This window comes from Phaseolus vulgaris, chromosome 6 (assembly GCF_000499845.2).
Source record: "Phaseolus vulgaris cultivar G19833 chromosome 6, P. vulgaris v2.0, whole genome shotgun sequence".
NCBI classification, from domain to species: Eukaryota; Viridiplantae; Streptophyta; class Magnoliopsida; order Fabales; family Fabaceae; genus Phaseolus; species Phaseolus vulgaris.
In genome coordinates, this window is record NC_023754.2 from 23957050 (window position 1) to 24197720 (window position 240671).

At 32.7% G+C, this 240671-nt stretch overlaps 26 protein-coding genes, 1 non-coding gene and 3 pseudogenes across 38 annotated transcripts; 17 read left to right on the forward strand and 13 right to left on the reverse strand.

Moving 5' to 3' along the window:
- Positions 1 to 10437: 10437 nt before the first annotated feature.
- On the forward strand, positions 10438 to 14200 carry LOC137832058 (uncharacterized protein At4g37920). Of its 2 annotated transcripts, none has more exons than XM_068640037.1 (6): positions 10438 to 10717; positions 10802 to 11076; positions 12045 to 12213; positions 12676 to 12920; positions 13374 to 13561; positions 13645 to 14200. In XM_068640037.1, exons 1-6 carry the CDS (start codon positions 10582 to 10584, stop codon positions 13802 to 13804), a joined length of 1173 nt encoding a protein of 390 aa, XP_068496138.1. In that variant the 5' UTR covers positions 10438 to 10581; the 3' UTR covers positions 13805 to 14200. The 2 variants fall into 2 exon arrangements, 1 of the variants encoding a protein (XP_068496138.1); XR_011084514.1 differs by having other exon boundaries at positions 10460 to 10717; positions 13328 to 13561.
- A 6155-nt stretch (positions 14201 to 20355) lies between these two features.
- On the forward strand, positions 20356 to 25218 carry LOC137832059 (BTB/POZ domain and ankyrin repeat-containing protein NPR1). The gene is made up of 4 exons (XM_068640038.1): positions 20356 to 21963; positions 22384 to 23137; positions 23817 to 24020; positions 24760 to 25218. Exons 1-4 carry the CDS (start codon positions 21415 to 21417, stop codon positions 25023 to 25025), a joined length of 1773 nt encoding a protein of 590 aa, XP_068496139.1. The 5' UTR covers positions 20356 to 21414; the 3' UTR covers positions 25026 to 25218.
- Positions 25219 to 27364: 2146 nt separating this feature from the next.
- LOC137832060 (putative E3 ubiquitin-protein ligase LIN) lies at positions 27365 to 31780 on the forward strand. Its single transcript, XM_068640039.1, has 7 exons — positions 27365 to 28710; positions 28824 to 28962; positions 29054 to 29994; positions 30073 to 30220; positions 30394 to 30648; positions 30911 to 31220; positions 31472 to 31780. The coding sequence occupies exons 1-7, from the start codon at positions 27686 to 27688 to the stop codon at positions 31573 to 31575; spliced, it is 2922 nt and encodes a 973-aa protein (XP_068496140.1). The 5' UTR covers positions 27365 to 27685; the 3' UTR covers positions 31576 to 31780.
- A 7697-nt stretch (positions 31781 to 39477) lies between these two features.
- Positions 39478 to 41992, forward strand: LOC137832062 (O-fucosyltransferase 23-like). Of its 2 annotated transcripts, XM_068640042.1 has the most exons (3): positions 39609 to 39814; positions 40049 to 40257; positions 40419 to 41992. In XM_068640042.1, exon 3 carries the CDS (start codon positions 40479 to 40481, stop codon positions 41526 to 41528), a length of 1050 nt encoding a protein of 349 aa, XP_068496143.1. In that variant the 5' UTR covers positions 39609 to 39814; positions 40049 to 40257; positions 40419 to 40478; the 3' UTR covers positions 41529 to 41992. The 2 variants fall into 2 exon arrangements, with proteins under 2 accessions (XP_068496142.1, XP_068496143.1); XM_068640041.1 differs by having other exon boundaries at positions 39478 to 39814; positions 40049 to 41992.
- A 1580-nt stretch (positions 41993 to 43572) lies between these two features.
- On the forward strand, positions 43573 to 48997 carry LOC137832061 (protein argonaute 2-like). The gene is given in 5 exon segments (XM_068640040.1): positions 43573 to 44108; positions 45142 to 45444; positions 45447 to 45552; positions 45554 to 46336; positions 47222 to 48997. Coding segments are annotated over 5 exon segments (3066 nt in total). The 5' UTR covers positions 43573 to 43678; the 3' UTR covers positions 48666 to 48997.
- Positions 48998 to 52011: 3014 nt separating this feature from the next.
- On the forward strand, positions 52012 to 54959 carry LOC137832064 (O-fucosyltransferase 23-like). 3 transcript variants are annotated; one of them, XM_068640045.1, is made up of 4 exons: positions 52012 to 52287; positions 52537 to 52591; positions 52750 to 52912; positions 53430 to 54959. In XM_068640045.1, the coding sequence occupies exons 1-4, from the start codon at positions 52166 to 52168 to the stop codon at positions 54323 to 54325; spliced, it is 1236 nt and encodes a 411-aa protein (XP_068496146.1). In that variant the 5' UTR covers positions 52012 to 52165; the 3' UTR covers positions 54326 to 54959. The 3 variants fall into 3 exon arrangements, with proteins under 3 accessions (XP_068496146.1, XP_068496144.1, XP_068496145.1); XM_068640043.1 differs by having other exon boundaries at positions 52214 to 52628; positions 52750 to 54959; XM_068640044.1 differs by having other exon boundaries at positions 52214 to 52591; positions 52750 to 54959.
- A 4259-nt stretch (positions 54960 to 59218) lies between these two features.
- Positions 59219 to 64986, forward strand: LOC137832065 (E3 ubiquitin-protein ligase RSL1). The gene is made up of 3 exons (XM_068640047.1): positions 59219 to 60069; positions 60909 to 61669; positions 64213 to 64986. The coding sequence occupies exons 1-3, from the start codon at positions 59668 to 59670 to the stop codon at positions 64592 to 64594; spliced, it is 1545 nt and encodes a 514-aa protein (XP_068496148.1). The 5' UTR covers positions 59219 to 59667; the 3' UTR covers positions 64595 to 64986.
- A 9844-nt stretch (positions 64987 to 74830) lies between these two features.
- Positions 74831 to 76696, reverse strand: LOC137832066 (E3 ubiquitin-protein ligase BOI-like). Its single transcript, XM_068640048.1, has 3 exons — positions 76385 to 76696; positions 75948 to 76293; positions 74831 to 75495 (listed from the first exon to the last, which is right to left on the reverse strand). The coding sequence occupies exons 1-3, from the start codon at positions 76438 to 76440 to the stop codon at positions 74980 to 74982; spliced, it is 918 nt and encodes a 305-aa protein (XP_068496149.1). The 5' UTR covers positions 76441 to 76696; the 3' UTR covers positions 74831 to 74979.
- A 13831-nt stretch (positions 76697 to 90527) lies between these two features.
- LOC137832067 (vesicle-associated membrane protein 722-like) lies at positions 90528 to 98815 on the reverse strand (annotated as a pseudogene).
- A 6360-nt stretch (positions 98816 to 105175) lies between these two features.
- Positions 105176 to 112237, forward strand: LOC137832068 (uncharacterized). 4 transcript variants are annotated; one of them, XM_068640049.1, is made up of 10 exons: positions 105176 to 105589; positions 105810 to 105853; positions 106172 to 106313; positions 106423 to 106546; positions 107173 to 107720; positions 107883 to 108159; positions 108246 to 108525; positions 110324 to 110485; positions 110910 to 111371; positions 111666 to 112237. In XM_068640049.1, the coding sequence occupies exons 1-10, from the start codon at positions 105394 to 105396 to the stop codon at positions 111978 to 111980; spliced, it is 2550 nt and encodes an 849-aa protein (XP_068496150.1). In that variant the 5' UTR covers positions 105176 to 105393; the 3' UTR covers positions 111981 to 112237. The 4 variants fall into 4 exon arrangements, with proteins under 4 accessions (XP_068496150.1, XP_068496151.1, XP_068496152.1 ...); XM_068640050.1 differs by having other exon boundaries at positions 105187 to 105589; positions 110327 to 110485; XM_068640051.1 differs by having other exon boundaries at positions 105187 to 105589; positions 106172 to 106298.
- Positions 112238 to 114285: 2048 nt separating this feature from the next.
- LOC137832069 (uncharacterized) lies at positions 114286 to 119847 on the forward strand. The gene is made up of 8 exons (XM_068640053.1): positions 114286 to 114440; positions 115654 to 116324; positions 117211 to 117399; positions 117472 to 117563; positions 118089 to 118148; positions 118242 to 118311; positions 118747 to 118950; positions 119080 to 119847. The coding sequence occupies exons 2-8, from the start codon at positions 115674 to 115676 to the stop codon at positions 119464 to 119466; spliced, it is 1653 nt and encodes a 550-aa protein (XP_068496154.1). The 5' UTR covers positions 114286 to 114440; positions 115654 to 115673; the 3' UTR covers positions 119467 to 119847.
- A 482-nt stretch (positions 119848 to 120329) lies between these two features.
- Positions 120330 to 122973, reverse strand: LOC137832071 (coatomer subunit zeta-2-like). Its single transcript, XM_068640054.1, has 6 exons — positions 122859 to 122973; positions 122186 to 122345; positions 121909 to 122056; positions 121711 to 121788; positions 120749 to 120833; positions 120330 to 120658 (listed from the first exon to the last, which is right to left on the reverse strand). The coding sequence occupies exons 1-6, from the start codon at positions 122865 to 122867 to the stop codon at positions 120599 to 120601; spliced, it is 540 nt and encodes a 179-aa protein (XP_068496155.1). The 5' UTR covers positions 122868 to 122973; the 3' UTR covers positions 120330 to 120598.
- A 944-nt stretch (positions 122974 to 123917) lies between these two features.
- On the reverse strand, positions 123918 to 131833 carry LOC137832072 (uncharacterized; annotated as a pseudogene).
- Positions 131834 to 134869: 3036 nt separating this feature from the next.
- On the reverse strand, positions 134870 to 136942 carry LOC137832073 (actin-depolymerizing factor 3). Its single transcript, XM_068640055.1, has 3 exons — positions 136577 to 136942; positions 135409 to 135674; positions 134870 to 135327 (listed from the first exon to the last, which is right to left on the reverse strand). Exons 1-3 carry the CDS (start codon positions 136577 to 136579, stop codon positions 135177 to 135179), a joined length of 420 nt encoding a protein of 139 aa, XP_068496156.1. The 5' UTR covers positions 136580 to 136942; the 3' UTR covers positions 134870 to 135176.
- Positions 136943 to 138020: 1078 nt separating this feature from the next.
- On the reverse strand, positions 138021 to 141026 carry LOC137832079 (uncharacterized; annotated as a pseudogene).
- An 892-nt stretch (positions 141027 to 141918) lies between these two features.
- On the reverse strand, positions 141919 to 144797 carry LOC137832078 (pleckstrin homology domain-containing protein 1). 3 transcript variants are annotated; one of them, XM_068640061.1, is made up of 2 exons: positions 144202 to 144774; positions 141919 to 142150 (listed from the first exon to the last, which is right to left on the reverse strand). In XM_068640061.1, exon 1 carries the CDS (start codon positions 144672 to 144674, stop codon positions 144234 to 144236), a length of 441 nt encoding a protein of 146 aa, XP_068496162.1. In that variant the 5' UTR covers positions 144675 to 144774; the 3' UTR covers positions 141919 to 142150; positions 144202 to 144233. The 3 variants fall into 3 exon arrangements, with proteins under 3 accessions (XP_068496162.1, XP_068496160.1, XP_068496161.1); XM_068640059.1 differs by lacking the exon at positions 141919 to 142150 and adding an exon at positions 142609 to 142872 and having other exon boundaries at positions 144202 to 144797; XM_068640060.1 differs by lacking the exon at positions 141919 to 142150 and adding an exon at positions 142609 to 142720.
- A 1714-nt stretch (positions 144798 to 146511) lies between these two features.
- LOC137832074 (cinnamoyl-CoA reductase 1) lies at positions 146512 to 150374 on the forward strand. The gene is made up of 3 exons (XM_068640056.1): positions 146512 to 146733; positions 146820 to 147822; positions 149958 to 150374. The coding sequence occupies exons 2-3, from the start codon at positions 146990 to 146992 to the stop codon at positions 150121 to 150123; spliced, it is 999 nt and encodes a 332-aa protein (XP_068496157.1). The 5' UTR covers positions 146512 to 146733; positions 146820 to 146989; the 3' UTR covers positions 150124 to 150374.
- A 1869-nt stretch (positions 150375 to 152243) lies between these two features.
- On the forward strand, positions 152244 to 154146 carry LOC137832075 (probable methyltransferase At1g29790). The gene has a single exon (XM_068640057.1). The coding sequence runs from the start codon at positions 152610 to 152612 to the stop codon at positions 153930 to 153932; it is 1323 nt and encodes a 440-aa protein (XP_068496158.1). The 5' UTR covers positions 152244 to 152609; the 3' UTR covers positions 153933 to 154146.
- A 587-nt stretch (positions 154147 to 154733) lies between these two features.
- LOC137832081 (leucine-rich repeat receptor protein kinase HPCA1-like) lies at positions 154734 to 161263 on the reverse strand. 2 transcript variants are annotated; one of them, XM_068640067.1, is made up of 19 exons: positions 161126 to 161263; positions 160615 to 160732; positions 160457 to 160528; positions 160174 to 160248; positions 159957 to 160028; positions 159682 to 159843; positions 159523 to 159597; positions 159066 to 159137; positions 158901 to 158972; positions 158701 to 158769; positions 158508 to 158582; positions 158343 to 158414; positions 158070 to 158207; positions 157553 to 157995; positions 157309 to 157467; positions 157092 to 157228; positions 156348 to 156567; positions 155782 to 156017; positions 154734 to 155454 (listed from the first exon to the last, which is right to left on the reverse strand). In XM_068640067.1, the coding sequence occupies exons 6-19, from the start codon at positions 159702 to 159704 to the stop codon at positions 154969 to 154971; spliced, it is 2277 nt and encodes a 758-aa protein (XP_068496168.1). In that variant the 5' UTR covers positions 159705 to 159843; positions 159957 to 160028; positions 160174 to 160248; positions 160457 to 160528; positions 160615 to 160732; positions 161126 to 161263; the 3' UTR covers positions 154734 to 154968. The 2 variants fall into 2 exon arrangements, with proteins under 2 accessions (XP_068496168.1, XP_068496167.1); XM_068640066.1 differs by lacking the exon at positions 161126 to 161263 and adding an exon at positions 160969 to 161119.
- A 4031-nt stretch (positions 161264 to 165294) lies between these two features.
- Positions 165295 to 168449, forward strand: LOC137832083 (uncharacterized). Its single transcript, XM_068640069.1, has 7 exons — positions 165295 to 165776; positions 165951 to 166020; positions 166447 to 166502; positions 166652 to 166727; positions 166840 to 166876; positions 167449 to 167563; positions 167645 to 168449. Exons 1-7 carry the CDS (start codon positions 165472 to 165474, stop codon positions 167880 to 167882), a joined length of 897 nt encoding a protein of 298 aa, XP_068496170.1. The 5' UTR covers positions 165295 to 165471; the 3' UTR covers positions 167883 to 168449.
- Positions 168450 to 169531: 1082 nt separating this feature from the next.
- Positions 169532 to 177890, reverse strand: LOC137832080 (leucine-rich repeat receptor protein kinase HPCA1-like). Of its 2 annotated transcripts, XM_068640064.1 has the most exons (20): positions 177563 to 177890; positions 176954 to 177101; positions 176162 to 176279; positions 176002 to 176073; positions 175641 to 175715; positions 175466 to 175537; positions 174842 to 175003; positions 174666 to 174740; positions 174029 to 174100; positions 173870 to 173941; positions 173682 to 173750; positions 173506 to 173580; positions 173279 to 173350; positions 173013 to 173150; positions 172392 to 172879; positions 172146 to 172313; positions 171919 to 172055; positions 170784 to 171003; positions 170405 to 170640; positions 169532 to 170289 (listed from the first exon to the last, which is right to left on the reverse strand). In XM_068640064.1, exons 1-20 carry the CDS (start codon positions 177611 to 177613, stop codon positions 169831 to 169833), a joined length of 2979 nt encoding a protein of 992 aa, XP_068496165.1. In that variant the 5' UTR covers positions 177614 to 177890; the 3' UTR covers positions 169532 to 169830. The 2 variants fall into 2 exon arrangements, with proteins under 2 accessions (XP_068496165.1, XP_068496166.1); XM_068640065.1 differs by lacking the exons at positions 176954 to 177101; positions 177563 to 177890 and adding an exon at positions 176473 to 176808.
- Positions 177891 to 177985: 95 nt separating this feature from the next.
- LOC137832082 (uncharacterized) lies at positions 177986 to 180184 on the forward strand. The gene is made up of 4 exons (XM_068640068.1): positions 177986 to 178148; positions 178817 to 179474; positions 179712 to 179803; positions 179897 to 180184. Exons 2-4 carry the CDS (start codon positions 178836 to 178838, stop codon positions 180042 to 180044), a joined length of 879 nt encoding a protein of 292 aa, XP_068496169.1. The 5' UTR covers positions 177986 to 178148; positions 178817 to 178835; the 3' UTR covers positions 180045 to 180184.
- A 2096-nt stretch (positions 180185 to 182280) lies between these two features.
- On the forward strand, positions 182281 to 188402 carry LOC137832076 (ferric reduction oxidase 7, chloroplastic-like). The gene is made up of 9 exons (XM_068640058.1): positions 182281 to 182854; positions 182937 to 183030; positions 183255 to 183455; positions 183766 to 184000; positions 185911 to 186238; positions 186333 to 186585; positions 186699 to 186954; positions 187063 to 187495; positions 187942 to 188402. The coding sequence occupies exons 1-9, from the start codon at positions 182620 to 182622 to the stop codon at positions 188109 to 188111; spliced, it is 2205 nt and encodes a 734-aa protein (XP_068496159.1). The 5' UTR covers positions 182281 to 182619; the 3' UTR covers positions 188112 to 188402.
- Positions 188403 to 190592: 2190 nt separating this feature from the next.
- LOC137832084 (endoglucanase 25) lies at positions 190593 to 194498 on the forward strand. Its single transcript, XM_068640070.1, has 6 exons — positions 190593 to 191401; positions 191506 to 191819; positions 192203 to 192664; positions 193232 to 193367; positions 193468 to 193640; positions 193759 to 194498. Exons 1-6 carry the CDS (start codon positions 191029 to 191031, stop codon positions 194158 to 194160), a joined length of 1860 nt encoding a protein of 619 aa, XP_068496171.1. The 5' UTR covers positions 190593 to 191028; the 3' UTR covers positions 194161 to 194498.
- Positions 194499 to 195059: 561 nt separating this feature from the next.
- LOC137832085 (MLO-like protein 13) lies at positions 195060 to 199842 on the forward strand. The gene is made up of 14 exons (XM_068640072.1): positions 195060 to 195260; positions 195426 to 195483; positions 195921 to 196141; positions 196270 to 196386; positions 196502 to 196550; positions 196646 to 196719; positions 197654 to 197728; positions 197831 to 197919; positions 198022 to 198071; positions 198151 to 198191; positions 198620 to 198826; positions 198915 to 198982; positions 199112 to 199172; positions 199310 to 199842. The coding sequence occupies exons 1-14, from the start codon at positions 195141 to 195143 to the stop codon at positions 199502 to 199504; spliced, it is 1425 nt and encodes a 474-aa protein (XP_068496173.1). The 5' UTR covers positions 195060 to 195140; the 3' UTR covers positions 199505 to 199842.
- Positions 199843 to 200497: 655 nt separating this feature from the next.
- On the reverse strand, positions 200498 to 204489 carry LOC137832086 (uncharacterized). The gene is made up of 5 exons (XM_068640073.1): positions 204269 to 204489; positions 202780 to 203046; positions 201785 to 202021; positions 201483 to 201700; positions 200498 to 200956 (listed from the first exon to the last, which is right to left on the reverse strand). The coding sequence occupies exons 2-5, from the start codon at positions 203029 to 203031 to the stop codon at positions 200728 to 200730; spliced, it is 936 nt and encodes a 311-aa protein (XP_068496174.1). The 5' UTR covers positions 203032 to 203046; positions 204269 to 204489; the 3' UTR covers positions 200498 to 200727.
- A 2987-nt stretch (positions 204490 to 207476) lies between these two features.
- On the reverse strand, positions 207477 to 220056 carry LOC137832087 (vacuolar protein sorting-associated protein 53 A). The gene is made up of 24 exons (XM_068640074.1): positions 219743 to 220056; positions 219568 to 219662; positions 219422 to 219478; positions 219182 to 219332; positions 218762 to 218832; positions 217195 to 217319; positions 216818 to 216978; positions 216577 to 216718; positions 216127 to 216190; positions 215731 to 215916; positions 215578 to 215619; positions 215002 to 215106; positions 214857 to 214916; positions 214558 to 214635; positions 213336 to 213443; positions 213163 to 213228; positions 212998 to 213075; positions 212787 to 212920; positions 212606 to 212699; positions 212206 to 212283; positions 210992 to 211054; positions 210169 to 210237; positions 209897 to 209992; positions 207477 to 207933 (listed from the first exon to the last, which is right to left on the reverse strand). The coding sequence occupies exons 1-24, from the start codon at positions 219789 to 219791 to the stop codon at positions 207643 to 207645; spliced, it is 2463 nt and encodes an 820-aa protein (XP_068496175.1). The 5' UTR covers positions 219792 to 220056; the 3' UTR covers positions 207477 to 207642.
- A 1469-nt stretch (positions 220057 to 221525) lies between these two features.
- LOC137833542 (uncharacterized) lies at positions 221526 to 223222 on the reverse strand. The gene is made up of 2 exons (XM_068641885.1): positions 222962 to 223222; positions 221526 to 222362 (listed from the first exon to the last, which is right to left on the reverse strand). The coding sequence occupies exons 1-2, from the start codon at positions 223220 to 223222 to the stop codon at positions 221526 to 221528; spliced, it is 1098 nt and encodes a 365-aa protein (XP_068497986.1).
- A 3136-nt stretch (positions 223223 to 226358) lies between these two features.
- On the forward strand, positions 226359 to 226440 carry TRNAS-AGA (transfer RNA serine (anticodon AGA)). Its single transcript has one exon. It is a non-coding gene; the product is annotated as a tRNA-Ser (tRNA).
- A 9366-nt stretch (positions 226441 to 235806) lies between these two features.
- LOC137832088 (protein ENDOSPERM DEFECTIVE 1-like) lies at positions 235807 to 239714 on the reverse strand. Its single transcript, XM_068640075.1, has 6 exons — positions 238537 to 239714; positions 237583 to 237702; positions 237129 to 237245; positions 236918 to 237007; positions 236309 to 236416; positions 235807 to 236218 (listed from the first exon to the last, which is right to left on the reverse strand). The coding sequence occupies exons 1-6, from the start codon at positions 239488 to 239490 to the stop codon at positions 236144 to 236146; spliced, it is 1464 nt and encodes a 487-aa protein (XP_068496176.1). The 5' UTR covers positions 239491 to 239714; the 3' UTR covers positions 235807 to 236143.
- Positions 239715 to 240671: the final 957 nt, after the last annotated feature.

Below are 240671 nucleotides of genomic sequence, written 5' to 3' on the forward strand. Positions count from 1 at the left end.
ACACAAAAACTTTCGTGTATTCCGTAATATCTATAAGAATAATATATAATTTACATCTATAAAGTATAATAATAAGAAGAATAAGAAACTATTCTGATGGATCTACACAATAATATTTATTGATTATATGTTTACATTATATTATTGATTATAGTCCTATATGTTTACATTTTATATGATTCTATTGTAAATATTTCATTAATAATTACGTCTTGTATTATAATAATAATATTAATTAAAATATTAAATAAAAAAAATTATTAATAATAACTAAATTTTATTTTTTTCTAATTTTTTCTATAAATATAAATAATTTTACTTTTTATTCATTTTTTCACTGTTTTTTTTCTCTTCCTCACTTTTTTGTCACCTAATTCAAATATAACATTAATATTTGTCTCTGCAGGGTTGTTTTGAAGAAGGATATGTGTGAGGAGAGAAAAATATTTTAATTCAAATTTTTTATGATATTTTTGAATGTAAAGTTATTTAGTTCATTTTTATTCTAAATGTTTATACATTAATATTAATTTTTCATGTCGGTTTCCCTGGTTTCCCTGTACACGTGTTTATTTGCTTGTTTGCTTGTGTGAATATTATTTATTCATTTTCTATAATATTATTTTTTATTTTTTTATAAGTGAGATGGTACGATAATATTGGTCATCTAATTTTTTTATTAAATATATTTGAAATTTTATTGCTCTTATTACATTCAACTATAGTGTCAATATATATAAAGTCGAAAATAAACTAGACTCCTTGTACAAATTTAAAGTGTGGAGATGTTACTTTGTCTGAAATATGAAAAAAATAAAAATATATTCTAAATTTTTTATTGCACGTTTTTAGGTTATGTAAACATAATGTTGTTTGTAAGTTTCTTATTCTTAAAAAAAGTGACACAATTGAACATATATTAAAGTAGAAACTAACAATGTTGAGTTCTATGAGATTGTGTTCCTTTAAAAATTAGTAGTACATATAAATTGCCAATGAAACCATGTGTGAAGAAAAAATAGATGACAACTTAGTAAGGTTTTGAGACTAATAGTGTTCTCCATGTAAAACTTTGAGATAAAACCTCTAGAACTAAAATTGATTCTACAATGAAAAATAATACTTTAAATTTCGTAAATTTATCTAAAATATCAAAATTTGTTTGTTGTATAGGAATTTTTTTTTAAAAAAAGTAATCTTAATATTAGTAATTAAAATATATACAAAAAAAAAAACTAATTTGTTATTTTTTTCCATATCACTTTTTCCTTTATTTAACCATTGTTAGTTTTAACATTTGTTTATAATCATTCATCAAATGGATAAAAATATGACACTTTTGAATGATGAACTATACGGAAATTTATAATGTATAAACTTTTGAAATTTTGACATGGAAGAAAACAAATAGTAATTTTGAGTTTGGATCAAGTGATATACTATTTACGCTAAAAAGATATAGGAGAAAGTGAAACACTATTTACGTTTAAATTTGTGATTTTGGCTAAAAAGGTAGAGAAAGAAAGAGGAAAGGGAGGAGGAAAATTTATCCCTTGAGACATGAAGATAAGAGGGTAAGTTTGGTTGGATTTAGGTTGTTACTTGCTTGTGGTTGTAAGTTTAAATTCATGTATGTATATTTCACATGCATGGAAAAAATAATTGTTGAGAACTTCATTTTTAGACCATTAATGAGACAAATTAGATCAAGACTAATTAAGATTTGATAATCAATTACTTCTTAATGGACAATTGATTATGCCAGTGAAAAGTGAGGTCCATTGGTAGTTAATGAGATGTGAAAAAATTTTGCACAACAAATATATTAAAACACGAAGTTATTGCATAATATGATCATACATTTATATAAAACAGATATTTGTATTTTGTAGAGAAACATGGTTGATTATGCATTATGCATAATCTATTATGCCTTAAAACATACATAATCAATTATGCATGTGATGCATTTGATTAATTTTGGTGAAACTCGAAAAATATAATGTGTTGTTTCATTATTACATGTACGGTTCCATTTGTAAACATAAACGTATATGAAATAACTACAAAATCGTAATATATTTAGATTATGATACAATTTTAATTTTTTTAATGTATAACATAGAGTAGTGCACAAACATTAAATTCTAACATTACTTTCATAAAAAAATGCAACTGTTTTCTCCAAAAAAAAATTATATATATATATATATATATATATATATATATATATATACACGTATGTTGTTTAAATCTATATCTATATATATAAAGGGATTTCCCTCCTAACTGCTATTCATTTTTTCCTCATTTTTTTTTATATTAATATTTAATTTTATTATTGTATTATAGTCATTGTGTCATTTTTTATTTTTTCTACAATATTTGGTATACGTAGTGGGTTTTGAATTGAAAGAGAAGTGAAAGAGTGGTTTTGAATGGAAAGAGATGTGGAAGAACAATTATGAATTGAAAGAGAGGTGGAGGAGGGATTTGGTTTATTTTCAAAATCAGTTACATTTTATTAATATTTTATTTTATTTATATTCTATTCTTATTTTTATTATTTTGTAACTGTTTTTGGTTATTTTGTAGACAGTTTTGAATTTAATTTTCTATTTGTTGCTTTTCTTTTTGAATCAGTAGAACGGTTTTTTATTTTATTTACGAAATAATTTGAATCAGCATAATTGTTAATTTATTTATGAAACAATTTGAATAAAATATATTATTATTTTTTATTATTACTGGTTCATATATGTTTTTATTTTTTTATAACAATTAACTATAAATTTATACTAACAATATAAGGGTGTAAATAATGATATCATTTATTCAATTTTAATATTAAAAATAATTATATATAAATTATAAAAATAAAAAAATGTGGATACACGACTATATTCCCGTTAGTATAAATATAATGTATTTAATTAAATTATTTAAAAATTAAACTTAACAAAAATAAATTCAAGATAATTTTATTAAACATTTTTTCCGTGATTATACTAACTAAATTATCTATAAACTTTTCACTCATTCTCCTGTATCTAAATAACTTAATTTGTTACTCTTTTCTCTCTAATTTTTTTTCACTCCCATCACATCCAAACAACCATACAGGAAATCAAATGAAAATTTTGACGATGTTTTACTTAATATAATAGTTTGAAAATAAATACATGAGTAAAACAAGTGTAACTTTTAATATTATAATAATAAAAAAGAGAAATAACATATTACTATCTCAAAATAATATAATGAAGAACTTTTTAAAAATTTAACTATGACAGACACCTAATACCTCTTAGTAACATAATTAAAGAACATATAATTATAAAACTCAGGTGAGATTAATAATTTAAATTGATAACACATAAAATACAAATATCTATCTTAATTCACTCACCTAATCCCTAATTTAACATGGTAAAAAACATGTACAATAATAATATGATAGGTTTAAATAGTCATCATAGTTTAAGATATTTTAGAGAGAAAAAATAAGTCATTGTTTATTTTATTTATTTTTTATATATAGAAGGTTATTTTTTATGGGAAATTCAATACAATAACAATAATATCTCAACAAGAGCAATACGCAACGGATAAAAATTTTCCAAACTTGCAAGAATCTGTGAGGAGCAATAGCAAATAATGGCAGCAACACAAAGCACACTTCGAGAAGACACAAGAATTTTAACGTAGAAAACCTTCTCAATGTGAGAAGTAAAAACCACGGGCACAAGCCAGTCAATCAAGGTTTCACTATGATAAAAAAAATATGGTTACAAGAGACTCAAATCACAGCACAAATTGTGCTCAATGACCAGCCAAATACCAATACAACAGAGATGAAAACAGAGAACAAGGAACCTGAAAAATTCACAAATATGTCACTGTTCCAGTGACTTTTGAACAATCCGAACGGTCAAAATGAAGAACCACGAGGTATGAACCTTCTGACAAAATTTCAGCCCGATCCAACGGTGGACGAAACTGAAGCAGCAATCTGAAAATTCCCGTTCTCAAAAGAAACGCTGAAAAATGCTGCTGCAGTGTGAGATGAATTTCTCTCTGCTCAAACACCTTCTGCAAGATCCGAACGGTCAGATTGAAGTTACACACAGTAAACACCTGCTGACAAAGTTTCAGCCAGATCCAACGGTGAACAAATCGGCGGCGGTGGTCGGAAGTTTTTGACGAAACTTTCTCCTTTTCTCTGCTTCACTATCACTCTCTATGGATGGCACACTGGATGGCTCTCTCTGCTCTCTCTCTTGCACCTTGACTGCACTCACTCATACATTGAAAGAATGAAAAGCAAAAGGGACCTAACCTAATTTCACTGTGGGCTGGGCCTCCACATAGGAAGTGAGCCCAAACCCAACAAATCTCCCCCTCACAACTATGTGGAGATGATTGCCAAACCGGCAATCTTGCAACAAGTTTCAGACTTGCTCCTTGGTAGTGACTTTGTCATCATATCAGCACAATTATCATCTGTATGAACTTTTGCCAACTCCAGTAACCCAGCTTCCAAAGCATCGCGTATCCAATGATACCTCACATCAATATGATTGGACCTAGAATGGAAAGTTGAATTCTTACCAAGATAAATTGCACTCTGACTATCACAAAATAGCAAGTACTTGTCTTGAACAAAACTAAGCTCTTGCAAGAGTTTTTTCACCCACAACAACTCCTTGCATGCTTCTGTAATGGCAATGAACTCTGCCTCAGTAGTGGACAATGCAACACACTTCTGTAATCTGGATTGCCATGCCACAGCTCCACCTGCAAATTTAATCACGTAGCCTGAGGTAGACCTTCTAGAGTCTATGTCTCCACCCATATCAGAATCAGTGTAACCTACAAGGGTAGGCTTATCACCTCCAAAACAAAGCCTCAAACAAGTCGTACCACGAAGATACCTTAAAATCCATTTCATAGCATTCCAATGCTCTCTACCTGGATTAGACATAAATCTACTGACTGTACCAACAGCATGTGCAATATCTGGTCTTGTACACACCATTGCATACATCAAGCTACCCACAGCAGATGCATAAGGAACCCGTTGCATATCTGACTTTTCATATTCATCAGAAGGACTTTGTTTTGTACTCAATTTAAAATGGGTAGCAAGAGGAGTGCTTACCACCTTAGCATTTTCCATCTGGAACCTCTGTAACACTCTTTTAACATAGTTCTCCTGTGACAACCAAAGCTTCTTCTCTTGCCTATCACGCATGATTCTTATACCAAGAATTTGCTTAGCAGCTCCCATGTCTTTCATAGCAAATGACTCACTCAATTGCTTCTTCAACCTGTTGATCATGGAAATATCTTTCCCAACAATAAGAATGTCATCAACATACAACAACAGGATAATGAAATCATCATTAGCAAATTTTTTAACAAACACACAATGATCAGAAGTAGTCTTCTTGTAGCCTTGCTCACACATAACAGACTCAAACTTCTTGTACCATTGACGAGGAGCTTGCTTCAAGCCATATAGACTTTTTTTCAGCCTACACACATGATCTTCCTTGCCTTCAACAAGAAAACCATCAGGTTGCTTCATGTAAATCTCTTCCTCCAAATCACCATGAAGGAAAACAGTTTTAACATCCATTTGCTCTACCTCTAAATCAAGAGTAGCAGCCAAACTCAGCACAATTCTAATGGATGACATCTTCACCACAGGAGAAAAAATCTCATTGAAATCAATGCCTTTTCTCTGTCTAAAACCTTTCACCACCAATCTGGCTTTATACCTTGGAGATGTGGAATTGCTTTCTTGCTTTAACCTGTAAATCCACCTGTTTTCCAGAGCCTTCTTGTCTTTTGGCAATTTCACCAAGTCAAAAGTGTGATTATCATGCAAGGACTTCATTTCATATTGCATTGCATCCAACCACTTTTTCTTTTCTTCACTCTCCATGGCTTCAAGATAGCACTCCGGTTCTCCTTCATCCGTCAAGGTAACATAGTCATCAGAAGGATACCTAGTAGATGGTTCCCTCTGCCTATTAGACCTCCGAATTTGAACTTGAGGTGGTTCAGGAGCATCACCAAGATCCTCGTCTTGTGACATCCCATGTTCCTCTTCAGTGTCATCAATAGGAACATCAAAAGCATCTCCAAGTCATGTTGTTCATCACTCAGAACTGGATCGACATTAGACAATCTATTATCTGTCTCAGATGTTGTCTTCTCTGTCTTATCAATATCTTCAATGGTTTGATCTTCCATGAACTTCACATCACGGCTTCTCACTGCCTTCTTCTCAACCGGATCAAAGAACTTGTAGCCAAATTCATCCTGACCATAACCAATGAAGATGCACTGCCTTGTCTTCGCGTCCAACTTGGATCTCTCATCCTTAGGAACATGCACATATGCTTTACAACCGAAGACTCGCAAATGATCATACTTGACATTCTTGCCAAACCAAACCTTGTCTGGCACCTCAGCATTCAAAGCAACTGCAGGACTCAAATTAATAACATGCACTGTAGTGTACAATGCCTCACCCCAAAAGTGCTTAGGCAACTTTGCTTCAGAAAGCATACACCTGACTCTTTCTATTAGTGTCATGTTCATCCTTTCTGCTAAGCCATTCAACTGAGGAGTTTTAGGAGGAGTCTTTTCATGTCTGATACCGTGTTGCTTGCAATAAGCATCAAACGGTCCACAATACTCACCACCATTGTCAGTACGAATGCATTTCAGCTTCTTGCCTAACTGTCTCTCGACCAAAACATGAAATTCTTTGAATTTCTCTAGAACTTGGTCCTTTGTCTTCAAAGCATAAACCCAAAGCTTCCTGGAACAATCATCAATAAAGGTAACAAAATAAAGTGCACCAGTAAATGACTTTACCTTCAATGGGCCACAAACATCAAAATGCACCAGTTCAAGCAACTCTGACTTCTTTGTGGGAGGTTGCTTCTTGAAGGATACTCTGGTCTGCTTACCAGCCATGCAATGAGAACATTTCTCCAACTCTGCACTCTTCAATCCCGGAAGCACATCCTTTTTAGCTAAACAATTCAGCCCCTTCTCACTGATATGACTAAGCCTTCGGTGCCACAAAGAAGCGTCCATATCCATGGTGATCACACTGTCTTTAGCAACCAATGCTTTTGTCCAATACAGTTTACTGATTCTCTCCCCTTTGGCCACGATGAGATTACCTCTGGAGAGTTTCCACTTTCCTAAACCAAAGTGATTTTCAAAACCACTATCATCAAGCATCTGCACAGAAAGCAAATTAAAGCGGACATCTGGAGCATGTTTGACTCCTCTAAGCAACAACTGCATTCCCATATTGGTTTGCAAGCAAACATCACCAATACCAATTACCTTAAACACACCATCATTACCCATCTTCAACACTCCAAAATCACCAGAAGTGTAAGATGTGAAGAACTCCTTCCTTGGTGTAACATGCAATGTAGCACCACTGTCAATTATCCACATGCTCTCATCTGATACAAGATTAACTGAATCATGGTCACGGAGAATAATAAGATCATCATCAGAAATAACAGTAGTAACACGATCATCATTGTCATGATGTTTCTCCTTCTGCTTCCCTTTCTTATCCTTGTTCTCCCTTTTCCATATAAAACAGTTTCTCTGAATGTGCCCTGTTTTGTGACAATAATGACACTCCACATTCTTGTATCTGGACTTGGATTTACTTATGTTGTTCTGCCTACTCCCTTTCAGTTCCTTTCTCTGGCTTCTCCCCCTATTTTCAGTGACAAGTACTTCGGAATGAGATGAAGTACCATGTGCCTTCCTTCTCATCTCCTCATTAAGAACACTACCCTTGACACTTTCCAAGGAGACAACACCATCCGGGGATGAGTTTGTAATTGAAACCCGAAATGTTTCCCAAGAGTCTGGTAGAGTATTCAGCAGCCATAATCCCAAAACTTCGTCATCAAACTTGATGCCCATTCCTGCCAATTGATCTCGGAGTCCCTGAAAATCATTTAAGTGATCTGAAATAGAAGTGCTCTCCTTGTACCTCAAATTCATCAAGGAATTCAACAAGTATAATTTATTGTTCCCTGTACTAGAGGCATACAAAGTCTCAATCTTCTTCCACAAGGATTTTGCATCTTCCTCATCAGCAATGTGATTATAAACATTGTCTTCAACATACTGACGAATAAAATCGCAAACCTGCTGATGCTCAAACTTCCAATCCTCATCAGTCTTGTCTTTTGGCTTTTCAGTAGCAAACACAGGAAGATGCAATTTCTTCACAAATAGCAGATCCTTCATTTTCCCCTTCCTTCATTTTTTCCTTCCATAAGTGATAGTTAGTGTCGTTCAAACAGACCATCAAATTTGTATTTGCCTCCATCATTCAAGCAGTCAAATAGCCCCAACCAAGGAGCTCCGATACCACTCCTGATGGGAAATTCAATATAATAACAATAATATCTCAACAAGAGCAATACCCAGCGGATAACAATTTCTCCAACTTGCAAGAATCTGTGAGAAGCAATAGCAAATAATGGCAGCAACAGAAAACACACTTCAAGAAGACACTTAACGTGGAAAACCTTCTCAATGTGAGAAGTAAAAACCGCGTGCACAAGCCAGTCAATCAAGGTTCCACTATGATAAAAAATATGGTTACAAGAGACTCAAATCACAGCACAAATTGTGCTCAATGACCAGCCAAATACCAATACAACAGAGATGAAAACAGAGAACAAGGAACCTGAAAGATTCACAAACTGCAGTTACCGTACACGGCGTATATGTCACTGTTCCAGTGACTTTTGAACAATCCGAACGGTCAAACTGAAGAAACACGAGGTATGAACCTGCTGACAAAATTTCAGCCCGATCCAACGGTGGACGAAACCGCAGCAGCAATCTGAAAATTCCCGTTCTCAAAAGAAACGCTGAAAAATGCTGCTACAGTGTGAGATGAATTTCTCTCTGCTCAAACACCTTATGCAAGATCTGAACGGTCAGATTGAAGTTACACACAGTATGAACCTGCTGACAAAGTTTCAGCCAGATCCAACGGTGAAAATATCGGCGGCGGTGGTCGGAAGTTTCTGACGAAACTTTCTCCTTTTCTCTGCTTCACTATCACTCTCTATTTCACTCTCTATGGATGGCACACTGTTGGCTCTCTCCAAGAGTTTATGGATGGCACACTGTTGGCTCTCTCCAAGAGTTTATGGATGGCTCTCTCTTTCTTGCACCTTGACTGCACTCACTCATACATTGAAAGAATGAAAAGCAAAAGGGACCTAACCTAATTTCACTGTGGGTTGGGCCTCCACATAGGAAGTGAGCCCAAACCCAACAATTTCCTGACTATTTAAGTTTGATTAAAACTGGTTTTATTCTCTATATTCCAAATACAATGCTTTCGTTTTCATAATTCAACGGATTCCATGATTCACATTTTACTTCAGTTTAATTTGATCGGGAACAATATCTACCCAATTTTAAAAATACAACCAAAAATATTGTATTTAAATACGAACACTAAAATTAAATTTAACAACCTAAAACCCATTTCACTTAAAATTTGAATCTTAATGAATTTATTGTGATTTTCCTTCAAGTTTTAGTGATTCAATATTCGGAAAACGACTCCTTGAATGATACCTTGACCCTTAGTCAATAAGAACACAAAATATAATAAGTATAAGATAAAATATGAGTTGGAGTAATATATTATATGTCCTTTGTGTAGAGTATAATCTGGTATATATAAACTGAATTGGAACTTCTCCAACTTTAATCATGATTTTGTCTTACTTGAATATCTAAAACTAATTGATTAAAATCTCTTAATTTGTGCTCTTATAACTTTAGATACATAGGTACCATAAATAATCAACTATCGGTAAGACTCATGACCTAACAAATACGAATATTAACTTAATCGGGCAACATTTGTTATTTCTACCTTTACAAAATTATTTAGACACTTTTTTATGTCAATTTAAACCATCAAGTAATTGAAGTAGCAGAAAAAATGCTCAAAATGGTATCATAAAGCTTTCAAACAATAAAAATAATGAATGATATCAAATAAGATTTGCTTATTAAAAAAAGTAGAAAATTATTTTCCGCTAAATAAAAACAAATAATAAAGCTTCTCTTTAAACATTTTTTCAATAAACCCAATCTAACCGGTTTTGAATTTTTTTACGATTTTTATCTCCATATAAAACTTGTCACAAGCTTTATTAGAAAATTTAGTAAATTATCAAACTTTAATCATTATATACAACTAAATGAATATTAACTAATACAAAAATTGATAAAGTTTAATTAGTATTTGCGAGTTTAATTTTAAATAGATAATTACGTTCAGAGAGATTTTATTCAACCCCTATAAGTTTAATCATGTATATTTTCTTTTAATTTTTAATTTTTAATTATCAATAACTTGGTTCAACGTAAACCCTGCTTCTACCCCTGTTTGTCTCTGTCTACGGCGAGTAACCATAACCATATCTAACTGAGTGAAGGGCGAGCGAGTTGATCCTTCTCTGACTCTCAATTTCAAAACCGAACCAAATGGAGTTGTGCACTGCCAACGCGATTCTTCCACCAAGGTTCTCCGTTCCTACACTCCACGCAGCTTGCGTTCGAAACCTCAAATACTCCGTTCCGTTCCCCCGTTTCATCATCCGCACCCAACGAAAATTCGACAGTAAGTACTACGCACCAACAGTTTCAGCTTCTGTGAATTTCTACGCTGTAAACTGTGTCGTTTTAATTGCGATTTGCGACGCAGGAAGAAGAGGATCGGGACCCCGTGCGACTGTTAGTGACGGCCGTTCCTGTGAGGCGGTGGACGAGAGCCGAATGCATAGAGTGTGTGACAAGCTGATTGGGGTTTTCATGGTGGACAAGCCCACCCCTACCGATTGGAGAAGGTTGTTGGCTTTCAGCAGAGAATGGAACAACCTTAGGCCTCACTTTTTTGCGCGCTGTCACGAAAGAGCCGATGCCGAAGAGGATCCCGCCATGAAGGAGAAGTTGCTACGCCTTGCAAGGAAGCTCAAACAGGTCTCTTTTGTTTATGAATGTTAACGGAGTAAATAATACGATTAGCTGTTTTTTATGCAACTCTCCAATCGCGATATTGTTTGTTACATTTAATGGAAACTTTCACTACGTGGATTATTGAGGTGAAACTCTAGGAAACAGCACCAAAGTCTCTGAAGGAACTGTATATAATTGTTTGTATTTTATTTAAGACTAAACTTAGATACAGTTTATCCTATCAAGATTGGAGCATTTCCTCTATAATCTGCATAATAAAGGTTTTCATTAAAGGATTATGAAGATTATCCATGTGAAACTTTCAATTTTGATTGGAGAACAATGAAAAAAAAATTAGTCAAGTTTTTTATCTATAAAATACTTGGTTACTAAGAAAGTCTGAATACCTCAAAATAGTAGTGAGTTGGGTTCAGTTTTCCACAAAGTTATGAATCACGCTTCAAATATTCATGCAAAGGGGGGTCTATAGATTCTATATTACCCGACAATTGGCCCTCCAGTTCGTGCTGTTCCTACTCTTGAAACTTGCATGCCAATGCATATGAGGATATTATACTAATTAGGAAAATTATAGTACTTTATTATATCTATGAAATATAAGTACTATATCTAATATTCCTGAGAATTTTTTTTAACAGAGTCCAATGAAGCAATGACATCATGCGAACAATATTTGGTGTTGTATAAAAAACCTTGATAATTTTAAGATTGTGTTTATCTCTTTTGATTTAATATTTGATTTTATGTTAAGTTTATACCGATATCATATGTTCTAATGTAATGTGTTTTCTTATTATTTTTAAAATACTTTGTACTCTGTATTTTGTCATAAGGTATCATCCTCTTGTGTTGTATTCATGCTTACTAGCTTCTTATTGAATTTTCTATGCACAGTGTTACCATGATCTACATTCATTAGAGGATAAGATACAAGAATAGGGATTGATTAGGATTGGAATTCTCTTGTGCAGATTGATGAGGATGTACAGAGACACAATGAGCTTATTGAGGTGGTAAAACGGGATCCTTCTCAAATTAGTGAGATTGTCTCCAAGCGTCGCAAAGATTTTACTGAGGAGTTCTTTATTCACCTTCATACAGTGGCTGAATCCTACTATGATAACAAAGAAAAGCAAAATGGTAGGACTTCATTTTGCAAGTTTTTAGTATCTAAGTGGTTGTTTGAAATAACCTTTTGGATTTAGTATCCAATTTTTCTGAATGTTTCATCAGGCTTTCTTGTATGGTAGATTGTCAAACCATATCAGGTTCGATTAGTTCAGATTCTTTCTTATATCCAGATAGTGTTTTTTTTTTCTCTGGTAGGACACACTCAAATTTATGACCTGCATGGAACACCAAATATTAAATTTGTAGAAGCAAAAAGTACTTTTGAAATTGAAGCATATCAGGTCATAATTAGGAGAAATGAGGATATTCTCTGGGTAGTCTGGGAGGAATTTTGATTGTTAGCCAACATAATGTGGCAGATGCCATATGTTAAGAAATGTGTTGCTATCATGGGACAGTTCAAGCTTGCATTTATAATTATAATTGATTTTACACTTTTTAACCTATAATGTTTTTTTTTTGTGTTACAAGAATTGGCAAAGCTTGGGAACTCATGCTTGGCTGCTGTTCAAGCCTATGATGCTGCAACTGAAAACATTGAACAGGTAAATGCGGCAGAGTTGAAATTCCAAGATATTATCAATTCTCCTTCGCTTGATGCTGCCTGCAGGAAGATAGACAATTTGGCTGAAAAAAAAGAACTTGACTCAACATTAGTATTGATGATCACCAAAGCTTGGTCAGCTGCCAAGGAGTCGGACATGATGAAAGATGAGGTAATCTGACGGTGACCTTAATTTCCTTTGTGTGCTATTTCTTTTTAATTTCAATAACATGGATGATTAGAAATTTTGGATGAGTATCTGTTGACTGAATATAATTATAGGTCCAATTTGATTGTAACTAATCTAACAATTTCATATTTATGTTCTAATTTCCTAAAAAATTATATTGTAATTTTTTCTTCATTATATATTGTACTTGTGCTGATAAAAAAAAAATATATATAAAAATAAAAATATAAAAAATAAAAATATAAAATATATATATATATATATATATATATATATATATATATTGTACTTGCTATTTCCTACTGTCGTATTTTAGCTTGTAAAATGAAACATTTATTTGTAGGTAAAGGATATCCTCTTTCATTTATACAAGACTCATTTATTTGTAGGTAAAGGATATCCTCTTTCATTTATACAAGACTCATTTATTTGTAGGTAAAGGATATCCTCTTTCATTTATACAAGACTGCAGTGGGAAATCTTCAGAAACTCGTGCCAAAAGAGATTAGAATAGTCAAGTATCTTATTCAAATCGATGATCCTGAAGAGCAACTCTCTGCCCTCAAAGATGCCTTTACACCCGGAGAAGAACTTGAAGGAAAGGATGTGGATAATTTGTACACGTATGTATTAGATGTCAGAGAATAAAATAACTTGAAACAGAATTCAATTGCAACAATAACTTTTTTCTCAATATTTTTTTCAGGACTCCAGAGAAGCTTCACACTTGGATAAAGAGTGTGGTGGATGCTTATCATTTGAGTAGAGAAGGTACCCTCATTAGGGAAGCAAGGGATCTGTTGAGTCCGGAGATCATCCAAAAATTGGAGGGGCTCAAGATGATTGTCGAAAGGAACTTCATGTGAATAGGAGAGTAACCAAAAGTATATTCATCGGAATTCTTTTTAACCATAGAATAAGCAACTTTTTTTTAGTGAAAATAGATAAGCAAAGCAGGAAACAAAATACACAACAATCATAATGACAGCATCTAAGTTAGGTCTGTCTATGGTTTTGGTAACAATAGCTACATGAAATTGAAAAGTGAGTAGGGAAATGTGTTCTTTACACGTAGGAGAGGGAACTATTACATAGTAGACCCCTATATGAATACGGGACTTGGACTTGAGCCCTGGCACAGGGTGATTGTTCTACCAAAAGCCTAGGCCTTTAGTTAAGTCACTTGTAAGGTTGAAGATAGAATGTATGTACTGTTGGTTACTAAAGTTCATTTCTCTAATTTTAATTTTACTGTTTTGTCTTCCCGGTCTAAGCAAATGACCACTCAATTAGGGCTGTTTTTGGTTTTTGGAAACGGATTTTTCCCTTCAATTCAATTATGTCCAACTTGAAGAAAGAAAATGAACCATATTTTGATTTTTTTTATCAGCTTGATTGGTGCTTAAATTTGGACTTTGCAATTTTCTTAAATCCAACCTGAATTAAAGATGCATTCTATTTTTAAATTAATTTCTCTACATTTTTTTTGTTATTATTCAATTGGTATAATGACATGATTATATTTGATTTTTTTAAATAACTAATTTTAATTTAATTTCTTTTTAAAATTGATCTAAAAACAGGTCAATCTGGTTTGTTAAAAAATAATTAGATTAAACCGATGATTTATTATAATCAAGAAGATGAGTTGAAAAACTTCACCTATCCCATCTATTAGCAATTTTTTATTTTTTAAAATATATATTATATTTTAAAAGCACACTTAATGATAGGAATATTTTTAAATTTAAACTTTTACATATTTATGAAAATCAATGATATAAATGTTTATGATTCAAATTAAACCCTTATTGCAAATTTATGTCATCCAAATAACACATAAAAAAATGTTGAAAACCTTTAAATTTTATTTTTATTATTTAATAAAATATAATATTTTACATATATATAATATAAAGAATTTTAAAAGTTTTTGCCTATTTTATCTGGGCTTCTTCTTCCTGCACCCTTACGTTTTTCTTCATGCACCCCCACAATTTTCTAAATCCCAAAATTGACCTTGACTTTTATTTTAAAAAGGCACAGTGATTACTGGAATTTGGGATCTGGGAGTGTGTTATGGATTCATCAATCCAGAACTAAATCATTTTTATTTTCGGATGAGGGGTATTCTGAAAGCAAATTTTGCATAAATTATTGATTTTCGGATTGCTAAATCCAGAAGCCTAAATCTGTTACGGATTGGTGAATACAAAATGTTTTTTTTGAATGATGAATTTTTTAATGTGAAATGCATATTTTACCAGAAGAGCCAATCTGAAATTTTTTCGGATTTCATAATCTAGAATGCAAAAAAATAAATATGGTTCAAGTGCATTTTATGGTTTTTAAAAAATAATAGAGACAGTTTGGTCTTTACATAACATTGTAGGATGCAGAAAGAAAAATGTAGTAGTGCAGAAAGAAACTGCCTTTTATCTGAGGCTTGACGGGCTGAAAGCCGGTTTAACGGGCTCATGGGCCAGTACTAACAGGCTAGTTTTGGCCCACAGACCATGTCGTCGCGCGATGTTATAAACTCTAATTCCGCAGTTAACCTTAGCGCATCTCCGTTTCTAAGCATAGGAAGAACGTTTCGTATCAATTTTCAGTGACGTTCACATTCATATATTCATATTTGTTGTAAATGGCATCGATTTCTCCTTCTTCTAGCAATTCAACCTCCACGCCAAGTGTTGCTAATCAGACAAGGCAAATGAAGCTCCACGAAGTCGCCTTAGCCGAGCTCAACAACCACCCGTCTTCCAGAGTAACCTCTTTTTTTCTCCTTCAATCTAACTTTTTGTAACCATTTGAAGTTCAGAAATAGGGTTAGGGTTTTTTTGTGGGTTAGTTATATATACAAATACTTAGCGTAACTGTTACTGTAGCCCTCCCAAGTAGAATAACAATAAACCCTACGTTTATATAGATTGTTATTTGTTGTAATTACACTGATCCGAAGATTAAAAACTAGTGCTATACACAGGATTTAATCTCTGGTATTTTCTTCGTTTTCGAAAATGTTTAATTAGAAGTGTTAGGAGATTATTTTCAGTTGGTTCAGAAATTACTGCATAAAAAATGAAGAACAACCCTAGAAGCACTGTATTCTATTTATATATTCTTACTATTTGAATGATTTCGATGTTGAAATGTAGGCTGTGTATCGGAAAAATGGGAACTTATTTTTTCGCACAACCATCCAAACAGCAACAGCTATGGAGCAGAGTAAGAATTCTCACCCTTTCACACTGTTATTCCTCACTTCATTCTTGGAACAAAACGCTAAAGTGCTATAAAATTCTGATTGTTATTATTATTTTTCTTTTTCTTGTCAAAATTTGTGTTGGGTAGAACAACTTGAGTCAGCCAAATCGAAGCTAAAAGGTCTGAATTCTTCTTCGTAGTCATACATTAGAAATCTTGTTGGTTGGGAGCAATGAAGCAGATGCAATTGGAAACTTCATTATTAAGAGCTGCATGTGTTAGATTTTAACTCCAATGATATTGCTATAGGTTTTGTACAAAACTAACATTATGTGAATACACTAAGACATTTCCAGTCTTTTTAAATTTGGTTTTTGTCCTTTAAGCTCGACTCTTGCACAATATCCCCTACCAACTCCATGGATCTTCAATTGGTGGCACAATGCTAGAAACCAAAATCTAATAGGTTTTATAAATTGTATGGACACTTCGATTTCAATGAACTCTACATTTTTCAAAAATTTTGAAAATTTTCATGTCGAATTCTGCGATCCAAAGTATAAAAAATTACAAATTTTAATTTTTGGATTCTATAATAAGTGTGGAGTCTCTTAATTTCACTTTCTTAAACTAAAAAAATGTTTGATAAAATATATCAAATAATTACAAATTTTAACTTTTGGAAATCTTCGAAGTCTCTGGATTCCACTTTCTTAAATTAAAAAATGTTGAATAAAATATATCAAAGAGTATTTTGGATATATTTTGAAGTATGGTACAAGAAGAAATGCATGGTGGTGCAGGAAGAAATTGCCTTAATTGAAGTGTGTTTATTGGGCCATTGGGTATAACGATGACATATTGGAGCCTTTGCTTCCACACTTAGTTGGGAGAAACACCTCGCTTATAGCCTATTTTGTGAAAATTAATTAATAATTTTTTAAGTATATTCAGAAACAGAATCAATTTCAAAACCAATTCCACAATTCAAATAAACTCCTGTCCCAAAATAAAATAAAATAAATATTTTGTAAAAGTTGTTCCATATAGTTTTTTTTAAAAAAAATATTTCTAGTTTGTCGCCTGAAAATTTATGAAAAAAAATCATATATTTATATATTTTAATTTCTTTTTCTCTTAAAAATCTATTTTAGAATTGTTTTTTTTAATGTAATTTTGACAAACTGGGGTTAGAGAAACTTGATTAGGAATCATCATAGCCCTTTTGTACTGGCAGAAAAAAAATTAAGAAAAGTTTACTATAGACCACACCATACCATTTTGGTGTAAGTTCACAGAAAGTCGTTAATAATACTATTTGATTAATTTCCTTTGACAATTTATGAGTGAGATTAGACATTGATTTAGACTTTTAATTGGACGGCTAAAATGGGGTTCAACATGTTATTTTTATCTTTCAATTATACCATAAAAATACATTTATTATCTCTTTTTTTCAACTTTACCATGCTCGTTGATAATGTATTCTCAACAACATTGCTTTCCCTAATTTTTAAATAATTAATTTCTTTTTTTGTGTTTGTGCATTACTCTACTTAAGAATGAAGAGATTATATTTTCAATAATGTCTTATCTTTCCTTAATTTTTAAATATCTCATGCCTCTTTATTTATGATAAATGGGAAAGGAATGACAATCAAGTTTATATCAAGAAATTAAAAGTGTTTTTTATATAAATATGAATGTTACTCCTATTTTCCATCCTCCAAATTTATTTGTTGCCTGAAAGTTAGATAAGTATAATAATATAATTGAAAACATATAATTATCTTATATCGTTTTAAAGATAAACAGATAACAAAAGTACATTAACTATTCATAAAAAAGTTATATGCATCAACAATAACAAAATATTCAGCATTTTCCAATAATAACTATTAAGTTCGTTAACTTTTACGATAGTTATTTTTGACCAGTAAAGTGGTTATTTTTAAATCATATTAACTGTAATTTTTTTTATTGTTCGAGGATATTTTATTTTAAATTAGTAATACATGATTACTAAACTCTCAATTAATAATATAAAATTCTGTTGTTCATTTCCTGTGTTTTTTTTTTCAAATCAGACACGGGTCTAATAAATAATTTTTATTTTCAAATTTGACGCATTTATTCATTTTAAAAACAACAAAATTCTTAGATAGATATAAGATCGAATCTAACGGCACAGATCCTTCCGTAGAACAAAGTCTGCAAGAAGCAAAATCAGATATGCTAATGAATACGAATAATCAGAAGATTGTAAACAATAGCATGCTCGTCCAAAAACATTGTTTCATATTCCAAAAAATAATATTATTTTAATATATGAATGAAGTAATCAGAAGCATGTGGTTTGAATAATTAATTGGAACCACACTGTCATCCTTCCACCAATAATACAGATAACATGTCACCAAATATTGACCCACATATCATATCCAATTACTTTATACAATTTAATACACTTTTATCAAACACACATTTTTGTGGCTTGATTATCATTTACTGTTTTTAATAATAATTTTATCAATCAATTATCTACCGGTTTCGTCAAAATTATTAACAGAATACTTTTAAAATTACGTGAGTTTTTTTATATTTATAAAAGGCTTTACAAAATATTTAACATAATTAAAGTACAAAATTTTATCTAAAAATTAAGGTTAATTCAACAATTTATTTTAAGATGAAAGTACACATTAAATAATATTTAATACATTTTCTTATTTTATATCTAATAATAACTTAAATACTAAAATAGTATATTCTCGAAGATCTCACGACATCGTCAACTAAAAATAATATCATAAAAAACTTAAGAAAGTACCAAGAAATTTCTAATAATTTGTAAGAACAAATTACTTTGTATTTTAATTAAAAACACAAAATTCTATTTTTAATATATACTTCTAACATAAAATTTCAACTCAATAGTTTTGAGCTTTTTCTCACTATACGTATCTCTTTTTATTTATTTATATTTAATACAACACTTTGATTTATACTTTACTTCCTAATCCTCGATCAAAATAGAACATGCATAAAATTAAAATTATTATGTCATTTTATATACACGTTTGTTTTCCTTCATTTCATTTTCTCTTCTACTGCATAACCTACAAAATCATCTCCTTGTGTTTAATTTTCTTTGTTTTTGATCATAGCAAACACACCATTAGTTTTCTATTCATCCTCCATCTCTGCAGTAAAAAGGAATGAATAAAACCTAAATTGAGTAGAGAAAGGATAAAGGTGATGTGCTCTAGAGTGGACAGAGACAAAAGGTACTGTTATCGCGTTGGGAGCATGGCATCAATAAGGTTAAACACAACACAAGGAAATGGCAAGTTTTGATGTGAAAGGAACGTACGAGTTGTTAATCATTCCAACATATTTTTATTTAAATACGTTTTTTTTCTAATTTCTTTTCAAATTTTTACATATTTATTTTCTCAAATTGTCAGACATTTCGATAGAGATCCTACATCGACTAGAGATGAGGACAACTCTCTGTATATAAATGAGTGCAATCCTCAATTTCATGACTAGGTTTTGTAGGGTTGAGTTAAACTTAAAATCCACTTCATAACATGTATCATAACCATTTCGATTCTATCCTAACGAGTATTTGAGTTTGATTTAAACCTAATGATTGATATAATCCATTAAAAAAATATAAAAATATTACTTTAATAATTATATAACAAAACATCAATTTATAATTGTTATAAAATATAATTAATTTAAACATCATTATTTTTTTAATAAATCAACATTTCAATAACTTTCTCTCTTTTATATAAATAAGAAAACTAAATAAACTAGAAAAAAGAATAAAGTTAAAGTGGAGTAGAGTCGGCAAAAACGGAAGGTATTATTTCCATTATTCACACCACAGACAAGACTGAACAGCCAAATGGGAAGTGGGGTTGATGTGAAAGCAAAGTTAAGTAATCTTCATTTTCACATGCCATATTACAACAAGAGTTAGGTTTAGGCCTAAACACCATTATTGCAAATCCCTAACCATTATTATTGTTATATTTGGTTTATATTTTTTAAAATCTTAAAAAAAAAAAAATTAGTTTCTTGATTTTTAATTATTAAATTATTATTAGAAGTAAAAAATGGTAAGAAAAAGAAATAATTTAAGTGGATAATATAGTAACAGTTAAGCATAAGATTGGGAGGTTAAGGGAAAGAGAGAGAGGCAGAAAGATGTATGCAGAAGAGTGGTGACGACAGATTCAACGCAAGCAAACCCAAGCTGGGGACGCTGATGTCATCTATGGCGTCATGCAAACCACTTCATCTCTCTGTTAACACACAACGCAACGCAAGACATGGCTTTCTTCTCTTTCTCTCTCTTCTTTCTTTTGACAGCGAAAGAGGAAACTTCGGGGATGCTCTGTACTTGACCTTCACAGCCGCGTGATATTATCGTTGCCCTTTCATTTCCGAATCTTTCTTTCTCTCTCTGTTAACATACACCCTTCACGCCCTTCTTTGTTTCCCTTTCAGAACCTTCCTCATATTTGATGCTTTGACTTACAGCACGGTGATCGATTCCCTCTCTTTCTCTCTCTGCGTTCTGCCATCAAAGTTCGAACCTTTTTCTGATTTGGATTGATCTCATGCCGGTATTGAGTTCTGGGGTGCTGCTGTTCCTTGACCCTCTCTCCGAGTGTGAACGAAAGTTTTTCTCTTTTTGATGATTTACTGAAGTTATGTGCTGATTTCGGTTATTCAGTCTGGGATCAGTTTTGGGATTGGTTTGGTTTGGCTATGCTGTTTTGGTGGCTTTGGAAGTTTGAACAGAGGGTTCTTAGATCCTTTTGCACCTTCCCGGTGTTGAAATTTTGCAGAGTATAAAATATTTGTGTTTTTTCATGTCTGTGTCTGAACGCCATTGAAATAGAGTGAGTCTCTTTAGCTTTTTTTTTTTTTTTTATGTTAAGTAATCTTGTGAGGGGTTGGATCAGATGTCATGCGTCCTGTGAGTTGTGACATGAGATTTTGTAGTTAACACTTTCACAGATAAGTGTTTTTCGTTTACACGGCATCTATACTTTCCTTTTTTATAGGTTGTCTTTTTTTTAAGTCTGTGCTGGGGAATTCAGCGTTTTGTTAAGTAACATATATTCCATTCGTCAGTCGGTACTTAAACGGTTCTGGGACTCTATCTTTGAGGAAGTTTGAGGTTAGGAGTTTTTTGAGAGTAGAAGATGTTACAGGCTCAATAAGGTTCTCAAGTTGTTGACAAATGGCTTATTCAGCCGAACCCTCATCTTCTTTGAGCTTTACATCATCTTCCCATTTATCAAATGGCTCAGTTAGTCACAACATATGCTCTTCTTACGTCTCTGATCCTGGACCTAACCTTGAGGTTGTCAGTTTGAGCAAGCTTAGCTCCAACTTGGAGCAGCTTTTGATTGAATCTGATTGTGATTACAGTGATGCTGACATCATTGTGGAAGGAATTCCAGTTAGTGTTCATCGATGTGTTCTTGCCTCTAGAAGTAAGTTTTTCCATGAATTATTCAAGAGAGAGAAGGGGTCATCAGAAAAAGAAGGGAAATTGAAGTATAACATGAGTGATTTGTTGCCTTATGGCAAGGTTGGATATGAAGCCTTCCTCATATTCCTGGGCTATGTATATACTGCTAAACTCAAGCCCTCTCCAATGGAGGTGTCTACATGTGTTGACAATGTATGTGCTCATGATGCTTGTAGACCTGCAATTAACTTTGCTGTGGAGTTGATGTATGCCTCTTCCATTTTTCAAATACCAGAGTTGGTATCCCTTTTCCAGGTATATTCTACCTCAGAAACATGCAACTTTACTTTGTTAATTTCCCAGATGATATAAGCATCCATGTACCTTAGCAAGTAATAGTGCTAGTGCCTCAATGTATAATCATCTTTCATTTCTTGATCAAATCATTAATTACTTCTAATTTTGCAGTTGTTGATTCTAAAGGAGTATGAATTGAACTCTGTAATTAATTTATCTTGGTTTGTTTAGGCACATGCCTTACTCCTAGCATCTCGTGCCTTGGGATTAAGCATAACACTTAGCTCTACAGTATCTTTCTAAATTAATGAATTCATGGACTTGTGCTCTAATGCTTGGGAAATTACTTTCAAATTAATTTCACATCTAATTACTGGCATCATTCTGTCTGTTCAGGCTTAAGAATCAAGGTACTAATTAATACTTATAATTTTGCAGCGACGTCTACTTAACTTTATAGGAAAGGCTCTTGTGGAAGATGTCATTCCAATCCTTACTGTTGCTTTCCATTGTAAATCGAGTCAACTCATCACTCAATGTATTGATAGGGTGGCCAGATCAGACCTTGACCAGATTTCAGTTGACAAAGAGCTTCCCCATGAACTCTCAGGGAAAGTTAAATTGCTTCGCCATAACCCTCAGCAAGAAGTTGAAAATGATGCCTCTGCACTGGATGCTTTGTCTCTAAAACGAATCACTAGAATACACAAGGCACTGGACTCAGATGATGTTGAGCTTGTTAAACTTCTTTTAAATGAGTCAGAGATTACTTTAGATGAAGCCCATGCTCTCCATTATGCTGCTGCCTATTGTGACCCCAAGGTTGTCTCTGAGGTGCTTGGTTTGGGGCTGGCTAATGTCAATCTTCGGAATTCTCGGGGCTACTCGGTGCTTCATATTGCTGCCATGCGTAGAGAGCCCTCCATCATAGTATCCCTACTCACGAAAGGGGCTTGTGCATCAGATTTGACTTTTGACGGTCAGAGTGCTGTTAGTATTTGTAGAAGGTTGACAAGGCCAAAGGATTATCATGCAAAAACAGAACAGGGAAAAGAAACAAACAAAGATCGGATATGCATCGATGTTCTTGAAAGAGAAATGCGGAGGAATCCACTTGCTGGGGATGCCTGTATCTCTTCCCATACTATGGCTGATGACCTCCACATGAAACTACTATACCTTGAAAACAGAGGTATGATGACCTCCGCATGAAACTACTATGTTCATTTACTTCTTGCTTGTGTTCTATATATTGTTGTCATGGTTCCAGCATCTATGTTTTAAAATGCTTTGCTTTTTGTGCCTTGGAATGGAAATTCTCCGAACTTGTGTCACTGAGTACAGGAAATAGTAAAGATATTGTTTCTCATTGTTAGATTCTTCTTTTCTTTTCTTTCTCTTACGAATAATTTTCTCCTCTGGACGTGTTGGTAATCAAGGATCTTGCTTTTCCTTTTTGAGGAACATTTTGTGTGCAAAACATCCCCTGCAAACTACATATTTATGAATTATTAGGTTTTGTGTTCTTGACTCCTTTTGTTATTGGACTTCAGGACTTACCAGTTCATTTTTACTGTTTAATTTGTATTGTAAACTATGTAATGCATAAGGACTGTTAGGTTAGGCTTTAGATAACTTAAAAGCCACGCTGACTTTATGTAATATATAGAATGTGACTGTTTAGGATTTTGAACTGAGGGGTTCTTTTTAATTCTTTGGCAAATGAAATAAGATTAGAAACAAAAGGCATGCTATTTGTTAAAGGAGTTTATGTGTGCTTTAGATTCTAATGTTTAACTGGTTTACTGTGTTTATGTGACTTTTTTTTATGCTCAAACCCTCAAAAAAGTAAATATTGCTCTCTACTGCAGTGGCATTTGCAAGACTTTTCTTCCCTTCAGAAGCCAAACTAGCCATGGACATTGCGCATGCTGAGACAACATCTGAGTTTGCTGGTCTCTCTGCATCAAACCCAAAAATTTCAAATGGCAACTTGAGGGAGGTTGATCTCAATGAAACTCCCATAGTGCAAAATAAGAGACTTCTTTCTAGAATGGAAGCCCTTATGAAGACAGGTAATTACAGTCTTTATAAAGTTAGATCTCAATTTCCTTTTGCTATTTGTTGTAATTAAGCAGTGTTTTCTTTTTCAATATATCATTTGATGTGAATCAACAAGGGAGAATTTGTTTTAGTGATGCTCTTGACATGTGTATCTGTCATTCAAATTCGTAGCCAGTTGGGTAGTGAGATCACTTCTGTTTCATGCATGTTCTATTCTGGTTGTGTACATTCTTTGTAAGCTTTCATTCATTACTCTAAATACTCAGCTTTCATTCAACAATATTTTTCTTATTCAATAATACATTTTATGATTAAAAAAATCTAGTGGCTTGTATCTGGGCATTTAATCAAGTGCAGATTTTTGGATGTTTATTTTCAATTTTGTCTGTGTGGTGATTGATGGACAAGTTTTTAAAATAACTGATAACACAAGTCCTTATATGTAGTGCTTGATTTAGAAAGGTTATATAAAGTCTACTACTTGATTTTGTTGTCACTTTTCAACCTCGTACTCCTCATCTATAAATTTATGTTGTTCTTTTAAGAGAATGAGAACATGTACAAAGACTACTGCAGAGTAAATTACTTTACCTGAATCTGAGTTTATAGAAACTGGTTTTAAAGAACTAAACAAGCACATTTGTTTCTAACTTGGTTACAGAAATCTTATCTGTTTGTTTTTTTTGTAAATTTGTACCCAGTTGGATAATGTTTCTGACTATATGTTGTATGTTGTGGTGGTGGTGACAGTGAAAATGGGGCGGCGCTACTTCCCACACTGCTCAGATGTGCTGGACAAGTTCATGGAGGATGACCTACCTGACTTGTTTTATCTTGAAAAGGGTACTCAAGAAGAGCAGAGAATCAAAAGAACACGGTTCATAGAGCTTAAAGATGATGTCCACAAGGCCTTCAGCAAGGACAAGACCGAGTTTAGCCGCTCTGGCATTTCATCTTCATCTTCCTCATCCTCCCTCAAAGATTCTGTTGTACATTACAAAGCTAGGAAAGTGTAACAGTAAAACCATACATAGCAGTTTTTGATTTTGACATACATATTATATATAGTGCAAATTCTGAAGCTCAAGCTCATCATTCCCTTCCCACCAACTCATCTGTAAAATTGTGAAACAAGGAGGTGATGTCTTGTGTAATCAACACCAGTGTTTTCAAAATAATTTCATATGCTTTATGCTCGTAATTTTTTAAGATTCTCTTATTCTGCATTCTTTTTTAAGATTGTGTTGTGTTACCACTGAAACTTCTAGAAGTAAATTTAAGTTAAAAAAGAACATAATTAATCAAAATTACGTTTAACATGTAAGAAAAGATCCAAACAAACAAAATGCAATTGTTCTCGATGATGGATGTGAATATAAAATTTGTAGAATGTCATTATAACGCACTTCAGAAAAGTTTCTTTGATACCACCATTAACATAAATTTAACAACTGCGAATTGAATGGAAAAATGTTTTGACTATTTAATATATTACAAAATTTTAATAGAGACCAAATTTAAAAATAACCAAAATTTATAAGGTAGGTAAAACTTAATTAGGCCTTGAGTAAATAAGCTTTTGCTAACTTCAAGATTACAGATTAAATTATTCGAAAATATGTTGACCCAGTTCAAATTAATATTTTTTTCCTTGTTAATAGAGTTTAATTGTTAATCAATGGTATGCTATATTATTTTGATTAATTCAATTTTCTTATAAACTGAGAAATGCCTACAGTTTATTAATCTAGTCAATAATTAAATTATAACATAAATACATATTAAAAAAAATAATTGTTGATAGTATTAAACACTTTATCATCCTTTCATTCTAAAAATAAATATTGTGAGAAAAATATGCTGACTAATATAGATTGTGATATTAATAAAGTAATAAAAAGTGGAAATTTTTTGTTGAAAAGTGTTATCAAAGTGATCCCACTCAAATTCTTAATCACTTGCACTATCATTTCAAATAATTTTATTATTATTATTAAATCAATACTTTAGAACACTTTTAAACGGGATTAAGAAAAAAAAACACAAACAAAAGAGAAGCCAAAATAGGAAGTATCAGAAGTGAGCATTAACTAAAGCCACTATCTGCATGAAGGACCACGAGAACCATCACCACCCATGCTTCGTAGCAGAATATAAAGTGATAAATAACTGATTAGAGAATCAACTATAAAAAGTTTAGTGAGAGGTTCTAAATAATAGTTTTAAATTAGTTCTTTTTGGTAGTACTGAAATCAAATTTTTTTTTTTGTTAAAATCGCTAATTGACGCAAAAGTACTTTTCTGTATGCTATACATAAGTTATAGAATTAGCAAGTGAGTGTATAGAAAAACAAAATCTAATAGTGAGGTCAAACAAGACAGCATCAGAGACCAGTAACTAAAGCCACTATCTGCGGGAAAAACCAGCAGAAAGACACATGCCATAGACATCACTCGTAACAGGAACATTAAACAGTACCAAGTTAAATAAAGGGTACTGTGTTGTTAATGAAAAAAACAATAACTGATAATTAAAATAGTATTTTTGGTAGTCATAAAATACTGTTTAACTGCTATTGTTGAATGGCACAGATGTACTTACCATGCGCATGGTCTAATTAAACAAACAAGGCAATTTGCAATTGCAAGTGACTCTTGTTTAGGAATGTGGTGACAGTTTCACTCACATGAGTAAGGTGGTCCAAAGGGGTATTTGCTTTTTACAGATCAAAACATTGTAATTTAGAAATGGAAAATTTCATTTTTGGAACCACTCTTAACATATACATCTATCCTACAACGATTTTATAGAGTAAAATAATATTATAATAAAATAATAAAGTAATAATTCTTTTGGATATTAAATGAATGCATATGTATATGGTGTCAACCTTGGAAACATAGAAACATGGTTATTTTTAACGGAAGTAGTGGATGTTCTAGAAGCTTTTGCTTTGATTCAATTAAAAGCTTGACCATGAGTTACATCTAAGTCACAGTTTGCGAATTTTTCCTTTTCTAATTGGTATATAGATCCGTTGATTTGTATGAGAATGATCTCATGACGTATTCATTCAAGCTGTTTGACTGTTTCCTTAGATGTCTTCCTCTGTGTTAGCTAGGAGAGTTATGTTTTGACAAACTTTGGAGTAAGTCTTGTGATGAAGATTATGGGTAACTTCTTATATAAGGGTTGAATCACCCCTAAATGATTCATATTTATTTATTGTTTATTATCGATAAAAAAAAATCATAATTTTAACCTTAAGGACAAAAATGTAAATTTATCAGTTTCAATTATGATTTGAAGTTTCATAAACAAAATTGTAAATTAACAATTTCATCAGTTTCAATTATGACATGAAGTTTCATAAACTTTCTCATCATTCTCACTTTCTTCACTTTTCATTGGTCCAAACAATCTTAATTTTCACCTCTTTACCTCTCAAATTCATCTTTTTCCTCTCTCTCATATCCATCATCAAATCCAAGCAAAGCCTAAAGATTCACCGTTCACCAAATCCAACCCTTTCTTTGTCTTCATTGCTGTGCCTCTTTTCTGCTCTAGCTGTCACTGTTTTATTTCTTATATTTGTTTCGTTCGAGTTCCAAGAATGTCATTGAAGCTCTTCTTGCTTCATACTTCTCTTTCAACTCATTTCTCATTCACCATCGTATGGCTCCCTTTGGAGAATATTCTGCCCAATGTCCAACCCCAAAGAGGCCTAAACACAAACTTGCACAACATGAGAAAAAACCACTTCCTGCATACATCTGTCATGATCCAAAAGGCCTTCGTTCACCTAAGCACAAGGCAGAGAAGGATTCAGCCAAAAGTGTGTCTTCTTCTCAACACAAAAGGGTTGGTTCTGCCTCGGAAAGATCAAATTTTAAGTCACTGGTGTCAGCAGATTCAACAAGGGTAGGACCCTTGATGGATGAAGTTGCCATTGGAGCAGTGATTGCTGTCCTCAGTGGTTACATAGGAAGATATGTGAAAGATGATCTTTTCAGGAAAACAATCCGAGAGAAGTGTAGTTCTCTCTTGGACAAAAGAAGAAGAAAGGATTCAGGTGATGAGGTTATTGTGAACATGGAATTGGGTATGAAGAAAGTTGACAGATTAGTAGAAAGTCAAGGAACAATGGAACAGACGAGGATGATTAAAAGGTTAAGGAATTCCATTGAGCTTTTAACCGTTGTTGCTACTTCGAATTCTAAAACTTCCAGGGACGCTTCAACTTTTGGTGTGTCAAATTCACATCTCTCAGCTTGTGCTCAACTGTACCTGGCAATAGCTTACAAGCTGCAGAAAAATGATAGAGTTTCCTCCAAGCATTTACTGCAAGTGTTTTGTGATTCTCCAAGTTTTGCTCGAACCTACTTGCTTCCTGACCTTTGGGAGCATTTGTTTCTTCCCCATCTTCTCCATGTCAAAATTTGGTACAACACTGGGCTTGAGCTCTTTTCAAATGAAGCTCATGGTGAGAAGGAACAGAAAATGAAGGTGCACAACAAAGTTTACAAAGAAAAGATTGATAGTGGGACTATTCTGTTTGCTGAGTATTACAAGCAATGGCTTAAAGTTGGGGCCAGTGAGCCACCTCTTCCTAATGTCTCTTTGCCATCAAGGCCAAGTTACAGATTATCAAGAAGGTCTTCAGATTCTTTTGTTTCAAATTCCTCAATCAACCAAAACTTGTAAGTGATATGAACATCTTACATTCACCACCACAACCATCTTTCTGTCAGAAACAAATATGTGCAATTTGTAGTTATGAATGTGATTTTATGTTTATGGTTTTCTTCAACAGATACAAGACAGTGTTCGGCTCCAACCTAGAGAAACAACCTTCTGGTCTTGGTGACAAAACTGGAGTGTTGAGAATTACTACAGGCCAAGAGATTGATGAAAAGTTGTATGAAGATGAATTAAAAAGCAGTTCAGTTCAGGTTATCTTCCGTGCTTTCAATTCATAGATGGAAACCGTCTTATTCAAATTACAGAATTTCATTTCTGATGTAATCTCCTTACTTTTTACAGAAAGGCGATGTATTTGTTGGAAGATCAAGTCAACTTGGCAAGAATCAAGCTCAATTATGGCCGGCGTCGCAGAGATTGGACTATTTTCAGTGTCTTTCATGCAGATTCATGCCAAAGGAAAGCTTCGACAACAGCAACCGTAGACCCAAGAATGCTTCAACTGTTTTTTCAAGAGACTTTGTTGGAGCTATTACAACCATAGGTTCATCAGATATTCTAAGTGACTGTGAATTCGCTATTCGTGTGATTACCAAAGCGTGGTTGAACTCTCCTGGTGATCCTCTAATTGAAGAAGCACTAACACGGCCTAGTGTAGTTGAAGCTATGCTTGAGGTGTTATTTTCCTCAACAAATGATGAGATTCTTGAATTGATCATATCAATTTTAGCAGAGTTAATAGGAAGGAATGGTGCAATTAAACAAATTATACTGAACTCCGATCCTCAACTAGAAATATTTGTGAGGCTTCTAAGAAGCGCTAGTCTATTTCTAAAGGCTGCAATTCTGCTTTATCTGTCACAACCAAAGGCAAAGCAGATGCTATCTTCAGAATGGGTGCCATTAATACTTCGAGTGCTGGAATTTGGAGACAAATTCCAGACCCTCTTCACAGTACAATGCAGTCCTCAAGTGGCAGCATTTTATGTTTTGGACCAACTTCTTACTGGTTTTGATGAAGACAAGAACTTAGAAAATGCCAGGCAAGTTCTTTCACTTGGGGGATTGACCCTTCTAATGACAAGGATCGAAGGAGAGGTCCACGAGAGAAACAATGCTGCTATGATAATTTCATGTTGCATTCGTGCCGAAGGAAGCTGTAGAAATTTCTTAGCTGACAACATAAACAAGACTTCATTACTTGAACTCATTGTTGTTGGGAGTAAACAAAATTCCAGTGGCTATGCCTTGTCTGTGCTAGCCGAGTTGCTCTACCTTGATAGGTATGCGCTTGTCACTTACCTTTCTACATTTTCTTTTTCTTGGTCTGAAATGTTAAGAGGACTTAAATTTCATACCAGAGGAACGAAGACTTTAAATTTCTTAAAAGGGCTAAAAGATGGATGGGGTGGCATAAACGTAATGCACGTTTTCTTCATTTACCTTGAGAAGGCTCCACCTGAAGAACGCCCTATAGTTGCAGTAATATTGTTGCTGCTTGATCTTATGGTAATTCTTTTTCATTCAACTTACTTTATGGAAATATTGGTTATGGACAATGGTCTAAGTTCTGTGAATTTCATTATTTTCTAGAAGGTAACTTGTAGCTTCTCTATGATTCTATATTAAATTGATTTACCTGTCTTGAAGAGTTCACAAATGCAATAGCAGTTGTGTTGCAGGAAGATCCTTTCCAGGGAAGCTTATATAGATCAGAAGCAATCCAGGCACTTGTAGCAGCTTTGAATTGTCAAACATGTAATGATAGAGTACAACAGCAATCAGCCCGAGCTCTATACCTGTTAGGAGGTCACTTTTCTCATTCAGGGGAATCATTAATGGAAAAATCTCTTTTACAAAAAGCAGGTTTCAGAGAAATTTGCTTTGAAGCCTCATATCCAGCCACGGATAATGTTGTTTATGATTCAATTCACCAGGTAAACTTTGGTTAAAAGACTGTAGTTTAATTAGGATTCACTAACAGTGTATATATGGTAGGATCTTGACTCAGTAATCACTTTAAAAGTCTTATCTACTATGATTTCTAATTGAACAACAGCATAAAAATCTTCACACAAGTAAAAACTACAATCATGCATTATTGTTTGTCTTTGCTCCATATATGAGAGCTTGCTTCTAGTACTTACTGTTTCTGTTTTGAGCTCATCAAAATTCTTGATTGGTTATGTCACTTGTTAGAATGTGGAGGAGGAGGAAGCAGAAAGTTGGCAAAAAAGAAAAGCCAGTGTCTTGTTCAAAAATGGAAATAAGAATTTATTATCAGCACTTGCAGATACCATAGCCAATGGAATCCCTTGTTTAGCACGAGCAAGCCTGATAACCATTTCATGGATGAGCAGCTACCTCAATTTAATTGAAGATACGATGTTGCCACCAATGGCTTTCTCAATCTTAAGACAACAATTACTACAATCCTTGAATTATGATAAAGATGTTGAGGAAAGAGTGCTAGCATCATATTCATTGCTATATCTTGTCAAATATTCAGGTATATATGAAAACTTTTTACCATCTCCTAAGCTATACCAAACTCTCCTTTTCTCCCACACTTTATCTTTTTCATCATGGTGTCTTCCATGAAAATAAATGTACGTAAATCGATAAATTTTGAATTACATGGTACTGGTGTAAAACATTTTTTATACTGTTCATAAAAATATAGCTGCATAACAGGTTCTTATTGTAAAGTTTAATGTCCTTTTTTGAATTTTGTTCATTTTCATTTGTCCTTGCTATCAGGATGTGTCTCCGCCGTACCATCTTTGGACAAAGACTCACTCACACATCTCAGAAATCTCTCCCTAGTGACTTGGACGGCCAACGAGCTCATCGCAATCTTCTAAAAAAGAAGCTTGAAATTGAGACAATGATTAGCAAGAAGCTTCATTTTGTTGAATCTTCCAATGTTCTTTCTTTTTGATAATATAAGTGAGATTGTACTCATCCTTGTCTTGTATAGTTGATTAGCTTGAAAGGGAATATATTTGTACTAAAGGAAACGTAATATCTGCTTTATTCAAGATAACTTATGATTTCACTTTCTCAAAAGCTTGTCTAGCCAAATGTACTACTGAAGAAATAAGGGAACACAAGAGTGTCTAAAAGTGACTTTAGTTTAGTGCATTTAGGATATGTTTGGACAACTTTCTCCATAAATACTTCTGGAAGAGAAAAAAGAGAAGATAAAATGAAATAAGTTTTTAGATCAGTTACTAAGAAGTGAATTTTAAGTGTTGACGTGAGATCTTCAAATATAAGTTAAAATCTCTTTAAAAGTGTTGAAACATGCAACTTGGCATAGATAACAAAATTTGTACTAATGGCACATTGTCCTGTATTCACCCCCTCACGTGGTTAACAGAGGAAATAGAAGACAAAAGATTGAACTTCAAATTTTATTTTATGTGTTTACACATGGATAACAAGTTATCTCTTACTCAGTTCTTCATGTGCAACTGTTTGTTCCAGACTGCAACATGCTGAGCATCCATCTCTTCTTATAAACAGAATCTGTTGAATAAAATAAAATCTTCATTTCTTGTCAAGAATAGCAGACAAACTGCATCAAATAATTTGACACATAATTGGATCATTCATTATAAGAAACCAATTTGGAGGGAACAGTTCTTTAATTTTTTCGTAAGCTCCAACCTGAAAAATTGGCCTTCTAACATGACATGACCATTTGAAATTGTATCAATACCTACATGTAATTATTGATAATGCACTTGTTGGAAATGAAATTTCAATTATCATTGAAAAAAACCATCTTCAATAGAAGCATTTGAGAACATCTACATCTAACTTTCAACCAAAGCTATATAGACCAAATAATTATTCTCTTTCACTTGAGTGATATATTTGAGTGGAAACAACTAACATGGTGTGCACTTGTACATTTGTCATCCATCATTATTTAATTATGATGCCCCCACAAGGATGACAAATATTACTTCATTACAAAGGACTCACAATCAACAACTTAGTGTTATCTTCCCCTTCTCCTAACAAAATTTCAAGCTCTCTCCATTCATAATTAATAACTAACCTTTGTTTAACTAAACTTCTACTCACCATCCAAAGATATAACTATTTATCTACCTTGAGAATGTTTTTATGTAATATAAGTTTGATTATTGAAACAAAAATAATATTAGTGGACTTTAAGTCTAATTCAACCTCATGAAACCGGCTCAATGAAGTGAGGTTTGCACCCACTTATATACTATGAAAGACTTTAATCTCTAGTCGATGTGAGATCTCTAACAATTTATACTATAACTTATGATAACTAACCAAACATGTCATTAATTTGTTGATATGTAGTAATATGAAGAAGTGAACTTTCAACCTTATAAAATCGAATAATAAAATGAGATTTACACTCTTTTATATACTATATTTATAATTAATATAATATCTCCAAATAACATTGATGACATGTAAATTGGTATGATATATCCTTTTCTTGAGTCCTCAAGCATGATTCAATTGGGGGACCCCAATGCATTTAGGCAAGTGTGTTGATTGGACCAAAAGACATTGCATAAATAAATGTTACATATATGTGACTTGTGTTGATTTTGCTATAAGTTGGCAGCCATTATGATAATGGGCAGGGCCCCAAAACGTTTCTTGCATTGTCCTCTAATGCATATGGGAGAAACCCATTCCTACTAAAAACAGCATCACTGCAAAAGAAGATAGCAATCCAAGCCACACCATTAGAGGAAGTGCATCAACAATATCCATGGTCCCCTTTCTTCCCTCCTCCCACTGTTCACGTCATCACGTGCACTCTTTATTGCACTTTTTTTGTATGCAATGTTCGAATAATAATGTTACGTGAAACCTTGGACTATATATCAACCACACTTCAAGATCACCTCAAGAACATGCTATCTAAGAGAATATAAAGGAGGGACCACAAATTGCATATGGTTAAGACAAATCTTGAAAAAATAATTGTGAATTGCTGAGTTTAAACTCGTGTAAGATTCCTTTTGGAATCGCGTAATGTAGCCGTTTGAATCATTAAAAACCATTGCCTATTGTTGTTGAAATGGCCGAAGGTTAACATGAATGAATTTGTTTATTATGTGTTTTTTGAGAGCTTAAAAAGTTTCCGTGACTATTAAGATAACTATTGGAAAACTCGTCATATAAGAGAATTTCGCAACAAGTGTTAGGGAATTAATGGACTTCGTTTGGAAAGTTGTGGATATGGTATCACTTGCTTCCCACCGAGAGAGGGAACCACCTTAATCATGAAGAGAGCCAAAGAAGAGGTGGATTCATGGTCCCCTTACTTTATATATTTTAAAAAAAACAAAATCATTATTTTGATTTATTTACTGATATGACGGATCGATACGCTGACGTAACTCGGTCTCCCTGACCAAGCTGACCGAAATACCCACGAACGACCTGGCAAACTGACACATATAATCATTAACGCTCAAACCAAGGTCAGTGAAATTAAACTACCATTAAGAATGAGGTAATGCAACAATAAGTGTGAACCATTTCACTAATCAAACCTCAATAAGGTAAACCCATTAAAATAATATAAATAACACACATTCCAAGAAACAAAGGTACGTCATTATTATTGTACACAAACCTGAGTGTTGAACACCCTCTTTACTAACTTGAACGTCGGAATGTCTTTTATAGGTACCTTTCCCATTTGGCATTTGCCCGAGACTAAGAGCCGAAGGAGTAGCACGATAGGAAGACAAAAACTTCAATAGTTCACTAGGTCTCATCTTCATAATAGGAACAATTTATATAACAAAAAGTTAATTAAAATATTTTCTAAACAAAATAAACTTATTATGTTTTTTTTAATGTGTATTTAGTTAGAAGGTTATTATTTTAAAGTTTATAGTTGATTTATTTAAGCAAACAATAATAACGTTGTATTTTGATGTTTTAAAATTACAGCGTAATGAATTTTAAACTTGTTTACCTACACGTGTCTTGTATATACTAAAAGCACACCCTCACTTACTCTACTCTATATTTAACATGTTATCGCTTATCAAGGTCAAATACGTGGATCACAAAATTATGAATATTTCATTCTCAAATGAAACTTACATTAATTTTAAACAATAGCAGATTAAAGAGACTAATTTTTGGGTGGACCACTTTCATAACTGTTATTTATAACCACAACATGCATACTTTCTTTTGGGTAAAATAATTTACTATTTATGAATCTACGGAGATTTAAGGAAATGATTCCAAGTGGACTTGTTGGAATTGTTTAATACATTACTTATTTCTTTTTAGATTCAATATTTGAATTTTTTACAATTATTATTAAAAATTAATATTATAAAAGAATATTTGTATTTTCTCAACTAATTCTTTTAATAAAAATATTTATAGTTTAAAAGATATACCTAAAGATAATTTATTAAAAACAGGCTACGTACTTTCATTAATAATCACATATATCAATAATTTTTTTACTATATTTAGTTAAACAAAACCAACTCACATTCCATTAATTTTTCAAAATTACTACAAATTAATCCTCCACTTTTGACATGCCTAATGAAACAAAATATTTCCTTAAAACTTCACTTTGTTTTTTCCTTTCCATATTTAAGATACTTTGTGTCCTCTCTTACCACCAAGAACCATTTTTACTTTTTCTTTTTTCTTCTTCTCTTCTTTAGATAAGTCAGTTCTTCCCAAGAAAAAGGGTTTTGGAAGGAATAGATGATAGGTCCAATTAATTGCTCAGAATAAAGAAGTTTTGCAAAATAACTAAGGTTATATATATAAAAAAAATTGTAATATAAATTGAATTAAAGTATTTTTACTCTGACCCATCCATCTTTTAGCCTAAATGGATTTAAGTTGAATGTACTAGTATACTTATGAATAAATTCACTTTATAAAACAATAATTATATAAAATAAACATAAAAAAAATTGCTTATAAAATATCAGTATTATAATGCATATTTATTTATATTGAAATTAAAGGTAATTTTATTGATATGACAAAATTTTAAAAATAGATTTTTTATGTTCTAAAGTGGACCAAAATGATATGTTGGCCCAATATAAAGTTGAACCATATAAAAACTTGATATCCATTTAAAAAAAAATGTTTGAACTGACGAAATATTCATATATAAAACGCCTAAAATTATAAATTTAAGATAAATCTAACGTTTAATAGGTGTGGTCCTCTGGTTCACTTATAAACAAATAAGAAAATGTTTAAAAAAAAGGTGAAATAAAATATTGATACAAATAAGAAAATATTGTATAAATGATTTTTTTTCTAAATTTAAAGAATAAATCAATTTTATAAGTTCCACACAGTTCAGCTTGTCTAGTCCATTTTTAACCCTAATTTTATGAGATGAAATTTTTTCAAGATAATATAATACAATAAATTGACAGTTTAAAAGAAACTTTCAACTATAAACAATATAAAGGTTTTAGCATGAACATTAAATTAAGTAAAATATTTATTTTAAAATATTATAAACTGTAAAATTCACTTTCCTTAATTAACCTTTAAAAAAATACAACATAACGAAAGAAACTAGGTCATAGAAAAAAAACCTTAGTGCGTGACATTCATCACTGCAACAAAGTGATAAAATTACAATCACATATATCCAAACATGACAAATGTCCAGGAATTGTACTTACCAAGTTTTCCATTTAAAAACTGTAACAAAAAATATATTTTTCAGAAAAAATAAATAAAAATAAACAACTGATGTAAAACTAAGTCAATATGGTTAAACCAAAAACAATAAATTCCCCTGTTTAATGGAAAATGATAAAATATTTATTATTATCAACATTTTATAACTTTTTATAGTATTGATATATTTGTGAATAAAATTAAAATCAATTATTAAGTCACTAACTAATTTATTATAAATATTTTATGAAATTTGTACAAGAGTGTATTATATATAATTGGTTATTATTTTTTTATTAGTTTGTTAGTATGTTGTTATTGTAAATGGTTCTCACTTTTATATAAAATTAATATTTTTTAATATTATTTTAATTCTTTTATTATAAAAAAATTATTAAATAAAAATAGATAAATAAATATTTAATTAGTATATTGATTAAATTATATATTATTTTAAAAATTAATAATATATTGATATCTTGTTACTTGATGTGTCAAGTTGCATAGTTAGAGTGTGGCTCTCCTATAATTTTTTCATTTGGGATCATTCTGGAAAAAAGTATTGATACATAACATGAAAATTTTTATTTAAAAATAATATATTGATATCTAAAATATTTTTTATTTTATTTTTATATTTAGTTAACTATCAAGATTTTAACTATTATTATATTTAATATTTTTTACTATAGAAATCATATTTGAGATCATAAATCTAAGTTAGGTCTTATAAAACTTTTACAAGACAATAAATTTAAGAATTTAGGTTTAAAATAAAACGCCAAATCATAAAAATAAAACATTGTTTTTTTTTACATTAGAAGCAACTTTTGTTTCAGATAAATATTTTTATATTGAAGTGTAAATAACATATCATTAAATATGAGATATTTTTTAAAACCTTTTATTGAAGAAAAAGTAAATATAAAATTTAGAAATAATGTTATACAATAGGATCGAAAAAAGTATATTAAAAATGTATATTACTCCTATAATAAAAATGTATTGCCAATATCTCAAAGACAAGACATAACAAAAGTAAATGCTCATCACTTAAATTTTATTTTAAGAATAATAATATTTTCACATGTTTATACAATAATTTATAAAGTTAAATATTTGATCACATCCACTATTTTTTTTACAATTCTTTTTACTCAATTCAATTTGTAGTACAATTATATAAACGTTCCGTATCTTAATATAATCGAGTTAAAAATAATTTATATTTTTTTTTCTTTAACTTATCAAATTATTTTTTAAGAATAACACTATAATAGAGCCTTAAGTTCAAAATCAGATAATATCTCTCAATCCAAATTTCTACAATTTAATTTATGATATTTTCTATTATTTTTTTTTTATAAAAGTTTTCATGTTAGGCATCATTATGCAACTTGACATCTCAGCTAGATTGATACCTCAAATAACAACAATCATCTGCCATCAGATGAAAAAAATATTATTAAAAAAAAATACAAAAATATGGGGAACTAAACCAAAACTCACATGTTAACCAACCCGATACATAGGTAGACTATACCTATTCATAAAGATATTTTTTATTATTTTATCATTTTCAAACCTATTAAAATATTAACAACCTTTAAAATTGATCTCTATAAAAATGCTAGTTAGTTAAGGTACATATCATATTATTTACTATTTCTGCAATCAATCATTTGAAATTATCTATTTTCATTTGTACTTATATATTTTATATTTCCAATCATCTATCATACTTCTTTTACCTTATTTTATTTATATCACTAAGTTAATATTTTTAAAATACTAAAACTACCTTGTAAATCATATACCGTATATATTTACTAGTAATGAAAGAGATACCTATATTTGGTATTATGCATACTTTTTTAGTCTACTTTTAAAAGAACTAACCTCAATGACAACTATTATTATAAGAAGTATTAAGTTAATCATGCCATGTATTTACATCTCTTAACCATATTTTATTTTCAATTAAAAAAGCTTAAACTACAAGCATGCTCACACCCAAAAAACACTGTTTTTCAACAATTTTGTTCACCACAAGATAAGTCTCCTTAATGGACCATTCATCATACAATTAAATTTAAATTTACAAAAAAATAATAATATAAAGATATACAAGACATGTAATGTGGTGGAACTAAAATAATAAATTGAAATTTGGGGATAAAAATACCTAAAAAGAGTTTTGAGGTAGCATAACAATAAAGTGTATATTACAACTAATTGAGAAATTATAATATTACCATAAACAACCAAAAAAAGATGGTGATGATTCTTGCTCAATCCTATAGTAAAAGTTTAAATTTTAATTATAATGAACAAAGAACACTTAAAATAATTAAATATCTAAATTCTACCTTTTAATAATTAATATAAAAAATAAATGTTTTTATTTGGGTCAACTATACGTAAATGTTGTTGTTACTTGAAATGTCAGCCTAGTTGAGATGTCAAGTTGGGATACCTAACCTAAAAACTGTTATAAAAAAATTATTTTTTCAAACTGGTGTAATTTCACTTTGATTCTTTTTAAATAGATAATTATTTTCTAATTTTGGAATTAAATTAATTATCACTGACAAGAAAATTATGAAATAAAAATTAATTAAAAAAAAAAATAATTTAATTGCTATAGTAACTAAATTAAAAACTATTTTAGAGACTAAAATATTATTGGTTTCTAAATTAGTTTTTAATATTGATAAATAATTTTTAAATTGGTATACCAAAATTTTAACAATCAAAATTAATCTCTATTTAATTATTATACTTACTAAATATCGTATTTAAAATTTATGATATTTTAATTAAATTTGTATTTTACGTATATATTTTTTGATAAAATAATTTTTGTTAAAAAAAACAATGTAATGTATACAACTTATGTGAAATTTACAAAAATAGCATAGATATTCACAATTTCAGTAAAATTAAATCGTATTTGATATGTATGATTTATCTAATTTTAAAATAAAATAAAAATCTGATAATTTACAGAAAATTGAATTAAAATTACACGACTTTCAAAAGGAAAACGCAGATGGGAAAAGAAAAAAGGGCAACGTGGTTAAAGCGTTTCCGTAACATGCGCAACTTTGGCCTTGGTTTTTGGCTCTGTTACACATTAGCCATTCCCTCTGCAACTGCAACATCGTATCTCATTTGTCCTCTTCGCCTTCTTCTTATTCCCTCACTTTTCCCTTCTCTTTTTCTGTACTCTCTCTCTCTCCTTCTACCAACTTTTCTTGTCCATTCTTCTCTATTCCCAACACTTCACTCTTTCTTTCTTTCCCATCTTTCTCAAATACTCTTCTTTCGCTCAAGCTCCCTCCTTTTTCACCTTTCATCACACCCCCATCGATTCTCAACTCCCAATTTGGTTTATTCAAGGTGCTTCATTGTCTCGTCTTTCTTTTGCTTTTCAAATTTCTGGGTCGTTACAGGAATAGGCTATGATGATGTTTCTCACATGTGTGCCATTTGTTTTGGCGTTATTTGTGGTGCCTGTTTTCTCATTTCTTCCTTTTATCCTTTGAAAGTATCGCCGTGACTAATACTCAGAATTCATTTTTTAGCATCACAATTTCATAGCTGATTCCCGTCATTTTTCTTCTTCTTTTGTAGATATTCATTGTTGCTTTTATCGTTATTCCTTTCATCAGTCGAGTCAGATTGTGGGGTCCTTCAAAATTGGATCCTGACCTTCGAATTTGTTGGCCTGGTTTCTCCACATCGGTAATGATCAATTTTGTAAGTGATGCTGTAATCTGAGTTTTTAATGGAAGTGTTGTCGAAGTTCTCAGCCAGCACAATGAATTCAGTAACCAGCAAATGTATGATTTTACTTGTTACTGTTTTAATTTTTAGAGCACTGTTGTTTCCATCCTTCCCTGGCTTTGACAGGATTGAATGGAGCAACTTTGTATATATCCGCACTCCATTTTTGAATTTCGATTTTGGAATTCGGCAAGATAAGTTTTTGGTGGTTCCCCAGATTGTGTGGGGATTAAACAACCAGAAGATTGCATTTGCAAGGGCCTCTCTTACTGCCAGAATGCTGAATAGAACATTGTTGATGCCAAGCCTTAGTGCCTCATTGTTTTACAAAGAAGTTGACCTCTTGCAACCTATTTCCTTTGACAAGGTTTTCCAATTTGATAAGTTTAATACCCTTTGCAATGGTTTTGTCCGGTTGGGGCGCTATTCAGATGTCTCGAATAGAACAGAAGTGCTGGAAATGGAAAAGGGAAGTGGCAGGAGGTGGACAGTGGAGAGAGATTTGTCACAATTGAAGGAGCATGGTAAGGGCTATTTAGATGATCACGAGGTAATTCGGATTGTAGGGAAGAACCCTTTCTTGTGGCATGATCATTGGCCTGTGAAGGACTATGCAATGATTTTTGAATGCTTGGATTTGACTGAAGAGATCGCTAAGGAAGCAGACAGAGTTGTGTCTAGGATTAGAGCTGTTAGAAGAAAGATAACAGGCAACACTGAAGCAGTGGAAATGCAGAACAGTATCATCAATGATGCATCTTCTTTTCAGCCCCTTCCATATGTTGCTGTGCACATGAGGATAGAAATTGATTGGATGATTCACTGTAAAAATTTAGAGAGGCGATTGAACACGAATCAAATCTGCAGTAGCAAGAAAGAGATAGTGGAAAGAGTTAGGAACATTGCTGGTTTGAAGACTCCAGTTGTTGTTTATCTTGCTGTTGCTGATAAACTCCTCAACAATTCTTCCATACTTGAAGGTTGGGAAGAAGGGTTTCTTCCTTTTGAGAAGAAGAAACTTGGTGTTGATGGAATTTATAAGAAGTATCCCTATTTAATTCAGTCTGCAATCGACTATGAAGTGTGTTTAAGAGCTGATACCTTTGTGGGAAACAGTTTCTCAACATTTTCTAGTCTTATAGCTCTGGAAAGAACACAGAAGATGATCAGAATGAATGCCACCAACTTGTGCGGAGAAAATGTAAGATGGCCCTCTTATGCTTACAACGTACTAGGAACATCAAACGGTCCAATGAGATGGGTTACAAACATGTCAGAATCAAATCTTCAAGCAATCAGCTATGGAACCAATCACATCTCTTGTTAACAGTCCCTTGTCTAATTAATTATTCCTGCTACAAACCTTTTGAGTAGATGAAGAGCCTCTTTTTTGTGGCTCAACAATTTCACTTCTGGGCATGATATCCACACTTAGAAAGATGGATTTTGATGTAGTGAACACACTTGAGGTACAGTTTCTCGTTGTGAAAACTGAGCCCACTATTTTGAAACAAATTTCTCAGTTCTGACACTGTTTGGTTGTTAAAAAACTCTCAGTTCAGAAAGGTTAAGTTTTGTTTTCTTTATACATTTTTGTGTTAATAGTTTGGTTGGTGTTACTGTTGATTTATTGGGTTCACGTGGGAGAGAATTGCAGAAGGTTGAGAGAAGAGTTCTATACCTGTATTCTGGTCGTGTCTATTTTTGTTGTACACTTGAGAGATCACAGAGTGGGCCCATTTTAGTTATTAAAGAAGAAAAAGTGAACCCTCTTTTGTTTTCTTCTGCAAATGATCTTGAGAATTCCATATTTGGAAATTAACTGTTACCAAGGTTTAGTTAGTAAAGAAGAGACTCATAATCTATCAGATTTTGTGTTTGATTCCTTTATTGATGCAAAAACTTGTTAGTGGTTTTTCTAATCTTGAGAATTTGACTTAGGCGAGATTTTATTTAGGTATTAAAGTCAGTCACCTCGGATTATTTGAGATACCTAACTTTTCGGTTCATAAAGTTTTCTTCTTATTCACACTTTCAATAAAACTTGGTCAGTAGTCATTGCTAAAAGCAAGGCTTTATATGATTTTTAGACCTAGAAATTTATAGTGAACCTGCTTTTGCTTTCTCAAATTTAGAAATAAAATTCTATTTTTGTTTTTTATATTTGAAAAAATATTATTTGAATCATGTTAATTTACTTCTTAAAAATAATAAATGTTCTGGACAAGTCGTTTTAATTTATCATATTTAGTGTTGGAGGAAGAATTTTGTTTTCAAATAATCTTTGATATATTTTTTAAATTAATTATCACGAAAACTAAAAAAAAAATAAGTATTGTACTTACTGGCGATTTGATGACAGAGTATAATATATTTTCTCATATTTAGTTTTTTCTAGTGAGAATCAAAACAAATATGAATATTTCAAATTTACTCATCATCAATTAATTTTTTTCCGCTGTTAATTTGCTGAGTCCAAGACAAGATAAAGTGCAGTCATATTTGTTAAATGAATAAGAGAAAATAAAATAAAACCTCTCTTTTTTAGCTTTTATTTAATTAATCCAAATAAAGCATGTTTGAAAATTAATTAAATTAATAACATTTAAAAAAAAATACTAAAACAATAAAAAATGTAGTATTTTTTTATATTAAATTTGTCTGTATCCGGCCCATAAATAAATGGTGGCTGGACCAGACTCAGCAGTACAACAAAGAGACAAAAAATAGAACCACACACAAACCCAAACATATCAAAGATATGATAATGACACCAAAAAAAAACAATGATTTGTAGGTTAGACTTCAAGTGACCACATTATCCGTTATAGCAATTTTTTTTTATGTATTTTTCATACATAACATAATTATTCTCGAACGAGTTTGGGATCTAGAGAACGATTGCTCCTACTCTTACTCCTGGATTTGGTTGGTGTTTTCTATTGTGCTTCTCATCCTTCAGTTGTCCTGCTCTTTAGGCGGAGTGGTACCTTCAAAAAACACTCAAACACTCAAGTCAGTGGAGTATCGACACTCGGTTATCGGAATATTGTAGATAATGTACATTTCTCATTGAAATGCGTGCTATTTATATTACCTTAATGGACTTCACTGCTGGGTCAGATTAAGGAGGTTGGCTTGCGTTTAGGGTTGTGTTAAACCACCCTTAACTGTGGATTAGCCTTACTAATCTGGTAAACCTTTGACTTGAACATCATCGACCGATCGGTCACGTGTGCAACGCAGTCGCCTCTTTATTGTTAATGTGATTGAGTCGGCCAGTCGTACTAATATAACATGATAATAATAAATTTGAATTTAAATATATTTTTATATTTTTGTTGAATCATATACTAAACACAATTCCCTCTCACCATTGCTTAGTTTATGAGTGGAGTGAATTCCTATATAAACAATCTCCCTCCATTTCAATTCCTTCACCTATTGTTCTTTCTCTAATCCTCACCCCTTCCACTAATGGAAACCGGTGCTGCCGGTACCCAAGCCCAACCAAGCGGTTACACCGGAAGAGAAATTCCGCCACCGCAACTGCCTGAGGAACCGAATCTGCGGCCAGAATGCCGACGATCAAGTGGAACTGAGCCGGACCTCATTCTGCAACCTGAATGGCGCCGTCCAAGGCCAATCGATCCTCCTTCCGAACCTTCCAACCGTGGCGGCGAAGAGGAAATTCTACTCCAACCACAATGGAGGCGCTCGAAGCCAACCGCGAGCGCGAGTGCGAGTACTAGTGTTTGGGAACCTGAATGGAGACGATCGAGAACAGGTTCAACGGCATTTCCATGGAACCAGAATTACAGTGTTCGCAAACCTAGTGCGTCGAGTTCCGGTGGCGTTGAAAGACGCGGTGACCCTAACGACCTTTGGCGAGCTCTTCCGGCTGCAGGTATATCCATTCTTCGAAGAAATGCTCTGTTCCGCTCGGTACTTGCTCTCTGTGATCGAGTATTAAGACTACAAATAGGGATTGTATTGTAGAAACTACAGAAAGATTCCTCTTGTGTCAGGTCTAAACATGGAGTGTTAGTGTTGACTCTATAATCATTTATTACAGTGGACAGCAAGTAAATTAGGCGTTGAAGTCACTGAAAGCGCATAGTCCTTTTTTATTAGCCGTTTAAACTTAACAAATTCTAATAAGTTTTTGATATTGCAAATTGTTGATCATGGTAATTCAAAATTAAAAAGAATCTGTTCGAAGTAATAATTCTAATATATGTTTAACCAAAACTGCTAGTAAGGTGTTAAGTTTAGAAACATAGATGAATCAACTTGAATCTCAAGGACCCATTTGCTAGTTTTCTTACTTTCGGGGTACACTTTTGGAGACTAAAATGATAGTTTACTCCAGGGAGAATTTAGTGGTTTTGTTTTAACTGATTATTACAAAAACGTGGCATTCTCACTTTGTTTCCCATTTTCAAGAATTTGCAAGTGAACTGATGAAAATTGCAAAGGTTAAGTTTGGATAAATTCTCAGTTAGTAATTCATAAGAGAAGAAAATAAGTTGAAATGAGTTTTTTCTATAAGCTAAAATTAACTTATACACTCTAACTCTTACAAAAGTTGGATTAGTGTAAAATCTAAGTGCATAAGTTGGTTTTAGCTTGTGAGAAGATTAAATTAATTTTACCTTCTTATTTTCATTTTTATACAGTATGGACTTATTTATCCAAACAGGACCTGAATCTTATTTTACTATTTTCCTTAGAAATTCCTGAAGTCAAGAAGCAAAGAGTGAGTTGATCATTTTTGTAATTACTAGTAAAAGTGTTTCAACTAGGAAAACCCCAAATTAAGATGAAAAGTGATATTATTCTTTTTGTTATGAATTGCAGGCCTAAAGACAACAAACTATCTTAACAATATTCGTGATTATTGTGTTGATTTGTTTTTTAGCTATTGATTTTCCTTGCAGATTCTGTCATTCCCAAGCTGGAAAAACTTCAAATATCAAAACAGTTTCCTACATCAAGTGAAAAAGAGGATAAAATATCACCTATTCAGAGACCTGATAATGGTGGCACGATAAAAATTCTAACTAGCAGACTCCGTGTGAATCATTTCCCTGTTAAGTTTGATCCAGAACGTACAATAATGCATTATAGTGTTGGTGTCAAGCCTAAGGTTTCTTCAAAATTTGGGCAGCCTCAGAGATTATCGAAGTCTGATCTATCCATGATCAGAGAGAAACTGTTTTCTGATGATCCTAAGAGATTGCCTTGGAGATGACTGCACATGACGGTGCAAAAAATATTTATAGTGCAGTACAGTTACCAGAAGAGACCTTTACTGTGGAGATCACTGATGGAGAGGACGAAAAGATCATTTCATAGTGTTACCTTAACTCTTGTTAATAAACTCAGGCTTTGCAAGTTAATGGACTATCTTAGTGGGCATAATCTCTCCATTCCTAGGGATATTTTACAGTGTATGGATGTGGTGGTGAAAGAGAATCCTGCTAGGCGAACTGTTTCTGTAGGAGGACGCTACTATCCCACAAATCCTCCTGTAGTGATGAAGGATCTTCACCATGGGATAATTGCTGTTGGGGGATTTCAGCATAGTTTAAAGCCTACATCTCAGGGTCTGTCCTTATGTGTAGACTACTCAGTTTTGGCTTTTCGGAAGGGAATGCCAGTCTTGGATTTCTTACATGAGTGTATCGATAACTTTAAATTGGATGAATTTGAAAAATTTAGGAAATGTGTTGAGGGCGCACTTGTTGGATTGAAAGTCAATGTGACTCATCGTAAATGCAATCGGAAATACATTATTTCAAGATTAACTCCTATGATTACAAGGTATGTCACTTTTCCCATTGACAATACCGGTGAATGGAATCGCCCAAAGGATGTTAGTCTTCTTACCTTTTTTAAAGACAAATATGGCAAGGAAATTATGTACAAAGATATTCCTTGTTTAGATTTAGGGAAAGACAAGAAGAACTATGTACCCATGGAATTCTGTGTTCTGGTTGAGGGCCAAAGATATCCCAGAGACCGTCTGGATAGTATTTCTGCAAATACATTGAAAACAATGTCACTAGCTCACCCAAATGAGAGGGAGGGTGCAATACATAAGATGGTGCAGTCTAGTGATGGACCTTGCAGGTAAGGGAATGTTATTCCAATTGCATTACTTCTCTATGTGTATGCCTTTTGGAACTTGCATTATTACATTCCTTGATTCTTAGTTACATTTGCACGTGATGTCTCAATGATGGATTTAGGTCATATGGTACTTATTTAAAGAGTAAATTTCAGGTTTCATGCACTCTACAATTCAGTCCACGTGCAGATTAGGCATAGGGTTTTAAAAGGTGAAAATGATCTCCTAAACTTCATACTTTTTGTGAAAACATCTGTCAACCTAGCTTGAAATATCTACCAGGTGCTAGGTGCAAGCCCCTCAACAAGTTTGGTCCACATGCTCTGGTGGTACTAACTGCAGATGTTGAAGTTGGTGAATTCTTTGGATAGTTTAAACAAGAAACGTAATACTAGGATAGGATGGAAAACCATAGTTGCTAGCAGGAAACAATTGCACTTTACTCTTTACAGCAGTAGTCTTTGGACCTGTAAATACCAGGAAAATGAAGAGGCTTGGCTTTCTTTGAAAGACAGGAGAGAAGATTATTTTTTTGACAGTGTTCCTTGAAGTATAATAAAACTTGACTATTAGACTCGTAGTTAAATAACATGAATTACGCAGCTAATGCTAGACTCCTCAAGAAATTAGGAAAATTATATTATTAGATTCCTGATGAAATACTGCATATGAAGTTAATTTTCTATATATTGTGACGGTAGTTAATTTCAAACCAGGAAATTATCAGCAGGATGCTCAGTATTGTTCTAGTATGCATATATAAATACAAACGTGCACATTTTTGTATTCGTTACCTTGTAATGCTTGTTAATATATGATTTGTCCACTATCTTCATCTTCTAATATATATAGGAGACATGTCTCATTACAATGTTTTCTTTTGGCAGCGGTGGATTTACTCAAAATTTTGGAATGAATGTCAAGACAACTATGACAACTATTGTAGCACGTGTACTTGGTCCTCCAGAATTAAAGTTAGGTGATCCAAATGGAAAGATCATTAAATTAACAGTGGATCTGGAAAAATGTCACTGGAATCTTGCTGGAAGGTCAATGGTGGAAGGTAAACCAGTTGAGAATTGGGGCATTATTGATTTCACTAGTTTTGGGCCATCCAAGTACAAATTAAGAGGCAAGGATTTCATTCAAAAGCTTATAGGCAAATACAAGAAATTGGGTATATACATGCAGGAGCCCATTTGGTATGAAGAATCTTCAATGAAGATACTTGCGTGTTATAATTTGCTATCTGAATTACTTGAGAAAATTAAGAACATTTGTAAATATAACCACGTACACCTGCAATTTCTTCTGTGTGTAATGGCTAAAAAAAGTCCTGGTTACAAGTACCTGAAATGGATTTCTGAGACCAAACTTGGGATAGTGACACAATGCTGCTTGTCTAATGGTGCTAATGAAGCAGAGGACAAATTTTATACTAATCTGGCTCTCAAGATCAATGCCAAACTTGGAGGCAGTAACGTGGAGCTGAGTAATGGGCTCCCTTACTTTGTGGGTGAAGAACATGTGATGTTTTTAGGGGCTGATGTCAACCATCCTGGTTATCAAGACACCAGGAGTCCATCAATTGCTGCTGTGGTCGCTACTGTTAACTGGCCTGCTGCAAATCGTTATGCAGCACGTGTATGCCCACAATACAATCGAATTGAGAAAATATTGAGCTTTGGAGATGTTTGCCTTGAGCTTGTTTCATGCTATAGGAGGATGAATGGAGTTAGGCCTGAAAGAATTGTTATTTTTCGTGATGGGGTGAGTGAGTACCAGTTTGACATGGTTCTTAACGAAGAACTGCTTGATTTGAAGAGAGTATTTCAAAGAGTAGACTACTTTCCAACAATCACTCTAATTGTAGCACAAAAACGACATCAAACTCGATTTTTCCCAGAGGGCTGGAGGGATGGATCTTCTAGTGGCAATATTTTACCAGGAACAGTTGTGGACACAAAAGTTATACATCCTTTTGAGTTTGACTTCTACCTTTGTAGTTACCATGGAAACCTTGGTACAAGCAAGCCTACTCATTACCATGTTTTATGGGACGAGCACAAGTTTACATCTGATGAATTGCAGAAGCTCATATACCATATGTGCTTCACCTTTGCCAAGTGCACTAAACCTGTATCTTTAGTTCCTCCTGTGTATTATGCTGACCTTGCTGCTTATAGAGGACGATTATACCATGAAGCAAGGATTGGGATGCAATCTCCAAACTCAACAAAAGATGCTTCCTCACTTTCACGAACCACCTCATTTGAACAAGGATTTTACTCACTGCATGCTGACCTGGAAAACATAATGTTCTTTATCTAAAGGACTTCATCTCCACTCTCCTACAGGTTCTGCAAAACCTTATACTCTTTAGACGTGTATTGCATATTCCGCTCAAAATAGTGAAGTTTGTGCGCGAATCTAATAACTCTGTCTTCAAATAATCTTTTTTTCTTTTATACTTTTTATTTTTATTCGCAAGCCATATTTGTACCATCTAATCAAACCCTGTCATGGCTAATATCCAAAATATAGAAGAATATGACAATTATAGTTATAATACTTGGATGATTTCCAATGCACATTTTATAAAAGGAATTCTAGAAGATTGTTATTGTAACTCAGATAGAGGAAAGGAAAGGTTATCATATTAACTTATGTGTATTACAGAGTGTTGATAAAGAAGTAATTTATACACAGGTAACACATGGGTACCCTTAACAAAGATCAACCATAGCTCTTCAAAATTAAACAACTAGTTAAGTTATATAAAACCCAGCCCAAACAAAATATTATTGTAATGTTTGTAAGTTCATTTTTCCTTTATTTTTCTTATGATGGAAGTGCTCGAGATATGTGTAGTTCTTGTGTGTATTACCTGCGCAATTTGGTTATCATGCTCAGTGGTTTGTTTGTGTGTGTATGTACACACATATATATATATATACACTAATAATAATAATAATAATAATAAAGTAAATAGTTAAATTACACCCATGCATACAGATGTACATAGGATTCATCGTTTCGTTTTTAAATGTCCAAGACTAATATTTTCATTAAATTGATTAGGTCAAATTGGACTTTAAACGGGTCGAGTCTCGCCAAAATATTTTAAAATAGATTTGGGTTGAGATTACTTAGATAGTGGATTAAATGAGCTTTAGCCAAACTAATCCGTAAACTTACGAGTGGGTTTATTTTTTAAATAATAATAATTTTTAAAAATTAAAAATAATATTTTTTAAGTATATATATTAGAAGTTATTTATTAAATATATGTTAAAACGGGTGATCAGTTTGTATTCAACATTTATCCAACACCAATAAAATAACATTTTTATTTTAAAACGGATGAATAGACTGAAAAAGTATAAATATTATTTTTTATTGTGTTAGGAGGTTATTATTTGATAACTTGTTAATAAGAAAATATTAAATTAAGATATTTAATTGAAATATAAATTAAATTAATTAATAAAAATAGATATAAGTTGATTGTATAAAGGATTTTGAAGGTAACATTACCTTAGATTATTCCATCACATTTTTAGGAACACTCGATTTCACACCTCAGGTATAGACATGCATCATGAACACATTTTGTTATTAACTTTTTCAACAGGTTTCCTGGGAAATCCTATCCACTCATTTTAGAACCAAAGAATCGTAGCGGTTAGAATTCATTGGTCTCCAACCCTGACCCTCACCATCAAAATATATATATATATATATATATATATATATATATATATATATATATATATATATAATGTTTATAATATATTATATAATAATAATATATGATTTTATGATAATAAAAATGTGAATTGTATGATAAGGTGATTACTAATAAATAAGGTATTAGAGTAAATTTTATATTGTTTTGGTTGTAAAGTTCATTATCTGCTAAATAAGGATAACATATGTTTTTTACTGTAATATTAATGCTCTTTCCTTTTGTTTATCACTCTTTTTTTTTTTCAACTTTATAATTTTTTAAAACATTTGTTTTATTTTCTATCGTTAGTTTTAATTACAAAAATGTTGTGGTGCTGATATCATGACGATAATGCCACTGGGAACTAAAACAACATATTTATATAAGTCAAAAACAAACGAAAATATATATACAAACATTGCTAAAACTAAAAACACAAATTGCGACTTTTAGCGTATTATTGGAAAGGTCATGTCATGAGTCATTTTCCTTATTATTATTTTTTATTAATATGATAGAGGAAACTTAAGATATAATATCTTAATTGTTTATATTGTAGTTTAATCATATTTTGAAGTTTTGTCTCCATGTTTTCAATAGTTTATTTTATCAGTACTAATCTCATTAAATATCAATGTCTAATATTAACATGAAAACCCAAGTTTTATTGAAAAACAATAGTTTTATTAAATATTTTCTTTTTATAAAGATATATATATATATATATATATATATATGGCAATTTCTCCCTCCACCATATCAATTTCAGCATGCACCCAATCAGCTCTAGAAAATGATAAAAGTACCCCTCATAAATGACGAAAATAACCTTACACAAAAATGGAAAAAATTATTTTTGAAACTTTTATCTGAAATATTTTGGATTTCAATTTTCAGAACATATTTTTGAATTATGAAATTTTTTATCCAGAATGTATTTTTAGTTTTGTATTCAAATTTTTTTTTCCAGCATGTATTTTGTTATTTCTCAATTATAATTATTATTTTGAATTTTTTAATTTGGAATAAGGGTAGTTTTGAAAATTTAAAAAATTGATATGGAGGTTAAAATTGATATGGTGCATAAGGATAGTTTTGGAAATTTAAAAAATTGATATGGTGAAGGTTAAAATTGATATGGTGCCGGAAGAATTTTCCTATATATATCATCACACAAAACATAAAAAATTCAAAAAAAAAATATTATATTTGAATCATCCATCACGAGAAAAAGCAACATCCACGAGAAAGTAAAATAAACTAGTGATTCTTAAAATGATTGATAAAATTTTATATTTGAATCATCCATCACGATTATATGAATTGGGATTAGGGGCTGGTGCACTTGGTTTACGGGTTTAAAAAGAAATCCATATTTAACTTTTATATTCTTTTTGTGTTTGACAACTTGCACTCTGTTATATTTTTTAATACATCACATGTTTTCACGAATACGAATTAAATTAGTAATATTTATTGCCTTTTTGAACGATAAGTTATGGTACCCAATGTGAAAGATTCTCGTTGATCAATCTTATAATAAAAAATTCTACAAACAGCCCTCGTCTAAAGTCATATTTGTTTAAGGAGTTATTTGATGAGATTATAATTTATTTTTATGAATTATTATATATCACATTACTATTATAATTTTATGTTTTATTATCATATTTTAATTAGAAAGTTTATAAGATTCAAATTCTAAAATATAATTTTGACCATGCAATAGAAATACCTTATTCAACCTTTATAATTAATATCTAATCAATAAAACAATTAAATTTTGGCTGTGTAACATTATTCTTTTACTTTTAATTTTTAAAATATTTTGTTCTTTATGTCTTTTTCCTTCTCGCTATCTGTGTCTCTTTTGTTCCTACCAACCTTTCTTGTCCTTTTTTCTCTCTTCCCAACACTCCATTCTCAACGACGTCTCATTTGGTTCAAGCTGCTTCCTTTTGCATCTCTCATCGCACCCCATTTCTTTATTATTCTCTGGGTTGCTTTCTCGTGTACCCCACAACCCTAAAACACGGTCGTTTCATCACTGATTCAAAAACTTTCCTTCCAAAGGTGAGAAAACCAACACACAGACGCTGCTATGGCTTTAACACACCCAACAAAATTCCTCATTAAATGCTGTTTGTTTTTCTTCCTCGTTGGTTTCACCGGACACGTTCTTATCGATGTGTCTCGTGTCTCCTTTGCTTTTCGCATTTCTGGGTGCGTGTCTCCAGCTCTTTAATGTTAGTCCAGCGTTGATATATTTAATTAATAATATAAGATGGAGATTGGATATCAATCAAGCGTTTAACTGCTGAGTACTTTATATTATACATATATTATAAGGCATTTGAGAATATTTATTTGAATAATTAAAGTTTATGTAAAAGTTAAATATTTGTGAACGTATCGACATCATACAAAGCAGTCCAAGGTGACATTAATATTAATATTTATCTTATTAAATAGATTGAATGGTGTTCAAAAAGGCTGGAAAGAGCTGGAGACAGGCAGTGCAGAAGAGGTATAGCTTGTGATGGTTTTCTCACCAACATTCACATGTCTCTTATTTCTTTTCCACATGCCTCTAATTTCTTACTGAATCGCTGCATACTATAATCAGAATTCGATTTTATAGAATCACAAATTCGTAGCTGATTCTTTGTGATTTTTGTTTTGTAGATATTCATCTTTGGAGGGAATCCTCTGTTGCAAATTTCTTGCTTTTCTTGTTATTCCCTTTGTATCAATCATCAGTCGAGTCAGATAGTGGGGTCCTTCAAAATTGGATCTTTACCTTCGAATTTGTTCGCACGGCTTCTCCACATCGATGTTGATCAATTTTGTAAGTGATGCTGTGATCTGAGATTTTATGTTGAAGTAAATAATTGGTGATGATTTGCATGGTTGAGTGAGTGAATCGTTATCATACATGGAAGTGTTGCCGAAGTTTTTGATCGGCACAATGAATTCAGTAACTAGCAAATGTATGTTTTTACTTGTTACTGTTTTGATTCTTAGAGCACTGTTGTTTCCATCCTTCCTTGGCTTTGACGGGATTGAATGGAGCAACCTTGTTTATATCCGCACTCCATTGTTGAATTTTGACTTTGGAATACGGCAAGATAAGTTTTTGGTGGTTCCCCAGATTGTATGGGGATTAAACAACCAGAAGATTGCGTTTGCAAGGGCCTGTCTTACTGCTAGAATGCTGAACAGAACATTGTTGATGCCAAGCCTTAGTGCCTCATTGTTTTACAAAGAAATTGATCTCTTGCAACCTATTTCCTTTGATAAGATTTTCCAATTTGATAAGTTTAATACCCTTTGCAATGGTTTTGTCCGGTTGGGGCGCTATTCAGATGTCTCGAATAGAACAGAAGTGCTGGAAATGGAAAAGGGAAGTGGCAGGAGGTGGACAGTGGAGAGAGATTTGTCACAATTGAAGGAGCATGGTAAGGGCTCTTTAGATGATCACGAGGTAATTCGGATTGTAGGGAAGAACCCTTTCTTGTGGCATGATCATTGGCCTGTGAAGGACTATGCAAGGATTTTTGAATGCTTGGATTTGACAGAAGAGATTGCTAAGGAAGCAGACAGAGTTGTGTCTAGGATTAGAGCTGTTGGAGGAAAGATAGCAGGCAACACTGAAGCAGCGGAAATGCAGAACAGTATCACCAGTGATGGACCTTCTTTTAAGCCCCTTCCGTATGTTGCTGTCCACATGAGGATAGAAATTGATTGGATGATTCACTGTAAAAATTTAGAGAGGCGATTGAACACGAATCAAATCTGCAGTAGCAAGAAAGAGATAGTGGAAAGAGTTAGGAACATTGCTGGTTTGAAGACTCCAGTTGTTGTTTATCTTGCTGTTGCTGATAAACTCCTCAACAATTCTTCCATACTTGAAGGTTGGGAAGAAGGGTTTCTTCCTTTTGAGAAGAAGAAACTTGGTGTTGATGGAATTTATAAGAAGTATCCGTATTTAATTCAGTCTGCAATCGACTATGAAGTGTGTTTAAGAGCTGATACCTTTGTGGGAAACAGTTTCTCCACATTTTCAAGTCTTATAGCTCTTGAAAGAACACAGAAGATGATCAGAATGAATGCCACCAACATGTGTGCAGAAAATGTTAGATGGCCTTCTTATGCTTACAACATACCAGGAACATCAAATGGTCCAATGAGATGGGTTACAAACATGTCAGAATCAAGTCTTCAAGCAATCAGCTATGGCACCAATCACATCTCTTGTTAACAGTACCTTGTTTAATTAATTATTCCGGCTGCAAAGTTTTAGAGTAGATGAAGAGCCCCTTTTTCTTGGCTCAACATTTTGACTTGTAGGGATGAATGACACACTTTAAAAGAAGGACGTTGATGTAGAGAATGCACACTTGAGGTACAGTTTCTCGTTGTGTAAACTGAACCCATTATTTTGAAACAAATTTTTAAGGTGGGCACTGTTTGGTTGTTAAAAAACGAAGTCCCTCGGAAAGGGTAGGTTTTGGTTTCTGTATTCAATTTGTGTCTACAGTTTGGGAAGTGTTACTGTTGGTGTATAGGGTTCACGTGTGTGGGCGAAGTCTATAACTGTATGCTCTGGTTGTGTCTACTTTTGTTGTACATTTAAGAGAACACAAAGTGTGCCCTTTTCAGTTATTAAAGAAAAAAAAGTGGACCCTCTTTTTATTTCTTTTTTGCAATAACTGGAAAATTCCATCTTTAGAAATGATTTTCTGTCAATGAAGTTGGTGAAAAACAAACTCATGCCATAAAAGTATGAGTTTGTTTTCTCTTGTTACTACAACCTGGATTCTGACAAGTCCTGTAGACTCAATTCATACATTTTTTTTTTCAAAAAGAAATAAATGATATTTTGCATTATTGTACATTTTTTTTCAAGTATTTTTATACAGCCATACTTCACTTTCAGTATTCATGTTAGTAGAATGATGTATGTAAAAAGGCATAGGTAGGAAGTGTAATCTTCATGATACTAGCCAAAAATTATAATGACAAAGGATGCCTTAACAGAGTTGGATGGGGACTTGCAGCTAGGTTGAGGAATGAAGCTATTGGTTATTGGTGTAGGTAGTGCAGTGAATTTTTTCTTTTAGATCTAAAAGTAGGTCACATAATAATTATCTGTGATACCTAACCTTTCGGTTCAGAAATTTTCTTCTGGTTCACACTTCACCATAATCACTTGAAATACAAATTGGTTAGAATTAGAAGTGATTGTTATTATGGGGAAACTAGTATTAAAAGGTAAATAAAGGGTGCCATTATTTTTGGATTTTTCTTTGACTACAGTAATAACCTGCTACTCATAAAAATTTGAATGTATTTTACATTATTTTAAAATTTCACAAGAATAAACATAGGCAGATACATATTTGAAAAACTGAAAAATATACACACAAGTAATTACCAATATTCATATCTCGTATTTTAAAAGCAATTTGTTGCTGTCCATGAGATACCTTTAACCTGATCTTTCTCTGTCTTGTTATTTTTCTTGGCCACCTAATCTTTTTGTTGGTCACCTAATCATGTTGAAACTAAGTACTTTCATATATTATACGATGTTTAAGTCTGATATTTAGTAACATAGAATAATCGGTGAAGTGTTTGTCTTTGATTTTTTAAAAATAGTTGGTTTTCGAAAGTGAGTTTTTCATATTTTTGTTTGCTTATTAATTGGTATGATAGTTAGTTTCTCTAAATAGATTATTCAGGGATTTTGATTCGTGGACAATAGTTCTAACAACAAATGGTTTTTATTTGAGAAGAGTTATAATAAATGATGGGTTGATTGAAGTGTGATACAGTAAAAATCATTGAAATCTCAATTCATAATGATTGTTTAGTAATATGAACTTGTATATTATAGAGTGAACAATTACAGAATATAGTTTTAACAACTATTGTTTCATTATTGTTGATGAATGTATAGTTAAAAATAATATGTTTTCAACAACAACAAATAATAATGGTTATAAATCACTTTTAACAATGGTACAAACACTTGTGTTAGAGTCTACCACAATGATTATGTATTGAATTTTAATTATTTTCACTCACCAATTATATGTCCATTATGATGAAAGATGGTATGTATTAAAATTTTGATTATCTTTTATTTTTGTTAAAAAAACTGCATGTGTATGATTTTGCCTATAGATATTTAGGTGCTTACTCTATTATTTTTATGTATGATTTTCAGTATTTTTTAATTATTGTAGATGATTTTTCTCGTTACACTTGGGTTATTTCTATGCGAACTAAATCTGAGGTCAAACACACCTAACTAGTTTTTTTTTATCTGTTAAAATTATACGCTGTGATAATGAAGTTGAATTTGCCATGACAAACTTTTTTTCAAAGGCATTATTCAAAAAAAAACTTGCATAAAAACACTAAAACAAAATGACATTGTAGAACGACGTAAACATCAACATATTCTCAATGTCACATGTTTTGCTTTTTCAAGCAAATTTACCTTCTATCTTTTATCATTTTGCTATTTTACATGTTATTAAATTACATGGTTCTTTATATGATATTTCCTTATTATGTGTTTTTGGCTGTCTTTGTTATTCTAACACTATTACTTCACATAGAAAAAAATAGATGAATGGTCTATTTCTCGTATTTTTTTAGGTTTTCAACCTCATATTAAAGGATGTCTTTTTCTTAATCATCAAAATCATAAAATTGAGGTCTCAAACTTTTCATATAAATTGAAAGATGATAATACTAAGAGTTCCAACAATTTATCTTTTACCTATTCCTCAATCTTATAACTCCAATTATGATTTTTTTTCTCTGATAACTATAATGTTGCCACACATGGTTCCGACTGAAAATACTGTTCATAATCAACCACGGACCACGGAGGTCCACTTGCCTTAAGAGAACCCCAACCTATCTTGAAGAATTTGGACTTGTCATCTACACACATTGTAAGTTCTAAGCATCCTATCAATAACTTTGTATTCAATCATGCTTTATCTTTTAATTTTAAACACACTATTGCTTCTATTTCTTCTTCCACTAAATCACATAATTATGAGGAAGCCTCCAAACATGCTTGCTGGAAAAAAGCAATGGAGGACGAACTCGATGCTCTTTGTGCCAAAACACATGGACTCTTGTGCCTCTTCCACCGGGAAGAAAGCCATTGGATGTCGTTGGGTGTACAAGGTAAAACACAAATTCAGGAAAGAATATGTATTTTCTTGACACTTGAAGTAATTAAATAAAAATGGAATGTATTTTTTGAAGTTTATTAAAATAATACTATTATTTTTTATGTAACAAAATGTAGGTTGTTTAATAGTATTATATTACTATTTGTTTATATGATATATTTATATTTTAAAATATTTAAACATTTATTTTTCCCCTAGGATCCATAAAACATTAAGACCATACTTCTGTGCCTAAATCTAATATGAATAGCACAATGAATGTATCAAAATATTGTTGTTGTAAATATTATTTCACACTTAATTGGTATTCAAGTGTCCTAAAAAATCAATGTTAAAAAAATAAGTATTTTGTATTATATGCTCTAATAATCTTATTATTTTTTTATATGTTATAGTCTCTAATAATTTTATCTTAAGATAATGTTGTAGAAATTGTAATTTTTTTATATGTAAGAATTCAATAATGGTGTTTTTCAATCATTTTCTTACGATTACTAATATTGTTAACTTACCTTGTTGCAAAAAAACAAAATTCTTAACTTTATCTTGCTATTTATATACTTGTCTTTAGAAAAATTATACTCTCCCTACAAATATGTTTATATATAATGTTTCATTAGAATTTTTTACAACAACAATTTTCTATTAAAATTAAAAAATGGGGTGAATTAAGTCAAGCAAAACATATTCAGCATTAATTTTGGATACTTGTATTGTGATTAAATGACTTTATCCTTGATATTTTATATTGAGTTCAATTTCTATTTATTATTAGGTAAAATATATACAAATAAATGAAAATATATGATAGCATGGACTTTAAAAGTGATTATTGTTTAAATCAATAAATATTTATACATGATAATTTGTTATTAAATGATTCTGCATTTTTGTACTGCATTGAGGGATACGATATTTATTCTTTATGTTTAAATTATTTAACAAAATAGTAATTTAAGAGTAACTAATAGAATAGATAAACATTTTAGTTTCTAGAGTTGTAATAACAAGTTGAATTAATTAAAACAAAATATTTTACAATATTTTATAAAATTATTAATAAACAATCTTTTCTGCTTTTAATGTATCAACTCATGAACCAACTAATCCAATTTTTAAGCAGAAAATTATATTTTAACAATTAAACACTATTTAATAATTAGTAAAAGATAATTTTTTTAATAGAAACAGATGCATCACAATAAGTTCTGGGTAGAAGATGGATACTATAACAATTTGTTTAATTAAAAAACTATAATTATAAAGTAGTTTTTAGGTGTTAATACATCAATATAATTCTCATCATTTTTTATTAGTAGGTTCAAAAATTTATATTAACACAAATATTCATGTTCAGTGTTCACTAATAACTTTTTTTTTTTAATATCATATGAGAGCATTAATTTTTTTATATATAAAATGTATTTTTACACTTTCTAGTATATAAAAGTTTCTATTTATAATAGGACATAGGTTAGTATTTATTTTTAATGAAATATAAATCATATTTATTATTACTATATAATATTTATAATTATATTATGAAATTATGTAATAGTTTTCTGACATAAATATATTTTTATAAAAAGTTTAAACTATATAATAGCCTAAAAATTTAAGCAATAAATCAAATTTAAACTTTAATTATAAAAAATAGGTGGGTTAAGAGAACTAGATTTAGATCCTTTGAGTTAAATTTGAGATTCAAGTATTGGTGAATGGAAAAGAATAATAAGAATTAAATAAAAATAGTATTAATAAAATTAGAATAATCCAAAATAAATCAAACATTTTTTTGTTCTGAAATAAGTCAAACTTAAAATTATATATTAGTAATAAGCTGAAAACAAGACACTGTGCTTTCTCTCTCACACTCATTAATTATTATTATTTTGGGATGGGGATGTCAAATTAATAGTTAACAAATAATAATTAATAATAATGAATCCGAGTAAGAAGGGTTGTTAAGCCGATGAAGTTGTCGTCTTTTAGATTATTAGGGTTTTTATTCTGTTGCAGACACTGGTTGAGAATCACTGTTCAAAAGAATAATGACACCAAATTCTAACCAGATAAGGAGTGTGGAATTTCGAAGCTTCATTTCTTTTACTTGATACCCTTTTCCTTTCTCTCTCTTCTCTTATTCTCATTGTTTAGTTACCTATCGTCGTCGATCAAAGTCAATGGCCACTCTCGCTCCATTTTTTATTTGATTTTTTTTGGCTCTCACAGTCCTCCGAAAAGGGTTATTTTATTTTGATGTGAAATTTTGTAATTTGTGAAAAAGAAAGATCTTTTAGATCGATTTGATGATGGGTCATGCTTGGGAGTTGTTAATTGATGTAAGGGCCAATTGAAGTTTGGAGGGTGATTTGTTAGTAAAATGGGGGATCAGGGTGTTTTAGGTGCTAATGTTGGAAGAGAGGAGGAGGAAGATGAGTTTTGCAGTTGTTGTGGAGATGAAGACGAGGAAGCGTGGAAAGAGACTGAGGAGGCTGTGGTGGAAGGGTTGAAGGACGAGCTTGATGAATTTTCGGTGAAAATGTTCTTCAAGGGGTTGTCAATGGCTGGGGTTGAAAAATCAAGTTCTGGGTTTTCTGGAATTGGAGTTGTCATGGAAAGGTCACCAGGGCTTCCTGCTATAAGGGTGCAGAAAAAACTTGACTTTTGTGCGGAGGAATCTGTGGTTGACTATTTGGCACTCTTGGATGGCTTGCTGGAAGCTGAGCGGAAAAAGATCCGCAGGGTTTATGCTTTTACAGATTCTGAGTCGTTGCATGATCAGGTTAGCATTTCAGTGTTTGATTTTAACATTTGTATGCAGGTTAGCATTTCAGTGTTTGATTTTAACATTTGTATGTTTTATGATATGATTATGGCCTCTTCATAAATTGATGAAGATCTAGAAACCATGGGATGCAAAATTGGAAATCACTTGTACGAAATATGTACACCTATTTGCCGTGTGTCTCTGTTGAAGTATCCTCTCGTTTATTTTCCCATAAATTCATTCAATTCTCTAGGCATGCTATGCCTCTGTGTTCGTGTTCCTTTTGTGGATGAACACTGAAATAAGAATTATTGTTGTGCTTACCTTAGGTCTTGCGCTATTGTTGGGTTTGCACAAACATCAGATGGTGTTTTCATTTCTTAATTTTTATTTTCATACTGTACCTGACATGTCTGTTGTTTCTTTCTTATTATCTTTTGTTTGTTTGGTTGTCCTTTTTGTTTTTGTTTCTTTAGCCTGTGTATAGGAAAGTTTAGAGGTATGCGTTTTAGCAGGCACACCGTGATTCCAGTCAAACAGCAAATACTATGATTCAATTTGACCTGCAATTTACTTTTTTCTATTACAGCTGAAAAATATGACTTTAATACTTTTCATGCATCTGTAGGACTTTTTCTTGAGTATAATTGGGGGAGCTTTGTGGACTAGGAGGATTGAGTTTACCAGTTAGATATTTAAAATATCCTACATACTAAATTTGTTTGAAAAACATTGATTGACATTACTTTGATTTGTGCCACTAACCTCTTATGGTTCTTTAATGCATTTTGGTGGGTACTTCCAGATCACTTGTCTTTAACTATCCTTCCGTTTGAATGTGAATATTTTGACAGATAACATTTGGGGGAAAAATGGACATGCCTCTTTTGATGGCATTGAGAGAAAGGATTCTGGAACTTGCCAATAATTTTGAAGATTTCGTTTTAAAGCTTATACCCTCTACTGATCTTGAGCAGCCACTGCATTTGGCCAAAGTAGCTATTGGCCTTGTCACATTCCCCGTAAATGGTGAGAGATTGCTTAAGAACTGTTCTATTTGCTGTGATGACAAGCCAGTGCTAATTATGATTACCCTGAAATGTTCACACACATTCTGTTCACATTGCTTGAGGGCCTATGCTGATGGTAAAGTACAATCATCTCAAGTTCCTATAAGATGCCCTCAACCAGGGTGCAAGTATTGCATCTCTGCAACTGAGTGCCGGTCTTTTCTTCCATTCACCTCCTTTGAATCACTGGAGAAAGCCCTTTCCCAAGCAAATATTGACCATTCAGATAGAATTTATTGTCCATTTCCAAATTGTTCCGTTCTCCTTGATTCTCATGAATGCTTATCAGCTACTGCAAGTTCATCTAGTCAGTCTGACAATTCCTGTATCGAGTGTCCTGTTTGTAAGAGGTTTATCTGTGTGGAGTGTAAGGTTCCTTGGCATTCTTCTATGAGTTGTGTAGAATTCCAGAATCTGCCAGAGGAGGAGAGGGATGCTTCTGACATTACCTTGCACCGTCTTGCTCAAAATAAGAGGTGGAAGCGTTGTCAGCAATGTCATACAATGATTGAACTTACTCAAGGCTGTTACCACATGTCGTGCTGGTAAGATACAAAAATGTTGATTATTTCTATTGCAAACCAGAATTCTACTTAGATGTATGCTGTCAAACTATTGTGTTGAAAGTAGAGCAATATATTATAGAAATTTGCATGTTAAGATGTGAGGGAGGGATCTGCCTATTTAAAACAGTGTTGTATGCAAGTTCTGTTTCTTTCCTTGTTTGTTAATGGTGTCTCATTTCTCTTTTATGATTATGCATGAGGAAGTTTTGTGCACTAAAAAGGTAAAATGAAACTGTCTGTAGTCTCTAGGCCTTACTTAATTTTCAGTTCAGTGTTAGAAGATTTGAAATCTGAATGCATTGTAACTTTAAACTAAATAAAGAGTGACAATTGTTTAAGTGACAATTTTTAGACTCAGGAGAGAGAGTTTGGTTGATGATATGATCCCGCTGAATATAATTATTTGGCCTGAACATATTTATATTAGTTCCGTATGTGTGTCTGTGCAGTTTAGTCACCTAAGTATTTGTTTCAGATTGCCCAATAGTCTATTCAATTTAATCTATGATCTGATGCTGCAGAATCAAACTGATCTGGTTCTCTTGGTAACAAGTAGACAATGGATGCTTGAATCGTATATATTTTGTGAGCATATTTTAGAATGCTAAATTTCTCTTTCCTCGTTTATATATAAAATCCGAATAGTTTTAAAACAATTGAAGCAAAAAACTAAAACGTAATTGTCTCTGCATAATATGTAACGAATCTGTTGAAACAGTAAAAATGCAGTTGATATGATAAATGGCTAATTGGTTGTGCCATATGGCAGGGAGGGATATGAGCAGTTTGTTTTAAATTATATAAATATATAAATTAATCTTTTACTATCTGTTTCTTGGCATGTTTAATATTTTTTTGAAAATTATAAAATATGAAATGGCTAGCACAAGTAACAAATATTCCTACATGAATTTGTAATTGGGAAGGGATCAGCCCTGGGTGCAGAGGTGAGTCAGGTTTTAGGATTGGGAAACAGTTTTTTAATTCAAAAAACCAATGAAGGCTTTTTCAAAGCAAAGCTTAAATCTGCTTGAATTTGTAATAGGATTTGTTCCAAGATAATCTTCTATTTGGTTACATTGATTTTAGAAGTTTTATTGGAGACTAGTAGTAACATGTGGTTTTGTGATGGCCTGTGATCAGAGTTGTAAGTTTTATTTTTAAGGCTTAATAAACAGTATGTTCTAAGAAAAGGGACATGCAGGCTCAGGACTATAAATTGAATCATATATGATTAAGATTCCTAATTCAAACGCTGGTAGGCTGGATGAAACTAAGCCAATTGATTCTAAAGTATCTATGCATCATAGGATAATTAGATGTTGAACACACTTCTAAAACTGGGGTTAGGTGGGGCCAAAATTGAGGAAAATATTTCAGTTCTGGGTATTCCTCCTGCCTACTGAGCACTTATAACAAGGAAAGAAGTGAAGAAGTGAAGCATAGAACACTTAGTAGTCAATAATCTTGCCCTTTAAGCACTTAATTCTCTATCGAATTTACGAGGTCAAACATATCAAATTAATATTTTCAATCACCCAAAATTGCTGAAGGATAATTGTATTGGTATAGTATTTTTTATTGTTTAATAAGAGGCAGTGAGATAACAACATAATATAAAGGGTCGCTTTTAAAATCCAAAATGGAATGAAATCAGTTAAATTACATCAATCCTTGACTGTTACACTGAACCTCTATCTCTGTTGAATGAAAACCTTGGAAAAACCAGTGGACTTTCTGCTCAAAAGGGGATGAAATTGGACCTTCTCCTTGGCTTTTTTGGAGGATATATTTCTAGATCTTTCCTCCATTATGTAGCTCATCACATTCAACAGTGGGCTGTCAGTTGTCCACTTTTGTTTACTTTTAATGATTAACCTAATCCACTTCATTCAAAAGGTGGTAGTTGGATAAAATGTTTGAAGGGTGGTACTGTTGATGATCCCCAAAAATTAGATGTTGGATATTAATTTGAATCTGGTGCAAATCAATGAAGTAAACTACTACTAATATATCAATTGGGTATTTCTGTAAGGATATACTCTGTTTACCCAGGTCAATTCTTGACCAGTAAAATGGCCTCACATCACAGCTCAGGCATACATCAAATGATGTTCAAATCATTCATTGCTCCATTTTCCATGGAACATTCCATATTGTTACTAAATTATTAATTTGACATCAAGTTCCATATTCGATATTAATAGGACTATTTTTTTATTAGTACTAGTATCTTCTTTCATATTATCAGTATATATTTCTTAAGTTTTGATCCATTTTCTTTCATTTTATTAGATTCTTTTTCTGTTATTTCTTGTTCAATCGATTGATGTGTTTGTTTCTGTTGCCAACTTTGTTCTTAGATCTAAAATATGTTGTATGTTTAGGTTAATGATGATATGATAGATTGGTGAAAACTTTAGAAGTCTGGTTGAATTTGATCAGCTCTGTTCCTAGAGGAATGAACTCTATTATAGCTTAAGCTTTTCTAATAGTTTTCTACACTCTTGTCTTCATTTCAGGTGTGGTCACCAGTTCTGCTACTCTTGTGGTGCGGAGTACCGAGAAGGGCAACAAACATGCCAGTGTGCATATTGGGATGAAAATAACTCAGAAGACTCAGTGGCACACTCTCTTCAAGAATCAGAACAATGGGCATGGGAGACATTCAACTCTCTCTCCATGATCGTGGATGCATACTCAGACCAGGAACGATCCCAGCTTGCGCTTATTCAGAGGTTTCTAGCCGGGGGTTTCAGTCTCAGTGACCACAATCCTTACCAGTCTCCTCCTCGCTGTACAGATTCCTATGTAGACCCCATGAAGGATCTGCATCAACTTCCATGGCTAGAGAGATTTGTGTCTGTCATAAGTGACAACTACTATGAAGATTACATTCAATGAAAACTCTGATGGATCATACACTTCTCTACCTAATAACTTCATCAACTTTCAATATCAACCAAAGTTTTCAGAGGTTGCAGAATGAGTTTGTCACACTCTCCACTTTTCATCCAGACCTGTAGCAACATTTACATCATGGAATTTCTATATGTTCCCCCGCTTGGATATCATCTTGGTCAAGAATCTGTTCATTTAATCAAAGAAAAAAAAAAGGAAACGGGACTCAAACATTTTGCTTCTTTTTTTACTGGGAAGAATACAGTGTTAGTCGACTAAAAAATATTCTAGATTTTTATTTTGGTCACACCCTTTTCCTTATTATTGAAAAGAATCTTAAATTACTTGGTTGGATTTTATAGTTAAACAAACTTTTTTAGTCTTTCGCATAAAAATTGTAGTTCTCATTATTTTTTATCTTTTTCAATTTTTATAACTTTGACAACAGTAACAGAATGATATTAGAGAAGACATACATAAAGATTAAAAAAAATCAAAACGGATAATTTTTAAATAGAAGCACTAAAAGTAAAAATTATATGACTAAAACGACCTAATGAAAAATTAAACTTAGAAAGAAAAACTTATTCATGTAAATCGTTTCTTAATCGTAGATAATTCAAATAGATGCTACCTAGTACTTAAAAGTTCCATTCCATTTTGTTGTCTAAAAAATGTTGCTTACTACATGTGAGTTATGTTTTAAGAAACACAGAAAGTCACCATTTTACAATTAAAGCTTGAAACACAACATGTTCTTAAAACTTCCAACACACCCACATTGTTTTCACCAAAATTCACGAGATGGGAAAAAGTCCGCAACAATTTTTCCACCACTTTTAAAAGTTTGAATAGCACATGCACGTTTTTAGCCTATCCTATTTTTAAAGATTAAAGCTAGCACGTGATAAATTGGAGAAAAATTACTTGGAAAATGGTTGCATTGAATCACAGAAAAACTCAATCCAAAAAAACTTGTTTAGGCACATGACACTAAATTACTAAAGACAAAACCTCCCTGAGTTTTTTGTTTCAGCAACAACACAGGTAGTTTCTTTCGTCTTTAGTTTTATCAGTGGATGCACTATAGTGATGTTGAATCTTTCCTAACACACTCATGTTGAAACACACTCATAGTTGACCCGTTGAAGAGACCAGTTCAACAATTTAATTATCATTGTGTTTATATATTTGTAAAACATTCTTTTAATTTTGTAAGTACAACTCTATTTGTCAATTGAGCATTTATGATTAGCAGCACAAATTTTTACAACCAAACATAAGACACCACATTAAACGTTAAAGAAAAAAAAACTTGGAAAAAATAGAAACTGCAAATTCTTTTTGAAAATTTTGACTAACAATCACGCCTAATCCTGTGGACCAAACTTAGTGTACATTTCATTTATAGTTTCCAATTTCGAGTTTGACTCGTGTATCCCTTCTTTGAGTTCCTTTTTATATGTATATCGGATTTTGTGTTTAAAAATGTTCTTACAACAAGGATCAAGAACACTAGAATTAGGTTGACAAGATTAACTCATACAAATCTTCCGAACTTTGGGCTGGACTCTCTGTTTCTTCTTGGGCTGGATACTCTAAGTTTCTCCTCACATTGAGTGTTCTAGGCTTATCCTCAAGGTAGATACTCTCGGCTTCTCTTTCGGCTAGGTGCTCTCGGCTTCTCCTTCACACAAATGGGGGTGTACCTGCAAGTCGCTCTGATGCCAAAGTCAGAAATGATGTAATGTTCATCTGATAAAAATCACTCTTACTTATCTCTTACGTTGACCTCCTATTTATAGGGTTTCTTTAATGGGTTTTTCACTTTACCTTTGGACTTTCTTTCTACACCATTTTATTATTTACGCACCCCCTAATGCAAGTTTCTATTTAATTGGACCCTATTATAATAATATTAATATTTTATTTTATTCTTTTATGTATAACCTCTCGGTTATGTCTATTATTTAGCTTTCGGCCTAACCTCTCAGTTTTAGCCTACCAGTACAAAAAATATTACTAAAAAGTGATTTTATACAAGTATTAAAGAAATGCTTTTACTAAATTTTTATCTATTAACGTTCACAAATATCTTTAATGTATGAGAAATACTTTTATTCTCTTTTTAACTTCCTTCCTTACACTTTACATTGGCACATTTAAAAAAAGTGTCTGGAGCCAATTATATTTTACAAAAATAATGATATATAAAATAATAATTATTCAGAATGATCCTTAATGAATACTTCATATATATTAAGAATGAATAAATAATTAATTAGAGGAATGAATACTGTTAAAAAGATATATTTCATAGTATTGGTAATATTGAAGATTAACTTTTGAATTGTAGAACAAGAATTTAGTTGCTTCAAACAAACTTAACTTTAATATGTGTTGGGTTATGAATTAAATAAATTAGACCAATTGGAATTAAGATGTTGAAGAAATGATCTGATGTTAATAATGAGGAGAAGTTGCTTGCCATGTTATTGGAAGACCGGTCCTGAAGAATTAGATCCACTAATGATGGTGACAGAAGTGAGATGGTTTAGTATTAATTAGATTTTGAAAAGATAAGATAAGAAAGTGCGATTTATGTGGTGGGTCTAGCGTTTTTGTTAAGGCATGGAAATGGAAATTGTGGGGTGTTTAAAAGAAAATAACATTGGGTGTGTTGAGTAAGAAGTCAAAGGATTTGAAATGAATGGATTAAAGAATGTTGACGTTGAAACCGCGTCCAACGTAGGAAACGTGGCGGAAACATGATAAGACCCAACCAACTACTCCGTTTTCAATCACCCCTTTTTCTTCTTTTTCCACTCATTTTTCACGTCATCTCACGTGAAATGTTGAAATTTACAAAATATCAAAATAATTATAATGTATTAATTATATTTGTTCTTGTTAGGGAGATAAAATCTAGAGAATTTTGAAGTCTTTCTCTTTTCTTTTTTTTTCGGGTAGGTTGTCAGAGTTTCACTGGAATCATTTTCGCCTTCGTGCTACTCTTTTGGCTCTTAATTTCAGGCGAATGTCAAATGGAAAAGGTACTACTCCGATGTTCAAGTCAACAAAGGGTGTTCGACACTCGGGTAGGTGTACAGTAATAATGACGTACCTTGTTCTTTTAGAATGTGTGTTATTTAGTGTGTTATTTATATTATTTTAATAAATTTACCTCATTAAACTGATTAGTGATTAGTGGAATAGATACACTTATAATTATATTAACTAATTTTTAATAATAATTTAACTTTACTTTGATTTGAGCGTTAATAGTTATATGTGTTAATAGAGTAAACCGTCTGTGACCCATAACAGTTCGTTTATATTAATAACCGAGTTTTTCTCTTTTCAATTTTTTTGATTGATATATGGAGCGTAGTGAAGTTACGTAGTCATGAAATATTTGTCTTCCTCTCTCTCGTATGGAAGCAATGAAATGTGGTGTGTTCCCATGTCATTGGTGGCAGTTACGGGACTCCTTATTATCAGAACCGAATACTGAAATATAATTCATGAATTCCCATAATCTGGTTTTTCTTCCCAAGACAATCAAAGCTAAACTACGAATTTCAAAGTTATTTACTAAAATGCTTCTCACCTACAATATCTTTTGTTCCATTATAATATACTACCATCACATACTTAAATAAAAACAAATACAATAAGTATCAATAACGTTAGAAACTTTTAAAACTTTTAATATAATATTAAATTTAATTGGCATAATTATAAACATATAACTTAAACTATCAAATATCTAAAAATAACTTATATTCAATAAATAACTTATATTCAATACAATTCATAAAAAAAATTTACTATGACACATATATAGACATTTTATTCTATTTTCACAAGATATTTGTGTTTTTAGAGATATGCAACTTTTATATTACTTTTATTGTGTTATTTCTTCACACAGTAAATATAGGAATTGAGTCCTCTCATATGTCAAGGTAAATCCATATGATTTGTAAAATCAATAATATTTTCTCTATGAATCTTCTCTCTACTCTTACCACCTGATAATTATCGTTTCTATCAATATAGAGCAACGAGATAAATCTCTAATTAAATACGCATTCTAAATATCTCAACATAATATTCTTTTTCTTGAAAATAATTATATTTATAGCATACATCATTCACACAACCTACATTTCATATAATTTACTACTCTACTAAGAAGCTAATCATGCATTATAGAAAATCAATGTTATAACTTTTATATGAAAAAATATTTTCAACATAGAAATCAAAACACAAATAATAGAATTTTAGAATTAAGCATTTTTTTTACCTAGCTACCAAACCATTGAGACCAAATTCGTCCGACGAATATGGTTTGTCCAACCACTAATGCTATTGGGTTTTCTAATTTTTGAATTTGATCCAAATAGTTTGTATAATTATGAAATTAGTTCAGATAACTTAAAAGGGTTTCCCAAATCCTTTTATACTTGTTCTTGAATATTAATACCCCATTCAAATCATTAGATCCTAATTAGATTTTTATGATTACTGAGATAAATATACATGATCAACAATTTGAACACATATCTATAACCCTAAAATTAACACACATACTAATCTTAGAGTCACAAACACCACATGCAAAACACTTTTGTTTAAGTAAAGAGTAAATAAAAAAAAACTTATTATAAAAAAGTATAATTAAAAAGATATACTATGTCCAAAAGTAAATTTGATTGTCAATCTAATGAATTGAGAAAAGATGAAGTCAAATTTTTAAATAGAAAATAATTTCGTTAAAAAAAGATTGTGATTATTTTAAAATAAAATATATTTTTTATTTAAAAGATTTTTTGACTTTAATAATAAATATTTATATAATCATTTTAACTATACTATTTATATTCTAATTTCTTCGTATTCGAGTTACATTAAAATAATAAAATTAATAGAGTTCTCACGTATGTTTTAGGAATGAAGACGAGCAATAATTTATAAACTTATATTTTGGATGATGAGAAAAGGATAAAGAATTGAAAAAAAAATGTAGATAAAAGTAAAAGTATATTTGATGGTGGATAATGGTTTGTGATGATGATTATGGGAGCACCAGATTTGTGCATTGTGAACGAAACTGAAAGGGAAAGAAGAGGAGCAGAGTGCAGAGAAAGACAGAGGATGGTGGGGCTGAAGTTGGTGGTAGCGTGAGTGGGGACAGACAATGCAGCATAGCATAGCATAGCATAGCACAGCACTGCACTGTTGGTATTTGGATTTTCAAGTTTTATTTTACCAGTTTTGAGACACAGAAACCAACCCCACTGACCACACTTTCAAAACATTAACTCATGATAGCAGTAGTAACAGATGTAGCAGCAACCAGATTATTATTGTCATCATCATCGTGTCGTGCCCCTTTCTCCTTAAAGCCAAAACAACCCATTCCCCAATGCACACACTCATTCACACTCAATAATACTAATATCTTTTGTCCTTTTCCTTCATCATTTTTCAGATTACCCCAACTTAACTTTCATAACCCTGACACAACCATCTTACGTACCCTTTCTCCTAATCTCTACTTTTGTTTTTTTCCCTCACACCCACTGTTCTTTTTTTCTTTTTTCACTATTTCAAATTTCGTAACAAAATATGCAACTTTTCATTTACCTTTACCCACCAGGAATATTTCTAAACAAAGTAAATAAGTTTTTTTTTTTTTTTTTAATTTTCGTTCTTGTTGGGTTGGTGCTTGTTTCTAGATCACAGTCCAACTTCCAATGCTGAGTGGTCCTCAGATGTTGGTGTTTGGTTTGACGTTGTTTTATGAGTATTCCCATTTACCCACTCTCTTTTGGATAACGAGTTGGTCTTCCATTGAATCAGGGTCTGACCATGAATACCACTAATGTACTGCACTCTTCTTCCATACATTTCTTTATGTTTTTCACACATCTCATGTTACGGCAAATTTTCAAGTTACCCCATTACAACAAAACTCAATGCTTCTGTCAAACTTCAACAACATGCATATTCAACGGACAATGTTACTTTGATAATGGGATACGCACAAAGATGTCACTTTTTAATCACACAATATCATTTTTAATCTGATCTAAATCTATAATAATTTTTTATTAATCAAAATTATTAACTTCTGCGTAAAAGAAAACAACTAGTTCAAAGAAAGTTTGTAAAGTCCTAATTTACTTCTAGAGATCCTGAGACAAATATAACATTATACTATCAACTTAAACTAGAGAGATCATCTTAGAAGTGGGGATCATAGAGAAAAAATATCATGTGTGCAATACAAAGAGAATCAAGAATCTGAGAAAAAAAAAATAATTTGATCAGTTCAAATTGTCGTAGACTCTGCTATGTATTTAGTTGCAACTTCTAATTGAAGAAAAAATATGTAAAAGAAAGTGAAAATGTCAGTGTGAAGTTAGAAATATGTACAAATAAGATTCGTAATATTAGTGTGAACTAATATTTTTATTTATTGTAATTATGTGTGTAGGAGCATATTAGAGTCATATAATTTCCCATGTAAAGTGATTTAAAGTTTTGATTGCATGCAGAATTGAGTGCAGTTGTATTTGTGGATGAAATGGGGCATTGATGCAGTTGTTGTGGGTATATGATGGGTAGGGCAGTAGAGAAAGGAGAAAGTGTCCGTGTCTGTGAGAGTGTGTAGGGCAGTGTCCCTTGGAGGGAAGGGAAAGTAGCTAAGTGATTCTGAAGTGTCAGAGTCTACTTGGCAAACACATGGTGACGTTAATGCCCAACAACACATGCACATTGGACAGTGGTAGTACTATATATTACTGCTTCACCCATCTTTCTAACACCTTATTCTAACCATCCACCAATTCATCATATCAACTTTACTACCTTTCACTCTATATTATTAAAACCTTTTTTTATTTTACATGCTTTTAGTATCATTAGAATATTTCTATACTGCTATTATATTTCTATATAATAGTTTAAATTTGATTGACTAGAGTAATTGATTATTTTCAGTTTAATTTGTAATAAAGTTAAATTATTCTAAAATAGTTTATATTTATTTATTATTTTTTATTAATAAAAAATTAGATTTTATTAAATTAATATATTATTTAAAGCAAATGTGATAATATTAATTACACTTCATCAATTATTTTATTTTTTTTCTTATGATGATTGTTTAAAATTATTAGTTATTATATTAATTAAATTAAATATTATTTTATAAATTAAAAAATTATTAATATTTAAAGTAATTTTTATTATTAGTAAAAATTTATAAAATAATTTTTAAATTAGTATTTAAAATTAACTATCAATTTTAACTACTAACTATCTTATATTGTAAAATAATCATTAATTTATAATTAAAAATAAGTTTAAAATCTAAAATAATTAACGTTACATATCAATTTGGAAAATACTATATAAATTTATATTAACAATAAACTAATTTAAATATTAATAATTTTTTAATTTATAAAATATATAATTGAGTAAATATAATGATTAAATATTTTTTTCTCTAAATTTGTTATTATTTAATAATTTTTTAAAATTATTTTTTTTTTATAAAAGTTTTCATGTTAGGCATTATGCAACTTGACGTCTCAGCAAGTTTTTTTTATTAAATTATTTTCTTAATTTCAGCATCTCATTTGATCACTTTTAATTAATTAAAAAAAATTATTAAGAATTTTTATGATTTCATTATATTTTTTTAGACGAAAGAATAAAAGAGATGAGTGTATAATTTCTTTCATTATTTATTAGAAATATTTTAAAATTCTATTTATATTTGTATTTATTGCATTATGGATTGTGTTTTATAAAACTTAGTAATGTATTTTTTATTACTTTCCTAATATGCCTTTTTTATTGATTGAAATTTGTGTAATTCTAATTAACTATTTTGGGATTGACTGAAAATAAAATTAATGAGTATATATTTATAGCATGTTTGCATATCACGATTAATTATGAGTCTTTCACATGAATTTATGGGAGAAGATAACTTTCCAAAATTTATTTAAACCCATATGTGTTCGATTTTATGTTAAAATTTTCAAAACATATCGAAATACTAATTAACTTGATTTTTAAGTATATTTTAACATTTGATTTTTCTATGAAAAAAAATGTTTTTGTCCAAAAAAATTATTCTAATTTATAGTAATTTTAAGTCGTTTGTACATTCAATCACAGATTTTACTATTAATTTCATTTTATAACAAAAGTATCCTCAAAATCAATTTTAATCAATATTATAAATTTTAATGTTCAATTTAAAACTTAAATCTATAGAAGTTAAAATAAAAATTATTATAAAAAAATTTGTTATTCACATACCAATTATTATATATAATTAATTATTACATATAGATTAAGATTGGTATGTAAAGTAAATATTACATACGAATTTTTATATATTGATTTGATTCTATATATAAAGTGAATACGAAATTTTACATACGAATTTTCGATTTTTCATATATAAAGTGAGCAATACAGATAACTTTTGTCACCCATCATTTTATTTTCTCATTTTCCTCTTTATTATCCATATTTTATACCATTTAAATTGTAAGTCACTTTCTAATTGTAAGTCACTTTCTGTGTTGTGCTTCCCTAAATCACCTTAATATGATAAAAACTAATAAAACAAAAATAAAAAAAGTAGCGTAAAGTGGAAAACCCTAGTAAGTTCCTTAAATAAAAAGCTTACCTTCTAGAATGATTTTTTTACCTAAAACCATAGGTCATAGTTGATTTTTGAGTGAATAAAAGATATGAAGTTAGGGATAGTTATTTGAAGTTTTTTGAAATATTGAATTAGATGAAAGAGTGATTATACTCTTTTGGTTCCAAAAAGCATAAAGATGGTGGTGGTGGTGGTGGACTTAAGAAAATAAAAAAGAAAAAGGGAAAAAAGAAGAAAGAATAAAAAGGTAATTGAATAGGAAAGGAGAAAAGGGATAGAATGAGGAGGATATGTGAAGATTTGAATGATTCCATCCCAAATTGAGAAGAGAAGTACAACTAAAATTATACTTTCTCTTTCTTTTCTGTCACAGACAAGTCACAACACAACATTTTTTAGTATTGGGAAAAGATCCAAGATAAAGTTACGAAGACACTGAAAAGGATGCCTCTACCTTCATCTTTCAATTTTAAACACACACAAATGCATATTTTATTCAAACAAATCCCATATATAAAGAAAAACAAATATATATTTAAATTATCTCTTAAGCTATATGTAAATAAATATATATCATGTATTTTTATTTAAAAACTTTGGAAGAATATATATCTGCTAAATTTCTGCAGATTCGACACGTCTATCCACCGATATCTCTTGCTATGAATGGTAGATTCCACCATCAATGTCCAAACACAAGGTAAAGTGCAGATATTAAGTAATTTTGTTGCCATTTTATTCACTTATATTTCATTATTCCTTTTTAATCCAAACACAATAAAAGATTCATCACTTTCTTTTTCATAAATTAAGCACTTACTTTCTTCTAAAATTGGCATAACTATCGATACTTCTACCATTCATTATGCTTGCCATCCCTTTTCAAATTTTCCTATCATATTTATTCCAAGTAACCAAAATTTTGCTCTCTCCTTTAATGTGCTTTCTCATGCTGCTGTATTTAAACATCACGTCTCATATATACTTTTCAGTCCCCATTAGCCAAAAAAAAAACACTGTAACTTATTAAATTGTTGTTATTATACACTAGTTTATAACTTTTAACTGATATAACAGGAACCAATGAATTGAGTATTGGATTGTAAATTTGTGAATACATTAAGAATGTTATTGAAAGGAATTGTTGTAGTAATTGTAAGTAAATGGGAATGGAAGAAAAGGGTGTGGTGGAAAGAATAGAGAGAAAAAAAATGGAGGAGAGTGGGGACAAAGAATTATAGAAAGAAAGAAAAAAAGGGTGGATGAAGGTGAAAGAGTAAGAAGAAAAAGAAGAGAGAGAGAATTGAGGAAGCATCCTATTCCCATAATGGAGCAGAGGAGTGGTACAAGAAACAATGATGCCAAAACTTTATCCTTTGCCCATGCCATCATGCTTTTTTCTCTCTCACTTTCCTTTTTACTCTCTTGCATTCATTCACTTTATCAGGATTTTAGCTCTGTCTCCACTTTTAAGACTTTTGCTGCCTCTTCAACCCAAAATAATCAACTCCTCTTCCCCACTTCACACCCATCACTACTTTTTATTCAAACAATTTTACCATTTATCAATAATCAGGTAAGGGAAAAAGAACATGTATATCAACAAAAGAATTCTACATTCTATTTTTTTTTTCTCTAAGTTTGTGTTTAATTCTACAATGAAAGAAAACCTATGTAAGGAAGTGTGCTAAGAGAGATTGACATGCACACTAGCATCCATGCTAGAGTCACAAATAGGGCAATTCCGTACAGTGGACCCACACATCGTGCAGAGGCAAAGATGCCTGCATGGTAACAACAGCACCACCGACTCCCTCGCTCCGCAGCTCCTACACAGCCTCGCGCCACCGCCCGACGCCGCCGTGTCCTCGCAGCCCTCCACGGCGTCGTTGCTCCCACAGCTTGACTGCGCGTCGTCCGCCACGGCCGCGCGTTCCTCTCCGGCGTGCGCCAAAACTTGCTCCAGATTGGTTCGTAGGTAGTTGGCAGTGGTTTCGTTGGTTTGTGCAAGGTCCCTCCAAATTTGATTCTCCACGGACAAATTTTTCACTCTCTCTTGAAGTGCCCAATTCAACTTTCCCATTCTCTGAATCTCTTCGTCCTTTTCCTTCAGCTTCTTCGCCATTGCTTCTTGAATTGCGCTCGCTAAAATCCTCGATTGCCTCATTTTTTGTCCCTCCAATTCCATCCTCACCTTTTCCGTCTGCTCAATTCCACACCACACATTAATAACGATCCAATCAAACTTTAACAAAAAAAAAATGTGAAGAAAAAATGATTGCTAACACCTTCAAAAACTCTATACTGTTGAATTCTTAACAAGCGAGCAAGACTATTATTTATGAACAAGTTTGAAAAAAATTTGAAATTTTTTGGCTCTTCTGTTCGGTTACTAGCTTATATGAATGGAACGGGATTGAAATGAATGCTGCCATTTTTTTTTTCAGACACTCACACAGTCGGTGTAATACTGTAACTGTTGAACGAAGATTGATCAGTGGAAAAACATGAGTCGTCAAATTTTCGGTTATGCGTTATTGAATGTGTGGAAAAGTTGATGCAGGAAATCAGGGTTCATAAATGAATGGTGACTTGTTTTGAAATTAAAAAAAAAAAAAGAGTGAAAAAACATTGAGGGGGTGGAGAATTAATTACATGTTGTGCAAGGACTCGGTCAATTTCAGATTGTTGATGCTGAAACTGGTAGAGAATCTCTTGGCTGAGAAGAGAAGGCTGTGGAGAGATTTTGTTCTTGTGGTGAGGTGGGAGAGAGGTTAATTCAGAGGTGAAATCTCTTGAACGTTTTCTCTGGAGGGGGAGATTGTAGGTGAGACCACTGTCTGCTTTGTTTGGATCACAGAAGGAGGATTGGTACAGGGACAAGAGAGATTCAGGCATTGCTGCAGGTGGAAGAGGTAAAGGTGAATCCATCTGGGTATTGTAGATGTAATCAAAGTTCAATTGATGATGATGTTGTTGCTGATTGGATTTGATGATTTCCCTGCAGAGACAGCAAGAACATATATAAGAAACCATGAAAGCTTTGAGGTTGGAGAGAAGATAGAAGAAATAAAAAATGATTTTGCAGGTACCTGTTGGTGAGTAACTGAGAAGGCAAGAGATTCATGTAAGTAGCATCAACTGCCATGGTGGTTGTTTAAGGTTGTTGTTTGTGTGAGAGTTTGGCAGTGTGGTGGAGGATGAAGGAGAGAATAAGAAGGATGTGAAGGAGAGCATGCAATAGATGTGGCTAAGTATTAGGGAGAGTGAATGAATGAATGAATGATTCAGGTTTATTTAGCCTTGGTTTTTGTGGGCGTTTTCATCAGATACAAAGTCAAACGCATCTTTTCTAGACACATAAAAGAAAACCAAAAGAAATCAAAATCTGTGCATAATTGTTTAAGGAAGATTAGAAAATAAAAATGTTAAACATGGCTTGTCAGATTTTGGTCTGTCGGATTCACTTTAACGTTTTTTCTACATTCACTCGTTTTAGACATTTCTTTCTAACTTTTTTTTTCCTTTTACCAAGAATCACCATAAATACTCACATCATTCATGCAATAAATAATAATAAAATAATCCCAGCGTTATTATATAATAAATATTAAGTAATGGTTTTTCACATATTTCTAACATAAAAAAAACCACAATTTATACAGTTCCCATCCTTGCACTTTCCTTATGTCACTCTCTCCAATAATACTCATTTTATAAACGCAATTTCCTCATCCAAATCTCTAGGCTATTCTATTTTCTCATAAAATTGCCAAATAAATGTTAAATATGTAAATGTAAATACGATCTTATCTTATAAAAAAAATAGTTATCATATAAATTATTTTAACACTAAGAATAGAATATTACTTTATTTTATAAGTTGTATTTGTTATTTTTAATATTTTTCTCTTCCGTTAATAATTTATTTTTAATATTATAGTTTAAAAAGATACTAATTTACTTAGATATTCTTAATAATTGTATATCTAAATACCAAATAATAAAATTCTTAAATATCTTTTAATTTTTTTTTCAAACTACTATTAATAATTATTAATATGTATAATATAAAACATTGTTTTTTTTTCTTTTACTACCTCTATTTAATTCAAAATTAATATAAAAGTTAGTCTTTTCATTGTATAATAAATATATATACTTTGTTATTAATTCAATTATACAAAATAATAAATATAATTAATTGTGTGATATAAAATAAAAATTCAATGTAATCATGTTCTTTGAATAATATTATTTTAACAAGAAAATACTAACTATTTAGCATAAGATACTATTTATAATATATGAAAAATAAAAGTAGTGTTATTATGTTTATAGAAATTAATATACACATTAGCTTATTGAGTTACATACTCACTAAATGACATAAAATATTCCCTGTTATGTAAATTGTTTTAATTAAGGTTTTATAATTTTACATTAAATTCACTATAATTTAATAGTAATTTATTGATTGATATCACTACCATAATATTTTCTACTTTTAGTACTAAGATCATCATTATATTAATTTATCAGTATGCAATCATTATATAGATAATAATAATAATAGTTTTCGTATTGCTTTAAAAAATATTCATAATTTTTATTACTATTTAATAATATATATTAATGTCATTAGTTTTATATAGAAATCCGTGTAGACTTATTTATATTTATATGTATAAGGATAATTATGTCGGTATTTGTAATGATGTTGTAAAAAATATTATGTGTAAGCATTAATATACTTTCACAAGTATATATTAATATATTTGAATAAATAAAATTTCCTCCATGATATTCTTTGTATTAGTACATTAGCATAAATATAATTAAGACAAACTTATGCATGAATATTTAGTATGCTTGTTGGTAAGTATGGCTATAATTGTATTATTTGTATAATTATATATTATTATACTTTTATATATATATATATATATATATATATATATATATGTGTACTGTAATTATTTTCTTTGACAAATAGTTGTCTAGAAACTAGACACCTTAAATTTTGGAAAATTAAAAACTGACAAAAAAAATTTAAGGTGGCAAAGAATTGGAGAAGATAGAGATGAAACCGAACTTCAAAGTAATATTATCCTGAAACACCAAATAAAATTTCAAAAAAAAAACTATATACTACTATTTTTTAAATATATAAATGAGTAGTACATTATTTGAGTTAAATTCATTTAAAATTACATTTTTAGACCATTTTTTTAATAACTTTGAGAAAAACCGTTTAAACAACATTATCTTTTGGTCTAAGTTTTATGTTTGGTAAGGAAGAAAGAAAGAAGAAGCATGTAGAAGATAAAAAGAAAAGGTAAAAATTAACAAAAAAATTGATTGAAAAGAAATGAAGAAAAAGATATACTGAAAATTAATTTCCTTAAATATTTAAAATTATTATATATAATATAATTAATTATGTTATAGAATATAATTGATAATATTTTTTATGCTATTCTAGACAATTTAAGTGTGAATCAATTAATGCTTTTCACATTTTTTTCTGCATGGGATGTTTCTTTGTGTTTCCTTTTTCCATTCTTTCTCTCTTACCAAACCCATTTAGAAAAATGATGTTTTCTCACTTACAAATTAATTTTGATCGAAAAAATTTAATCAATTAAATATCATTTAAACATGTTTATTCTTATTATTGAATATTTAAAATAAGTGAGTTAAAGAAATAATTTAATGAAAGGGATATAATTGAATGAAGTAATATAAATGAAATAAAAGTGTTTAATAAAAAAGTGAATGGATAATGATGAGATGACAGATGGGTCAAAGCGTGAATGATAGGATGTGGGGAAGGTGCAGGACATGTGGGTGGGGACGCAGGTACGGTCAACAATCAATACTGACTGCTCAACGCTCCCAATGAAACAGTTTCTGACTTTTCTCTGTTTTCTTTCATCTAAGCTCAGTCAATAGTCAATGTTTCATCTTCAATAGACAACTTTTTTTTTTCACTTATTTCTTTGAAATTCTGTGCAAATATTTCTACATTAAACCATTATTGTTTCAAGTAACTTTTTTCTTACCTACTTTCAAATGCTACTTCAAGTTGTCTAAATCCCTATTAATATTAATAAATATTATTATGTAATTAAACAACATATAAAATTGTAAATTATTTTTGTTACAATAACATTAAATGGAATAGTATATTACAATAAGAGTCATACTTTTATGTGAGTTTTTGTATTGGAGAGGTTCTAAAATCAAAGTGTGATTATAAGTTATGCTGTCTTTGAAATAGGAAAAAAATGAAAAAAAAATCCTTAATTTTATTCTATTTAAAAAATAAACAATCAAATAAGTTAATAAGTACTATCATCGAAGCACCAAAGCTTTTTTTCATTACAAATATTTTATGCTTTATATTTGAATTTCGGTGAAATATTAAAAATCAAAAGCAGAAATTAAGATTAGTTTGTGGAGAAAAATACTAATTAAAATTAAATTAAATAATAAAATTTTGTATTCATATCTTGCAAATTGAGAAAAAAAGGAAATTTCTTGTAGTTAATAATATCACACCGAGGTATGGTTACATTTCACCCATGAATTTTGAAATGGGACTAATTTAATTATTATTTTTAATTAACCTACTTGATTGATTAATTTTTTTATTTATTTAAATCTTAATTTATTAGGTAAAAGACTTTTATTCCTAATCATATCCTTAATGATTTAAATTGGTACAAGAAAGAATATACTATAAAAAGAAACATCACATGATTTAGTCTTTTATGATTTACTCAAACAAAAATAAATAAAGAGATTTAATCTTTTTCTATGATTTTTTTATAAGAAAAAGAATATATAAATATGGTTTTTTTTGTTATTAACTAGATCAAGATTTAATTTTTTTTATTTAACCTATTATACTAATGAAAATATTCTTTAAAAATAAATCATAAATTAATCAACTTATTACAACTCATCAACATATTTATTTTCTTTACTAACAATATAAGTAACTCTAAACCTGATTTTCTTTTACATTTATTACTTTTTAATATTTTTCATGAACATGATTTATATAATACTTTAAAGTTGGTAATTTGCAATCAAAGATTATTTTGACATTGTTAAACTCCCTTATTATTAGTAATGAATTGAAACTTTGTTTGCTATATTGTTTATCTTCCTGCCATTTTTTTTTTAATGTGTGAATATTAAAAGATTTTGTTATTTATTTACAAAAAAAATTTATCTTCTCTGAATTATTTTTATTATTTTACAGTGATCATAAAAAACAAAATACTTTTTAATTAACCAATTCTCACCACCCTAAAAAAAGCAAGTAAATTACTTATTTTAATTTAGAATTCAACCATTGTAATTCTAAATAACATGAGAAAGAAACTATTATTTTTTTCTTTCCTGATATTAGGGTTGGAGATTACATATCAACAAAAGATAAAAACATTTCATAGTATATAAGTAAGTACAAATCTCATCTTATAATTTAATTTTGTAAAGTTGAGTTAGACTTAAAATTCACCTCTTAATAGAATATCAGAGTTTATGGGAGAGTTTGTTGTGTTTATAAAATCATCCACCATCATGTAGCACAAGGATTTGGTATTGGATTACAATTTTTCAATTAATATATAGATACTTTTCATCTTTGGCTTTACCTAAAAATGTGCTAGACATAAGATAACCACTCTACTATGGAGAGAATCACTTAGATGTTATAAAAAGAAAGCATAGAATAAGTTCACTTTATAAAGTTATATTTTTTTAATCAAAAGGACATAGTCTTACACATGTTTATTCTCTACCCCCACTTATTTCTGAGTCATATGTTATTAGGTTAGGTCAGTTACCTCTAAAAACAGCCAATTAAGGAGGAAGTTTAACTTCATCACTCTTGAGTTTTCATATTTAAAGTAACTTAACCTAAAACGTACGTTGGAGATAGGCTAACCATAGGGACCACTACGAAAATGACACAAATATTGGTACAATGCAAACAAAACCAACAAATTCATATTTGAACATATACATGCTTAAAGGTTGAAAATCATAGAATTTTAACCAACTTGTATTAGATAAGTTTGATCTAGAGTTTTCATTTCAACATGGTGGTTGAATTTCTACTTCTATGTCTGGAATAAAAAAGACAACAAAATACAACAACAATTTCTTGTCCTATGTATTTATTTAAAAAATAAATAAATATTTATTTTCCATTTTAGAATTCTTAAAGAAAATGAAAACAATAGTATATAAAATGTTAAACTAAATTTAATTTAATTAATATGACTAGACACTTTGAAAATAATATTTTAGAGTCGTTAAAAGTTGAATCCTTCGGAATTTAGAAATTTTTTGGATTAATATGAAGCTGGTATTATCAAACAACGTGCATTTATCCGAATATCATGGTTAAATAATCAATGTTTGAATTGTAAATTAAGATTTAAAAGCAAAATGTTGAAAGTATTGGTCTAAACATGAAAGGGAAATTTCTAAAATATGCAAAAACTACGTGATTGCACATGTCTTTGCACAATCTCTTTTTTCAGCCAAGATGTGATTTGTCTAACATAATTGTCAAAAGCAAGTCACCTTCATTTGCTCAATTGGTCAAAGAGAAAAATATATCATAATGGCAAAGTTTTAGGCGACAAATTCTGATGAACTTACTTATCACCATCAAAGCAACTTCATGGTACCTCTTTGTGTTTCATACCATTTCATTTTTCATCATTACAATATTGCGTTACATTTTATAAATATAGTATAAAGGAATTTCCATTTTATTAAAATGAAACTTAATTCTAATTTGTTTTTTTTAACATTAAAAGAAATAGTTTATTACAAAGTGGATTTTAAACATAACTCAACCTCATTAAATCGATTCATGAGTGTGAGGTTTGCACCCACTTATATACAATAAAATACTCTAATCTCTAGTTAATGTGAGATTTTCAACATAGTCTGATTTCATTTATCATTTTTAATAATTTTCAGTTTTTTTTTCATCGACCAAATTTATTCAACCTCCACGTCCAATGTCGTTTTTTTTTTATAAAATCACTAGTTAACAATGTTTTCATTGTTACATATTCATCTTCTGTATTTTATCATTTTTTTCCATTTTATTATTGGTTTTATTGTTAAATGCTTTTCTGAATTAGGAACCAAAAATATTGTGCTTGGAATTTAAGATGAGGTATTAAAATTTGAAAGGGTAAAATCTATAAAATAACTGAAGCTAAAAATATGAAATCAAAAGCCATTTTTTTATTATTAAACTTTAAATGTAATTGTTGTATATAGCTAGGTTAGGTTTAGATTTTGAAGGAAGGATATTTCATCGAAAGGATAACCTATTAGTTGTCATTTTCATGGAAACAAACAAGAAGCACCTCTCTCATCCTATCTATGAATGGATTGACATCATCATACTTTCAAGTTTCAACTAACATGGAACCTACATATCATGTTCTTCCTGCAATAAATATATATATGTTGACGAGTGTGTGGGTTGAATAAAAAGGAACACTCACCCACCTTGTCCGAACTCATCTAACATTTGCAATTCTTAAATTCCCCACAAGCACGCACAATGAATGAAAAGGTGTGTGGAGGATAAAAAAATAAAATAAACAACAAAAAGAAGAAGAAGAAGAGAGAACATAAATGTAACAGATGGATTCCCATGTCCTCTTTTATTGCTTTCTTCCATCATCAAAATAATTTATCATAGATCTTTTCAAAACTACTTACATAAACCTCTTACCACCTTGGAACTAAACAAATACTATGTGGTATAGTAGTACTATACCCTATGTACACTATGCACAATGAACGAATCTTGATGGTTGTTTATAGAAAAAGAAAGTTTGAAAAGTTCATGCACTTCAGAAAAGAGCACACGAGTAGATAAACTATGTGTGTTATAATAGTATAGATAAATGAGCCTTGTGAGAGCAGCAGTGTTTTTTTATTTTGTTATCTTAGGTGGATGCTGCATAACGTTGCTGAAGTGATTGCTCCAAGGCATGCCAGCATCGTGTTCTCGTGGAAATCCAAAGTAGAAATATTAAATTACAATAGAAAAATTGAATGGTCGTTTCTGGGATATTGAAATTTGAAATAAGTGTGTATATATGGGCGTGAGATGCTTTAATTTTGGTAGCTGAAGCAATCTTGTCCTTTGTTAATGACAGCTCCAAGACCTAATTGCAGGGACAAAGTTTGGTTGCAGTTGCTTCTTATATGTGGGCTTGGAAACATAAATGTAGATGTGACATCAAATGTCAAGTGTGTCCAAACTCATGTAATATTTTATATGTTTTTATTTTCTGTGTGAATTTCATCATTAGAAAAGAGCAGTTGCAACTTTTCCCCTGAAGTTTCCAGCAACACTAATTTCTAGAAACAATGTGAAGTTTGCTTTGATTTTCTGATGCCATTTGGTGTGTTGTTACTTTTTTTCCTGTTTCTTCAAATTGAGGTTGCATTTACATGCCAACCAACTTTGAAGATGGTGTGCAGAGTTTTCAAAGTTGTGAACTGCTTGTGAGAAAAGATGTATCATTGTGATGTGTTGAAAAGATGATGAGGTAGGTCAGGTGAATGGATTTTTCATGTGTTTGAATATAGGGTGGACTTAGTCTTTCTACTCACTTCTTTCACTCTCTTTAGTTAGTCTTTTTTTCCCTTCTTATCTAATCAAAGATTCAACTAAAGAGAGAAACTATTTTGAGATCATTTTAATTATTTCAATTCTTTTGTACATAAAAATTGTTCATAGTTAAAGGATTTGGGATCAGATAATAATTTTTCTTTTACACTATTTGTTTTTCTCTTCAAGTTTTACAAATTGATTTTAATAAAATGAAATATTGTAATATAAAATTTAGTGTAATTGAGATGTACAAAAACAAACCCACATGTGCATTTAAAAAATAAAATGACAGAAAACATTTACTACAGTAATTAATTAGCACCCTGCACTTGCAGGGTATCTACATTGGATCTCGTGATCTAGCATGAACTGAACAAAATTGAAAAGAGGGTAACTTGGACCACTTTATTTCTTGCAAGATTGAAGTAGATTTGAAGTGGGCATAGCTAAATCATAAACTAAACAAAACTAATTGATAAAGTGTGTATGCTTTTGTTGCAGAAAAGTAAAAGAAGAGCATAGGGTCCCCCAAAACCCTTTAGATTTAGGACTTTTGATTAATTAATTGAATGATTATGTACCTAATAGAAAAAGAAAACGACAAGATCTTATTATTTTAATTGTAATACCTGATCAAGATGAAGTGATTAACTGACATGACCCCACTGTGTCTTATTTAATACTGATGCTACCTTAACCAACATGGTTCTTACTTTAATCAAAAGTTAAGGCTATTTATCATTGCAAATCTTTGCTGTTTTATGTCCCTATTGCTTTCAATTCCCATGAACCAACTTGTCTAAGTGAACTTCATCACAATTAATTATATTATTGTGTTGTTTTCACATAAAATAACAAAACAAGTTAAGATGAATAATAAAATCAAGAAACGCATCTTAAAAAAAGACACACTAAATTTAATGATTTGTTAGGTATTATATTATTCTGCCTCTGAAAGAAGATCAGATCCCATTAATTAATTCTTCTCATACCATGCTTGCCCTTTTCTTTCCATAGTTGTTAATAAAGGAACATGTGATCTAATAATTGTTCATATAAAACACACCACTGTACTTGTGTTACCAATCTTTAAGATGTAGTAAAGAACACTTTTCAATTTTAGGTATTAATATAATTCTCACCTTGTTACTTCCACTAACTATATAGCTACTGCAAAATACATTAATATGTAATTTTATTTTATATTTTTCTTAAAAAAAATTTAAAATTGGACAAATCGTACTATTATGTATGATTTTAATTTTTATATTTATCGTACTTCATTATATATTTCAGTTATATTGAATTTCACTAAAATCTTACTATAGGAACACTTATTTTAGAAGGAAGGGAAAATGTACAGAAAAAAAAAATGTTGTGGGTTTTATTGTTGTGGACAGTCCTTGAGTTATTAACAGTGAAGGACAAAGCTAAACTCCAAAAAAGAAAAGCAAAAGAACAAAATCCCTAGTTTCTTGATATATATATATATATATATATATATATATATATATATTCACTTCTTTCAACATGTTCATGAATTGCTTTAATGTGTCCACAACCCCCATGTGATCATGAGTCCTTCTGATGCCACCCAGCAACCATGGTGTGGGGTGCCCCAATTCATTTCAATTGCAATACACAGTTTCAGACTTAAGATTGAAAATTGTAGTTTTCCATTCATCAATTATTTCAAATCCTGGTCTTGTGATCCATGATTGTGGTCCTTGTTCTAAAGAATGATTTAATTTTTGTTAGGATTAGTGTAGAGTTGTAATGATGAAAAGCATGATGAAATCCTGTTTTTCCCAGAAACTTCTTGCAGATACGAGACCTTAACTCAATGCCAACAAATCAATTCCAAGAATGATTAGACATTTGACAATCATCATATGTGGACACATTCTTTTCACTGTTTCATAATCAATCAGTATTGGTCCTTGACGCGTAAACTTAAAACCTCCAAACATGTTTCTTATGAAAACTTCACTTAATATAATATTCATTTTGTTAAAGTGCCATGATTTTGTTTTAACTGCACTGTGTTTCAAAGTGCTTTAAAGAACACAGAACTTTTTTTGGTCTTCATGTATGATTTCTCTAATTTGAAAGGACTTTAACAGATCTACTAAACATGACAGACACACAGAGACTAATTTCAGCATGTAAAAATAAATTTTGATGAGTTGGAAAATCTACAAACATTTTCAGAAACACTCCTGCATAGTTAAACCAGTCAATGTAAAAGCAGTGCAAAATAAGGCATAATTCTGTACTTTGTGAACATGAAATGTCTTATAGAATGATACATGGTGAAAAAGATAATCATATGCACTTAGCATGAGCCTTGGACCACATGTACTGACTCAAAATAAGTTCAAATAGTTTCATTTATATGTTTGTAATAGTTGAAAAAATGTCACTGTATGTATTTTAATGAACAACGTTTAACTATCAAATTGCTTTGTAATTGTTAAACAACATTTTTCACTAGTGAGAATGTCTCTTAAGAAATTACTGATAGTGAAACTTTGGCATATTATTGATACATTTGAATGAACATTTTGTGAAAGTTTATAATGATGAAAAATTTGACAGCAAGAATAGTGGTAAGTTTATCTGATATATGTGAATCTGATATAACATGTAGGTTCTGGACAGCAATAAATATGGCAATGTCCATTGACAGAAGAGCAGATTGAAAAGAAGCATTATTAGGTTTGGCAAGACAGAGAATATGGGAAAAAGTTAGCAAAAAAGATGAGAAGCAAAGTGAGGGAGATTGGTGTGCATCACTTTCTTCCAATTTCTCTTTTGGAGGCTGCTGGATCACCACGATAGCCACCAATTTGTGAGTATTATAAACAAACAAAACTTTTATATTATATTATATTATAATTCCTAGCTAGTGTTGTCACGAGTCACGTACTTTAATGAAACTTATGAATGTAAATATATAAAAAAATGAAACATTGGAGCCCTTAAGGGATAGGGTGTGGACCAGTCTTAGCATCAACTTCTTGTGGTGACATAGATGGATGATGGTTTTTTTGTTTCCTCTCACACTTTTAAATCAATTTAAGAGTACTTCTTTGGCTTTACTCACCATCTTCATGATGTGATTCAATTCAATATTTTTATTACTTCTTTGCCTTTTCTTTTTTTCTTTTCCTTTCAAGCACAAGTGGAAACCCATGAAAAATGCACCACCATGATTTTCTGTAACAAGTGACGCAATTTGAACTGTTGTAGGTCTCTTTCATAGACCAAGCACAAGCCATTGAAAGCAAAAAAGAAAAACAAATATGATCCATTTGGTGCCATTTTCTTGAGTAATTCATTGTATAATCAGCTATTGTCAGCATTAATGTTTAGGGCAATGACCCAAATGGCACGCAAGCATGCTTTACAAGTTCATCACACAACAATATACAAAGAAATAAAATACAAGAACAAACCTTAAAAAAAATCACATTTTTTTATCAAAATGAAATTTCAATTTCAACTAAAAAGACAAGAAAAAATATTTAAGTGATGGCCTTCAATTTTCTGGAAAGTTGACCTGAAGGTAACCTACATCATCACATGCTAATGCATGCCTTCCATAAATGTTATATAGTTTAAGATTAAGTGATTTCTATTATTGTGATATTTTCTTTTGAAATCAAAAATAGTTTTATATTTTTAGTATCACACAAATTAACAAAGATGAAATCATTATTGATAAAAAGATATTTAAAAATTCATTTTATTTTTATCATAAAGACTCCCAAACAATGCTATAAAATCAAGCATTATCCAAGAATGATGGTTACGTAAAGCATTTGTTTGAGTAGTGAGTATGTGTGAGTAAGGAAGATGAAAAAAGCATCTTTTGATTTGGAAAAAAGGGTAACCTTTTTTGTTGTGATGCCAAACAACATGGTCTCATAGTATCATCTGCTTGTACTGAAGAAGAAGAAGAAGATAAATAATTATCCAGTTTCCTTAATTGCTTTTATTTGAAGTCTCTTAAGATAATGATGGGTGGCATAGTTATTAAAAGAAAAAGACAGTTATTGATGATGAGAAATGAGGTTGAAATGAAAGCAGAGAATTTGATGAGAGGAAAAGGACAGAGTAATTTGATATTTGCAATCTGTTGAATTGGTCCCACAAGCACACCCCAGATACTTACTTTTCACCCATAATTAACCACTATTTTAGTTTTGGCTTGTTTGTGTGTGTAAGCTCCAAAATCAACCATGTGTGCAATGAAAGAAACAGAGCCTAATGGTGTTGTCTTTTCAGAAAAACAATGAAAAGATGAAAACGGTTTTGGGGAAGGACATTTATGATATGCTGTGCAAACTTGCAATCATATCATTTTCAATAACTTCACCCATTTATTTAAAGCTGATTTAGACCATTTCATGTGCTTCACCCTTCTCACAACTTGTGTTTTTTATAATTTTATTTATTGTGGTTCTCATCCACATCAGGGTCAGACTAATTTAGAAGCAAGGAATCAAGAAAGCCATTGTTAGGTGAAACGTTGAATGGGGAAGGTACTCACAATTAATAAACTCAATATCCTCATCTAATGTGCCTCCTCTTATATAAAATTCCACCTAAATCTTTCTTTTTTTAATTCTTATTTGTAGTTACATGTTTATTATTATATCTCTAAGATTGTATGTATAATTTACTCCATTATTTCCTTCTCAAATGTCAACTGTTTTCAGTTTTATGATGAACACAATATCTTGACTTTCTCAAAACTATTTATTTGAGGTTTTCATTCAAGTACATAAATAATAGTATACAAAAGAAAGGTATTTGATAACCATGAATGTTTCAAATGAAAGTTAAGCATATTTTTGAAAATTTGGTGTGATCTTGCAAGAACGTGTTAAAAGTGAAGCCTTGTAAGTCACAATGTCAAATTCACAACGGTTTTGTTTTCTTGTTCTAATAAAAAAGAGTTGTCGTAGTTGTTGAATGAAGATTTGTGCTTGAATGAAGTGATGATGTTAGCATCATTTGATTACATAAATTTGGGAGATATCAGAAATAAATTTTTGACTAACGTATATAGTTTGACTTCTAGGGGTGAATTATTTATTAACAGAAAATCATCTTCAACATACATGCATGCATGTTTTCTGATCAATTTTCAACAATGGAGATTTCTAATAGAATCTGGTATTTGGTGGCTTTTGTGTTAACATGTTTGTAAGAAATTCTAACAAAGAAAAGTTGGAAAGGTTTGGGCCATGTTGACTAAGATAAATGAATTGGGCCATTTAACATAAGAACCCACGTGTAACTTCTGTTGAATTGTAATTTGTAAGGAAAGAGAAGTTTTCAACACGTAATGCATGAGTTTGAAAATTTGGCTATTGACCCCTGAAGCAACATGTAACAATAATATGCTCGTAAAGTGTATTTTACTCTACCAATTTGCTTCTGGAACCTATTAGTTTAATCATAAAACTTTGCCTATTTTTGTGTATTTCTGTTCATCTGGAACATTTTGAAATTTCCAGTTATAGGGAGCAAATGGATGATAATTTTGTTTAGTTTCTTCTTTTTTCTTTCTTATTCTTAAACTTATAGGTGTATCAATATTATGTGTGTTTTAATCAGAGAAAAAAAAATAAAGTCTTTATTAATCATTAATTGTGAGTGCTTTTACTAATAAGCATGTGATGTTCTCACAACTATAGGAGAGGTTTGAAGTTAACACTTCATGCAAATTATGCAAAGTTTTCCATCACTAATCAATTTGTAGTGGATATCAAGCATCTAAAAATAGAATATTAATTAAAAAAGTAAGAGAACATTAAACAAAGTAAATTATGATGTAGATGTTACTCTTCATTAACTATTATTTTTTTAAAGAATTGTTAATAATGAACAAAATTATTTGAATTTTTTTTTCAAATATTTTGTTAATGGCTAGTTAAAACTGAAAATAAAAATATTTAAAGATAATTTTACTTGTACATTAGAGAGTTGAATGATTTGTTTTTATAATTGAAAACCAAAACCACTTACTTGGATTTTCAAAATTGAGGTAAAACTTTAGAAAGTGAGTTGAAAATTTAGTCAATTTCATTCTAATAGAATACTTCTGCTTAAAACTGGTGGTCACTGCCCTTGGATGTTTTACTTTGTTAAAATGAAAGTGTTTTTTTTTATTGCAGTGCAATAGTTGTAAAAAATAAATTTTGTGAGAGCCTACAACTTTGCTATAAATTTAGAAATTTTATATTATCCATTTTTTCATACTGAAAAACTAATGAATGGGTCTCTATTAGTAGTTCTTCAACAAAACTGCTCATAAAGGATTTTTAAATTTAAAGATTGTAGAAAATATAATTGTAAGCTTCCACGAAAATAAAAAGTAATCTACGATGATTAATAGTAAAATGACATTTGAAGAAGTGAAAATAAAATCATATATTTCTGCTGTCAGCAATCTTCTTTGGGGACTCTCACTGAAAAGTTTACTTCCACGAAAACAGTAACCTTGGAAGGCCCCAGGTTCAATAGATCTAAAGGTCGACAGTGCAAAATGATGTAACTGGAATCATTAGAAAGAATAAGATCAAATAACAGATTTACATGATTGATGACTATGAATAAAATGAAAAATGAACTTCAAATTGACAACCCAATTTATATATTCAAAAGCATTTATAAGTAGAACAAAGTGACAAACATATATTATGACCTTTATCTATATCCTATATTTATATTACATACAAACTCATGCCATACATTAGGATCTTTCCTCAGATAATCTCAAGCTTGAAGTAACATGATAAAGGGCCTCCGAGAATGGCGCCTATTTCCCACAGTTGAACCCACGACACACAGATAGAACTATTATAAGGATCAGTGCTATCAAAATTCCCAAGACAATCAGCTTTATCTTCATGTTTTGTAGCCACATTTTTCGACGGATTCTGGTCCCAGAAGTCCTGAAATCTTGTGCCTGAAAAAAATATCTTTCCTCAACATGGTAAAACATAAATTGGTACTGCCACATCCATATCCAAGCCAAACAAAAAATGAAAGCATATGGAAATCAGGATCCAAGACTTTTCTTTCATTTTTTTGGCATGTGGAGAGAGAAGAGAGTGAAAACTGGACTATATACAAATCATTCTTTAAAAACAAAAGTGATTGTAACTAGCTGGTCTGAAACAATGAAGACACCAAAACTGAGAAATCTCCTTTCAGTATTTAGAAATACGCTATAGTTAACATTCGCTTAAAATATTATTAGGCCAGAAAAAGAAATAAATCTCCTTTCACACCTTAAATATATATATATATATAAGGTGTCAAAATGGGTTCAAACCCTGAGTCAACCCGGCTCACCAAGGGTTCCAGCCGAGTTGGTTTGGAAAAAATACAGTATTTTTAAAAGTTTGTCAAACTGAACCCAGCTTATTTAACCCACAAGTTAGTGAGTTGACCCATAACCCACCAAAAACAACCCTTTGTCATTTTTTTATCATTTTTCATCATTTGTTAATTATAATTGTTTACTACTTCTAAGTTCTAATTAGGTAGGTTAGTAATTAGATCTTTTTAAAGATTATAATGTTGGTCAATAATGCTTAAGTGGTCTGTATACTTAGTTTATTTGTTTGCGTAATTATATAGGTTGACACTTTAATTTTCACTTACTATCTATAATAATGTTTAGTGAAATAGATAAACTGAAATAGATAAACACTTTGATTGTACTGCTATAAATAGATGAGTCAATCTATTTTAATTGTACTACAGTAAATATATAAAATAAGTTGAGAGAACAAAACATGTTTAAGTTAGTTAGTCCACCTAACCCATTAACCCGTGGTAGGTCGAGCCAAGTTACAAAATTTCTGACTCACCAAAAGTGAGCTAGGTTGAGTTGACTCATTTTGTCTGAGCTGGGTTGGCTCACTTTGGCACCACTACATACATACTTTCTAAACACATAGTACACATACTGACCTGGTTATGAAGGTTCTCTGTCTTATCCACCAGAAGCTCTATCTTTTCACCCCTGTCCAGAACCTACATTAAATTATACATGTCAATATAATTTGATCAAATGTCCTTATACATCAGACATATTGAACCAATTAAAGGCCTGACAAAAAATTGATGGCAATTTTCTTCTATCAATAAATATAACTGCAACAATCTTGTCTTGGCTTGTCTTGTCTTAAGGCACAGGTAGAATATTGTAATAACATGGAAGAGAACCCAAAAAGTCACTCCTCTATGTGCCATTGATATAGCACAAATTTCTACTGCCTAGGTGAATAAACATTAGTAGAATATAAGTAATAATGGGATGTGAGACAAAAAAAACGTTAAATTAATCCAACTGCCCAAGGAATATAAAGAAAGAACCCTTCCGATTGTCAAAGAATTCAAATATTGCGAATGGCCTGATCACAAAATGTAATAGGCTAACGATTGCAATTTCAAATAAGCACCCAAGTAAGGGACCACAATAAGATTTGACAACCAGTGAGAGAAGCAAAATATGAGCATCAAAATTCAAATCATAGCAGCCATTCCAAAACACGCTATACTCAAAAGATAGCCAATAGTCCAATACAATGCAAAGAATTGGATCTACACATGCACAATAATGCTCAAACCTCATTAGAAAAAATAAACTTAAAAAACTAAGGTATGGCCACAGCAAACAGGGTGGAAATATACACCAAAGGCAATGAATACAGTGCAAATAATTTATATTATACATAAGAAAACAAAAAAAAATTGAGACATGGATAAATGCAACGGGGAGCAGGACTGGGCAACATTGTCCAATCCTAGAAATAGATAGAATTGAAACTAAAAATATTATATGAAAATACTTCATTGAGGCCAAGGCTAATGGTGAGCAATAAATGCCGGACAATTAATAGAATAATACACAACAAAGAAATCGGACAACTAGAGCTACTTTTGTCAAATAGGTGAAGAATTATGAGTCAAGTAACACAATTAACAGCAGAGACACATATACCACAAGGAACTGAACAGAAAGTACTGGGTAGCTAGAATTGACTGGAAAAATGAGAGAAAGACCCAGATTTTGGCTGTCTGAGAATTGAAAGGTGTCTGACAGAATTTAGAAACACGTAGAAAGCAGACTTTTCTTTAATAAACCAGGGTTCTAACCTCAAAATCATTAAAATGCAAAAATGATTGAGAAACACCACAAAATGGAGCCAGAATAACCATACATGTGCACAAAACAAGCTTTTCACTCATGCTTAGTGGGGTGATCATGAAGGACACGATCCCTGCCACTACACACAGTGCAAAAAACATGATACGATGGAACTACTGCTGCAGCTTGGTGCCATGACATGCCGCTAAAGTATTAACTATGGATTATTAGAGAACTAGGTAGATCACTATAACACCTGTTACTACGTAAGTTAGCCTTCTAATGCATAAGGTACTGTATGTATCTAGCTCACAGCTCGGTACTTCTGTTAACTAATTTCCTACAGTTTTCTACAGTTACTATAGATATTTCCACTATCACTGTTCTGCTACAGTCTGTGTTGAAATACAATAAGTTAGGGCAAGGTTATCTGCCTAATTAGGTTATCTGAGTTCTACCTCATTTTCCCACACTTCCTATCATTTTCCTTTCACAATTTATGGTCTTTAAAATAATTAAATTAGCCTCATTACTTTGAGCTAACCTCAAAGATCAGATGGACAGATTGAACATTCAAAGTAACACTGCTCCTCTAAGAAAGACTAGTGATCATTAGTAAATTGAAAGACAACTACCTTCTCTCAACCTACTCTAATACCCTTGATTCCTGTAAAGTATCAACAGCGGTTAAGAACTTATGGCTTACTACTGAGGAGACAAGTAGGTGGAAAGTTCCCTTACCCAACTCCCCACAGCCCAATAGAAACCAACTTTTTCCATCTATATGAAAAACCGAAACTCACTTGACCATAAGCATTTACACAATCCAACAATTATACTAGATTGCATTTTCTTTTCTTCTAACATCATCGACCACTTTTCATCCTCTATCAAAACAGAGCCTGATATCAGTCTTCTTCCAATGACATGACAGCACTCAGCTTTTTAAATGCTTTGTGATAAACCTTCTTTCATGGTAGCAGGACTCAGCCTATTAAAGTCATCACAGATTCTAAAACCTAGACAGTAGACAGAAAACATGGGAAACAGTTTCAACATAAAAATGGAAATGGAAAACTTATTGGTTTCGGATTTCTGTTCCTACTCCCCTGCCTTGGCCCCTTTTTGCCAACTATGCCAGCTAGCTACTCGAATATTATAATAAACAATCTCATTTTCTTTCTTGTTGGATGTCACATATACAAACCATAATCCTTTTAGGGAAAAGAAGATTTTATAATCACTTACAGATCCCAAATGTATTAAAGACAACATCTACGTACAGTTATGTCAGATCAGTATCCAATATGCCTAAGCATGACCCGAACAAATATCAATGCTTCACAAGCACAATCCATGAACTTCATACAAAATAGACTCGTGTTCAGTTTTGCACAGAGGTCCACTCAATGTTGTTGTCTTATATATTCTGGGAATTTAGACAGACACAATAATGTTTATTGATTGGCAAAAATTATTCTTGTACCCACCAATCTCTTCAGTTTACTACCATCTTAAATTAGTGCAACTAAGTAGTTCATGTGTACCTTTTCAATATTCTCCATCATGACACCTTTAACTTCAGAAACCTGAGCTTTCACCTTCGCAAGCTTGCTGATCTCTTCAGGATGATCAACACAGTACTGCATATGTTCCCTCAACTTTGGCCTGGGCAAAGACCTTAACACATTAGCTAAAACAACAATATAAACCCACGGCCTTATACTTTAAAAGCTTAGAACAGAAACATAATACCCAAATTCCTTGTTAAGGCTGTTCGCAGGAGCTGTGGCAGCCTTTCCACCACCATATTTTGACACAAAATCATCTTTAACACGCTCTAAAAAAGCCATGGGCACTTGCCTTCCAATTGATTCATCTGCAACAATACAATATGCTACAAAATTCCAAAAGTAAGACATTTCAGAACACAACCACACTTCAAAATTTTAAGCCTCACCTATACAAAGCAATATCAGTTGATAAAACTAGAAAAAGAAATCACAAAAAACAGAATGCAACATGGTTATCAATCTTAGATAACAGATATTTGTGGCCAAAACCTCAAAAGAAAATAGTAAGATAATGTATAATTGGATAACTGCAATTCTGAATTTTTTATACAGATTAAAGAAATGACGCGTCTTATGAAAGAAATGACTGCCAAGGAGACAGGCACGGAAGCCGAGACAAGTGTTCCTAAGGCAGTGAACCAACCTGACAGTTCTGAGCAGACGCCAACTAAAGTTCCCCCAAAGCGCAAACATAACGTAGCCCAAGAGAACGTCATTGCTCTAACTAACAAAAATCACAAGGAGCCTTTCACCAAGCACTTTAAATCTGATAGGCACTCCTTAAGTGGTCATGGAAGACAATTGGGATTCAGTGGATCAGGGTGAATTTATGGCGAAGGAACATCTTTTTGGGATACCGCCTTTCCTCACTCGACCCATAACTGAGCCCATAATACTTTGGAGGTAGACTTAGTGAAATTTAGTAAGTATTACCTGAGTAGGGGCTTACAAAATTGTCTTAACAAAGCCATTGCCTTGGCATACATGAGCGAAGTAAAGGCCAAAAAGTCTTGATCCAATGAAAAGAAACTTATTCGTTCCATGAAAGAAACCAAACAAGAGTTAGAAAGCCTAAAAGCTGAGATGATGAAGATGAAGGACGCATGTCAAAAGGAAAATGATGATTCGACGAAAGTTGAAGCGGATGCCCATGCTGAAAAGGAGTCTCACATTGTTGATCATGTTTCCAAGATGCAGGGTTGGGAAGAAGAAAAGAAGAAACTGCTGAAAACCAAAATTGGGTTAAAGTTGGAAGTGACGAAAGCCTTTGATGGAGTATTGTAAGGACAAAACTGTCATGGAGCTCCAAGTTCCAAAGCGGACAATATCTCGAATGCGATGATGGACCCTAACAATCCTATCTCAACGAACTTGAGTTGCCATCTGTGGAAATGGATAAGTAGTTCCAAAGGCGAACTCTTGTTCCCCTTAGACCTCGACCGGGGGCTTGTTTCAATACTCCCGATAGTCTCACATCACTTAGGAGTTGAGACAAATGCCAATTTAAATACGCTTTCCTCGACCGGGGGGCTTGTTTCAATACGCCCAATAGTCTCACATCACTTAGGAGTTTAGACAAATGTCAATTTAAATACGCTTTTCTCTCTTAACCCTCTAAGACGCCTTTTAAGGACAAAATCGTAATGGAACTCTAAGCTCCAAATCGGACAATACCTCAAATGCGGTAATTGACCCTAATGACAATGACTTGAAATTGGAACAATTCCCAAGAAAGCAATATACCCATGTTCAACTAACTTTAATTCCTAAAGGCAGGGGTTATTGATCCCCATGGGATGGGAATTCATATTTCTTGGTAAAAATTCACAAATACCCTCAATTCACTACCCTTTCATTTACATAAACTTATGTTACTCACATAATTTATTTCCTGCATAATATTAAGTCTATTAATCATAGACTTTTTTATCATTTTCATTTATATGGCTTCGTGAGTGTTACTTCCATAATTATACTAACTACTTATATTGCTATATTTACTCTCAAATAATCCTTAGGATTATGTAAGACGAAAACGGTTTCTTACAAAATAATTACCTAAAGAATCGAATTAAGAATCTATCATTTTTAATGTGGGATTGTTTTCACTGCTTCTTGTGTTGCATATCCCTAGATATATGGAACTACGCCAGCTTGCCCATGTGCTAATATATTAAACCATTTTGTATGAATTTTGATCCTCCCCTCGTTGTTGTTAACAAGAGAGGTCCTTTTTAATAAATTTTTACCATTATTATAATTACTACGTAATATATACGGTTGAAATAAAAACTAACAAACTCACTAAACCAGGCCCGCTTGTTACCCAGTTTTCTTTCATAGTTTTAATTGGTTTTTATTTCAACAGTGGATTAAGTGAAAAATAATAAACATACAGCATGGTTAGGATTTATTAAACAAGACCTCTCAATAAGCAGTAAGTAGAAGAGTATCCAAATCGATTTTAATATTATATATTATACCAAAAAAATAATACAATATATACCCAGATATTATTATTATAAATTATAACAACTAGAAGATGTGTTTCCTGTCAATGTCTTGGTTGGCTTTTTAATGGCCGATATAAACTCTTTTAATATGCAATGGAGAACAAAATTCAAGAGTTAATTGATCAAAAATACCTCATGATAGTTTATAACAATTTATAAAGATAAATATATGAAAAAAAATTAGTAATGTACTTATGATATTTATCTTATTTTTATTTTTATGCATTATATTAATAAATTAGCATCTTTTACATAGTAAGGGAATTTTGATAATTTTAACATACATCCCAATAAAATATATTATGAACCAAACACATTTTAATTATTTCCAGGAATATAATCAAGATTCCCACGAACTTTAGTTATTAACCAAACACGTTTTTTTTATAAGCAGGCATGTTGTCCCAAAGAAATGTAATCCCAGGAATGAATTAGATAACTTGAAAGTAAACTCAAAACATAAATAAAGAAAAACAAAAGGGTGAGCGACGCCACAGCAGAAAAACGGAAGACCGTAGAAAAGACCTGCGTGCGACTGTGAGAGAAAAAAATCTTGCGTGGAAACTGGATCGTGTTACGGATAACAGGCACAAAGAGGAATGGAATGCAGAACTTGGATCAAAAGAATTGTGTAAAAACAGGTGAGGATGTGGGTGATAAAAGAAAAGAGTTTTGAACAAGAGATTTCGAACGCAACACACTACTGATGAAAAAGAGTGATTTCACAAAATAAGCCTCCAAAAACAGGCACAAGAACAGGAAATCCACAAATATTCACAATTTCTGGCCCGACATCTGCAAAACCTGAACGCTCCCCGATTCAATTATCCTTGAGACCACCACAACGCGTTATGTATTGCGCACCATTAACAACTTCGCACAGGAATAACACCTAATCTGAATAACCATTGCATTCCCCCAATAACTACAAAACACATTACTAAAGCAGCACACACCGATATAGTCCTCGTGTTTCTCGGTCTGTTGTTTTACGCACACGCAACAACACAAACTAGTTTCACCAACAAACGGAACCCTAAAATAAACGATCTAGAACCACATTCAGCACAAGCAACAAGCATGAAGAACATCATCACAAAACTGAAAGAAAACAAACACAGAAAAAGAACATACTGTAGCCATTGTCGACGAGGTAATTGAAGGTGTGGGCGTCGCAGTTGTAGGTGAACTTGTTGTTACTGGCAGGGAGCTTCTGAAGGCACTGGAAGGCGATGGAGTTGAAGTTTCCGCTGAATTCAGTGTACTCCGCAAGAATTACCGTTCCACGAGACACGAACGCGTAGATCAGAGACCTCTGCCCCATGAATGAGAATCTGAATTGAGTGTTGGGTAGGGTTTTGGAGTTCGATTGTTGCAAGAGAGAGATCTGGGAACAGTTTCTTGGTGGTGATGGTGTCACGCTTTTGCTCAATCCAACACCCAAATCGAAATTCTTCTCTCTCACAAACACACACACTTTCTTTGGGATTTGTAGGGAGAAAAAGGAAGAGAAAACAGAAAAGAGGGTTTAGAAAAGCGGTGAGAAATAGAGGGAGAAAGTGGTCATAGGGAAGTTATCACAACACTCTGTTATAACTTTTTCTATTTATAGTTTCTTGGTAATAATCCTATACTTTCAGTTAATACTATTATTATATTAATTTCTCACTAATACAATAAATGTTTATTTATATAATATTTAATCACTATATTATTATTATCATATAAAATATATTAAAGATGCTACCAAAAGTAGTAATATTAAACCAGTTAAAATCATATGAATTCCAACTTAATCAAAACTAATAATAAATAATTTAAATAGTTGTTTAGTTAGTGAGATAAAACGTGTCATTGACCCTTAAAATCTATAATTTTCAGATAAGCATTGTTAGAAATGAGAAGACGGTGAAGTTAGGTCACCCAATTGAATACGTATTGTGTACATCGTATGTATACGTCAATTAACATGGTTTTTTCGTGTCTTTGTGTCACTGATTAATATTGTTAATTTTAATTATAATTAATTAGCAATATTGAATTTGCTTCGTAGCGAATAATAATAAATATGTCTGAAGCTCGTTTTTATTACAGGATAAATGAATTATTTCGTTTTTAAACCTATCTCACGAATTGACCGATAAAAATATTTAGTTTAGTACTCAAATAGGTAAAAGGTTCTATAATTTATTCATATTATTAAGTTTTGTAAAACTACTTTATAATTAAAACATGATTTAAGATTTTAATGAAAAATATTTTGTAAGTAAACTAAATTAGATTTATGAGCTAAGTTTTTCTATTATTTTAAAATTAAAGTTATCACCTAGTTATTATCTTATTAGCAGTGTTATCTAGATGAAACACACATCTTCACTGCAAAAAAACTTAAAAACTGTTGAAGAGTAGAACTGAATAACTGAAATAAAGCATAAATACTTTAACATTAAATTGAAAATGTTAGAATTTTTATTTCAAAAAAAAATCATCGTTTTTCTAAAAAACAAAATTCTAATTTTTCTCTAATTCTCACCAATTTGTTCACTTTTTTAAAAAAATTAAACATTTCATATGATTTGTGTCGAATAATAAAATAAAGTTATCCAATCATAATTTTTTATTAAAACAAGTTTTTTTTTTAGTTAGTTTTGAAAAGTTTTACGTATTTAGAAAACTTTGATGCACGTGAGATTTATAAGGTTAGGACGAGTATTTGTTAGTATAAAATTGTAGATGTTATGTTCAAATTGTTGATTAAAATTTTTGGTATACTCTTTATAGAGTTTGAGCTTATGATCTTGTATTTAGCAATTTAAATAGGTATGAGAAATTACTTTAATTTTAATTAGTATCCTGTGGAAGAATATTTGTGACATTGTTTTTAAAAAGTTAGTGAAATTGGTGTTTTAATTTAGTTGTGATATAAATGAGTCTTGAATTTGTTGAATTGGTTAATTTTGATTCCAACGAAGTTGAGTTGATGTAATAAGTTTCATATATATTCTAAATTATTTTACTTTGAATTGTGTAAGGATTTAGAAAATAATCTTAGAATATAAGTGATATATTTTAAATGACATATAAATATTTTATTATTAAAATAAAAAATAATATATCAATAGAAAATTTAGTTATTTAAATTCATTGTAAAAGAATCATCTTTTTAGAAGTTTCTTTTTTTTATCTCTCCCTTATCTCTAAGATTTTAACATTCTCGGTCATTAGTAGTTTGACGATTGAAATAAGTCATTAGATTCGTTACAACGAATATTACAAGACTGATCATAATCTTCATAAAGTAAGTTAATTTTTTATTTTCTTTTTGAATAAATTTTTGAACTCATACGTTTGTTTCAATTTAGCATGTGATTCCTTTAACTTTAGGACTAATCTTTGTTACCTCATAGTCATATTAATTAGAACTTTGTGATGCATGTTAAGCTGCACTTACGCTTTTGGTAGAATTCGAGCTATTGATAAGCATTGTCCAAGTAAAGGTAAAGGAAACTAGTTTAAATTGTTAATATAACCATAGATTAGAATATCTAGATGTGGGGTGATGTGGTTATCAGTCTCAAATTTTCTTGTTTTATAGTAAATTGAAATTTGTTTGAGATTGAAATGTGAAATTATATGTTGTATAATGTACATGAATTTGAAATTGAATGAGTTAATGAACGTATTTGAATAATTTGTTGAATTAATTTAAATAATTTTTTTTATGAGAATTCGCTGTTTGATTTTAACTTATTTTGGTTTTGTTAAGGATGAATCAGGTAGAAAAACAATAAGTTTGCTAGTACAACTTTCAATTTAAGAAAAAAATATAAACAAAATTTCAAAATTGTCCATCCAAATACAATTTATTTTTTTTTATAATTTTTTAAAATTATTATTTTTCTTGAAAAAAGAGAAACAAAATTATAACTCAATGGTAAATTTGGGCATGATGAATGAAAAGCGTGATTAACAAAAATAAAATGATTAAATATTCATTTTTCAATAAAAATATTAAAAATGTCAGAAATATAAAAATGAATTATTAATAGAACAGGTAAATAGGAGGGGTCCACCAACCCACTGTTTTGCGGGAAAGACGTGCCATTTAATTAATAGCATAAAAATATTTACAATGAAATTCGTATAACTTAAAAAAACATAAATCATCCCCTAAACTTTATCTTAAATAAACACATATATTGTTGTTAATTTCGTTCTTATTAATTCTTAACATAATAACATTTTATAAATAGTTTTTTTCTAACAAAATGAATCGTAACAAAAAGGAGAAAATTAGTCAATGAATTATTTAAATTTATTGTAAATGATTTAACTTCAATGTATTAAAAAATCACTTATCACAAAATTGAAGAAGTTTTAAATATTAGTCAGGATGATATTATAACTTTAGGCATCTGTTTTTAAAAATAGTAGCGTTTAAGAATCAATTGCAAGTTTGTTTGAAAACGGGATAAATTTTAAGAATTAATTAAGATAAAATCGAAGTCTATAATTCTTATTTGGAAAAAGTTTATGGAGATTAAATAATATTTTCAGTAATTTATATATTTTAGATACATGTTTTTTTAAGCAGGGTATAAGAAAATTTTATGTTGTACATGTTAAAAAAAACATTGAAGAGAATATAAAAACAATTGAAAAACTTATTTCTGTTTCCTGATTGGTTTATTTACCTTGTACAACATAACGATTGGGTTAAAACCCTAATACAATATTCATCATATTATTAGAAGTTTCAATAATAACGTGACCATAATAACTTAATTAATAATTAAACAACTTTTGCTAAATAATTATTAAGGTTAATCTATCAAAAATATTAATAACAGTCAATTTAACAGTTTTTTAAGTATACTCCATGTTTCATAATAATTCTTTTGGGGAATAATATTTTTAGTCTTTTAAAATTTTGACACAAAAACTTATAAATTAAACATTGAAGTTTATTTGAAAGGAACCTTTAAAGTTTATTAAAAGAAAAAAAAAACTCCTTTTGTTAATTATCGGTTTTAAACTTAATTAGTAAATTGAAAAAGTTGATAGAAATGCCATGAATTACTTCTGACCGTCAAATAAGTTATTTTTACTGAAATAAAATAAACTGTATGTTCACTCTTAACATTTAATTAATTATAAAACTCAACCGTATGTTTAAAACATATTAATCAATAATAAATTTTATAACAAAAATACAGAATCCAATAAAAAGTACAAACCAGTATCTAGAAGATGCATTAAGAGATAAAATTTTATTTATTTATTAGCATCAACCATACTTTCACTTTAGATAAACATTTTCTATTTAATTATATTTCAAAATGTTAAATTTTAGAACTTTTATTCTATTATATATATATATAAATATATACATATATTAATAAATAAATAAAAGCAAACTATTAATATAATACACATTATTGTTTTCCAATACAAATACTTTTTTTAATATTTTTTCCCTCATGCAAATTTGTAATCTCGAGTATTTTAATTAAAATTATATATTACACATAAAATAATATATAATTTTTTTTATTTAAATAAATATACAAAATGAAAGTTAATATAAATAATAAAAGAATATGAATACTTTGGTTTGTGTAGTGTTAGGATAAATGTTTCAATCGTATTCATATTTTTCGTGAAGGGAAGAAGTGTCCTGATAAGTTGACTAATTTTGAATTTATTCATAGAGAATCTTTTCATTGGTACAATAGGCTACTATCTAGTCTACTCTTATAATTCTTTATGAATAGGTATAGTCTGACTATGTATCGTTTTTGTTAATATATAGGTTTTGATTTAGTCCTCCTATTTTTGTATTTTTTTTTGTAATAATACTTTTTTTATGTGATGACAAATGATTGGTACTAACTGAGGTGTCACATAGTTAAAATGTCAAGTTGCATAATAATAATTAACATAAAAGTTTTTATTTAAAAAATATAAAAGAATACGAATAATAGTTTACATAGCTGAGTATTTTAATAAATGAATATTAATTAGAGTATCATTGAAGCTCATAATATATATATATATATATTTTAAATATATTATTTATGTTTTAAATTTTGTGATAGGAAATCATTTATAATTATTGATAATTGTAGAAAATTTGAAAACAAAATTATAATGAATTAAAAGACACATTTGGATATAAGGCTCTCTTTAGATTAGAGAGATGATGTGTGAGAATTTGAGAGAGTGGATGTGTGAGGAAAGTGTGAAGAAAGTGAGGGTGTTTGGATTGAGGTATGTTATGGTGGATGTGTGATAAAAGTTTATAGGAATTTGTGAGTGATGTGATGGTTGTGAGAGAATTTTAATTTGTTTTAAAGGTGTGAAATGTTACTTTACAGATTTACCCTTGTCAATTAAAAAAATTAATAATAAAATGAGTTGTTTTTGTTTAAAAATAACAACTCATAGAAAAAAATATATGTTAAATGTAAATATGTATAATATAAAAATTATAATTAGAAAAAAAATATGTATTCAACAAATTAAATAAAAACAGAACTTTAAGTAATTTTTTTAAAATATTAAACATGTGGTATAAAATTGAAAAATAAATAAAATCTTATATAAATAAAAAAATATTATTTTTTAAAATTATAAACCCTATAGTAATGAAAAATAAAAAATACTAAAAAAAAATATAACGTAATTAATAATAGAAAAAAATCATTAAAAATTATAATAAATAAATTATAACTCATAAATATAATTACTATACATAGAAATATATTAATACAAATACAACAACAAATTAAAAAAAAATATAACTTCAAATAATTTCTTTAAATATTAAACATATACTATAAAATTAGAAAATAAATCACATTTTATATAAATAAAAAGTTACTATTTTTTAATATTAAAAAACCTCACAATAAAGCAGTCTAAAAAATACTACAACAGTAAAAATATACCTTAATTAACCATAGAAAAGAATTTCATAAAAAATTATAATAAAAAATAAGGATAAAATAAAATGAAAAATGTTTAGTACTGGTGATGCCCATGATCCAACTCAGGTAATATTTTCAATGTTAATTAGATATAGTATATTCTTTTCTTTAAACAAAACTAAATCCAACCACATTTAATAAAATATCTTATTAGAACTTGAAAAATAGGTATAACCTTATTTACTCTAATAACTAATATATAAATGGAAGATTTTATTTAACTATAATTTTTTTTACACTGGTTTATCATTATTTACATAATTTATATTTTATAAAATAATAAACAAACTTAAAACTTCCTTAAAATTTATGATGATTTGTTTTTTTTTTAAATATTACACACATATATATATATATATTAAACATTGTACAATAAAAAAATTTAAATACTAATACAGTGACACATTTAAATGAGGGTAAATTTGGAAATAAGGAATGTTGACATGACTTTCCCTCTGCATCTCTTCATTTTGAGAGGAGATAATATTTACTGTTCACAGGTATATCATCTCACTCTCTTCCTCACACAACCATAGATCTAAACAAGGATATCAGTGCACTTCCATAAACCCTAAGTGGATCTAAGTTAATTATTCATATTGATAGAGATTTAATATAATCATATAAATATGTAAACATCCTCATAAAATTGAAAAGTAATAAATTTTTAACATTTTTTTATTTAAACAAAAAAATAACTTGAATATTAAAATATAATCACAAATATTCACTACCAATCTAAAAATAAAAAACTTATGAGTAAAATTTCATATTTTTATTTGTTTTACTTTTGATTGACTTTATTCATATATTAAATTACATTTTTAATTATTTGAAAACATTATACTGTATTTGCTTTTAAGAAGATTGCTGTAAATGTAAAAATTAACTATATAAACCGAATAATAAGTTTATGAAAATTACTATTTTGTTTCCATTTAAAAAAAAGTTAAAAACAAAAGAAAAGTGTTTAAAAAAAATAGTAATAAAAAGACGCAGAGAGAAAAGGAGTGGGGGAAGAGCGAGAAGGGGTTTTCACTTTTTGGTTGCAATCTGCGAAGCGAGGAGCGTACGTGCGTTCTTGCGAGAGGTTTCTTCTTTCCCGTTGTTGTCGCGGCGGAACCCTAGCTAGTACGGTGGTTTGTGAAACCTAGAGAGATAAAGAGAGTGATAGGATGAGCGGGAAGGGCGGTGGCAGCCACAACAATGGCGGCGGCAAGGCGTTGTCGGCAACGATTCCGGCGTCATCGCGGAAGATGGTTCAGAGCTTGAAGGAGATTGTCTCCAATTTCCCCGACCACGAGATCTACGCCACACTCAAAGACTGTAACATGGACCCTAACGAAGCTGTTAGTCGTCTCCTTTCACAAGGTTCCTTTCTCTCTCTTTGCGTTTTCGTTTCGAGGTTCTTGATGTCTTTTCACTTGGAGCTAAACGCGCGAACACCTTCGTTCAATGTTTCGAGGATATTGCTTTGCTCGCTCGCGCATTGATAGAAAATGAGAAACAACTGAACGAATTAATCCACGTGTTAGAGATGCTATCAGATATGCGTCCGATTTCTCTAATCTTAGGTTTGTTAATTGTGTAGATCCTTTTCATGAGGTGAAGAGCAAGCGGGAAAAGAAAAAAGAGGTGGACGCTTTTTTTTTGTTGGTTTCAGCTGTTCAGGATTGATTCAATGATATCTTAAAAACAAGAAGAAAGAAATAATTTGAGTTTGATAATCAAATAATCAAATGATCAATTCGGTTTCTTCTTTAATGACTGTGTTCTACTGTTGTGTGACAGTAGGTGAATCTGTGTGCTAAGTTTGTACGTGGATATGAAGAGTTTGTTTGACTTGAGCATTTTGTTTCTGCTAGCTGTCTCTACCTTTGTTTTTAATTTTTTGTTATTTTGTTCGAGTTTGTCTATCTTTTTTTTTACCTGTTTTTGCCCTTGTTGGTTCAGATTAAGGACCCAATAGATTCCAGGTCTCGTGGGAGTGGGACAAGCAATACATCTAGTCGTGGTGGCGGTAGGGCTGGGACAGATCGTCACGGTGGACGTGGTAGTGCCAACCAATTCGGCAGCAGTGGTATGCAGATGATGGGTGATTGAACTTCAAACATTGCTCTCGACTTAATGAAACTTGTATTATCTGTCAAGATTATTGTCATTATTATTATTATTTAGATTTCTGCCCTGTTTTGCGAGGCCAGATTCTGGTCTGCAGGGGAAGCCTGCATACAAGAAGGAGAATGGAGCACCTTCTTATGGAGGGTCTACGTCTTCTGCATCTAGTGTGTTGGGAAATAATGCAAACAGGAGACCAGTATCCTACAGGTTAATTTTCCTTCATATCATCTATATACTCACATAAATTGACATGATTGAAATGGGAAAATGTATCATGATGGCTAAAAGGATTCCTATGGTTTTGATACATCTGCGAATTTGGCCTAGTTATTATAAGATGAAATTGCAAACCAAGCCTGACACCTACTGAGGTCAATCGATAAATAAACAATCCTTCAATTTATTTTAGAAAGAAGTAGGTTGTCTTTGCATCTAACTCTATAACAATCTATCGTGTATCAATTTTTATATTTTCTTCTCAAACAGTGGATAATATGTGCCAATTATTCTCTGTATTTGTTTTAAGGTTCTATATTTATCATTCTGTTTATATTATGAACATTGACTATTTTGGATTTAGAATGAAATTGGTTGAAAATGTAGTGCTAGTTTTTGTTTGGTTTTATGTTTTGTGCAACTTGTATTTATAACATCTTAACCGTACAGAAAATCTATGTAGTGCTTATATGGCCATTCCTCTTTTGTCTCTCTGTTGTAGCATAAAATTGCCTTTTTTTTCTATGCCTTGAGGAACTTGGATACCAAATTTCTTTAGTATTGTGTTTCCTGGGTGCAGTTCCCACTTCTCATGTCTCATTTTAAATTTGTTGCAGTGATTCTGTGGCTACTGAAAAAACATATGCATTAGGCATCAGTGACGGACCATCATCATCATCACAACGTCCCGGACTGCAATCTGCATGGATGGGGAATGCTGGTCAAGTATCCATGGCTGACATTGTCAAGATGGGTAGGCCACAGGCCAGACCATCCGTGCATCACTCTTCCATCCAGAGTGGTAATCACCAGAATATCTTGTTGCCTCCAGCAGTTTCAGATGACAATTTGCATTCTTTACAAGGTTATGCTTCCAAGGTTTCAGAAACAAATACTAATCAAGGCCATGCCCTTAGTGAGAATGTTCCACAGAATGATGATTGGTCTTGTATTGAAAACCAACATGATGTTAGAGGATATGAAGATGTTGATGCCCATGCAAGTTCTGAGTACTATGCAAATTCATCAAACTTCGCTGAAACTGATTGGCAGCAGAAAAATCCATTGGATGAATATGAAGCTGAAGATGGTTCTGTTGAGAATGCAGACAATGACGAATATGCTTCTATATCTGCTAAAAGTACATCAGAAGATAACACAGGAGGTACATCTGTTTTTTATGATTTACTTGGAAATAAATTCCTACCATTCTTGCAGACATCTTTTTCGGTGATAATGGCAATGGAAATTAGTGTGCTTTGCATACTGTTCATAGTTTTATGTAAGACACATACTTGTGTCTTAATTTTTGGTTTCTTCTTTTCAGCCGAGGATGATGTTTCATCGGTGGCTGCAAACATAGAGCAGCTAAATATACAGAGAGATGATCAGGGGACAGAACAAGAGGATGAAAATCCTTCTGTAGTAATTCCAAATCACCTACAACTCCATACACCAGAATGCATGAATCTGAGCTTTGGAAGTTTTGGATCTGGTAACCCCCTTTCTGGACCTGGGTCTTTTACATCTAGGCCTTTGAAAAGTAAGTTAGAGGAGACATCTGGTGCAACAGATGTTTCTACAATTGAAAACTCAGACACTAGGTACGTTGGCTATATAATAGGATACTATTTTCAAACTTTTAATATTATGATTATTCCCAGTTTCCTTAAAGATATCTTTCTTGTAGAAATCCTGACTTTTATGGGGATGAGCATCTGGCTACTACTACCTCAGATGGAAATTTAGTTCAAGTAACTGGTGTGAGTGCCGGGACGTTTGAGCATACTTCAATTTCACAAGAGGCTTTAAAACCTGAAGCTCCTGAAATTGTTCAGGAAAATCAGTATCCATTTCCTTCACAATCTCATGGCTTTGCATATGAAAATGTCCACCAACCGGAGGTCACGTTTCCTCCTTCACAGACTAGCTCACAGATGCAGAATCTTGCTTCCTTCTCTGGTGTAATGGTAATGCATGTTCTCTGGCTTGGTCATATTTTAGATTGTAATGACAATGCATGTTTTAATGGTAATGCACATTTCCTTCAGTGAATTAGTTTTCAATAATTTGTGGCATGTTTTTGGTAGATTGTCATGTCATGTCATGTTTGAAAATGTGTAAATCTTGGGTTCTGAAGCAATTTTGAAAGTAGAAATTTGTTCCTTCAGCAAAATAGCCGTTTGTGCATCACTAAACAAAGAAAGCCTAATTAAATGTATTTTAGTGTAAAATCTTAGGGATTTATGGTGCTGTGGTTTGACTCGTTCCTTATGTATAAATCAACCTTGTATTCTCTTCAAACCTTGGGTTGGGAATCCTGGGAGTAGTGGGATAACGAGACGATCATTGATTACTATTTATGAGATTTTCTACATATAAAGTAATTATTTTACATATTGCATTACACATATATATGCCCAAAAGTAAAAAAAATCCTTAATAAAGGGCCTTCATAATTTAAGCAAAATACAGAAGTTAATATAAAAGAAAATGAAGAAAGTGCAGGGAGAAAGGGCAACATAAGGTTATATATATCTGAAGACAACAGTGAAAAATAAAGAGAAAACTAAACCGTGTGACAGACTTCCACAGATTGTGGGTTGGCCAGAAACACCACCGGTTGAGTTGGCTGGCATTGTATGTGGCCAAGAGCTCTGGTTCAGATGATTTTGATTCACTGAAGAGAGAAGAGACCGATCCAAGAGAGAAGAATACCAATCGGAGTAGTGTTTTATCTAAACCTTTGAAAGGACTGAGATTAGAAAAACAGGGCTTGTGTTCTAAACATCGTTTGTGGGGCCTGAAAAAGGGGTTTTTGTGTATGGAAAGAATAGTGGTTAAGATGGCTGCAATTCTAGGAGAAAGTGGTTGCAATTTGCACTGCAAAAACCACAACACTCCACTGGCCACACATAAGTGTTATGGGGCTTCACTTTTATGTGATGCTACTATAGCAGTGTAACAGTGCTATTTAATTTGTCTATTGTGAAACCATTTTATAGTGGTGGGGGAAAGCAGTTTTTACAAAGAGAAACTGTAAGAAAGGACTGAGATTTAAAGAACCTTTCTGAACACTTGTTTTTTTGATGAAATACAATGGTGTTTGTGTGATGGAACGCAGTGGTGTTTGATCGATATAAAACCCCATTTAGTGTGTGAGAAGGTTTCTCGTTGTCGTAATCTAAGAGAATTAGATTTGTGGCTCACAAATGCCTTTATATAACTTGTCTGGTACTTTACTAAGCAAACTTGTTTAAAAGGAACCCTATGCTTGCATATTGTTTGACCCACCTCTATTATTTTTTCACACCTTAGCTTTTCTCTCCTTTTCATCTCTAACTAATCAATGAAATTGCACTATGTGTTGATTCCAAAACATCTCCTTGAACAGAGACATCAAGGCATTAGGGCCATTTTTTGGGGTTTAAAAAATGATGATAAAAGACACGATAACAAAGACTTTATTTAGAACTTGATAATTTGATGATTCCTATTCAGAAAACTTGTATTTGACTTTTCTTGGTATTTACCTGAATGTTTTGTCCAAGACACCTATCACCTTTTGTTGTTACTTTAAGAATATTATTTTGAGTATTTTTTATTATTTAGCTTACATTAGTTATCCCACTATCTCGCTATAGTGTTTGTGGAGTTGATTGCTTAGCTTTGCTGTCCGGATTTAAAACATTGGTTGCTGTCTTATATCTTGTAATTATCTTGTAATCCTACCATGTGGATATAAATTTTTTACTGTCGATGTTTTAGCAGGCACATACAAATTCTTTGCCCAATGCTCTGCTGGCTTCAACAGTTCAAACAGCAAGAGAAGATATCCCATACTTACCTTTCCCTGCAACACAATCAATGCCTACAAAATATAGTAGTATTGCTTCTTCAATTGGTGGTTCCAGCATAACCATGTCAGAGGTGAACTTCTGCTCTTAATATTATATCGAAGTACTTCGGTAGTATTTCATTTTTTTTAATTTAATTTTTAGTAAGCTGTATCACAAATATCACCCTGGCTATTACGTTAGTAGTTATAGATTACAATTACATACCAACTGTAGAATTGACTACTTTGTGCATTAGTTAGAACTGGCTTACATCCGCAGTTACTCAACTCAAATAAGTGGATGGTGTTAGTATTCCAGTACTGCTGGTCAAATCTATTTGTTTCACATTAAGAGAAATGTTCTCAGAGCTGGTCCTGGGTTTATTCTGGATTTAATTATTTGTTAATGATTACGTTTGCAGGTTTAATTGTTGCACCTCTCTTTTGAAGTTTTCTTAGAATAGGAGGATAAAAAAAGGGAATTCAGTTATTTGATACTCTCTTGTCAATGTGCAGGCTCTAAGAGCTAGCGGCATCTCAACACCTCAACCTAATGCGCAAAACCTGTCTGGTGCAAGTGTTGCTACTGGACCTGCACTTCCTCAGCACCTTCCTGTGCATCCCTACTCCCAACCTACTCTTCCTCTGGGACACTTCGCCAATATGATTAGCTATCCATTCTTGCCTCAGAGCTATACATATATGCCATCAGCTTTTCAGCAGACTTTTCCTGGAAACAGCACATATCACCAATCTCTGGCAGCGATGCTTCCACAGTATAAAAACAATGTTTCTGCCAGCAGTTTGCCCCAGTCTGCTGCTATTCCACCTGGATACGGCTTTGGCAGTTCAACAAGCATTCCTGGAGGAAATTTTTCTCTGAGTCCGCCTGCTGCTCCCACTGGGACAACCATTGGATACGAGGATTTGATAAACTCCCAATTTAAGGACAGCAATCATATGATTTCACTACAGCAGGTACAAAAATCTATATTTTAAAATTATTTGCATTTAAGTTTAACTGTTTTTATATTTCCTGTTATGATTCTTCTCTACAAGTTTTGTCAATTTTGTTATGTTTCAGTGTAAAATTATATGTTGAACTTTTATTTATGCTTTGATAACAACTACGATCCTTTTGAAGGCTAATATGCAACTCTGAATTGCGTTTTTTAACAATTTAAAGAAATATGAAATGGATCCTTGTTTACTTGTTTCTATGTTGTTTATATACGTTAAGCTGAAATGGGTTTATTTTGTGTTTTCTGTTAGAACGATAATTCTCCCATGTGGGTTCAGGGACCCGGCCCTCGAACAATGTCTGCAGTTCCTCCCAGCAACTATTATAGCATGCAGGGACAGAGTCAACAACAGGCAGGTGGATTTCGGCAAAGGCAGCAGCAACAACAGCAACAGCAACAACCTTCACAACATTTTGGATCCCTTGGGTATCCTAATTTCTACCAATCTCAGAGTGGCATTTCGCTGGAACATCAGCCACAAAATCCTCGGGAAGCCTCCTTGGGTGGTCCGCAAAGCCAACCATCCAAGCAGTCCCAACAACAACTATGGCAAAACAGCTACTAATCCTAGTCACCTCCCGGTTTTTCAGGGTATTGATGTTTTGGAAGTGGCTAATCAGAGGCATTAACGGTCTAGTAACTTAATGTATCATTGTTTGGTCTCTAGAGACCATGAGCCCATTGCCACGAGGTTGTATTCTACATAATTATGTTCCTCTTGTTTAACGTAGGTACTAAGTGTGCTAATTTGGTTTACTCGATACATTTTTTGTTTTTGTTTTAATATTGTCATCTGATTATAGTGGAAATCACTTTTGGATAGTTTTCTCACCTGTTAACTTTTTGCGTTCACTGCTGTAACTGAATGAAGTTAAGTTGGGGGTTCCAGTTGCCTCGGCTGCAGAGGATTATGACAATCTTTCCAACTTGAACATCATTCATAACTCCGTCGTAGATTTACCGATTTCATCACAACTGGCTTCATTCATAAAGTTTTGTAAGTATTTATAGATTTTTTTTATTTGTAAGTTTAAAATGTTTTTTTAAAGAGGCAATAAGAAAGTGATTTTATAAATTATTTACCCTTATATTTTTTAACTTTGTTTTCCCTTCTACTGCAAGCTTAAGTTTCGGAGGTTATATAGGCCTCCCGTATAGTTTTATGTCAAAGCAATGACGTTTTACTAAGATGTTTGTTGTCTTCTGCCTGTACATTTTGTACAATAAAAATGAAAAGAATAGGTTTAATTATTCTTTTACTCCTTGTATTAAGGGTCAAAAATAATTTATAGTCTCCAGTTTTTAAAATGTTTAATGTGGTCTTAACTATTTCTAAAATATTCAATGTGATCTTTTATGTTACATTGCCTTTTGGTGATGAATTGACAAAGATACATATGGTAGTTAATTTGGAACAAGTGTATTGCCGGTGAGTTTCGCCTCACAACCTCGAGAACCCACAAGAGAAAATTAACTGAGTTTAATAAGGGTTCTTCTCTTCACTTCTTCACCTTGTTCATACCAGGATCTGTGAAATCTAATGGCACACAATATACTCAACTTGCTCACAAAAATTTCATCTTTTTCAAGCTGAAAACATCCTTAAATTAGAGATTTTATTACCGACATAGTGATAAAAATTTCACCTTTAACATGGCAACTTGGAAGGTGAAAATGATAAATTTTAAATCTAAAAGATACTAGAGGTTTTATTACTAACATAATGATACAAATTTCACCTTCGACATGGCAACTTGGAAGGTGAAAATGATAAATTTTAAAGCTTTATATGAAACCTATTAAGGAAGACAAATCAATGTAGTAAGAAAATTAATGGATTTTTCTTAAGGGAGAAATAATGTATCAACATAGGGTGAAATCCTAGATCTCGGTCATAGTTACAAATTGAAATAAAAAATTCAAAATTATCGATAGATAATAAAATTGCAATTTAGTAGCATATAATGGTGAAAAATTAAATCTTGAAGACGGTAAAGAGAAGTTAAAAAGTGTAAATGGTATGCAAATTTCATGTACAAATACAAATGTTCCAAATTAATTATCATGTGTATATGTGTTAACTCATCATCCACTTAACATCATCAAAAGCAGAATCGTAATCTTAATATGAACATCTTCACACCTTCCAATTCTAATACCACCAATGGAAGAAAAGAAAAAACTTGAAGAAGAAGAGAAACTCAAACTATAAGAGAAAAAGAAAAGGTTGATTAATCAATTCATCATTTTTTTTTACATGTTATTTTTTGTTTTTCAATTTCGTCTGGTCCAAAATTATTTCTATATGTTAAATTTCTATCATTATGAAAAATTATGGAAGTTGAGCAGAGGTGAAAAATGTGGATAAACAGAGGATAAACAAATACGTGTTTTTGCTAGTTTAATATAAAAACTTTAAAAATTAAAATTAAAATAAATTAAAAATTAGAAATTAATAAATAATAATAAAATTACATATTAATAATTAATTTTTAAATTACTTTTTATTTATTATTTTAATTATGCATTTTATTATAATATAAAAATATATATTAAATATTATACTTATATTATTTATATTAAAATATAAACTTTTATATATAATTAATTTTTAAAAAAAATTCTTCACAAATCTCTTCAAATAAAAAAAATAAAATTGAAAGAATGAAAAGGTATTGTTTTTCCTGATTTTCAATATTTTTTTCTTATTTTTCCAATTTCCCTTGAATAGTTTTATCTACATCTTTTTTTTCCTTTTTCGTCCTAGAAACAAACGGATCTTAAAAGAAAAGAAGAAGAATAGATGCTTGAACGCGTAAAAACGTAAATTACCAAAGTAAAGTAGTATAATGATTCCATTATTTTCTTTTATAATGTGAAACATGTGAGCCCAGTTCTTGCAGCAACTATGACTGGTAGCCAGGAGTGGTACACTTGCGAGTGCTGCATTTTTCTTTCTTTCATTATTTTATAATTATTCTTTTGGGGATTGATAGACTCCACTCTCCTCTCTCCTCTGTTTCTGGTAATTTCCTTTCATTCTTCAAATCAAATCAAATATCTCAGTTATTACTTTCATCACTATTTGCAGTTTCTTTTGTTTATCCCATGTTTATGTTAAGCACCATTTCACAGTGCCATACCCTAACTTGTTTCTCCTTTTACACAAGAAAGCATGGAAGATTCATAACTCATTTCTTAGATTTTGATCGTTGCTGAAAGATTTTCTTTCATAATCTCCTACTTTGTTAACTACTGTGACAGAATAGATGATCAGTTATGTATATTTAAATTAATTTCATTCACCTTTTTTTTCTGTTATTTTTAATAAGAATATTTGTACTTCTTTTTTTACAATTCATTTGTAGCATTGATGTGTGATGCGTCACAATCTTGTTGGTTGTCAAATTCTGGTTGGAAATCAGAAGTTTTTCAAACACCACGCCTATTAGTTTTATATATCTACGAAGATAAAAAGAAAAAAAAAAAAATTTACCAATAACAATTATTACTTACTTACAAATACTATAACAAAAATAAATAAATAATAGAAACATGTTATAAGTGATGGACTCTCAATTATAACTAATAGATCATAAGTAACTTTACTCAAGTAGTTATAATTGAAAATATTACATAAATTATATTTAAACTCTAAATCCTAAATCATATCTACCATTTAATAATACATAAAAATAACTAATAGATCATACTTATGGTAACTTTCCTCAAAGATAGTAGTTATAACTGAAATTATTACATAAATTATACTTATGGTAACTTTCCTCAAAATAGTAGTTATAACTGAAAATATTATATAAATCATATCTAATCTCTAAATCCTAAATCATATCTATCATTTAATAATACATAAAAATAAAATAAAAAATAACTGATATCAACTTATAAATTAGTTAAACTGAAAATATTATATAAAATTATTTTTTATCAAATTATATCTAACTTTCTGTATATTATATTAGAGGGTGATATATTTTCACATTCTCTTCACATTACACTCACAATAAAATATTAATATTTATAATAAAAAATTATAAAAATATAATTTTTTTTTAATAAAAATATAGACATAATATAAAATATATAGTTAAAATATTAATATTTAGTATGATGTAGGGTAGAAAGAGATTTAAAAAAACCATTTTCCTATATTAGATTATATCTATCATAATTAATAACTAGTAGTTTCGAAGAGGTGATTTAAAAGCTCTATGCAGGTTCATTAGGAGCTAGAAAAATGAGTGATGCAGAAGTTCAACTATATTCCGCAGGAACAATGAAGAAAGCAGATCATGGTAGAGATCCCAATCATGGAAGTAACTTGTGGACAGATGGGCTTATTTGTGCTTTTGAATATGTTCGAGGACAAAACAGAACAGCTAAATCGAGGTCAAATACCATAGACAGAGTAGAGGTTAATCGGCAACAACATTCAAAGATTTCTGATGGTTTAAAGGAGGCTTCTTCTTTGAGACCGAATGAAAACAAGCTGCCAGATTTTTCATCTGTAAATGTCTCACGGGACGGTTTCTTTGGTGCCTCCGATGATGACAAGGCTGGCCAGTATAGTAAGCATGATGGTGGTCATTGGGTACCCATTGGATGGGCAAGAATTTTTGAACTTGTCCAAACAGTTCAGGTTGATGCTGTATGGTCTTCTCATCAATTTGTGTTTGAGGATTCTGAAGATGATTTTACTGCAGCAGATTTGGCGGCTCCCTACTGGGAGCGTCCAGCTGGGCCTATTTGGTGGTGCAATGTTTCTGCTGGTCATCCCACTGTTGAGGCTTGGCTCAACAATGCACAATGGCTACATCCTGCTGTTAGTCTAGCTTTGAGAGACGAAAGTAGACTTATAAGTGACCGGATGAAACACCTTTTCTATGAGGTACTTGCCATTTTCAACATTGGTAATTGTTAGTCTTAACGAAAGCTATTATTAGGCAATCTACAATTGGATCTTTGTTTGCTAAAACGCATTTACATGTACCAAATCAAGCTTGCATATAGCTGTTGGAAATTTGGATATTTGGTTGATGTGTTTTATTAGTACTAGGTAGGTAGAATGAACCCAGTAGCAGCCTAGCAGAGACCAACAAATCCCATGTTATTGTCATTAGTTTTTCGAGGAAAATGATAAAGAAGTCGTTTAGTGGGAAAAGCCAGCACCAAGAGTTTGAAACCTTGCACTGACTTGGATAGTTTTGGTATAAGTATAGATTATAGCAACAAACTTTTAGGGATGTGATATGGTGCATTTTTTAGATGTTTGCCAAGAAAAATAAGATCTGTAAGGCTTTGTAAATCAAGAAATCATAAAAGGTAAACTAGAAGAATATAAAAGTAAACCTTGGGTTCCTTAGGCATTAAACATCAGGCTTGATTGTGTGCCACATAACCAGAAGGTAGCAGTTCTTTTTATGAAAGAAAGCAATATATAAAATTTTATTGTGTTGTTGACTATGGTATTGATACAGATTATTCATGGTCCCCAAGAAGGACCTTGAGCACACATGGCGGGTCTTCCTCTCCTAATAGGGTTGATTCTATATCTAAAGTGACATTACTAAGATTCGAATCTTGGGTCACTTAGTTAAGAGAGCCAAGTTACTACTATTTGTGCCAAGCATTGGGGGTAAAACAATATAGATATTTAAGTAGACATTCAATGACTGGGACTGCCCCCCAAAGAAAGCCTCCAATGACTAACCCCATCGTGGCTTTTCCTTGAAAATTGGCATAAATTATTGATTGGAGTTAACTCTTATTTGTAGGTTCCAGTCAGAGTTGCGGGAGGGCTGTTATTTGAGCTACTGGGACAATCAGCTGGTGATCCTTTTGTTGAAGAAGATGACATTCCAATTGTTCTTAGGTCTTGGCAAGCACAAAACTTCCTTGTAACTGTAATGCATGTAAAAGGATCCGTGTCAAGGATAAATGCTTTAGGCATAACAGAAGTTCAGGTTGGTTTTGCTCTCTGGCCTCTGTTTACACATTAATATTATTTTGAAAGCTGTAATTCATTCATATGGCAGGAGCTTCTCTCAGCTGGTGGGTATAATGTGCCGAGAACAGTGCATGAAGTTATAGCACTTCTTGCTTGCCGCCTCTCTCGTTGGGATGATAGGTAATGCCACCATTTTTCTTATTATTCTTTTGATTCGTAAAAAATGGATTTTCCTTCATATTTGATGCTAGTAAAGCTCACACGAAACAATATGTTAGAAACCAGTAAAACCTCCGAATTTGTTTCCTGGCTCTTCACAGTGTGTTTGGATTTTGTTTTGGGACCTTTGCATTACTTTTACACACCCAAAATTGATTCTTTATTCTAGTCATCTGGAACTCTGGATGCTTCTAAAAGCATCTCCTAATTATGGGAAACAAGAAAGAAAAATAAAAAATCAGTCAGAAGTAGGTTAGGTCTTGCTTCTAGTTATGCTGAATTTTGCTGTTAATTACTTTAGATTTGTTGACTTTTACACCTCATACTTGTTTATATGGAGCATTTTGTTTCCTTAGGAATGTCCTAAAGATGGACAATGTACCTCATGCTTGCATTGATCTTCCAGCACACTCTTTCTTCCAATTGCATTTTATGTAAACTTCAATTCGTGTTACTTTGGTTTGACATTTTTATTTACTTTTTCAGATTATTCCGTAAATCTATATTTGGGGCGGCAGATGAGATTGAATTGAAGTTTATGAACAGGTTCTTAAATATGCAGTGTGTGTGAATTCAAGTCACTCCATTCCAGTCCAATAAACTGTCTTGCACTAACTTGTCAGTTTTCTCTTTGACTAGGAGAAACCATGAAGATTTGAATCTTTTCATCTTAATCTTAAATCAAGAAATCAGAAAGTTATCAACACAGGTATGTTCAAAAGATATATATCCTTAGACAACATGCTGATTTCATGATTTGGATGGAAATGCATTTTTGTGTGATTATTAATTGGTTGTAGTTGAAAGGTTGATTTCTCCGTTGCAGGTTTAGTAGTTCACATAACCAATAAAAGAGTACTTAATATTAGATTATACATGAACTGTATGTTTAAACTAGACAACACTAGGTTATATTTATACTTCTCAATGTTGATTACAAGCAATGTATTTTTTAAGTGACCTTTGAGCATTGACTAAGGAATTAAAAGCAGTAAGTTTTCATGGAAAGATGTTAACAAATACCAGATCATTCTAACAATTATTTTGGAAGAGATTCAAATTCTTATGCATAATTTGAACCAAACATGCTTGAAAGTAGTTTGATTTAGACTTGGCTTTTTACAACATTCGTGTTTCCTTGCAGGTTATCAGAGTGAAGTGGTCACTCCATGCAAGAGAAGAGATTGTATTCGAGCTTCTCCAACATCTAAAAGGAAAGGGAGCAAGAAGCCTGCTAGAGGGAATAAACAAGAGCACACGACAAATGATCGAGGAGCAAGAAGCAGTTCGTGGCCGCTTGTTTACCATTCAAGATGTCATGCAAAGCACTGTTCGAGCTTGGTTACAGGTATCAATGCTTCATAACTTTCATTTAGAACACTTTTCTTACTTTCAGATAGTAGCTAGAACAACTATATATTGCTCACCCTAGATTTTTACATGACAATTATCTTGCCTCTGCTGAATATTTATCCAGGATAAAAGCCTTCGGGTAACCCATAATTTAGCTGTATTTGGTGGTGTTAGTGTTATCCTCACCATCGTTACTGGGTTATTTGGGATCAACGTTGATGGGATACCTGGGGCAGAAAGTACACCATATGCATTTGGTGTTTTTACAGCCATCCTTGTCTTCATTGGAGTAGTGCTGATTGCAGTTGGCATGGTTTACCTTGGACTGAAAAAACCCGTTGCTGAAGAACAGGTTGAAGTTAGGAAGCTTGAGCTGCAAGAATTTGTGAAGATATTTCAGCATGAAGCAGAGACTCATGCCCAAGTCAGGAAAAACATTTCTCCCAAAAACTTGCCCCCTACTGCTGGTGATGCTTTCCGTAGTGGTGCGGATTATCTTGACATACAATAGAGATACTAATACTATAATTGTCCAAGGATTGCTCAACATCAATTACTTTTAGTGTTAAGGCTGTTTCAAGCTTCAAGTTAAAGCATGAATGGAAAAGCATTTCTCTTTTTGCTTATTCACATGCTTTGCTGAGTGTGGAGGAACCCTCAACCGTTGCCAGACTTTTGCAGGTCTCCGTTTCAAACAAAGCCAAAATTCATATAAACTTATAATACATTCAATAAGAACTCAGATGTGATACCTGAATTTACAAACGGGTTCCAATTTAATGTACATATAGAAGAGTTTCTCTTCAAATATCAAAGTGAAAGATTTGATACTAGCGAAACTAAAAAATTTCTAGTTCTACTACGTTGAAGTGGAATTTGTAACTTTATACTACCTATATTCTTTAAGTAGAATTACGTTGAAGGAACAGTTGCTAGTTGTTCAATTCATCAAAATCAGGCCTATTTGAATTGGTTTCTAACTTAAGAGAGCTTTTAAAGTGAATAAATGATTTGATTTATAAAAACACTTTTGCTACAGAATTTATTGGAAAATTATATACAAAAGTTTCTGAGAAAATTCAGATCTGTAAATTAATTTTAACTCAAACGGTTTTATTTATAATACTTATCCTTTTACACATCTTCCACTATAAATATTTAGAGAAGTTTATTCAATGTGACTCGTGTTCTAAATATTTCCGTTCATTAGTTTCAAGTGTAGTGAATTTTCTGCGAACTAAAATCTTGTGCAAGCATCAGGAGTTTGTACCCAGTGAGATTTTTCTTTTTTCCGGAAAATTATTTAACATGGCAAATAACGTTTGCAGTATCAATTTAATATAAACAAATAATTTCAGAGGGAAAGTTGTATGCTTTTGAGCTAAAGTATAAAAATTTGGAATTAGTATGTAATAAAATAGATTCTCATGAAACTTAAAACATACGCAGCATGCCTCTATTCTGAAATTTAATGGGTAACTACATAAACAAACACAAGAAAAGTTGTGCCAAAATATCCTGTATTCGCATGCCAAGTAACATTATCTTCAAGGTTCGACTGTTCGAGAATGGAGATGTTCTTATAAACTTTTATAGGAAAAGTCAAAAAGACAAATTTCCTCATTTGTCAAATTCCATATGAATCATTTAAGAAGGGACCTCGCAAGATGTTCCCTGGCTGTGGCCAATGCTTGACTTAGTGTCTGCAATGAAAAGAAATACACTTATTCCTTAAATTAATGAATTTAATGTCAATTTTTTTTTTTGGTATTAAAGTGAAGGATGTAATTTACCTGTTCAGACAAAGGAGCACCAGAATCTATACTATTGCTAGCAACCTTCCCAGCTATAACATTTGGATCAGTTTCAAGAATGATACTGCACAAAATATGAAGATATGAAATTTGAGACCCGGGTGGAGCCAAGAAAAATGTAGAGAAGATATAATAAGGAGAAAAGTGCAGAGGTGAAAATGAAGGGGAAGCTCAGAGGGGTATGCCATTTTCAAGCTAAATGTGATTTATGGTCTGATACTACTGCCATTCCAGCACAGTACTACGGGACCTATAACTATTGAAATCACAAAGGCAATTGAAGCATCAAGGCACTACAACTATGGGTGTACTGTGCATTTTCCCACGGAAAATCTGGAGGTAAAACATTTAAGGAGTAGCAACACAATTAACTGTATCCAAGTCAAGTCAAGTTTTTTAAGGTTAAGCCATGATCTCTGAAAATGTATGGCTTGCTGGACCTTTTATCCAAACATCCAAATAACCTAGCACTTCATTCAAAATGTGGCATCTTTTCGTTTAGCAGGGACAAAAACATATATCTTACCAAGGGCATGTGGTTGGCTTATAAGTGAAAAGAACATAAAAATAGATGTCATCCTGTGAAAAACTCAGCAGAAATATCACATGTATTCAAATTCTACCCTGCCTGTTGAACTGTATAGGACTTGTGAAAGTGACATTTGTTTCATCTCATCAATCATACTCCTGAGCTATCAAAAACTTATGCAAGCCAGTTTGTTACTTGAACATTTGAATGTTTGTAAAATTTGAATTCAAGAGTATCATGACGAAAATTTACAATTCTAATCATTTAACTACAGAAAAAGAATTGATCTCTGATGTATCAAATTAGCTACTACAATTTGCAATTTGGAAGAAGTGAGAAGAGCAAGAGAAGTCATAGAGAAACAAACAAACAACTGAAGAATATAAGTTCATATGAATAGCACATAGCATACCCGCCATCTGCAATTTCATCAATGCACAACAGAATGAGATCCAAGTTCTCAAGTGCTTCCTTCTTGTCCACATTGCCTCTGGAGAAAGGCAGTTTAAAATCATCAAAGGACTACTTTGTTAATACTTAATAGTGATACATTGAAAACACCTCTGACTACGACGCATAGATAAATAGTTAATTTAATTAAGACAACAACCTGAGCAGGAGCCCCACAGAATCAAAAAAGGCCTGAAGAACTGTAGCTAAGATAAGCTCGTTTTCATAATCACCACCAGTGACAAAGAAGTGAAGATCTTGGACAAACTTGTAAACAACGATGTTGTTCTCAAACATTGATATTTCCGCTGTCAAATGAGAAACCCATGAAGGCCATTAAAACAAATTCAACACTCAATATGTTTACAAAATTAGGTGATATAGGAAATCATGGCATGGTCATTCATCATGCATTTATATTTTAGAAAATTATGCACCTTCTGTGCGAGCATTGGTCTTCTGAGTCTTGTTGAACACAACTTTCTCAAAATTTTCCTTCGCACTATTCGTTGGCCAGTCTTCAGAGAAGTATTTGACAGCAACACGTTTCCCATCAGAATCCAACAAAAGGATGTTCTTTACAGAAGGGCATGTCTCCTAAGAAAACACAGGGAAGAGGATCAGAAAATTCCTCAAAGGGACCTTATGAAAACGTTTCTAAATCCCAGCATTTCATCTAACTTCAAATTATTCCAATTTCCACAGAACTAACTGAATTAAAATCAGGTTCCCTGAATCTCAGAGTAATCAAGTCCTATAATACACAAAGTCATCACAGTTCAATTGCAACCTAGTGTTGGGTCAGATCAGAGTAGTGTGATCCAGCAAATAAGATAAGAGTGATTTGATTTTAGTAATCAAATTCAAATGACAAAACCACCACATACATAAAGTTATACCAATTATTTGACATAATTCAATTATGATTGTAATGCAATGAAGAGAAGACATGCATGCATGTAAAATCATAAATTAGGTATAATACATGAATCTGATCCGAATAACAGACAGAAAGAAATGGGGCAAAACAGATCTGAATTGGTGCGAAGTGGGTAACGGAAAAGAATGAAATCGAAATGTCGAAAAGAAGAGAGAAAAGCAGAGACTTACATGAGACATGGTCGGTCGGGGAACAACGAGAGAAGACTTTCACTGAATCAAAATTTTCAATCTCTGTCAACTCGAGTATTTGAACTCCCTTTCGTTATTTAATTTTATTATTATTATTATTATTATTATTATTAGGGGAAAATATGTGTACCTGTATTTTTTTTATTTTTATAATTATTGTATAGATATTTGTATTTATTAAAATTAACTATAAATTTATAATGATAAATTAATTTAATAAATTAAATATTATATTATGGTTGATTCGTTGAGAATAAAAATATTTTAGAAAAGAAAAAAAAGTAATCGTTCATAAAAATTGAGAAGATGGAGATATATTTTAAATTTAAAATTTTTATTATGATTTTAATATTTACAAAATAATTAAAATGCTTCTGATAAATATTTTAATGTAAAGATAAAATTAAAAAGAATAGATATATAAAAAACCGTTATTTAAGGAAATCTTTCTATATGTAGGTACAGATTATTATTGATATATCTCAAGAGAAAAGAGTATGCGATTTAAAATGTAAATTAATTAAAAATACCCAGTATTTATTTATTTTCTAAAAGTATCATTATATATAGCATTAATTTATTAATTCCATATGTAAAAAAATAGTCAAATTTAGCACTTAGTAACAGTAAATAAGATCATAAAAATATCAAATCAGTAAAAGTATAAGAGAATGAAGATATGTTGCTGTACAACTTTTTTATGTATTTAATTTCTATGAAAAAAAAGAAAATTATGTGAGTTGTCAGATGGATCAAATTACTGTAAAATAATTAAAACTCCCATTAAAAAGACTAAGTCTATATATATTTTTAAAATCTTTATTGTCGCTGAATCCATCCTCTTTAAGAGAATCATTATAAACTTCCAATGACGATATGACCTAGTTAGAGTTTTTACAAGAAAACAAAATGTAGCAATTCAATTACTATATCTGAAAATATTGGAAGTTTACAGGTATCAAATTTATGGCTGTGTTGTTTGTAGGTTTTTGTGAACGTTCATTGGCGTTTGACCGAATGAACAAATAAAGAACACCATGGTATGAAATTCTTCCCTTTGCATGAGAAAAAATTGAAACAAACAGGCGTCTGCTTGGCAGGCAAAATAATACATTCTGTGCTTTCTAAAGAACGCAGCCAAAGCAGAACCTGGCAAAGGAAGAAATGAATAATAAATTATGCACAACATATTATTAGCATTATTCTTTGATTTGTTTATTCAATCTTGTCTGCTACAAGGCGAACCTTATTCAGAGACTCTTTAAATGCTTGCCAAGAAACCATATAATGATCTTGGGATATCATCCCTTCTTCAACAACTTGCATGGCACGTTTGTACAAATGATCAAAACACTGAACTGGGTTGCTAATATCAACATTATCAGCACTGAGATGAGGTACATACAAACGCTTAAAATCTTTCCTCCATCTTGACAAAATGTATTGACATGGAATTTCCTCCACACCATTGTAATTAAGGATATACAAGGCATGTCTGCACAGGTAGCCCTTGAAGTTAAAGCAACTACAAATGCAGCGTACTTCTGTTCCACCTTTATCATATATGACTTCAAAATGCCTAGCATCTGTTGCAGGGTCTTCCCCTTCGCGCTCTTTTACCATGTAGGTCACTACGGAACCACTAGTTTGAGTCTGCGTGATGCTGAAACAAGAGGGCATCATCACCACCTCATCTTGGAACTTCCTAAATACAGCATTTGTGTACAATTTAGAGATTTGCAACTCGTAGTAGCATCTTGTCTTCAGTAATGAGCTCAAGTCGCATGACTCAAAATCATCAAGAACTTCGGTTTTATGTTTTTTTTGCTGAACTAATTCATAAATCTCAAAAAATTCTTTCAAAGAAGTTTGTTGATGCACATGACCCTTAAAAAAGGGAACCACAGACTCACCCTTTTCATAATCAGATATTCCAGCAAAAAATGTGTCTTTGGAGTACACTGGAGCCCAATGCTCTCGTTCCTCATGCAAGGTTAGGATCTTTTCGTGATTTCTTATTCCAAAATGCTGGGTTAGATCATCCCAAGCCCTTTCAAACTCATCTACTGTTTTAGAGTCATATATGACTTTAGTAAGCGCAATTTGAAATGCCTCGTACTCCTGAAACTGCACAAAACACCCAAGAATGCTCTGCATGACTTGCGATAGACAAATTCTATGGTGAGCTCTCGGGAAAACTTCTGCAATTGCACTTTGCAAGGCCTTACACTTGTTTGTGATCATAGTTTGAGGAGGGCGACCAGTCATACATGTAAGCCATGCCCTAAACAACCAAATATATGTTTCAAATGTCTCATCTGCAAGTAGACCACATCCTAGCAAAACAGATTTTCCATGGTGATTAACACCAACAAATGCAACAAGAGGAATCTCATAGTTGTTTGACAAACACGTTGAGTCAAATGCAACCACATCACCAAAATAACTATAGGCAGCCCTAGATCTAGATTCAATCCAAAATACATTCCTCAGCTGTCCATCATCATTCAGATCCATCACATAGAAAAAGTTAGGATTAGTCAATTGAATGCGGCAGAAGTAATTTGAAATAAGCTCCAGATCACCCCTTTTAAGTTTCAAACGCTTGGAACAATTAATGTGGTTGCTAGTTCCACCTTCAGTGGAATTTGAGCTTCCATAACCTGATGCATCTACAACAGGCATTCGATATAACTTGATTGTTCTTACTTCAACATCTAGAGTTGGCTCAACTTTTCTTTTGGCCCTACTGTCCATCCTCTTATGTGATTTAGAGTTTTGTGCTCTTTCAGGATCAAATGAATGGTTATGCTCAAGCTTGACTTCATCGACTCTCCACCTGTTAGATTCCACTAATCTCAATCTAATCATTGCTAGACAGCCCGTTCTTGTTTCTTTCCGGTGACTATTTGCTTCTTTGGTTGTTTTGAAACCCTCACAGTTGCAGCACAGAACCGCACCACGCTTCTCTTTGCTGTTACGTTTCGTCCATGAAGATTTAACTCGAGTAGCAAATCCAATTTCCTTGGCATAAGTATTGTAATAGTTGTATGCATCATCGTAAGTATCAAACTCCATTCCCACAACTGGTGGGGGGCAGTCTTTTCCTTGAGATTCTCCACTATGACTATCAACTACTGTGGTTTCATCCCTCCCATTTTCACGTTCACTTCCATCAATATCAAACAATTGTCCACATTCATTGTCAAGCTCGTTGCCCTCGTCCACTATGTCAAGAAGTTGCTCACTGTTTGGAGAACTATCATCTATCTGGAAATTGTGAAAAAATATTTCAAATTCAAAACAAGATCTAAGCATGCATTAAAATTGTACAGGGAAGTTAAAGTATCTTTGACCACCAAATGATCTTTTTAGTCACCTAACTTGAAATTTTTATATTGCTATCTGGTATGAGGTTTCTTTTATTTGTTCAGACAAAATCATTATCCTTTATTTATCTACCCCTCTCACTGTACATTGTAATTATATATTTGAAGCAATAACTCAGCTAATTCTTCCACACAAGTTCATAGCCCAGATCTTAAGTAATATTCAAAAATGCCTTAAGTAATATTAAAAAATGCATTAGATATATATGTCTTAATTTTAATGATTTATAATCCACTAATAGGATAACGAAAATCTCTCCATCATTATCTTTTATTCGAAGAGGACCACCAATAATTTATTGTGAAACAGGTATAGGGCTATGAAGAATTCTTAAAAATTGAAGATGTGATACAGCCTAGATACATTGATATAGTTTATAAAAAGGTGCATTTACATATAAGAATGATATTTGTAATGAGATATTAATAATTTCTTATTGACATACATGTACAATATTTATAACGAGACTTTTGTTTAATTAAAAAAGGTATTGTATTTTATAGCGTAAGTAGCAAAGGCAAGAAGTTTGACACTATATCCCAGGCATATTGGTCATAAGACTACAAAGGGAAAGAGGATAGTCCTCACTAGGTAAGTATCCAGGCACAAATTAAGACATGAATACAACACCAGTACTTCACAAATTAAGAAGTATTTAAGCTTCACCAATGAGACAATCGATACACTTCTTCCCTCATTTAACTCACAAGAAATTCATAACCAAAAAATCATCAGTCCAAAGAGATTGCACCATTTTCTCAAAGCAGGGAAAACCACTTTGAACGCATTTAACAAGCAAAAACAAAAGTATCACTACAAGAATGATAAAGAGCCTAAGGTTCTACTAGACCTACCGCAGCATAATAGTTAGAAACAAAAAAAAAGTCACCAATTGAGCCAAACACCCTTGCTCTTAAAAGTTTTAGATTTCACATAAAGCACGACACAAGACACAGCATGAAGACATAAAGGAAACTTTACCGTGATATCAAGATTAGGACTCAGCGACAAGTCCTTGTCGCTTGGAGAACACATGGTATCGTCAGTCATAGCCAGAGAGTTCACCTGTCAAGTATGAGATTAGCCTTGCCATGCACATAAGCTCATCTTTCAAGTAATTACATTTAATCCAAACATATTCACAACATTATGAGTCTCAGTTTTATCAACAAAACTGGAAATGAAAAATTAGCCGGGTTAGTCCAAACAAGTTAAAAAAATACTGTTAAACGAACACTTGATGATCGCATTCACACATGAAATTGGAATGCACAAAAAGGTATGAATACGGGGCGAGCATAATTATGAAAAACCAAATCCCTCACAGGAATTGATTGTCTACATATTTATTAATTTCATCAGTGCTAGAAGAAAGACTGTTGGCAATAGACACAGACAATTTACGGCTTGTGGAATTCGGATTTTACGCATAATCAAGTAATTGAACAAATGGGATTCCGATTAGGTTTGCGATAATGCTGTTTGAGCACACGAATCAACAAAATTGGATAAAATAAAAGCAATAGCGACGGAAATCAGATAAAGATTGAGAGAAAGGTGAAAAAAAAAAGTTGGTTGCAGCGAAGAAAGAGAATCTTAAAAGTTAGGTTGCGATGAAAGTGATAGAAACTTACAGTAACTGAGAAGAAAGAAGAGAGTGGCAGTGAACGAAATGCTGTTTCTCTGCTCTCTCTTCTGCACTGCCCATTGAGTTCTTCCTTCTGTTTTCTATTTTCTTTTTCTCATTTTTATGCAAAAATAAATATTTTTTATGTGAAATATTCATTACAACTTACTAATATATGACATCATTGATTTTTTAATCTAGATTTTATGTTGATTCTTTTTGCTATTTATAAATTTAAAATACACTGATTTTGATATTTTAAAATATATTAAACAAATAATATATAATATAAATTTATTTTGAAAACGTGGAGCAAGTAAAAAAAAAGTATAAAAAATGCAACAGAAAATTTAAATATAATATTTTGGTATTTTAACTTTTAACCTAGTGATACCTTAATACGTTTTAAATAATGTATGATTACGCAAATACCTTATAAAAGTTAAATACCCTTTTTCATCCATCCAAATACGCTATCCTTTTTTTTTTAATCTTCATAAATAAAGTTACGTTCAATCTTTTTTGTCCTTTTGTTAAAAATGCACTTGCATGGCAACACAAAATAAAATATGCATAAATAGTTTACGCTTCTTATAAATAGTTTAAATACTATTTTATTGCCCTCTGTTTGAATCATTGAAAATATAATGGAAGAAAATAAGAGAAAAAATATTAATTTTACTGATTATATGAAAAGAAAAAGGGAAAGGAGATCGACTTTAGAATCCTTTTATTCTTCTAAATAATATATGTTTTTTATAACGAAATAAAAATAATACATTAATTTGTTAAAATAGGTAATGTTATAAAAGTTATTCTGGATTTAATTAGCATCTTGATTAGTATAAAAACAATTTATATAAATTTTTTTTCTCTTTCTACTTTATTTTCTACACATCTAAAGTTGAAAAGCTACATTTCTTGTTCTTATTCCAATTGAACCAAAAAGAAGCATTTTTTTCTATTTCGATTTTGTTTGTTATTTCTATCTTATTAAATTCTTTATCATTTTTTTCCTCTTATACTCATCTATTATTCAAACAGTAATATCTGACAAAAAGTTAATCACAGATAAGGTATACAATCTAACCAACCTAGACAACATCTTCAAAGATCTTTTGTGTGTGAAAGCTTCAAAGTCAGAAACCTATTTTGTAACTTCCTAACTTCATCAAGTTCTAATTAATGTGTTGAACACATTTAACTAACAACAAAATGGAAGAAAAAGGACATGGGAAACAGTATGTCAATTGTTCAACTCCGAAGCAGTACCACTACCATGTAAATAAATAATATGAGAGAAATGACTCATGGTTTAACAAAAACATCTTTAGCTATACAAGTTATGAACATTGTAAAAATATCACAGTTAAACAGCGCTAAGCAGTTATACAAAGTAACATAATAATTTAGAGTACATTAAAGCCAGTTACCCATGTCTCTGCTCTACATCATGAACCTTACTGAGTGAGTCTTCTAAAGATTGTAACGCTACATTGTAATGATCTAGAGAAAGTATCCCCTCCTCCACAACTTGTAAGGCACTTCTAAATAACTGATTAGACCATTGAATGCGGTCAGTATCATCAGCAGTACCAGAGCTGTGATCAGGAACATAAAGACGCTTGTAATCTTTCTTCCATCGCGAAAGAATGTATCTGTGAGGTATCTCTTCAACCCCATTAAAATTGAGCACACACAGTGCGTGTCGACAAAGATATCCATAAAAATTAAAGCAACTACAGATGCAACGAACTTCACCTACTGTCCTACTGTACAAAACTTCAAAGTCACGAATCTCCCGTCTGTTTCCCTCAATCAAAACACGCTCCTTGACCAAGAAAATTATGATGGGACCATCCACATGTAACTGCGTTGTACCAAAACAAGAATATACTTCTTCCACTTCTAACTGGAATTTCATGAACATTTCTCTAGTGTACAATCTGGAGAGCTGCAATTCAAAGGAACATCTAGTTTTCAGCAAGGGGCTTGAGCTCCTTGATTCAATATCTGCAAAAGACTCTTCCTTGTGCTTCTTGTGAAGAGCTAACTCATACTTATCAAGAAACTCCTTCAGAGGAGTCTGTTTGTGCACGTATCTATCAAAAAAAGGAGTCATGTTCTCACCAGGCCGAGCTGCAGACATTCCAGCAAAAAATGTGTCCTTCAAAAATACCGGAGCCCAATGAACTCGATCTTCATACAGAGAACGAAGCCACTCATGATCACTAACTCCAAAGTGTTGAATCATAAATCCCCATGCTGCTTCAAACTCAATCACTTTCAATGTTTCATAAACTGCTTTAATCAGTGCTTTCCTGAGTGCATCATAGTTGTGCAAACCTCCCAATTTTTCTGGTAATTTTTTCATAATTAATGACAAGCCAAAACAATGACGACATCTAGGAAAAACCTCCACAATTGCTCTCTGCAAAGCCTTGCATCTATCGGTAATAATAGTTTGGGGAGAACATCCTGACATACATTTAACCCATGTCCTAAACAACCATACATAAGATTCTGTAGTTTCACTAGCAAGCAGGCCACATCCTAATAACACCGAATGACCATGGTGATTTATTCCAACAAAAGTCACCAGCTGGATTTCAAATTTGTTTGACAAATAAGTGTTGTCAAAATAAATTACATCGCCAAAATAACCACATGCAGCCCTGGACCTAGCATCAACCCAAAATGCATTCCTCAAGTGCCCTTCGTCATTGAAATCCATCAAGTAAAAGAAGTTTGGATTAGTCAATTGCATTCGGCAGAGGAAATTATAAATGGCCTGTGTGTCACCTTTTCTAAGGTTCAACTTATTAGAAAACTCACAGAAACTTCTCTCCTCTCTCGCACTGGAGTTTGAAATTCCATCACCTCCCGCATCAATCACAAGTGCACGGTACAACTTAATCGTCTGCCCCTCAGCATCAGAACTAGGCAACGACTTCCTCTTCATCCCAGTTCCCATCTTCTTAACCAATCTGTGTTTAGCACCCAACATGTGGTTATGTTCAAGCATAACTTCAAGCACCCGCCATCTCTGTGACTCCACTAATCTCATCCTTATCATTGCAGGACAACCAGTTCTGGTCTCCTTCCTCAAATGATTAACATCCTTTATTCTCTTGAAACCCTGGCTGCTACAGCAAAGCACTGCACCATACTTCTCTCTGCTATTCCGCTTGAACCACGAATTCTTCACCCGTACACGAAACCCCACCTCCTTGGCATAGCAAATATAATAATTGTAAGCATCATCGTATGACTCAAACTCCATTCCAACAGCAGGTGCAACAAATTCCTTTCTCCCCTCAGGAAAACCATTCTGACAATCCAATACAATCAGCGCGCCATCTTCGTCTTTCTGAACCTCAATGCATTCCCCATCCGCCAATTGTTCACAGCAGAGAGAGGTCTCTTCCATCTAACATAGGCCTCCTATACAAAGTGATTGCACCTCTTAATCAACCAAAAAATTAAAATAAAAAAACATAAATTAACTACAATTAGTGATAGGGCTTTTCATTTCAACCTAATCTTAATACGAATTTAAGTCGTAAACTCTAAACCTAACATTTTTTTTGTGTTCAACTGTAATATCTTCCTCAATTATTAACCTATGCATTTTATTTATTTATTTGAAGAAACATAAAAGGTTCCGAATCTGTGAAACCCTCGAAATAAGCATTGGTAAAACATGAAACAAGAGAATATAATAGGATCGAAAATTGAGTGAAAATTGAGCAGAGAGTTACCAACCGTGAATTCGCTATCCTCAGACTGAAAGATACAAGCAGAAGAAGAACATCATGCTTACTACGCTTCTTATTCGTTCTCTTCAAACGCGCTTTTTTGCTCCCTAAAATACACAATCTCGTGTTTTGTTCAAAAAATACAGATTCCAAAAAATTTCTGCAATTTTCACGTTTCGCAGAAATGTGTTTATTTAATTCTTTTAAAAAACAAAATAAACAATATATGCATCAGTAGTAGTGCAGAGGTTATTTTTTTAATCAAAATTTTTTTTTTTCATTAAATAAAATAATTTGTTTGAGATGCAATTTTTAATGGAAGTCCAATATTTTATTTCCAGTTTTAATAGACATGAATTTACGATGAATTAACATTGAGAATAGGAAAAAAAATCCAAAAAACAATGACGTCAATTTCTAATTTAAATACATTGTAACAAATTAAATATAATAATTACACTAACAAAATATTATTATTATTATATCTACTTGAATAAACTAAGTTGTTAAGTTTAAATACTGTTATAGAGATAAAAACACTCAAAATACGAATAAATAATTGTGATGAGACAAAATTAACCTATGACATATTTAGAAAGTAAATTAATTATTTAGAAAGTTATAAACAATACATGGTTAAAAACCTTATTAAATGTAATTTTCAAATGTTTAATTAGTTTTTAGCAAAACGCTTACCAATTGACACAAAAATTGAATAAATTAAAACTTTATCAATGGATGTTTTTCAAAAATAGGAACTTTGATCTTATGTTTTCATATTATAAACTTTAAATGAAGAATCTTGTATCATATAAATTGTATAGTCTAAATTCAACCCATATATAATAACAAGAAGCATTCGTTTAAATTATATTAAAACGTTAAGATGCTTTTTCAGAAAATGTATACTCTAGATTTTACAATAATAGTATATTTTGCAACTATGTCCTAATACAATTAATTCTCCCCAACTAAACAAATATTATGAAATTCACAATTTTATCGTGATATCTATAGCAATTGATTATTGTCTCATTGCTGCAAACAATACAAATAATTGAAATTAATCATTTGAGAAATTAACTTTTGTAAAAGTTTTTTTTTTCTTTTTTACTTGTAATCTAACCAATTTGCTAAAAAAATAGAGTTATAGTTCATGTTTTGTTTGAAATAAAAACACCACACAACATGAATGAAGTCACACATATTATTTGTTATTCAGTAATGTTGTGTTTGGATTTAGGATGGGATAGTCACCATATTTGAGGAGTAGATAGATAGGAAAAAAGATTACATGAATTTTTCTATCATCTCACCACGCAATTTCACCACGCAAAGATTAGGAGGAATGTTGACGTAAGATATAAGTATTGTACATTAATATTTTTATCTTTAAAATATTAATAGTATTAGTTATTTTATTACTATTATCATTATTAATATAGTTATATATATAATATATAAAACTAAATATTAGATAAATTAATAATTTAAAAAATATTTAATTATATTATTAATAATAATATATAATTATAAATAATAAAATAAAATTATAATATGAAAAATATATATATATATATATATATATTTATATAATATAACAAATATATATAATATAATAAATTTTAATTTCATAAATTTTAATATATTTAATAAATTTATTTAAATTTAACATAGTTTTTTTAATACAATATAAGAATAATCATGAATATTATATATTAAAAAAATAATTAACTCAAACCTACACCCACAAAAATATATCATAATCTATTATTAAAATACTTTTTAATAATAAAAATAAATTTATAAACTTATATTTTACACCTTTAAAATAATTTCTAAATTATCTCATAACTATCACATCACTCACAAATTTTAATAAATCATCTTCATAAATATACTCTATCCTCTTTCAATCTAAATAACCTCATATATTCTTACATATTCTCCTATTCCCTTCTTTCTCTTTCCCATAAATCATCATATCAATCCAAACAAAGCATAAACAATGAAAAAACTTTTTTATCTCAATGAGATCAAAAGGTTTTTTTTGTTGCTCTTCCATTTTATTTAAGGTCCAATTGATTTGCTAAAAACTCATAATAAACAAATATTCCTTATAAAAAGCCCAGTTAAACAAATATTCCATAACAAAATCAGCTTAAGTTTGATATTCATGAGTTTGGGTTATTTGCCATGACAAGTTCAAATACTCAATACCATGAATTAAATTACTGAATTATGCTTAACTATTATCTAATTATATTGAAGGAAGAAAAGTGTGTCATTACACTTTTTATATAATAAAATTCCAAGTATTTTTATTTACTCCTTATTTGTGCTTTTATAATTTACTTGGATGATATGATAAAATGTGAATAAATGAGAAATGACAAATTTGTTATAAATACCTTTCTATTCTGCAATATTACTATTATTATTATAATTATTTTATGAATTTTTTAAATTTATCATTTTCTCAAGAAAATCGTTTAATGTATATTTTGGATTGAAATTTAAGAATGAAATCAATTTAGACTACTTGTTATATTTAAATATAATATTTTATGTTTAAAGTTAATTAATAATGATTTATATATTAACATGTCCCATTGTTTTTCGATTTGATTTATATATTAACATGTCCCATTGTTTTTCGATTTGATTTATATATTAACATGTCCCATTGTTTTTCGATTTGATTTATATTTATAAATATTTGAGAATGAATTTATATTACAATTTTTATCTTTAAAATCATGTAGCTTACTGTTTAATATAAAAAACAATTTAATGAACAAACTTATTGAAACCAAAGAATAAAACATTCCTACTACTTTGTACATATAATAATATGCACCATAATCATAGATGTACACTTTTCCCACAATTATTTACTTCTTTACTTGTCTGCGCAGAAATATTCAATTTCTTTTCCTCTCTCTGTTTCAAACCCCTTCAAAAAAAAGGGAGAATCAGCCCCTAGAAAATTCCTATCCTAAATAACATAATATTTTCTTTCACTTCCACCTCATTTCTATGGTTTCAAGTAACAATACCCAACCAATACCAATTGAATAAAATCTTATTCCACAAAACCACAGAACAAGAAAAGGATATACAGCATGAAGAAGAAGCCTTTGTCTGCCCATACAAAAGAAAGCATATATCGTCCAAAAGAAGTCACAAGAGCATTAGTAGATGACAAAAGTCAATAAGTGAAGAACCCCATTTTTTGTCTGATCACACAAAACAATTACAAATTCAACTAGTATTGGATAAAAGACCACTAAAATACCACTCAAACGCAAAGGTTGTATAAATCACAAAGCATAATAAAATACACTGGAACAAGCAAAGGTTGTCAAAAGGTGCAGTAGAATTTATTCCACAACTTGGAAAATTGAGAGTTTGGGACCATAACTACCCAAGTTGACCATCCCACAAACTAGAATATTTCCATATGAGTAACTAAGGCTTAAGGGGTGCTCCCACCAGAAAGCGTACTATTTATATAATCATTTAGTTGGCACGGCTTTTGAACACATCAAGATCCATCTCAGAAGGATCAGTTGCTTGCAACTCTATTTGAATACCATCCAGCTCTCTTCTGAATCTGTCTTTGGAGCTTGCATAAATCATCTTGCTCCTGACCCTTGCTGTATCAGGAGACCTACGAACGGAAAGCAACAAAATCAATGCAGATAGAATCACATCACGGAAAACTATCTGTATATTCAAAAGCAAACATTACCACGCAATGAAAAAAATTCTGCTTTTAGGGACATTCCCTTCAGTCATATACTCAAAATCATAAACAGCATAGCGGCACTCGTCAGCAGGAAGGCTACTAGCAAAATCTTCATAGCCTTGGTTTGGCTCACCAAGCTTCTCCACAATGACTTGCTTCTGCTGCTCCTCAATCTTATAAACTATGAAACGGTGTGTCCTCTTCGCCTTCAGCTCCAAAAACCTTAACTTGCAGTCATCATGGACTGCCATACCAGATGCTGCGTTTGCCTATTGAATTGCGGGCCATCAACCCCAAGTTGCAAAAAATATGTTATTATTTTTTTTTTCCGATTTAAATTGTTACTCCAAGAAAAAATGAAACAAAGGAGTGCTAAATTAACAAAGTTGAAACTTATCCAAAATAAAAATCAAAATAGTTACAACATAAGAGAGTAAATTCAAAGATTGAGAACAATGAAATGCGATAGAAATGTCGCGAAAAAACAAAGTAAATAACACTTCTACAAACACAGTATCGTCCAAACCAAGGAGCTAGAAACAAACAACAATTAGTGCCAAAGGAATAGACATCTGTAAAAGCCGTGTTATGTTTGTCGCGTCATCTTCAATACAAAAGTAATTCATATTCATTCATTAATAAATCCAATAAAAGAACCCTGACATACTAAATCTAATAAAAGCGTAAGAATATTGTAAAAAAAAGAATAAGAATATATGTTAAAAAAAGAATATGTGCTTTAATTGAAAATTTCTCACCGCGTAGAAGTTAAATCCTCAAGCTCATCATCCCATAAAGTAAAAAAAAAAAATCGAACCCACGCGTCAGATCCCAAAACCGATTTACCCGCAGATCAAACACATCACACATCATAAGCTGTTTAAATTGCAATCCGCATTAAAATTAAGACAATAAACTATCAATTTGGAAAAAAAAAACTCAATAGAAACACCGAAATCAGATCTGAACACGACACGATTTTATATTTTTTTAACAAAAAAACACAAAAAAAGAGACACCGTTTAAGTTACACAATCAGATCAAATAGGAATCCAGCTCAGAAAATTCAACGGCACAGAAAAAATAAAAATCGAAATTCGCGGATTCAGTTGTTGATGCGTGAGAACAAATCGGCAACCGAAACGGAGAAAGGATAAAGAGAAAAACTGACCATGGTGATGACGATGGTGTTGGGGTGGTTGGAGAGAGCGACGGTGGAGGAGCAGATATAGGAGCGCGTGAGAGAGAGAGCGTGTGCGCGTGTGTTTCTCTGACTGATCGAGGGTTCGGAGAGGAAAGGGGGAATGAAAACTGTGGTGTGGTGGAGCGTCACAAAATTATTAATATCCGCAGCGTATGCCTTTTGTTTTCGTTGGCCCAATGGGCCTCCTTGGGTGTTGCGGGCCCAATTCTATGGTTGTGGGCCATGGGATGCACATTTGCCTTATTGATTTTTGTGTTGTCCCGTAAATTTCACGGTCTTCCCGACCAAATGTGTCGTCTCCTGACCTGGTTCCACCTAACATCCAATCTTTCCACCTCCCAAATTCTTTCAAACATATTATTAATCTCACCCTCCCAGTGGATTCAACTAATCAACTCATTCATATTCATCTATGCAAGCTTTAAGATTCATTTTAGAAATTTATCCTTTTTAACTGTTGAACACAATTCTCAGGATTTTATTTCTTCCAACATTATTTATCCAGATCGACTAGAGATGATGAAAATATTTCATTGTATATAAGTGAGTGCAAACCTCAAGTTTTATGGGGTTGAGTTAGGTTTAAAGTCTACTTCGTAATATGGTATCAGAGGCATTTAAAACATATCCTAACGAGTGTTTAGTGAGACTATCGTGTCACCGCTATCGGACCACCCATAATATGTTATTCTACACACAAGCGGTCAGCATGAGGCTTAAAGTTCATAATAAACTTTAGTGTAAATTATCGTACATCTTTTGAGTTATATCACAATTTATTGTAATTGAATTACACTTTATATATTAAGCAAACATTCAAATATTTATATTGCGTGATAATTTGTCTCTTATTAATTTGTTTAATCTACCAAATTTGTACAAGTAATAGAATCTACACCTGGTGTTTTTTCTTGCCGTCAAATAGTATATATTTTTAATCAAAGTTAAATAGAAATATTTTTTATGTTAAGTGAGGATAATTCAAGTAACTATAGTTTTATTGACAGTTTCACCAATACAATACCCAAGCCTGTAGCAGTTGCTTGATATTTACCTCAAATTACCACAAGATTTGGAGAGATGGACAAGTTAAAACATCACACAAGTTTAAGTGCACGAGAATGTAAACCTCACATTTTGTTTTATTTTTAATAACACTTGTTTATGTTGTAATCACGACTTTGGAGTTTATGATAAGGGATTCATTGCATGTAAACTGAGTTTTATTTATTTTTATAAATATCTCGAAATTATTGTGGCAGCAATGTTATAATATGATGCTTTATAAAATTTGATGTCAGTTTCAGATCTAGAATATAGTTCATGTGTAGGAGACAAGCATAGGTGCATGAAAAAGCAGGCAGAGACAGCTCGTCAACAATTATGAAGGATCTGTGGGGGGACAAATAACTTGAGAGAATTTTTTTAATTCATTATAACAGATCACCCAATTCTTCTAAACCAAGGGTACTAAATGATTTTCGAACTCTCGAGATTGCAAATACTTTTACTTTTGTCATCTTTGAGCAACGTTGTGAGTGTATAGGAATGAGATCTCTCTTAATGTAAATAAATAAACACTGACAACATGAATCATAGTTCATCATGTATTCTTTGTCCTAAAGGAGCCTCTATATTAGGAACACGATCGACTCTGACTTGATGCAGATTCACATCTGCAACAGCTTGGGGTCTTAGGTCTGCGTGTCCCACCACACCAGCTTTTATGGCCTCAGTAATCTTTCTCTGCAACGTAAGTAGTCCAATCCGCTTGGAAACAACATAAAGAACAGCAAGGGAGAACAACAGAAAACCAATACCAAGTATCACCCTATTCAAATAGTTAATTGTTAGCATTGGCATTCAGGAACAGCAAACGGAGTGTACTAAAATAAACTTTTTTTCAATACCTGTCCATGACATCTTGACGTTGCATTATGGAGAGGAGATTTCGTGTTCTCATCAACAAAGAGCGATGCCCTTTATATTCACTTTCAGCCCTTTTTAACACTCCAGTTGATTCATCTATACATCAAATCAATTTTGCAAAACAAATATCCAAAACAACGTTATTATTTCACTCTCCCATAATCATATTAGTGAAAACAATTTCAGCATCTCACTTCATCAAAACCAATATCTTTGAACATTAGGTTTAACAAGAACTCCAGTACAAACAGAGAACAAAGAAGGATCTTTACATAATAAATACATCACAGGGAAGGTAAGAGAACCAGCAGAAGCTAAAATTGCACAAAGTCAGATTCCAAGAATAGAAAACTATAATTCAGAATATAATCTATACTGCACGTAAGGAGCTATAGGTAATTCAAATTTCAAACCTGTAAAAAATGTCATTTTATTTGGTAGGATAAAAATCAGATGGACTTATCAATCAGTGGTCATAACTGATTAAAAAATTGGCTCCTAATATAAAAAAATAATGAACCAGATAGGTTAGCCTAACACACTGTTCTCTACCATGCACTTAACAATGGCCCTAGGAACTGTTTACAGATTAATATACAAGTATGAAGTTACTAATTTTATCTTTACCGGAAGCCTGTAAAATATCCTCAAACACAATCTATGCCAAATCATACAAAAATCTTTCAATTTATTAACAATATTTATTTTCACTGCAGTACATTCACTAGTAGTGGTAGAAAGAGAATCTGAAAAATTCACAGGAAGAAATAATCCCATCAATTTCTTCCAAAGCTTTCGAATCTAGATAATTTGAGGGCCTTGAATATTGTTGTGTGGGGTGGACATGAAGATTCATTTCAAAAGAAAAAAAAAAGGCTTTAAAATTATGACATGGAGCATCCTGGAGCTACAAACATAATGGCTTCCAGCTAATTTGAAGCTCGTTGCCTGCAAGCTTCTTTCTTCCAATCCAACTGATTTATTTAGGCCAGCTTATAATTATTTTAAACATATCTATTAGTCCTTAGATAAATTTCACATACACTAAAAGGATAACACTAAAAGCATAATAAAAAGGGTCAAATTTTACGAAGGACTAGAGAGAACAATTAAACCAAAAGGTATCTAAGAACTAACCTGAACCATCAACTGACGTGTACGACAAAGGCTTTCCGTTATGCTCTCTGCAGCAGATGTCATTCCAGCTTTTGTCCTGGAAGGTCACACAATTTAGAGGACAAAAGTACTTCATCATGGCACTAAAAAATAAATAATAAAAACATGTAAAGCATAATTTAATCCCAGCCAAATGAGACACCAAGGACATACTGTAAATTGCGCCTGCGAGCTGTGGACTCTTCTCCACCACCTAGAAGTAGTTCTCTCTCCACCATAAATAAATAATATAAGTCACACAGTACAATGTAAAAAAACACAATGCACACAAGTCCATGATCACAATACAACATGTTTGTGGTCAAGACAGGACCTGTTTGAATATATTTGTAAACACTTTTTATATTAGTTAGACTTAACTTGCGTAGAAGTTAATATGAGAAATTTTATAAATTGGTTTATTCATAAGCTAAAACTAACTTTTTAACTTACAGAAAAACTCATTTAATTTTTTCTTCTCATTTTCCTTTTTCAGTGTATTTGTACAGAAGTCTATACAAATAGGTCCATAATATTCTACAACAGTAGTATAAATTCAGCAGGGTGGTCATTGATTATATTAGAATATGTTCCAAATAACATCAGAAAAATTAAATAGGAAAAGTAAGTATATTGCCTCCTCCTGAGCAGCTTTCTTCAAGTTAGCCTTCGCTTGCAAATTGGCATTCCTCAGATTCAACCGCAAACTGTTCAATTTAAAAGAAAAAAAAAACTATCAACAGAAATTGCAAAACACTAAACTCACAATCCACCACTACTTCAGATCAATGCGCTATTCAATCAATTCAATAACCAAAATACAAACAAACATGAATTTAATTTCCATTATAGGGAGAGAGTGGTTGGTCCTTTTGAGTTAGGGTTTTCCACGATTGAAGCAATGCGCGTGCAGATTGGACCTCCGGTTGGGTGGGCAACTGAGGGGCGAGAAGATCGAGGGTGAAGAGGAAGGAAGAGAGGAGGACAAGCCATCCTGAGCGATCCCGTTCAACCTAGCGAGCGAATTTTTCTCCTCTTTCTCTCTTTCTGATTTTCCGTACTCTGCGATTGCCCCTATGTTTTCCTGCGTTTTCCTGTAGGTCTCGTCCCATTCCTTCTTCACCTTTTCTACCTCCTCCACCACCTTGTCTATCGTCGATTCTGATTCTACCATCTTCTCGCAATCCTTTTATTTTACTGTGTTCAACGCTTCTTTGCTTCCCCTGTTTAATGGGATCTCTAAAAAAATTGTCTCAGTTACTCAACTCTCATCTCATGTTTTTCTTTTGCCCTTCATTACTCTGTTACTAACTTCTTTTTTCTAATAATTTGACTGTCTGTGTCTGTTAGTTGCTTCACTCGTAGTTCTTTCAAAATTAAATATACTTAAAATGCATACTTTTATACTCATTAAAGATGATGGTTACATTTTTTAATTTTTATTTACATAAAACAATATATTATCTTTAATTATTCTTTATTTATTTTTTTTATACATATCAACATGATGGAAGAGAAAAAATATATTTTACTTGTCCACAAAATTTATCAACTTTTCAAAAAATATGGAAACAAAAATAGATATCTTCACACTAAATAAAATTTCCTGATTCATCCAATCATTCGAGCTATAGCAATGAAGGAAGAAAAATTTCTCTCGATATATTCGAAAATCGAATTCGATTATGTAACTTTCAGTGGAACCAAAGGCCTAGAGATGTGTAGTGGATTAGAGGAAAAACTATTTTTGTGATTTTTTATTTCAATTATTTAATGAAGCTATTTGTATGGATTTGGAGCTTAAAGCTACCATTAACAGATACATACTAGTCATTCATTAGCAACAAATTTTATAAGAACGTGTTATAAATGTAACATTTATTGACAGATATTTAACTATATACTTCTAAAAATACACTAATAAGTAAATGTTCACAGGTTTACCGGGAAACTATTCCCACTGGACAAGTGGTAGCCATAAAGCGAACTCAAAAAATCAAAGCAGGGAGCGCAAGAATTCAAAGCTGAAATTGAACTACTTTCAAGGGTCCACCACAAAAATCTGGTTAACCTTGTGGGATTCTGCTTTGAACGAGAAGAACAAATGCTGGTTGACGAGTTTGTTCCCAATGGAACTTAGAAGGATGCTCTAACATGTGTGTGTATATATCCAGTTTGATAGACATTTACAAAGCACTAAATTATATCTGCTTCTGAAGGATAAATTAACTTTTTAAATCCTAGTTTCAGTGTTTCATTTCTTATAAAATGTGATATTCAAATCTGTAAATTGTTGCTTAATAACATATGTCAAATTCATAACACGGTATTTACTGTACCAATAACTAATGTACACAGGGAAATGTGGAATTGGGTTGAGTAGGAGCAGAAGGCTGAAAGTAGCCCTTGGTGCTGCTACCAGGGGTTTGGCATATCTTCATGAACACGCTGATCCCCCTATATACAGGGACATCAATCAAACAATTTACTAGATGAGAACTATAACGTTAAAGTTTCTGATTACCATCTCTCCAAGTCTACCATGGGTGATGATAAAAGATCATGATGCCAATAAAATTAAAGGAACAATGGTTTGTATACATCTTCTACGACTTTTTACTATAAAAGAAGCAACAAAATTACTAATTGGAAATTTTCAAATGCGTGGAGGTAGAATATGATTGATTGAATGCTTTCGCAGAGTTCTAAAATATTTTTCATCTAATTTTGTTCTGAATTGAGATTTTTTCATGAATTTATGTAAGCATCTAAGCTCTTCCAGTGCAACATCTACCAAGACAAGGAAAACACATAGTCTGTCTGGGGCAAAATCTAGTTTTCAAAATCTTTTGCATTGGAGTAAATCTAATTGAACTTTAGTGATGACTGATGAGAATGTATTCAATTCGTCAATGTAGCGCAACTTGGATCCAGATTATTATACTAGTCAGCGGTTCACTGAAAAGTGTGATGTCTGTAGTTTCGGAGTGCCAGTGCTGGACCTATTTCTAGTGCTGGACCTATTTACTGCAAAAACAGCCAATAGAATGAGGGAAATACATTGTGAAAGTGATCAGGAATACAATATAAAAGATAAAAGACTTGTATGGTCTTCACGAAACTATTGATCCAGCCATATATGTTCAGGAACACTGGAGTGTTTTGAGAAGTTTGTGGACCTTGCAATGGAATTTCAAATAGTCAGGAGTCAGGCCCACAATGAGTGAAGTGGTAAAAGAAATTGAAGACAGGATGTGATCTGTTAGTTTTAACTTAACATCTGAATCAGTAGCATTTCACTTCATCCAGTTAGGGATTTCAGGAGGTAAGTATAATGAGTTCCCAACAGGACCACCCTTACAGCAATTAATCTTTTGGTCCAAGTGCAGAACACTTATATTAAAAAAGTCAGCTATTAATAAAATAGTTTAGTGCAAAATAAATAATATTCATGAAAGAATCTGTATTTTCCACTAGAGATAACTATATGACATCAGAATCACATCCAAGTCTTCTTGACAAGGGAGCATAACAATAAGCAAAAATTTGGTATTCAAACAACCATAATGCATATTAGTTTTAACAGCAACCAGAACAGAATAGGAGTTAAGAGCTTAAGTGACGACAGCAAAGTAAAAAGTCGCAAAGATTCAAAGGCTTCGTAGGCCAACAATAGGGAATGTTGTCTGCATAGCAAAGGGAGCTTGACAACAGTCAGCTCACATTTTAGGGATAAGTCTCACATACATCTCTCTTTTTACCTTCACATGTTACTGTCCCATCCTCTCTATAATAACGTATTGTCCTAGAAATGAGAATGGCTTAAATGTATATCTAAAAGAATGGTTCAACCTATCATTAGTTCTTAACCAAAAAAAATCCGATACTACACTTGATATTTATCCATGAAGCATCCTATATATTTTCTTTATCCATTTTAGTAGGCACTGGAGGCTATGGTTATGTATGCAGAGGATCTTCTCATTTTGATTGCACTTTTGTGTGAGTTCACACTTTCGCTGAGTGCACTGCAAAGGGAATTGCTCATGAATAATTGAATACAATTGAAACTCAAATCATGCTGTTCACCTTTTCACTGGTATATAAACGATCTCAATTTCCAGAGAACAAAGATATTAGCTGATAATGAGACTAAACTGAATTTTATGTCAAGGAGCGAAGTTAGTTTCTAACCGAGGCTAAGCTATATTCTACAAACAAGCGTTTCCAATTACAAGAAAAACTGTTTAGCTCAAAATCTCTCAAACTTAACTGCATCCACGAAAATCTTCGACTCTGTTTCAGATAACTATTGCTGAAATTGAGAAGCAACATTGAAAAAAAAGATTGGTCCAATCCACAAAACCCAAAAACATTACAATTTATAGCAATTCAGGTACATAAACAGAGTTTCCTCGTGAGAACGAGCACGATCGGCTATTGATGTAATAATAATAACCATTATAATATACACAAACGCAGTGAAGAAAGGAAAAAGGAGAATTCACCGAAAGAGGCAAGCGGATTGCAAAGGACGCGGTCAGCGCTTGGCAGAGTTGTTATCATAATCGACGATCTCGGAATCGGTGACGGATCTGGAGTGCTGGACGATGGAGCGACCGATGGAGTTGATCCAGTCTTCTTTCTCCTTCTCGGAATCGGCTAGGAAGTACATGGTGTCGGAGCGCGTTGAAAGCTCGAACGCGTTTGGCTTGTTGAGGATGTCTTCGGCGCCTTTAACGGTGAGACACGTGGCGACGGGGACGACGCCGCGTGGCCGAGAGGCTCGTGTGACGGCGGATTCCTTGAACCAGAAGAGTTTTCCCTGCTTAAGGACGAACCAACGGCGGCGCCAAGTCTTGATGTACTCGCCCTGCTTGGTGAGCCAGCCGGTTCGCTCGGGGTTGGACCAGAACTCGACGCCGTCGTAGTCGGTGGGATTCTCGGACATGCCGGTCGCCGCACGCCACAGGCTCGCCATCGGAGTCGAAGATGAGAGCGTGGAGAGAGAGAGAGAGAATAAGAGCTGAGGAGAAACAAGGACAAACCGAACACTCACATTGAGTGGGCTCTTTGCCAGTAGCTTTCTAGGGTGTGGAAAAGTTTTACAAAGAGGAAAATGCCAAAATTTTGTTAATAAGACAAGTTTAAAAATTTAATCAAACTTAACAAATGTTTATAAATATTAATATTTTATATATAGCATTAAAATATATTAATATTAATATGATTTTTATATAAAATGTATATATTTAAGTGAGATTAATAATATATTCTTAAAAATTAATAAGTTAGTTTTATCTATAGTGACACTTATTCAAGAAAAGTCACAACATTATATATATTTATTATAAAAAAATACTATTGTAATGTATAAAAGTTATATAGAGTGGCATTTTCTAATAAATGCAATAAATAGGGTGATATTTCTAATAAATGCTATTAAATAGAGTATTAAATGGTTAGCGTAATTTTGTGGTTCGGTATAGATGCGGATTGAATGTAAGTGTGCAAACAAAAAGTACACTTAATAGTTAATATTTGAAATATATAATAATAAAGGTCCAGAATAAACTATGTATGAAAAGAAAGCTAAACTTGTAGCTGACAAATAAGCTAATGAATTTGACTTCGAATCATTTAGTTGCACTTCTTTGCTATAGCTGGTGCCAATATCTAAGGTTCACCAACTTGGTTGTCTTATTTAGATTTTGAATATGTTTTAAGGTATTAAAAAGTAAGTTTAAATTTAATTAATTTTTATAAAATCATACAAGTGATGATTATTTTCATTTATATGCTTAAATTGATAAGACACACTACTTTAATTTAATTTAAGTAAAGGGAGATAATAATATTTCTATGAAATGTAATGATAGTTTAGAATGTAATATTTGTGTGGATTGTATGTAATGTGAATGATTTGATTGGGAGTATGGATTGGTATTAATAGAATTATGGTTGTAAATATAAGTTTTATATTATGAATGAGTCTAACAAGTGCAAATTTATTAATGATAATAAGGAATTTATGAAGAATAGTAAGTTGTTATTATTGAGTGATGAATTGTTACTTACGTGAAATTATTGATATTTATTAATTGTACTAGTCACTTTTTATGTTGTTTAAGCCACAAGGTATATAACTCAAACAATAATTTGTAGTTTAAACGTGAGAGAGATGTTTAAGTTTCCTCTCATTTGGAAATATATCCCTCAAGTGTTATATTTGAAGCTTAAGTAATATGACTTGCTTAAGCACAATGTAAGGTGGTGTACACATGTCAGAATGTGTGCCAATGCATGACATGTCTTGGAAGCTCATGCATTATGTGGAGGATTCTTCTAAAACATGCTAGATTTATTCCAATGAAATGATGTTGTTCCGATGTTAATTGTAACGTTTAAGCAATATACACTCGAGCGATGAATATTTAAGTAACAAGATGATGGCTGAATCAAAGGGGACCTTGAGATGATGTTGCTTTCTAGTTACATTTTGCTCAAACGTTTAGGGTTTAGGGTTAAGTATCACTTAAGAAAAATGGATGTTACCTTGTGTATGTGAAAGAGATCACTCAAGCAAGAATTGAAACATAATAAAGTTGTGTATTTTATAAATGTGAAAATATGCATTTGTACATGTTTCCACAAATTATATGGTGTATAAAATGAGACATTAATTATATATGTTTTAAAAAATATACGAAAAACCTGACATATGTTACTTTTGGATGAGCCTTTATGAATGGTGGATGTTGGTTAAATCCATTGTATGCATGTATATATGTTGGTATTATGTATATAAAATTTGACTAATGATTCAAATGAGTTGTTTGCATGATTTTTATGGATGATGTAAAGATACTCTAGTTGGTATCATGCTTAGTGTGACTCATGGTTTTTCCTGTACCGTCAAAAAAACTGGTGTGGTGGCTGCCGGAAATCGCTTCCGGCAGCGGGACACGGCGGTGAATGTGGAAGGTAATAGGAGAGGAAGGAAAAGTAGAATACAAGAGGAAATTGTTGTAATAAGAAAGGTAACATTCAAATATACTTGTATTTTTATGTATCAGACAAAACAACTTTTAGCATTTATGCAAGTATTTTTCTGTTCTTTTTACAGATGAAGTAAAAATTGAAGTTGATACAAAAACAACAACTGTGAAATTAGTTTACCGTCACTTTCGTTTCATCGTGTAATTACAGTGCAGCGTCATATCATAATTTTATTCATCGCAAAAAAAATGGCTATGTAGGGATCAATTCGATCAATAGAAAACCATTTACATTCCCATGGCCAACGAAAACCCTGGCGATGAGGTTGTGTGCGTGACCGGCGCCAACGGTTTCATCGGTTCGTGGCTGGTTCGAACCCTCTTGGAGAACCAAAACCATACCTACACCATCCACGCCGCCGTCTTCCCCGGCTCCGACGCCTCTCATCTCTTCACCCTCCATCCCAACGCCGCCTCCCGCATCACCGTCTTCCCTGCCGACCTCCTCGACGCTGCCTCCATCTTCCGCGCCGTCGCCGGATGCTCCGGCGTCTTCCACGTGGCGTCCCCCTGCACGCTGGAGGACCCCGCGGACCCTCAAAAGGAGCTTCTAGAGCCCGCGGTGCAGGGCACGCTGAACGTGCTGGAAGCCGCGAGGTGCGTGGGCGTGCGGCGCGTGGTGCTCACGTCCTCGATCTCCGCGATGGTGCCGAACCCGGGGTGGCCGGCGGGAAGGGTGGTGGACGAGGAGTCGTGGACGGACGTGGAGTTCTGCAGGGGGAGAGGGAAGTGGTACCCGGTGGCGAAGACTGAGGCAGAGAGGGCGGCGTGGAAGTTCGAGGGCGGTGTTGAGGTGGTGGCGGTTCTGCCGGCGACGTGTCTGGGGCCGCTGCTGCAGCCGGAGCTGAACGCGAGCTCCGGCGTGCTGCAAAGGCTGATGACGGGGTCGAGGGAGACGCAGGAGTATCACTGGTTGGGTGCGGTGCATGTGAAGGACGTGGCTAAAGCTCATGTGTTGCTCTACGAAACTCCCTCTGCTGCTGGTAGATATCTCTGCACCAACGGTATCTACCAGTTTTCTTGTTTTGCTGCCTGTGTCTCTGAATTGTACCCTGAATTCCCTATCCACAGGTTTGATTGTTTGCTCCTTTTCTTAATTTAATTTAAGAGAAAGTTTAATTAAAAAATCCAGGGGTGGTTCTTATTTGAATTTAAGAGAAACTTTAATTAGAAAGCACCGAGAATGCAGAAGTTTCTGTACACTGTTATCCAATTATAGATCAAGATTGCTGCATACGGAAAGAGTGTAAGCTTTGTAATAACTGATTTAAGATCTGATAATAGGCCATTTATGGAGATGAGTTATAAGTTCTTATATTATTTCAAGTTTCTTCTTAAAACTAATTGATATTAGACAAATTTTTCCAGCAAAGATATAAGTAGAACTCCAAAAATTGGAAGAGACGATGTGAGAAAACAATGCATATCGTAGTTTGTGAAAAAATGTAGATGGGTGGATTTTATGAACATACTAAAATAGTTTTTCTATAGAGATATGGTAGGAAGATGGCTTGTGAGTGTTATAATAATATTGTAATTGACCTTATCTCTTTGTTTTTTACATTGTTGATACGCACTTATTGTCTAGGAGACTTTTGATTCAACCCCCCACAGAGTAGGTTTCTGAATACATTGGGGAACTTGGGGTTGGGTGGGGTTCAGACGATTCAATCCATCCTCTTGTGCCCTTAAAATTACTTTACATCGTTTTTGAGAAACACAGGTATGTCTTGAAGAAAAATAATAAGAAGTTGAGATGTATTTCATTATGGTGAGTTTGAATTTGAAAAATGCAACCCGTGTTTTAGTTATAGCGTCCCTTCTCCCCCTCCACCGCTCTGTGATAAACTGCTTGTCATTTGTGAAGTTTTGTATTTTTCTTCCTGCATTTTCCATTCCTCGCATTAAGTAGAATTCAGGTAAAAGAGATATAGTAAAGTTCACTAGAAAAGAAATGAATTTTGGTGTATTAGCTTGCCTCAGTTTAAGTTTTACGTGGTGGAGTAATACTGAGGAGCCTGGTAGTATGACTAATTCTCTCAGTTTGTTTGGACAAGGCCATAAGGATAGAAAGAAATAAAGGAGATATTACATAAAGACGTTTTTATCCTATGTAAGGAAGAAAAGTGGGGAAATGGAGAGCAAAACTGCAAAATTGTGTATATAAAATATTTTTTAGTAATTCAAAAATGTTAATATGGAATTATCTTTTAAGTTGAGTTTGATTGATGCTATTTTTCAGTAAAAGTTTCTCAAGATTTTCTTAACTCATTGACAAAGTTTCTTCTTGATTGATGTTAATCTAGATTGTTTTCCATTGATGTCAACTACAGCTATATAAGATGACATAAATTAGAGTTAGTTTGACCATATTCTTAGTTGATATTGATTGAAAAATCCTAATTAATATTGGCTGAAAGTTTTTTCACTTAAATTAAAAACAATTCTAACAAATTATTGACATAAAATAACATTGGTGTCAATGATAAAAAAAAATTGTTGCAACTATTGACAAAAAATAACCACAATAAACATCAATTGGAAAGATCTAGTTCACATATGTCAAAATTTAACCTCACATTGACCAACAAAACCTTGATTAATATAGAATAAGAAATAACAATAGTCTAAACAAAAATCTAATAATGTAAATTAAAAAATACTCCTAATTATATAAAAAAGAACACTAGTTGATATCAAAAAAAGAAGAAGAAGCAACCCTCCCATCAATATCGGCCTTATTTAAGTTAATGATGTCTCAACCAAAAGTTGAGATGAAACTATGAATAGAAGAGACAGAATTTGAAAATAAATGGAATTTGAAATTCTTTAATTTTAAGTAATTAAATTATTTTCATAAAATTCTAAAATTTCAATTTCTCTTCAAATTATTTAAATAAACAACAAAATTTGTCCTAAAATATTCAAGTTCTATGTAAAAGTGAATTATCTTCCTTAAATTTCATATTTTTTAACAGAAACAGAGAACACTTCCTCTGCAGCAGCTTAGATCTTTTGATGTATACTGATTTACTGGGTCATTACTGTAAACCTAGTGAATAATTTTTTTTCTTCTATATAGTACAGCTAAGGTTCCTAACAGATTTATATAAAACCATGGATTTTCTAATTAAACAAGATAGAATTCATATTTAAGTTTTATTTGTGTAAAGCTACCAAATTCTCTGAGCAAGAACTACATGCAGGTTCCCAGAAGAAACACAACCTGGTCTGGTTCCATGTAAAGATGCAGCAAGGAGACTAATAGATTTGGGCCTTGTATTCACACCAATACAAGATGCTGTGAGAGAAGCAGCCGAGAGCCTTATAGCTAAAGGCTTCTTGCTGCGCTCACCCTCACAGAGTAATTAGTTTTCATTTAGTTTTTCTCGTCTGCAAAAGTAATCACTGCTTTATTTTTTATGTTTTACAAGGTCGAAGTGATAATGAATGCCATTATGTCAAGCTTATCAAGGTAGAAGTAGAGTAATTTATATCTTATTTTTGTTATATTGATGCCTTCTTTTGGAAAGTAATTTTCACGATCACTTATGCTGTATCAGTATCACCTGTCAAGATGTCCTAACTTAGTACTTCTCACTTAATCCACTTTCAATTGTTCATCACAGCCCCAAAACCTAAGATAATATGAAATTCAACAGGATTCTGGTTTTATCATATGATAGTATAAAAGGTCAATATTATATATTCAGTCTTTTTACTTGACCAAAGAAGTATTGTGCCATAGAATTGTTTCAACCTTAAGTTCCTTGAGATAACATCTTTAAACTGTTTTGGAGTTTGAAGTTCGATTACAGTTTGGTTTTGTCCTTAAAAGACGTATCAGGAAAGAAAGTGTTTAAATTGACTTTGATCTCGACTCCCAGACCATGTGAGACTATTGGACATATCAGAACAAATCTTCCAATCGAGGACTAAGGAGAATGAAGATTCATCTTTGGAATATTTTTACATTTTCATAGACAGTGTTAATGTTCAAATTTCAAAAGAATTGAGATTATCTCAACGAACTTCAGATATCATCATTGATTGATTGTAGTGATGTTATCTCAAAAGAAGTTGGAACACAAAAAAATATACAAATGATAGAGAAAAATTAGCAGATGAAGCAAATTTATTTTTAAAGTGAATATTTCATAAAGGATCTTGGAGTCATTTTCTTCTTACAAGTTTCCGAAACATTAGCAAAAAAGATGTATCCTATTTATTTTTACTAAGATGAGAATGAGCACATAAATAATAATAGTCTAGATAATCCCATGTGGAAAAATCATAAGATGTAGCTTGTAGTTGAAATGTTCCAAAGTTTATAATTTATGTTGCAATCTCCCAGTTTTGGATATTAGCATTGACTAAGGAGGTCTCATAAATGCAATTTCCATTGATTATGGTCAACTCCTTATCAGCACATCTTTTAATATCTAAACCATTAAACTAGAGGGGTTTTGTAGCGTTCACTTGTAATATGATAATTACAATGGAAGATTCTTGAACCATTATTCCGTTAAATCGACGATAGAGTTTGTCACAGGCTTTTGCTATGCTCATACATATATGATTAAAAAAATAAACGTCAAATTATCAAAATTTTGCGTACTAAAATGACTGTATAGAACACGAAGATAGAATTGAAGATAGAATTCACTGTGGCTATTAGGCCCTGTTGTCGTCAATAATAATTATGTAGTAATTATAATAAGAATAAAGCAACAAGGAAATAACCTCTCTTTAGTTAATTCCACTGATTGAACTACAAACTGAAATTGGTTCGAAGAAAATATAAAAGAAGCATATTATAGATCATTGTTGAGACTAGTAAAACACATTAAAACGGGACAACCTCCTATCCTTTATTTTTTTTAACTGAAAAAGAGAACAAAAACAGAATTTTTGAATTGCTCGGTTAAAACATTGGAACAACTTGTATTTCTAAAACGAAGTTCAAAAACCGTTCTTGATAACCATTTTTGAGAACATGCTAACTTGCAATGAATTCTTCATAAAACTTCGGTTTTGAACTTTGATAATGAACTCATACCAATAAATAACTCTACCAAGGAGAAATAATATATAATGAAAAATGACATTAAAGATCAAATCTTTCGAGCAACCAAATTATCATGTAAAAAAGGAGAAATACCCTTTTGATACTACCATTAAAAAAAATATCTATCCAACAGTTACTTTAGTCAAAGTATCGATCCTCGTAAAGAAGTGTGAAGTAATGTGGAGTTGATATCGAATTCCAAGCCACAAGAAGTGAGCTTGTGGGCGAGATCCGCAGATGGTGGTAAAGTAACGAGAAGCAAGCTATGGAGAAAAGGCATTCTCAACTCGCAGGGGCTACAATTGAGGGTCAGATCACGAGGCATATTTTATTATTTACATTCCTCCACACTGGCACTTCACAATTACCAATGTTCATGTTTATAGAAAAAATGTATGCGAAATCAACCTACATCAACTGCAGAAAATAAACAGCATAGGATTTAACGTGGTTGGTTTGGTCGCCAACTGCAACCTACATCCATATGGGTAACTATTATGTTTTCATTTCTATCACACCAATTACAAGTACAATTATTCATTTATATAGAAATTATAATGGGAACACAATGATTAAGTTCACCCACTAAATATGGTGTCTAGTCAGCCCCACCCAATTGGTTCTCACTTGATACCCAACAGATGTTCGATGTTCCAACATGTACATATCTTGGAACTATTTCCACTCCTTCTATCTGTATATCATTAAATTTCCACCTTAAATTGCACAAAATATTTCCCCTCCTCTGTTCACTTGTACCTCTTTTTGTTCCTTTCTCTTCTGAGCCATTATGGGAAACGAAGCTCAAGACCAAGAATACTCAAAAAAGTTGCAAGCATATGCTCATAGCCAAAAGCACAATCTGAAGCTTATTATGCTAGTCATACTCACTAACCTTGCCACCATTTACATCTTCACTGGCCCATTTAGTTTTGTCTATCACTCCTCTTCGAGTCCTCGTGACTCGACCTCCATCTTGCAGGAACTCAACTCCACCAAAGCTCAACTTGCTGCCACTCACTCACTCTTGTCTGAACTACACCACAGACTCAACTCCTCTAACTTACTTGTCCAGGCACTGCTTATCGACCTTACGCGTCAACAAGAAAAGCAATCCAACAGTGCTGATCAGAATCAAGTGAGTTTGAAGTTAGGGAATGATGAGCTTACTTTTGCACTTGGCCCTCACAAGCTCCCTTTTGGGTACTCACCTATGATAGGGTCAGATGAGATTCACACACCTGTTGGTGCATCCTGCATGAGTCTCCATGATGAGTTAAACCGATATATGACATATAAGATTGGAGGGGAGTGCCCTATGGATTATGTGCTTGCACAAAGACTCATGCTCAAAGGGTGTGAACCGCTCCCTCGTAGGAGATGCCACCCCAAGTCTCCTGCAAATTATGTGGAGCCAACACCTTTGCCTGAGAGCCTTTGGTCAACCCCACCAGACACCAGCATTGTATGGGAGGCTTATGCTTGTAAAAGTTACCAGTGCCTTGTTGACAGAAAGAATAAGCCTGGCTCGTATAACTGCAAGAATTGCTTTGATTTACGAGGGGAAGAGAGGAGTAGGTGGATCTTTGATGATGGTGAACTTGGTTTTGGAATAGACCAAGTTCTTGCAGCCAAAGCTGCAGGGACAATTCGAATTGGACTTGACATTGGTGGTGGAACTGGAACTTTTGCTGCAAGAATGAGGGAAAGGAATGTGATCATCATCACAAGCGCACTGAATTTGGATGGTCCTTTCAACAACATCATTGCATCAAGGGGTTTGGTACCGATGCATATCAGCCTCTCTCAAAGGTTTCCATTCTTTGACAACACACTGGATATTGTACACTCCATGGATGTCTTGAGTAACTGGATACCAGACACCATGCTTGAGTTTGTACTATTCGATATATACAGGGTGTTGAGGCCAGGTGGTCTGTTCTGGCTTGATCATTTCTTTTGCTTTGCTTCACAACTCAATAAAACTTACGTGCCAATGTTGGATCGAATTGGATTCAATAGATTGAGGTGGCACGTTGGAACCAAACTTGATGGTGGGGTTCACAAGAATGTGTTGTACATTTCATCCCTAATGGAGAAACCAATGACTTGAGGTAAGTGTATGAATGTACAAGATAACTTAAGGAAGTCTTTTTTTATTACCTTGCGAGAAAAAGTTAAAATCTTGACCAAATTAGAAGCCCTTCTAAACTTAGATTGTAATATTAAAGATAAAATAGTTTTTCCCTTGTTTTCAAGTTTCACGTTAATCCTATAACTTCTTTTAATTCTATATCAGTTTCTTAACTTAACTCTCAAGCCTAGTTGTCCTAAATGACAATTCTGTTTGAGTAACTAACAGATCTCTCATCCATGACCAATAGCAATGTTGAATGGGTTATATTATCTGTTTTGATAACGATACCTAAACTTACCTTTTGTTTTCATCTTGGTGGCACAAGTTCATCTTTTTGTTCTATACATACGTTGCGCAACTTTCAAACAACATGCAAATTTTTCCTGAATCATGATGTTCCACTAGAACAACCAAAGGGAGGGTTCTTTCTACTTGACAAATAACAAGTTTAAGGTCCTGATGTAGCTTCATCTAATCGTTAAGAATACATTTTTTTGGGAGATAATTAACTGGCGTTGTTTTAACAACTTCATGTATTGATTATTATTGCTTTTACTTGATTGCGTGCAAAGACAGTAATTAAATTCTACTTGGTGGATAAGTGCTGCAGGTTTTATTTTTGTTGAACTGAGACATTATCAGCAAAACGTGGTGCCATGTATTTACAAATTAATTAAATATGTTTTATTACAAGTAAATTGTATACATCTGTTGATTACAGATAGTGTAGAAGAAAAGCCATTGAACTCATTCATAAATTGAGAAATCAAGGCCATATATGAAAAAAAAAGTCTGTATTCTGTATGTTCTATATCTGAACTTATATTGGTTCTACATTTCACATCTTTAGAGGGAAAGAGAAGGAAAGGTGAACTATGTTACACACTTATACTTAGATAAGTAGAAGCTAACTACCGCAAACTTTAATTCTACAATTTCTACTTTTCTTTTTTGGCCTAGAAATGCTAATAAACAAACGTCTATTGACTTCAATCTTGAGAAAAAGACTAACTTAACTAGGCTCACTTTTTGAATATAAACGTTCTGCACTTGAACCAACAAATTCATTGCTATAAGGGTGGTCTTGTTGGGAACTCACTATACTTACCTCAAATCTATGACTGGATGAAGTGGATGCTACTGATTCAGATGTTAGGTTCAAACCAACAGATCGCAACATGTCTTCAATTTCTGTAACCACTTCACTCATTGTGGGCCTGTCCACTCCTGACTCTTTAAGACACTCCATTGCAAGGTCCACAAAATTCTCAAAACCCTCTAGTGTTGATCCTGAACAAATGGATGGATCAATAATTTCGTGAAGACCATACAAGTCCTTTGTCTTGTCTATTGTATTTCTGACCACTTTCACAATGTATTTCCCTCGTTCTATTGGCTTTTTTGCAGTAATTAGCTCCAGCATTAGCACTCCAAAACTGTAGACATCACTCTTTTCGGTCAACCGCTGACTAGTATAATAATCTGGATCCAAGTAGCCCTGCATTAACAAATTGAACCCATTCTCATCAGTCATCACTAAAGTTCAATGAGATTATCTCCAATGCAAAAGATTTTGAAAACTAGATTTTGCTCCAGACAGATGATGTGTTTTCCTTGTCTTGGTATGTGTTGCACCAGAAGAGCTTAAATTCTTACATAAATTCATGAAAATTCTCAACTATGAAAATTTAGATGAAAATTATAGATGAAAATTATCTTAAAACTCTGCAAAAGCATGCAATCACGTATTTGAAAATTTTCAATCAGTAATTTGGCTGCTTTTTTATAGTAAAAATCAATAGAAGATATATAAATGTATACAAACCATTGTTCCTTTAACTTGAGTGGTAACATGATCTTTATCATCATCTAAGATAGACTTGGAGAGACCGAAATCAGAAACTTTAGCATTATAGTTTTTATCTAGCAAAATGTTGTTTGACTTGATGTCCCTGTGTATAATAGGGGGATCGGCATGTTCGTGAAGATAAGCCAAACCCCTGGCAGCACCAAGGGCTACTTTCAGCCTTCTGCTCCAGCTCAACGCAAGTTCACATTTCCCTGCATAGATCATATGCTTGTTATTACTTATTAAGTACAGTAAATACCGAGTTATGAATTTGACATATCTTATTAAGAAACCATTTAGAGATTTGAATATCATATTTATAAGAAATGAAAAACTGGAACTAGGATTTATGTAAGTTAAATTATCCTTCAGAATCAGATATAGTTTAGTGCTTTGTCAATGTTCTCTGGATGACACTTATGAAACTGAATAGTGAGTACTGACCAAAAGATGAATGTAATGTAGTAAAATATTCCATACTAATATAATATGTGCTGTAAGTATCAAACTGCATATATATATATATATATAAGTATAAGTACATTTGAGAGCATCCTTCAAAGTTCCATTAGGAATAAACTCGTAAACCAGCATTTGTTCTTCTCGTTCAAAGCAGAATCCCACAAGGCTAGCCAAATTTTTGTGGTGGACCCGTGAAAGGAGTTCAATTTCAGCTTTGAATTCTTGCGCTCCCTGCTTTGATTCCTTTTGAGCTCGCTTTATGGCTACCACTTGCCCAGTGGGAAGAGTTCCCCGGTAAACCTGTGAACATTTACTTATTAGTCTACTGTTAGAAGTATATAGTTAAATTTCGGTCAATAAATGTAACATTTTTAACACGTTCTTATAAATATTTTTGCTAATAAAGGACTTGCATGTCTTTATTAATGGTAGCTTCAAGCTCCAAGTGCATAGAATAGTTAGAAATGTGGGGGAAATAGAATAACGAACTATAGGAGGAGATCTTCCAAAATTTAATCATTATGCGGCATTCAAGTTATTATTCATGAATTTATGCCTAATTGAACCTCATAAAATGATTTTGTATCTCACTTTTGGCCTAATCTCTACTTGATGTGAGATCTCTAACATTATTGTTTTGTAAATAAAAATTCTTCTGGCAGGAGTGTCTAAATCATACTTGTGCACTATTGTGAAACTTAGTATACATGTATGGTTTCAAGGTTAAACTTTGTTGCTGTCTTAAGAATAGTTCTCACTCGTCATGTGTGTATCTATTTATAATTCATAGCAGCACATTAAAGTTAACAAGAAACATTCAAGACCTTCCCATAACCCCCTGATCCAATATCATTGGCTTGTGAGAAGTTGTTTGTGTATTTCTTAATTTCCTCAAACGAGAACTGCTTTGGTGCTTTTAACTGAGGGGTGCCGCAGTTGCTTTTACTTGGATCCCAGTTTCCTGCATTTTGTGTAAATTAATATAAATCCACAGAATTCCATGTGGCAGTGCTGGAAGGAACTGAGTTTAGAGCTATTTACCGAAAGGATTGCTTCGAGATATTGCTCTTTCTGCTCTTCTCCTCTGGCGGAAAGCATAAAAACCTGCCAGGGCTAATAACACTAGCAGAAGAGAAGAACCTCCAATTGCTACTCCAATAATTATTGCAGTGATTGATGAATTACTCGTCTGGTTAGGTCCTTTATTATGAGAGGAAGATAGACAAATTAGTATAAGTATTTCTGTGTCTAGATAATAGGGTGAAAAGGTTAGTAGTGTAGTTACCATCATCATGGTTTCCAGTAATAAAATTAAATGCACTATTAGCACTTAGTTTGCCAAGCAAGAAGCTTATTCTGGATTTGTTTTGTTGGCTGAAATGAGTTTGGCCTAGTGGGAAAATTTGTACAGAAAACTCAAAACTTTGAAATGGATCATTAGGTGAAAGGGTTAAAGAAACTGAATCCACAGGTAGATTATCAGATTGAAATTCTTGCATTAGATGTTCCTCCAGGAGTGTTGTATTTCTCCATTCAAAATAGGAAGGGGCTCTGCAAGTCAAAGTTCCTGTATATGGATATCCACATTTGCATTTGGGGCTGAGAATCTGATCTGGGCTGCAGCTACCTTGTTGACAGTTATTTTGTGGTTTTGTATGGGAGATATTGAGGTTGGTGCAGTAATCCTCCATAAGTCCTGTTTCTGTGCAAATCGGGTTGTATGCGAGTCTGCAAACAAAAGTGCCATCAATACTTAATAGTTAATAGTTTAGTCATAAAAAACATTAACAAGTATGGCTTACATTATCCTGATTTGTGGGGGATCATTTCGTTGCTTGAAGTCCTCAATTGAATTTGAAGTTAAATCAATAAGTTGCAGTTGTTTGCTATAGTTGGTGCCAATATCCAAGGTTCCACCAAGGTGGTTGTCTTTCAGCACACTGTGAATATGTTACATGTAGGGGGTTTTGTCATATATGTTACTTCAAAAATGACGAATATGTAACAACTTTATATTATGTTTTTATTTCTGATAGTAAAGATTGTAAGATTAATAATTAAGACAGGTAACTCACACATTCTGTAAATTGGCAATGCTAAATAAAAGATTCGGAATGGTTCCATCCAGGTACAAATTCCCCATTTGTCTGCCAACCATCATAAGAGTAAACTTCATTGCAGTGAGGAAACCATATACACAGAGAACTCAAGAGTGAAACAAGTGCAAAAGAAAGACATACAATGTTGTTAAATTCTTCAGATTCGAAAGCCACAGTGGAAAGCTTGACTTATCAAAGCCATTGTTGCTCAGATCCCTTCAAAACAGATTTTGAAGAATTAACCCATTTATCACACAAGAAACATTCATTTTAAATAAGAAAGGTTGATTAATAACATTACAAAACTGTCACAGACAAACACTTTGTTACTAACAAGTATTTTAGGGAGTTCATCCCAGTAAGGTTTGGCAGGGCACCATGCAGCTTATTGTTGGACAACAACCTGAAAAAAGTATAAAAGTATAAAACCAAAAATCTTTCCTTACGAAGATTGAATTTTCCCTGCTGCTGATACCAAAATATGAACAAAGAAGAATAAAACTCTAGTTGGCACATTATAATTTAGGTGCTAACAGGTCTGTGACGTTGATAAGGTTGTTGAGGCTCAGAGGGACATATCCATCCAGTGAATTATTTTCAAAGCGCCTGCTAGCCACAAAGATATATTTAAACGATATGCATCAAGGAAAATTCTTCTAACAAAATTTCTTTTTGAGGATTTAATGTAGTCAAACTCACACCAATGTCAAACTCGTAACTAGCCCAAGAGTTTCCGGAATGCTGCCAACCAGTTGATTGCTGCCAAAAATCCTGCCAGTAAACATATTTCAGAATGTGTTCGAAAATGTGTTGTCAACATGTGTGCGCATGCATGCAGCAGGGAAGATCTATTAGTCTCAAGAATTTCTTTCCCAACAACCATTCATCATCAGAAGGTAGACTAGGAAGACTATGTCGAAACATGTAAGTGTTTGCATGTCTGTTCAGTTTTACAATATCACAGTTAATATATTTTCACTATGGTCACATGAAGTTTCTGACACGTTACAAATTCATTCTATTGTTGCTTAAGTTTCAAACAAAATTCTACACCAGTGAGTGTGCTCCGTGTACAAATATATGAGAGTGGAAAAATTTGCATGCTGGCTCAATCATATTCAAAGGCTACAATGATAAATCTAAGGACAACTCTTACACATGTATCAGAGTCATTTTTGAGCTAAACAGTTTCGGAGGAATTTGCCCTGAAAGTTTATTCTGCCCAAGATGACTGCAGGCAGTATTAGAAATATGTTATTTCATAAAGAAAAATCATTGACAAAGAAAAACTGGAAGCTGAAGAGAATTGATGTACAAGTGCAATGCTTTGTGTAACATATCAAGACCAGGGGTAGTGCCACTAGATACTGGGATGGATCCATCAAGCTGATTGTCAGCTAAATCTAGCCAAGTAAGATTTGAGAGATTTCCAATAGAAGGTGGAATTGGTCCAGCAAAATTGTTGCTGTTTAAAGATCTGTCATAAGAAGTTTCTGTTTCAGTGTATTACCCAAGAATTCAACTTACCACAAAAGGGTATTATTTGAATTGTCTTGAAAAAATAAATGAACAGCAAAAAATAATGCTTACAAGAATTCAAGGTGTTGTAGAGATCCTATTTCATCTGGAATACGACCAGTAAAACCACAACCAACAAGAGTTCTGGGAGATAATTAGAAAGTACAAATGTTTGTTAGAACTGTTTCACCATATGCTTGTACATGAAAGGGTCATAGCCTATTCTTTTTGTTGCTGTTGGTGTAAAAGGATCGATTTATAAACTTGACAAAAACCAATACTTCCTTACAATTTCGTTAGCTTCTTCAAGTTTCCAATTTCTTGTGGAAGTGGTCCTGTTAGGCCCCTATTATATGAGAGATCCCTGGAGAAGGAGAAAACAATTATGAAACAAACAGTGAGCTACTCATGAAAAAGGTCTCTAAAGGGAATCATGATTCATTTGTAAACTCTTGGTAATCACATAGCCTAACATATGCTCAAGGATTTTTCAAACCTTTTTTTTCCATTTTTAATCCTTTAGTAGACCAGTTCATATATATGATTCTTTCAATCTAAATTCAAAGGCTTACAGACTATCCAATTCAGAAAGTGATCCAATATCTCCAGAAAGCTTGCCGGTCAAACCAATATCTGTTAATGATCTGCAGCACCAGCCAGAAGGTTATTCCTTCTCAAAAGTATATATTAATTTAGGAAACAAAACAGAAGCAGTCAAAAGTGACCTTACATGGAAACAACACGTGAGTTTCTGCAGTTAATGCCATACCAATCTTGGCAAGGATCTGAACCCTCCCAGTTAGGAATTTGGCCTTGCCAAGAATCACTTAGAGACTTCAGGACTTGAACTGCATGAGAATTTTACATTGAAAAGTCAAATTATATATTTCAGTCATTGAAGTCTTCGATCTTAACACATACAAGTATATCCAAACTTTTGAATAAAATTGGACATGCATGCAGAAGGTAAGACTCATATCATATATAAGGAAGGCTTCTAAGTTCTCTCTATTCCATGAAGAATCATGCATAATTCTGAATTTGAAGATATGATGATAGAAAACATAGTCAAAACATAACCTACAATCTTTGGTAATATCTTGTGCCACTGCAAGCAACAAACAGTTGAAGGAAAGCAACAGTGGTATCAGTATTCTTTCACCCATAGTCAGTATTCCAAGTCTTGCCACTCTCAGAACACTATAGAGCTCAATAACAAAATTCTATTCTTTATAACTCACCATCTTATCCACTTATTCAGAAGTTAATGACACGAAAAATGGATTTGAAGTTTTCATCTTCCTTTTCCTGTTCTGTCATAACCGAGTCAATGTCCTTCATGTGGAAATTGAATAGCATGGCATGGGTGGAATACAACACACATGTCATTATATTGTTTGAAAAGAGAGGACACATATTATACCTTAAACATACAATAAACACTTCGGAATTTCGTATAATATATACTTTAAAATATATATGTTTAATTTGATTATCGTATTATTATTGTTATATGTCCTTTTATATACAAAATCCGATAGAAAGAATCAGATAAATATAGTTATAATTCAATGATTAAATCAGTAAAAAAAAGAGTCACATTTTGTTTTATATAAAGCCATATAACGTAATAGTTTATATAATTTATATGTGTAATTTAATTCATGTATAATAACTTCTAACTGATTCAAGGTACAAAAATTCTTATATAGAAAAGCATGGAAGTTTTAAGATAGTTAAATTGGCAGGTGCAATCACAACGTAATTAATTAGAAATATAATTAATTATATATGAAATTATGTTAGTTAAATTACATTTCCAATGAGAAATATAATGCACATGATTTAATTTAATGTCATTATCTTAATAATAGTTGAATCGGTCATATCGAAAGTAAGTATTCATGTCGAGAGACTGAAAGGTCGAGAGGTCGAAAGAAGATAAAAACAAGTGTCATTAGTGAAAATATTACTTAGAAAAGCACACAAGTATCCATGTTAATAAGGGACACACATGAAAGAGAAATAAAATATTAAGTATAAAAATTAGTTAATAAGATATAAGTAGAAATATTAAAATGATATGACAGGTCCACTAGACCCATTAGCAAGGAGTATAAATAGATAGAATATTTGGTTCAACTTTTTAACTTTTCTAAAGAGTAATTAACACAAATACTAACTTAAGCTTCAAAGTGTTCCTTCCATGAACCGAGAGACCGGGAATTAATTTTGGAAACACGAGTGATTGAGAGAGAAAGAGGAAATGAGGAACTAGAGGAACATTGTGAAGGTGGACTCAGAACACACTCTTTCCTATAAAGTTTGTACAAATACAATAGTGTATATCAAATTTCAAATAATTTAAATTTGTATAGATATGCTATGTAATAATAAATATTTACATGTTTTTAAATATGAGAGTATATGTTAAAAAATATATGATGTAATAAACTTTTAATAATTTTGAAATTGTATAAAATTTTGAATACATGTTCTAATTAATAAGAATATTAAATTTAACATTTTATAAAAAGCTCTTAATTAAGGTGTAATTTGATTAATTTTATATGTGGTGTAAGGTAATGTAGGAAGAATTTTAATTGTTTTTTAAACTTGAATAAGTTTTACGTCAGTTGATCTTGATTACCTAAAAAACTTTTTCTTTCAAATTTAGTATCTAATAAAATAATTATTTTATTTAAATTCTTGCTTTGTCTATTAGATTGTTTCACATGTCAAACAATGAGTGCTGACCTAATGATGTTAAATCTTTTCAATTATTTGTATTATATAATACGTTATCATATGAGGCAAAATATATGTTGTTTTGATAAAAAAAGAATTAAGGGATAAAAAATAAAAAATATTTCAGGATTTAAATTTATCTTGGGACTTAAAAAAATATTAATTTATTAGGTATCTAATTTAAAAGAGAAATTTATTGAATACTAAAAGCAAAAATCAAGAACTAAAATATATTTTAAAAAGTTCAAATTACTTATACATAGTTGCAATTTATTTTTTCTTTAATGTATTATTAATTTAGTTTAGAAACTGAATTAAAAATGTGTTTAAGCCTCTTTAGACAGGCTCATCCATAATGTTTTTCAAGAGAGAAAAAATAAAAGATAAAAAATGAAATAAAATTTTCATAAGTTAAAATTAATTAATATAAAAGTTAAAAAAATTAAAAATTATGGAAGTTATATAATTTTTTACAAATTACATTATATATACCTTGATTTTAACTTACGAATAACTTTAGTTTATTTTTTGTTTCCTGAAAATTCTGGTGAATTATGTGTGTGCATATATATGAACAATAAACAAATTAAGAGTTTGTAAAAATAGTAAAGATAGCACAAGGAGGCATATTAGATAAATTACTTAATGTAATATAACAGTATTCATATTATGATTTAATTACAATTTACATTATTAATTTTTTTTTATCTTTGGGTTAAACTTATAGCTTCAATTTTTTCAATTTTTCCATATTTAATTACTAATTTCTATATTTTTAATATATTTTTTTGTTATAATTCCTAAAAAATTACTTCTTGCTAATATATTGTCTCAATAAAAAACCAAGCAAACTATTAATGCTTCAAATATTTTAATTTAAGAATAGTCTGTATACATAGTATTTTAAGTAAGTTTCATTTATAAATTATTGTCAATTTTTATATGTGATCAGTTACAGACATAAACCTTTTTTTAGTTAAAAAACAATTGTAAAAGTGCTTAAATACTGCATCTAGATTTTGCTTTAATTGATACCCTCTTAAACATATGATTGATTATTTCAAAGAAAGTTCTAATTATATTATTTAAAAAATAAAACAAATGAATTGTTTATATTATGCACGTTTATAATAATTAAATAATACTTTTTCAATAATTAATGTATTTTTTTGATTTCCCTTTCATTGATTCATAATATAAGGTCATATTTCTCCAGCATTTTAAATCACAATTTTTGTGGCATCATTGATTTTGAATATTGACTGAGTCCATTTGATAGAACTTCTGGAAATGTAAACCATGAAATTGATGAGGGTTACTTTCTATAATAACTTTGTGTTCATCACCTTTATGATAACAATGTTTTGTTGTTTGTAATTAAGATAAGAAAATAAGTTTTCCAAAGTCTACAAGTAGGAGGTTAGCAGTGTTAATCAATAGTGATTTTAGGTTGAGGTCACTTCAGCTTCTAAAAGCATGAGTGAATCAGAATTTATTCTTCAATATCTAACTAATAACTATTCTTGATTTGCCTTGCTGTTACCACTTAATTCTCTTAATTAACATGTTTCTTTCATAATTCTTTATTTCTGATAAGAAAAATACTAATACCTAAATAAGTGGTTTTGTTGTTTTGTTTGTTAAGGAAAGTTTTTGGCTAAGCAAGTTTGTATGAGAGGAGTGATGAAGAAAAGAATGAAAGAAACATTTGTATTAATCCTGGAGGTGGACCCAAGGTGCAGGTATGTCTCTTTTTAAGACTGTTTCTTCGAGCACCATTCTTCTGCCATCTTTATGAAAATACTTTTTTATTTTTTCCTCACAGTTAGTTTCGAGATTATATAATCTAAATACGTATTTGAAAAAAACACTTTTGGATTATGTAATCCAGAAATTAATTATGAATTTGAAAAAAAAAACTTTTAACTGAAATATTACATATGAGTATTTTTGAAAATATGAAAATTGAGTATTTTTGAAAATATGAAAATTTATGAAGGTGAGAGAATAATATATGGAAGTGCAACTCTCTTAATTTCTTTCTTCACTTCACTTTCAAGGTTGTTTCTTCTTGCAGCTCCATATATTCTTCTCTCACCTTCATAAATTTTCATATTTTTAAAAATACCCTTCTATAATATTCTGGATTACCTAATTTATAAGTTTTTTTCTTTAATTCATAATTAGCTTCTGGATTACATAATTCGAAAGTCGTTTTTAGCTTTTATATTACATAATTCGGAAGTCTTTTTTCAAATGCATGTTCGGATTAGATGATCCGAAAACTACTCTATAGAAGTGGCACAAGAAGAATAAAAAAATATTTTCACGTGTTTACTAGGATTGCAGGAGAACGGAAGAAACAATCCCCTTTCAATGTATATCAGAATTCAGAATTGTGGTTTAGGAGAGAAACCATGTTACAAAATGAGTATTTGTTGGGTTGGGTCTCAATTTCAACTACCCTTCTTCTTTGCTAGAATTGTTAGAATTGTTAGAATTTAGTAGACTGAAAAATAAATAAACTTTAAATGTGAATTTGATTTTCAAAAAATATAATTAAGGATAATATATTGTTTTATATTAATAAAAATTAAATAAATGTAACCATCATCTTTAATCAGCATAAAATTATGTATTTGAAGTATATTTAATTTTGAAAAAACTACCAGTGAAGCACAAAAAAAACACAAAAAAATTATTAGAAAAAAGAAGTTAGTAACAGCGTAATGAAGAGCAAAAGAAAAACATGAGAGGAGAGTTGAGTAACTGAGATGATCCCATTGAACAGGGGAAGCAAAAGAGCGTTGAACACAGAAACAAAAAGGATTGCGAGAAGATGGTAGAATCAGAATCTACGATGGACAAGGTGGTGGAGGAGGTGGAAAAGGTGAAGAAGGAATGGGACGAAACCTACAGGAAAACGCAGGAAAACATAGAGGCAATCGCAGAGTACGGAAAATCAGGAAGAGAGAAAGAGGAGAAAAATTCCCTCGCTAGGTTGAACGGGATCGCTCAGGATGGCTTGTCACTCCTCTCTTCCTTCCTCTTCACCCTCGATCTTCTCGCCCCTCAGTTACCCACCCAACCGGAGGTCCAATCTGCACGCGCATTGCTTCAATCCTGGAAAACCCTAACTCAAAAGTACCAACCACTCTCTCCCTATAATGGAAATTAAATTCATGTTTGTTTGTTTGTTTTTTGGTTATTGAATTGATTGAATAGCCATTGATTTGAAGTAGTGGTGGGTTGTGAGTTTAGTGTTTTGCAATTTCTGTTGATAGTGTTTTTTTTTTCTTCTTCTTTTAAATTGAACAGTTTGCGGTTGAATCTGAGGAATGCCAATTTGCAAGCGAAGGCTAACTTGAGGAAAGCTGCTCAGGAGGAGGCAATATACTTACTTTTCTTATTTAATTTTTCTGATGTTATTTGGAACATATTCTAATCTAATCAATGATCACCCTGCTGAATTTATAATATTATCGACCTATTTGTATAGACTTCTGTACAAATACACTTCAAAAGGAAAATAAGATGTAAACATGAAATGAGTTTTTTTTGTAAGTTATTAGTTAGTTTTAGCATATGAATAAACCAATTTATAAAAAATCTCATATTAACTTGTACGCAAGTTAAGTCTAACTAATATAAGAACTTATTCCTTTTGAATTTTTTTCTCATAAAAAGTGTTTACAAATATATTCAAACAGGTCCTGTCCTGACCACAAACATATTGTATTGTGATCATGGACTTGCGTGATTTGTGTTTTTTTACATTGTACTGTGTGACTTATATTATTTCTTTATGGTGCAGAGAGAACTACTTCTAGGTGGTGGAGAAGAGTCCACAGCTCGCAGGCGCAATTTACAGTATGTCCTTGGTGTCTCATTTGGCTGGGACTAAATTATGCTTTGCATATTTTTATTTATTTATTATTTAGTGCTATTTCAATAGAAAATTCAGTTGGCATGATGCCATGATGAAGTACTTTTGTCCTCTAAATTGTATGACCTTCCAGGACAAAAGCTGGAATGACATCTGCTGCAGAGAGCATAACGGAAAGCCTTCGTCGTACACGTCAGTTGATGGTTCAGGTTAGTTCTTAGGTACCTTTTGGTTTAATTGTTCTCTATAGTCCTTCGTAAATTTTGACCCTTTTTATTATGCTGATTATCATATTAATCATATCTCTTCCACCTTGATTAGGAGGTTGAAAGAAACACAGGCACCCTTATGACACTTGGTAGGTACTTTTTCCTCCGCCTTTCCCTGTCTATATTGATGATGGTTATTTTATCTGTCTACTTGTACTTTAATTTCCAATGGTTTTAAAACATGTTATCTTTTTGGTGTATGTGAAATTTATCTGAGGACTAAGAAAAGTGTTTAAAATAATTATAAGCTGGCCTAAATAAGTCAGTTGGATTGGAAGAAAGAAGGTTGCAGGCAATGAGTTTCAAATTTTACAAGTTGCACAATGCAATATTTTACAAGTTTGAAATTTGAATTACTTATATTATAGCTCCTGATGTGCAGTATAGATTATATTATGAATTATAGTTTTGTCTTCTTGGAATCTGACTTTGTGCAATTTTAGCTTGTGCTGATTCTCTTGCCTTCCCTGTGATGTATTTATTATGTAAAGATCCTTCTTTGTTCTCTGTTTGTACTGGAGTTCTTGTTAAACCTAATGTTCAAAGATATTGGTTTTGATGAACTGAGATGCTGAAATTGTTTTCACTAATATGATTATGGGAGAGTGAAATAATAACGTTGTTCTGGATATTTGTTTTGCAAAATTGATTTGATGTATAGATGAATCAACTGGAGTGTTAAAAAAGGCTGAAAGTGAATATAAAGGGCACCGGTCTTTGTTGATGAGAACACGAAATCTCCTCTCCATAATGCAACGTCAAGATGTCATGGACAGGTATGGAAAAAAAGTTTATTTTAGTACCCACTCCGTTTGCTGTTCCTGAATGCCAATGCTAACAATTAACTATTTGAATAGGGTGATACTTGGTATTGGTTTTCTGTTGTTCTCCCTTGCTGTTCTTTATGTTGTTTCCAAGCGGATTGGACTACTTACGTTGCAGAGAAAGATTACTGAGGCCATAAAAGCTGGTGTGGTGGGACACGCAGACCTAAGACCCCAAGCTGTTGCAGATGTGAATCTGCATCAAGTCAGAGTCGATCGTGTTCCTAATATAGAGGCTCCTTTAGGACAAAGAATACATGATGAACTATGATTCATGTTGTCAGTGTTTATTTATTTACATTAAGATTCAAAATATGAAGGGGCTCTGCAAGTCAAAGTTCCTGTATATGATCATAGTCAAATCCACATTTGCATTTGGGGCCGAGAATCTGATCTGGGCTGCAGCTACCTTGTTGACAGCTATTTTGTGGTTTCGTATGGGAGATATTGAGGTTGGTGCAGTAATCCTCCATAATTTCTGTTTCTGTGCAAATTGGGTTGTGTGCGAGTCTGCAGACAAAAGTGCCATCAATACTTAATAGTTTAGTCATATAAAACATTAACAAGTATGGCTTACGTTATCCTAATTTGTGGGGGATCATTTCGTTGCTTGAAGTCCTCAATTGAATTTGAAGTTAAATCAATAAGTTGCAGTTGTTTGTAATAGTTGGTGCCAATATCCAAGGTTCCACCAAAGCGGTTGTCTTTCAGCACACTGTTATCATGTTACATGTGGGGGGTTTTGTCATATATGTTACTTCAAATATGATGAATATGTAACAACTTTATATTTTTCTTTCTGATAGTAAAGATTGTAAGAGTAATAATTAAGACGTAACTCACATTCTGTAAATTGGCAAGGCTAAATAAAAGATTCGGAATGGTTCCATCCAGGTACAAATTCCTCATTTGTCTGCCAACTATCATAGGAGTAAACTTCATTGAAGTGAGGAAACCACGTACATAACTCAAGAGTGAAACAAGTGCAAAAGAAAGACATACAATGTTGTTAAATTCTTCAGATTCGAAAGCCACAATGGAAAGCTTGACTTATCAAAGCCATTGTTGGTCAGATCCCTTCAAAACAGATTTTGAAGAATTAACCCATTTGTCACCCAAGAAACATTCATTTTAAATAAGGTTGATTAATAACATTACAAAACTGCTACAGACAAAAACTTTGTTACTAGCAAGTATTTTAGGGAGTTCATCCCAGTAAGGTTTGACAGGGCACCGTGCAACTTATTGTTGGACAACAACCTGAAAAAGGTATAAAACCAAAATTCTTTCCGTGCAAAGATTGAATTTCCCCTTCTGCTGATACCAAAATATGGATAAAGAAGAATAAAACTCTAGTTGGCATATATAATTTAGGTTCTAACAGGTCTGTGACATTGATAAGGTTATTGAGGCTCAGAGGCACATATCCATCCAGTGAACTATTTTCAAAACGCCTGCTAGCCACAAAGATATATTTAAGCTAAATGCATCAAGCAAAAGTCTTCTAACAAAATTTCTTTTTGAGGATTTAATGTAGTCAAACTCACACCAATGTCAAACTCGTAACTAGTGCAAGAGTTTCCGGAATGCTGCCAACCAGTTGATTGCTGCCAAAAATCCTGCCAGTAAACATATTTCAGAATGTGTTCGAAAATGTGTTGTCAACATATGTGCGCATGCATGCAGCAGGTAAGATCTATTAGTCTCAAGAATTTCTTTCCTAACAACCATTCATCATCAGAAGGTAGACTATGTTGAAACATGCAAGTGTTTGCATGTCTGTTCAGTTTTACAATATCACAGTTAATATATATTTTCACTATGGTCACATGAAGTTTCTGACACGTTACAAGTTCATTTTAATGTTGTTTAAGTTTCAAACAAAATTCTACACCAGTGAGTGCTCCGTGTACAAATATATGAAAGTGGAAAACTGTTCGTACTGGCTCAATCATATTCAAAGGCTACAATGATAAATCTAAGGACAACTCTTACACATGTATCAAAGTTATTTTCGAGCTAACCAGTTTCGGAGGAATTTGCCCTGAAAGCCTATTCTTACATTATTTGCACTAGTTACACTTGAAGTGAAGATACTTACACACTGACAAAATATTCCATAGTCCATAAATTAAAAAATATAATTATATGATACATAAAGGTTGATTGAGACCATATAGTACGAGACCATGTAATGATTTCTCCATCATATGCACAATCTACGGACGTGGAAGGACGACACTTGAATCAAAGTATTCATTCTCGTAAGGATGGAGGGAACTCTTCATTGGATTGTTATAACTAGATGAAGTTGAAGCTGATGCTGATAAAATGGGGCTTGAACCAGCCAACTGCAACATGTTCTCAATTTCTTTTACCACATAATTCATTGTAGGCCTGTCAGAACTTGACTCTTCAACACACTGCAAGGCGATATCCACAAACTTCTCAAAACCATTCAGTGCTGTCCCGAAATCAATAGTTGGATCGAGAACTTCCTCAAGACCACAGAAGCCTTTTGTCTTGTCTATAGCTTCCTTGACCACTTTCACAATATACTTCCCTCGCTCTATTGGCCTTCTTGCAGTTATCAGCTCCAACATTAGCACTCCAAAGCTGTAAACATCACTTTTCTCAGTCAACTGTTGAGTCATATAATACTCTGGGTCCAAGTAGCCCTACATCAAAACAAAATTCCATTGTCAAGTCTTAAACTCTTGAATATAAGATGTTACATTGAATTACATTGAATACTGGTGTGACATTTTAAATGTTAGATGAGAATGTACGAACCATTGTTCCTTTGACTTGTGTGGTGATATAACCTTTTGCACCATCACCTAAAGGTTTGGAGAGACCAAAATCAGATACTTTAGCATTCAAGCGTTCATCCAGTAATATGTTAGTGGATTTGATGTCCCTGTGTATGATTGGAGGATTGGCAAGTTCATGCAGATAGTCCAGACCCCTGGCAGCACCAAGGGCTATTTTCAACCTTCTAATCCAATCTAATCTAATTCCAGATTTCCCTACAGAGACCATAATGAAACAATTAATTTTTTTAAAGCTCTTTCAAAACAAGAGTATTGAAAGAAAAATGATTATTTATCTAAAATAAATTTGCATAAGCTACATATGCTTTAATGTGGTCGAATTGTGGATAAACATATACCTGAAAGAGTGTCCTTCAAAGTACCATTTGCAACGTACTCATAAATCAGCATTTGTTCTCCTTGATCAAAGCAGAAACCGATAAGGCTAACAAGATTTTTATGGTGGACCCTTGATAGAAGTTCAATCTCGGTTTTAAACTCTAACCCTCCCTGCATAGATTCCTTCTGAGCTCGCTTGACTGCGATTAGTTGCCCGTTGGGAAGTGTTCCCCGATAAACCTGTCAACTAATTCTTTAAGAAACTTCCTAGATGAATATTAAACAGTTTGGCGTTATAGTCACAAACTTGCAACAAAATCTCTCATTTTCTCTTCGTGATTGAGTAACAAAACTATGTCATGCTATTAATCATTTACCACTACATGAGCCATCCATAAAAGAAAGAAAGAAAATATATAAAGCATCAGGGAACTAGGCCAAAACTCATGCAACAAAAGATACAACCTCCAAACAATTAATAAAACCTGAATTCAGGGAGGCTTAGGAGATTCCTACAGAAATCAAACCTAATGTTAGAAGGTAAATTGTAAAAATGATTTAGTCATCTTGGTTGGCAATGGATCCATTTAAGTTGAAAGTTAAGGATTTTATCTTGTGAAAATTTTATCTCTCTCTCCTTTATATGATATGGAACACATAACTCAGAGTTGAAGTATATCAATATTTTTACATGGACTCTTGTTGACTTTCCTCCTGAATAACTTACCCTGGTAATAAATCGGTTTACAAAATTAAAAGGAAGTCAGATAGGACCATTAAAAAGTATGAAGTTCGGTTAATGACTAAGGGTTACACACAAACTGAGGGGCAAGATTATTTGGACACCTTTTATCCTGTTGCAAAATTAACCAACATAAGGGTTGTCTCCACTTTGGCAATAATACATAACTAGCATCTCTATCAACTAGATCTCAACAATGTTTTTCGTCATGGAGATCTAAAGGAAGATATCTATAGGACTATATACCAGAGAATGATTGTCTTAGGCACAAAGAAAGTTTGCAGGGTGAGTAAACCACTATATGGAATGGAACAAGCCAGTAGACAATAGTTTGAAAATTGTTTGCTTTTTTCGAGCCTTGGTTATGCACATTCTGTTATAGAAAAATGAAGTAAACAAGAGGAATTCAATACCTTCCCATAACCGCCAGATCCTATATTATTGACTTGTGAGAAGTTTTTGGTGCAGATTTGTATCTCTTCAAAATTGAAGCGCCTTGCTCCTTTCAACTGTGGAATGCTACTATTACTCTCATCTGGATCCCATTGTTCTGCATTTTATGAAATGAAACATTTAAATAAACCCAACTCCACAATGATAGATAGCAATAAAGCATGATCTAAGTATACAATTATCATACCAAAAGGATTGTTTTTTCCAGTTGCTCTTACTGACTTATTCTTCCGGTGGAGAGCATACACAAATAGAACAAGTACCAAAACCAACAGGGCAGCACCTCCAGCCGCAGCTCCAGCTATGATGCCAGTATTTGAAGATTTACTGGATGTTGTCACAGGACCTTCTAATACTAATTGGCAAGAAAAAAAAGTAGTTTAAAATAGAGCACATACTATATAATTTCATTGCCATGTAGAATCGGATTTACCTGTGTCATTCATATAGTTTTCATAGTCATCAGCAATAAAATAATATGGTCCAAACATTGAAGGAGGCTTGTATGTTTGGTTGCTGAGAAGAAAGGCTATACTGGAAATGCCAGTTCGATTGAAACGATCTTGGCCAGATGGAAATAATTTTAAAGTCAATTCAAGGTACTGATATATGTTTTTCCTTGGATTGCTTAAAGAAACTGAATCCACAGGTTTATTATGAACTTGAAAAGACTGCATTAGAGTTAACTGCAGGGTTACAAAGACAGTCTGGTTTCCCAAGTCTGAGAAGGAAGGAGCTCTGAGAAATAAAGTTCCTGTATATGGGTATGCACATTTGCATTTGGGGCTTAATGTCTGATCTGAGCTGCAGGGAACAGGTACACAGTTTTCTGGTGGCGTTGAATATGAGTCATTAGATGTTGTTATGGAACAATAACTCTGTGGAACTCCTGTCTCTTGGCAAATTGGATTATTCAAAAGTCTGCACATATAGATGTATTTCAAAATCAACCTTGTAAACAAAGACAAGAAGAAAATATTGAAAATTTACAAAGAAATTTCTCTTCCAAGTAACGAAATCATCAATTAAAATAAAAATCACAATTATGGCATACATTATCTCCACTTTAGATACATCGATTTTTGCTTCAAACTTTTCAATATAATTAAGCTGCAAATCGAGGAGGTCCAGTTGGTTGCTGATGAATGTGCCAATATCTAAAGTGCCATTTAGCTTGTTGTTTTTCAGCACCCTGTGGATCACATTACAAATTTAACTTGTATTTCATTCTAAAAATGATGAACAGGAGTAACTACTGAAAGCACCATATTCAAACTTTGAGGAACAAAATGTAGCAAAAGAATATAAGTTGGTACTCACACTGTCTGCAGTTGCTGTAGGTTGAACAAAGAAACAGGAATAGCTCCTTCAAGTTTTGTATCTTCCATCATTCTGCCATACAAAAGAAAATTATAAGAATTAAGGTGTTGAAAGTTGAAACCTGTGACAGAAAGGGAAGCTGATAAATGAAAGAGTAGAAAAAGGGAAGCTGATAAATGAAAGAGTAGAGAAAGGTAAAGTTGATGGATGAAAGTTGAAAGACATACATTGTCGTCAAAGCTGAGAGAGTTGACAACCACGATGGAAAGTTTGATGGATCAAAACTGTTATTGCTCACATCTCTAATTTAATTTACCAAGTTAGTCACTGATACAAAATTTGCATTCATTTTGAATTACGCATATTGTATAGAAAATAAAGTTATCTTAGATAAATGAGTTACAGGTAACTGAGGGAATTCATTCCGGTAAGGTCGGGGAGGGAACCAGACAGGCGATTTTTGGACAGGAACCTGGCAGACACGAAATCAAAATCTCTATCAATGTAGTTAAAATTTATCATAATTGATACTAACACCATACCTAAAGAAACAATGAACTTTTGTTTGGAATATTAGTTTTTTCTACTTACAGTTCCCTAACACTTGTAAGATTGCTGATGTTCTGAGGCAAAGATCCACTGAAAAAGTTGTCATCAAAGCGACTGCAACCACAAAATATTTCACTATTTCAAGACAAAGAAGAAACAAATTCTATTTACTATTTTAAAGTATGAGATATGGATACTCACACCACCTCCAGAGACTTGACAAGGCCAAGTGTAGATGGAATGCTTCCAGTAAATCGGTTGGTTTCAAAAAGCCTGCCAAAAACATTGTATAAATTAAATTCATCATTTTCATTTGATCCTACCCTCCCTAGCCTTCTTGTTTAGACTTTAATCCTACCACTGTGTCTCTTTCTCTTCAATGTATAAATAAAGGCAATTACAGTTTGCCAACTTAATTTAAACAGGTGAGAAATATTTTAGTTGGGTCCTTTAAACCGAGGAAAGAATTCATGAACAGACGAATAGGGGGACTTAATTTTGGATGATCTTGATTTTGGAAGGAGCTCTGAAGTCAACTGATTTGTATTTTGAAACTTTTATTTGTAAACTTTATAGCAAAATTAAGTGTTTGTTCACTAAAACTCCTCCGAACCAAGTTTACAAAAATCCTGACACATGAAACCATATAGAGATTGATTTCCCAAAGTAATTTTTTTTTCAATATGGACTAATAGAGTTTCTAATACGACAATCAGGCCCTAATATAATGTGGCGTCAAGGTAAAATTCTATTGGGTATATGGCATGTGCCTTTTTGTTGTTACTGAGCTTTACGATCATGCAAAACAAATTCCAGAAAATATTGGGGTGAATCTTACACATGAATGAGAGACATTTCTGAGCTAAAAAGTTGAGCAGGTATGTCTCCTGAAAGCTTATTCCTACCAAAATGACTGTAAAAAATGGAATATATCAGAGGGATTTTGATAGACATAAATCAAACTATTGTAAAGAGAAAAATAATGCCAACTTTTGCAAAAGGTATTTCACATACAAGTGTTTGGTATGGTGCATCATATCAAGACCAGGAGTAGTTCCATTGGATATGGGGATGGGGCCCTCAAGCTGGTTTTCAGCTAAGTCTAGCCAATACAAATTTGAGAGATTACCAATGGCAGCTGGAATTGGCCCTGAGAATCTATTGGAATTTAAAGATCTGCAATTAAAATAAACTTTGTTATGTTATAAGATATCTGTAGCATTAAGACTAAGGGACTACAAAAACAAATAGATATATGATACTCAAAACCAAGTACACATAGGAAGTAAAGGACTCCAAATGCTATCTTGATTAATAGGTTTCTCGGTAAGTTAAATAAAGAGGCTTTAATACATATTGTCAGAATCTCTCTTGATTATGTTGCAGATAATACTACCTTGTACAGTTTTAATTACATAGGAGATTTAATTACATTCCATTATTAATAGGCTGGCAGTATATTTTGTATTTATTGTATGGGATTATTAATCCTGAATTATAGGGATAGATTATATTCATCATAGATTAAGATTTTCCGTTATGAAGTCTTTGTATTCTATTTAAGAGCAATTGTTCCTCTACGAATAATATCAGAAACAGTTTTTCTATATCTTCTAAACTAAATCAAACAATCCTTACAGAAAGACTAGCCGTTCCAGATTTCCAATTGTAGCTGGGATAGGACCAGTGAAACCACAACTAATAAGAAGTCTGGAAAATAAAATAATAAAGAGCATTGTTAGAGTTGTTTGATCGAGCTAAATCATATTTGAGCTATGATCTTAAGTTATTAACAACATTCATACTGCCTTACAAGTTTCTCAGCTTTCTCAAGTTTCCAATGTTACTGGGAAGTGGTCCAGTTAAATTCCTATTGTAAGACAGATCCCTGCAAAGGAAAAATCAAGAAAAGAACAAAGTCACAAATCAGGGAAGTTGTAAATGAAAATGAAATGAAGACTTCATTCAATACTATAGATAGCGTCCAAACAGATTAATTTTCGGGATGCACAGTCATAAACATTATTTTGGTTTATATTCGACACGTTCAACAGACAAGTTAAGATATTTGATCACGTCAATACTAATCAAGTGATAAGCTGACCATGTTTCAAATTCATTTATACGTGACTAGAGAATATAATGTGTTACAAATACCAAAGTAGAAAACTTACAAGATCAGGAGTTCAGAGAGTAATCCAATATCTGAAGTAAGCTGACCAGACAAATCCATGCTTGCTAATGATCTGAAATAGTAGCAACAAAGTTAATATCAAAGAAGACAATTCAGGAGAAGGTAGCAGTTTCAAATGAAATTAAACTTTGAAAAAGTACATGGAGGTAATGCGTGAATTTGTACACTCGATGCCATCCCAACCACCGCAAGGATCTGAACCCACCCAATTAGGTGGAGTGTTCTCCCATGCAGCCATTAGAGTCAGCAGAGCAGTGTCTGCATCAGAAATTAAAAATGAATGAAATTCATACTGAATCCTCGTACAAAAACTTTACAGAAGGTAAGAGTGAAAGCTTGAGGTCTCTTCTCAAAATTTGATTCTCATCAAGCATTCAGATCATAAAACAGTTTGAATATGTCTGATTTTGAATATATGTATACCAAAATATTAGATTACAACTGAACTTACAATCCTGAGTTGCTGTATTTGCATGTCCAATGAACAAATGAGTGAAAAATAGTAGTAGGAATAGTGAAACTGTTTCACCCATGATCAACTTAAACGATGACACAAAGCAAAAATTAGCTACTCATACAACTCTCTAATGCTGAATAAAAAGATCCTTTGTTGAAAGCTTGCAGTGCCAATCTGGTGAAGCAACCAACCACTACTTGATGACATCTATGGAGCAAAAGTCAACAACCTTATAGTTCTTCCTTTTACCCAGTGTTGGTCTCATTTAGTAAAAAAATTAATGGATAAACATGTCGAAAAGATCCAGTAAATGGTGATACAATTTAAAACAGCCACTAACAAACAATGATGGCACACCATTTGAACAAATGACCAGAACGATTAACAACATACTAAGTCAACAATCATAATAAAATCATGCAAATTTACGCAGAAAGTAACCGGCTAGCTGTGCATCATAAATAATATTTTTTACCATGTACACGAAATCTTCCATGAAGCAGAAAGGTTTTGAAGTGTGACAATAAGGCATAATAAAATAGTTGTGAATGTTCCCAATGAGAATTTGACTTCGTCAGGTTTTGAATACTTCCGCGCCAACCTAACTTCTCGCTGTCTAAATTCTGCAGACAATGTTATATGTTATTTTCTGGTTACAACATGTAGAGAAGATATCTACTTGCAACATAGTTGACTTGCCCTTTCTCTCATTACAAAACTAGGACACAACCAAAAAACATACTAAAATAAACGACAACATTAACTTCAACTTCTGTTAACGTGGAGATAAAGCAACTAAGCTAAATTTAAAAAGAAACAATAAGAAACTTCAATAAAAAAATGAGGGAAAAACGTTTGACTGGTTCTTTATATTGCCATTGATTTTAAAAATTAATTTAAAAATATAACAATATATTACACTCTAAAATTTAAAAATAATTTCCCTTGGAACAACACCTTGCAAGTCTCAGTCTCTCACAGTTGCACTACACTCTCTCACACATTAACCAAAGAGGAAACAAGTTCAATGGTTGGTTGGGTATGTTTGGAGAGAAGAATAAGAGCATTCTAATGGAGGACTCACCAAACCAGGGTTTCCACCGTCATTGCAGCGACCACCCAGAAGGAACCGCATGGTTCGAATTCCACATGGAGCTTCCCTCCGAAACAGAGCCGTTCCAGTTGGACCAAGCGGTCTGCAGTCACGGCTTCTTCATGATGGCACCCAACCACTGGGACCCTCTGTCCAAAACCCTAACTCGTCCACTCCTTCTCCACAACCCTTCTTCTTCCTCCTCTTCTTCCCTCCTCGTTTCCCTTTCCCAGCGCCCCCAATCGCTCGCCGTTAGGGTTCATTCCGTCCATTTCATCTCTCCCCAACAACAGCGTCACATCAAGGTACTCAACTCTCTGAAAAGTTGCTTCTTTTCGCGCTACTTATTCTTTATTCGCTTCTTCCGTTGCGGCTGTAGGCTCAGATTACCAGAATGCTGCGGTTGTCCGAGGCGGAGGAAAAGGCTGTGAGGGAGTTTCGAAGCGTGCACGCTGCTGATCATCCAAATAGAAGCTTCGGTGGACGGGTGTTTAGGTCTCCGACGTTGTTCGAGGACATGGTTAAGTGCATACTCCTCTGCAACTGCCAGTGAGTCATGTCACCGTGCCTTCATTGGGTAAATGAATATTTTGGTCGTTAGATGTGTAAATGGCTGACAAAAAATTATTATTTACCACTGAATGTGTAAGGAGTCATAAATAATTTCATTTTGATGTACAATTCAATGTCAAATTCCAGTTAGCAGAATGGAATTCAAATTAGTCTTTAAGAATTACTCCTTTATGACAAGATAGCACCACAAAACACATGAACATGACTTAGTTTGTTGCACTTTTTATACATTGGATTAAGTTAGAACTTTAGTTGGTATGAAGTCAGAACCAATTGGGTTGGGCTACTAGACACCATGTTTAGTGAATGAGTTTAATCATTATGTTTCGTTTATAATCACTATTTAAAGAGATCATTGTTCTTGTAATTGGTGTTTAACATGATAGAATGAAAACCTAATAGTTACCCGTGTGGATATAGGTTACAGTGGCGACCGAACCACTTGTAATTGCAGTTGATTTATGAGTGTGTTGCTTCCGCGTGCGTTTTTCCCAAAGATCAAAATTGTCACTTAGTTACATATTTGTAGATGACAATAGTTGTTGACCCTTTATTTGTTTTGTTTCTCACTAATTGGCTTGGAAAATGTTGTTTTGTCAATTGTTGTGATGGGGTTTCTTTGTTCTTTGCTTTCACTTTTGTAGTGGTAACTTGGTAAACAAAACCTTTCAGGTGGCCAAGGACATTGAGCATGGCTCAGGCGCTCTGTGAGCTTCAATCTGGACTGCAAAATGGGTTGCCCTGTGCTGTTGAAGGGTCGGGCAATCCAAAAGTTGAGGCTGAGGAATTTGTTCCCAAGACACCAGCTTCTAAAGAGAACCGCAGAAAGAAGGCTCCTACAAAGGGCGTGCTTCTTAAGAAGAAATTAGAATTGGAATTGGAAATGGAAGTGGATGGAAATTTGCAAATGGACCACATGTTTGCTTCAAGTTCAGACACGACCTTGCTTGGTGATTTGGAGGTGCTTCGTTCAGATGATTCATGTTGTCAGTTCCCTAATGAAGGAGAGTACTTTGACCATACTGGAAATTTTCCTTCCCCAATTGAGCTGGCAAACCTTAGTGAGAGTTTTCTGGCAAAGCGATGCAAACTTGGGTACAGAGCAGGTTATATATTAGAACTTGCACAGGGCATTGTTGAAGGAAAAATCCAATTAGAACAGCTTGAAGAGCTGTCAAAAGATGCAAGCTTGTCCTGCTATAAGCAGCTTGGTGATCAGCTCAAACCAATTAAGGGATTTGGTCCATTTACTCGCGCCAATGTACTTATGTGCTTGGGATATTATCATGTCATTCCATGGGATTCTGAAACTGTTAGACACTTAAAGCAGGTGCTGTTACTTTTTTCCTGTTTCAATGTGTCTATACTTATTTTGAAACTATTACACACTTAAAGCGACAGCTGCATCAGGTTTTGTTGAAATCTCACATCGACTAGAAATTAGGACATTTCATTGTACATAAATGGTGCAAACATGATTTCATGAGCTTTAAAGTCCACTTTGTAATAAGTTATTTTCATTTTGTCATTATAAATGCCCTTTGTGTATTGAGATGTGTTAATGCAGGTTCATTCAAAAAATACAAGCTCTAAAACAATTGAGAGAGATCTTGAAGAGATTTATGGAAAGTATGAGCCCTATCAGTTCCTGGCATTCTGGTAAAATTAATATGGTCCAATCTACAACTTTCTTTTTGTTTTCTGGTGGTATTTTTTTGGTGTAAATTTCCTTACTCAAGTTGTTTTGATCAGGTCTGAGATATGGGACTTCTATGAAACAAGGTTTGGGAAGATGAATGAAATGCATTCTTCTGAATATAAACGTATAACTGCTAGTAATATGAGAAGCACAAGAAAAGCAACAAACAAGAGGAAGAGACCATCACAGAAATGCCAATGATAAAGTTTTGTCTTTACTCTTTTATGAGCACTATTCCAAATATTGAAATGCTTCTTTATATGACCCATGTAGTGCTGCCAGAATGTGGAATCTTCTTTTGAGGGAATTATTATTTAATTCAAAAGTATTATTCGATTCAATTTTTGGCTTTAATTTTATTAAATATTTAGTTTTAAACCCTTCAAATATATTTTTCAAAATTTATTTAAAGTTTATATTGAAAATTTCATGTTACTTAAAAATATGATTAAAGTATAATATGTAAGTAGATGTAAATTGTTTTTTGAATGTTAGTTTTATAATAATAGGTTAAATTAAAACAACAGTGACTATATATGCATAAGCTATTACATGTAATAATATTTTTTTAAAATTGTATTAAAAATCTAGGTTTAGAATAAATATTCTTTATATATATATTACCAATTAGTAACATGTTATAGGAAAGAGATATTAATTATTAAAAATGATTAATTTATAAATTTTGTGTAGATGAAACTTTAAATGAGTCGTAATACAAGATAATACTTGTGCAAAGAAATGAAAATTAGCATGAGTATCTTTGTTATTAGAAATAAAACTTTAATAATTTTAGATTAAAAGTATTGACTACTAAGATGTTTTAAATTAGATTCTTTTAAATTGAATTGAGTAATATGAGATGTTTATAATGTTTTTTCATCTTAAAAGTAAATTAATATAATTTGTACTACACAACATCAAAACCATTTGTGTGGTCATTCGGTCTCAACAGAACTATGTGAAGTTAATTAAGAAATTTGACTTTCCAACACGATGAATTTATAATGAAAATTAATTATAATCAAAACTATCGATGATTTCTTGAATAAGGTCAATCAAATATTAGTCTTCATGAATTTAAATAATCCTTAAAATAAGAAAATATAAATATTAAAGGTTATGATTCTTCAATTATAATAATTATAATCTATACATATGTACCATTAAATTGAGTGTGTCTTTCAACCTATACTTTGTCTATTGTCTTATCGAAGAATCCAGAGATTAAAGATAACAAAGATCTTGATAAAGAAAATATGACAATGTAAAAATATAATTTAATAATTATTTCTTCAAAAAATATAAAATTGATACTTTTATGACTTGAAATTGTGACATATATCCTTGTGGAAGAAAAAAATAGAGATGTAGAAGAAGACGCGTGGAAATATTGGGTACACAAAGCAACAAGTGGATCTCATGCTCCCACTCTCATTCTTTCAGCTGTCATTTTCTCATTATGTCTTTTTCTTCTTTATTTCTAGCCTCTCACAAATAATAAAACACACAATATTTTTCATTTTCGTAATTAATTCTTAATTCACTGCAATTATGAGGTGACAGAAATAAGGTTGAAAATTCTGATTCTGTGTGTGCAATTCTGAGACAAGGGGGTTTCCTCTTACCAGTACACAACCAAAATGGGAGTTTTGGTTTTCCACTCTAGTCAAATATTTTAAGCCATCATTTACTTTATTACTTTTTGGTTCAAAAGTTATTTTTGACACTAAATACAAAAAATATCTTTTCACTGCAAGCACTTTAAAAAACTATACACTATTTTCAATTAATTGTTTTATTAATAATACCTTAGAAAATTACATAGAATGTCCTGACCTTGAAAAAAAGTATAAATCATATTGTAAATTGATCTCTTATTTTTTTTATAATACATTTTTTATATATAACTAAATATTATGGATGATATGAGAATAACTCATATAACCCGATAAATTTAACTAATATTTATTAGAATATATTCTTATATTATATTATAAAATGAATTTTAGTTTAATTTTTCACAAAATTTATAAAAATGAGATTTAACATAATGTAAACTCTAAGTTGACTTAATATTTAGTAAATATGATATATTTACCTTAATCTTATTAAATATTGAATAAAAATAACAATACTATGTTATACTATATTTAAAAGATATATTTGAAGTCATAAAAAGTCAAAACATATCACATTTTAATCAAGTTGTTCTTCAGTTTCTTACTACTCAATTTTAAATAATCTTCACGGCACATGAACATAAAATACAAATAACACAAAAGTTAAGACATCATAATTAAAAAAATAAAATAGTAATTTTAAACAACTCCATTTGAGGCTCAAACGCATGGTCCTACAGAGAAAAAAAGCAAGTGTGTGTGTCGGTGATGATGTTGATGCTGATGACCTGAAATTTGATGTCTCGTCTTGTTCCCTTCTTAATTATGGTTCATTACTTTTGTTCAAGGCACCAACACCTCTCTTCAATCCGTTATTGTAATAGTAATGTGAGTAATCTACAATTCAACTCCACCACATATGTTCCAGCTCAATTATGTACTCTAATCTATTATCCTTGTCCTCGGTTCAAAAAAATCATTTGGGTGGCTCTAATTGCTCCAAAAAACAGTTTAATGGGTTCCACACAAAAAGTTTGTCTTCATTTCCACTTCAAGCTAGTATTTTTAAGTGGCACTGGGACTCAAGAAGCTGCAACTAATTGTATTATTGCATAGTGGGGAATACCCTGTACGAGGAGGAAGAATTTGTGTCTATGGAGAAAAACAATGTTGACTACAGTCCTTTGCTTTCTCCTCGTGGTGATGAAACTGCAAGCAAGACAGTTTCATCTTCTCTTGTTTCAGCTACTAAATGGACTCTCAAGTTTTTTATCTGCGTGATCTTTGTGTTGTGGACAGCTTTTATCTTTTTTCAACCTGCAAAGCCTGTGAAGAACATGTTTTCAAAATGGAATGAATTCAGCCGTAACACTCCTTTTGGAGTCACAGGTTAGTTTATCTTTTTTTTTTAACTTGTTTTCACCTTGTGTGTGGCGTGAGTTCAAAGCTAACCATGTGTTTTGTTTTGCAGGAAGCATTTTTGTGGTGTTCACTGCCCCATTTCTCATAATTGCATTTCTTGCCATTGCACACCTAAATCTTACCGGGGAGGATCAGCTTCAAGGGTATGTGATTTCTTAAAACGTTTCTATCTTTGTAATGAATTTCTTCATCACCATAAGAAGATTCTAAATGTGGTCACAGTTCTGTCATATCCTTGCTATTTTGGAAAATTGTGGCACAATGAGATCGGATGCAGTTGCAGTTACTTTTTTATGATGTGAATGAAATTGCAATTTTTTTTAAAACCTTGGTTTAAGTATATGTTGTACTTCTTTTTTTATTGCAGGAATAAGAGTTCCAAACATCCAAGGTTCCGCCTATGGACATTTCCTGTGCTTATCAAAGGACCATTTGGGGTTGTTTCTGCCACAGAGTTCACTGGGATTGTCCTCTTTTTGCTGTATGTTTTCTGGGCTACCTATGCTTATACTGTGGATGCCCTTGGAAGTATCCCGGAATCTGATCGGACATCCTTTAGAGCCAAGAGGTACACCAGTCTTGTGCCATTCATTTATCCTAAGTATTTGGATTCTGCAGAATGAGTTTTTTAATGAAATGAGAAATGCTAGTAACACATTCTTATTAGTTGAAATTGATTTGAAATCATTAAAACTTGTGGGTTTCGTTTCATATTTAATGATTAGTTTTGGTAGTTTTCGATAAATTTCTATAAAGACTGACATCCTTGAAAATTAAATTTTGGAACATGCATTTTTTGTTTAGAAATTGTACGATGTTCTTGTAGTAGATTTAACATGATAAAGCTGATTTTCCTGATTTACTTGATTCTTTTTCAGCATGTTCATGATGGAAATTATGGGACTTCGATCAGGCGCTATTGGATTAATGTGTTTGGCTTTCCTATTTGTCCCAATTTCAAGGGGATCTGTTCTTCTCCGCTATATAGATATACCTTTTGAACATGCCACAAGATATCATGTATGGCTGGGACACTTGACAATGGTGATTTTTACTATCCATGGACTTCTCTATGTTGTTGCTTGGGCAATGGATGGCCGCCTTGTACAAGAAGTGAGTCCTCTTTACTATATTTCTTTTCTGATGACAGTTTATACTCACTGAATCTGAATGTAAAGAAAACACAAAAGTGTTCCTTTTCAACTCCCTTTGTGTTCTGTTTGTCCATTTACATTTTTGGTATAGAAAGTATGATATAGTTCTTGATTGCTGAATGGATTTGATTTTAATGAGCTGATGTAAATGAAACATTGAATGCTTTGAACATTGCCCAATTGTTTTTAAAGAAAAGAAAAAGAACACTAAGCATTAATGATACATTCTTGCAAACTAATATTGGCTATCAATGGTTAATTTTCTACTGAATTGATAATCTTGAATTATCTATTTACTTTTGTGATTTTCATTTTTTACTTTTTATCAAAAGAGAACCTTCCAAACTGACAAGTATTTAGTTCTCATGCAATACAATTCGTATAACATGTACTTTGTGAATTGTATTTTTAATTACACATTTAAATCCTTAATTTATAATCATTCAAAGTATAATATAGAAAAACATAATGGTACCCCAATTTTCAATTGTATATATTTCCCTAATTGCTAAGATCAAATCATCTTTTACGTTTCTCCTCAAGTTGGAGCATGTATGTCATGAGTCAAGTTTGTTACAAATGTGGTCAATAAGGGAGCTCTTTAGGGATTTAGTGAGCATGTTTGCAAGTTGGTCACTGGAGTTGTGATTTCTTCAAAGAACACCTCTCTCACAAAACGACAATCAATTTCTCTGTGTTTAGTCCGCTCATGGAAGACACAGTTTGATGCAATGTGAATGACAACTTCATTGTCAGTCGAGTATCCTGTGTATCTCCAAATTATAACTAGTGGAGAAGTTGTTTAAGCCATGTAATCTCGCATGCAGTTGTTGCCATAGTGCACTACTCAGCTTCAAAACTGGATCTAGCAACTGTTTCCACTTTTGCTCCTCCAAGAAATCAAGTTCCCACCAATGAGAAGACAATATCTAGAAGTGGGTCTCCTATCTGATGGTAATCGCAGAATGACAAACCGAACTCAAGCAAAACCAACTTGAAACAACTAAACCAAGCACAAGGAGATTGCTTCAAGCATTGTCCGTGCTACAGACAAGAAGTGAGTCACTACAGACTATAAAACTTGGTAGTTGATCCATATCCTTTCTTCGTATAACTCACCATACAAAAAGGCATTTTTTGATGGACAACAAGTGAATAGGCCAATGGCAGATGGTGGTCATGGCAAGAAAAAAGGCAAACAAAGGTGATTTTTTAGTGGTGGTGGGAGATGGTTGTGACTTTGATGGTTTTTGAACTTCGGATAAAGGAGGGTTCAATGATGGTGAATGGAAGCAGCCACATGAACAGTTCTACATTCTTCCAAAGGGATCTTATCTTGACTCACAAGTCATCCAACTTTAATGGGTTTTGCCCCTTAGAAAAAATAATTCTTCCATGTAAACTAAGGAAAATAAACTAAGTATTGACCTTCATAGCTGTTTTGTATTTAGGTTTATCAACTCCAGGTGCAGAGTTATATCATAACACAAGCCATTGAACACCTTGTCTTATTCTTTTATTTTGCTTATGCCTTACCAAGATGTTTATAATGCTATTATTTTTTCCTCTTAGGTTTGGTAGTTGTTGATTAGTGAAGTGACATCTTTTATTTCTTTATGCGTGATCTTTTTATTGGGATAGATTTGAACTTATGACCTCCCACAACCCATCAGCCCCTGACCAGTGTAGCCCATGCCTAATTGAGGCTTAATGAATGAGTTTTTGGTTGGTCTCAAGTGTCTTGTATTTAGAGTAAAATTATGGTTTATAAACATTAAAATCTAATTTTACTTCAATAGTTCAAGCTTTAGCTCGAATACATTGGCATAATCAAAGTTATTTTAGTACCTAATTTGGTTCCCTTTGCAGTTATTACAATGGAAAGATATTGGTATAGCCAATCTCCCAGGAGTAATTAGCCTTCTAGCTGGTTTGTTAATGTGGGTAACCTCTCTTCCTGGAGTGCGAACATGGAACTTTGAGCTGTTCTTCTACACCCATCAATTATATGTAGTCTTTGTTGTCTTTTTGGCGTTGCATGTTGGTGACTTTATTTTCACTATGGCTGCTGGTGGAATATTTCTCTTTCTGCTTGATCGGTTTCTGAGGTTCTGCCAATCACGAAGGAGAGTTACTGTAATCTCATCAAGATGCCTTCCATGTGGCACTGTGGAATTGGTTCTGTCAAAACCTCAAAGTAATTATATACTTATCATAGTATTTCTTCTGTGCACATAATTTGTTACCATAACCAGTTCACTGACAAAAAAAACCTTTTTAAAATGTTGTAGATTTAAGGTACAATGCTCTAAGTTTCATTTTCGTTCAAGTCCGGGAACTATCATGGCTGCAGTGGCATCCATTCAGTGTTTCTTCTAGCCCTTTGGATGGAAAACATCACCTTGCTGTTCTCATAAAGGTTCTTGGCAAATGGACTGAGAAGTTGAGACAAAGGATTACTGATATTGATGCACAAAAAGATTTATCAGTCATAACAACTTCAGTGGAGGGACCATATGGGCATGAAGTACCATACCATTTAATGTAAGTGGTTACATGCCAATTCTTTTTGTGCGGCACTCATAATAAATGATAGAAACCATGATTTAGTCCGTATTCCTTAGTTTGCATATAATGATTGGCCATTTTGTTCTTAGGTACGAAAATCTTATATTAGTGGCTGGTGGTATTGGACTTTCACCCTTCCTTGCTATATTGAGTGACATTCTCCACCGTGTTAGGGAGGGGAAACCCTGTCAACCGAGAAATATTTTACTTGTTTGGGCAGTGAAAAATTCAAGCGAGCTTCCACTTCTCTCAACCATTGACATGGAAACAATTTGTCCATCCTTTTCAGACAATGTAAACATTGATATTCGTATTTATGTCACTCGAGAATCAGATCCTCCATTGGTGAGTCTACATTTCTTTACACAAATTTGTACTTTCTTCTGATGGTGCCTTGTTATCATTTACACAATTTTTTTTCACTAAATTGTATTTGATTTCTATTATCTGCAGGAAGAGGGGTACACTTACAAACCAATAAAATCTTCATTCTGCCCTATGGCTAGTGATTATGGCATGTCTGTTTTGGTTGGTACAGGAGACAATTTTTGGTCTGGACTTTATGTCATCTCATCTACAGTTGGCTTTGTGACATTGCTGGCTTTGTTGTATGGTTACTACATAACCCCATTTCACATAGATATATGGTGGTACAAGGGACTACTATATGTTATCTGCATGGTTGCAAGTGTTGTAATCTTCGGTGGTTCAGTGGTTGTATTGTGGCACAATTGGGAAATGAAAAGTCAATTGAAAGATAAGTCTAATAATGTAAAGGTTGATGATAAGATTCATCAAAATGGCTCTTTGGCTCCCAAGGATCTAAGTCAAGTCAGTATTGAAAAGTCAACTATCATTAGTTATGGTTCCAGGCCAGACTTCAAAGGTATGTCTTTATGAGGATAATTTTTCAACAAAACTAAGATGTGTTGTTGTATGATCTAAATTAAAGTTTCATCTGGATAATCATTGTATTATTGAAGTGAAACTCTAAATCTAACCAGCACCACCAATAGTAGAAGTAGTAATGTATTAAAATTTGTCCTGATTCTTTTAATGTTATTGAATAACAATTTTAAAACATGAAAGAACTGTTAGTGTAGTCAAGTTTACATGATGCATTCAGATACATATATTGTTTCTTCACATTACATGCGTCTTTGCTTTGGCGTTTGAAGCCTCGAATCTATCTTTCGAATGTGAAAAATTGAAGCTGCTAAAAGGTGTTTCAGCTTAGATGCGGATCACAAATTCACATTTGACTTGATTTTATCTGAAGTCAAATAAAATATGCACTACCTATAATTACTAATCTGGATACATGCTTTGCAGAAATTTATGAATCAATGTCAGAAAAGTGGGGCCTTGTTGATGTTGGTGTCATAGTTTGTGGCCCTTCAACACTTCAGACAAGTGTAGCTGAAGAAATCCGGTCACACAGCATGACTAGACAACGCCATCATCCCATCTTCCATTTCCACAGCCACAGCTTTGATCTCTAGCTCTCCAAAAGAAAGATGAAAGACATATACATACATACATATATATATATATAATATGAATGTTGTATATAGCAGGAATCCAATTCTACAACCCTTTTAAGGTGCTATCAGAAGGATTCTAATTATGTATGTATGTATGTATTATCACTAGGGATGTCTATATGCAATTTCAGGGATGATATAATGTGAATGCTCAGTTTTCTGTGGCTTCTTTCTATCTCATCTCTTAGAAGTGTAAATTACTGGATCAGAGCATACCGTAAATGAGAAGCAAATACTATTTTAATGTAATTTTCAATTGTAGGTGACTATAATTTTTGGTACTGTATTTAATTTCACCTAACTATCATTCTGTGATAAAAATACACATCAACAGATTAGGCGTACCGAACCTCTGATTTATCAGTATTTTTTTAATAATAAAACAACAACGAATTAGGAATTATTGTAGCTAATAAAATATGAAAGCATCTCTGCAAGTTTCATTGGTTGCACTTAATAAAAGATGGCACGTCATTGTTTTCACAGAAGATGACATATCATCATAAATGAATGATTATTCCTGCCATTTCCTTTAAGTAGTTATGATAAAAGTGTTGATACGTTTACAACTCTCCGTCAAATTATAACGAAAAGATAAATAAATTTATGATAAAACGTGAACCATGAAGAGATGTACCAATTTTAAAGTGATTACATTTATAAACTAACATATTTTATTGTATAGTTATAAACTAACATATTGTATTGTATAGTTGTGAAAGTAACTTTTCTTATATGATAAATAACTAGTGTAATGTTAAAATAGTTTTTAAAAAGTTGAAAACTGAAATTTAGTATATAAGAATAAATGAATAAGATGTGTTAACTTAGTTAATGCAAGTTGTGCAAACTAAAAAGATAAAGCAGATTGTAAAAGGTAACCACCAGAGACTTATCTTCATGTAATGAGATGGTTGTAAAATGTAAAGTAATGTATGAATTGATGTGTAGTTGCATGGTCGTATTCTTCCAAGTGCTTCATCATTGCTTTGAAGACAAGCATTATAGGGTGCTTTTTTGGTGTGGAGTTTCCACTTTCTACACATTTGCCTCTGCACTCTCCACCTATTACGTCACTCAACACTTTCGTCAAACATCTCGCTTTCATTTTTCTCATTACCATTGCATGCATGAATTCGATCTACAGAAAAATAAAACCAAAAAAACGCGTTTATCAATCAAAATATTTTTCTAGCTCAAACAATTGCGGAGATTCAGAGGTCAAAGTTAGAATAAACATGCCATTTTTTTTGTCATTTCTACATTTAAATATCACTGAAGTGTTATCTTTTTAATATTTTTTTTTGAAGTATTACGCTAAAAGATACGAATATGCATGAAATATAAAATTTAATCGTTACATATTTTTTCTCTCCCACCTAATCAAATACTTAATTACTTAGAATTACTTAAAATTGTGAATAAAAATTGAGTAATGGTAAAGTTATGACAGCAGAGGTAGAACGCTATAAAGAAAATGGTAAAAGAATTACGTAAAGCAACACCAAAAGAATATTAGCAGACCAAACATGAATAATAGTTTCCTTCTTGCTTGCCCCCACCTCAACAACCACCGTTTGTATCTCTATAGATAAAGTATACAATACAATACACAGGTTTATTGGAATGATTCCATAAAATTCGTACATTCCTCTTAAATGGTGTGTCGGTGTCGAATATTCGTATTGGACATTGATACTAGTATGACACTTATAAGACACATATCCGTGAAGTGTCAAATTCAAACAGTATTTGTTGAATTTTTTACAATTCTAGTACAGCCCTAGCACAATTTTAAAAAGAAAAAATACATTAATTTTCTAAAAACTCAAACTTATTGTATAAATTTTTATTATGATTAAAGAAATAAGAAATAAATCCTTGTGAACCAGATTAGAAAGACATCTTTATGCTCCAAAAAAATAATTTGGAACATATTTATGCACATAAATCTTTATTGTCAATTTATATAATTCATAATTATATAATATATAAATTTGTGCCCGTGTCCTACATTTTAGAGATTATACTTATCTTTATGTTGGTGTCTTTATAGAGTGATACTGAAATTAAATTCTTTTAATCAATTTTTCTTCTTCTTCATTATGGTGGATTATTGCATTGGAGTATTAATATGTATCATAATTTCTTCCTGTGTCGGCAAACAAACCACCATTTTTTTAATTTAGTTTTAAATTCCATAAGCAACATGCTAATCATAAATTAGTACTTTGCTGTTGATTGGGATCGTAATTGGCATGAGAACAACACAACCATGATGTTTTTATATTGCACTAATTGGATTGGGTAGGTATCAATGCACGTGACACATTCCCTTGGCCTCAAGAACCCTACCAATTTTCTTTTCCAATAAAATATATTTAAATTTTATTTTGAATTGAACCTTATTGAAATAAAATTGAATTGAATGAGTTGGATTTGCGGACAGACTGTCAGCGTCGGCGGTGGACACGTCACTGTCTCTAACCTAATCAAAATCAAAAGAAAAATAAAAAATAAAATAAAAAGAAAAACGAAAGCAAAATCCCAACCCATAATTAACAACCAATAATAATAACAATTTTTATGTATTAAAAGAGAAGCACCGTCACTACCAGCCACGTTTCAAGAAAAATAATGAAATAATAACGTTGGAGTTTTTGGGGGTGTTAATAATTGTTAGAGGGTGATGATGAATAATTATTAAAAAAAGATTCCGGAAAATAAAAAAGAAGAAAAGAAAAGATATATATATATAAAAAAAAGAAAGAAAGAAGAAGGAAGAGTCTACTAATACTAAGCAGAGGCAAAGCAAAGGGAAAGAGTGTGTTGTGTCGGTGGCGTTGTTGGACTCAAGAAAACAGAAAAAGCGATAATGTACGGTAGAGATCCCTGGGGTGGTCCGTTGGAGATCAATGCCACGGACTCCGCCACGGAGGAGGACCGCAGCCGGAACCTGCAGGACCTCGACAGGGCGGCGCTGTCGCGGCCCTTGGACGAGACGCAGCAGAGTTGGCTCCTCGGCCCTGGCGAACAGAAGAAGAAGAAGTATGTAGATCTTGGCTGCATCATCGTCAGCCGCAAGATCTTCGTATGGACTGTCGGCACGGTTCTCTTCGCCGCATTCCTCGCCGGATTCATCGCGCTCATTGTCAACACCATCCCTCGCCACCACCACAAACACCCGCCTCCCGACAACTACACCCTTGCTCTCCACAAGGCCCTTATGTTCTTCAACGCCCAGCGATGTAAACAACTAAGATTCCGCATCGTCTGATCATGTTCGTGCCGTCGTTTTTTTAGTGCGTATATTCTAACTTGTCTGAACTTCTTGTGTTTGTTGCTGTTGCAGCCGGGAAATTGCCGAAGCATAACAATGTCTCTTGGAGGGGGAACTCCGGTATGCAAGATGGGAAGTCTTCTGATACGTCTTCTGCGATTAAGGATCTGGTGGGTGGGTTCTATGATGCCGGGGATGCTATCAAGTTTAACTTTCCTGCTTCGTTTTCCATTACTATGTTGAGTTGGAGTGTGATTGAGTACAGCGCAAAGTACGAGGCTGCTGGAGAGCTTGATCATGTTAAGGAGATCATCAAGTGGGGTACTGATTATTTTCTCAAGAGTTTCAATAGTACTGCTGACACCATCACCACCCTTGCTGCTCAGGTATCTAACCACACCCCTTTTTCTGTGTTTTGCTTCATTCTTGATTTCTCGTGTTAAGTCATTTGCTTCATAAGTTTCGTTCTGGTAGGAGTATGGTATGGAGCATGGTTTTAAATCCTTGATATTGTGGGAAATTGTATTCAAGTATTGTGGATCCATACTTTAGAGTGGATCGAGGATTTGAATTGTGGCCGAAGTCACGCGTTTGTTGCATCTCGCAATTCTCGGTATTGCGGGAGATTGCAGATAAATGTGGTTGATGCAGCTGCAATTTTGAATTGTTTGAGAAGATGAGTTGGGTTGATGGACTGGAATTTTATTGTGGGGTGTGGAGTATGGAATAGGATGTGTGCCAATTATTGTTTTTTGTGCTTGTTTGACAGGTTGGGGTAGGAAATACTGCGGATGGGAGTACAACTCCCAACGATCACTATTGCTGGATGCGTCCGGAGGACATGGACTATGAGCGCCCTGTGACGGAATGCCACAGTTGTTCAGATCTTGCCGCTGAGATGGCTGCTGCCTTGGCTTCTGCTTCCATTGTTTTCAAGGACAACAAGGCCTATTCCAAGAAACTGGTGCATGGTGCAACCACGCTCTTCAAGTTTTCGAGGGATCAGAGAGGCAGGTACAGTGCTGGGAGTTCGGAGGCTTCAATATTTTATAACTCAACCAGTTACTGGGATGAGTATGTTTGGGGAGGCGCTTGGATGTACTTTGCAACTGGAAATTCGTCATACCTAAAGCTTGCTACTGCTCCTGGCCTGGCCAAGCATGCTGGTGCTTTCTGGGGAGGCTCTGATTATGGGGTACTCAGCTGGGATAACAAACTTGCTGGTGCTCAGGTAATTTTGTAGGGATTCTGTGTTATATGAACTTGCTGGTGCTCATGAATATTATGCTCTAGTTGTCTTGGTTTGTCATTTGGAAACTAGATTAACATCAAGAAACAGCAGCTAGAAGTAAAAGTCATGAAGAATTAGATATGTTGAATTTCTAAGTTTTTTTGTTCACTTTTTCATTTTTAAAGAAAAGATTAACAATAATTGTCTTATAGTTGTGGTGTTTATGATGGATCCTGTATGTGGTTTTCAATACTTTGTCCTTTAGCAGCAAAAATGAGTTCTTAATTAGATGTCTGGCTAATCATTCCTAATCTTAACTATATTTGGTACGATTGCTACTAATCTTCGAATATTTACCTTTGTATGTGTCATGAGTTCTGCCAAATACTTTTCTTAGTTCAGATCTTCATGTTAGCTTTAATCCTGTCTCATGTATGTTGTCTTTCCATTCTGTCTCATGTATGTTGTCTTTCCCTTGCACGTGTGGTCTTTGTATCATCCATTACCTTGCAGACTTTGGCAATTTTTGTGAAATTTTATTTGATTGATTTGATCTTTCGTAATTAGGTACTTCTGAGTCGTTTGAGGTTGTTCTTGAGTCCTGGCTATCCATATGAGGAAATTTTGAGGACCTTTCACAATCAGACAAGCATAATCATGTGCTCTTATCTACCGGTTTTCACAAGCTTTAATAGAACCAAAGGTAACAATTCTTACTTCAAACCTTTCAACCAGGCACATCAGAACTCATGACTTAATGATTACTATTCTGTGATGTAAATGTTGGCATTTTGTGCACTCAGGTGGCTTGATTCAATTAAACCATGGTAGGCCTCAGCCTCTGCAATATGTTGTCAATGCCGCCTTTTTGGCTGCCCTATATAGTGATTATCTTGATGCTGCTGATACACCTGGATGGTATTGTGGACCTAATTTCTTTTCAACTGATGTGCTCCGAAACTTCGCCAAGACCCAGGTATGTGGTATTCTTCTCCTTTGAGATAGTAATTTATGGGATCCAAATCCCTCATATTATTAATATCACTATGAGGTGCCTGCATTAAGTTTCTTTTCCTTTGTGGGTGTTTTTTCAGATTGATTACATTCTTGGAAAAAATCCGAGGAAAATGAGCTATATTGTGGGTTTTGGTAATCATTATCCAAAACATGTCCACCATAGAGGTGCATCTATTCCAAAGAACAAGGTCAAGTATAACTGTAAAGGTGGATGGAAATGGAGGGATTCTTCCAAGCCAAACCCAAATACACTTGTTGGTGCCATGGTCGCTGGTCCTGACAAGCATGATGGCTTCCGTGATGTTCGGTCAAACTACAATTACACAGAGCCAACTCTTGCTGGAAATGCTGGTTTAGTTGCGGCACTGGTGGCATTATCAGGCGACAAGAGCACATCAATTGACAAAAATACCATTTTCTCTGCTGTTCCCCCTATGTTTCCCACGCCACCACCACCTCCAGCGCCGTGGAAACCATAAATGCACCATGCCATTGGTTATTTCTTTCCAGCCAGTACCCCTGATGATTTGAGTGACCTGTCGTTTAGTATCAACTGGAAGATCAAGGTAATTTTGCAGAGAAAAGCTTGGAGAAATGGAATGGAGTTTGGCCTAGTGAATATACAGCTGCCTGGGGCCAATGATTGATCCAAGATTAAGAACTGATAGTGGTACTTGAGAGTGTCTCTTTAATTTTTTGTGATACACATAGTATATATGTATCTAAATCAAATCAAAATCTTGTATTCTTTAAACATAAACTGAACAGCTTGTAATTGTTTGACAGTTTCATCTAATGCCTTCACAGTTTTTCTCAATATTTGTCTTCCATCGTTTATTCTTTTCTTTTTTTTCAATAAGCTGGGTTATTTTTTCTTCTTTCTATTTTGTAAGGGAGCCATTAAGCTGTTCTAAAAGGCTCTACTAGTGGATCTACCCATGCACAATCAATAATTTTAACTGCTAGAAACCTTCCTCTTAAATAGCCGTGCCTTTTGTGTGCATGTACTTCGAACACTATTAAGAGACAACGACACCGAAAAAGAGAAACAAGTGGCACACTATTCAATCGTATGATTTTGACAGCACTACATTTCCTTTGTGCTCCATGGTACTGCACTTTCTCCGCAAAACACAAAAAACAACGTTACACTTCAAAATGTACTTTCGATTCTTTTTTGGCATCGTAATGTGATTTTGCAAGGTTGTGAACAACTATCTTTATTGGTAAATCTTGCACGCTACTCCGTGACCAGCACTTTGAATCTGGTTCCACCTTTTATGCATGCCAACTTCATTTATTTGTCTTGATACCTTGATAAGTTGGGAAACATTCCTTGCTTGCTGTGACTTACATCAGTTCTGCACTATGCAGAATATCCTTACCTTCACTACCATCATTTTCAAGCCCAAATATATATTGAACAGAAAGGGTTGTTTTGGTAACGAAAGAGTAAAACATGGCAGAAGAACTGAACGACTCTCTGGAATATACACCAACATGGATTGTTGCGGTTGTTTGCTCCATAATTGTTTTCATCTCTCTTTGTGTTGAACGTGCCCTTCACAAACTCGGAAAGGTAAACTCACATCTCTCAATTCACATTTCTTCTGGCCTAGTCGATTTCTCAACCATTTTTCTGTTTAAGGGAGTTGTGCTATTCTTGTTGCGTAATTATTTTCTTTTTGGTATGTCTTAATTACTTTCGTTCGTGATGGGTGGTTTGTTTGGTTCGATGTTACAGTACCTAAGGAGCAAAAATCAGAATGAATTGTATGAAGTCTTAACAAAATTGGAAGAAGGTAATTTCTTGAGTTTCAATTTGATTCACTCTCAAACACAAAAAGCTTTTCGGTATTATGATATGTTGGCACATCTTACAATTTTTATTGGCATTTTTATCTGTAAAGAACATTATTATGATTTTGAAGTGGTAAATGTTTCAATTAGCATTGCCCCAATCCTTCCTACAAATCACTGAATCAATGGTGACACTAGTGTAATCCAGTTCCTCAAAAATAAAATCATTCAAATACCGGATTGAGTCTTGTAAATGAAGAAAGTAAATACAAGTAACGATTGCATTTTTTAATTGAACTACACAATATGTGTTCTAAATCCTATTGAGTACAAAACATTTGCGTCACATCTATTGAGCAATGCGATTCTTCTATAAATATCCAATGTAATATGTAATTCTTTAGCCTGATCAGTGTGTAATCTATGTTTTTTTCACCAGAATTGATGCTTTTAGGGTTCATTTCCCTCTTATTAACCGTCTTTCAAGGTTTAATAAGCGACATTTGCATCTCACCAAACCTTGCAACCCAAATGCTTCCATGCAAAAGGCCTCATAGGTCTTCACAAGGTTCAGAGCATTATCAGATATACTATGATTCTATAATAAACAGAAGAAGGCTTTTTTCTACTGGTTCTGGTTCAGATCATTGTACACATAAGGTTGTTACCAATGTTACTGAAACAAAAAATTGGAATTCTGTAAAGCTGGAAAGATCACAAAATAACATTTTCATATACAAACAAACTACTTGATTCATATCTATAATCCATACCTTTCTCCTACGCAGGGGAAGGTTCCACTGTTATCATTGGAATCTTTACATCAGCTTCACATTTTTATTTTTGTATTGGCCGTTGTACATGCAATATTCTGTGTCACAACAATGCTTCTTGGAGGTGCAAAGGTAATATAATGAGTTGGTGATATGATATTCCTTGAAGTTGATATTTTCTTAGTAAGAGTTGTCTTGTTCAACCATGATTTGCAGCATACCAATGTTTAATATTTACATGGTGTAGATACGGGAATGGAAGGCCTGGGAGGATTATTATGGAGACCACAGAGAAGGTTCAAATTATACTTTGAATCTAAAATTCAGATGATCATATAAGAAAACTATTTTTTTTGTCTCTTCAGATTCTAACTTCCTAACTCAAACGCAGTAATAGATACCCATGAGTTCTTCAAAACACGTGATCGAGGACATTGGAGAAAAGCAGCTGTGATTAGCTGGCTGGTAAGTCTTCAGAACCTTCCTCAATCTCTTCTATCTTTAACCTTAGGATGAACAAAATTGGAATTGTAAACTTCTAACAGTTCCTAATAGAAGTAGTACTTTTAGAGTTTGATAAGAATGTTCTAATATGTTTATTATAAAACTCAACCAATTTGCATCAAAGTGAGAATGTTAAACTAATTACGAAATTTTATATGTATTCCATGGTTATTGTATGAATTATCAGTTTTATACTTCTAATCAATTAGAGATCACTGTTATAACTTTTAGAATCTGTTTGTGTGGGAAAAAAATTTAATGGAGGAGAGAGCATGTGACCTTTTTCTTGTTTGGTTCACAAAGGGAAAAAGAGATTTTAAAAATTAATTTACTTTATAATACCTTATAATTTTGGACAGAAAAAGAAATATTTTTGTCACTACACTTAAAATGCTTTAAATCATCTCTTCTTAAATATTGGAGGGTAGTAAAAATAGGGTGTTTAGGGATTTTGCTCCCCTCCATTTCCCTCTAATAAAACATTATTGATAATCATTGTAAAAATCAATAAATATATCATATGGTAGTTGTGATAAGTTAGTGATTTGAGACTGTAAAATGTTTTTGTTATGCATGTGTAAATTTGTTTTACACAACTTATTTTCTTGTCATATTGGGATAATGTTAAAAAAAATATGGATGCTGTTAAATAGTAAAGAAACCACTAACTTTAAAAGAAAAAATATGTGTATCTTTATGGTCAATAGTAATATTTTATTATAAAGGAATAAATTATCGAGATAAAGTTTTTAGAATAAAGGAAAAAAAAGTATGGAAACAAACTATGTGAATCATTCATCTTTGTCTTTATTAAATTGAATTATGCGTCAAAAGTCAAATTACAAAATTGAGAAGAATACTTATTTAAAATTATAGTTTGTGTTTGTTTTGGCAGATATCATTCTTCAAGCAATTTCATGGCTCTGTTACAAAGTATGACTACTATGCACTTCGGCATGGATTTGTCAAGGTTAAGATCTAGTGATGCTATATATTGTTAATCATTTGGAGAATAATAACCATTTCATCACATGCACATAAAATGAATTATGATACTTCTAACATTTTACAGAAACACTACCCAGATAATCCCACATATAATTTTCATAATTACATGCTGGGGACACTTGAAGAAGACTTCAAAAGAGTTGTAGGTATAAGGTAAGAGTTCAAACAAGTTCTTCTCATCTATTTCAGTTCATTGCAAGAAAAATTGCCTTGTAAAAAGCCAAATGTTCTTGATTTTTCTACCTATTACTGTAGCTGGTACCTGTGGGTCTTTGTTGTGCTGTTTTTGCTGTTGAACATTGGAGGTAAATACTTAATTAAGATCCTCTTATTCAATTGAAAATAAATACTTAAAGTTTTATATCTTATGAGTTTACTATGCAGGATGGCACACTTATTTCTGGTTAGCCTTTTTACCATTGATAGTAAGTGACTTGCATTCTTTACAATGGTTTTGTTGACATTACAAATAAACCATCGATTTCATCTTTAAAATATTACCCTCTCTCAAATGATTCTTAAAGTAAAAATGTTAGGTATCTTGTACTCACATTGTGAAGACATTCTATTTAGGAGAAAATCTCAGGTTCAATTCCTTTTGTGTGTGTAAACTTATCAGGTTAACAACAGTCATTGTGATGACTCAGTGAGCAAGGAAAAAACCCATAATAGGAACAAAAAAAGTATAATACATCAACTTAGAGACTAAACTGATGGATATTCAATAGTTTAGAAATTACTTAGGAGAGAGGGTGATACTTTGGGAATCAAATTGATGATTTGTTTTTAGCATTACCAATTAAGACTGATATGTTGGTATGATAAGGTTATACTAAGCTTGCTTGTGAAACAGCTTCTGCTTCTGGTGGGGGCAAAGTTGGAGCACATAATCGCTCGTTTGTATCAGGATTCAATAGGCGTATTGGGAAGAGAAGATGACAATTCAATGAAGCCATCAGATGAATATTTTTGGTTTACCAGCCCACCCCTAGTCCTCCACTTACTTCACTTCATTTTGTTTCAAAACTCTTTTGAGATTGCATTTTTCTTCTGGATTTGGGTGAGTGTTTCATCCATAAGCTTTCCTTTTCATATCTCAGTCATTTTAATAAAATAATTTGTCTATCTCTTAATTATTCCCTATGCAGTGCACATATGGATTTGATTCATGCATTATGGAGAAAGTAACCTACGTTATCCCAAGACTTATAATGGGGTAATATTCTCTTTTAATGTGAAAGTAGAAAATCATAACTCAAATACTTTTGCTCAAGCTATATACTTTGCCAAAGAGAAACATGTGCTATGTTCCAATCTCACTGCTTAAAGGTAATTTGTCATGCAGTGTAATTGTTCAAGTGCTTTGCAGTTATAGCACCTTGCCTTTGTACACTATTGTGACTCAGGTAATTGAATAATCTAAGGACATATTTCTCCATTGGATTCATAAAAACTAGTTTGAAAGTAGCATATAAGGTTTTATCAAATCAAAAACTCTAACGTGTTTTTCTTCTTTATTTTAATCTCCTCAAAATGAGAGCAGATGGGTAGCAAGATCAAGAGTCAGAAGTCGCCTCCAAGTGACCCCCTCAAAACACCGCATTCCAACTACATGATAAAAGAATCAACCCAAATTGATGAACAAGCAATAATCATGGTGGAAGATGCAACATCTTCAATTGAGCTTCCACACATTGTCCATCTTCCCTTCGAGAAACCTAATACATCTAACAATTAATGAATAGACAATCACTTTATTCCTGAAAGTGTTTGACACTGTCACATTAGTATCTTGCAGATTAAAAAACAGATGAGTTCCTGAAATGTGAATTAAATCTTTAAATTTAGCTGACACGATTTTATGAATTTTTTGGATTAATATGACTATTGATGTACATTTCCAAAACTTTTCTTTGCTTCAATTCAAGAACTAATGTGACAGTGTCTTACAATTTCAGAATCCTAATGATGTTTTACTCAATATATATTCTTCATCAATTATTCACTAGCACGAATGCATCTTGATTGTTACAAAATTTGAAGTGTCAATACAACATTACTAAATGGTTTTAATAATGATTTTATCATAAAATATACTATAATGTGGTTCTTAATTCTTGTTAGAATGAATACATCATGATTGTAAAGGGTTTAACTGCATTCTTGAACATCACATTTCTATTTAATTAAGAAGTAAATTATCTATTAAATGAAGGTGTAGCACTTTAATTAATTAATTAATTTGACCATCAATTGATCAGATCATAAAACTAAAAATAATCCTGTGTAGATGAACAAATGGTCGATTTTAACAATTGTTTTTCTATTTACACCCCTTTCTGGCTCTTTGCCGAAACTATCCTTATTTTCACCCTTTCAGTCCTTCTTGTGCACACTTCTCATTTCTCTCTCTTCTGCAAGGTCATCTTAGACCATGTCATTCATTTTTTTTTTTCACATATCTTACAAAAGAGTTTCTGTTGTATTGTTTAGATAAATTAAAAATTAAGACAAAAAAATAAAATATTTTATACCAATTAAATTTAAATTAACCCCAAAAAAATACACTTTCACTATTCTTTCCCTTCACATAATAGTATGCAGACAATAGTATAATACTTCACCCAAACTAGCACATCCCATCCCATCCCTGCTTAGAAGGATGTTATTTCTAAATTAAAGATACACTCTTTGGTTTAATTTACACTAAATATTAATATTTAATAAAATCTTAAGAATAAATACGTGGTTAATTGCATATTTAATATAATAAAAAAATGGTAATAGAGCTTCTTTCCAATTTATTATGTCTACCCGATTGGTGCATTTGCAGACTTTTCTATCCTACATGCTCATTTCAATAACCAATAAAATGCCTAAGAGGGAGGGTGAAAAGCACTATGGTGAATGTAGTCCTAAACCAAATTTTAGATACATAAATATACACTACCATATTTTATTTCAATGGGAACCCTTCTCCATCTCAAGACTACCACTCCCTGATACAGAGGCAGCTTCCTCATTGGCCTCTGCAATCTTGAGTTCATTAAGAGTTCTTTTTGCATAAACAGTGAAGGCAATGGTGGTAACAACAGCAACGATGAAAGAAATTATGTTGTACACGATTTCCACAGTTGTCAATTGGTGCTTCCCGTACTGTGCGTCTGCCAAGGTCTTTAGTAATCGACCACTGCTCAAAATTGACCACCATTAACAAATGAGGAAAATATAGATTTATTAATGAAGATTGATAAAGAAAACAAGTTATGGATTCAGTCATATCGAGATCAATGAGGTAATATTTTATTCACATAGTCATATATGTCTGTTCTCAAACAAACTTCAGAAAGTTTGACTTTGACCATCTTTTGCCCTTCGAGGGATTGTCTGTCAAGACATGGAAATATCTCAATTTTTAAACAAGGAAAACTTATTCATAAATTAATTTTAGCTTATGAGAGAGATTTCTTCTTGTCTCCATCTATAATAAGTTTTTTTTTAAGGAAAAAATTTATCTAAAGAGGGAAAACGTAACTCTTTTTCCAACCTTTATCATCTGGGAACACAGGTCGAGAGGGCCTTCAATTAAGAAAACACTTTAAAATTATATCTGTAAGTATTTTTAAAAAATGACTCTACTCCTGTTGTAAAATTCTTGAGCTACACCCCTGCCACCATCCAAACATAGCATAAAGGAGAAATACGAAAGCACAAACCTGTAGATGTAAATGAAAGCTTCTGGCACCATTCCTGCTATTGATCCACATAAGTACGGCCAAAACCTCATATTCGTCACAACTACAGCATAATTGAAAATGGTGTACGGAAAGGGTGAAACTCTGAACAGAGCAACTACTTGAAATTGATGGAACCAACTCCCTTCCCCAGCAAGTCTAATCAATGCGGCATTCTTGGGCCATCTCTTTAACCATTGCTGAACCATTTATAAATAAAGAGCATAAACAGAAAACCAACATCAATCTAGACTTGTGGTCACTTGAGAAACAAAATGACTTACATGGATGCGGTCACGGAAAACTAGTCCAATTAAGTAAGGGAGGACCATCCCAATGGTTGTTCCAACCATTATTATAACAAAGCCAAGGCCATAACCAAAAATCATCCCAGCCAACCACATGGAAGGGCCAGAAGGGATAAAAAATACTGGGAATAAAGCCAGAGAAGCAACAAGTACAAGGGCAAGAACTGGACGGCCAAAAGTGGTCGCTTCCCACTCCATGATTGGGTAAATTATCTGCAATAGAAAATTTAGTAAGACGTAGGTTTAAAATATGAATTAACAGCAACCATGTGGAGTGTAAGCTATTCCACAAGAATTAAAATATTGAGTCTAAGCTTGTTCATAGGCAATACCAAAAAATATCAATATGCAATTCCCAAACCACTTTCAAATTTATGACCGCAAGATTTTATGGCATGGCATGATACTCACAAGGTCTATAAAACGACTGCAAACTAGGTTTAAAGAAACAGAGGGAGGGATGAGGAAGAAGTATTTCTGAACACAGTAAGTGCAGAAAGCGGCTTTGTTCTTTCTCTTAATATAAATTTTCTCACACTAGCATTCACAGCATGAACTAGAACTACAATATTGATTGAACTCCTCTAATAGTTTTCATCACGTTGGATAAAAACATACACTGATGCCATATAACTTTTGTGAAGAAGGAAAGGGCACAAAAAACTTATAGTTCTATTAATCTAATAGGCAACAGTAACCAAATACATAAGGATGCCATGTGGAATGCAAAGGAAAATGCCAATTTTCAAATACCATTGTCATATAAAATAAAACATTTTGGTTGAAAAAATTAGGAGCCTGAAAGTGCACAGGAATGACATAGTTATCAATATAAAATAAATCCATGAGAGTCAAACAACATGTTATAGATTAATTTCTGAATAGGAATTGAAAAGCCCACATTCCCAGAGAACGCACATCAAGAAAATAAATTCTGGTTACCAGAACAATTGTAAAGCAAGAGGAAGTACCTTTTCAAAAGTAAATGGCACTCCCCATTTCACTATAACAAGACCAAGTACAACAATGACAAAGCACCAGAAAAAGGTTTTCATCCACCACCTGAAAGATCTAATTCTCGATACTGCTACAGGCTGTAGTATTTCATTTTCAACGGTCCTCGGTTCATCAGATATGGCAAGTCTAACATATTCACTATTCCCCCTCACATGACTTGAGATTGCATGTTTTTCCAACTCCTTTGATGATTCTGGTGTCATCATTGTGATGCCAGAGGACTAGAAACAAAAGCACAACAGAAGCATGAAGCCGAGATTGATTCAAAATACAAAGTGAATACCCTAAATACTTAAATCAAGTAAGAACAATAATATGTCATAAGCAAAATCTATGTATAAACTAAGACTAGAGATTATCTAGCAGAATTACTTCCATTAACATTCACATTGTATGACAACAGAGAATAGAGAGATAATAGCAAAAAATTAAAACAAGGGTGCTTCAAAAGATAATTAACATGACTTCTATTTGTATGCAGGTGAAGAATTATGTATGACTCTGAAAAGAGTTGGAATTGTCAATTTCCAGAAATATAACAGGGTATACTCCTGTTTGTAGACATAACAAGAAAAACAGAAGCAAAACAAAGTAAGCAAGCTATAGGAGTTACTTGTATTAATAAATTTCCATTCATACTATGTGCACAAAAATTGCACAATACTAAATGAGTCAAAAATTATGTAGAGATCGCAATGCTGCCTCACTACATATATCGAGTTAAAATCTGACACTATTACAGTGTAAGATACTGCATATAAAGGCAGCCGCCACAGAATTTTAACCCAAAAAAAACAAGTTGGGATACTAGTCAGAAGCTATATAATATCCTAAGCAAAGCAGAAGCCATACATGATATTTGACTGATTGGAAAAATATCAACGACTGCAAACAGCCCTAAAAGAGTTATTCTCCTTTCTCTAGCTCATTTTGTTTGTCATAGATGATATTTACCCTCACAGCCAACAAGAGCCCTAAAGCACTAATTCAATTTCCTTCTATTCTAAGAACTAACCAACAAAAAAGAAGAGTTCAGAGCCCTAAATATTCCAACACCAAGCTGGGTCCCTTTCTATTATAAAAACCCAAGACAATTTTTTTCTGATGAAGAAGACTTTCCATAATCAAATAAGCAATAACCAATGGCACTCACCTCCCTAATCACCTGAGAGGTTCAAAGTGTTGAAGCCAAATTTTCTCAATCTAGAGATAGGTTTAAATGAACTAACTAAGCCACTCCCTTTAAGCATCAAACATCCATAACATAACTCCAATTAACTTTTTCCCTTCATTAAATTGCAAAAATTTAAAACTCCAAGGCGCCTCCCTCTTAAATGACCGCAATAAATGAAAGCAACAATTTTATCATTTCCCCTTTTATTCGCTAAGATTTTTAAATGACACAAAGCAAAATAAAATATTCTTGGAAACTGCGAAACTCACCAGCAAGAAGAAGAAGGAGAAGAATCAGAGTGTTGTAGTAATCAGCTAAGAGTAAAGGACAGGTCCCAAATTAACCTCGGCAGAGCTTGGCCGTCGGAAGGAATCGGCGACCATCGGGTACGGCGGAAGACGGAAGAAGTTGAACGCGGAAGCCAAGAAAAAGCGAAGTTTGGAGTTCACGGATGTTTCATTTTCAAACTTCAAACAAGGCACCTTCTTCTTCTTCTTATATTTTTATTTCTAACTTTTATTTTATTTTTTATTATTATTTTGAGAAGAAAGGAAGATATTAGGAATTTACATATTACAATAATGCAACAATTGTCTTATGAAATTTTAAACAATTTAATTTTCATGCCACTTTTAATGCAATATATTTTACATTATTAACTAACTGGTTATTTAACTAAGAGAATTCTAGATTATTAGTATGTTTCATTACATTTTAAAATTTATTATGGATTAACATATGAAAAAATCTTATGCTGTTGATATTGTAATTAAATGGTTTAAAATTAATTTATCAAGTTTTTATATTTTTCTTTTGTTTCTAGTAGAAGATAAAATTAATTTGTTTTAGGTATTGATCAAGTTAATAAGAATTATTACTTTTTTCAGTTTTATATAAATAAGTTATTTTCTTAGTTATTTCCAAGCATACGCTAATTATTCATAAATACCTATTGATTCGCTGCAATTTTAGTTTTCGAGGGGCCAAAAGTTTAAGGAATTGTTTATTCATTAGTTATTCGGTCACTTTCAATAATTTAGTTGATAAAAACAATGGAAGTGGATAATAATTCAATTAATATTTAAAATAGAGCGTTGCATTTGAATTTTAAATTAAATTTAAAAAATCTAATTTATAAATTAGTTAGTAGGTTATATACTATTTTATAACTGAAAAACTAGTTCTTAGTTAATGAATTTTCAACTTATAACGTTTTAATTAATAAATTACTTTATCAAATTATAAGCATTTGGTAAATTTAGTTAATAAATATAAAATGACATACAAAAATAAATTTATGTTTTTTAGAAAAAAATGTTATGATGTAATTATAATTTTATATTTTGAAAAAAAGAATTAAATTATAATTAATTTTTTGCATTTTATTTATTTTTTAAAATAATATATGATTTTTAATTTGAAAAATTTATTTTACTTAAATTAATTGATCAAATACGTATTAATAAAAAATTAACTTTTACTTATTTAAAAAAACTATTTTTTTTCTTAATTTAAATTATTGTAATGTTGAATTTTGCTTTTACAACTTTTATGATATATAATATGTAATAATGGGTAAAAAAAAGTAATGACAAAAATGTATTAAAATATGAAAACAAAAAGAATTATAGACTACAAAACTACAAACCAGTGAAAATAATTATTAACTTCTACATTAAAAAAATTAAAATAGGTTATTTTGAGATAGGTTGAAACTAGTTTATAAGAGTATGAAATATTGACATGTGAATAGTTAAAATGAAAATTTGATGACTTTGTAAAACATAAACTTAAAATATTTGTGTGCTTAAATTATTTAGAGCCATCACGAAGCGGTCAACGAGGTCACGCGCTAAACTGTTGAGTGAGTTCCGTTTGTATGTAGCAGAGGTGAGCTTAGATAAAACAAAGCGCGTGGAAAGTTGTGACCTATTTGTGTAGGTGGGATTTAAATTCAACGAAGATCAAAAGCAATGAAACAAAAGAACAAAACAATGGATTCATCTTCTCCCATCTAGAAGGATAATAGGTTATGTCAGAAGGAATTGACTTTTGACTTTTGACTTTTCCTTTTCTCTTCTTTTCTTATCTGCAATTGCAGATTTGCTTGCTGCCAGCTCTCCAGTTTTATGCTATTTATCCAATACTATTGCACTTAAACTCAATTAAGAAATCTACTTAATGCTATGCTTTTTTACTTTAACTATTTTATTTACACTTTTTTTCAACTCAAACAATTGTTTAAAATTTTATTATCATATTTTGTAACTTTGCTATATTTTACTACTAATTCAAACGACAAATCAACCCGCTTCAGTGGTATTATATGAGGAAAATCTCAAATTATTTAAGAACGGAAATAATAAGTATATCTTTGCCATTTCTCCTTAAAATTTCCATACATGTCTTAATATGTATTTTTTTTTTATATTACTCAGTTCAGTTTTAATCTCTAATCTATTAAGTAGCAAAAAAAAGTATTTTATTTTAATTTTTATGATTATTTAAAATTTATTTAATTCTTATTTGGTACATATTTATAAAATTATAATTTCTTTATTTATATTTAACATTAAGGAAAAAAAAATGTATAAAAATCACATTCAATACATAATAATATTAATGGTATTTCTTTAATTGTGATTTTTATTTTTTATAAAAAATATTTATTAAGATATAAAACAGTAAAAGAAGGAATATGATATACCCTTTTCTCCATAAAGATAAGAATGGAATAAAAAAATCATATTTATTGAGTATAAAGATGGAAATAAAATTAAATGTTTACTTCCAATATGGCGATGAGAGGATCAAACTTGTATCTGGTTGTCATCCCTATTAATAATTGATTAAGTAATGTGTATTTTAATCTAAAAATAATAATGCTACAGAACAATGTGGTTTCATTTTTGCAAAATAAAAATCTCGAACACGATGCTAAATACTTAATGGGTCTATAAATAAGTAAGAATAGAATAATATAATGATAAAACACACAAGAAAAAAATTATATTATAAAATTGACAAAATAATAATAATTAAAGTGGTCAAATGTACAATTAGAAAAATGAACTTTAGTACAAAGATTAAAGATGACAACAGAGTACATAAGTTAATCTTTAAATGTAAAGTGACATTAGATTGAAATATGAAATATATAATGCTAGCTTTTAGATTTCATCTTTGAAAAAATAAAAGTTTTCTCTTATTAGTTATGAACCTTAACTTTATTTTCCATCAAAGAAACAAATATGATTTTCACATTTCCTAGTACCCTTCCCCTCTTAGCCTAACATCTTCCTCTAGGCTCTACCATAAAGCTCAAGATCAATCACACAGAACTCAACAGTTCCACAATGCAGCAAACAGACATGTCAATTATATCCGTCCTAGATTACCTTGACAGTGTGAACAGTAAGTAATCGGAGCAGTAACAAGCAACAGACAAGAAGAATCCCTTACGAACTATAGAAAGAATGATACAAATTTGTAGATAGATCTCTTTATTATCAGCTATCAGTTGTTAGAGTGAAATCAGATAAACATGATATTAAACATACATAAAGAATCAAAGAGAAGAAAAAAAAACACAAAAAGCCTAAGGGCACTGGCCAAAAAAATTGGGGTTGTAGCACTCTCTTGATTATGGATTAAAGAGCTTCCTGAAAGGCCCATCCTTTCTGTCTTTGGCAGCTTCAGTTAGAGCTAGGAAGCGCTTGAAGCCAGTGGTGGCAGCTCCTCGTCCAAGTGCAGCAGCCCTAGTTAGAACGTCCTCTCTCGATGCGATGAGTCCAACCGCAGAGGGGCTTGGTACCACAGGAGCTGCTGGAGGAGCTGCTGGCACAATTGTAGGTGCAACCTGAGTTTGCTTAATTCCAGGCCCAAGTTTGTTGAAGTCATCAAGAATGCTTTGTTGATCAGCTTTTTTCAGACCCTGAAAACACAAGTCAAATCATCCAAACATGAAGAATAGTTTACAAATCATGCATTCAGTTGCTTCTGAAAAACCAAATGATCTGCCTCATGTGATAGAATCCATAAGCAAAGAATGAACCATTACGGAATATTAACTAGTATAGATAATTTAACTATTTGGTTTATTTTATACATATCTTCAGTTGGATTTATGCTTTGCATGCTCCTCATCAGTCTCGATTCTTCAGCAATTATATCAGTATCTTCATATAATCCATGTACTGGGGTAATAAGACTTATTTATGGCAAGGTTTGTAAATGGCAGTGTTATCAATAGCGGATAAGTTGATAACCCCCTATGGGGGTCAGCAAATAATCCGTAATATAAATATCGAAAATGGCATGGTGGACAAATTTACACCCACTAAGAAAATGACAAAAATGACAAATATATTAAAAATAGCATAATGACAAACTAATTTCATAATATTTTCAACATTCTCATGATTGTCATCACAAACTCTTAACATGATTAAAAATCCCTAATATTTCATTTAGTAATTTGAGCATGCATTGCTTTGGTTTTGGGTGCTTGACATTATCTATAAGTGGAAAATAATTGGGAACAATGTTTTATAAGCAAACGTAAGAAAGACTAAAGAATTGGTTCAGAAATTTTAAGAGAAAAAACACAGAACTATAAAACCAGAGCAGCAACTAGATGAAGAACATGTGAAAAGAGAAGAGAAAAGAACAGAAAAAACAGACGAGGAAGAAAGAAATGACAAAAGAAACAGGCAGAAAGAAAGAACAAGAAAAATAGGGGAGAAAAACTTGGTTTCAAGGTCTAGGTCGACAAAGCTTATGTCGCCAAAGTAAGTTTTTACCATAGATGACTCAAAGGAGACTCGACAACCAAGAAGGCTCATTCCCTCTTGTGTTCTGGCCTGGGGTTATTTAAATATGGCCCAAGCCTAAAATCAAGATTTCGAAAAACGAAAAATAAAGGAAAAAGCCGATATTCCGCATGGCAGAAACGTGGCAAAACCACCACAAAACCATTATCGCAAGCAGCCATTGGATAACACTGGTAAGCAGATTATCTTAGAGGACCCAAAATTACTGAAATGTACCTAGGAGTAATAAAATAAGCAGAAGACTGGATGCCCAGAGCAGCAAACATTGGTGAGGGAATAGAAAGGGAAGGAATTAGTGAGGATTTAAGCTATGAGATAGACTAAGAGAAAAGTGGGCATGATTTTGGTAAGATTTGGGAGGAGAGACTAGCAACTCATCGATGAACTTTTATATCTTTTCATTTTTCCTTTTATAATTCTACCCGTGTAATTAGGATTACTACCACTTTTGAATTAGTGAACCTTGATCTGCTACAGTGACAGATTTGCCAAAACTACTCATTTTCACAAATAGATTCTTCTAAATGCTTCTATGTAAGCTCCTCAAGTTTGCAACATTACTTCTTTCCTAAGATGTAATGCACCGGTGAATTACCTATCCTTGATCTGCTACAATGGCGGATTTGCTAAATTACTAATTTTCACAAATTGATTATTCTAAGTGCTTCTATAGCAAGCATTACTTCTTTCCTAAGATGTAATGTCCATTGAATTACCGATCCTTTATTTGTTACAATGACAGATTTGCTAAATTACTAATTTTCACCAATTGATTCCTCAAAATGCTTCTTTGTTAGCTCCTCAAATTTGCCATATAACATTACTGCTATCCCAAGAGGATGACATATTTGCTTATGATTGTTCAGCTAGAACTAATTAGCCAAATTGACAATGAACTGAATAATTTTATTCAGTCGTGAACTTAACCATAAATTTATTTTATATATTCTATAAGAAGATCCTTGGCAGACTTCATCTCAATAATAAGAGGTCCAGAACAAAGAAATAATGCAAAAACCAGCAATCAATCAACTAGAGATTTCGATAGAACAAGCTAATTATAACCTTAAGCTCCAGGATGCGTTGGAATTCCATAGGTGTACCCTCAGGTAGCAATGCACGATAAGTATCTGCTACAGAATCAACTGGAGAAAGTATAACCTGAACACGGACATTCACACAAATTTGTCAGTGGAAATTAATGTCATGGTTGGCTTTGATTGAGTTTTAGGTTGAAGTCTTTTTCTTTTCATAAACCCCTTCAGATGGTTTTAACACCAATAAGCTATAACCCAAATACAAATTTATTGTTACATAATAACATATGGACAACAAACCTTCAAAAGGGCTTCAGCTTTGCTCATCTCGCGGCTCACAAACTTGGAATAACTAGCAGCCCCCGATGTCTATCACACACAAAAAAAAATAGTAGTCTAACGAGATAAACCAGTGACATGAATTTACAATTAGATATGCAAACACAATGCCATTTTCACTATTGACTTATTTGACAATGGATTCTAGACAGTTTTGTCAATGCAGTGCAATATAGTTCATATGCGTCATAAATAGCAGGTTGATCAACGTATTCACATCAATCAGATCATTATTGTTTCCTACTTGGTCTCGGAGTTTGGCAACCAAATCCTATCTCACTATCCTGGCACATCTCATTTTCATGAACTGTAATGCAAATTAGAGTAGAAACCATGTATTAAATGATATCTAAGCATCACTACCACACCAGGAAAGTAGATTCTTTAAGAATGGACTCGGAGAGATGGATAACCGACAAAATCTGAAAAATCATTTCATTTTCTATTCAATTTGGTTTGATTTTAAAACATCAATTTAGTCCAGGTTTATGTGTATTTTATCTATGACAATTTCTTACCAATAAATATTGTCCATCTCAAAACTAGACTGGAAATTTTTCTAAGTGTTTCTTGTAAAAGAGGAATTAGCACAGCAAAGTGAAAATTCCCGGGAAAAAAAACTTAAAATGGAGTTGTCAAATTAATATAAGCAAGGGAGAGAGGGGCAATTGGATATCGAAACTGTAAAGGTTATCATAATGGTGATATTTCTTGTAGTAAAATACCAACAGCATACCAAGTTATAATTAAGTGGTAGAAACTATTGAATAAAAATTAATATTACCTGTCTACCAAGGGAAGGAACTTCAAGAAGAATCGTCTTAACAGCTTGGGTATCCAATAGCATCTGCAGAAATCAGTTCATTAGTTTATGAACAACATAAATTGGGTTGCAAGAGCTCCTTGGAACATAGATTATTATCATTAAAAAAATTAATGAAATATCAATAATACAGTCTAACAAAAAAATACGGCAAGTCGGTCTTAAAACCCAAAGAAGCAAGAGCAGTACAAAGGGAAAAAAAATAGTGAATACAAGCTAAAAATTTTGTGTTAGCTTCAACACATCTACAATAACCAATATTATTTGATTGACAAAAAGAAGCAAAGCACTCTTATTACTACATCAAATATTTTACTGCAGTCATGATACAAAATACATTAGAATTATTGCGTTATTTTAATATATGAATTCATGATAATTGTTATTTAATATATTAACATATTTCTTATGTTTATGGACTTTATCTTTGTTAAGAAATCTAGTTTAAGGAACTTTTTATTTTAGTAAGACCATATATCTAAATAGGATTTATCTTGGGTTTTTATTCATTTATGATTTATTATATTTGGGTGATAAATACCTTCTAGGTGCATTATGTAATTCAGTCATTAGCATAATTGCACGTCCTTTATTCAGATAATATATGAAAACTTGAGTCAATGGAGCACTCCACCCAAAAGGAACAATCTAGGATCAGGGGATCAGCCAGCCAAATGGAGTACTCTTTTTTTCTCATTGGTGGTGTACCTTACAAAGAGGAACACTCTGGGTTATACAAGAAGTGGCATCCTTTCCCTGCCAAAACTATGGTGGTGGGGAACATTATGGACTCTAAAGTCTAAACCTTTTTCAGGTATAGACAAGAGAGAATGCCTTAATTTATTAAATTACCATTTAAGAGTGAGAATGAAGAAAGTTCAATTTTAAAACTTTCAAGAGAGGAAGTCGGAGATATCATTCAATTAATAACCACCCTCTGTGTTGGACATTTTAAAGGGTTCTTGCTAGGGATCTGATTAAGGTATTAAAAAGAGGTCCTTCGTTCCTTTTCTTTAATTTTAATTCAGGCTTCTGGAAGATACCCTGTCCTCTGCATAGTACTTCCATTCTAATAAATTTCCTTATCCATAAAACATGAACCGGCTCACAAGAACTTGTATGATATGACTTTACCACTCATGTAACTGAAGGAATTAAAATAAAATAGTCAGTACCTGTTGAGCTCCAGTTTCTGATATTTGTTTGCACTTGAAAATGTTAGAATAAAAGCGTGGACCAAGAGATGATGCAAGCTGCAGATTAAAATAAAAGATTAGAAAAAAAAAGTGCAACTACCTGCATACACCATGTGATTGTTAGGGATGATTATACTGACAAACTGTCAGAAGATGTTATCAATAATAAACTTCAGAAGATATTTCAGAAACAATTGAAGATGAATATGAAATAACAGAATGGAAAATTCAAAAGGAAAGGTTATATTAAAAAGATAATGTATACTTCCATAATTACAAAACTGTAATTATTATGCTAGAAGAAAAACTGTCCTTAATACCAGTTTTTACATCAAAAAACCAAAGTTGCATGTATTTAATCTGTGTTATAGAGAATCACCTTGTCCAGAAAGAACTGAAAGTAGATGGGTGAAAGAAGACTTCCAAGTGCAGGAATGCTTGTGGTTAGGATCAAATTTATGGCATTAACATACCTGCAAGACAATAGTACAGTTAAACTAATGAACTTTGTCACAGGAATGATAATCATTTGTAAAATTTTATTAAGGAATTCAACTTACTCTGATTGATCACCAACACTCTCAAGGGTACCCCAAGGGACACGTGTCATTGCAGCCATTTCAATGTCGAATTTAGTTTCCAGGCCATGCACCAAGGTCACCAATGATTTTGTTATAACGGCTGAGAATTCATCCTGTATAATTGCATATCTCTGTTAGAACGAGAGTTGTAGAAGAAAAAGACACTTGGTAAAAGAGAAGATATTGATACCTGCACTTCAGACATATCCACCCCTTCTGCATATTGAGGGTCAATTATTTTAGACACGCTTTCAGCCAGTTCACCGGCCTATCAAGTATAAAGCTAAATGTCAGTAAATCAGGATTCAGGCATTTACTCGTTATCAAATGGATGAAAAAGGTCAAGGAAACCAACCGTTTTGTGGCAATATTCTGCTGAATTTACAATGTAACAAATCACTCTTTCGTCCCTATCAGATGTCTGTTCAACATTTCCAGAGAATAAAAACACATATGTAATGAAAGTTGTTTGAAACCATGAATATGCAACTTCTCACTATGATGAATAACCAACTGTTTTGAAAATACCTTTATCTGTCCATCCGTGCCTGTGGCTGCTGCAACAATTCCAGTGCCCCCCTTTGGTAGTCTAGCAAAGAGCTTTGTAGCATACGCTTTAAGAACTCTTTGGAAAACCTAAGATTGAAAGGGAATAAAATCATAAACTGCGTGAAGCTAGACCCATTACAACCCAGTATGCACTGCAATTAAAAATCAATTTACTTTCAGCCAATAAGTTAAAAAATATACTATTTTAATACTTTAAAACTTAAAACACTACTGCTAAAGATGACACATCCTTCTTACTATTTTTTCAACCACATTCAGCTACAGTTAATACTAACATGAGCTGGCTAAAACAGGGAACTCTTGAATAAGATGTGGAGCAAATCTTTTATGTCAACACTAAATTATATCAAACAGTTCTGCAAACCTAACATGCCGTTTAACCTGATATAAGCAACGACACTCCAGTATTAGATAACTCACTCTCTTTGTCTTCTCTCTTATTATTTATAAAAGGGGAGAAATATAATTAGAAGATATAAAATATGTAGGAGGAAAATAATATATTATCTTAAACACTAAACAAAAAAACAAAACCACAAAATAAGCTAAGAAACCAAACTCATCAGGACAATTATGCTCTTTATCTGACAAACACTTCGAACATCCAGAGTGGACTCTTGACTAACACATTAACAACAATAAAAGATAATAACTTCTAATAAAACTGAAATGTCAGAAAAACACTACATTTTTAAGCTTCATTAAGAGAAGGTGCATTAAAATAATAACAACATTGTAAGTGCTAATGATATTACAACACTCACTGAAACAATGCCTACTATTCTGCTTCGTTTACTAGTGTTCTCACTTCAATGAGTCCCGTCTTTAACAGAGTTCAAGTAATTGTCATACTTGAGTAGGCACAGCACAACCACTTATCAGCAAATGGATGGAATGGAACCCTTCAACTTTATTTGACCAAGGATTTTTTTTTGTTAATGAAGTTCATTTGATACAAGTAAATAGGTTGACATACATATTTTTGTTTCAATGGACATTCCGAGAGCAATAATCGGAAATTTGGACACAACCAACACTGCGAAATTATATTTTGATTTCAATGTAAATTCTAAGCAACTATCATAACAAGGAAAATAAAAAGGCAGAATGAGTTAAAAGCTTCTGTATTATCACTTCTTATATAAAATAGAAATATTAAACTCAGAATTAAAAAGTTTACCTTCAACAGATTGAATAGTGTCTGGTTCTTTGTTAAAGCACTGCATCTCTTCAAGCTTCTCTTGATAATAAGAAACAACTATGTAGGACGACAGAAAGAAATCAAGTAAATACAAAGCATAACAAAAGCTGATTGTGAAAAGGGAGAAAAATTATTTAAGATATTTAGCCACATTAGTCTTTCACAACAGTTAATCAGATACCACCTATAAGAACTTCTAAGAGTTGGTGAGACATGAAACAATAGAGAGGCAAATTATACTGCTTTGACATAACCTGCTAAGAGATCGAGGGACTCACCTGCATGCTACTGGATAAAACACTACTCTGACTTCCCTCCTCAATATCCCATGTCTCTTCCTATAGTTTATGATACGTTTAATCAAGATTAAAAGATATCAGAAGTAAATCACAGAACACCTCTAAAAGGTGATGCACAAATTACCTGAACTAGTTTCTCCAGACTTTCCATTAACGTCTTCTCTTCCAATTCTACATATACCGTTAAGTGAGGCTCAAAGCAAGATGAAATAATTCCACGGAAGTTGAACTGTCCAAACAACACAAATGTCTGTCACTTTTGTCTTGGCAAAACAGGCCAATAGGAATAAAATGGGAAAACCTCTAACAAAGCCACAACTACAACCAACAATATTTGTGAAATCAAGAAAATATAATCCACAGAATTCCTGTGTTTCAATTATGGAGAAAATAACCTTGACTCAAGATTTTTTAAACTAAAAGTAATGTACGTCATAAGGTATAATACATCCTTTTTTGGAGGGTGTAAGAAATTACTAAGTATGTTGCACCACAAACTTAACTAGGAATTATTGCAGCCACACAGCAGATAACAGTGACCAAGAAAAGCAAGAAAAAAATTACGGAAAGACAAACCAAAAAGGTTTCCTATAGCATTTATATTATCATGACAACACCTCTCAGACCACAATTGTAAACATATGTACTTAATCAATAAAATCAATTATATAAATTGGATAATAGTCAAATGAGACCGTACCCCAGCTCCAGGCACTGCCAAATCTTTAGTTCCATCTTTCTCCTATTTATACAAAATTAAAACATGACAGTCATTTGATAACTACAATTTTGAAAGGAGAAGAAAATAACTTATGAATAAGCACTGTTAACTTTAGAAATTTATATAACATACTTCGGTGTCACCTCCTTGATGTGCAGCAAGCTTTTTTTCATACTTCTTCCGGATATCCAAGGCACTACTACTAGAATTTGTCCCCCTACCTATTTCTTCAATCTCATTTGCAATCTCTCTATTTTGAGTGCCTCCCCCAAATTTCTCAGCTAATTCATCCTCAAACTCTAAAGTTCTTTGTAAAGCCTGCAAGAAATTGACAGATGAAACACCGAAATAACACAAAAATTTAAGTGTTTTCATCTGAAATGCAAAATTGACAGCTTGTACGTTCAAACCAGCATCTATGAAATAACATAAGAACATCCATCCACAGTTATTTTGTAATTAAAAGTCATGCGAAAGGGGAATGGATACAAAACAGCATCATCAGTATTGTATTATTTAATGGCTTACCAATAACAAGGTTCCAACATCTGGCTTTTCCTTTAGATTAGAAAGAATGTCCTCAAGTTGTTTTCTGTAAAAACAAGTATCAAACACAACGATTTTGTATACAACCCAGAACTAAATTTAGTACATTTGAAATGACAGTATTCTGTAAAATGTTTAATTCCATCACAATTTTTTGCAAAACCATAACATAAAATATACAACAAAAAATCCAAAAATTTTGGTATATGATAGGAAATTCAAAATCAGACGGAAGGAAAATGAAGTTCGAGTAACACTCCCAAACTGCCACAATAAATTTATTCATATGCAATAAATTAAAATGTCATTTCGATACAAACAAGGGTAAACATGTTTTACTATGGCCATGGTTTCTTTAATGAAGAAGTGTGAATGATCCATTGTTATATAACTTATATTGAGATGGTTTGCATAAACAAGTGAATAACATACCTTGTCTTCTTGCAAAATAGGATACAGAGCCGATATGAAACATGCCATGAAGCTGGAAAGATTTTCCAAATTTCTTCATTTGATCTCATCCGCCGTTTAATCCATGCATATCTTCGTTCAGTTTTGTCCAACTTTGCAAGCTCTACAAATGTGGAAAACGAAAACCAATATAGAAATTTGACAAGAACTCTGAATAAACTAACACATTACATAATTAATGTAGCACATAAGTCAAACCTACCAGCTCCTTCAAAAATTTGTTCGTACGAAGTAAGCTCCCTATTGCAAAAATTATTTACCAATTCTTCCCTTACAGAAGGCTCTAATGCATCAACAACCAGGCAAGCATCAGACAACTGCTGCAACAAATTAGTTTCTTCTGACTCCTTTCCAGTACCTAAGCTGAGACAAAAACAGAAAATTGAGGAAGCCAGTTACACATAGCCACTTTGTAACAAACAGCTTCTACGTCTAGTGAGGTTATAGCATGTCATAAAAGAAATATTAGGAAATAATAGCAGAGCAATCTGAATGAACATTGTATATCCAATTCATATTGTAGTGCCCATAGAGATTCCCAAACAAAGCAGAAGATGGAAATCCGTAAGAATAATATACCTAGAAAAATCAGAAAACACGTGTGACTTGAGTATTTGCTTGATATTCTTAAACTTCTCCCTCAGTTCTATGATCTTTGGGATATCCCTATAGGCCTCAAAATGGCTACATAACTGGTTCACTGCCTGAAACAAAAGATGACAGCATGAATAAATAGATAGATAAACAAAAGCAAGAAGTTGAGTTTACAGATTAGTTAATTAAAACAATAAGCATAACTTTCTATATCAGATATATGAAAAATAAGGACCATAAACCATGATCAGATACTGCAGAGAAAATAAATTATATAAGGCCTCTAGAGTATAAGTGTGTTTGGGAGAATTATTGCACTTAACATCAGGTTTAAACACCACTTTCCGCATAAATAAAGAAATGCTCGCTTAAGCGCTTTCAGGAAGCTGGAAAAAATAAACAATTATTTCTTCAAAATAAGTTGAACCACATCCTCATTTGATAGTAGATAATTCTAATTTTGAAAAAATTATTCTGGGTAAAATTGAATCTGAAGTGTAGTGATTTATGTTTGGAAACTTGGTATCTCAAAAGTAAGTTTGTAATGACTGAATATAAAAATCTCAACTCAACGTAAAAGTTTCTTTGGCTAGACTCAAGTTTAACCATATCTCCCAGTTTGAAACATAAACCAAAAGCTTTTCCAGACATGTGTATGTTCAGTAATGACAAAATCCAGGCAAACTGAAAACACATGCTTAGGTGCTGCATTCACACACATAATAGCCTATACATAAAAAACAATGACAAACAACCAAGTCATATCCACCTGCTGCAGATACAGATTCAAAGCAAAAAGTGGTTTGAACCTAAAAGCAAAAAATGAATATGAAGTGGATTGCCATTAAAAACAACTAGTAAATCTAACGAGGTTTCGCACTAGAGTTGGAACATCCAACATCCTATTTGTATCCCCTCCCCTTCCTCCTCCGAATTAAAAAACAACAGCCTATTTGTTATACATCCTTAGGAAATCTATAGAGATGAGCAATGATAGAACCTTCCTATAATAAAATTTCTATACACTGTCCACTCTTTTTATCATTTGACTAAGGTGAATTAAATGTGGAAAATATGTTAGAAGGAGACACCTTTGCAGGGAAGACACCACATTAAATCACTTTACTTTTCATATAAGTTCTCTCAATATCTACAATGATGAAGATGACTTCGTATACATCACAATAACTACATTTCCTCTTCAATACAAAATGAAATGGCATTTGATTCAATCAATGATCCTTTAAAAATTCCTTGGCGAACTAATTTCCCTTGTTTACCGCTAGATGTAGAACAAGATATGCAAAAGCAAATAAAATCAAATATTATTGTTCAAAATCAATGATAAAGCTTAAAAGTTAAAACCCTAACACTTTGCAGAGGCAACTGAAAGCCTCAAACTGCTAAACAACTAATAAGCAAACCCCACTTACAAACTCCAAAGCAAATACATCCCAAACTAACAGAATAATCAGAAATTTCAACAGCTAATCACACAGATGCGCACAAAGCGGTACACAACAGTAAACAGTGCAGTAATGATATTGGATACCTCCAGCTGTGCAGCTGCCTCTTTATACTGACGCTTTGAAGCCATCACTTGAAGCTGTTCAACAGCAGAGACTGCATATAATAGGTAAGCTTGTTGAAGTAATAGATCAAAAAACGTCTACGCGTCTAAAAATCTACAAAGCATGCAACAAGCATATCCAACAGACGCAGCATTTTGCATTTGTAAGTTAAATCTGCATAGACTTACTCTAAATGTTCACATTAGAAAAATTATTTAATGCCTAATTCAGTGCTGATGTTACTAAGACAGAAATACAAGTACAGCCGGAAGCAAGCCTTACTAAAGAACCACACCTGTCTAAAGCTCAATTTCTTAAACTGTAAACCGAGCATTTAAGAACCATTGATAAACAACAGCTTCTTTTTTTCACCAAATAAAAAGAGTGAAAGCAAGATTTACCAAGCATTGTAAGACGATGCAGTGCAGTAATTGTGGTAGTTATATGCTTCTTCGCAAAGTCCAGTTTCTTAATGTCACGGCATATTTCTTGAACCATCGTTTCACTCTGCACAGCTTTAGTTTTTATCTCTCGGATCTTATACATAAGTTCCTGCATTCACGAAACAAGGGACTGATAAAACTCACGCGACACAACAGAAAGATCGAAGCAGCTAACTAAACTACATCGCACGTGCATACCTCGACGGCACGTGTGGCGGCGGCGAGATCTTCCTTCGCCTTAGTTCCTGAATTGCTCTGAAATCGGAGAATTGGAGGCATGAGAGAGCGAAAACACGACGGAACAAATCCAAATCAGACGACGTTAATTGAAGAGATGTTAACACCTGTTGGCGAACGGCGGCGAGGATTCCGGCATCTACAGTGCGAATCTCGTTCTGGATTTTCTGCATCAGCGGCTCCACGCCAGAGAGAGACGCCTCTGCGTAGCGAAACCCGGATTTGATAAGCGAAACGTTGGAATAAAAACGATTGCAAGTGAGATTGGGATTTGTGGCGTACCGTTGGGGAACATCTGGTTGATGTACTCCAGGGCACTTGACTTGTCCATTGGCGAGGTCGACAAGGAGCTCAATCAGAAATGCATGAACGGTGATGGCGATGGTAACGTTTGGATCTCTAAATACGCATGTTCGATGCCATTGACGCTCTTCGAGTTCTGGTGGATCCGATTGCAGAGGTGTCTGCTAAAACGCTGGTGATACTGCTACTTTTCGTCTTCTTCTTCAACCTCTGGACACTGCTCTCTAATACATCAAACTCAGAGGACTCCTAATGAAATTTTCATTAAAACAGCAAAAAATAACTAAAATGTTATTACTTACAATCTATATCTACAATTTATTATTATTTAATTTAATTAATTGTGACTTAATATATCTTTTTTAATAAAATAATTATGATAATAATTTAAATTATTGATTTTTTCAATTTCATATTTCTTATCCTTCACCCGTGGAATTTATTATCTTTTAACATTCTTAATAAAATTAATTTAATGCAAGGAGATGGAGTCTTTTAATCTACCTTTCCCACTTTTATTATTCACTTTTCGTCATAATAATAATAATACACTAAATAAGAAGTTAAAATCGATTCTAATAGAATAAAATATAGATTAATAAATTCTGATGTCAAAATTTATAGAATTCGTTTGATGGTAATAAAATTGTTTTAACAATTAATAATTTATTAAGGATCTTAAAAGATTAATTTGTTCATTTTGACATTTTTTTACTTTGACATAGTTAATGTGTGTTTGGTTTCGTGTCTTGGGTGTGTTATTTTTTATCTTTACACAAATGAAAATATTTATGAAGATATTTGCGTTGATTTCACGGAATTTTACTTATGATATTTTTGGATGTATTCTGAATATATTAAAAACAGTGAATATATTTGTGTGCAGTTGTGCATACATTCAGAATATAGTGATGCTACTATTAAATGGGGTTTTCTTTGTTAGAGTGGTCAAAAGTGCTTGGTAAAAAAAAAATCTTAACCACTTTTTTTAAAAATTCTATATCCTTAAACTAACAATAATCTTTGTTAGTATAGGTACAATTAGGTTTTGTGAAAGTTGTGTTTGTTGTGTTCCAATAGAGTGAACCTTGTATTATCAAAATGAGTGAACGTGAAAGTTGTTTTATTGTTAGAATTGTTCAATTTTTTGTGCTTGAGGAATAACAAGTAAAAAAAAAGTAAAATGACTTCACGCAATGAGTCTCTATTAATCAATTTCATTGTACATTGTTGGAAGGGAGAATAGTTTTAAATTTTCATGTTTAATTCAAACATCGTACTCTCCTTCTCTTGCACATTCTTCATCGGTTGTTTCTCCGACTCCTTCCATTGCCGCTCCTCCTCACGTCGTGGTGTTGTGGTGGTCATCCTTGCATCAGCGACGTCGGCACCGTATTTGTTGAAGGCTATGAGATTCCCAGACCGGCTAAGAATAGGAAGAGCGGAAAAGAAGATCCAAGTGCACACAAATCATTCTCAAGTGCAATTTGTGTCTATGATGTTAGTTAATTGAATTGCATTTATTCTATTTTATTTCAGTTTGAATTTTTGGTTGCATATTAGTATTTTTTTTTTTTTGTTACTCATGTGGTTGAGTGTGAAGTGAGATTTGTGTTTAAGTGAGTTCATTGTGTGATTAGGTGACTATCACTTCAGAGATCACTTAAAAAGAAGGTTTTCATAGATGTTATCAGCTTGTTGTCCCAATTAGGTGTATCAGATAGCAGGTAGCAGGTAGTAGGTAAGAGGTAGCAGGTAACATTTAACAGGTAACATGTAGCAAGTAACAGGTACCAGATAGCAGGTACCAAGTACCAGGTAATTGGCAACAAACAACAGGTAACAGGTAGCAGGTAATTGACAATAGGCAGCAGGTAGTAGGTAATAGGTAGCAGGTAACAGGTCGCAGGTAGCGGGTAGCAAGCACCAGGTAGCAGGTAACAGGTAGGGTAGCAGGTAACAGGTAGGGTAACAGGTAACAGGTGACCGGTAGCAAGAAGGTAGTAGGTCGCAGGTCGCAGGTAACAGGTAACAAGTAGCAGGTAACAGGTAACAGGTAGTAGGTAACAGGTAACAGGTAGTAGGTAACAGGTAACAAGTAGCAGGTCGTAGGTAACAAGTAGCAAATAGCAGGTCGCAGGTAGCAAGTAGAAGGTAGCAGGTAGCAGGTCGCATGTAACAGGTAGGTAGCAGGTAACAGGTAGCAGGTTGCAGGTTGCAGGTAACAAGTAGCAGGTAGCATGTAGCAGGTAACAGATAATAGAAAGCAAGTAGCAGGTAACAGGTAGCAGGTAACAGGTAGAAGGTAACAGGTAACAGGTAGCAGGTCGCAAGTAACAAGTAGCAAGTAGCAGGTAGCAGGTTGCAGGTAGGTAACAGGTAAGAGGTAGCAGGTAACAAGTAACAGGTAGCAGGTAACAGGTAACCGATAGCAAGTAACAGGTAGAAGGTCGCAGGTAACAGGTGGAAGCAGGTAACAAGTAACAGGTAATAGGTAGCAGGTCGCAGGTCGCAAGTAGCAAGTAATAGGTAACAGGTAACAGGTAAGAGGTGACAGGTAGCAGGTCACAGGTAATAGATAACAAGTAGCAGGTAACAACTAAATGGTAGCAGGTAGTAGGTAGCAGGTAACAGGTAGCAGGTAATAGGTAAGAGGTGACAGGTAGCAGGTCGCAGGTAATAGATAACAAGTGGCAGGTAACAACTAAATGGTAGCAGGTAGCAGGTAGCAGGTAGCAGGTCGCAAGTAGCAAGTAGCAAGTAGCAAGGTAGCATGTAGCAGGTAGCAGGTAACAAGTAGCAGGTAGCAGGTAGCATATAGCAGGTAACAAGTAACAAGTAGCAGGTAACAGGTAGCGGGTTACAGGTAACAGGTAACATGTAACAGGTAACAGGTAGCAGGTAGCAGGTCGCAAGTAACAGGTAGGTAGGTAGCAGGTAAGAGGTAGCAGGTCACAAGTAGTAAGTAGCAAGTAGTAGGTAGCATGTAAGAGGTAGCAAGTACCATGTAACAGGTAGCAAGTAACAGGTATCAGGTAGCAGGTAACATGTAATTGGCAATAAATAACAGGTAACAGGTAGCAAGTAACAGGTAACAGGTGGCAGGTAATTGGCAACAGGCAACAGTTAACAGGTAGCAAGTAGCAGGTAGCAGGTAACAGGTAGCAGGTAACAGGTAGGTAGCAGGTAACAAGTAACCGGTAGCAAGTAACAGGTAGCAGGTAGTAGGTCGCAAGTAGCAGGTTGCAGGATGCAGGTAACAAGTAGCAGGTAGCAGGTAGAAGGTAACAGATAGCACGTAACAGGTAGCAGGTAATAGGTAACAGGTAGCAGATAGTTGGTAGCAGGTAGCAAGTAGCAGGTAGCAAGTCGCAGGTAGCAGGTAACAGGTAAGAGGTAGCAGGTAACAGGTAAAAGGTCGCAGGTAGCAGGTAGCAAGTAGCAAGTAGCAGGTCGCATGTAGCAGGTCGCAGGTAACAGGTAACAGGTAACAGGTAACAGGTAACAGGTAACAGGTAACAGGTAACAGGTAACAGGTAACAGGTAACAGGTAACAGGTAACAGGTAACAGGTAACAGGTAACAGGTAACAGGTAACAGGTTGCATGTAGCAGGTTGCATGTAGCAGGTAGCAGGTAGCAGGTAGCAGGTAGCAGGTAGCAGGTAGCAGGTAGCAGGTAGCAGGTAACAGGTAACAGGTAACAGGTAACAGGTAACAGGTAACAGGTAACAGGTAACAGGTAACAGGTAACAGGTAACAGGTAACAGGTAACAGGTAACAGGTAACAGGTAACAGGTAGCAGGTAGCAGGTAGCAGGTAGCAGGTAGCAGGTAACAGGTCGCAGGTAGCAGGTAGCAGGTAGCAGGTCGCAGGTAACAAGTAGCTAGTAGCAGGTTGCATGTAGCAGGTAGCAGGTAGCAGGTAGCAGGTAGCAGGTAGCAGGTAGCAGGTAGCAGGTAGCAGGTAGCAGGTAGCAGGTAACAGGTAACAGGTAACAGGTAACAGGTAACAGGTAACAGGTAACAGGTAACAGGTAACAGGTAACAGGTAACAGGTAACAGGTAACAGGTAGCAGGTAGCAGGTAGCAGGTAGCAGGTAGCAGGTAGCAGGTAACAGGTCGCAGGTAGCAGGTAGCAGGTAGCAGGTCGCAGGTCGCAAGTAGCTAGTAGCAGGTAACAGGTAGGTAGCAGGTAACATGTAGGGTAACAGGTAACCGGTAGCAAGTAACAGGTAAAAGGTAACCGGTAGCAAGTAACAGGTAGCAGGTCGCAAGTAAAGTAGCAAGTAGCAGGTTGCAGGTAACAGGTAGCAGGTAACATGTAATAAGTAGTAGGTAGAAGGTAGCAGGTAGAGTAGCAGGTAGCAGGTAGCAGGTAGCAGGTAGCAGGTAGCAGGTAGCAGGTAGCAGGTAAGGTAGCAGGTAGCAGGTAGCAGGTAGCAGGTAGCAGGTAGCAGGTAGCAGGTAGCAGGTAGCAGGTAGCAGGTAGCAGGTAGCAGGTAGCAGGTAGCAGGTAGCAGGTAGCAGGTAGCAGGTAGCAGGTAGCAGGTAGCAGGTAGCAGGTAGCAGGTAGCAGGTAGCAGGTAGCAGGTAGCAGGTAGCAGGTAGCAGGTAGCAGGTAGCAGGTAGCAGGTAGCAGGTAGCAGGTAGCAGGTAGCAGGTAGCAGGTAGCAGGTAGCAGGTAGCAGGTAGCAGGTAGCAGGTAGCAGGTAGCAGGTAGCAGGTAGCAGGTAGCAGGTAGCAGGTAGCAGGTAGCAGGTAGCAGGTAGCAGGTAGCAGGTAGCAGGTAGCAGGTAGCAGGTAGCAGGTAGCAGGTAGCAGGTAGCAGGTAGCAGGTAGCAGGTAGCAGGTAGCAGGTAGCAGGTAGCAGGTAGCAGGTAGCAGGTAGCAGGTAGCAGGTAGCAGGTCGCAAGTAGCATGTAGCAGCAGGTCGCAGGTAGTAGGTATCAGGTCCCAGGTATCAGGTCCCAGGTAGCAGGTCGCAAGTAACAGGTAGCAGGTAACATGTAGCAGGTAGCAGGTAGCAGGTAGCAGGTAGCAAGTAACAAGTAACAGGTAACAGGCAGCAGATAGCAAGTAGTAGGTAGCAGGTCGCAGGTAACATGTAGGTAGCAAGTAAGACGTAGTAGGTAATAAGTAGCAGGTAGTAGGTAACAGGTAAGAGGTGGTAGGTAGCAGGTCACATGTAAGAAGTAGCAGGTAGCAGGTTGCAGTTAGTAGGTCAAAGTAGCAGGTAGCAGGTTGCAGGTAGCAAATAACAAGTAGCAGGTATCGGGTAGCAGGTAATATCAGATAGCAGGTAATCGGTAGCAAGTAATAGGTAGGAGGTAACAGGTAATACGTAGCAGGTAGGAGGTAGTAGGTAGCAAGTAGCAGATAGCAGGTAGCAAGTAGCAAAGAACAATAGTATCTAGAGGAGAGAATAATAGAAAACAGAGAACTATAGTATTCAGGCTGATTGAACTTGTTATTTAGAAGAAAAAAAATTAGTATTCAAGCTGATTAAACTTGTTATTTAGAAAAAAAAATTGGGTATTAATAGTACCCAGTTATGCATAAAATATAGGTAAAACAGTTTTGATTGTTGTAACTAACACATAACTTTATTTTAATAACGTAATTTTAGAAATAAAAATTACTAACTATATTTCTTAAAAATCTAATCTGTATTATACAGTTTTACCTATTGGATTGACTTTGCAATCTGAATTTCATAATCCAATCTGAATTTCATATGTATTATGTGTTTAGTGATTTTAGTATTTTATTATTTGATTGCTGTTTTTATATGTTTTATTATTATGTGTTTATTATTTAGTTTTTTTGTTTTATGTGTTTACTATTTAGTTTTTTATTTTTTGTATTTACTGTGTTTAATTTTTATAAAAAAAATATATATATATATATATATATATATATTTTATTATATGTTTACTGTTTTTAAACAAATTTTATTGACAAGATACTGTTTAGTTTTTTATTTTTTTAATTTTAATAATTGTATTTACAGTTTTGTTAGATTTCTACTGTTTTGTTTATTTTTATATATATTTACTGTTTCTAATTTTTATATTGTATTTATATTTTTTATTATGTGTTTACTGTTTTTAATTTTTATAATTATATTTACACTAAGTTCGTTAAAAAATAACTCGCCTTTATGTATGAATAAAAATAATTGTTATCATAAAAGAAGAGTGATTAAAAAGAAGAGTAGCAAATTAATGATACCAAAATTGATAAATTTAATAAAATTTAGTGAACAAATGTTCATATATATTATTAATTTAATTTTCATTTTAAAAATAAAATACACGTTAAAGTAATGTTATTTTTATTTTAAATATAAACTAGTTAATATATATTTTATATTATATATTATTTTTATTATTATCTACAAAAATATAGAATTACGGATTCTCTCATTTAACATACATATATGGTATTTTATTTTACTCTTATTATAATTTAAAAGATATTTTTTATATTCTTAATTTATCTTTAATGATATTTTAAAAAAATTTAAATGTATAATGAGTAATAATGTAGTATATTATAAGATATCTAGTTGAAAATACAAGTTTTAACAATATTAAGTGGACGTGCCGGAGTGGTTATCGGGCATGACTAGAAATCATGTGGGTTCTGCCCGCGCAGGTTCGAATCCTGCCGTTCACGTTTTTGTGATTTTTAATATATATGTTAAACCTAAACTCTTATTTTTAAATATCATTAATTATCAAACTTTTAAAAGTTATTTTTTAATCTTCTAATTTCTTATAACTCTTATTTTTTTACATATTACCTTACTATTTACTTACTTTTTTTTTATTTTGCAAAATTATACTTACTTACACATTTATAATTTTTTAAAGCTTTATTTATTTTAAACTCTTATCTCTCCTTATAAACATTTCATCTACTTGCAGATTTATACTTTTCTTAATTAAATATACTTAATTTTAATATTTTAGTTATTCTTCAATTTCAACATATTTCCATTTGAAGTTTTTTATTTTTAAATAACATTAGTTTTCTACTTTTTCTTATTGTCATCAAAATTTTAAATGTTATTATTTTCCTTTTTTTTATATCTATACATCTTATTTGCTCACTTTTTAAATATTTTGTAAAATTATATTTACTTACACATATTTTGTTTCTCACTTGATAATATAAACCTAACCTTACAAAATATTATTTTTCATTTTTTTCTTATAAATATTATCATGTTCCATACTTTTCATATATTTATAATTCTTAAATTTTACATTTATTTTTTCGACAAATATTACTTTTGGTGACAATTATATACTATTATAATTAAATATATTTTTAAATTTGTTTAATTTATAAAACATCCCTTTTCTAATTTTCATCATTTTTTTGAATTTTTTTTAATATTTTAAAAACAGTTTTATACTTATTTTCTTATAGTTTTCAAACTTTTAAATATTATTTTTTAACATTCTATTTTAATACAACCATTATTAATTTTTAAAGCTTTATTTATTACAACCCCTCTTCCCCCTCTTATAAACACTATATCTATTTACATATTTATATTTTTCTTAACGAAATATACTCATTTTTAATATTTTATTTGTTGTTTTCTACATATATCTAACAGAACTTTTTATTTTTAAATACCATTAATTCTCAACTTTTTCTTGTTGAACTTTTAAAAGTAGGTTTTTATCATTCTAATCTCTTATAACCAATATTGTTGTCTTTATATATATATATATATATATATATATATATATATATTATTTGCTCACCTTTTTAATGTTTTTAAAATAAATAATGTTAATCCATAAAACGCAACACATTTGTTTGATGTATACACATTATGAGATTTAATTACGAATTGAAATCTTTTCATGTTAACTAAGATTATTTTTTTAAAACTTTTTTTAGTCTTTATTTTGGAAAATGGACAATGCTGTGGATGAAAAAAAATGACAATATTAAATCTTTCTACTATTAAAGTTCTTAAAACATGTTTGGTTTCAATTGGGAATATGGAAAAGATTTCTTTAACAAAAAAAAACTAACATACATAAATTTCATAAACCATAATAATAATATAATAATAATTTAAATTAAAAAATAAATAAAATATGATTGCAATATTAGTTTATATATATATATATATATATTCATATTCGTATACATCAATATAATGAATTATACAATGCATGGAAACGAATTTTCATAATCACATATACAAAAGTGTTATCATATAAATTTTAACGTGAGTATATTATTTTTCATTTTACATCATAACACAAACTAAAGCAATAACTAATTTCATCAATTTTATTGTTTATAAATAGTGTTTTGTTTGTCTCATATTTAACATGGGTACTTTTACTTTGGACATATATAATTACTTTTTATCTTTGAAAAGTTCATTATTATTAATTATTATATGATGTTTTTGTATGTATATTAATCTATTCATAACTATTTTTCAAATTCTTCTCAACTGATAATAATATAATAGAGATTATGTTTAACTCTTTTCAACTTTATCTCTCATATAGAATGTATCTTCAAACAGATAGTGACCTGGCATGTTGGTTGCAGCCCAGAACATTGACCCAACTATTCCCAGCTTCCTTGAGCAACCCTTTTGTCTTCATGATGCTTCTCAGTTCATCAACACGATCCCACCTGCCAATGGCTGCATAGAAGTTTGATACAAGAACAATATAGCTAGATTTATTGGGTTCCAACTGCAAGAGATGCTTTGCAGCCAATTCACCTCTTTCAACATCTTGATTAAGACTGCAGGCATTCAACAATGCTACCCATATTCCTGCAGTTGTTGGAACAAGACTTTCTTTTGTGATTGAAAACTAACGTGAATTTTATTAGTATTGAAACAGAGGATTACAACAGCTATTTAATCTCTAGAAAAAATCAATCTCTCACACTGATATTTAGTTCTGTTTACAACCTCTAAGCAAAACTAATCTAACTAACTCTAACAACTTCTTACTGTTAATGCCACAACAGCATGGTGTTAGTTACAAGGCTACTAAAACTATGCTTTAGTAACACAACCATCAGATAACTTGCACTACAACAACACACCTCCTAGTACAAGTTATCCAAGCTTTCCATTCCCATAAGCTCCTTCAATTCCTCAAACCTCACTCTCTTAAGAGGTTTGGTCAGTATGTCAGCCAACTGAACCTCGGTTCTACAATGCTCCACATCAAGCTTGTCTTCATTCACTTGTTCTCTAAGAAAATGATACCTCCTCTCAATGTGCTTGCTCCTGCCATGACTAACAGGGTGTTTTGCAAGATCAATTGCAGACTTGTTATCAATCAGCAGCTTCACCTTGGTACTGTCACAAATCCTCATTTCTTTCAATAGCATTTTGATCCACATAGCTTGACAAGCAGCATATGATGCAGCTACATACTCTGCCTCACACGATGACAAAGCTACCACATCCTGTTTCTTTGAGCTCCAGCATATCAATGCCTTCCCAATCATGAACAAATACCCAGCAGTACTCTTCTTATCATCCACATCACCTCCCCAGTCAGAATCTGAATACCCCAAAACTTCAATTTTCTTCAAATTGTTTTCACTTAGCATCAACACGCCATGATCGGTAGTTCCTTTTATAAACCTCAAAATTCTCTTGACTGCAAGCAAGTGGCATGACCTTGGCTGTTCCATGAATCTGCTCAATAACCCAACACTATGACTGATATCAGGTCTAGTGTTGCACAAGTATCTCAGTGAACCAATGATCTGTTTGTACAGTGTAGCATCTACAAGCTCCCCTGGTGATTCTCTGCTCAGTTTCAAACCAGTCTCCATGGGTGTAATAGCTGGATTGCAGTTTGCCATTTTGAACCTCTTCAAAATGTCTTCAGCATACTTCTTTTGATGAAGAAAGACCCCTCTGTCAGTGAATTTAAATTCCATCCCTAGAAAATATGACAAATTTCCTAGATCACTCATCTCAAATTCCTTCATCAGCATTGACTTGAACTTCATATTTTCTTGCTCATTTGCACATGTGATCAGTAGATCATCCACATAAAGACATAGGATTATATGATCAGACTTACTAGAGCCCTTCACATATACTCCATGTTCTGAAACACACTTAGTGCATCCTGCCTTTATCAGAAAACTATCAATCCTCTTATTCCAAGCTCTTGGAGCTTGTTTCAGCCCATACAGTGCCTTCTTGAGCCTATACACTTTGCTCTCTTGACCCTTAACTTCAAAACCTGGTGGCTGCTTCACATAGACTTCCTCTTCTAATGGACCATTCAAAAATGAAGATTTTACATCCAGTTGATGCAAATTCCATCCATACTGTGTTGCTATTGCTACCAAAATCCTGACAGTTTCTAGTCTAGCTACTGGTGCATATACCTCATTAAAGTCAATACCTGCCCTCTGCAGAAACCCCTTTGCTACCAACCTTGCCTTATACTTTGCAATCTCACCATTTGGCCTCAGCTTCAGCTTGTAAACCCACTTTACATCAATTGCCTTCTTCTCAGTTTGTGACACAAGTACCCAAGTCTTATTCTTCTCAATAGCTGCCAATTCCTCTTTCATAGCATCTAGCCAATTTGAATCTCTCATTGCTGATTCGAGATTTATTGGTTCTGATTCAGCTAACATGTTTTCCTCAAGTAATTCACCCTCTTGGCCTATTGCTTGATCAGGAAACACATCATACTCTGTCAATCTTACTGAAGGTACCCTTGTTCTACTTTATCTTCTGACCACTGGTTGTTCAGGTCCAGTTTCAGTACCAACCCTGATAGGATTCTCTTCAGCATCACAGTCATCAAGAGTGGCTCTAACTGTAGGTGGTACAATTTCTCTCTGTGTTGAATTTTCATTCCAGCACCAGCCTCTTGCCTCATCAAATTGTACATCCCTACTCTTGACCATCTTGTGATCTGTTGGTGAATACAATTTGTAAGCACCAGTTGAGTGATAACCAACGAACACCATTGTTTGACTTCTATCATCCAACTTTTTTCTCAATTGTTCTGGTACATGTCTATAGCACAGTGAGCCAAACACCCTAAAGTGACCAACACTTGGCTTCTCACCAGTCCATGCTTCATAAGGTGTCACACCTTGCAGCTTCTTTGTAGGACTTCTATTCAGAATGTACACTGCAGTAGCAGCAGCTTCTGCCCGGAACCTCTTTGGCATTCCTTTTCCATTGAGCATACTTCTAGCCATATTCATTATGCTCCTATTCTTCCTCTCAGCAATGCCATTATGTTGTGGTGTGTATGGAGCTACAATCTCATGAATTATGCCCTCATTCTCACAGAATTTGGCAAATTCAAGGGAAGTGTATTCACCTCCACCATCAGATCTCAATTTCTTAATGCTACAACCACTGTCCTTCTCAACAAGTAGCTTAAATTTCTTGAACTGTGGGAAGGTGTCACTCTTTTTCTCAATTATATATATCCACACATGTCTAGTGTACTCATCAATGAAAGTGAGAAAATAGTGATTACCTCCAATAGATTGAGCCTCCATAGGACCACACAAATCAGAATGTACAACTTGCAATTTCTGTGATGATTTCATGGGTAAATCATGCTTGAATGCCTTTCTTGCAGACTTAGCAATGCAGCATTCTTTGCAAAGTTGTCTTGGAACCTGAATTTTAGGAAGACCAGTCACCATACCCTTTGCATTCAACATGCTCAGGTTCCTAAAATTCAAATGGCCATATCTATGATGCCATGTCCAATTCTGATCATCAGCAACAGTGGTAACAAAACATTTGTGATCAATCATGTTAATGCACACTTTGAAGGTTTTGTTACTTGACAGTGGAGCTTTAAGAACCAATCTCTCTTTTGAATCAAACAGCTTCATTTCTTTATCCACCATCTTCACTGTATAATTCTTCTCAAGTAATTGACCAACACTAATCAAGTTACTCCTCATGCGTGGCACATACAACGTATCTGTGATGATAGCCTCTTTGCCATCCTTCCTTTTCACCATGATGCTTCCAATGCCCTCAGAATTCACTTGACTATTGTCTGCAAATCTGATTCCTCTAGAACTAGATTCATCCAGATCTACAAACCAACCTCTGTTTCCAGTCATGTGGTTGCTGCAACCTGTGTCTAGGTACCACACATTTGATGTGTCATCATCCAATTGTGTTGTAGCCATCAACATTGCATCATCTGAGTCACTTTCTGCCAGCTGAGCCTCATCTTTTCCTTGATTGTTTGATCCTTTACTTGGACAATCTCTTGCATAATGACCATACTTTTCACAACAAAAACATTTGACCTCATTCAGATCCTTCTTCTTTGGATTCTTACTACTAGAAGCACCTTTGTTCTTGGCATCATTCTGATTCTTTGAACATTTGTTCTCAGATTCAGTATTACCCTTCTTCTTTTTCCACTTCTCTTTGTTCTTCTTGAACCATGAAGCCTCATCTTTGACTTTCTTGGTGAATTTTGCTTGCAAAGCCTGATCTATTCCCTTCTCTGTTTTCCTCTGCTTCAGCCTCATCTCATGAGCTTCCAGAGTAGCTTGTAACTCCTCAAGCTTCATAACAGAAAGATCCTTAGACTCTTCAATTGCAACTACAATGTGATCAAAATTTGCAGTTAAGGCCCTCAACACCTTCTCAATCTTCTGCAAACCAGTGACCGTTTCACCACATGTTTTCATCTGATTGGTCAAGACTACCAATCTTGAAAAGAATTCTGATATGGCTTCACCTTCTTTCATATTCAACACCTCATACTGCTTCCTCAAAGCCTGTAACTTCACCTTCTTTAACTTTTCATCACCTCCATAGAGCCTTTTTAGAGTCTCCTATGCTCCCTTCGCCGTTTCTTCCTCAATGATCTTCTCAAAGACATTACCATCAACGCATTGATGTATGATGAACAAAGCCTTTCCATCTTTCTTCTTCATATCATGATGCAAGGTTCTTGCAGCCTCATTGGTATCTGCTGCCAATTCTGCAACTCCATCATTCACAATTTCAAGCACATCTTGAAATCTGAATATGACCTTCATCTGCGCACACCACCGATCATAATTCTCACCTTTGAACACCGGAAGATTCGCCGGAAATTGGGAACTCGTCGTACTTTGATTTGCCATTGTGGAAAATGGATCTTAACCAATGCTCTTGATACCAGTTTGTTGGAACAAGACTTTCTTTTGTGATTGAAAACTAACGTGAATTTTATTAGTATTGAAACAGAGGATTACAACAGCTATTTAATCTCTAGAAAAAATCAATCTCTCACACTGATATTTAGTTCTGTTTACAACCTCTAAGCAAAACTAATCTAACTAACTCTAACAACTTCTTACTGTTAATGCCACAACAGCATGGTGTTAGTTACAAGGCTACTAAAACTATGCTTTAGTAACACAACCATCAGATAACTTGCACTACAACAACAGCAGTAAGCCTAGTACCCTGCTCAACCATATTGTGATACGCAGACCATACCCCTTCTATGTTACCCGCTCGGCCTAATATATCTATGTAGCAAGCATAGTGCTCTGGATCTGGTTCAAGACCATACTTCTCCCTCAACAATTTGAAACATTTTTTGCCTTCCTCCACCAGTCCAGAGTGACCACAAGCGGATAAAACAGACAAAAAAGTCACGGAATTCGGCAACACCTTCCTCCCTTCTTTCCTCATCTCCTGAAACAGCAAAACAGCTTCAAGCCCCCGACCATTTCTTCCATACGCATCAATCATACAAGTCCAAGAAATCACATCCTTCTCACAAATTCCATCAAACAACGACTGGGCATGCGAAACCTTCCCACATTTCCCATACATATCCAACAGAGCATTACACAGCTGAGTCTCACGAGTAAAACCTTGTCGAACCGCAACACAGTGCATCTGCTTCCCTGCCCACAAATCCAAATTCTCAGAGCACCCCACCAGAGCACTGGTAAGCGCAACAGCATTGGGCCTCACCGAGCCCATAACTCTAAATGCCTCACCATACCTCCTATTCCTAACACACCCAGAAACCAACGAGTTACAACACACCCAACACTGGAGTAAAAATCAATAAGAGCAGTGCTCAAAACAACCATATCACGCCCCATACACACCACCAAACCATGAACCTGCCTTCCAAGCTCCAACGCCCCCAAAGAAGCGCAACACTTCAACGCAGAACACAAAGTAAACTCACTAAGCTCAACATTCTCCCTCCCCATTGCCCTAAGAACCCCCAACAGCCTCAACAGGAAGATCGCACCGCAAAAAGCACGAAAGCAAAGCGTTCCAAGCGACAACATCTCGCTGACTCATTTCGTCAAACACCTTCACTGCTTCGTCCAAAGACCCACACTTCGAGTACATATCCACCAGCGAGGTTTTCGCGACGGTTCCGGAATCAGCACCGGTTTTGAGCATTTGGGCATGGACTTGTATCCCGAGTTGAGAAACATGCAAGAGACAATAATGGATATTGTATGTGATGTTGTTGTACAAATTCAAAAAAATTACAATTTATAATTTAGATAGGTGAATTCAACTCAAATTTCAAAATACATTTACACAATTGCATATCTTCTATGTATGTTATTTATGTATCAATCCTACTGTATATCTACTATATATGTTATTTATGTTTTAATACTAAAAACACAAGTTATGTAATACTTCAATTTTATAAAATTTAATCTGTATATATAATCAATTTAATTATTTTCACAAAACATAAAATTCATAATAGCTACGTTTTTAATTTACTGACCGTAAATGGGTTTATACCATACTGTTAAAATTCAATTATGACAATGTTACGGTTAATAATAAGTATTTAAGAACTCAGTAAGATAAATAATCACTTAAATATAAATGTTTTTATAAAAATAAAAAAATAAAATTAGATTTTTTAATATATAGAATATTTTAAGACAATCCGTCATAATTTATTTAAAATAATAATCAATGATAAGAATTCAGATAAAATATTATTGTTATTATATATCTTATATATTTATCAATTTCCATATAATATAACATAAAATAATAATATAGTTGATTTTTCCTTTTTAAATTTTTTTATTGTAATTTTGTTAAATACTAATTGATTTATAAATTTGTGCTATACTATTTAAGAAAATTTTAATTTATTTTTACATTCTATCAATATTATATTAATAAAATTCATATTATTTCTAAAAATTTATTCCATATAATACACACACATATATATATATATTATTTGTTAATATATATTATTTTGACCTTTTATCATCAAAATATGTTCTACAATATATTTTTTATCAAATATTAATTTATTATTAACAAAAAATTGTTATGCTATAAATGAGAAATATATAAATATGTAAAAAATTGTGTTAATAATATTAGACGGTAAAATAAGATTTTTAGTCTAATTTACTCATGTTATATATCTAATTTTTTTTTATCATATTTCAACACGCCATCATAGTAAATAAGAAAAAAAATTCTATAAAAAAAACTAAATATTATATATTTGTGAAACATTGAAAGGAATGTGTTATATGTAAGAAAAAAAAAATTTGTTAAACTGTGTAGGGAAAATATTGTTTATTTATATATTTATATAAATGTTATTATTGCTAACTATTATTAAATGAAAAATTATATATTTGTGTTAGTCCCAATCTATTTTTAAATGAAAAAAATATTACTAAATTTAATACTTATGTAAAAAGAAAGTGTGTGATTTTGATGGGTAATGAATGATACTATTCCATCCACTTTGACATCCAAATAAAAAGTATTATTTTAGAAAAGTTATAAAATAGTTATTTTTTACTATTAGTGGATGAAAGGACTTTATTCAATTTTTATAACTATCAATCAAACTTTTAAGAAACTATGGCAGTTATAACTTTTAAAAAATTATCATGCAAAATCAACAAACATAGTATCTAACTATTTCTTTTCTCTCTTAACAGTTGTCAAGCTTTCCAACATCATGTGTGTGTGAATGTGGTTTTAGCTGCACAAAATGGAAATACAGCAGACTGCAAACATTTCATTCATTGAAGGACAAAGTGTCCTATTACTATTATTGACATCCAGTGAGTGAAATGGGGAAGAGATGGATGGTGACTAGGCTCAGAGCCTCAGACTTACATTGATAAGAATACAATGTGGAACTTCTTGAGTTGAGACAACAACATGATGTTCCTTTCTTCCCCCTTTTTTCAACTAATGGAAAAAGAATGTGAAAGATATATGAATCCACAGGTCTTGTACTGTTGATGCCCCCTCATCAACTATCAACATTAGATGTGTGTAGGATTTCCACAACTAACTTTCAATTGTGTTATCAGTTGTTGGTTATTATTCTTTGTTCTTATTCTGAAGAAAAAATGAATGCAATTGGATTTGTTGAGCCCTTAAGCAGCACTCCTCCACCTGAAAATTGACTTCAAGATATGAAATAACTGCAGGAGATAAACATGACTGTGGAATTCAGTCATAATCTACACACATAGCAGGACAAACCTGTGATTTATATGTCTTTGACAATAAATCTCCACATTCTCCAACAAGTGCTCTTTCCCCTCCAGCAATTCTGGCTAATTCTGAAATAGAAACATCTATTTCTTCTGCCTGAGTTTGACAAAGTTTTATCATCAGTGCAAAGTGCATTATGTACAATTTAACTTAAGAGGATATTAAGTGTATTTTTCTTCAACTGACATTTTTAGACAACCTCATCTTTTGAACCCTCTATAGTTATTAAAAGTGGTCCAAATCGATCAGTTCAACAATGGAAAATCAGAGATGCTCTTAGTCTTGTGTATGGTGACTTAGAACTTATGGATGGTCCTCCATCAGGTCCACAACCCTATATAGTTATTACATATAAAGATTTCACTTAATTTTCTTAGTATTTATATCAATTTATTGCTTAGTATATTACATAAATTGAATATATATTTTATTCTTACCCATTCAACCACAATTTAACCAATAAACAGTGAAGTGACCTTCACCGATTTAATTACTAGCCCAATTTTGACGACACTGATTGACCCTTTACCCTTTTGGTTACATCACTAAGTAAAAAAAAGAACAAGGAGGAAGCTCAATTCTTTCATTTTGTCTCACCTTCGGCACGAATCTTTGGATGTTGGAAATCATTGTTTCCAACATTTTCAATGCTGAATTCAGAGCATCCCCCACCTCTCTGACATCAACCTGTGGCATAATATATTTTTGTGAGTTTGACCCAGACAATTCACAGTGAATAAGCATAACAGAAAGATAATAAACACTATTAGATAACCAACAAGCATGAGATGGGGATTAATAATCATACCCTAACATTCCCACCAACTGGAAGTTGCACTGAGGCATTCACTAAAGCCTGAATTACCTCAGTAATCGAGACTGAATATTCTTCCGTCATAGTAGACCACTCATCTAGATATGGAATCTGTAATTTTATCCAAGGAAATATACAAATTACTTGTACTGATTATTACTATACATATATATAATTAAAATGATAACTCATAAAGCATATTTGAGAAGAAAGGCTCCTTGATCAATTGACTAAATATCATCACTATGATCCACTTCAATATACACCCATACACACACATATATTGATAGTATGAGCTGGGTATGTAGGAAGGAACAGAATATAGACATATATAGATACCACAAGAACTCAACAAACAATTGTCTTCTTTTCACGGACTGGAAACATTGCACTGAGGACTTGAATGCAAATTCATAAAAGTAGCATTCAGAAGTATTGGTAGCCTTACTTGAGTTTCAAGAATTCTTGACAAAGTCTCTGATCTCCGTAAAAACTCCAGCTCTATGCGTTTCTTGTTTACAGAATCACGCATTTCTGATATTGTCATTGCTTGGGAATATAGTGCTTTCTGCAAGGATCAAGAAGAGGAAAAATAACTAATAGCTTAATGAAGTGGATTAAATTGGTCAAGATGTCAAATAGTTAAGATGCCAATTGAAAATACTGAGCAGAGATGTAAATGTGCAGAAGTTCTGTATAGTTAAAGAAATACTAAGACTTACTACATGAAGTTAAGTTTATACTCCTCCAAAAGGCCATATCAATTTTGAAAAATATAATTTGAAATAAAAACGACTCCAATGTCCAGTAAATAAAGATGTGATGGAGTACACACTCAGGTAATCAAGGGAGCAATCAAAAAATGTTATTTGCACTTGTGGAAGTAGTTTATGAATATACTCTAATTTCTCTGGAGCTTATTCTAAAAAATGCTTAACTATGTTCCTTACAAAAAAGAACTACTGTACACTAGAAACAGCTTATAAAAAAACTACACACTAGAAACAAATAGAGACTTATGCATTTGTATTCTTTGTTGTTCACTGTAGCTAAGCTTTATTCGGTTGGAGCCACAACACCACATCACACCTTGATTGCAGCCTGCAATGGCAGTAACCAATCACATCCAGTAGTCACAACAACCACAAACTAACTCACAGCCATGATGTAAGGTGCTCCAGGGGAACAAAAAAATAACAATATCTTTCAAGGTACAATCAATGCCCTTTTAGCATTCTCCCAAATCCAGTTTCGCAGTGTAACTATAATAGTGGTTCACCTTCCCAATTATGATCATAAAACAAACTGCCTAGCCAGATGACTGCAATTTTCTGTCGTAGCATCACTATCACTACAACATTTGTAATTTATTGCCAAGTAAGAAAGTGAAAGGGTGACTAACCTGGCTTTCTACTTGCTGAGCCTTGGTCGTGGAGTGCGCTCTGGCATTGGCAAATCTCCATTGCAAATAACGATTATATAACAATCTAATGGAATGCATATCTTCCTGATGACCAGACCCTTTCTTCCCTCTCCTTACATCCACTGATGGCTTTAAACTCTGAGGAGGAACAGGAGGCAAACTAAGCCCCCCTGACTTAGCTAACTGATTTCCATTCCCATGCTGCTTGGAGACTGAAGAAGGAGGCTGCTTCTCAGTTCCAGAAGAAGGTAAATTGACCGACCGCGACAAAGGGGAAGGGTGGCGAAACTTCAAGTCCCCACCATTGCTACCCCCAATTTTCTCACCCACAGACAAATTGGACTGAAGCAACATATCTCTATCCACCAATTCAGGAAGTGACTGAACACTGCAGTTCACTCCAGAATCATCACTGGAACAAGCAGCATTAGGTTTGGCCTGATTCAACCCACTGGCTTGCATCAATTTCTCAGCAGCAGAGGCCATGCCATTTGCAAACCTATGATGGTGATGGTTACTAGGGTTATGGTGTTGTTGCGAGAGTCTATACCTTGAAGACACGTAAACCGAGGGAGTGGGAGTGCCAGGCCTAGAAACACAAGGTGTGGAGTTGCCGCTGCCGATTCTGCCAGAACAAGATTTTGAAGGGTGCAGTGGAACCTGTTCGTGTCCGTTGTTGTTCTCTTTGAAAAGCTTCATGGAACGTTGTTGTTTTCTCTGAGAGACAAAACATCCCATTGAAGACTGGGTTTCGGAGTTCTCGTCGACGGGGGAATCGGGCTCCAGCCGCGGGCGGCGCTGAACGGAGGGGGACATGAACCGGGAGCTGACCTCTCGGACCCTGGGCCGGCGCTGGTGGGGAAGCGGAGGAGGCGGCGGAGGGGCTGTGAGATCGGGGTTGTTGTTCTCTTGCATGATCTGAACCTGCACCATGAGAAACCCGGAATGGATGAAAATGAAAATGGAGCAGCGGTGGGTATGGAAGAATCGGAGGAGAAAGAGATGAACAGAAGTTTTGAGTGATTGGGAGAGAAGAAGGAAGGGTTTGGATTGGAATGGAAGAAGAAGTAGCCGTTGGGAATATGTGTTTACGTTGTAACGGTTCTAATTTCAAATATCGATAAAGTTTTTTTTATTATGTTAGTTTTGATTGTGTTATGCTGTGTGTGTGGCGTCGTTCGTAATGGGTAATAAATAATGCCACTTCTTTCTCGTCAAACTTATTTATTTGTATTTGGGATAGGAGCCTTTCTCATTCTGCTATGGCTACCCTTTGCTTCATTTATAAAAAAACAAGGTTGTTAATTTTCATGTGATGGTCAGAGTGAATTGGATAAGGAATAAGAAAATTCGTTGCGTGAATAAAATATAAGATTTTTTTTTAAATTTACTTGTGTAGTTAAATAAGGTGACTTTAGATGTAGAGAGATTAAACTTGACAAATTCTGAATCCACCTCATATATTCTCCCTTCACCTTCGTATTACTAAGTTGCACCTAAACTTTTATATTCCTCCTTCGTATTACTAAGTTGCACCTAAACTTTTATATTCCTCTTCAGTGGCATTATTGTATATTTTTCTTTCAGCCGAAACATTTTGTATTTCATGTTCGTAAAATATTTTTTTTTAGTTTTGTACTTTATTTTTGCAGACTTTTTTTTTAAAGTTGTGTGACTTTTAAAAATATAAAGAAAAAAAAAGTAAAAAAGTTTTGTGACTTTTAAAAATATAAAGAAAAAAAAGTAAATAAATAAAAACATAATCATCCTTAGTAAAAATACCAAAAAATTTATCTCAACCACCAAAATTTATCACTGTAAATAATTATATCACTTGAAAATTAAAAAGAATATATCATGTTTTTCATCATGAAGGGAATTGTACGAAGGTGTTGAAAGAATTAGCCTTAAATTTTTGGCTTTGACCGGGAAAGAAAGTTTAAGGCTAATTTGACTTTTCAAATTTATGATTTTTTTTCCTCTAAAATTATATTTTTAATTAATTTATTCTATCTTTTCTTCATAGTCCACACAACAATATTCTTTTGTAGTTTCGAAGAGTATTTAAAAAATGTGTTTGGTAACTTGCTTGTGCAAAACTTATGACAATCACT

Bases quoted from the DNA above. Each gene is read 5' to 3' on its own strand.
- LOC137832066 (XM_068640048.1), bottom strand. From the start codon at position 76,440: ATGGCAGTTGATGCTACTTACATGAATCTCTTGCCTTCTCAGTTACTC. The intron at 76,294-76,384 runs GTACCTGCAAAA...CTGTCTCTGCAG, and splicing joins TCTCAGTTACTCACCAACAG to GGAAATCATCAAATCCAATC. The intron at 75,496-75,947 runs GTAATTAATTCT...GGAATTGAGCAG, and splicing joins ACCGAGTCCTTGCACAACAT to ACGGAAAAGGTGAGGATGGA.
- LOC137832088 (XM_068640075.1), bottom strand. From the start codon at position 239,490: ATGGTGCAGGTTCAGATCATGCAAGAGAACAACAACCCCGATCTCACA. The intron at 237,703-238,536 runs GTTAGTCACCCT...TGATCCTTGCAG, and splicing joins CTCAGCAAGTAGAAAGCCAG to AAAGCACTATATTCCCAAGC. The intron at 237,008-237,128 runs GTATGATTATTA...ATTATGCCACAG, and splicing joins CAGTTGGTGGGAATGTTAGG to GTTGATGTCAGAGAGGTGGG.
- LOC137832065 (XM_068640047.1), top strand. From the start codon at position 59,668: ATGGGGGATCAGGGTGTTTTAGGTGCTAATGTTGGAAGAGAGGAGGAG. The intron at 60,070-60,908 runs GTTAGCATTTCA...ATATTTTGACAG, and splicing joins CTGAGTCGTTGCATGATCAG to ATAACATTTGGGGGAAAAAT. The intron at 61,670-64,212 runs GTAAGATACAAA...TCTTCATTTCAG, and splicing joins TGTTACCACATGTCGTGCTG to GTGTGGTCACCAGTTCTGCT.
- LOC137832071 (XM_068640054.1), bottom strand. The intron at 121,789-121,908 runs GTTGTTGTCTTA...GCCTTTCTCCAG, and splicing joins TCTGTGGGGCTCCTGCTCAG to AGGCAATGTGGACAAGAAGG. The intron at 120,659-120,748 runs GTAAATTACATC...TTTTCATTGCAG, and splicing joins GTGCTCCTTTGTCTGAACAG to ACACTAAGTCAAGCATTGGC.
- LOC137832081 (XM_068640066.1), bottom strand. From the start codon at position 161,050: ATGGGTGAAAGAATACTGATACCACTGTTGCTTTCCTTCAACTGTTTG. The intron at 160,733-160,968 runs GTAGGTTATGTT...ATTCTCATGCAG, and splicing joins ACAAGATATTACCAAAGATT to TTCAAGTCCTGAAGTCTCTA. The intron at 158,973-159,065 runs GTGAGTTTGACT...TGTGGCTAGCAG, and splicing joins GTTACGAGTTTGACATTGGT to GCGCTTTGAAAATAATTCAC.
- LOC137832062 (XM_068640041.1), top strand. From the start codon at position 40,203: ATGGAAGTGTTGTCGAAGTTCTCAGCCAGCACAATGAATTCAGTAACC.
- LOC137832087 (XM_068640074.1), bottom strand. From the start codon at position 219,791: ATGGACAAGTCAAGTGCCCTGGAGTACATCAACCAGATGTTCCCCAAC. The intron at 219,663-219,742 runs GTACGCCACAAA...TTCGCTACGCAG, and splicing joins CAACCAGATGTTCCCCAACG to AGGCGTCTCTCTCTGGCGTG. The intron at 218,833-219,181 runs GTAAATCTTGCT...TATTATATGCAG, and splicing joins GCATCGTCTTACAATGCTTG to TCTCTGCTGTTGAACAGCTT.
- LOC137832075 (XM_068640057.1), top strand. From the start codon at position 152,610: ATGGGAAACGAAGCTCAAGACCAAGAATACTCAAAAAAGTTGCAAGCA.
- LOC137832084 (XM_068640070.1), top strand. From the start codon at position 191,029: ATGTACGGTAGAGATCCCTGGGGTGGTCCGTTGGAGATCAATGCCACG. The intron at 192,665-193,231 runs GTAATTTTGTAG...TTTCGTAATTAG, and splicing joins ACAAACTTGCTGGTGCTCAG to GTACTTCTGAGTCGTTTGAG. The intron at 193,368-193,467 runs GTAACAATTCTT...TTGTGCACTCAG, and splicing joins AAGCTTTAATAGAACCAAAG to GTGGCTTGATTCAATTAAAC.
- LOC137832068 (XM_068640049.1), top strand. From the start codon at position 105,394: ATGAGCGGGAAGGGCGGTGGCAGCCACAACAATGGCGGCGGCAAGGCG. The intron at 105,854-106,171 runs GTGGACGCTTTT...TTGTTGGTTCAG, and splicing joins AGCGGGAAAAGAAAAAAGAG to ATTAAGGACCCAATAGATTC. The intron at 111,372-111,665 runs GTACAAAAATCT...GTTTTCTGTTAG, and splicing joins ATATGATTTCACTACAGCAG to AACGATAATTCTCCCATGTG.
- LOC137832073 (XM_068640055.1), bottom strand. The intron at 135,328-135,408 runs GTAATGTTTGCT...TTCCGTTCGTAG, and splicing joins AGAATTTTTTTCATTGCGTG to GTCTCCTGATACAGCAAGGG.
- LOC137832080 (XM_068640064.1), bottom strand. From the start codon at position 177,613: ATGCGGTTCCTTCTGGGTGGTCGCTGCAATGACGGTGGAAACCCTGGT. The intron at 175,004-175,465 runs GTAAGGATTGTT...TTTTAATTGCAG, and splicing joins CTGGAACGGCTAGTCTTTCT to ATCTTTAAATTCCAATAGAT. The intron at 173,751-173,869 runs GTAAGTAGAAAA...CGTGTCTGCCAG, and splicing joins CTTACAAGTGTTAGGGAACT to GTTCCTGTCCAAAAATCGCC.
- LOC137832060 (XM_068640039.1), top strand. From the start codon at position 27,686: ATGGCTCCCTTTGGAGAATATTCTGCCCAATGTCCAACCCCAAAGAGG. The intron at 28,711-28,823 runs GTAAGTGATATG...TTTCTTCAACAG, and splicing joins TCCTCAATCAACCAAAACTT to ATACAAGACAGTGTTCGGCT. The intron at 30,649-30,910 runs GTAAACTTTGGT...GTCACTTGTTAG, and splicing joins TTTATGATTCAATTCACCAG to AATGTGGAGGAGGAGGAAGC.
- LOC137832064 (XM_068640043.1), top strand. From the start codon at position 53,000: ATGGAAGTGTTGCCGAAGTTTTTGATCGGCACAATGAATTCAGTAACT.
- LOC137832074 (XM_068640056.1), top strand. From the start codon at position 146,990: ATGGCCAACGAAAACCCTGGCGATGAGGTTGTGTGCGTGACCGGCGCC. The intron at 147,823-149,957 runs GTTTGATTGTTT...AACTACATGCAG, and splicing joins CCTGAATTCCCTATCCACAG to GTTCCCAGAAGAAACACAAC.
- LOC137832083 (XM_068640069.1), top strand. From the start codon at position 165,472: ATGGTAGAATCAGAATCTACGATGGACAAGGTGGTGGAGGAGGTGGAA. The intron at 165,777-165,950 runs GTACCAACCACT...TAAATTGAACAG, and splicing joins TGGAAAACCCTAACTCAAAA to TTTGCGGTTGAATCTGAGGA. The intron at 166,021-166,446 runs GCAATATACTTA...TTTATGGTGCAG, and splicing joins GGAAAGCTGCTCAGGAGGAG to AGAGAACTACTTCTAGGTGG.
- LOC137832058 (XM_068640037.1), top strand. From the start codon at position 10,582: ATGGAGTTGTGCACTGCCAACGCGATTCTTCCACCAAGGTTCTCCGTT. The intron at 10,718-10,801 runs GTAAGTACTACG...TTTGCGACGCAG, and splicing joins CACCCAACGAAAATTCGACA to GAAGAAGAGGATCGGGACCC. The intron at 11,077-12,044 runs GTCTCTTTTGTT...TCTCTTGTGCAG, and splicing joins TTGCAAGGAAGCTCAAACAG to ATTGATGAGGATGTACAGAG.
- LOC137832069 (XM_068640053.1), top strand. From the start codon at position 115,674: ATGAGTGATGCAGAAGTTCAACTATATTCCGCAGGAACAATGAAGAAA. The intron at 118,312-118,746 runs GTATGTTCAAAA...GTTTCCTTGCAG, and splicing joins TCAGAAAGTTATCAACACAG to GTTATCAGAGTGAAGTGGTC. The intron at 118,951-119,079 runs GTATCAATGCTT...ATATTTATCCAG, and splicing joins CTGTTCGAGCTTGGTTACAG to GATAAAAGCCTTCGGGTAAC.
- LOC137832086 (XM_068640073.1), bottom strand. From the start codon at position 203,031: ATGATGACACCAGAATCATCAAAGGAGTTGGAAAAACATGCAATCTCA. The intron at 202,022-202,779 runs GTACTTCCTCTT...TTTCTATTGCAG, and splicing joins TGCCATTTACTTTTGAAAAG to ATAATTTACCCAATCATGGA. The intron at 201,701-201,784 runs GTAAGTCATTTT...TAAATGGTTCAG, and splicing joins TTTTCCGTGACCGCATCCAT to CAATGGTTAAAGAGATGGCC.
- LOC137832076 (XM_068640058.1), top strand. From the start codon at position 182,620: ATGGAGAAAAACAATGTTGACTACAGTCCTTTGCTTTCTCCTCGTGGT. The intron at 183,031-183,254 runs GTATGTGATTTC...TTTTTATTGCAG, and splicing joins GGGGAGGATCAGCTTCAAGG to GAATAAGAGTTCCAAACATC. The intron at 186,586-186,698 runs GTAAGTGGTTAC...TTTTGTTCTTAG, and splicing joins GAAGTACCATACCATTTAAT to GTACGAAAATCTTATATTAG.
- LOC137832078 (XM_068640061.1), bottom strand. From the start codon at position 144,674: ATGGCGAGCCTGTGGCGTGCGGCGACCGGCATGTCCGAGAATCCCACC.
- LOC137832059 (XM_068640038.1), top strand. From the start codon at position 21,415: ATGGCTTATTCAGCCGAACCCTCATCTTCTTTGAGCTTTACATCATCT. The intron at 21,964-22,383 runs GTATATTCTACC...ATAATTTTGCAG, and splicing joins AGTTGGTATCCCTTTTCCAG to CGACGTCTACTTAACTTTAT. The intron at 23,138-23,816 runs GTATGATGACCT...TCTCTACTGCAG, and splicing joins ACTATACCTTGAAAACAGAG to TGGCATTTGCAAGACTTTTC.
- LOC137832082 (XM_068640068.1), top strand. From the start codon at position 178,836: ATGGCTCAGGCGCTCTGTGAGCTTCAATCTGGACTGCAAAATGGGTTG. The intron at 179,475-179,711 runs GTGCTGTTACTT...GTGTTAATGCAG, and splicing joins CTGTTAGACACTTAAAGCAG to GTTCATTCAAAAAATACAAG. The intron at 179,804-179,896 runs GTAAAATTAATA...TGTTTTGATCAG, and splicing joins TATCAGTTCCTGGCATTCTG to GTCTGAGATATGGGACTTCT.
- LOC137833542 (XM_068641885.1), bottom strand. From the start codon at position 223,222: ATGCGACCTGCTACTTGCTACTTGCTACCTGCTACCTGCGACCTTTTA. The intron at 222,363-222,961 runs GTTACTTGTTAC...GCTACCATTTAG, and splicing joins CTACCTGTTACTTGCTACCG to TTGTTACCTGCTACTTGTTA.
- LOC137832085 (XM_068640072.1), top strand. From the start codon at position 195,141: ATGGCAGAAGAACTGAACGACTCTCTGGAATATACACCAACATGGATT. The intron at 196,142-196,269 runs GTTGTTACCAAT...TCTCCTACGCAG, and splicing joins CAGATCATTGTACACATAAG to GGGAAGGTTCCACTGTTATC. The intron at 198,072-198,150 runs GTAAATACTTAA...TTTACTATGCAG, and splicing joins TTTGCTGTTGAACATTGGAG to GATGGCACACTTATTTCTGG.